Source organism: Phodopus roborovskii, unplaced genomic scaffold (genome assembly GCF_943737965.1).
Source record: "Phodopus roborovskii unplaced genomic scaffold, PHOROB, whole genome shotgun sequence".
NCBI lineage: Eukaryota > Metazoa > Chordata > Mammalia > Rodentia > Cricetidae > Phodopus > Phodopus roborovskii.
Window position 1 is genome coordinate 4664493 of NW_026126636.1, and position 233721 is coordinate 4898213.

Sequence of the window (233721 nt, forward strand, 5' to 3'; positions counted from 1 at the left end):
GGCTTCTGTGGCCCGTTTGCTCTCGAAAGTCGTAAGGAAATGTATACAAGTGTGTGTACTCAGTGGGAAGAGGGTTAAAGGGATTGTAAAGAGGAAGAAAATGTAACCTGTGTAGGGATGGGTTTCAGAGCAATCTGACGGATTTGTTTTCTGCTCGTTCATACGTAAAATGGAATGAGTGTCTAAAATGCTCAACACAAAGGGCTGCCCCTATCTTTGGATGGTGAGATTCTGAGAGGCAAAGAACCATTAAAATAAAGTAGACTCCTGGACTATGTATGGGTTCTGGGCAAGGCCACAAATTACCCATTTTCCCCATGCTTGCTGTTGGCTTTATTTTAAAATTTAATTTATTATTATTATTATTATTATTATTATTATTATTATTATTATTGTTTTTCTAGACAGGTTTTCTCTGTGCAGCCCTTTAGATCTGGGTGGCCTCAAACTTAGACATCCTCCTGCCTCTGCCTCCCACATGCTGGGGTTAAAGGTGTGTGCCACTGCCACCCATTGTTGTAGATGTATATATACTATATGTCGGTCTCATACACTAGACTGCACATCCATCTCCAGTCACCACGGGCTCTCAAGTGTGATTATCTGTTCACAGATGGTCCACTCTCATGAGTGGACAGTTGAGGTCCACGTGGGCTTAACATCATTTGGTTCAGTAAACTCTGGGCTCTGGAGTCCCAGATAATAGTCTAGGGATGTGTGGGTGGGTTTGTATGTGGGATTCTCTCAGTACCCAAGTGAGCAGGCACTTCCTCGCTGCCCTGGGAATCTTCAGCCCACAGGGAGGGACAAAGCCCAAGAAGGCCAGTGTGAGGCCCTCTGCTTGGGTTTAGGTGAATATTGATATGTGGTACTCGTCTTGAAGCAGCCCCCCATAATGAGGTTGAGGATGTGGGGAGAGTTTGGCCCCACAGTAAGACCGAAGAAAGGATTGGAAAGATGCCTTTGGTTTCTGATGGCGAGTTCAGTCCCTTTGCCACCCAATCCACAAGAGGTATGCTATCACAGGCTCTCTGTGACCCAGGTTCAGCTCCCGAGCATTGCTATATTCTGTTCTTGGGTGTGCCAAGTCAAGTATTTTTTTTTTACCCTTTATTTATTCCTGTGTCGTGGTTTAAGGGAAGAAGGGAAGGGATTCACCATGCTCTGGTATGCATGGGGCTTTCGTATGCATATCTGGATAATTGGTGTGAACACATGCAAATACTGTGGAGAGTTTGGGAACCTTGATTTGGAAAAAAAAAAAAAATTGCTCCCGGGAAGATTTTTGCTCTAACAGAATTATTATAAATCAAAGGGGGGTGCGATACCTGTGATCACAGCTCTTGGGAGGCCAGCCTGGGCTACACGGGAAGACAGACAGGAGGCCAGCCTGGGCTACACAGTGAGAGCCGGTCTCCAAACAGAAAAAGGGCAGGGGAAGACAAAAAGAGAACATTTTCCATAAAGCAACCACTCCTGGCATATTGCGATAGTCTAATTGTAACATTTCAATAGAATGGATATTTGTATTGCCTTGATGACACTGGTCCTTCACACTGGCCTTTGCACTACAATGCAGTATTTATAGAAAGCTTTGGTTTTGGATACAGGCTGTGTGCACTGAGCACCTCACACATGTCCCCTTTATTGTCGTTGGCCAATCCTTTTAGTAGGGATAAAAATTCAATTCAGTAATACGGGTATTAAGGAGGACAGAGAAAGCAAGCGCGGATGATGGCTCGTTCTAGAAACCCCAGCACTTGGGAGGCTAAAGGCAGGAAGATTTCCTTGAGTGAGTTCCAGGCCAGCCTGGGCAATAGACCTTATCTCGAAAAACAAACCAGTGGGGCAAACATGTCTCCCTTTCCCACATATTTCTCTTCTGATCATATGTCCAAACCTATCCACTTTAGCCTCTGCTTGGACACAGGTTGTGTCCTCCTGGCCTGGGTCTCTTGACTCTGCCCCAGGTGACAATGGCAAATGATGCCCTCTTCGTGAACTCGGGAAGCAGAAAATGGGGACAATTTGTGTTGTTTCATTTAGACAGTGTCTCGTGTTGCTCAGTTTGACTTCAAACTCATGATCCTCCTGCCTCAGCCTCCTGAGTACTAGGAATCCCAGCAGGTGTCACTTTTCTAAGACAAGGGAGACATTCCAAAACAGTAAGTCAAGTTATGAAATCAGAGGCCAGATGCATCAGGTTGGTTCTATTGGGAAAGGATCAAACTTGAAATAACATCTCAGAGCTGGGCGGTAGTGGCACACATGCCTTTAATCCCAGCATTTGGAAGACAGAAGCAGAGGGAATCTCTGTGAGTTTGAGGACAGACTGATCTACAGAGTGTTCCAGGACAGTCAAGGCTACATAGCGAAACCCTGTCTCCAAAAAACAAACAAATGAAAGTATCCTAGAGAGGTACTTCATTAGGAGAGATAGTCTCCATGTGCAGCGTAACAGACGTCTTGAAGAAAAGCCATCTGATCCCAGGGGATTTTTCTGACTTGTATAGGTTTTTATGAAGTAGCAGCAAGTTTAATACCATGTGATTGAGTCTAGCGAGATCTATATGATTCCTGGAGCCAGGGACTAGATGGAATCATGGCCTTATAATTGCCGTTATAAGGGGGAGGGTCTGCAAGGCCACAGAATGGCAGGACTTCTTAACTGTATCCTAGAGAGATGGAGAGCAGTAGGGAATGTGGCTAAACTTCTGGAACAGAGAAAAGGGCAACTAGAGGGTCTGTGATCCACAATAGTGTCCTTCCTCTTGCAAGTCAAAGCGCTCGCTGTTGGATCTGTTTCTGTTGACATTGCTTCATCCCCAATATCCTGGATTGGAAGAGGCTAGGGAAGGGCCTCAAGTGTCATCCGCCTAAGGGCTGGGGCTCAAAGAGCCCTGAGAGCACCTCTAAGGGATGTGCCTCGGAGGGGATAGCCTACATGGGTAGACACCAGGTCCTTTGGGGGCTTCTGTTTACTCAGTGGGGAGCCCCCTTGTCCTTTCCCTTTTGGTGTTCCGAGAGCCCACTGTCACTCCCCACCGCTTACAGAGATGCCGGGAGCAGCCCCCACTTCTTGTTCATCAGTGGGTAAAGCACACCAGAGGGGCAGCTGAGTCACGGGCAGGGCAGGGCAGGGCAGGGGAGGGGCTTCCTCCACCGGGTGGTGAGGCTGGCTGTCACCAGACCCCAGTACCTTTCCCTCTGCAACTGCGGCTTTGCCCATTTCTTGTTTTCAGAGACAGCGCTCTTGTGTTGGAGGAAGTTCTGTCTGGTCACACACCTATCAGAAGGGTTGGCATTTACATAGGAGAATCTAGCGCGTTCCCAAGTGTGAGGTCAGGAACTAGAAAGCTCAGAAATGGAAAATCTGTAACTCTGAGAGGAGCAGATGAACACAGGTTGTCGTTTGCATTTTCCCTTTCGCTCTGACTCATCTTCCCCTGTCTCCACCCTACTGCCAGCCTCACCCACCGGCACACCCTGTCTGACCTAGGAGGGGTTGACAGCTGCCTGCATCCAAGCTAGAATGGGAGGGAAGGCATCCTAGGCCTGGAGAGAGAGTAGAAGGCTGGTCTGAGTACCCTGGAGTCCTGGAGCCAAAGGAGGAAACGCAAACCTTACCTCATTGGGTCTAAGAGGGGGCCAGAATCTAGGGAGAAACCTATGGGAACTCAGACCGATTCTTGTCACCACAGCAGTCTATCAACGTCTGGCTAGTTTCTCTTCTAGTTTTTTTTTATCGTACCTATATGATATACCAGACACACACCACAAATATCTCAAGATATCTGTTCAGTAAATGAGAAGGTCAGCTTAAAGATCAGATTGCTAGAGCGGGAAAAGAGAGAAAGGAAGGAAGAGAGAAACTCGAGTCTCAAAGGGTTTATCCCTTCCTCAAATTAAAGAATGTCAAAAATGAGTCTCAGCACAGGCTGAGAAAGGATAGAGATTTCAAGGACATCTTGAGCCATATAAGAAGGGGGGTGGGGTGGCTAAAAGTGTGGTAAGAGACGGAAATCTCCAGGGATCTTGACCCCTTGAGCAGAAAGTGAAAGAAGCCCCTGGTTTTGATTTCAGAGAAATGTCATTTGTCATCAGCCCAGGAAAAGGAGATTTTTCTCTTCGAAGACCACCACAGGCTTCCTGGGGTTGCCCCCTACCCGCCCCCCTCCCAGTCTGCTGGGAGGATCTGAGTCACACACCCAGCCCTTGCTGCGGTCCAGAGGACAAGGGTCAGCTTCACACAATAAGAGGGGCTTAATGTACTAAGCCAGGGAGAGAGGGACGAGGCGTGGCCTCCGGATCCCCCTGTGCTTCAAATGCTGTTTCTGTCCTTATTCTTCTGAGGTATCAGAAACGGTCTCCAGGTACTCCACGCATCTGTCACCTCTAAGACAGAATAGCAGCTGAATGCTGTGCTGTGCTGGCAGACCACACCCTTACCCATGAACTTCATTTTCATCCCTCCAAAGGACATCCTTGATAGCTGATGCAAGAGGGGACTGGGGCTCAGAGAGATGACTTGTCCAAGGTGACTCAACTAGTAAATGGCACTGATGAGGCGCAGCCTCTGACTATTCCAAAGTACCCGTCACGGCAGATTCATGTCTTTGACTATAAGGAATTTACAAATCAGGTAGTTAGGGTGAGGAGGCAGTCTGGGTTGTTAAAAGTTGATGGGTAGTCTCTCGTAGGTCTCAAGCAGAGACAGAAGGTATAAAGCCCCACCCCTTTGGGGGACTGTGGCAGGCTGATACTTGGGATGACTGAGGAGAGGGGTGGAGCTAGCTGGGGGCTGGGGGTTGGGGGGCAGGAGTCCCAAGAGCAGTAGCAAGCATGCGGTACTAGGAGGCAGCTACAGAGGTGAGTGTTTTCCCCTTGAAGCTGAGCCTTTTCTCCATCCCAGCCCTTTCTGTCCAGTCCCGGCCAACTTGCATCCTTCACCCCAAGGTGTCCAGGTAGTAACCCTCCCTCCTACAGGGCTCCTTATTCACATTCACGAGGGTCTGCACGCACAGAGGACTAGGCCTGCTGCCAGGTGCTGAGACACTGGGGCTATTTCTTGATGTGTCTCTAGTATCCTGGGAGGCCTGTGATGGTCTTGGTGTGTGGTTAACTCTCGACTTATCGGTCGGGTACTTTCTGGTCTTTTTTTTTTTTTTTTGTTTTTTTTTGGCTTATGAAAAAGAGAAATCAAACCATCAGTTAGCCTCGTTCTGAGAGGAAATAGCTTCCCGTTCTCCAGTTTCCCTTTCCTTTCCTTTCTCCACTTCCGCAGGCATCAGAGCCTTCTCTAAACCTCTGGTGTGGCTCTCTCAACTCACTGGGTGGGTGGGAATCTCTAGTCTTCCTCATTCCTTCTCTGTGTTCTAGAAGTTTCGGCCTCGGAGGGATGCCCTAGCGCCCGCTCTCCCTGTCTCGCTGCCTTCTCTGGCTTTCGAGGCTCACACTGTGGGAAGACTCACAAGCTTTTTGAGCTCTTTCATGAACTTACATCTTACTCCATTCATAAATGCAAGGTTTTGTGTGAGGCGAAGAAAAGGCCAGGCTGCTCAGTGGGTTTTTTCCCTGCAAAAGAGCTTGGGATAGCAACAGTCCTTAAACCCGAGTTTGCTAACTGTTTAGGACTGATACCTCAGCTACCTGCCTGACTTACTCCTTAGACACCAAACCTGACCCAATGCGGATTCTCCTACCGCTACATTGCCACAGCTTGCCTTTGCCTTAGTTTATTTGACTCACTCAGGACAGCAGCTCCAATCTGGGACAGGAGACTCACCCCTCTTTCTCCCTTCCCCTCCACAGGCCTGAGAATATGCCGTTTCTCCCTCTCCCTTCTGCCAAGGACCCCCCCCCCCCCACTGTGGCTTTCCTTTCAGAGCCTCTGAAACTGGTAGATTAGCCAGGAGCAATGCCCCGGACCCCCACAAGACTAATCAGCCCCTATGGCTCTGATAGGTTGGTGCAGTTAGCTGCTAGGCTTCGGCCAGCTCTGTGTGATACCTTGATCACTGTAGGGGGCCTGGAGTTCCCTGCTCACAGCCTGGTGCTGGCAGGTGCAAGCCCAAGGCTGGGTTGCAGGGGCAGGTGGGCTCTGGTGGAAGGCATCAGCCCTTCTACCTTTGCTAAGCTTTTAACCTTTGTGTATGGAGAGAGTGTAGAGCTACAGCCTGAGGAGCTGGGGGACCTTGAAGAGGCAGCCAGAGCCTTGGGGGTGCAGACCCTGGAAGAGGCCTGCAAGCGAGCTCAAAAGGACAAGCATGAAGATGAGCTGGATGGAGGCCGGAAGAGGCACCAGGTGGCAGCAGAGCTCGTCAGGAGTTCTGAGAGAGGACTGGGGGGTCCCGCAGAGAAGCAGGACCCAGAGAAGGAGTTTAGGAGTGATGGGAGAGAACAGGAGATGTTACCCAAGCGCAAAGCACCCGGAGAGAGCCCTGAGAGGGCAGGGGTAACTAGGAAGATGAGAGCGGAGGAGGCCCGCAGCCCAGCCCCCGTGGGCCACAGGGGAGCAGAGAGGAAGCAAGGAGAGGCCGTAGAAGGTATAGAGAGCCCTGAGGGCTCTGAGGAGTGTCTTCGCGGGTGCCCTGGTCCCCCCCTAACCAGCCTCATCCCCAGGCCCTGGTGGGCTGAGGCCCCTTGGTTGGGAGAAGGCCAACCTGGCCTGTGGAGCATCTTCCTGTGGCCACCCAGATATGACACCCCCTTGTCCCTTAGCACCCCCGTCACTGCAGCCTGGCAGGTCTGGCCTCAAGCGCAGAGGTGAGTGAAGGTGCCTAGGCTGGGAGGGCTTAGCGCAGGAGAGGCCGCAGTAATGGTGGGAGGGCGCCACATCTGCACAGCTGCTAAGTTAAGGAGGCAGCAAAATGTTCTGATCTTGAGAGAGGCCAGAGTTGGTTAGGTTCTCAGGCTCCGCCAAGGCTGTCATTCTTCTCCACCCAGGATCCCACTGACCTTGAGCCACTCCAAAGGTCTCTGGAGTCAGAATCAGCTGGCCTCCTCCAGCCCCACTCCAGGTAAGCCCCTCATCGCTCCATCCAGGAGTCCAGGCTTCGAAGGGCCCCCACTAAACCCTACTTACAGGAGCCTTCCCCCCCAGGGCCCCGAGCAATCAATCAGCCCTTGGGAGATAAAAGAGTCTGGGTAAGGGCACACAATAAGCAGGGTATGAGGACAGCTCCTCAGTGTCGCCAAAGCTCTCAATTCAGGGACTCTGGTCATGCCACTTTGACTTCTCTGTCCACACAGGCACACTGGCAACCTGTGTGGGTCAGGAACGCACACTGAGCTGTCCACCTCACCCACACTCTCCTTTACCCCTTCCTGCTCGCTCTCGGCCCTACTCTTGCTCTGTCTGTGGAAAGAGGTTCTCACTCAAGCATCAGATGGAGACGCATTACCGAGTCCACACAGGTATGGGCCTACTGCCCAGTGTGAGTTTGTCCCTTCTGTCCCCGTCATCGCTGGTCTGCCAGCTTCCCCCCCTTGCCCCATTGCTCGACGCACCCCTAGCTTGGCCAACCTTCGCCCGTTTCTTCCTTGTCTGGCTTTCTCCTCCACCTGTAGGAGAGAAGCCCTTCTCCTGTAGTCTCTGTCCTCAGCGCTCCCGGGATTTCTCTGCCATGACCAAGCACCTGAGGACACATGGGGCTGCTCCCTATCGCTGCCCTCTGTGCAGGGCTGGCTGCCCCAGCCTGGCTTCCATGCAGGCTCACATGCGTGGCCATTCGCCCAGCCAGCTGCCGCCCGGATGGACCATACGCTCCACCTTCCTCTACTCTTCCTCGAGGCCGGCAAGGGCCTCGATCTCTCCCGGGAGTCCTACCTCCTCCTCTGCCACCTGACCGGGTGTTGGTAGCTACTCTGGCTTTGACAAGCGTCCAACCAAAAGAATGAAAGGCATACGGGCTCAGCCGCCCTGTATTTAGGGTTGCTTGGCAAATGTGACTGCGGAAGCGCTGCGGGACAGGAACCACGATGAGCGAGTATTGCAGAAGTCTTGGCCGGCTGACGAGTCCGAGTTAAATACATTTAAGTTGGCTGGAGTGAAGATTAACTGGGGACTATCAATTTCATCACTATAATAAAGAGTTTCCTGTGTTCTCCAGTCAGGATGAGTCCAGACTTTTCGTCTGCGCGGGGGAGTGGGATGTGTGTGTGTGTGTGTGTGTGTGTGTGTGTGCGCGCGCGCGTGCGTGTGTGTGCGTGTGTGTTGTGGGGGGTCCAACCCTTGCCGGTTGTCCTGCAGCGGCCCCTGCTGGGCATTCAGCCACTAAACAGAAGGGTCAGACATTTCATTTCCGGGGACTCTGTATGTATAATTCCCGAGGGCAGCACACCGCAAAGGCACTACAGACCCTGGGGACGGAGAGGGTGGCTGTGAGGCCTCCAAGACTCCGATCCCTTCCACAGCAATCCACCGCGCGCGTACTCCAGGGCTGGAGAGGAGCGCAGGCTCAGGTCGTGGTTTCGGCCACCGGTCTCCTGTCCCTGAGAGCAAGGGACGGGGGACCAGCCTCTCCAGCATCTCCCCTCCGCGCCGTGCAATGCGGCGGCCAGACTGCGCCTGGAAGTGAGACTAACCCAACGCCACCGCCCTTCCCTCAGCCCACGCCTAGCGCAATAGCTAAGTTCGTTTGCCGGTGTCGGTCTGGTTCCCAGGGTCCGAAGCCCGCGGTACCCTGGGAATGGTAGTTCGTGCAGGCCGCTGGTTCCGACTAGAACAATGGGAGGAGTCTGAACCGGGGCCACACCTCCTCGAGACCAGGAACTGGCTCTCCTGATCTCCGTCGCTGACCCCGTAGTCCCAGTCCTCGCGCCCTAGCAGTCGGCGGAAGGAGCAAGACCGTCTGGACTACATTTCCCAGAGGTCCTTGCGCCTCCCGCTCTCAGGCCGCGACGCGGGGTCCGCTTTCCAGGTGTGGTCTGAGGGTGACGGCCGATCGGCCCGGACTCCTGCTCCCGTGGTGCCCCGCGCGTGGCCAGCCCAGCCCCCGGCTCCTGCCCGCCCCGCAGCGGCGCTGGTTGTTGTCGTGAGCCGCAGCCGCCCCGCTTCGCCCCTCCCCTCCTCCCCTCCCCCCGGCCCTGCACACGGGCCGCCCCTCCCCCCGCCTCCCCGGCCCCTCTCACGGTGCCAAGATGGCGGCGGCGGCGGGCGGCGGCAGTTGCCCCGGGCCTGGCTCCGCACGGGGCCGCTTCCCGGGCCGGCCGCGGGGTTCCGGCGGGGGCGGGGGCCGCGGCGGCCGAGGCAGCGGAGCCGAAAGAGTGCGGGTAACCCTGCGGCGCGGCGGCGGCGCGGCGGGGCCGGGAGGAGCCGAGCCCGGGGAGGACACGGCCCTGCTCCGTTTGCTGGGGCTCCGCCGGGGCCTGCGCCGGCTCCGCCGTCTGTGGGCTGGTCCGCGCGTTCAGCGAGGCCGGGGCCGGGGCCGGGGCCGGGGCCCGAACCGAGGCTGCATGCCGGAGGAGGAGAGCAGTGACGGGGAATCCGAGGAGGAGGTGAGGCGGTCGGACGCGTCTCTTGCGCCGGGTGGGGCGGAGGCCAGGGGCTTGCAGGGCTCCGGATACTCCGGACCAGTGGGATTCTCGGGGCTCTTGGAAATGAGCGTGGAAGGCAGCAGGCTGCGTGGAGCTTTCGGGTGGCCAGGGCCTTTGAAAGTGGTCAGAGCAGACCTGATTGCAGCTAGACGCCTGGGCTCCAGGCAAGCCCTGCTGGTGTCCCGAGCTGATCTTTCGTGGTAGCAATGGCAGTGCAGGAGAGGAGTGGGTGAAGAGGCCACGGGGATCGCATGCCCCACCAGTGCTGGTTGACAGCAGCAGCGTGGCCTTAATGGACCAAGGCTGGAGCCTCCTGGGCTCTTACCTGCAGGCTGCTTCCTTGGGCCTGATAATCAATCCGCGACACGTCCCTGGTTTCACGAATGTCCCTGTTGCTCTCTGGTTCTAAGGTAGAGCGGTGGAGGCTTCTTCCGGCACAGGTTGAGGAGGGATAGCGTGATTGCTGAGTCTTGAGTCTGGAGCGAGTGCTGCTCATGCCTTATCCCCTCTCCGCCTTTGGAAAAGGAGTGCGTGGATTGTATTGCTTGGGAGAGTTGTTAGTCCTCTGAGGGCTCAGAGTGGATTCTGATGTGAGAAGCCATCTGCTCCACCTTTCACCCTTCGCCCCTCAGCATTGCCCATTCCCATGTCGGAATGCCGGGAAGGGTGTAAATAAACGAAGGACCTACTGTGTGTAGTTGGAATTAGCCCTCATTGTCATGCCTACGGCTTAACTTGAGGAGACCCTCTAGTTGTTTCTTCTGGGCCAGTGAACCACTGATGGCTGTGCTGGTGTGGTCTGGTTGGAGCATGCATTGCACCTTCTCTCCCTCTGACCTGGCCTCAGGCTGCTAAGTTCTTTGGTAAATGAGCAGAAGTACGTTAAGGTAGAAGCTAAGTATTATACCCTCAACACCTGAAACTCAGGTGGACCAGGGCTTCGGCACTGACTGCTGTTTCTCCCCTTCACCCCTGGTCCCTAAATCAGGAGTTTCAGGGTTTTCATTCAGATGAAGATGTGGCCCCCAGTTCCCTGCGCTCTGCGCTCCGATCCCAGCGAGGTGAGTGATGGGGAAACTCTACCTCTACAATTTTAAGGGAATGTTCTCACCCTTTGTGACAGCTCTTTGGTGTTCACCTAGTTTCCACCGTTACTGAGTGCGTCCTGTGTTCAGCGTCCAAGCGAGCCTGGGATTTGGGGGAAACAGACAACTAAGACTTAGTACCTTGCCTCTCTGGGGTGCTTTTATTAAGTCCTCAGGGCCAGCTTGACCCAACTCCCCGCACCTGTTCTCCTTTTAGGTCGAGCCCCCCGGGGTCGGGGTCGAAAGCATAAGACAACCCCTCTTCCTCCTCGCCTAGCAGATGTGGCTCCTGGCCCCCCAAAGACTTCTCGGAAACGGGGCGAGGAGGGCACAGAGCGAATGGTGCAGGCGCTGACTGAACTTCTCCGGCGGGCCCAGGCACCCCAAGCCCCTCGGAGCCGGGCATGTGAGCCCTCCACTCCCCGTCGGTCTCGGGGACGGCCCCCGGGACGGCCAGCAGGCCCCTGCCGGAAAAAGCAGCAAGCAGTAGTGGTAGCAGAAGCGGCTGTGACAATCCCTAACCCTGAGCCTCCACCTCCTGTGGTCCCAGTAAAGAACAGAACTGGCGGCTGGAAGTGCAAGGAGGGACCTGGACCAGGACCTGGAACCCCCAAACGTGGAGGGCAGCCCGGGAGAGGAGGCCGTGGAGGCAGGGGCAGAGGCCGAGGCGGACTTCCCCTTATGATCAAGTTTGTTTCGAAGGCCAAAAAAGTGAAGATGGGACAATTGTCCCAGGGACTAGAATCAGGTCAGGGTCATGGTCAACATGGGGAGAGCTGGCAGGATGCCCCCCAAAGGAAAGATGAGGATGAACAGGAAGGGGGCCCTTGTCGGAAGAAGCCAGAGGAGAAACCGGAGGAGGAGGAGGGAGACCAGAAGGAAGAAAAAGCAGACAACGATGAGGACAAAGAGGAGGAAGGGGAGACCGAAACAGCTGTGGCCGAGGAAGAAGTGATGCCAGTCAAGGAGAGGGGAGAGGCAAAGCCGCCATCACCACCCTCGACCCCTCCAGTCCCCTCACCACCTCCTCCTGTCCCACCCCCTTCAGTATCTCCACCTCCAGCGTCCCCTCTGCCACCCCCAGTTTCTCCTCCTCCCCCAACAACCCCTCTTCCACACCCAGCCTTAGAGAAGCAAGAAGAGTCTCCTCCTCATGTGGTCCCAGCTACTTGCTCTAGGAAGAGGGGCCGGCCTCCCCTGACTCCTAGCCAGCGGGCAGAGCGGGAAGCTGCTCGGTCAGGACCAGAGGGCACCTTCTCTCCCACTCCAAACCCCAGCACCACCACAGGAAGCCCTTTGGAAGACAGTCCTCCCGTGGCCCCCAAAAGTACCACCTTCTTGAAGAATATACGGCAGTTTATTATGCCTGTGGTGAGTGCCCGTTCCTCCCGCGTTATCAAGACACCCCGGCGGTTTATGGACGAAGACCCTCCCAAGCCTCCAAAGGTGGAGGCTTCTATTGCTCGACCTCCTGTTGCCACCTCCCCACCTGCTCCCCAGGAGGCGGTACCAGTCCCCTCTCCACCTCGTGTCCCAACTCCCCCATCTACCCCAGTCCCACTCCCTGAGAAGAGACGGTCTATCCTAAGGGAACCCACCTTTCGCTGGACTTCACTAACTCGGGAGCTACCACCGCCTCCCCCTGCTCCTCCCCCTGCTCCATCCCCACCAGCTCCATCCCCACCACCTACCCCTGCAACTCCCTCCCGGAGGCCCCTGCTCCTTCGGGCCCCTCAGTTTACCCCAAGTGAAGCCCACTTGAAGATCTATGAATCGGTGCTTACCCCTCCTCCTCTTGGGGCTCTTGAAACCCCTGAGCCAGAGCTGCCTCCTGCTGACGACTCTCCTGCCGAGCCTGAGCCTAGGGCCGTGGGGCGGACCAACCACCTCAGCTTACCCCGATTTGTCCCTGTGGTCACCACTCCTGTTAAAGTTGAGGTGTCCCCCAGTGGGGCTCCAGCCCTGAGCAATGGGCAGCAGCTTCAGGCTCAGCTCCAGCAGTCCCCACAGGCCTCGCAGACCCAGCTCCTGCCCCAGGCACTACCACCACAGCAACCACAGGCCCAGCCACAGGGACAGCTGCAGCCACCTCCATCACCGCAACACACACCACCACTGGAAAAGGCCCGGGTTGCAAGTCTGGGTCCGCTGCCACTGTCTGGGGTGGAGGAAAAAATGTTCAGCCTTCTTAAGCGAGCTAAGGTGCAGCTATTCAAGATTGATCAGCAGCAACAGCAGAAAGTAGCAGCTTCAATGTCGGTGAGTGTTGCTGTCAGCTGTCTCCCTAGGGCCACTCGGCCACTGTCCCCTTTACTTGGCGCCTGCCTGTTCCCTGGTCCCATCCCTTTCATGTCCCATTTCCCCATTCCCACTGGTCCTCACTTTGCAGCCCCTGACCCTGTTGTTATTTCCCCGACTAGCCAAGCCCTGCAGTGCAAGTGGAGGAGGCTGTGGGGACTGTCAAACAGACCCCAGACAGAGGCTCTGTCAAGTCTGAAGATGAATCCATGGACACTAAGAGAGACCGAGCCTCGGTATGCCATGAGAGGGGGGACTTCTGAAGAAGTCTGGCTACAGGACCGTGGGGAACAACTTCCCACACCTGTTCCTGGTTTTTCCTCTCCCAGGGCCCCGAATCACCTGTGCAAGGCCCCCGAATCAAACATGTCTGTCGTCACGCTGCTGTGGCCTTAGGTCAGGCTCGGGCCATGGTGCCTGAAGATGTACCCCGCCTCAGTGCCCTCCCTCTCCGGGATCGGCAGGACCTTGCCACTGAGGGTAGGGGACTTGTGTAATGGGATGCTTGACAATAAGGTTTGTGCATGAGCAAAAGCTCCAAGGAACGGAGTGGAAGGGTTTGATGGGGACTTAGGGGCAAGGGGGTTGGAGTGCTGCTAGGTCTTGGATAAACCCAGTTAGTTCCAGAGTACCTGGAGCCTGTCGGTGTGGGAGAGCGGAGGGAGAACTGGGACACGAGGTGGGGTACCTAGTGTTTTGTGGCTCTCTCTCCCTCCCATCTGCTCCAATAGATACGTCGTCAGCGTCAGAGACTGAGAGTGTCCCATCCCGATCCCAGCGGGAAAAGGTGGAACCCACAGGGCCTGGGGGAGACTTGGAGCCTACAGGGTCTGCAGGGGCCCTGGCCCACACACCAAGGCGGTCACTGCCATCTCACCATGGCAAGAAAATGAGAATGGCTCGTTGTGGGCACTGTCGTGGTTGCTTTCGTGTGCAGGACTGTGGCTCTTGTGTCAACTGCTTGGATAAACCTAAGTTTGGGGGCCCCAACACTAAGAAGCAGTGCTGTGTGTAAGTAGCTGAAGGGTACCCTCTGGTCCCATCCAGGATTGTCAGTCGCCTGAGCCTCCTGCCCCAGCCCCCCTTGTGCCCAGTCAGAGCAGTGGGATTGGCATCCTTGTGGAGAGCTTCCTCTCTTCCCCCAGACCACCAGTCCCCTACCCTGGTGACGTGCTGCTCCCCTCCCCAGATACCGGAAGTGTGACAAGATAGAGGCTCGGAAGATGGAGCGGCTAGCGAAAAAAGGTAATAAGATTCGAAGAGCATTCCTTCCTAAACCCTTAGGTAGATAGTGGTGTGGCCGAGGCCATGTTTTTCTTTGCTCTCCCCTTGCCCTTGCCCTTGCCTTTGCCCTGTGTCCTTCTCTACCAAAGCTCGCGTCTTTCCTGCATCCCTTCTTTTGTGCAGCACTTTCTGGATTTCCTTTGTCCTGGTGCCCACCCATGTCCCTTGCTGAGTTCAAATCCTACCGAGTCCCCTGTTCCCACAGGCCGGACGATAGTGAAGACGCTGTTGCCCTGGGATTCCGATGAATCTCCTGAGGCCTCCCCTGGTCCTCCAGGCCCACGCCGGGGGGCGGGAGCTGGGGGGCCCCGGGAGGAGGTGGGGGCCACTCCCGGGCCCGAGGAGCAGGACTCCCTCCTACTGCAGCGCAAGTCAGCCCGACGCTGCGTCAAACAGAGGCCCTCCTATGATGTCTTCGAGGACTCAGACGACTCAGAGCCCGGGGGTCCCCCTGCTCCAAGACGTCGAACCCCCAGAGAACATGGTGCGTTCTTAATCAGTTTGTCCTATGTCTCTTTTCCTTTTGGCCATTCTGGGGGTGGAGGGCCCTCTGCCTTTTGTTTAGAAGGGACAGGGCTCCTCAGTCTATCCAAGAGGGTAGCTGGGGGACAAAGAAGAAAATAGCTCTAGGGACGCACGTACACAACTGGTGTGAGGTTTTTGAGCCCTGGTTGGAGGGAGCCCTGGATGTAGGTGCGGAGGGGTGGAGGGCGGGCCCAGCATGGGAAGGGTCAGCTGTCCTGTGTCCTGCCTAGAGCTGCCAGTGCTAGAACCTGAGGAGCAGAGCCGACCCCGCAAACCCACCCTGCAGCCTGTGTTGCAGCTCAAGGCCCGAAGGCGCCTGGACAAGGTCAGCACGGCCCGCTCCGAGAACCCCAAGCCCTGTGTGAGGCATGGCTCCTGCTCTCCAGGAGCTACCTGGCAAGTCAGGGTGATGGGCACACCTGAGTGTCGTGGTGTGTCCTCACCAGAGGACAGGTCCTGAGGGATGAGGCAGGCCTTGCCTTTCTGGAAAGCCAAGTGGGATCTGGGCAAAAGGCAGGGTCTGGCAGGTTGGGGGAGGCCAGTGAGGAAAGGATTCTGCAGAGGGGTGGGGTTGGCATCCTTTGACAACCCCATGTCCCCCCTTAGGATGCTTTAGCCTCTGGCCCCTTTGCCTCTTTTCCCAACGGCTGGACTGGAAAGCAGAAGTCCCCTGATGGTGTGCACCGGGTCCGAGTGGATTTTAAGGTACAGGGTTGAGGGCTGATTGTAGAGCCTGTGGTGGAAGAAGAAACTTGATTGTATCAAGAGTAAGCAGAGTTTTCAGCATGGATTTGACTTGTGTTCCTGGCTGCCTTCCAATCCTGTGTCCTCTTCTCTTATCCCAGGAGGACTGCGACCTAGAGAACGTGTGGCTTATGGGCGGTCTCAGCGTGCTTACTTCTGTGCCAGGGGGACCGCCGATGGTGTGTCTGCTGTGCGCTAGCAAAGGCCTCCATGAGGTTGGTGGTGGTGGACCTTTTAATCCCAACAATCGGGAGACAGAGGCAGGTGGATCTGTGTGGGTTTGAGGCCAGCCTGCTCTACAAAGCGAGTTCCAAGGTGCTCCAAAGCTACAGAGAAACCCTGTCTTAAAGAGAAAAAAACAAAACCAAAACATTACCAAAAAAAAAAAAAACCCCAATCCATTTGCCCAGGGGTCTCCCCCTGGCTGTCCATCCTCATTTCTTTACTCCTCCCCCCCTGGCTGTCCATCCTCATAGTGCCTCATTTCTTTACTCCTCCTAGTTGGTCTTTTGCCAAGTCTGCTGCGATCCTTTCCACCCCTTCTGTCTGGAGGAGGCAGAACGGCCCTTGCCCCAGCATCGAGACACCTGGTGCTGCCGGCGCTGCAAGTTCTGCCATGTCTGTGGGCGCAAAGGCCGCGGGTCCAAGGTGGGACACTGACAGCCTGGGGTGTGGGGAGGGCTGTCCTCACGCAGTATTAATTTACACTGCTCCTCTCTTCCACTGTCCACCAGCACCTCCTGGAATGTGAACGTTGCCGCCATGCTTACCACCCAGCCTGCCTAGGACCTAGCTACCCAACCCGGGCCACGCGTAGACGGCGCCACTGGGTGAGAGATGAGCTCATGTCCCTTGCTCTGGCATTCCACTTGTTCTGCCCTTAGACTTAACCTAGGCCGGAGTTCCCATAGAGATGTAAGGGCTGGACATGACTCTGAGAATGTGGTAGGCAACATTTCCTCTCCAGAGTGTACACCTAGGCAGGCTGCAGCGAAGAATTGGGTTTTAGGAACTTGTAGGTTCACAGGGCCCTGCCCTGCCCTGAGGTCCATTCTGCGCCTTTCTTCCTCATCTCTTGTCCTGGTCCTTCATTTGTCCCTTCTGCCCCTCCTCGCCATCTCACCTGTCTGTCTGCTTGAGCCTGATGTCCAGCTTTCTTCTAACATCACCCTGCTCCCCTAGATCTGTTCAGCCTGTGTGCGCTGTAAGAGCTGTGGGGCAACTCCAGGCAAGAACTGGGACGTCGAGTGGTCTGGAGATTACAGCCTCTGCCCCCGGTGCACCGAGCTCTATGAGAAAGGTGGGAGCTGGCGGGAGAGCAGAGCTGGGGGCTATGGTGGGATGGGCCAGCCTCTGGACTAGGGTCCCACTCATGGCCTCCAGCCCCAAAGCAAGAGAGTCCAGTATCTTCCCGATTTTAGCTGCAGAGCTTTTGCTTTGATCCGGTACCCTTCACCCCAAGCCCTCCAGCATGCAGATAATGAGCATAGAGCAGAACCACCCTGAGAAGTGCGAGGATGGGTTGGGAGCCACCAAGTCACTAAGATACCTCCTAGAAGAACCCCAAGTTTCCACTGGGCAGCTTGAAGACCAGTGCTTTCTTCATTTGTTCGCCCAGTACATTTTGCAAAATCTTTTTTTTTTTTTTTTTTTTTTTTTTTTTTGTGTTGTTTTTGTTTTTGAAAGGTGTTGACTACAGAGAAAACGGGCTTTGTCTACAGACAGCTTTTTTAACCAAAGGGCATAGTTGAAGCAGCTTGTGTAGTTGTCAGAGATGTGTGCAGCCTCTGCACGTGGCTTGGGTAGAGATCAGTCCTCGTTGCTCTTGACTTTTGCCTCTAACTTCTTTCCCCAGGGAACTACTGCCCAATTTGCACGCGCTGCTATGAAGACAATGACTATGAGAGCAAGATGATGCAATGCGCACAGTGTGACCACTGGGTGCATGCCAAGTGTGAGGGGCTCTCAGGTGAGGACGCAGGCCCAGCCCTTGGGGGGCCCTGTCACCAGCAGAGGCCTGTAGGATGACAGATGCACTAACTGCCTAGAGCCTAGGGGGGGCTCCCAGGGGCCCTTAAATCTTTCCAACCCATTGTCTCCTTTGTCATCGGCTGCTGTAGATGAAGACTATGAGATCCTTTCTGGGCTACCAGACTCGGTGCTGTACACCTGTGGCCCGTGTGCTGGGGCGACACAGCCCCGATGGAGAGAGGCCCTGAGTGGGGCCCTGCAGGCAGGCCTGCGCCAGGTGCTCCAGGGCCTGTTGAGCTCGAAGGTAGCAGGCCCGTTGCTGCTGTGCACCCAGGTCTGGAGGGCCCCAGAGGCAGGGTGGCTGGGGTTGGGCTCAGCATCAGCCCTTCTGACTTCCCAAATTTGCAGTGTGGGCAGCAGGATGGGAAGCAGCTCCGCGCAGGACCCTGTGATTTGCAAGCTGTGGGACGGCGCTTTGAGGAAGGCCACTATAAGTCTGTGGTGAGTGGGACATGGGCGTCTGTGGTGAGTGGGACATGGGCGTCTGTGGTGAGTGGGACATGGCAGGGGCAGCTGGCTGCCATGAGAAGGGGGCAGAGCTGGGCTGGGTGAGGCTGGAGTTTGGCGTAAGGGCTCGGACACTAAGAAATTCCCTTACAGCACAGCTTCATGGAAGACATGGTGGCCGTCCTGACGAGGCACTCTGAGGAAGGAGAGACCCCAGAGCGCCGGGCTGGGGGCCAGGTGAAAGGGCTCCTACTGAAGGTGATTGCTGGGGTGGCCGTAGGGGACAAAGAATGTGTTCTTCGGACCCTGCCCCACCTGTTCTTGAGATAAGGCAGTTCTTCTCATCCTGCTAACCCGTTCCCCAGCTGCTAGAGTCTGCGTTCTGCTGGTTCGACGCTCATGACCCTAAGTATTGGCGACGGAGTGCCCGGCTGCCCAAGTGAGTGAGGCTGAGTAACTGGAGGGGACCAAGGAGTGAGGTCAAAAGCAAGGGCGTGTGGGATTGCAGGGATTGGGCTGGGATAAGGAGCAGGCTGAAGGCTGGGAGGAGGGTGGTGGGGCCAGGGAAGCTTTCCTCATTACCTCTACACTGGCAAAGATATTTCTGTGTAGTTAGCTCTGTCTTTGCTTCTGCTTTTAAGAAGGAAAATGGTTTCATGTGCATTTCCTGCATGTATGGCATGTATGTCCGTATGAGGGTGTCATCCTCTAGAACTGGAGTCGCAGACAGTTGTGAGCTGCCATGTGGGTTCTGGGATTTGAACCCAGGTCCTCTGGAAAAATAGCCAATGCTCCTAACCACTGAAGCATCTCTCCAGCCCGTTTCTCCTTTGAAGGCATTTGGGAAGCTCATGTTTTGGAGGGTGGGCAGGCCCTGATGCCCCGGGTGGTCAGAGTGGTGACATGGAAGCCCTAGAGATTGTGGGGGCCTCCACGGATGAGCTGCTAGAGTGTAGGGATCAGAGAAATTGTCCTGGAGGGGTGACGCCTAAGCTGAGAGGCAGAGTATTCCAGGCGCATGAGGAACAGCACATCTAACTAGCACAGGGGAGTGTCTTATGTGAGTGAGGATGGAAGAATGGAGTTGTGGCATGCTAAGGCTTAAATTGTGGGTGGGGTCCAGTTGGATTGGCTTTGTTGAGCACATCAGATGCTAACCCCGCCTTCACAGCGGAGTCCTTCCCAATGCCGTGCTGCCCCCATCCTTGGACCATGTCTATGCTCAGTGGAGACAGCAAGAATCAGAGACCCCAGAATCCGGGCAACCTCCAGGGGATCCTTCAGCAGGTACCAACTAGGAATCAGAGGCCGGAACCTGATTGGTGGGCCATGCTTTAGATCCTGACTCCTTAGTTTACTTTCCCACATCCTTTGCAGCTTTCCAGAGCAAGGACCCCGCTGCTTTCTCACACCTGGATGACCCCCGTCAGTGTGCACTCTGTCTCAAGTATGGGGATGCTGATTCCAAGGTAAAGGTTACTATGCAGAGTTCTAGGTTGTAGGGCCTGGTCCTTGGAACCCCCCCACCCCACCCCGCCCCCACTTCCCTCACTGCCATTCTTCTTCCCACAGGAGGCAGGGCGGCTCCTGTACATTGGGCAGAACGAGTGGACACATGTCAACTGTGCCATTTGGTCAGCCGAAGTGTTTGAGGAGAATGATGGCTCCCTCAAGAATGTCCATGCTGCTGTTGCACGAGGAAGGCAGATGGTAAGGGCGTGGGCCCAGGAAGTGGGCAGCTCTTGGGGTCACAAGTCAGTACTTTCTTCAGTGTAGAACTAGTAACCCGTTATTACACAGTGGTCTCTGGGACATGTCCTTCCATTCCATTACTGGTCCCTGGTACCCTTTTTATGGTGCTGGGAATTGAAATTAGGGCCTCACATGTGCTAGGCAAGTGTTGTGCCACTGAGCTGTATTCTCAGACTTCTCTTGGGGGTGGTGGGGGAGACAAAGTCATGAGCCCCGGTGGTGCTGGTGCTTACAGGTAGCTCAGTGTGGTTTCAGATGGGATCTTCCTTCCCGAGTACTGGGGTTGTAGGCATGTGCTCCTTGTCTGGCTCCCTCCGTGCCCTTCGGTTGGTTGTCTCATGACTCTGTTACTGACGATGGGCAGTACTTCGTCTCTAGCTTCATCTAGGCCTGTACCCAAAGAGATGGAAGTTAAAGGCCTTGTTGACAGTACCTTTGTAGGGACACCTTCCAAACAGTGCATCTCCCTCCCACTGGGCCCTGGCGGCACACATCTTTAAGCCCAGCACTGGGGAGGCAGAGGCAGGAGGATATCTGTGAGTGTGAGGATAGCCTGGTCGACAGAGTGAGTTCTAGGACTCACTGTCTCAAAACCCTGTCTCAAAAAAACAAGCAACGACAAGAAAGAAAGAAAGAAAGAAAGAAAGAAAGAAAGAAAGAAAGAAAGAAAGAGAGAAAGAGAGAGAGAAAGAGAGAAAGAGAGAAAGAGAGAAAGAGAGAAAGAAAGGAAGGAAGGAAGGAAGAAAGCAAACCCTTGCTCAGTCTTTCCCCCTGGGTGGAGTCTCAGGTGACTAGTATTAAGACACGCTGATAGCTTCTCAATAAATAAGAGTTGATATGCACCCCAGGCTGGTAGCTGGGAAACCAGCACAAGACTGATCCAGACCCACGTCAGTTAGAAGGCCTGGGCAGTCTATCGGACCTCTGACCGTGGAACCAGGATGTAGCCCTGGTACACGAAAGGACTTCGGGAACACATTCCTCATGGAGGTCTATTCCCTTAACCTAGAGACATGAAGGAGGGCCTAGGCCCTACCCCAAATGACTTGACAGATTTTGGTGATCCTTCCTGGAAGGTCTCACCCTCCCTGGGGAGTGGATGGAGAATGGGATGGGACTGGGGAGGATGGGAGGGAGAGAGATCTGAGATGGATATGTAAAATAATAAAAAATAATAATAAATATCACTCCAGTGAGAGGTAACATTGTTAGAGCAGACTCTAGTTGTCAATCAGATTCTTCCTTAAACAAATGTAATTAGCATAACTGAAAGCTATGTGGTGAGGAATTGTCATCTACTCAATAAAAGTTCCAGATCCTGGGGGGGGGGGGGGAGAAAGAAGTAGGAGCTGATAGCTTTCCCCAGATGTCACATCCCATTTCTGAGGTAATGTTGGGGTGCGCACCTGACCTTACAGCTGGGGAAGGCTTTGTAAGGTGCTAGGCCAGCCAGGGCCTGTGCAGTTAGCAGCGATGCTGCGCCCTGTAGTTTTTCGCCTCAGCAGTCCCTTCCTCCCACAGCGCTGTGAGCTCTGCCTGAAGCCTGGAGCCACAGTGGGCTGCTGCCTGTCCTCCTGCCTCAGCAACTTCCACTTCATGTGTGCTCGGGCCAGCTACTGCATCTTCCAGGATGACAAGAAGGTTTTCTGCCAGAAACACACAGACCTCCTAGATGGCAAGGTGGGCCAGGATGCTCCATCAGCTGCTTATTCCACTATTGTCTCGGGTTTCCTATGGTCCTGTAGGCCAAGCTCTTGACTGCTTAGTCCCTGCCTGCAGAGCTTTTCCCTCCCACTCCTCTGGCCTCTGCCAGTCCAGCAACCCTTCATTTGCTTCCCGCCTCCCAGGAGATCGTGACCCCTGATGGTTTTGATGTTCTCCGGCGAGTCTATGTGGACTTTGAGGGCATCAACTTCAAGCGAAAGTTCTTGACTGGGCTTGAACCAGATGTCATCAATATACTCATTGGTGAGGCCCTTGCTCTCTTACTTGCTACTGCTGACCTCACTTGGCCCTGCCCTGCCTCACCTCTGCTTTGTACCATAGGCTCCATCAGAATCAACTCCCTGGGCACCCTGTCTGATCTCTCAGACTGTGAGGGTCGGCTCTTCCCCATTGGCTATCAGTGAGCACTCTGGGGCTGATGGGGGAGGGGGGAAAGGACTCCAGGGCTGGTGTTACTTCTAGGTTTCCCTAACTCTTGTCCACCTGTCTGCTCTAGGTGCTCCCGTCTGTATTGGAGCACAGTAGATGCTCGGAGGCGCTGCTGGTATCGGTGCCGAATTCTAGAGTATCGCCCTTGGGGGCCAAGGGCGGAGCCGGTTCACCTGGAGGCAGCAGAGGAGAACCAGACCATTGTGCATAGCCCCACCCCTCCCACAGGTAGCGCTTGGGTACTGCCTCTCCCCTTAAAGCTGTCACCCCAGTCCATACCCTCCTTGTCCTGAGAAGTTTCGGGATGCACTTAGTCTTTGCTTTCTTGGGATGAGAGAAGCAATAGCAGTTGGCTTTGAAGCATACCACAGGGGCTGGGCTGGACATTTCACAGGAAGTGAGGGAAGAGTACCCGCTACCAGCTGTGGGGAATAGGAGTGTTCACAGCTGGCCTCCGAAGGGCCGTGTGCTCTTGTAATGTTCGATTGATCTTGCTAAGGACACAGACTCCACTGCATTATGAGCAAGGGGAATGGTTTATCTCTACAGTAGCGGTGGAAAAATCAGGTTTGGGGCCTAGATGTGCTTATTTCCCTGGCTATGTATACACGAACCTATAGAGGCCAGAGGTGTCAGATCCTCCAGAGCTGGAGTGATTATGAGCCACTTGACGTGGCTGCTGGGAAATGAACTCTGGCCTTGTGGAAGAGGAGCAAGTGCTCTTAACTGCTGAGTCACCTCTCCACACATGATCCACAGACACGGAGTTTTGGTACAGAGCCCCCAGCTCCCCTGATAAAATATTCTTGCCTTTTCAGAGCCCCCCAATCATGACAACCTGCCAGATGCTGATCCCTTGATTCCTGGAGACCCTGGACACCACTCACCCGTTCAGAGTCTGGATCCCCCTCTTCGGACAGATCCAAGCAGTGGCCCTCCTCCTACCCCCCGCTCCTTCTCAGGGGCCCGAATCAAAGTGCCCAACTACTCACCATCTCGGAGGCCCTTAGGGGGTGTCTCGTTTGGTCCTCTGCCCTCCCCAGGTAAGCACAGAGTTCCAAGAATGGGTAGAGCAGCCAAGTGGTGGTGGCACATGCCTTTAAGCCTTGGAATCAGGAGGCAGTTCTAGGCCAGCCTGGTCTACATGGTGTATAGGGTGAGTTCTAGGACAGCCAGGGTTGTTACACAGAGAACCTTGTCTCGAAAAACCAAAACCATGAAAGAATGAGCGGAGCTAGGAAATGCAGAGCTGTTGGCTGATGCTGGCCATTTCTTCACAGGAAGTCCATCTTCCCTGACCCACCACATCCCCACAGTGGGAGACTCGGACTTTCCAGCTCCCCCCAGGCGATCTCGCCGGCCTAGCCCCCTGGCCACCAGGCCACCACCATCCCGGCGGACCTCCTCTCCTCTCAGAACTTCCCCTCAGCTCAGGGTGCCCCTGTCTACCTCAGTCACAGCCCTCGCACCTACCTCAGGGGAGCTGGCTCCCCCTGACCTGGCCCCATCTCCTCTGCCACCCCCTGAAGACCTGGGCCCAGACTTTGAAGACATGGAGGTGGTGTCGGCACTGAGTGCTGCTGACCTGGACTTCGCAGCCAGCCTGCTGGGGACTGAGCCCTTCCAGGAAGAGATCGTGGCTGCCGGGGCCGTGGGGAGCAGCCAGGCAGGCCCAGGGGACAGCTCAGAGGAGGAGGCCAGCCCCACCACTCGCTATGTCCACTTCCCTGTGACGGTGGTGTCGGGCCCTGCCCTGGCTCCCAGCTCCCTGGCTGGAACACCCCGGATTGAGCAACTGGACGGAGTGGATGATGGCACAGACAGCGAGGCAGAGGCTGTCCAGCAACCTCGGGGACAGGGCACTCCTCCTTCAGGACCAGCAGTGGGCCGGGGCGGAGTCATCGGAGCAGCAGGGGACAGAACCCGACCTCCTGAAGACTTGCCTTCAGAGATTGTGGATTTTGTGTTGAAGAACCTAGGGGGTCCTGGGGAGGGGGCTGCTGGTCCCAGAGAGGAATCTCTCCCTTCTGCACCTCCCTTGGCTAATGGCAGCCAGCCCCCACAAGGCCTGCCCGCTAGCCCAGCTGACCCTGCCCGGACATTTGCCTGGCTTCCAGGGGCTCCAGGGGTCCGGGTATTGAGTCTGGGTCCCGCTCCAGAACCCCCTAAACCTGCTACATCCAAGATCATCCTCGTCAACAAGCTAGGCCAAGTATTTGTGAAGATGGCTGGGGAGGGTGATCCTGTCACCCCCCCAGTAAAGCAGCCACCTCTGCCCCCTATCATTCCCCCAACGGCCCCCGCCTCCTGGACTCTGCCCCCAGGACCCCTGCTCAGTGTGTTACCAGTAGTAGGGGTAGGAGTGGTCCGGCCTGCCCCACCCCCACCCCCACCCCCGCTAACACTAGTGTTCAGCAGTGGGCCCCCCAGCCCACCACGCCAGGCCATCCGGGTCAAGAGGGTGTCTACCTTCTCTGGCCGATCCCTTCCAGTACCTCCCCCAAACAAAGCTCCCCGGCTGGATGAGGATGGAGAATCCTTGGAGGATACCCACCAAGTGCCAGGAATCAGCGGCAGTGGGTGAGCGTGGTCTCGGGCCGGGGCGACAGGCACGGGAGGGGACAGGAGGGGCGGTGGGTGAGGCCGGGGCGACAGGCACGGGAGGGGACAGGAGGAGCAGTTGGGCCTTCTGTGCGAACTTGCAGCTTCAGCCGTGTGCGGATGAAGACACCCACAGTACGTGGAGTTCTGGACCTAAACAATCCTGGGGAGCCTGCTGAGGAGGAAAGCCCTGGGTGAGTGACCAGGTCCCTTCCCTGGAGGCTCTGGTTCCCCTGCTCCCCAATAATTTTTGACTCCTGACAGTTCTCTCTTCACAGGCCCCTTCAGGACCAGTGCCCTTTGCTGCCACTTCCGGAAGGTCCTGCCCGGGCCCTTGATGGCCCCTCAGACCTGCTCTTTGAGTCCCAGTGGCATCACTATTCAGGTAAAGACTCCCTTTCTCCTCATTGCCTCCTTGTGCTTGGCCCAGTGGTGACCGGTGGACCCTGAATTGGGGTTACTCAAAACTCCGTGCACACCAGGGCCTGAGGCCTTTGACTCGTTCATTCTCTTAACCCCAGAAACAGAGCAGCGCATGGTGTGTGGGTACGCCTAAAGCTGGGTTAGGGCCACACAGATGCTCACAGGGAGCTAGCTAGCTCCTGGCCTTGTGACAGAAACAGAAGACAGCAGGTTTTAGTGGCTGGGTGGCGGTGGCACACACCCAGCACTCAGGAGGCAGAGGCAGAGGCAGGTGGGTCTCAGAGTTCAAGGCTAGCCTGGTCTACAGAGCAAGTCCCAGGACAGCCAGGGCTATACAGAGAAACCCTGTCTCAAACAACAACAAAACAAAACAGAAAGAAGAAGAAAGAAATGAGGGTTAGCGATGTATGCTTGTAATGCCGACACTGCAGGCTGAGTCGGAGTTGATTCAGCCCCTGTAGTAGACTGAGCCGCATAGTAACCCTCCCTCATAGGAGAAGGAACAAAACACCAAGGACAAACAGCTCCGTGTGTGAGCTTAAATGGCAGGGCTTTGTAGGGGCGGTGTAGGGGTACATCTCGTGGTTGGGATAAAATCCAGTGCCTGGCAAAGCCAAAAAGTCGGGATCACCCAGGAAGGGCAGATCCTAAGAACCGAAATGAGGGACAGGAAGTGGGGAGATCGGAAGAGTCTGGTGCTCCAGGGGCGGGCCAGGGATGGAGTTGTCCACAGTTTATCTGCCACAGTGAGCCGCCAGACCAGGCCTTTGAGTCCAGCACTGGCAGGGGGCAGGGGCAGGTGGCATCAGGCGGGTAGGATGTTGAAGACAGTGGTTGGTGACAAGCCAGAGCAGCACCCAGGCAGCTGGCCAAGAAGTTGAGCTAAGCTTCAGGAGGAGGCAGAGCAGCGGGTCAAAGAGCTCGAGGTTACGAGGGCTGCAACTCCAAAGCTGAGGGGAGGGGAGGTGGTGGCTGAGGGAAAGGACATGGGAGAATAGCGGTCAGCTTTGAGCAGGTGACTTCTGGGGTAGGAGGAAAATCTGGCAGGTTGGGTCACAGGTAGCTGCTCCACTGGATTTTGTCTGCTGAACTTGGTGAGACGGCAAGTGAGGGTTTCTGATGGTCTCTGGGGTCACTCATCGAAGCAGCCAAGTAGGGTGGTGGGCAAGCTGGGTTTGTATTTGGAGTGACCCGGGCCTATCCAGGTGTTTGGGTTCTCGGCATGCCGAGTTAGGCTAGGAGCACTAAATTAGAGCCAAGTGCTTAACTGAGAGGCTTCAACCTGCCGTGAGGGTGTGATAGTGTGATGGTGATGATGATAGGCACTTCCTGTTCCTGGGGACCCAGACTTGTCCGTTCTGCAGCTCAGGCAGCCTGCACTTCAGAGAAGCCGTGTGAGAAAGAGTAATGGGGAAGGGCCCTGTGCTGTCCCCGTGGTGTGCTGAGGGAGCAGCGCAGGGAGCAGGGGTGTCACTCATGGGAGGCCCCAAGGCTGCACTGGTTGGCTGGGCGTGTGGGACCCTGCCCCTGCCTGGCCTTGGTGTCACTGCAGCGGCATTTGCGCTCTACCCCCTCCCCCCATTAAAGCACTTCTCTCCTGGCTTCCAGGACCCCACATTTTCCCCTCTCTCTGGTCGTGCCTCATTCCAACCTTCAGTGTCTGTGTCCCAGCGCCTGGGCATTTGCCTCTGTGTGCTGCCCTGGTCTGCTTTCTGGGACTCGAAGGCTCTTACTCCTGTCTGTGTTCTGATAGCTACCACGTTACTTTCTATAGCCCAGGCCTCGTCCCTGGACTCGAGTGCCTGCTTTCTCCCCTGCTGGTTAGCCATCTCCACTATCAAGTTACAGGGAGATATTTTCAAGAGAGCTCTAAGCTAGCATGTCCCAAATAGTCCTTGATTTTCACCCCACAGTGTTCCTGTTCTCACCATGACAGTTGATGGCAATCTTACCTTTACTGTGTTCAAGCCCCAGACTCAGGCTCGAACCCTTGCCCTTAACCATTCCTTTGTCACAATTAACATCCACTACATCTGGGATCCTGTTTGCTTTATCTTTATAATTTGTGACTGAAGGTGTTGTGCATCTATGATCCCAGCTACTCTGAGTTTGTGTCTTCAGGAGTTCAAGGACAACCTGGTCCTTGAACAATGTAGTAAGACCCTGTGTCAACAAAACTAACTAAATATAGACAGTCCCTCAAGTAGTTTATAACAGTGGTTTTCAACCTTCCTAATGCTGCCACCATTTAATACAGTTCATGTGGTGGTGGCCATAAAATTATTTCATTGCTACTTCATAACTGTATTCTACTACTGAGTGGAATCATAATGTAAATATCTAATATGTAACCCCAAAGGGGTCACACCCGTAGGTTGAGTACCATTGATTTGTAGTAAATATAGCATGTACTTGAGTGTATATGTCTAAGCCTATACATTTTAATATCTATAAACATATACTAAATATTGAGCTGGGTAAGTAGATTGGTGATACAATGTTCACCTCGTACATCTAAGACTTGCCCAGGGGTGGGAGAGATTAGTGTCAACTGGGAATCGGGGGCACTGGGTCCTTTCCTGTAATTGAGACAAGGCCTCTTTCTGTGTAGCCCTGGCTGTCCTGCAACTCTTTCTGTAGACCAGGCTGGCCTCAAACTCACAGAGATCCGCCTGCCTCTGTCCCCCCAAGTGCTGTGATCAAATATGTCCATTACTAGCCTGGCAGCAGTGGCTTTGAGTCCAGGAAGATGGTCTTCTCCTATTCTTTCCTTCCCCATGGATGCAGGTGAGGCCTCAAGCTCTGAGGATGAGCCCCCATCCCCAGAGGACAAAGAAAACCAGGTTCCAAAACGAGCTGGTCCACACCTGCGCTTTGAGATCAGCAGTGATGATGGCTTCAGTGTGGAGGCAGAGAGCTTAGAGGGTGAGTTGGGGGTAGCAGTAGCAGAGGGGAAAGTGTTCAGACCTCATTCTGATTGCTCTGGCCCCTCGTTCCAGGGGCATGGAGAACTCTGATTGAGAAAGTACAAGAGGCTCGAGGGCATGCGCGGCTCAGGCATCTCTCCTTTAGTGGTAAGAGGTATCCCCAGGAATGCTGGGAGTAAGGGCAAGGTGGGCCCTCCATGTGATTGCCTTATTCCTCCCCCCCCCCCCCCCATTCTCAGGAATGAGTGGAGCGAGACTTCTGGGCATCCATCACGATGCTGTCATCTTCCTGGCAGAGCAGCTGCCTGGGGCCCAGCGCTGCCAGCACTATAAGTTCCGCTACCACCAGCAGGGAGAGGGTCAGGAGGAGCCCCCCCTGAACCCTCACGGGGCTGCCCGGGCTGAGGTCTATCTCCGGTGAGTGGTTGAGAATTAGGTCTAGAAAGATTGAAACTGAGATGCTAGGCAACTGGAAGAGTGGTCCATAGACTTCATGTCGGAAGAGTGGATGCCCACTCACCTCCTCTTGCCGCCTTCAGTCCTATAGTCCTTAGCAATACTGGCCCAGATCAAAAAATGACTAGGAAGCATCTCTTTGGAGGAGTGGCTGTGACCCTCCTATCTTCCTCCCACTTACAGGAAGTGTACCTTTGACATGTTCAACTTCCTGGCTTCCCAGCATCGGGTGCTCCCTGAGGGGGCCACCTGTGATGAAGAAGAGGATGAGGTGCAGCTTCGATCCACCAGGTATGCAGAGCAAATTGGAGTACTGGGCCTGGTCTGAGAGGGTCCTAAAGAGGGTATTCCTCCCGGACACCAACTTGGGTGGTACTGCTCTCCCCCACCAGACGTGCTACCAGCCTGGAGCTTCCCATGGCCATGCGCTTTCGCCATCTCAAAAAGACATCCAAAGAGGCTGTGGGTGTTTACAGGTTAGTGGGGTTGAGGGGGATGCTCCTTGGTGGATGGATGTATGCCTGGTTAGTGGGGTTGAGGGGGATGCTCCTTGGTGGATGGATGTATGCCTGGTTAGTGGGGTTGAGGGGGATGCTCCTTGGTGGATGGATGTATGCCTGGTTAGTGGGGTTGAGGGGGATGCTCCTTGGTGGATGGATGTATGCCTGGTTAGTGGGCTTGAGGGGGATGCTCCTTGGTGGATGGATGTATGCCTGGTTAGTGGGCTTGAGGGGGATGCTCCTTGGTGGATGGATGTATGCCTGGTTAGTGGGGTTGAGGGGGATGCTCCTTGGGTGGGTGGATATATGCCATGTTGGAGAGCTGCCTGGTGTCTGTCCTCCCTGCCCCCTGAACCCCCCATGTCACATTGTGCCCTGTAGGTCAGCTATCCATGGACGAGGCCTGTTCTGTAAGCGCAACATCGATGCTGGGGAGATGGTCATTGAATACTCTGGCATTGTCATTCGCTCTGTGCTGACGGACAAGCGAGAGAAATTCTATGATGGAAAGGTAAGTGCGTGCATAAGGGTATGCGGTGAGTGGGTGTGGGCCAACCTGCAGGGACGAGAGCTGACTCCTTCGTCCCATCCCGTAGGGTATTGGGTGCTACATGTTCCGCATGGATGACTTTGATGTGGTGGATGCCACCATGCACGGCAATGCTGCCCGCTTCATCAACCACTCATGCGAGCCCAACTGCTTCTCTCGCGTCATCCATGTGGAAGGCCAGAAACACATTGTCATCTTTGCCCTGCGCCGCATCCTGCGAGGTGAGGAGCTCACCTATGACTACAAGTTTCCCATCGAGGATGCCAGCAACAAGCTGCCCTGCAACTGTGGCGCCAAGCGCTGCCGTCGCTTCCTTAACTGAGGCGTGGCTGCCCCAGACCCTCATGTGCCCGCTGCCATCTCACCCTGGCCTGTGGCTCCCTAGTCTCTCAGTGTCTCCCTCCCACCCCCGTGTTCATGGTGGATGTGGGCATGTAGGGGCAAGAGCCCTGCCTCCAGCCCACCCAGCCATCGCCTCCTTCCTGCCCTGGGGACCCAGGTTGTAGATATTGTACAAAGGTTTCTAAATCCCTTCTTTTCTATGCACTTTTTTATTTAAGAGGGTGGGGGTCCCAGGTGGGAATCCTCCCCCCCCCCACAATAAAGTCTGTCAATGTTTGGAGAGGTGGTCTTTCCCTGATTTTATTATTGTGTTTGTTGTGTGTGGGCATACATACTAGTGCGCATGTGCTATCTCATGCCATTAGAGGTCGACAGGCTTGTGTGCTGAGCCATTTTATCCACTGAGCCATCTTGCCGGCCCTAGTATTTGTATGGTGCTGGAAACCGGTGGAAGCTCCCAGTTGACACATGGTTATAACCAAGGAGGCCACAGTGGCTAGTGAGGCCACCAGTCCAGATTAGAGGGGCAAAGCTAGAAATAAAACTTTGTTGATACTTGCATATCATGTATGAGATCCACGGTACCATATAAAAAGTCATGGGATTCAAGGCCAGCTTGGACTGTATGGGATGCAGCCTCAAAATCAGGGTCTGTGGAGATGTCAGCAAGCGTGCTAGTTTCTATCTTCTTGCACAAGTTGAGTGCAGAGAGGTGAGTGACTCCAAGAGTGGCTAGGGAGAACGTGTGGTCCTGTTCATATTGGAATGGACGTTTTCTAGGAAAAAAGGATGTCTGTTGGCTTGGGGCCCCATCAGGATTATACTTCAAGAGGACCCCTTTAATGAGGACAGACAGCAGCCACTGGCTTCAAGGGAGCTTTTATTGATAGAGTAGTAAGCCCCAGCAAACCCTGACTTAGCCAAGCTTGGATAGCACCTGCAGTGCACCTGCCCGCCCTAGCAGGTCCAGGTGTATGCCAAGCTGTCCCACAGATCTGTCCAAGCAGATGGCTTCCTTGCCACCTCCATCTCAATCAGGGTTCTCAGGGGTGAGCAATTGGGCCGCAGTGAGGAGGCAAAGGTAGACCGAGTGGCAGGCGGCCCGTATCTTGCAGCCAGGTGTCACGTAGTGCCATAGGCCATGTTCCTGCCAGGCCCAGGCTCAAGATCTAGCAGCATAATCAGTTCCTCCGGAACTTCCAGGTCATTCAGGAGGCCAGGGAACGAGTTTCCAGGCCATCTTCCTCCTGGCAGAGCTGTCCCCTACTGACCCCAGCTTGAGAGCTGCAGTAGAGGTGTTTGTCCAGTGTCCCTACTTGCCAGTGCCTCCAGGGGGCCAGTGTGCACGGAGATGCTGCTGTCTCCAAAAGCCAAGCTGGGACAGGGATTCAACAAAGAGAGCAAGACCACTGCCAAGATGCGGAGCAGCACCAGGAGCAGGGGCAGCGCTGAGGACGGGGCAAAGCCTGGCCTGGAGACCTCATTCTTGGTTGGCTACCCTGGGGAGCTAGAGAGAGACTCTTGCTTCTTCAGCTCTCAAAGAACAGACATTTCTGGGAGGGGTGGGCTTCTGAGGAGAGGTTTGAGAGTGGGATGAGGGCCCATTAGCTCAAGCCTCCCACCAGTAGGTCCTTAAATGGAACTACATCTGCCTCCCCCACACACTTTAAGGCACTCCTCCATTCCCTTCAGAGAGGCTCCCCCATTGACCCAAGCTTTGCCCACGGAGCCCACAGCAGCTCACATCACCTCAGGCAAGCCCTGGCCCAGAGCCCAGGAGTCAAGCATCTTTCTACATTGCTCCTGGGTTCTACTGTGGCTCTCCATGTGTGTGGGGCTTGTGGCGACGCTGCTGCAGGGGGCTACACAGTCTGTGCCACTGGGGTTGCAATACCCAGAAGAACACTTCTAGAAAGGATGTGCTACAGTCATTGAGTCTGCAGTTTTCCATAAGCTCGTAGTCTAGTGGGAGACATGGGCTCCAGAGATACATCTGAGCACAGGCCTTCCCTCCAATGCTAGTAGGCCATTCCTCTTTAAATCCGCAGGAGTCCACCCCACCCCCGCCCACTCTAAGCCCTGACCACACTGTAAAATCTACCTAAGCTCTTTCAGTATTCCACCACTCCCAGATAAAACTAGCTCTTTGTCTTGTCCTAACCTATCCTTTCTGCTTGGGCTTAATCTACCCGCTACAAACAAGTCCTGCTGCCAGGCCCAGCCACTTCCTAGCTCCCCTTATCTCTACACCATCTAGTGCTCACCAGGACAGGCAGGAGACTCACCACTGTGGCCATGGAGCAGCCTGAGTCAGAAGCAGCACCGGGGCTGTCCAGAAGACATCTGGGCCCCACCTCAGCAGAGCCTGCAACCTGAGGGCTGTGACCTTCCACCCACACCGCTTTTGCAGCACTTTCCAGGAAATCCAGGGCAGAAGGAAGTGGCGGGTGTGGGCATGTAGAATTCCAGGGCCTCTTCGGGAGCTGGTGTGCCCCCTACCCAACTCCGGGCCCACCAGGTCTACAAAGAGCTTGATGTGGCTCGTCGGTATTATCTGTCCTCACATACCTGCCTTCTCATTTTCGTCTCCAGGATCGGGTAAGGGAACTTGTCTCACTAGGAGAAAGCGTGCCTGTGTGTGTCAATGAATCTAAAAACATCACAGTAGTCAGATGTAGTGCACATACCTTTAATTCCAGCACTTGGAAGGTAAAGGCAGGAGGATCTCTGAGTCTGAGACCAGCATGGTCTACATAGAGTTTCAGGCCAGCCAGGCCAGTTACATAGTGAGACCCTGCTTCAAAAGCCAATTAAACCACAAACCACCCAAACACCACAGTACCTAGAACTTTGTAAGGGTTAGGTACTGGTGCCTTCATCTCAGGGTGTTGTGGTAGGATTCATTGTCCAGGTCTAACCTGCAGACTCACAGGTCCTGAGCCACCTCTCCCCGACTCCTTTTCTAATCCCCATCTGTTAGGAATCCTCCAACCCACCACAAACAGACGGCTATCCCTGAAAGGCACCTAGAATGGACAACCTACGGTTTGTGTACAGACCCATACACCAAGCCTCCTTTCACAGCTGGTTCCAAGTTGCTCTACTGAGCTCATGGGGGGCATGCACCTTTTCTTAGATGTGGGGGTGGAAGGAAACCACAGACCTCAGTTAGACAAACTTCCCATAAGCTTTATTAGGGGAGGGGTGGGAGGAGGAAGTTCCTCTGTTGAACAGATTATATCATGAAGCTCTGAAGCCCGGAGATGATGGAGCTGGAGCGTGAAGAATGCTTTGAGAAGGGGTCCTGCTCAGGAACGTCCCTGCCCGTGGGTGATGGCCAAGAGCACCAGTCTTAGAAGCGACCATGCCGGTGGTCTGGGGAACGGCGTCGGTTCCTTTCTCGGGGACGGTGGCCTGTATGGGATCTTGGGGGTGACCTGGGAAGTGGCGAGAGGAGTGGACAGAGAATAGGAATAGTTAGGGGCAGGATGGTTGTTAAATGTCATTTCAGGAGTGGTACTCAGGGGTGGGTATTCAGGCTGGTCTTGGGTTTGGGGTTCATACTGTTTGGGACACTAAGACTAAGGTACTGCATTCCAGGAAGGGCTCAAAAGCCTTGGAATGGTATGCCCTGAAAAGTCAGAATCCGATTCATCTCAGGGTAGAGGGGAACCTGGCAAGCTGGACCCTAGGTACCTATGCCTGGGTCCTCGCCCATAGAGCTGCCGGCGCAGGTTGCGGGATATGGGTCGTAGGTGCATAAAGTTGCAGAAGCCACCTCGGGTACATTCCCTAAGGACAGATGGAAGAGGCCGTTATTAGTGACAACCTCCTAGCAAACATGCAAGCACCTGGAGCCCTGATGCCCAGCCCGCTCTTCGACTGCCATACCCCATCTCATACTGACGGCAGCACGACTCTCGGAAGTCGGTGACAGGAGACAGCTCAGCATGCACGGCCTGCCCGTTGAACCAGCGGTTATTGAGTTCAGCCACAGCCCGCTCTGCATCCTCCTCCCGGCGGAACTGAGGGGAAAGTAGGTGACCGTGGGCTGTGGAATTCAAGATCTTCAGGGGACTAGTCAGCTCTGAGGCTGGTCTCGACTTAGCGATAGTCCTCAGGTTGTGAGGTTTCAGTGGTGGCCATCAGGCACTGAAAAGTTTCCTTCTGGAGTCTAAGCAGGGGGCAACAGGCACCTTAACATAGACATTGCCCACGAGGTGGTCCCCAAGGTTGTCACACACATTCATCTCTTCAATCTCTCCATACTTCTCCTGAAGCTCTGTGAATACCTCCTGCAGAAGACGGACAGAGGCTCAGCTAAGGTCTGGCACACAGGAAACCCAGCTACCCTGCAACGCTCACCTCGAAGAAGTTGTCATAGTGCTCTTGCACCTCCACGTCGCTCACATGACCTGGAGGCGGGACAGAGGGTGAAATGAGGGCGCAGACTCCCGGGCCGGGGGCTGTCTGCCCAGCCCCCGAACTGTCTGGTTTCTTACTCACAGTGGGATCCATCTGCAGTTTGGGCTGTGTTCTGTGGATTCCGGTACAAGTTGAGCAGCACTATGGTCTGAACGAAATTTAAAAGAGACCTGAGCTCAGAAGGCAGGGCTGCAGCATGCAGAGTGGGTGTGAGGCTGGGGAGTGAGACGTGAACCCCTGGAGGTCGTCAGAGATGCCTGCTCCTAAAAACAAACAAACAAAAAAAAAACAAAAAACCCCACCTGGACAGCCAAGGGGCGTGGTCTGTGCACATGGGAGGCGTGGCCCAGGCCCAGCGAGAAGGGTCTACCCAGAGGGCCAGGTCAGAAAGCAAAAGGGGTAGGATTGGCTTTAGGAATCCGGAAGGGGCGGGACCCCGGGGATGATGGGCAGCAGCTGCTGCGCGGGGAAGCAGGACTCGGGGTCTCACCTGGCTGAAAGTCGGTTTGTTGTGAAGTCGGGAGCACCGGTCCCCGTGCCGGCAGGCCCCAATCTTAAAGTAAAAAGAGCAGTTAACCCTGGAAGAGGTGCAAAGACAGAGGTAAACCGTGGGCCGGGGACGCCGGGCATCCCACGAACACTGCCCTGCCCGCCCAGCCCATAGGGATCCAAGCGCCCCGGCTCCCTGAGAGGCCACTCCCTTCACCATTCTCACTTGTCCTTCTCAGTCCCGAATATCGAAGCTAAATATTCAGCCATTTTTACCCGAACACTCCAACGCGCCTGCTCCCGCGTCACTTCCGTTGTTCAGGAGCGTTGGGAAGTGTAGTTTGTCCCTGCCTGTGGCGCGACTGCGCACGCGTGCTGGAGGCCAGCTTGCGCGAGGTCCCTAGCAGCGCATGCGCACAATGTAGCCTCCAGGGGAAATTAAAAAAAAAAAAAAAAAAAAACAAAAAACAGAAGACTGCAAACTCCACAGAAACCTTCGGCGTCTTCCGCAATCGTCCATAGTTAAACACGGCGAAGGAATCCCGGGCGGAAGGCATAAACTCCACTGGTGAGTTGGGAGTCGCCTCACACCCTCACTAGATAAGGAACTTGGCCGCACCAGCCTGTTGGAGGGAGCGGAGGAGCCGCTCTCGCAGCAAACCCTCCTTTAACTAATTTGCCCTGATAGGGGCGTGGCTCTCCGTGATCTTGCGCCCGTCAGTTGGGTCTTGATCTGCAGACCCTGAGGACCACCGGGCTCCAGCGCAGCTATGAACTTGGAGCGAGTGTCCAATGAGGAGAAGTTGAACCTGTGCCGGAAGTACTATCTTGGTAAGGCCGATCCCCCTAGCGTTTCGGGTGGTAGAGGGGACTGGACTGGAGCGCCCCGAGGCTGGAGGACGTAGGGACCTGGATTCCACGGTCTAAGGGGTAACGCAACTGGAAACATAGACCCTGGTTCTCGAGAAGAGCGGCCTCGGGAAGGAGCAAACTGAGGGCCTCAGTTTCTGAGTCCCAAGAGAGAAAGGATGAAGACCTGGGTCCAGAGAAGGCATCCCTGGGGCCGTGGACGAGAGCCATACGCCCCAAACCCCTAGCAGCGGAGATCTCCAGTGGAACGTGGGAGAGGACCTTCCAAGGTGGGGATCAGGACAGGTCCTCATTGCCGGTTGGCCAAGTGCGGGTGTTTTTCCCTAGGTGGATTTGCGTTCCTGCCTTTTCTTTGGTTGGTCAACATTTTCTGGTTCTTCAGAGAGGCCTTCCTCGTCCCATCCTACACAGAGCAGAGCCAGATCAAAGGCTGTGAGTTCTAGGGCACCAGCAAATAAATAAATAACAGGCCAGGGGTGGTTGGAAGGTTGATGGGGGCTCCAGACCTCTGGGAGATCAGTAGCAGAGGTAAAGGGCCGGCCTGGCAGGGGCCAACTCTCCCCAAGCATCCTTGTATTTCGTTACAGATGTTTGGCGCTCAGCTGTGGGCCTCCTCTTCTGGGTGATTGTCCTCACCACCTGGATCACCATCTTCCAGATCTACCGGCCCCGCTGGGGCGCTCTTGGGGACTACCTCTCCTTCACCATTCCCCTGGGCACTCCCTGACAGCATCACAAGATAGTGATGATCAGCGTTTTTTCTCCCAGGATGGGCTTCTCTGTTTTTCCTCAAACCCTGAAGACTGTCTGTCACCCATTTCCCATCTGCTCCAATAAATGACCCTAACTTTACATTTTTACTTCTTGGGATCTTTGGGAGGTAGAAGCATAAAATTATTGCCAGTATTCAAAAACACTGAAATGTGTTATATGTTAGGCTTGGTGCTTCGTACATGCTACGGATTTTTATCTCATTGACTACCACTCAGACCCTTCTGGAATAAGAACTTGCCTCCTTAGGAAACCTGTCTGACAGATAAAGTAGAAAGGTATGGTATGACTCTGCCATGTCTAGGGGCTGCTATCCTGGTAGTTGTGATTTTACAAATAATGACTTTCTCAGCTGAGCGGTAGTGGTTCACATGTTTCATCCCAGCACCAGGGAGGCAGAGGCAGAGGAATCTCTGTGAGTTTGGGGCCAGCAGACTAAGTTCTAGTCAAGACTGTTAACAAAGAGAAAACCCTGGTGGGTGAGGAGAGGGGGAAGGGGGCAAAAAAAAAAAAAAACAAACAAACAAACAAAAAAACCTCAACTTTCTTCTGGTAGTGCACTTGTTCAGCCTGAGAAAGATGCTAGATTCAATTCCCAGCAGGACAAAAAGCTTGTTCTGTGACTTAGTATTGTCTGCCAAGGAAGAACTCATCTGAGCCAAGACTCTGGCGGTGTCTACAAGGGAAATATCTAAGAGCTTTCTTAGAAAAGCTTCCTTGACTTCCCTGTTTTTTATTCTTTGCTTTCGTGCGTGCGTGCGTGCGTGCCTCTGTGTGTGTGTGTGTGTGTGTGTGTGTGTATACATATGAATGCGGGTGCCCATGGAAGCCAGAAGAGGGCATCTTAGCCTCTGGAACTGCACTTGCAGATGGTTGTGAGTTACCATGTAGGTGCTGGGAATCACACCTGGGTCCCCTCCACTGAGCTTAACCAGTGAGCCCTGTCTCTGGCCCCTTGATCTTCCGATTTAAAATTTCATGATTTTGGTGGCTCATGTATATAATCCGAGCACTTGGGAAGCAGAGGCATGGGGATTTCTGTGAATTCCCGGGAAGCCAGGGCTATATGCTGATACCCTGTCCCAAAACAATAAAATACGATTTCAGCAGAAGGTCTGTGGAGGTGACTCAGTGGATAGGGGCACTTGCTGCCAGTCCCGGCCTGAGTTTGATTCCCAAATCTTGTAAGTGGACCTCTGACCTCTACAGGTGTATACATGTATGCCCCTTCCCATTCCCAACCCCCAATAACAAACAAACAAACCACCCAGCAAAGTGTGGTATTGTTCAAAGCCAGATTGGGTACATACAGTTTCAGGCTAGATTGAACCAGAGAGGCAGTAAATAAATAATGATACAATAAAATCTTAGTTCCTGAGTCGATGTTCCCTATCACTATTTAAGGGCACATTTTTTGTTCCTATTACATTTCTCTTAGAATTTTTGGCTTACTTATTATCTTATATTCTCTACAAATTAAGTCACATTAGGGCAAGGCAATATTGCCTGTTTTGTTCATTGCAGTGTCCTCTATATCTGGATGAATATCCAGCACTCTTAATATTTAAATGAAAGAGATTTTGCTAAAAAAAAAAGACAGCAGCAGGTCATTGATACCTAGTGAGCTCTCCGTAAGAAAGGAGCCAGCCCCACTCCAGACTGGTCTTCCTGTTAGGGATCTCGGTGACAACGCTATAAATGGCTGTATTGACCATACTAAAATGTAACACTACGAATCCCGAGAAGCCTTGCCCTTTTGTTTCCCACAGTGCTCCGCGCGGCCTTGTTGAGCCTGGAAGTTTGAATTACACGACACCCACTCCCCAGTTGCCTGGGTTGTCGTTGGTTTGTTTCCGGAAACAGGGCCTCGGGAAGGTGGAACTTAAACTGGAGAGCCAATAGCACAGGCTGGCGATTGGCCCGCGAATGAAATTGACGTTCTCATTGGCTAATGGGAAATAGCGGCTGCCGAAGGGCCCGCCTACAGAAGGGAGAGAAGGGAAGTGGCGGCCGGCAGTCGCGGCTAGACGGTGCTCAGGCCCGAGGAGCAGTGGTACCCAGACTTACCTTTGACCTTTTCCTGCCTGCCTCCCGCCGGGGCTTGTGGATCCTGCAGCTAGGTTTTTCCGATCCAGCGAATTAGACCTGGACCCAGACCATGTTCCCGGTGAAGGTAAAAGTGGAGAAATCAGGTGAGGACTGGGGGTCCAGGGTATCCGAGAGATACGGATTATCGCCAAAAAGCGAACTATGTGACATCTCTCTGCAGCCCATCTGACAGTTGCATGGAGCATGGCCACCTTCAAACCATCCCGGGCTGTGTTCAGAGTAGCTTTGACACTGAATGGTCGTGGTTCCGGCTCTGTGGTGGTAGTAACCCCTAATTCTAAGAAGGGTCCTTTTCTTGTTCTACCTCAGTTTTCCCATTTCTGGCAGTGGTCATGAGTCAGCAATTGTGGTGTGGCCCTGAGGTAGAGGCAATCAATTCTCAATTGCTGTATTCCAATAACCTAGGAAGTGTGATGGATGAGAAAACGGAGGCTCATGCAGAACCAAAGAGAAACCCTAGAATGACATGGTAACAGGCAGTGAGGAGGGAATACAGAATCCAGAAAAAAAAAAAAGGTGGTCAGTAGTAAATAATGACGCGAGGTGTTAAATGGGATAAGTGTTACCTAAAACAAGATGGGGGATATAGGTGCAATTCTATGGATTCTATCCTCAGCCCTGAAAAATGAGTAAAACCAGACCCTGGTGGGGCTAGACCCTGTAGTCACAGCTAATCAAAAAGACAATGTCTGGATCCCAGGATATCAGGGTCTTCCTGGGCATCACGAGACACACACACACACACACACACACACACACACACACACACTCAGGTGCGTGCGCGCGCGCGCGAGATGGGGAAAATACACAAGCTGGGGAGAAATGGCGATTGGGAGTGGACATGTGAGGGACTAGCCTGTGAAACCAAGGTGGCTGTGGGGGAGGGCTAGGGTGGCGGGGGGGGGGGGGCGCTAGGGTGACGGGGGGGGGCCCTAGGGTGGCGGGGGGGCGCTAGGGTGAGCATGCCGGTGAAGAGTTGGAGGGAAAGAGGTGATAGGGTTGGGGGGCAGGTCTGTGCATCCAGGAAGGGACTTTTGACTTTTCCTCTGAGGGAAATGTGTAGTCTAAGGAGGTTTTTGAACTGAGGAGTGAGTTAGTAAAGGTATACCACAAAATGCCAAAAGACCCAAACCAAATGAAAACCCTACCTACAGTCCAGCAACAACAAAACTTGAGTAGAATAGTGAAGGCGGGCCGTTTATGTTGGCAGATGCCTTTAATTCCATGGAAGGCAGAAGCAGACAGATCTCTGAATTCGAGGCCATTTTGGTCTATTTAGCAAATTTCAAGCCATACCTAGTGAGGGAAACTATATATTTGTATAAGTGGAAGGAGCCTTGCCACAGATACGCAGGTGGGACAAAGGTGAGCTTGGAAACACGGGGGGGGGGGGGGGGGGTCAGAATTGTGGAATCCTGAAGGGTTGGTTCCATGCTGGGGAAGATCAAAGCCAGGTTGGTTGTTTTTATTATTTCGCTGTTTTGCTTATGATCTGAGACAGGGTCTCACGTAGCTGAGGCTGGCCTTGAACTCTTGATCCTCCTGCCTCAGCCTCCAGAGTGCTGGGAGAGCAGACATATGCCAGTACGGCTATGCATGCCTTTCTTTTAGGGAGGTTCTCTTGTGCACATTGTGGAAAGTGGTTCAGAAGGGGAGAATGAGGCTGGGAGCTGAGTGGAGGAAAGGGCAAGATGGGGAGGGAATGCATGGGCAGACACTGAGGAAGCCAAGTGGGCTGAGACCAGGGAGGGAAAGGCATACCTTGGTGAGTCCAGGAGCCTGTGGATTGGTGGATCACTCTTCATGGTGGGAATTGGGGAAGTGGGGGAGAGTAGGTGTAGAGAGCAAATGAGACCTAGCATAGGACCCAGTGGAAAGATCCAGATCATGCATTCTTAAGTTGGTGTTGTGATGGCAGAGAAGCTGACAAGGTGGGGCCGTGGTAGCCGCTTCACTCTTGACCCCTGCCTGAGGCTCAGTTGCCCAGTTCTGTCTTCATCCCGTCTCTACTGCTTTGCGTGTACCTGGACCAGACCGGAGGATTGCCTCCCACGGAGGATGTGGGATGTTTACATAGAACTGACCTACATTATACCTTCTGCCCTCAGAGATGGAGATGGCCAAAGCCCGGAACCAGCTGGATGCCGTTCTTCAGTGTCTGCTGGAGAAGAGTCACATGGACAGGTGGGGTCTGGTCCAGCCTGGGGGACCACAAGGGTGGGAACTGTGTTTGGACTCTCTGATTGTGATGGGAGGCTGGAGGCTGACTCAGGGAGGAGACTACTCATTATCATCAAACGCTGGGCCCTTGGTACCCCAAGCCAATAGTGCTTCTTTTTGCTTCCAGGGAACGTCTGGATGAAGATGCTGGGAAAACACCCTCAGATACACACAACAAGTAAGAGGTTTTGATAGGATTAAGACCCAAAAGTTTGGGTTAGGTAACATTTCCCTCCTCCGAGCCCTAACCATCTCATATGGAGTGAGTGGCTAACACCTTGAGTGTTCATGAGATACAAGGCCCGAGGGGACCAGTAAACCCCAGGATGTCCATTTTTTGTTTTGTTTCCAGTGCTAGGGATTGAACCCCAGGGCTTTTTGCCCATGCTGTGCAAATGCTCTATTACTGAACTGCATCACCTCGGCCTTGGGGTAGGGGTGTTGAGCAGGTGTCTATTAAAGGCTCAGCCTGCTGATACCCTGTCTCTCCGTGCAGGGATTGCTCCATCGCTGCTGCTGGCAAAAGGTAAGCTGACTGGGACCCCTGCCCACTCGAAGGTTCTGGGCCCCAGCTCTGGGTCTGACAGGCATCTTCATCACACAGGCCATCTGCCCGCTTCCCCCACCAGCGGAGGAAGAAGAGGAGGGAGATGGACGATGGGCTGGCTGAGGGGGTTCCTCAGAGATCCAGTGAGTAGGCAGGGGCCCGAGAGGGTGGGCGTGGAACCAGGGGCTAACTAAGGGTGCTCATTTCTGTCCCACCTCACCATCCCAGACACATATGTGATCAAGCTGTTTGACCGGAGTGTGGATTTGGCCCAGTTCAGTGAGAACACACCATTGTATCCCATCTGCCGTGCCTGGATGCGCAACAGTCCCTCAGTGCGAGAGCGGGAGCGGTCACCCAGCTCACCGCTGCCCCCTCTGCCTGAGGATGAGGAGGTGGGATGAGTGATGGGTCCTGCCCCAGAGGCCAGAGAGAGCAGTGGGTGGGTAGGCTCAAGAACACCCCCCCATTAGTGGTAGATAGCTATAATCTCTGGGCCCCCTAAATGAATAGAGAGGCAGGTAGGACACACAGCTGGGTGTCATTAGGTGAGAAATGTTGACAGAGGTCCTTAGACCAGAAAGGTATGCCTCCCTAGGGAACAGGACTTCCAAGAAATAAGGGGCTAAACAGGGATCTTTATGCAAACAGATGTGGCTACCAGATGGGGCATTGGTGAGCAAATGTGGACCCTGTGAGCTGGGTGGAGGGTAATGGGGGTTGGAAGTCATCTGGAGGATAGTCAGGGATCCACAGGACAACCACATGACTTGACTCTGTCAAGATAAAAATAGACGTGACACCCCCCTGGACAACACTTTAAGGCAGGCATCTTGATCCCCACCTGGGGCTGACAGGTATAGATGGAATTCCCTGGGCTTGGCAAGGGTAGACAAGGGTTCTCAGACTGACGGGAAGACCCGGTCCCTAGAACAGGAAGACCATCCTCTAGCTGGTAAAGGTGTGTGTCCCTCTGCTGTGACCCCTGCAAGTGCAGGGTTCTGGGCAGACCCACATGTCTGTGTTCCTGGGAAAGGTAGGGATGACGAGCACTTTCAGCCCTCTGCTCTGACTCTTGGGCCTCACAATGGGGCTTGGTCTCCCTAGGGTTCAGAGGTCATTAACAGCAAAAGTCGTGATGTGTACAAGCTGCCTCCACCCATAGCCCCTGGACCACCTGGAGATGCCTGCAGATCCCGAATTCCATCCCCGTTGCAACCTGAGACCCAGGGTACCCCTGATGATGAAGTAGGTATCCAAGGCTGGCCTGCAGCTTCAGGGCATGGTGTTGGGAGGTCAGGGCATAGCCACCTAGCTGGGCCCTTTTTTGTCCATGCAGCCCTCGGAGCCTGAACCTTCTCCCTCCACACTCATCTATCGCAACATGCAGCGCTGGAAACGCATTCGCCAGAGGTGAGCGTGCCCTGTCCCACTTGCTCCCTGTCCTGTGCCCTCTAGAGTTGCTAAGTCCTCCTTTACCTCCCCAGGTGGAAGGAGGCATCTCATCGGAACCAGCTTCGTTATTCAGAAAGTATGAAGATCCTGCGGGAGATGTATGATCGCCAGTGATGTTCCCAGTTCCCCCACCCCAATAAACCTGCTCCCAGCCCACACCGGCCAGCCCATCCTTCCTGGCCCAGACATAAGGCAACTGATGAATCTCTTGCACGTTTATTGGGGACTGATTGTAGGAAGGGCATGAGGTGACAGGGAATGAAGGTGTGACTGACCGGAGGTGGCTGCAGATGAGGGCCAGGACAAAGGAACTTGAGGGTTCTGGTTCATTGGCCTAGCACATCTGGCAAAGTTAGGCCTATCTATGCAGTTTGAGTTTGGAGGTCCTAGTTGGTTGGGAATAGACTTCCAAGGATTGGAAAGTCAGGAACAGGATTCAGGAACTTAGGCTCCTGGAGTCTGAAGTCAGAAAATGGCCTGGGGCAGAGGAAGGTTAGGATGCAGGGACAGGATCTAGAGTGTACTGCTGTGGGCCCATGTAGTCTGGGTCACACTGGCTAGCTCACGAGTCGTTGTGGGGAACTAGGTGAGGCCGGGAGCGGAGGAGGTACTATCTACATTGTACTCTGAAATCACGGTGCCCACGGTCTACAGTGTAGACGTACAGTAGGAGGGCCTGGGTGGTGGGATAAGCCCAAAGGGGTCAGTCAGGCAGGCGCGCAGGCCAAGGTAGTAATAGTGTTTGTGTTGTTCCTAGAGAGGTGCATGGGCAGGGCCTGAAAGCCAGGGGGGTGTGATCGTCAGGCTTAGGGACGGTGTCTTGGTTACTAAGGCGCAGGTAGGGTTTTGGGTGGAAAGGTCCTAGGGGATGGCATCTAGATAGGGAGGGACTGTCTTGACAGCGATTGGGACATCTGGCTGGGCAGCGGAGTCAGATAGGCTTTTAAAAGGGAGCCTTAAAAGGCTTCTCAGGTTCGGTCCTGTAATGCCGGGACCCCTACTTGGCAGCAGGTGGTGATGGAAGCGGGGCCTGGGCAGATACTGGTGTGGCCTGGATGGACAGGACACCCTCGGGAGACAGTGCCGAGGTCACAGCAGCAGGGTCCACACCTGGAGGCAGGAGGTAGCGGCGGTGGAACTCTCGAGCAATGAATCCATGTTCATCCTGGAGAAGAAAATGGCCTTGAGTGTCCCTCCCTCTTAGCCAACCCTGCTGCCCCATTTGGCCTGCAGGCCTACCGGGCGCTCCTCATGTCGAGCGTGGACCTCCACATGGCCGCCAACCACCTTGACAGAGATTTCCTCTGGTGAGAAATGCTTCACATCCAGCAGCACGGAAAAATACCCAGGGTCCGCGGGCACCTGCACACATCGGGCGAGCGTGGGACTTTCATCGGGTTGGGGCTTAGCTCCTGGGACTCAGTGCCCCCGCCCCCAGTGCTGCAGCTGAGGACTTGGATAGACTGTCCTCTCCCCTTCTCAGAGTCACCAGAACCTCAACCTCATTCACAAGCAACTAGCTTCCTCCCTCCCCTTGTAGACACTGGGTCCACTTCTCCTGGAGCTGCACGTTCATAAGGTGACCAAGTTAGGTACCTGCCCTGTCTCCCACCCCGGGTCATTGTCTACACAGCCATCATGTCGCCACTACCAGGAGACCTCTTACTCCTCACCACGCTAGTAAACAAGATGCCATTTCCCCATCTCCTGAGTTCTCGGGTCATGCATTTATAGGTACCCTTCCCCAGCTTTAAAGTAACCCTTCATCAGGTCACCTGACCCGCCTGGGATATGTGACATCACCATACACTACCTCAAGCGCATTCCAACGTCCAGGACTCACTGTCCTTTCTCCGAGATTCCCCGGGTCACCTGCCTCCTTCAGTCACCAGGACTCCTGAGATAGCGACCCAGTCCTTCCACACCCTCCCGCCCCACAGCTGTGAGACCCCACTCCCTCACCTCTCAGAGCGCCACATTCGGAGGGCTCCCAGTGGCCCACTCTGAAGGGTGGCTCCCCCCCAGGCCCCCCCCAAACCCACAGACGTTCCCGCACCCCCACCCCAGGGCGAACCAGACCGCTAGTCTTGTTAGTACTTGAGCTGTCCCTGTCCCCAGGCTTGGCACCTGTGCTGTGGGCAGTGCCACACTGGGGGCGCGCAGATAGTAGGGGGCGATCGTGGCAGGGCACAGTGAGGCCAGTTCAGCCTCAAGCAGCCCCTCGCCGAAACGCTGGTCAAAGAGGCGTCCCGGAGCAGAAAAACCCGGTAAGGGAGCTGAAGCGCGGCGCAGCCAAGAAGGCTGCACAGGCACGGGGATCTCCATTCCGCCCCTCCGCTGCCACCCTGGGCTCCGCAGTGCCCAAACACCCGCACTCTCCGATTTATACTGTGCCCAGTGCGGCGCCCGCGGCGGGCCTCCCAGGGACACTGGGATTGAGGCCAGACCCGGCCATTGGCATGCCTTATTTAGAAACTTCAATAATGACTTGGCTAGTTAGTAAACGCCTGCTGGGTGCCTGGAAAAGGACACCACGGCACTGTCATTATTAAGCCTTTTCCATTTCTAGAAGGGGGAAGCTAAGGCTTAGGAGGCAGACCCTTATAGGTGTGGCGAAGCACTGTGGCAGTTGGGAACCCGGGCCCGAGAAGTCCACCAAAGAGCGCTCCGTCCTCTTAATCCATCTCCACCAGGCTGGCAACTGTGAGGATGACGCACTAGTTTTGGTTACAGATTCCTGGAGAATGCTGCAGCCGCGCCAGGCTGTCAGGAGGACACAGAACAGACCCTACCGCAGAGTAGGTCGGGCCTAATTCTGTGCCTGTGACTCAGCCTCGGGTGCTCAGCGGCCAGGGGGGCGTGAGCGTGGACACTCCAGGTTGGCCCCCAGGGGCTGCGCGCCGGGGCCAGAAATAGCTCGTTTTGATCCCTCTGCTTGGGCCAGGAGCCCGGGCCTGGCAAGGAGTGACACCAGCTGCTCAGTAGCAAGAGGAAAGTGGTTAAGGTGACCATCAGGACGGGTTTGCCGGCCCAACCGATGGCAGAGCGAAGACAGACGCCCCCGGTTAGCCCTGCAACAGTAGTTAAGGCGGAACCGGGACTTAGCTCAGGCAGCAATTGTGGCGGTTAGAAAAATAAAGGACTGTGTGAAAGCCAACATGCTTAGCGTTCTTCCAAGCGGCAGCCCAGCCTCTGATCCTTTCTATTGGTCCACAGTCTTGTCAATTACTGCTGCACGCTCCCTGTCTCCAATCAGACACGCGCTCTCAGCAGGGTTGCAGCCCTTTGACCGCTTTTCCAGTTACTTCTATTTTCTAGTCTATCATTGGTCGTTTTGGAGGCTCCCAAAGGGGTGGAGCTGACAGCGTTACTAAGCGAGGGGGGCTTCGTAGGCGTCCGGCTGTCCTGCTAAAGAGCTCAGCTGGCACTAACGCTGAGGTAAATGCGGGATGGACTGCAGGTGAGGTTGGTCCCTTTCTCAGAGATCACAGGAAGCCCGGGGAAGGCAACGGGTTTGCAAGAGCATGGGGTTTCCCGCCCAACCGTACTGGTACTACAACTCCCAAGATGCTACGCAGGTGTGGGCACTCCAGCAGTAAACGTCCCCATCCCTGCGATCTCAGATCTTTTGTTCTCTCTGGGTGGCCGTAAGGGAATGTACAAGAAACTTGAAAATTAAGTTTGTTGGCTTCCAAATTTCCCCAGACATCCATGCGTGTTGTCTTTGAACTTTCTCGCTTAGGAGGGGCCCGGTGAATCATAGGAATTGTAGTTCATCTACCCCGTTCCCTCATTGGGCGTTGTTCCTCCCCCCTTTAACAGGTTTAACCGGAAATGTACTGTGTACGGTTTAGTCCGGTTCTTTGTTGTTGTTTTGTTTTTGTCTTTCTGTTTACTTCCCTCCAATCCCCGCCGTCAGGGATAAGGTTTTTCTGTGTAGCCCTGGTTGTCTTGGAACTCACTGTAGACCAGGCTGGCCGTGAACCCAGAGATGGACCTGCCTCGGCATCCTGTACTGGGGTTAAAGGTGTGCGCCACCACGCTTGGCTAATAAATTACTTGTTTTTTAGTCGTGGTTTTAATTGCAGCTCCATGAATGAGATGTTAAATAATTAACTTGATTTGATAACACCTTTCATACATGTGTTAAAATATCATACTATACCTCATAAACTTGAACAATTAACATGTGTCAGTTAAAAAAATACAAAACAGGTCGGGCAGTAGTCTCACAAGCCTTTAATCCCAGCACTCGGGAGGTAGAAGCAGGCGGATCTTTTTGAGTTCGAGGCCAGCCTGGTCTACAAGGGCGAATTCCAGGACAGCTTCAAAGCCACAGAGTCTCGAAAAACAACAACAACTCCCCCCCAAAAAAACAAAAACAAAAAAACAGTACAACAGACCATATTTTACCTGGATGAGGCTGGAGAAATGGCTTAGAGTTCAGACACAGTGGCTGGCCTTCCAGAGGCCCCAGGTTCGAATCTCAGCACCCACATGACTGGTTTCTTCTGTAATTGTGCTAATTCGAGGGGACTCGACGCTCTCTTCTGGCTTTCGAGGGCATTGCGCACACACAGTACACAGACACATATAGGCAAAATACCCGTACACAAAATACAAAATACATAAACGTTTTTCTCTTTTTAATTGCCTGGATAGCGTGGAGAAGATGCAGCATCTAGCCTGTTAACTACATTCTGATTCGCCTGGAATGGGAACCATGAAGCTATGTTATTCTTGTTTTAAGATACGATCTCTGTGTAGCCTTCATGTGCGAGTGCATGTTTGTGTGTGTAAGTGTGGGTGCACCGTGTAGAAATCAGACCCTCAGGTGTCTGCCCTCATCCTTCCTTCACTCTGTCTGCCATCCTATCCCTCCACGCTATCCCCTCCACTCCGAAGCTGAGGACTGATCCCAGGGCTTGTGCTTGCTAGGCAAGTGCCAACCCCGTCTTTCACCTTGTTGGCCCGGGGGTCTCTTTGATGTTCACCTCTGGGTACTACAGGCTAGCTGGCCTACAAGCTTTTGGGGGACTCACCCGTGTCCACCTCCCGTCTCAGGGTAGGAGTACTGATTGCAGACTTGTCCTAGCAATCGGGCTCTGCATGGGTTCTGTGGATTTGAACTCAGGGCCACATGTTTGTGCACAAAGCACTTTACTCACTGAGACATCTCCCCAGTATCTGGACTGGAGCTTTGGATCCTCCCGCCCCAGCCTCTTAAGTGCTGGGATTACAGGTGAGCAGCACATATCTGGCATGAGTCTATGATTTTAAAAGGCTTCTCCTAAACTTCTGTAATCCTGGCACTCAGGAAGTTGAAGCAGGAGGATCACCTCAAGTACAAAGTTAACCATGACTACAGAGTGAGACCATGTCTCAAAAACAAATAAATAACAAAAGCTCCTCCTAGGCAGGATCCAGAGTTGAGGATGACCAACTACCCTTTCCTAGGTTCCCCTAAGTCTCTTTCGGGAGGTCATGGGAATCATGCCTCTACTAGGACTGTCTCGATTGTGAAGCAATGATTCATGGGAATTGTAGTCCATCTCTTCCAGTAATCGGTGGGAATTGTTAGCTTCTGCTCTCAGCATGCTCTGCTTCTTTCATAGCCTGTCTGTTTTCACTACCCAAGACAACCCTTTGGAAATGTTCCCCAGGGTGGACAACCCTATTGGGCATCCAGAAGCCAGAACTGGAGCCCCATGGTGAAAACATGCTTTAAGTAGAGTTCGGTGCCTCGGACTAATAGCAGGAAGTGAGCACTAGAAGGAAGGCATGTGATGCGAATGGGGATGATTGGTTAAGAGAAATCTCCTACCCCACTGCTGGTGGCCAATCCCATTCCCAGCTCTCTACCACCTGGATCCCCAACCACAGCCCCGCTTAGGCTGGTAACTGAACTTTCCACTGCTAACAGTTTTTCAAGACAGGGTTTCTCTGTACTTTTGGTACCTGTCCTGGAACTCGCTCTGTAGACCAGGCTGGCCTCAAACTCACAGAGATCTGCCTGCCTCTGCCTCCCGAGTGCTGGGATTGAAGTCTGAGTCACCACCACTCAGCAGGATGTCCACTCTTGTAGACTGCCTATATGTGTGTTCATTCCCCACAGAGATCACTCTTTTGACTTAACTTTTTCTTCTTTTTCTCCCAATTTAATCCCGGGTCCATCCAGATCTCTAAGGTCACAAGCTCCCAAGGCCACAGCAGCTGATTCCCCTGAGCTGTCTGAGGTGTCTTGGCCATCCAGTTCAGGAACCTCTTCCCCACTCAGCACAGAGGGACAAAGGACCTCTCCACCACTTACAGTGATTGACAGCGGAGACTCAGTGGTAGCCAAGTAAGTACCAGAATCCCTGGGGAGGGGAACCATTAGAGACAGAGCTGTTTATCTAGTTCTCTTTCAGGACCAGGCACTTTATATGTATTACTGAGGAGTCTGGAGCTACACTTCCTGGGTTTAAATCCTGCCCCTGTTAACTTACTCTCTGTATTGCTTTGGTCTCAATTTCCTTGAATTGGGAATATTAATCACACACATGCACTGAGTATGTTTTGAATCCTCAGTTCCTCTATATAATCTATAAGAACACCCATCATAAAATGAGTATTTGGATCTGTAACAAAGGGTCCTAGATTAATTATGCCCTAACTGTGATAACATTTATTTCTCCCTCATTTAGTGGTCCAGACAGAAGCAACCAGGGCTGACATTGTAGCCCCTATTTAAGGTGTTGGGAACATAGGTTCCATCTAAATTATCGTTGTCCTCTAAGCTGTTGTCCTTTCCTTCATAGGCCTAAATGGTTATCACTAACATCCCTTTTCCAGAATCATGCTCTCTTATTGTTTGTCGGTCAAGAACCAATACAGCCGTGGACCTAGCTCAACTGTTAGAGAGCCTGTCTAGCATGCATAGCGCCCTTGGTTTGATCCCCAAAGCCACATAAAATGAAGCATAGTGATGTATGCCTAACCCTTCTGTAAAAATGAACAAGGGCATAAACAAGGGGCTGGCAAGAGGGCTCAGTGGGTAAAGCATTTGCCACAAAAGCCTGGCAACCCCATGTGAAGATGGAAGGGAGAACTGACTACCCAGAGTTGCCGTCTGTGATGTGTGTGCTATCCCTGTCCACAGCAAGTGTGAAAGAGAGCACATGTGGCTGGCCAGTGGTGGTGCACACCTTTAATCCCAGCACTGAGGAGGAGGAAGAGGCCAGTCTGACCTCAGAGCGAGTTCCAGGATAGCCAGGGTTACCCAGAGAAATCCTGTCTAAAACAAAACAAACAAACAAACAAAAAGGAGAAGAAAAAATTAAAATTGGGCTGGCTATATGCCATCAACCTGAGGTCGATCCCTGAAACCCACCTCAATGTGTGCACTGTAGCAAGCCTGCTCAGGTTTGCATCCATCTGTAAAAAAAATATTAAAATTGCATTACTATATAAGAAAGAAAAATGGATATTTAAGGCCCAGTGCTTGCGTTTGGTAGATTTGAAGAAAGCAGTTGTTTTATTTATTTATATTGGTTGGTTGGTTTTTCAAGACAGGGTTTCTCTGTGTAGCACTGGCTGTCCTGGAACTCTGTAGACCAAGCTGGCCTCGAACTCAGACACCTGCCTGTCTGCCCACCCTACCCTCACCCCGAGTGCTGGGATTAAAGGCGGGTGCCACCACTACTGGCAAAAGCAGTTATTTTTTTAATCTGGGCCATTGAGCACAGCTTTCCATGGTACTTGATAAACAGAAGAGATAGCACTGTGCCTACTGCTGTAGTGATAGTTTCCGTTACTGTGCGGTTCCCTCACTGCCTCTGCTTCTCATCCCTATGATGCTCACAGGTACATCAACAGGTTCCGCCAAGCTCAGCCCACAAGCCGGGAGGAACGCCAGCCTGCCGGCCCCACCCCCGCTGACTTTTGGTGGCTACAGCCCAAGTCGGAAGTCGCAGCAGGTACCTAGAACCTCTCCTGCTCAATGCCCAGCAGCCACTCCTTCGGGTCTCTGTGATTCACATGAGGTTTCCCAGCAGGAGCCGGTGAACCGGAACATACAGGAAGATCCACTATGACAGGTCCATCTCCCACTGGGATGTGCAATGCATCCCTGGCTTCAGCTCCTCTTCAGAAAGTAAAACAGGTGACACACTCTTACCTTCTCCCTCCCTTGTGCGCCTGCTTGACAGCACACAATTAGCGACAATGACCATCTTAAGGAATCATACACTGAAAGGGTTTGTGGGCATGGTGCTTGCTTAGCAGGTAGAAAGCTGAGCTCACATAAAAGCAAGCCTGGTGGCACACAGCTCTAATCTCAGCATCTCCGATCAAAAGTTCAAGGTCACCCTCAGCTAAATATGCAGTTTGAGGCTGCCCTGGGCTATATGATACCCAATCTCAAAAAATTAATATAAGGTAAAATGTAACAAAAGGATTTGCTAGTTAAGTGCAGTTTTGAACTCTAAAATTAGATGTGCATGCCTATTCATCATGTTCACGTTGCTGCGACCAAAACACTTGACAGAAAGAAGCCAGGGAGGAAAAGCATATTTGCTCAGTTTGTGCGGAATTAAATCTAGATCCTTTGAAGGGCAGTTGGTTATCTTAAGGGCTGAGCCAGCTCTCCGGTTCCATGTCTCTTTTATTTACTCGCCTCTGTATTAATCACTGAACTGTTTGGTAGAGTGTTTTGATTAGGCATATCTGGTCAGGGAGGTGGATTCAGTCTTTCCTTTTTAAATTTTAAGTGTAGTGTGTGTCTGTGAATGAGCTTCTGAGTGTGTGCGTGTGCGCGCGTGCACGCGCATGCGCGTGCACATATGTGTGGGTCAGAGAACAACCCTCAGGAGTTGTTTCTTTCACTTCTGTGTAGGCTCTAGGGATCCAACTCAGGTCTAAATCCTGTACAGAAAGCATTTTCCTCACTAAGCCATCAGTGCAGGCATGTCTGCCATAGTAGGATGGACAGTTCAAGGCCAGCCTGGGTTACAAAGTAAGAGGGAATGTAATCCTCTCTTCCTCAAGGTAGGGAAGTGAATGGTAAGCTTCCCTGCCATGAGTAAGTACCAGCTGGGGCATAGGCCGCTTTCCCAGCAGCCCTTGGCACAGGGACTAGTTTCGGGCCCCTCTCACTGTGCAGAGCCTGAACACCTGGAACTCATCTTTGCTGGACTTGGAGACCCTGAGCCTACAAAGCAGAGCGGCCAGGCTGCTGAAACGCAGGTAACGCCTGTCCCCATCGCCTCCCTCAGCAGTGGTACCCAGGGCCCAGGCCATCTCTCTCCTCACTGGTCCCTTCCCCCTACAGCAAGGCCTCCCTCTCCTCCTCGTCTCTCAGTCCCAGGGATGCCAGCAGCTCCTCCTTCCCCGTCAGCTCCGATGGCATCTCTCCGTGCTCTATGGCCTTTAATACGGACTCCAACAGGAGTTCTAGTCCCAAAGTATCTGTGTCTGGAGGTAAGGATTGATGGCAGCCAGGTTCAAATCCCATCCTGTCCACTTACTAGCTGTGTGAATCTGGCCTCTCTGGATCTTGTTTACCTGGGAACCAGGAATAATTCATTGGACTCCACTCACAGGTACTGTGCAGATGAATTGAGCCCATGGAGACATGGGAGGCCCTTCACAGCAGTATCTGTCAGGTGTGACAGGCCTGCCATACTCCCCGCTATTAGGACAGGAAGCTCCAAAATCAGAAGGCTTAGCGCAGGTTAGGGGAGATATTCAGATTTCATTGGATTTAGCTTTGGTTTTTTTTGAACCAGGGTCTTGCTATGCTGCCTAAGCTGTCTTGAACTCAGGTGTAGTTGAAGCTGCCCTTGAATTCTTGGCGCTCCTGCCTCCGTCTCCCCAATACTGGGATTACAGGAGTGCAACCCTATGCCCATCTAGCCTTTTCGTATAGCTAATATCACAATGAACCATATGGAACTTTTTTGTAGGCCAAAAGAGAGTTGAATATTTGGCAATTCCACATGGCTTGGCTAGGTCTCGGTATGTTCAGATCTGGGGTGTTGTCCCAAACCCACATCTGTACGGCATATATCAGTGCAGCTTAGCTACAGCATGAGAACTGTTGAAGGTGGGAAACTTCAGCCACGAAGCTGGGAATGCTGGGGCATGCTGCAGCCCCAGCGGGAAGATAATAACTCAAGGTCCATCCCAGCTCCATACTGAGTTGGAGGCCAGCACAGGCTTGGGAGACTGTCTCACAAGCCAGAGGGAAACATGTTCCAGAGAGCATGCCTTCTGTCTCAGCACTTGGGAGGCAGAGACGGCACATCTCTGAGTTGGAGGTCAGCCTGGTACTCAGTGACTTCTGGTCAGGGATACCTAGTAAGAGAAAGCAGGAGACAGAGGTAGAGCCGTAGAGCCGTGTGCTCTAAGTGGAAAAGTTGGTGAGGGTCAGTCCCATGGGCCATGGAGGCCTGGTGAGGCATCTGGCTGTGGAGACATCTGAGCATGGGAGGTACATTGTGTTCTGGGATGATAATAGGGTCCCGAAGCTTCTCTGAGCACCTGGAGCGGGGTGGGGGGTAGGGTGGGGTGGGGTTAAGGGGTGGGGGAGGTGGGTCAGTGACCAAGTTCAAAAGAATCACGGAAGAAATCCAAACAAATAAGGAAAAATACAAGTGCAATCACAAACTGAGTATAGTGACACTTGTCTATAAGTCCAGGCTGAGGCAGGAGGATTGCTAATTTGAACCCAGCCCAGGCTACAAAGCAAAATCGTAAGAGAGAGAATTCCAAGAGTCTTTCTCTGCCCCGCCCTGCTCATTTCACAGAGGAGTTGGGTGATGTCTGGGCAGAGTGTCTGAACAAGTCTGTGGTAACTTTAGTAGAGTGGCCTTCAGGCGTCATCCCGTGATCCCTCAGCCCTTTCCTCTCTACTCCCCTCCCCCCACAGCAGCCCCGGTGCCATCCCAGGCCCGCATCCCTGCTCCCCACCCAGCCTCCTCCCAGGCAACCCTTCAGCCTGAGGAGGACATCTTATTCCAGTGGCGGCAGAGGCGGAAGCTTGAGCAGGCTCGAGGCGGTGAGGGTGATGGAACCTGGGTGTTGCCTCGGACCCCAGCCCTCACCACTCAGGTGAGTTGGAGGAGAGAGAGCCTGACAGTGATAAGGGGCACCTGAAGGCTACAGAGGTCCCTCCAGCTCTTGCTCCCTGCCTCAGATACCTCTTTCTGTTTACAGACTCCTCCCGTCCCTGCAGTGAATCCTGGTTCCCTGGGGACCCAGCCCAACTGTGCTCCACCATGGGGCAGTGTGGCCCAGCCTCCTCCCGCACAGGCCTTCTATGTGGAGAGGCCACCTCCTCCAGGGCCCTCTCCACACATCTGGACCTCCAGCCCTCACGGGTTCCTCTGGGCCCCACAGGCCAATCCATGGGTATCTCTCGGGATGGTTCCTACCACACTGCTAGCCTCCCCGGTTGCTCCCGTGGCTTCCTTCCCAGTCCCCCCTACAAACACTCCAGCTGCCCCAGCCCCCACCCCTGCTCCCCAGGTCTCCATCTCAATGCCCCCAGCCTCCATTCCACCTCCCTGGACCTCCACCCCTACTTCCGCACCAGACACCCCCCAGGAGCCAACTAACCATGAGCTGAGTAGTTCTGCCCAGCCCAAGAAGCTGGATCCCAAACCTCGGAGGGCCAGCTCTTCATCGCACCGGGAGACAACAGAGCCAGGGTGCCCAGTTTTCGAGAGTCCCTGTTCACAGCTCAGGGGTGCCCTGGGCCAGGTAGTGACAGCCCGGCTGTTCCCCGACAGCCTGGAAGACACGGTCCCTTGCCTAGAGAGCCCGCCTCTTTCTGAGGCCGCTTCTCAGAAAGTCAAGGCCACACCCCCTCAAGCCAAGGGCCCGCCCACTCTCTCCGAGTCTCAGCGGGTGTCCAAAACCGCGTCCTGCATAGCCGTGGCTGAATCCTCCTCCGGCCGGTCGGTACTTCGGAAAAGCAAAGTCACCCTCTCAGCTGAATCTAGGGATCCACAGCCAGCTACAACCCCAAAGGCATCCACACTGTCAGAGGTCCGATCGCCTCAATTCAAGACATCTGCGCCCAAGGCCGGAGCTGGGGATGCCTGGACCACGGCTCCGCCTGCCTCAGGCCACGCCCCCTCTGAGGACTTGCTTGCCCAGGCCTCAAGACTTCTGCAGGCTGCCGAAGGTGAGGGGGATACCTGGGCCCTTGGGTATCTTGACGGTGGTACCAGACCCTGTAGCCACCTTCTTAAGCTCAACCTTTTCCACCTCAGACTCGGATGGCAACGAGTTTCAGGAAGACCCTGTGTTGCGGGTGCTAAGAGCTCAGAGGGCAGAGCTGCGACAGCAGAAAAGGTGACAGTTCTCCATCAGGATCTCCGATCCTGCGTCCCTAAGTCCCGTGGAACTCTATTGGGTGTCTGCCTCTTCCAAGCACCTTTCCTGAATCCTACCCAAGCCCTAAATTCTTATCTCTGGCACACACCCCAGCCTCTACCTTCTTGACTTTTCTCCAGGAAAGTGGATGCCCAGTTATCTCTCCTCTTGAACCACACTGAAGACCCAGGATCTTATTCCCCTCTAGCCAGCTCACCTCCCAGGTCCCCAAGAATGCGGTTGAGGAGGGAAGGAGCCTCCTTTGAGGCCAGGCGACTTTGAATTGCAAAAATTCTGGTTTTCCTGGACTGGGAGGTACTTACAAGTATGAAGACCCGAATTTAGATCTCCAGGATCTACATAAAGGCAGCTGCTGACTGGCCAACTGGCCCATGGAGCCTGCCTGGGTCTGAGACACGGTGGAAAGCAAGAACCTATATTCAAAGTCCTTTGACCTCCATGCACAAGTTGTGGGGTAGGTACAGGCACACAAAATAAAGTTGTCTCCAATTAATGTTTTTCCAGTTTATTGTTAATCGCCAAGAAATGGGTTGTTGTAGAAAGACTGATTGTGCTAATAAGTGGATGTAACCCCTTCCCCAGACCAACAAAACTTCCTTTGTGTGTATGTGTGTGTGTCTGAGTCCATGGTTCTGGGTAATAAGTGGATCTGACTCATGTAACTCAGACGTGGATTTTGTGGGTCAGGGGGAGAAAAAGGTACTGTCATCTGGTCTTAAGGAACATCAAGATGGTGGTGGTGCATGCCTTAATCCCAGCCTCAGGAGATGGAGGCAGGCAGATCTCTGTCAGTTCGAGGGCAGCAGGGTCTACAGAGTGAGTTTCCAGGACAGCCAGGACTGTTTCACTCTGTCTCAAAAAACCAAAACAAAAGATTAAGAGCACTGGCTGCTCTTCCAGAGGCTATGAGTTCAACTCCCAGCACCCACATGGCAGCTCACAACTGTCTGTAACTCCAGTTCCAGGGGATCTGATACCTTCATACCAATGCACATATAATAAAGTTAAATAAATTATAAAAAAAATAACTTGATGTACACAGGGAAATCCAGGCCAGTCAAGAATACATAGTGAAACTCTATCTCAAAACAAAACAAAAACATGCATGTTGAAATACTTAGATGCCAATGCTGATTTTTAAAAAATGAAATCAGGCATATTCCAGAATGGTATGGATGAAAGGTTTGTTTGTCTTTTGAAACAGGGTCTTATATTTGCCCAGGCTCCAACTCACTATGTAGCCAAATCTGTCTTTGAACTTCTGAGTCTCCTCTTTCACATCCCAAGTGCTGGGATTACAGGTATGTGCCACCATACCCAGCCTAATTTTCTTTGAAATGCACCCAAGGATGATTTGGAGGGATGAATAAAGCAGTAAGCAGATGTGAGATAAAGTGAATATAGTAAAATGTTAATGGATAAGATCTAGCTGGTGGATATGTGGGTGTCAACTTGCCATACTTAGAAACTTTTCATAAATACAATGGTGACTACATGATCAGGGTTGATTTGATATATGTATTTATGAAGAGAAATGGGATGAATTCCTATCAGAAATGTCTATGACAGAAACAAGGTAAATATGTGTTTTCAGCCTTTTTGAACAAACCACACATTTGATTGAATCAAAAAGAAAGTAGCTGTTTAGACACAAGGAACAATGAAAGATGTTTATAACAACATCCTGATCAAGTTAAGAGAGGACTAGCAGTGAGACTATTTTTTTTTCTTGTTTTGAGTATTGGTGTGACCCTATTAAATGATCATAGTCTTTGAACACATGGACCAGGGGCGTGCTCCACAGAGGAGGACCCTTCCTGTTCAGGTCCTCATCAGTGAAAGCATCCTTCAGGAAAGGGTGTGGGTGTGGCTGCAATGCTTTCTGGGCACACTGCTCTATCGTTTGTATTAAAAAAAAAAAAAAAAAAAAAAACCTGTCTGGCTTTTTGAGAGTCTTCCATATGGGAGCTTTTCCCAGAAAAAAAGGAGTCAAAAACTGGAGTCTGGCCTGTAATAAGCGAATATGGAGAAACAAGGGAAAATGTCCAGTGGATGGGGTGAGGCTAACTCGCACAGAGCCTAGGGTGGGAACACAGGCTGGGTGTGCTAGATCAAAAAGCTTGTGGGTGGGGATGAAGGACCCACACTTCGAAAAGGCTGCTTGAGGGATGGCCGAGAGAGAACCCAATGAAGCGCGTCCGAGGAGCGAGCGCGGACGGCGGGCTAGGGAAAGGGCGGCGGGCTGCTTAGGGAGAGAAGTGGCATCGGCGGAGCATAAAGAAGACGGGGTTGCGTCTCAGGAGGGCGCTGACGGCCAATGCCAAGCAGCCGTGGGCGTGGCGCTGTCAAACTTCGGGGGGCGGGGATGGAGGGCGGGGCCTGTGGAGGCGGGCCCTCACCCCAAGCCAATAAGCAGCCGCATTGTGGGCGGGACCTACCGCTCAGGCCGAGATCGGAGCCAATGAGAAGGGCCTCCGCGTGCGCGCTGGCCCGCCCCTCGCGGGGCGCGCGCCAGAGCCCCCGGCAGCCGTTAGGGGCGGGGCCTGCGGCCGCCCGCGCGCGCCTCACGCCCTCCCCTTTGTGTCACCATGGCGGCGGCGGCGAGGATTACGAACGAGGGCTCGAAAGCCGTCAGGGTCTGAGGAGGCTACCGCGACCATGGTGGTGAGGGGCCCTCGGGGCCATCAGTCTGTCTGTCCGCGTGCCAGTCTGTCCGCGCGGCCCCGCCCTGCGCGCCCCGCCCCCGGCCCCGCCCGAGCCCGCGGCCCGCGCCGCCCCTCACCCTCCGTCGCGGTCCCCCACGGTCCCCACCTCGGTCCGGTCCTGGGTCGCAGCCCGGGCCTCGGCCTCGACCCCGCCCCCTCAGTGCGCATCCCTGCCCCTCCCCCGTCCCGGGCTCTGAAAAAGGGGTGACAGTGACGGAGGACCCGGACTTGAGAAAAGAGGGGGCTGGTTCAGGGAAGGGCCCGCGCCCCATGGCCGCCCCCCCACCCCCGCCGCAGGCGCCTGCTGAGGCTTCCTGGAAGCCAGCCCCCATCCCAACGCCCTCCTCAGCATCCTCATCCCCAGCCACGCTCCCGACCACCACCTCCTGCTCCCAACAGCCCCTTTCTCATTCCTGAGCCCCACCCCGATCCCACTCCATCCCCCGCCTGACCCTTTTCTTTTTCATTTTCACCCCACTCCACCCGCTCTCGATCCTCCCTCCGACATCGATCTGAACCTTCATCTCATCCTCTCCCGCCTCACTCTACCCTCCGTTCCACTTGAGCCTTGGGGTTTCTCCATCTCCTTGTCTGCATCTCCCCTCCTCCATGTCTCCCTTCCCCACCATACTCCTCCTGTTCCTTCATCCATTCATTCCCTCACTCCACAGACATTCACTGAGACCTCCTCTGTGCAGGCCCCATGCTCCAGGCACAGAAACAATCAGATCACATCCTGCCTTGGGGAGCTTCATGGGCTGGCAGGGGACAGACTCTGAGGGTGAGACCCAGGGATGAACTCGGGGTTGCAGGGACACGGAGGAGGGAAAAGCCCAGTCTAGCAAATCCCTGAATCCCCATCTGGCAGCGGGTTAATTTAGTTATCAGATGTTGCCTAGGCTATGTGCTGTGCAACTGGATTGACACTGCATATCAGGGACCCAGAGAGAAATAAACAGTTCCAACTCTGCCTAACTCTGTTGGGCATGCTTGGGGTCCCAGCATGGGGCCCTGCTTCAGGGGAGGTCGGAGTCCAATGGGAGAGATGACTTCCTTCATAGATCTAAGGATGAGATGGACAAACTCGGGTATAGCTAGCTGTGGAGCCTGGGATGGGAGGAGCCGAGGAGATGGAGACAAATGCGTGTAACGGTAAAGGGACAGAGAGGGCTTTCTGGAGGGACACGCATATGAGGTGAGACCTGAAGAATGAGGAGACAGCCCGGTGACAGGATGGCTGAACTAGGTTCCAATCTGAGGAATAGCCTTTGCCATGGCATAGACGGAAAATGAGAAGGTGGCACTTGTGTCCTGAAAACTTCAGGCGAACAGAACCAGCTCAAGGAAGCTTGACTGTCAGATCTGAGAATTCCAATTTCATCTAGAATGCATGGGAGTCATTGAAGCAGAGTCTATGAAAAACAAAAAGTCACATTTGTACTTTGTGAAAACCACCCTGACAGGAGCGGGGTGGACTGTGAAGACCCAGACAGTTGCAAGTGATTGTACCCTGTGGTTTGAGAGCTGGAGAAGGCTCTTAAACACACACTGATAGGACCAGCGTGCTCTCCCTCCTGCTGCCTGTTCACCCTTGGTCCCTGCACCTCCAGTCCTTCATCCCAGACCATGCACGAAGAAGCAGGCTGGTCTCCAGCCCAGCACTCATCTCCTATTGACTTACCCTTTTACCCTATGCTGCCGGACAGCGTGCAGAGCCTCCAGGCTCAAGGCCCAAGCTGGCAGATAACAATGCTTCCGTTGTTCCTGCTCCCATCTCTGGGGGCCTCTGATTCTTCCTTCTGCTCTGTAGGCCCGCAGCACTGACAGTCTGGATGGCCCAGGGGAGGGCTCAGTGCAGCCCGTACCTCCCACAGGGGGCCCTGGTGCAAAGGGGAAGCCAGGGAAGAGGTGAGAGGGTGCTAGGGGGCTTATCTTAGGAGGGAGGGAGCTTCGGAAGGGAGCTGTGGCTGATACTTTGCTTGTCTTCCAGGCTGTCAGCTCCTCGAGGTCCCTTCCCCCGGCTGGCTGACTGTGCCCATTTTCACTATGAGAACGTTGACTTTGGCCACATTCAGGTAAGGGACCTTCTGCCACTTTGTCCTGATGCTCATCCTTGAGCCCCAGCCACCTGCATGTTTGAGCAGACACCTGCAGGATCAGAGGCCTGAGCCCACTGGGAGGGCTGCGCGCTCATCCTTCATTTACTCTTCTATGTACAGCAGTTTCTGTTTGGCATCTGCTCTGCCAGGGCTCTGTTCCCAGGTCCTCCAGGCCTCGTCCTTGGGGAGGTCCAAGAGGGGGAGCCAGATCTACCCCTAGATAGTGGCAGCCAAGAGAGGTTAGGTCTAGGACAAAAGTGAAGCCCTTCCTTTGGTTTGTGCTCTCCCTGCAGCTCCTGCTGTCCCCAGAGCGTGAAGGCCCCAGCCTCTCTGGAGAAAATGAGCTGGTGTTTGGGGTACAGGTGACCTGTCAGGTGAGGCTGCCTCTGCCTCTCATTAGCCTGAGGGATTAGCCACAGGAGTCCTCAGCTCTGTGTAATGGAGTCTATCCTTTATCCTGATTGCCCCGCAGGGCCGCTCCTGGCCAGTTCTCCGGAGCTACGATGATTTCCGGTCCCTGGATGCGCATCTTCACCGGTGCATATTTGACAGGAGATTTTCCTGCCTCCCTGAGCTCCCTCCACCCCCAGAGGGTGCCAGGGCTGCCCAGGTAACGAATTTGTCCCAGTCCCTGCCTGAGCCAGCAAGGGTATCCTCACCAGCCATGTGTGCAGCCAGCAAGGCGAGGGAAATAGACAGTACAGATCTCTCTTGAACTCATGCTGGTATAAGTTGAAATCTCAGCACTCGGAAGGCTGCAGTCGTATGATCTGCGTTACAACCAATCATCATAATGGAGAAGCCTTACAAATATAACAGTGCCCCTTTGGTTTGGCAATCATGGAAAGGTCCAAGAGTTCATTGGCCAGCATGGCCACATCAGTTTCACTCCAGAGCTTAGCTCAGTGTGCTATGACAGTATTTCAGAACTTAGCAGCTGAGCCATGTCCCGGCATCCAGGTCAGATTTTAGCCTTGCTTAGAGGTGAGCTTGGACCCTGTGGGAGGGCAGTGGGCTCTATCTTCATCTACTCACATAGCCCTCCTTGGCAATTTGCTCCCAGATGCTGGTACCATTGCTGCTGCAATACTTGGAGACCCTGTCAGGACTGGTGGACAGTAATCTCAACTGTGGGCCTGTGCTCACTTGGATGGAGGTGGGCCTGACATGGAGAACCCGGAGCTAGGCTCTAGTGAGAGGTGTCTGAGGAACAAGAAGCAGCCTGGGAGTGTGTGGGCACAGAAAAGGGAGCCAGGGGGAGGAGGCATTGGTATTATCTTAGTGTCTGTGTGGGTGCATGCCTGCGAGAGAAAGGTAGGTGCATGTGCGTGCATGTGCGTGAGTGCGTGCGTGTGACTGTGTGTGTGTGACTGTGTGCATGCGCACGTGGCTGTGGAGATTTAAAGGTGTACCAGTTAATTGTGTTACTTGTGAGTCACCATCGACCTGGCTGACAGTGACTTAACCCTAATGAATTTTGCATAAAATGTGTAGTGTCTGCGATGAAGGATGAAAGCGCAGGCTTCTGTGGAGATTTCAGGACAGGAGAGTCTTGGTACAAGTCAGGGTGGGGAGGAAGAGAACTTTTTTTGTGCTGTTGATGTTATTTTGTTGGCTTTCACTTTTTTAGATTTATTTATAGAGATCTTGTTATAGATGGTTGTGAGTCACCATGTGGTTGCTGGGAATTGAACTCTGGACCTCTGTAAGAGCAGCCAGTGTTCTTAATCACTGAGCCATCTCTCCGACCCAACATATTTTATCTTATGTGGGGGCTTGGCCTCTGTGCATGTCGCCACGTGCATGCCTGCAGAGGTTGGATGGAAGGAAGAAGCATCAGCCCCCCCCCCCCCCGTGGTACTAGAGTTTCAGATGGTTGTGAGCTGCCATGTAGATGTTGGGAACTGAACCTAGGTCCTCTAGCAAGCACTCTTAACTGCTGAGCCATCTCTCCAGCAATTTTTTTTAAAGAGGCAATATCCCAGCACTCGGGAGGCAGAGGCAGGCAGATCTCTGTGAGTTCGAGGCCAGCCTGGTCTGCAAAGCTAGTTCCAGGACAGCCAGAGCTGTTTGGCTACCAGACACTGTCAGGGACAGGTGGTGGCCTCACTGGACACAGAAGAAATTTGTGTGACTTTACTAACCGTCTGAATTCTTGCCACACTTTGCCTCTGTCTCAGCTGGACAACCATGGCAGGCGCCTGCTCCTCAGTGAAGAGGCCTCTCTCAATACCCCTGCCGTGGCTGCTGCCCATGTGGTCAAGCGGTACACTGCCCAGGCACCAGATGAGCTGTCTTTCGAGGTGAGGCTGGGCAAGAACAGAGACTCCTTGTGCTCCCTGTTTCTCCTGCCTTTCCTGAAGCCCCTCCTTCTATCCATTCTCAGGTGGGAGACATTGTCTCAGTGATCGACATGCCACCTACAGAGGATCGGAGCTGGTGGCGGGGCAAACGGGGCTTCCAGGTGAGCTGGCGAGGTCGACATGTGCAGAAGGGCACTATGCCCGCCAGGGTGGCCCAGCTACTGACTGTGATCCTTCCTCAGGTTGGGTTCTTCCCCAGTGAGTGTGTGGAGCTCTTCACAGAGAGGCCAGGCCCCGGCCTAAAGGCAGGTAAATACCATGGAGAGTGGGCAGCCTCCCTCACCCTCTGCCTTCCGCCTATCCTTTCTACCATTATCCACCCCACAGATGCTGACGGTCCCCTGTGTGGCATCCCAGCTCCTCTGGGTATCTCTTCTTTGACCTCAGGTAAAGCAAACAAGGGATTAGGTTTCTGCCTCTGGCTCCAAATTAAATCCGCTCCTGACTCTGAGTGGTCTGCTTTTGCCCCCACAGCTGTGCCCCGGCCCCGAGGGAAGCTGGCGGGGCTCCTCCGCACCTTCATGCGCTCTCGGCCCTCCCGCCAGCGGCTGCGCCAACGGGGAATCCTGCGGCAGAGGGTATTTGGTTGTGATCTTGGAGAACACCTCAGCAACTCAGGCCAGGATGGTGAGGCCTGGGATCTCTCGCCCATCCTGACTCAGACACAGCTCTGGCTCTGACCCTGCCCCTTTCTCTCAGTGCCCCAAGTGTTGCGATGCTGCTCTGAGTTTATTGAGGCCCATGGTGTGGTGGATGGAATCTACCGGCTCTCAGGCGTGTCCTCCAACATCCAGAGGCTTCGGTGAGCACCTTCTGTCCCAGTCCTGTGCTACATGCCGCACAATGGTGACCTGAGGCTTCCTTGTGGAGGTGACAGCCAGGTTAGGGCTGGAAGGCTAGAGTAGAAGTAGCATCCCCAGAGGGTCAGCTCCATGGACCACACCACATGCCAGGACTGACTCTAGGGCTGGGGAACCACAGTGAATGACACACCCCAGAAGGCTTTGAAGGACAAACAGGAAGATGGCTAAGGTACCAAAGGTGTAATGGAGAAAAACAGATTTGGGCTAATGAGGATCAAAATAAACTAGGAGAAAGGGCAAGGAATAGTAGTTAAGCCTGTAATCACAGCACTTGAAAGGTAGAGACAGGAGGATCAGGGATTCAGGTCATACTTGGCTACATAGGGAGTTCTAGACCAGCCTAAGCTATGTAAGGGACTTCTTTCGCAAAACACCAAGATAAATATGAATGAATGAATGAATCCATCAAACACCACCACCACAAAAAAAAAAAAAAAAAAAAAAAAAAAACTCAGGATGGAGAACTTGTAGTCTTGAGTAATGGCAGGAGGGAGGAGACCTCTTGGCAAGTGAGCAGGGGATATCCTATCAAAAGTGCCCGTGGTGGAGGCAGCAGCTGTGCAGGGGAGAGCAGCAGGGGCAGTACTGAGACTCACCCAGGCAGCTCGTGCTGGGGATGACTGGTGCACGCTAAGCAAGCACTCCATCCATCGCTGACTCATGCATGCACGCACGCAGCCCTTCACTGGCGTTCCTAGGCAGGTGCTCTGTCAGTGAGCCCCCCACCCCCACCCCCGGCTCCTTGTACAGGGCCACTTTGATGACTTAGCGTCTGGATTTATTTAAGGGAACCAACAGAAGGTTCTGAGCCAAGGAGGCATAAAGGTGGGAAGGGACGGGGCAAGGACAGGGGCCGACAGAGACTGCAGGTGAGAGTTGAGGGGGCAGGGAGGTGAGTGGAATCACAGAGGGCAAGGGCTTACCTGAGCAGATGACACTCAACACAGTAGCAAGTAGTGGGCACTGGGACCTTCCTTTCCCAGGGATTGGTTAAAGCTCCGAGAACGGCACAGCATGCGGCCTATGGTAGGAGCTTAGTTGGAGTTAGCCTTAGGTAGCTGCAGGCGGAGGCATCTTGCACCTGAGCCTCAATGCCCCTCTTTAAAATTGGGGCTCCCTTGTTTTTGCCACTCAGGGTCATTGGGAGATTTAGGAAGGTCCTCCTTCTGGATCCCTGCACAGGGCCTAGAGAAAATGTTGTGTCCATCTGTGGGACTTGTGGGTAAGGGTATGGGGCATGGCCTGATGAGCCAGGCTAACTCACCTTCCTCCGCTTGGCCTGCTGATTCTCAGGCATGAGTTTGATAGCGAGAGGATCCCTGAGCTGTCTGGCCCCGCTTTCCTGCAAGACATCCACAGTGTCTCCTCCCTCTGCAAGCTCTACTTCCGGGAACTGCCCAACCCCTTGCTCACTTACCAGCTCTATGGGAAATTCAGTGTGAGTAAAGGGACTGGCCAGGCCAGAGGGGGCCCAGCTGCATGTGGTCCAGCACCATCACGCCTGTCCTTCATCTCAGGAGGCTATGTCAGTGCCTGGGGAGGAAGAACGCCTGGTACGAGTGCACGATGTCATCCAGCAGCTGCCTCCACCACACTACAGGTACCTGGGCAGGGCCAGGAAGGACCACAGTAGGGATGCAGGGAACTGAGGTGAGCAGGTGTCTGCTACTGCTTCTGCCCCCAGGACCCTAGAGTACCTGCTGAGACACCTGGCCCGCATGGCAAGACACAGCGCTAACACTAGCATGCATGCCCGCAACCTGGCCATTGTCTGGGCACCCAACCTGCTACGGTAAGTTTCCCTCAGTGGGGTAGACTCCGTTCAGAAAATAACACGAGTGCAGACCTACACGGGACCCCTGTGAGCATCTGGAGAGAATCAGACCAGGCAGAGGGAAGAGAGCGCAAGCCTGAGGCAGATGGGCCTGACGACCTGGAGGAATCCCAGGGTGATCTGGGGGGCGGCAGTTGAGTGATGACCAAGGCTAGGGAGCAGAGGCCCAGGTGACTCATGATAGGAGAGCAGACTCACAAGACTATGGCAGGCTCAGGTCCAGCCAAGGCAGGCCTCTGAGCTGGGAAAGCCTGACTGAGTCTGGGTGCAAGCTTCTCTGAGGACAGACTGTTGGAGCAGCGGAAGGCACAGAGCAGCAAGGGGCTACTATGACCTCCACATGGCAAGAATGGATGGAGACTGGGCTAGTCTATCAGCCAACTTCCTGTAACTGTAACAAAATATCCACGGCACTTAGCTTATAAAGAGGAAGGGTTTGTTTTGGGACACGGGTTCACAGGTTTCCGTCCACAATCAACTGACTCCATTGCTTTGGGCTTGTGACAGGGTAACATGGTAGGGGTATATGGCAGAATAAAAGTGCACAGTTCATGGCCAGGAACACAGGAAGTGTCAGGCCCCATGATTGTCTTTCGACTCCAGTGACAGAAAGACCTCTCCCACCAGGTCCCACCTCCTAAGTCCCCAGCTTGGGGACCGAGCCTTTAGTGGACATTTGGGGATACTTTCCCAAACTATACCGAGCTGGATGGGGCAGAAGGGGTGTGCCAGGATCTGAGTAGATTTTTTGGGAGGTCCGGGTGCAGTGGGTGGTTTGCCGACAGACGGAAAGTGGGCACTCAGGACTGGCTGAGGTAGAGGAGGTGGGGAGGAAGCAGGTTTGGGGGTGTTGAAAGCCCAATTCTAGCTTTACCCCTTCAAGACCCTAAGGGGTCCTGGCAGGAAGGACCGTGATCTCTGCTATTGGCACCCCACCCTGCCTGCAATCAGGCTCAAGGTATGTGGCCTTACTTGCTCCGCCTCCAGGTCTATGGAGCTGGAGTCCGTGGGGCTGGGCGGGGCAGCAGCCTTCCGTGAGGTCCGGGTGCAGTCGGTGGTGGTGGAGTTCCTGCTCACCCACGTGGAGGTCCTGTTCAGTGACACCTTCACCTCTGCTGGCCTGGACCCTGCAGGTATGTCCAGCCCATCCTCTGACGTCCTGGCTACTGCCTCTCAGTGCCAGGGCTGCAGGGGGAGGGCAGGTGGGCTCCTGGCCCTACCCCACTGACTAGACCTCCCCCCCAGTTCCTTGAGGACCCCACCCCGGCCCATCCCTCCCCGCGCCCCCTCCTTCTCATTTCAGCTCCTACGCCCAGGATCCCCACTTCTCGGCCAGGACGCCGTTCTTCCTTCACCCCTTATAGCTCCTGGGGGCATTTGGGGCCTTGGGTCCACCTGGGAGGAGGTGGGAGGTCCCCAGATTTGACCCCACCCTGGCCCCGCCCAGACTCCCTGCCCTGCCCCGGACCCCAGCCCAGTCAGGATTCTGCTCGTCGGAGGGCCCTCTGGCCCGAGGTAACTGACCAGAGCCACTGCCCTTGCTGGCTGCTGGGAGCTGCCTTCTCATCAGCTCGTTCTGCCTAACCCTTCCTCCTTACCTGCCTGCTGCCCCCCCATTCCCGCCTGATCTACACCGGCCCCTGCCTTGCCAGCCCGGGTGGGCACGCTGCGGGGCCGGGGCTTGGGCTGTGACGCTTGGCTTTGCCTGTAGTCTCAAGTGGCCCAGAGCTCATAGTTGTCTCCTTTCCGACCTCTCCAGGTCGCTGCCTCCTTCCCAGACCCAAGTCCCTTGCGGGAAGCGGCCCTTCCACTCGCCTGCTGACACTGGAGGAAGCCCAGGCACGGACCCAGGGCCGTCTCGGAACGCCTCCCGAGCCCACTACTCCTAAGACCCCAGCCTCACCTGTGGGAAGGTACGAGGGGGATGCTGGTGAGGGGCGAGGAGCTGGGAGGCCCTGGTTTCTCAGACTGCCTACTCTCTCTCACCCAAACTCCAGAAGGAAGAGAGAGAGGGGGGAGAAACAACGGAAGCCAGGGGGTAGCAGTTGGAAGACATTCTTTGCTCTGGGGCGGGGCCCCAGCATACCCCGGAAGAAGCCCCTGCCCTGGCTGGGTGGCAGCCGGGCCCCACCACAGCCTTCAGGTCAGAGGCTGAGGCCTTGCTGGGGTGGTGGTGGGGAGTGGCTGTAGTGCTGGACAGGCTGGTGACTTCTCTTCTCCCTACAGGCAGCAGACCTGATACCGTCACACTGAGATCTGCCAAAAGTGAGGAGTCTCTGTCATCGCAGGCCAGCGGGGCTGGTGAGCACAGGGCAGACCCTACATGTGCCCAAGTTGAGCTAGGAGGAACTGAGGCCCTGGCTTCACCTTCAAATGTTGTACTTCAGATCGAGGGTGTTTTGTTTGTTTTGTTTTTGCAAGGGGGCACGGGGGGGGGGCTGTTATTGTTTGGAGGCTGGGTCTTGCTATGTTGCTGTTTGGCCTGGAACTTGCTGGCCCCACGACCCTTCACTGCCTTGGGCCTGAGAATTGAGTTTACATGTGTGAGTCATCAGATTCAGCAAAGGATTTAAACTTTTTAAAACCAGGGCCTCAGGTATAAGCTAGATAAATTTTGGGTACAAGTTAGAGATAAATTGCTGTTGACAGTTCACACCACAGTCACTGGCTCATACAGTGTCCTTTGTTAGTCATTCCTTTTGAAAATACTTACATAACATTATAAGCACCCCAGAACTCCCTGAATGCAATTAAAAGAGCCCCTATGCCTTCCCTGGGAGTGCCTTCCCGCTGCTGCCCCGACCACAGGGACCCTCTTGATGGCCGTCACCCTCACTTGGAGGCTTACCCCATAGGTGTATGTGTCACACGTGTTGCTCAGTCCCAGTTGCTTTGGAGCACTTGTGGGCAGCATGGGAAGTGGGAAGCTTGCTGTACGTGCAGCTTAATTCTCAGAGCACACAACACACAGCCAGACTCTGTCTCGTCTCCATCATCTGTGTTGCTCGGTGAACTTGGCTCCTCCCACAGCTCTCACTCCCTCCTGTGTGTCTGTGTGTGTGTGCTAACCATTCCTCCACCCAATGGCCATCCCCATCATGCTCACAGTGTGGGAGATGGCTCTGCCAGCTGACCAAGCGTGAAGCTGCTGTCGTGTAGGATCAGCACGCAGCTAGGCAGGATCAGAACAGCCAGACACCCTGCAGAGCGTGTGATAAGCTGTCATTCACATGCTTTCTAGGTTATGCAGCACCAGACCCCCATCCTTGCTCAGGGTCTGGACCAGTTCATAACCTTGTCCTACCACTCTCGCTCTTTCTGAGTCAGGCTGGGTGTCCTCCGGGGACATGGTATCTGCCTGTCCTCACAGCTGTGTCTGTCTGTCAGGTTCTCCCCTCTAACTGTGACCCCTCCTCCCGACAGGCCTCCAGAGGCTGCACCGGCTGCGGCGGCCTCGCTCTAGTACTGATGCTTTCCCTGTGGGCCCAGCACCTGCTGGCTCCTGCGAGAGCCTGTCCTCCTCCTCCGCCTCTTCGTCTTCATCTTCATCCTCCTCCTCCGACTCCTCAGCAGCTGGCCTGGGGCCACTCTCTGGGTCCCCCTCACACCGCACGTCAGCCTGGCTAGATGATGGCGATGAGCTGGATTTCAGTCCACCCCGCTGTCTGGAAGGACTTCGGGGGCTCGACTTTGATCCCCTTACCTTTCGCTGCAGCAGCCCTACCCCAGGGGACCCTGCACCTCCTGCCAGCCCGGCACCTCCGGCCTCTGCCTCTGCCTTCCCGCCTCGGGCAACCCCACAGGCCCTGTCGCCTCCTGCCCTGGACATCTCAGAGCCACTGGCTGTATCGGTGCCACCTGCTGTCCTGGAACTGCTGGGGGCTGGAGGGACCCCTGCCTCAGTCACCGCAACACCAGCTCTGAGCCCTGGCCCAGGCCTGCGCCCCCATCTCATCCCGCTGCTGCTGCATGGAGCAGAGGCCCAGCTCAGTGACACCTGTCAGCAGGAGCTCAGCAGCAAGCTAGCACCCACTGGTCCCCGGGGAGCGCCAGGCCAGTCCAGTGAGTCTTGTGCAGGGGACCTCACTCACTCGCACCCAGTCAGTCCCCGAGCTGTCCCAGGACCCAGCTGACCCCCTCCTGCTCCTTTTGTAGGTCCTGCCGTGGAGTCACCATTATTGCCCCCAGCCTTGTCTCTGCTGCGCCCTGGAGGGGCTCCACCTCCGCCCCCCAAGAACCCAGCACGTCTCATGGCCCTGGCCTTGGCCGAGAGGGCTCAGCAGGTGGCAGAGCAACAGAGCCAACAGGAGCAGGGGGGCACCCCACCTGCCCCCCACTCCCCTTTCCGCCGCTCACTATCTCTAGAGGGGGCCGGGGAGCCTGTGGGGACTTCAGGGGGCGGGCCACACCCTCCCACCTTGGCCGGCCCAGGTGCCTGGGCCCCAGGGCCCCCACCTTACCTCCCGAGCCAACAGAGTGATGAGAGCGCGGTGAGAAGCCAGCGGCCCTTAGGGACCTCAAGGAGGGGCCCCAGGGGCCCTTCCCAGGCCGGTGCCCAGCTCAGGGCCCGTGGGGCTTACAGGGATGCTCCAGAGATGGCAGCCCAGTCCCCATGTGCCGTCCCTTCGCAGGGTTCTAACCCCAGTTTCTTCTCAACCCCCCGGGAGTGTCTGCCACCTTTCCTCGGGGTCCCCAAACAAGGCTTGTACTCCCTGGGCCCCCCATCCTTCCCACCCAGCTCCCCAGCCCCGGTCTGGAGGAACTCTCTGGGTGCCCCCTCAGCACTTGACAGGGGAGAGAATCTGTACTATGAGATCGGGGCAGGGGAGGGCACCTCCTACGCTGGCCCCAGCCGGCCGTGGAGTCCATTTCGCTCCATGCCTCCCGACAGGCTCAATGCCTCATATGGCATGCTTGGCCAATCACCGCCACTCCACAGGTCCCCTGACTTCCTGCTCAGCTACCCACCCCCCCCTTCCTGCTTTCCATCCGACCACCTCAGCCACTCAGTTTCCCAGCACATTGCCCGGCGCCCTCCCCGGCCGGAGCCACTCTATGTCAACCTAGCCCTGGGGCCCAGGGGCGCATCACCTGCCTCTTCCTCCTCCTCCTCTCCTCCTGCCCACCCCCGAAGTCGTTCAGATCCTGGGCCCCCTGTTCCCCGCCTCCCCCAGAAGCAGCGGGCTCCTTGGGGGCCCCGTACCCCCCATCGGGTGCCTGGACCTTGGGGCTCCCCTGAGCCTCTCCTGCTCTACAGGGCAGCTCCACCAGCCTATGGGAGGGGAGGCGAGCTCCGAGGATCACTGTACAGAAATGGAGGACGTGGAGGGGAGGGGGCTGGTCCCCCTCCTCCTTATCCCACACCCAGCTGGTCCCTACATTCAGAAGGACAGACCAGAAGTTACTGCTGAGTTAGGGCCAGGAAAGAACCCCCCCCCATTGGATCTTGGCCCAAGTCAGTCCTTTGTTTTGTATTTTCTTGAGCTTGCCACCCCACTCCAGGCTTCTAACTTTGTAACTTGCGCTGATGTGGGTCCCTAACCCAAGCTCATTGTGTCCCTACCCTGAGTTGCAGGGTGTGACCATCCCCCACCTCCCTCCTGGGGGCCCTTGCACAAATTGGGGAGGACAAGGCTGATACCCTGTCCTCCCCCCTCCAGGAGCCTCCAGCCCGTCCTGCTCTGTGTCCAGGGGGTGGGGAGACAGTCCCTGCCCACCTCTCCCCATCCTCCCCACTAAACCACCTGACAACATTAATGAATAAAAATGGCAGAAATTTGGCTACTGGAGCCAATGAATGAATGAAGAGACAAACTCGGGACTCTACCACTGTCTTCGCTTTGAGGCAGACACTGAGGGGTGGGGTCAGTCCTGGGAAGGCCCCCAGGGTAGTGTCTGCAGCGAGAGCTGTGGGCACCCTAGGAGTCTGGACCGGGAGTGGGGCTCAGCCTGGGCGTGTCTTCCAGGTGGTACACATTGTGCAGCTCTGCCTTGATCTCCTCCAACAGATCCATCCTGCCGGCAGTAAGGCACAGAGACCGGGCTTAGCTCAGGGCGAGGGGGGGACCCCGGGGCCCCCCACCCCCCCACAGCCTGTGTATCTCACTCCTGTAGACTGCAGAAGAGACTGTCTTCCGTCAGCTCCCTCTCCTCACTATCGGGTCTCTGCAGGAGGAAAGGTCCAGCTGCCACCGAGGCTCAGAGCCTGGGGCTGTGGGTGCTCTAATCATGGCCTTCCCTGGCAGCAGCTCTCTGGGCATGGAAGCCTCTTTGTTGGTCGGCATGCAGGGGTGGACTCCCAGGGCTGAGGAGCTTGGGTCCTGACAGAACCTCTTCTCACACTGCTCCTCAGAGCTCTGGGTCCCCAGCAGGGAGGCTGGCTCCTGAAGGCTCCTGTGCAGGGCTCATGTGGGGGAAGCAGGGCTGCTCAGGGAATCCTAGGTCAGAGGGAGCCGGGAGACTTCTGGAGGCAGGGGTAGCAGGTTAGCAGTGGGCTGGGGGTATCCGTACTGTGGAGATGGGCTCTGGGCAACAGAGCGGGCTGGGGCTGGGGTCTACATGAAGACTGGAGCTGGGACTGAGGCTGCTGCCTAGAGTCAAGCTACTGCCCGAGTCCCAGGCTGCACTCTGCGGGACACTGCTGTGGCCTGTGATGTCAGGACTCTCCAGGGCCTGCAGAAAACAACGGCAAGGAACTGGCAGAGTTGTCCGGGTCCCCACACCTCCTTTGGTTACTGATCAGTTCCCCTGCTTCCTACCTGGGAAGGGTCTGGGAAAGGTAGCACAGGCCTTGATCTGGCCTTGGGAGCCACTTCACGGTACAGATGCTCTGGGGGGGGGGGGGTACAGAGCAGATGGCTGGAATCTGAGGTACACCTCCACAGTGTCCAGAACACCCCAGCATCTTCTGTACCCCCTAACCTGGCAGGGAACCCAGGGTGGCAGGAGACAGTGTTGTCCACTCTACTGGGGAGCTGACCTTGGCTGCTGAGTCCTGTGGGAAGGAGGTGAGATGGGGTGATATGGGACCTCCCTGGGGGTCTAAGTACCCAGGCCACTCTGACCTTTCTGTACCTTGGCCATGGCCTTTCGCAATAGGTACCGAGTGCTCTGCAGGCTGCCCCAGCGGTCAGCAGGCTCTAGGCCCAGCCCAGCTTGAACCAAGGCCTGATAGGGGGCTGGCAGCAAGGGGTGCAAGGCTGGGCTCTCGCCTGCTTCCAGCTTAGCCTTCACCTCAGGCCCCTCTCCCCCAGCCCACGGCAGCTGTCCTGTGAAGAGACACCATGAGGAGACCCAGACTAGTGCGATGTCACCGGGGTGGGGTGTAAGTGTAGGGTGGGTCACTGACCAGTGAAGACTTCCTGGGCCAGGATGCAGAAGCTGTAGAGGTCTGAGGTAGTGGCTGGCATGTCACCACGGATCAGCTCAAGTGGTAGCCATGGGTACAGCTCAGGGGGTGGGGGAAGCCCTGGCCTTGGGTCTCCATGGGGGTATTCCTGTTGCAGCCTGGGGGAGTCAAGGTCTAGTGAGCTAGTGGCTGCTGGGAAGGACACAGGGCAAACACGGTGGCAGGCTCTCACCTGGGCTGCAGCCTGGGCTGGTGCAGTGGACGCCCGTGTTCTAGGTGGCTCACCTTAGCCAGGCCTGGCCGCACTAGCTGCACAGCGTGGGAACTGAGACCCCCGTGGGCCCAGTAGCGGGACTGCAGGAACAACAGGGCCTCGACCACCTGCAGCAGCAGAGAGCCAGGCAGGAGGCCCGGCAGCGCTTGGGGACCCTCCTCATCCAGTCTTGCTGAATGCAGCAGGATGTAAAGGGATCCCAGGCACACTGGCTCAAAGAGCAGGCTCAGTCTGGACAGGTCCTCCGAGGGGCTCAGTGCCATCAGCAGCAGCAGGCCAGGGTGGTGCAGGGTGCTGGGAGGGAGCAGAGCAGGTCCTTCCTTCGCAATCCGCCCCAACTGCGCAAGGCGAGTCCTGACCACAGATCATCCACCAGGGGCCAGGGGAAGACTCCCGCCGGCCACCATGCAGGAGACACTGAGACCCTCCATCTCAGCCTAGCAGTGGCAGAGCCAGCCCTAGCCCATACCAGCCTCCGGCCCCTCCCATCCCTTCTGCCTCCTCTCCGGGAACTAATCTGGGGGCGTGGGGGGGGGGAGGTGCCATTACAGCTGTACTGGATGGATGCTAGCTCCGAGCCAAAGCTTTACTACAACTATGGCTAGTACCCATCCTCTTGGTTACGGACTGCTGGGGTCAGCGGTCAGCTGGGAATGGTAACCTGCAGTGCTGAAGGTCGGCCAGTAGCACATCAGGGTGGGTTTCGGGGGTCTTCAGCTGCCGCACAGTCACGGGGTGGCCCTTCCACAGGAGGCTGGGGAGTGGGCAGCAGGTGGGAGTTCCGTGTGAGGGAAGCAGGTGGCGGGGGGGGGGGGGGGCTCACTGAGGCCATGGGAGGGGCTCTCACTTGGCCATGAGGGTGTGAGAACTGCTCTCGTAGCTGCGGTCAGGGTCCCCCAGGGTTGGTACCAGCTCCTTGGGGTCTGCCAGTGGGATGCCCATTACCAGTGTCGGTGGCTGCAGGCTGTTCAGCTGAGGGAGGAGAGCAGGGCCTTTGGCACCAAGAGGATCCCGCGGCCCCTGCTCGCCCATCCTCTCCTCCTTACCTGGCCGAACCCCAAGGCTGGGGTTTGGGGGGATCTCCTGATCTGCCCTTGCCTCAGTGCCCTGGGATAAAGGGCAGGCTGAGGGTAAGTACAGGGTCACTGGGTGTGCTGGCCCTGGCGGCTCATGGGTGTGGACTGTTACCTGTCTGCCTGTGCCAGCCATAGTGGGTTCAGGGAGCCACACAGGCTGTGTCCAGAGCTAGCTCGCAACTGACTCAGGGACACAGTGGGGGCCAGCTCCCCACTCTGCACCAGTGCTGACATGTGGGTGCCACACCACTGCAACAGCTCCAGCACCTGTGTGGGGGCACAGGGTTAGGCTGAGAGCCCCCGCCGGCCTTGATGAGCCCGCAGGACCCCTGGCCATTACTCACCTCCCAGCTCTGCTTGGCATCACCCTGCTCAGCCCAGTCTCGAGGTGTGCGACCCTGCTGGTCACGCAGGCGCAGATCACCTCCTGCCTGCAGCAGGTGCCACAGCACCAACCCTCGGCCAGAGAAGGCACCTGCATGCATAGGGGTGCTGCCATCCAGGCAGCGGCTAGGACAGAACCAGAGGCAAGGGCGAGATGGATGAAGAAAGGCGGGGGGAGGGGGGTGGGGAGGCAGCACAAAAGGGAGCTAGCTGCCTGGGGGCTGAGCGGATGGGAGGAGTCCTGGGAAGTGGGTTATTGGAGAAGCCAAGGGGGTCAGTGTGGGAGGCCCGAGGGGATCTTTGTGAGCTCTGGAAGGCACCAGAATGAGGATAGTCACTGGGGGGGGGGGGCGAGAAGAGGTTAACCCAGGGGCCAGGGAAGGCACCAGGTGCTGGAAGGGGATTTGTGCACCCAGAGCGTAGGGATACTGGGACCTGTCTACTCACTGGTTGGGGTTGGCGCCAAAGGCCAGCAGGAGGCGCACCGTAGAAGCATGGCCCAGAAGCGCAGACAGGAAGAGTCCCGTCTGCCCAGCAGAGTTCTCAACATCTACCTGGACAACTGAGAGACAGCGGAGTCTCACTCCCGATTCCTGGGAGCCTCCGGCCACCAGGCAGCACACATCTCGTGTATTTCAGGCTAGCCAAGGGTGACCATGAACTTCTGCTCCTCCTGTCTGTGAGCCAGGATCCAACTCAGGGCACTGCGAACAAGCACTCTATCCACCGAGCTACATCCTTAGCACCTCAGCCAAGGCTCCGGGCCATGCCAGCCTCCACTGTTTCTCTTTGACTTGGTGTGTGTTCCGCCCCTTGCTCCATCCATCCCCCGCTGGCCTCTGGTGGTGTCCTAGCCCCGGCCTCGATGGCAGCACACTTGGCTGCCAGCTCACCTGGCAGAATGCACTCAGGCAGCTCCCTGGCCAGCCCAGGGTTCCATGGTTTCATAGTCTGCAGGCAGGTGCAAAGGACCCTTTAAAAGACAGGTCCCGCCCACTTAGGCTCTTTCCCTCTCGCTATCCTGCTGTCCCCCTGGGGCAGACAGGACTTTTCCTGTCTCCCTCCTCTCTACTGTCCTCTGTCTCTGCATCTCTTTACCTCTTTTCTCTTTCCTTCCCCTTTCTAATAAACCTCACTTCAGCTCTGTCTGCCGGGCACATTTTTCCCTGCCTCAGTCAACCTCACCAGCCATGGAATCTGCCAAGGTTCCTCATGCCTATTATCATAACAATGCCTTGGTCCCTGATTCCATTTGTGTCCTGGAACTGCCACCTCAATGCAGGGAGCTAGAAGTAACTCCACAGAGCTAGAACAAGGGGCACATCTGTCCGCCATGAAAATATCCATCCTCCCCACACCAGAGGTGTCGAATCAGGCTCTGAACACATTTTCTGCCTTACATTTCACTCACAGCCTATCCATTCTGCAATGACACCTTAGTTTCCCACTCTCAACCTGTGCCCCAAAGTCATCCTCCTGAAACACAAATCGTTGCCAGGACTAGATCATCCCAAACAAGTTATTCCAAAACAAGAATACCCGAAGAGGGCAAGGCTTGTTTTATGAGCCCAGCCTGGCTTTAATTCCAAAACTGGATGACAGTTTCCAGAACTAGGAAGTAAAACGCTAAATAGATTCCATTTATGATCACACAAGCAAAAACCTAAGTAACCCCAAATTATCCCCAGAAAGCAAGTGTGCTTCCATGTAAGAAAATCCATCAGTGAAATAGGCCTTCGTGGATTAAAGGACAGACTGTATATGTTCTGGACTGAAGGTGCAGCTCAGTGGTAGAGCCCCTGCCTAGAATCCCCCAGTGAGGGGCTGGGGTGTGGCTCAGTGGTAGAGCCCCTGCCTAGAATCCCCCTGTGAGGGGCTGGGGTGTGACTCAGTGGTAGAGCCCCTGCCTAGAATCCCCCAGTGAGGGGCTGGGGTGTGGCTCGGTGGTAGAGCCCCTGCCTAGAATCCCCCAGTGAGGGGCTGGGGTGTGGCTCGGTGGTAGAGCCCCTGCCTAGGATCCCCCAGTGAGGGGCTGGGGGTGTGGCTCAGTGGTAGAGCCCCTGCCTAGGATCCCCCAGTGAGGGGTTGGGGCGTGGCTCAGTGGTAGAGCCCCTGCCTAGAATCCCCCAGTGAGGGGCTGGGGGTGTGGCTCAGTGGTAGAGCCCCTGCCTAGGATCCCCCAGTGAGGGGCTGGGGGTGTGGCTCAGTGGTAGAGCCCCTGCCTAGGATCCCCCAGTGAGGGGCTGGGGGTGTGGCTCAGTGGTAGAGCCCCTGCCTAGAATCCCCCAGTGAGGGGCTGGGGTGTGGCTCAGTGGTGGAGCCCCTGCCTAGAATCCCCCAGTGAGGGGCTGGGGGTGTGGCTCAGTGGTAGAGCCCCTGCCTAGAATCCCCCAGTGAGGGGCTGGGGTGTGGCTCGGTGGTAGAGCCCCTGCCTAGAATCCCCCAGTGAGGGGCTGGGGTGTGGCTCGGTGGTAGAGCCCCTGCCTAGGATCCCCCAGTGAGGGGCTGGGGGTGTGGCTCAGTGGTAGAGCCCCTGCCTAGGATCCCCCAGTGAGGGGTTGGGGCGTGGCTCAGTGGTAGAGCCCCTGCCTAGAATCCCCCAGTGAGGGGCTGGGGTGTGGCTCAGTGGTAGAGCCCCTGCCTAGGATCCCCCAGTGAGGGGCTGGGGTGTGGCTCAGTGGTGGAGCCCCTGCCTAGAATCCCCCAGTGAGGGGCTGGGGGTGTGGCTCAGTGGTAGTGCGCTTGCTTGGCATGAATTAGTCACTGGATTGTATTCCTAGCACCAGTGGGAAGAAGAAACATCACATTTTAACTTGTAGATATGGAAAGTGAAATTGTTGGTGGCGCACACTTTTAATGCTAGCACTTGGAGGCAGAAGCAGGCAGATCTCTGTGAGTTCAAGGAAACCCCTACTACAGAGTGAGTTACAGAACAGTCAGGGATACACAGAGGAACCCTGTCTTAAAAAACAAACAAACCAACAAACAAATGAAAAAGTGAAGTTTATGAAATGTATTACCTGTGTATAATTACGGAGGGAAAAACTCAGGAAACTTAAATGGGAATTAATAACTTTTTGTTTTGGTTTTTTGAGACAGGGTTTCTCTGTAGCTTTGGAGCTTGTCCTGGAAGTCGCTCTGTAAACCAGGCTGGTTTTGAACTCACAGAGATCAGCCTGCCTGTCTCCTCAATGCTGGAACTAAAGGTGTGTGCCACTATTGGCTGATAGCAATTACTAATTATTATTATAATTATAAACCCCAACAAGCATGATACTTGGTACAAAAACAAATTTAATTCTCTAAATATGAAAAATAAAGTGTGCCAAATGGCAATAGTAGTTCGGGAGTTTAGTCCAATACTTTAAGGAAAAAAATTTTTTGAGACAGGCTCCTCATCCTTTTTATTGTCACCTTCAGCCTTCTGAACACTAGAATGACATGTGCACAATGACAGGGGTTTTCTTCCTCTTCAACAAACAAAAATCTTCAAACCAATCACAGCTATTAAGTTTAGAAAATGCTCAGATACCCAATCAACTTACAAAAGTGAAGACTGGGAAACTATTGAATGCATCTGGCTGTGAATTCCCTTCTTCTGGTACAGTGGCTTCCCATCAAACACATCACAAAATGCACCAGCACCCGTCTTTGCAGTGATACGTAAGGGGAGCCTTTGTGTCTGGCTTCAAGAGAAACGTGTACCATAGCCTTTGCGGTGTTTGGGTTAATCAGCAGAGCTGAGAAATTGCTCTGAGGCTGCTTAAACCTTGAAGAGTTGTCTCTCTGGTGAGAGGTTGCAGCTGCACTGACCTGGGCCCTAAGCCACTCCTGGCAGACCTGGAGTTCTTAAGCCATTAATCAAGAGACTGAGATGCTGTGGGTTGTCTGACCTCACAGGCAGCAAGGGCAAGATGACTTGGGTAGTTGGAATCTTTCCCAGCCCCTATTAACCTTGTATATGTTTGAATAAAGTAACAAGTGAGCTAGCTGGGGTCAGTCTTTTCTGAGAAGGCTATAACCCCTGTCCTTCTTTGGAAAATGACAGCTTAGCTTTTTTTTTTTTTTTCTTTTCCGAAACAGGGTTTCTAGATATTATTTTTTGGAGCCTGTCCTGGAACTCTCTCTGTAGACCATGCTGGCCTCGAACTCACAGAGATCCACCTGTCTTTGCCTCCAGAGTGCTGGGTTAATTAAAAGCATGTGCCACTCACTACCGGCCGGCTCAGTTTAGCATCTTGATGAGTTTCTCTCTCTACTGTGGCACTTATGACCCAACATCAAAGAATACACTTTCTCAGGCTCTCTTTATTGCCTAGATCCAATACCTCTCCAGCTTCTCCCTGAGTCTGGCTGCCCACACACATGCCCAGTTCACTTTGACTTCAGGGCCTTCTCGCAGGCCATCACACCTTCCCCAGCTTCCTTCCGAACAGCTTACGCGGTGAGAGTCTCTTTCACATTCAGTGAAACCCTTCCCACCATGTTTCATTCCCAACGATCCAGAGGCCAGATTCACACAACAGGTAGCAGCGACAACACAGGACCCTGGTCCCCAGGTATGGACTAATCAATTGACGTTGTCTCTCCGTGGTGCTGGCTGTTTCTTTGACCACACCTCACCAGCAGTGGAACCTTACCTGTGCGCAGGAGCCTGGCCAGGCCCCAGCATGGGCCACCAGCCAGAGCTAGGCGATGTAGACGGCCCACCTGGGCATTTGGATCCCTCACGGAACCCAGCTCCACCGGGAAGCGTGAGGCCTGGGAATGCATCTGCAGCTTGCTTCCTGGGACGGGGTCAGCTAGAAAGGCTCCTGAGGGCCCAGCAGAGGTGAACGACCGGAAGGCTAGCTGACAGTGGGGAACGGTGTAGTTGAGAAGGGGATTCGGGAGGGTCTGATGGGAAAGGAGGTATCTGGGGGACCCAGCTAGGGGGTTGCACACCAGAAGCACACGGGGTCAGAAGGGATAGTGGGAGTTTTAGGGCGGGGGGGGGGGGAGGTCATGCCAAGGAAATCCAAGGGCTGCGGCAGAATCTGAGCCTGGGAAAGGCTCCGCACTACGGAAGAGCTGGGGGGCTCTGGAGGGTGCTCGTGGGGTCTGTGGGCTGGGGAGGTCTTAAGTTTCCAGAATAGAGATGCGGCCTAAGTGTTGGGGGACCTGAACTGGGGTCAGGGTGGAGTATGGGGATGAAGTGGATGTGGCGAAAAGCTGAGGGTCCTGAAAGCTCCAAATAGCTCTAGGCCTGAACTCTAGCCCAGATGGCTTGGTACCTACCGTTGGGCGTAATTGTGATTGTCACGTGACTGTGGTACTGCGATGGCAGCCTGCGCCGGGGTTGGGGGTGGGGGTGGGAGGTGGAGGATCCTAGCGCATGATTGCCTGCTGCTTCCTGTCATCTTGCACTTGCGCAGTAGCCTATCCATCGTCCTGTAGCGGGAAGGAGGACAGAGAAGTCAGCTCAATAGATTCCAGCTGGTTCTTATTCCCCCTTGTCTGCTCCAGTGTCTCTCATTTTTGTAATTTTAACTATATGTGTATGAGTATTTTGCCTGTATGTATGTAAGTGTCCCGGTTGCCAAAAGAGGGAATAGAATCCCCTACAACTGGGGTTACAGGACCATGTGGGTGTTATGAATCAAAACCGGAACCTCTGGAAAAGCAGCCAGTGCTCTGAACTGCTCAGGCATCTCTCCAGCTCCCAGCCACACCCTCTTGGTCCCTCTTAACCTCAGTTCCTCATGCCCAACTGTCTTCCATGCACACCCACCCCATAACTATTTCCAGTCTCTTCCCTGAGCCCCAAACCAAAGGGTCCTTCGGGATGCTTCCCTTCAGACATCACCTGGACCATCAAGCCCACCTGGCCTTAGCCTTTCACCTCCCTCCATCCCTGCCCCATGGCCCATTCCAAGCCCCATTCCTTTCCATTCCAACCCACTCTTTCTCAGCTTCTCTAGTCTCTGAAACAGGTAGGGACCACAGAAAGAAGACAGAAGACAAATTTTAAACATAATGTGTCCTCTTCTACCTCCCTCTGTAAGACCCTCAGAATGAGGAGTCCCCCAGTTTCGGCCGGTACCTCCAAGAACCCAATGTCCAGTCCAGTTGCTGCAACACGCAAGAGGCTTTAACAGGAAACGTTTGCGCAAACGGGCTCCTCCAGCGTGCAGGCTAGAGAGAAGCCCCCTTCCCCCGGGCCCAGGTGTTTTTAAAAGCAAACCCAATAAGCTTAAGGAGGGGGTGGGACCCTCTGTCCATTTGAGGCCAGGTGGTTTCTCTATTAGGGTCAACAGACCTTAGGGCCTCAGGGTGTGCTAATTAATCTTGTCTGGGCAAACCGGAGGTACAGTTATCTCTTTGTTTCTTAAGGACCCTAATTCACCACCTGCTGACTCACAAGAAAGGAGGGGCAGTGTGACCTTATATTAACCTACTTATGTACAAGCCAGGTTTGCGTGTGTGCAAAAATGAGAAGGGGGCAGGGGAGATGGCCTAAAGCAGTAACTAGCCTGAAAGTCAGTATGACCCTCTATGAGTTCGAGGCCAGCCTGGTCTACAAAGTGAGTTCCAGGACAGCCAGGGCTGCACAGAGAAACCCTGTCTCCAGAAACCAATAAGTAAGTAAATGACTATGACCTTGACTCCCAGTCATACTGCCTCCACCTCCCAAATGCTGGGACCCTGACTCAAAGAACAGCTTTCACATCAAAACCGGTGCCTGATGAGCAGTTAACAAACTCTAACCCATCCCCCTCTCCCAGCCAACAAGTCAATACAGCTGACACCGTTTGTGTTGAGTGAGCGGTTTGGTCTCCTGTGGTCTGGCCTGCCTCTGTTCAGTTTTAGATGGCTGCATCAAGGAACTTGGCCTCACTTGTTCATAGTAAGCTTGGTCCCATTTCTACCATTTGAAACAAGAGATAGCTTCCTGGCATCTTTGCCTTCCTTTGGCTCACCCTGCCCATGGCAGAGAAGCAGAGGCATGTCTCCTCTCCCTATACCCCATGCCCTCAGTTCTTTCTCCTCCTCCTTCTTCTCCTTTTTTAGTTTTTGCAAGATAGGGTTTCTCTATGTAACAGCCTTGGCTGTCCTGGAACTCACTCAGTAGACCAGGCTGGCCTCAAATTTATGGGATCTGCCTGCCTCTGCCTCCTAAGAGCTGGGATTAAAGGCTTTCGCCACCAATGCCTGGCATGTCCTCAATTCTTAATTTGTACCATTGCCCTGTGGGTTTTCCTTTTTTTTTTTTTTTTTTTCTTTCTTTTTTTTTTTTTTTTTTTTTTTTTTTTCCAGATAAGATTTCTCTGTATCGCCCTGGCTGTCCTGGAACTTGCTCTGTACCTCACAGCTCCTCCTGCCTCTGCCTCTGTTCTCAAGGGCAGGGATTAAAAGCACCACCATAGTTTTCTGTTTTTGTTTTATTTTAATCTTAACACTTTGCTCTTTACTCCTTGGGGCTCACCAACCAGCTCCTGGAGACTTACTCTTTTTTTATGAATGCCTGGCCATAGGTTGGCTTATTTCTAGCCAGCCTTTCTTAAATTATCCGGTCTAGCCTTTGCCTCTGGGCTTCTCCCTTTCTCTGTTCTGTATATCCTTCTCACTCCTCGGCTTGCCGTGTAGCTGGGTGGCTGGCCACTGATGTTCTTCTGGCCTCTTTTCTCTTGCTCCTCCTCAACCATCTCTTTTATTCCTTCTATTTATTCTCTCTGCCTGGCAGCCCCATGTGGTTATATTTTGTTTGTGATCTTACAAATAGAGCTTACTTGAAGATCAGAGTGCAAAACTAGCCACACTAATTAGCCATAGAGGCCAGGCAGTGATGGCACACACCTTTAATCCCGGCACTCGGGAGACAGTGGCAGAGGGATCTCTGTTAGTACAAGGCCACCTTGGGCTACACGAAATCGAGCCAGTCAAAAAGAGAAACTGAGCTCACACAAAGGTGATCCCAGCATTTGGAGTCACGTGCCTTTAATCTCAGCACTAAGGAGGCAGAGACAGAAAAGGATATGGCCCGGGCGGGGAGAGAAATATAAGGCAGGAAGAGCTCAGGGCAGTCTAGGCAGTGGGTCTGAGGCAGTCAGTCTGAGGATTCATGGAGACGGGATCACCCCTTTGGTCTGAGGTAGAGGTGGTAAGATTTAGTAGCTGGCTGCTTTGCTTCTCTGATCTTTCAGATTCCCCACCCCCAACATCTGACTCTGGGGTTTTATTATTAAGAACAGTTAGAATTTGTGCTATAGCCCTGCCTCTCCTTTATCCTGTTTAGCTATTGGGCGCTTAGCTCTTTATTAGGCCAATCAGGTGTTTTAGACAGGTTAAGTAACACAGCTTCACAGAGTTAAACAAATGCACCATAAAGGAATGCAACACATCTTGGCGTCGTTAAACAAATGTTGCACAGCATAAACAAATGTAACCATCCCTGCCCAGCTCCTTTCCATCTTTGTAACTTTAATTATTATTTACAGTGCTGGAGGCGGAATTCAAGTTCCTGTATATGTTAAGCGCATGCTCTACCATTGCTCCATGCCCCAGCCCCTCATCGGGGGCTCTTGGCAAGTGTTCCACCAACCTCAGCCTCAGCTCTTGTTTTGTTCTTGCGATAGAGCATCACTATGTAGTCCAGGCTAGCCTTGAACCTGTCATACTCCTGCCGGTGCTTCTTTGGTAGTTTGAAAGCAATTGGTCCTCATAATGTCGTAGGAGGGACACTATTAGGAGGTGGGGCTTTGTTGGAGTGGGTACGGCCTTGTTGGAGGACGTGTGTCACTGTGAGGGTGGGCTTTGAGGCTTCCTGTGCTCAGGGTACCACTCACTGTCTCTGTCGATTTCCTGTTGCCTGGATGACGCTGCACCCTCAGCACAGGTCTGCCGGAATGCCACCGTGCTCCTCACCATGGTGATAATGAACTGGACCTCTGAAACTGTAAGTGAGCCACCCACTGACATGTTTTATTTATGAGAATTGCAGTGGTCATGGTGTCCCTTCATAGCGACAGACAACCCAAACTAAGACAGCTTCCTAGTGCCACTCTGGTTTTGAGGCAGCATCCCTTACTGGGACCTGTGGCTCAACCAGTATCTGCTTGTCTTGGCCTGTACCACTCCACTGTGTTTGGAGCTTTATATGGGTGCTGGAGATAGAACTCAGGCCCTCATGTTTTTGTGCACCAGACATCTTAGTGACAAAGACATTTCTCCAGCCTGCTCATCAATGCTTATTAACTGAAGGCATGGTCCACCCCTCCTGAGCACATGGCCTTGGCTCCGGCTTTTGTCTAATCTTCAGTGTCTACTCTTCAGCTGTGTTATTTATTGAACATCCTCTGAGATGGGAAGAATTCTTGAATAGATCCCTGGCCAAGTCCATTGACAGATACATGACCTCAAGTCATTATCACCCTGGGTCATTGAAACATACATGGACGCATGCTCTCTCTCTCTCTCTCTCTCTCTCTTTCTCTCTCTCTCTCTCTTCTTCCTCCTCTCACTGGTTTGGAACTCATGATCCTATTGACCCAGCTTCCCAAGTGCTGGGATGACAGGCATATGCCACCACACAGAACTAAATATCTCTTGAGTTTCAGAAATGCCCCACCTATCCAAGCTCTGTAGGCCGAGGCCAGGATCAGCCCTTCCCCAAGGAGGCAGCTTCAAAGAGGTAGAGGCAGAGGCAGAGTCTTGGGACCTTTATTGCGCACATGGCCCCTAATGGTGCTGATGGAGTAGCCCTCAGACCTTCCTTCCCAGAAGCCTCCGCCACAGTTCTTGGCTGAGTAATGCCTGTTCCCTGCGGGCACCCTGCAACACACTCCGGTTCTCCTGGGCTCTCCGAATCAGGTAGGGGATCACCTCCTCCAGGCAGCCATACGGGATAGACTTATATACCAAATATCCAGCCTGTCCTGTTGGGGAAAGTATTGGCAGAGTGTAGACTCAGAGATAGACAGACAGACACAGAGAGAGAGAGAGATGTTCCTGAGCATCAGCACCAAATGCTACTTCCCTTGCTCAGAACATGGCAGACTAGGTGAGTATGACATGTAATAATTCATCACTGAAAACACTCCTCAGCAAACATTTAAAAGAAACAAATAAATGTCCTCTTCTCCCTCTGTCCATCCATCCCTCCCTTCTTCCTTTCCTTCTGATCGGTTGTTAAGAGATTGGCTTTTATTGTGTAGTCCATGCTCAATTCCACTCCAAATCCTTCTGCCTCAGCCTCCTGAGTGCTGGCTGGAATTGTAGGCTTGCACCACCACATGTGGAAAAAAATATCTGTTTATTAAGATATTGTTAAGAGAGCAAGAAGCTCACCAATTCAAGAATTAAGAAAGTAAAAGCTTAGAGAGGGCTGAGATTCAGGAAGCTGCCATTCCTTCCCTGAAGGTAAAACCCAATTAATGTTGGACAACCTAGCATGTTACGTGATTACGTAGGCGCCTGACTGGGCTGAGTGCTATAAGGACCCTGTCCCACATTGAGCTAGAAGTCAGGAAAACTCTACCTTCTGAGGGAGAGTCAGTGAGGGTCACCTCCCACCTCTCAACACTGCTAGAGACTGTATTAGGCCAGAAACAGCCATCACTGCTCGGTGGTCATGGACTAGCCTGATCACACACTGGCAGCCTAAATTTATATCAAGGTATGAAAAGAAGCCTCAGGCCAGATGTGGTGAGGCTTGCCTTTAGTGTCAGCCCCCCCAGGAGGCAGAGGCAGAGGAGGCAGAGGGTTTCTGTGAGTTTGAGGCTAGCCTGGTCTACAAGGGCTGCATAACAAGATCCTGTCTCAAAAGCAAAAACAAGTAAACAAGTATCAAGAAACACTGGAAGTGTGGATCAAGAACAAAGTCTGTATGTTTTAGAGTATGTGTGTGTGCATACATGCATGCTTTCATTCATGTGTGTGTGTGTGTGAGCATGCATGTGTCAGAGAACAACCTGTGGAGATCGTTCCTCTTTTTTTTAAATCTTCCGTGAGAAAGGCCTCTCTGCACTGCATAAAACTAGACTAGATGCTGCACACTTCTGGGGAGCCTCCCGCTTCTGCCTCCCATGTCTACAAACACTCTAGAATGACAGACATTTGCACTACTGTCTGGCGTTGGCATGGGTTCTGGGGATTTGAACTCAGGTCTTCAGGCTTGCATGTTAGGTGCTTTACCCACTGAGCCATCTTTCCAATAGTAAAGTGCCTCTGTTACCCTCAGTATCCCACAGAAGGAAAGGAATCTGGTCTAAGGCCTTATGGAGCAGCAGTCGGGACACCGAACAGGAAATATGCCACCATAAGCAAGAACCAGCACAGGCCAGGAAAGAAGCCACAGGGCACAGCCCTTCAAGGGCTCCCAAGATGTCTGGAAGGAACCAGAGGGTGAACCAGCTGCAGGTTCTGCTTGAGAGTGGAGTCAGATAATGGTTGCAAACAACAGGAGGGATCTGGGTGAGAGGAAATGAGAGGGTGGGGTGGGGGGTGGGGGGATGGGCCGTTCACATACCTAGTGCCAGGGAGACATGGTCACACATGCCTAGAAGTTGTCCAAAACAGACGGGCCCATCCGGAGGAATGCCCAGCTCCCACATGCTGCAGAAGGGGTCACATTATCAATGCAGACAAGCAATGGCTAGATCTAGAGAGCAAGTCAGCCCACCCCAGCATTCAAATATGGGGAGAGAGCAGTTGGCCAGCTGGATCCACAGTTCCACAGCCACGGATTCGACCAGGGATCAAATATGAGGGTAGATCAGGTCCGTGTCAAACACCTGCATAGGTTTCCCTTATATTGTTCTTAACAGTATAACTATTCATGTATGTTTACATTCATTATTCTAGGTGTCATAAATAAACTTGATGACTTCCAGCATGGAGGAGGATATTCATGGGTCATATGCAAATATTCAAATAGTACATCATCCGATAGGAGAGATTTGAGCATCTGAAGATTTTGGTTTCCGTGGAGATTGGTCCTAGAACACATTTTCCACAGATCTTGAGGAATGACTATCCCCAAATTCAATGGTAAATAACCACTGTAGGGCTGGAGAGATGACTCAGTGGTTAAAAGCACCGACTGCTCTTCCAGAGGACCTGCGTTAGACTCACAGCACCTACATAGCAGCTAAAAAAAACTGCCTGTAATTCTAGTTCCAGGGAGTCTGACATCCTCTTCTGGTCTCCCCTGGTACTTGTATTCACGGGTGCATACATAAACACACACATGTGAAAATCAAATCAAACCCATCAATAAATAACAATTCTCATGATCTCTCTTAAGACTTCTACCCATTGAGCCTCAGCAGCTCCCGGGAGTCTTTAGTCCTCCCTCAGTCTCAGTAATAAGGGACAATGACATCACTTCTGAGCCTATAGCTCATACATAGACATACATACATAGACATTGTTTTTGTTTTTGTTTTGTTTTGTTTTTTTAAGATTCTTACTATGTAACTCGGGTTGGCATCAGTTCTTGATCCTCCTGCCTCAGTCTTCTGAGGACAACAGGTGTGTATCATCATGCCAGATTGGAATTCAACACTTTTAATACCCCCCCTCTTCTTCACTGTCCCCCACCCACCACCCCATTCCCGTCACTGTCCCCAGAAAGGGATGGGACACTGGGTTCCCATCCCTCAACCTCATACCGCTTAGTTGCCTGGTGAACGGAGTCTTCATTGTGGGAAGCCACCATGAGGTGGCACAGGGGGCCATGAAGGGACACACGGCGCAGCATCAGCTCCAGGCAGCGGCTGTAACTGAAGGGAGAGGCTCTGCTCAGCTCCTCTGAGACGGGACTCCTGCCCTCCTTCGTCCTTCAGGCACGGGCTCCTCAGAGCCATTTCCCTCTCTTGTAACCGGGTGAGATCCCTTAACAGTAGTCAGGATGGAGGTGGGTGAAAATCAGGGTCATGGTTGGTTCTGACATAGTCTCACGATGTAGCCCATGTAGAATTCACAGTCCTCCTGCCTCAGCCTCTCATGGGCAAGGATGGCAAGCATGTGCTTCTAAAAGCCAGAGTGAATGGCTTCTGACCTGATGATTCTCTCACAGCGAAACCATGTCCGTGCTCAAGCCGGCATTTGTCCAGGGTTAGGCACTGCAGCGTGGATGCATTTTTTTTTTAATTACAAAATTTTATTCAGTGTGTGTGTGTGTGTGTGTGTTCTAGAGCGTAGGCGTAGAGATCTTGCCACATGTTCTCTCCTACCACAGAGGTCTCGGGGATGGAACTCAGGCCATGAGGCTTGGTGGCGAGCACCTTTACCTGCAGAGTCATCTCACTGGCAGTGTGGTAGGTTGTCTTAATTTTCAAGATGACAAAAAAAAAATGTTTCAAGATAACATGATGTGGATTATGTATAAGAGGACATCCTTGGCATGCCTGTGATGTCATTGCCACGGAAGTTTAACTGAGGAAGAAAGGCCCTCTCTGCCTCGGCAACACACACCTAATGCAGGTGCCATATTTTATGTGTTGTGGTCCCAGGCTGGAAAAAAAAAAAAAAAAAAAAAAAACGAGAAAGTAAAAGCCAGGCATGGTGGCACACGCCTTTAATCCCAGCACTTGAGAGGCAGAGACAGAAAGGTCTGAGTTCGAGGCCAGCCTGGTCTACAGAGCGAGTTCCAGGACAGCCAGGGCTACACAGGGAAACCCTGTCTTGAAAACCAAACCAGACAAACTTAGAGGGGGTGGTGTGATGGGCTGAGAACTGGCACCCAGTTCTCTCTGCCCCTGGCTGTGGGCGCAATGTGGCCAGCCACCTCCTGTTGTCAAACACTCTGATACTGTGAACTCTGGCCCCTCACGCAGGAGTCGAAACAAGCCCTTCATTCCTGAAGCTGCTTTTGCCAGGGATTTTGTCAAGCATCCAGAAGAGTAATCAACACACCTACGGAACATGATTAGTAGCAATACAGGTGTCCACAAAAAGGGGAAATAACCACAGGAACGGTAAACTGGGGGTGGGGGTGGGGGAAGAGGAAGGAGGGTGCTGCTGTTCTGATCGGAGGCAACAGTGTCCCGAACCCTGGAGAGCAAGTGACATGGACACACACAAGATGTTTGGCACAGAGTCCCATGGCAGGTGGTGAGCAAGTGGAAGATTACATTGTGCAGGTCTGGTGGTGCAGGTCTGTCATTCCAGCTACTCTGGATGATGAGGCAGGAGGCCTGCAAGTTCAAACCCTGCCTGTGTTACAGAGTGAAGTTCAAGGTCACCCTGGAAACTTAGTCTGTTTCAAAACCAAAAGTAAAAAGAGGACAGTGCATATAGTTCAGTGGCAGAGCACCTGCCTAGAATCCCCCAGTCAGGGGTTGGGGGCGTGGCTCAGAGGCAGAGGGACTGTCAGGCTTAGGCAATCTGCTTTTCTCCAAAAGAAGAATTAAATGCTATTATTTAAATTTGAGTGTGTGTGTTCATGTGCACATGTGTGTACATGTGTGGGTTGTGGCCCTAGGTTGACATTGGGTGTCTTTGTTGATGGATCTCCACTTTACTTACTAAGACAAGACCTCTCACTGAACCCAAACTCATCAGTTCCGGCTACTCTAGATAGCAGCTTGTTATCCTTCCCACCCCATCCCCTGCCTCTGCCTCTCAAGTCTAGGATGACAGGCAGGGTCTGAGGGGTCTGAGTCACTGAGTTTGTGAGAGAAGCGCTTTATGCACTGGCATTGCAGTAACAAGCCACGACCCACAGCTTCGTGCGTGTGCGTGTGCATGCGTGCATGCATGCGTGTGCGCGTGTGCGTGTGTGTACTCCTGCATGTACATATGTGCTCCCTATGCATACGCAGGTAGAACGCAGAGGTCAACGTTGGGTATCTTCCTCCAGCTCTGTGTACCTTACTGTTGGAGTCAGGGCCCCTCACTGAACCTCGAGATCAGTGTTTCAACTGCATTGACTCCCAGTGAGTCTATCTCATCTGCTTGTCTCCACGACAGAGTGCTGGAGCCGTGGGTGTGTACCATGATACTCCGTCCTGGTGCAGCAAGCACTGTACTCATCGTGGTGATTTAAAAAAAAAAAAAAAAAAAAAGGCCCCCGAAGGGCGTGGCATTAATGGAAGGTGTGGTCTTGGTGGAGGAAGTTCGTCACTGTGGAGGCGGGCTTTGAAGTCTCATATATATATATATATACATATATATATATATATATATGCTCAAGCCACGCCCAGCGAGTCACTCTACTTCCTGTTGCCTGCAGCAGCTGCGTCTCCAGAGCTACGTCTTCCTGCACGCCACCGTGTCCCTCCATGATGATAGCCGACTGAACCTCTGAACTGTAAGCCAGTCCCAGTTAAATGTTTTCCTTTCTAAGAGTTGCTGCGGCCATGGTGTCCCTTCACAGCAAGAGGAACCCTAACCGAGCCAGTCACTGAGCTGCCTCCCTACCCTGGCGACATATTAATGCTATCTATTATTTCTCCTATAGCCTCTCAGTCCCTACCTTCGGCTAGTGGCCTCATAGTCAGGCTGAGTGCAGTCTTCCTTCCCTTGGAGCTGTGTCATGGCTCTCTCCTTGTCCAGATAGGCACCTCGTACCAACTTCACCCCAAACGCCAGGCCAGCCTTGTGTGCGGCCTCAGCATCCCGCTCCAGCCGTTTCTGAGTTTCCTGCAGGGCACACAGGCAGACTCAGGAGGATCAGGGTGCTGCTGCATCCCCCCCACCCCTGCATTTAGAGCATCCCACACCACCCACCTTCAGATAGGCCTGGTAAGTGTTCCACACCCAGGGCCCGCCTTCCTCGGGTCTGTTCCAGCGCAGGGCCAGGGCATCCACGAGCAGGGAGAGGGCAGGATTGATGAACGTGTACTCAGCATCCACCAGGAGCCTCACGTGCTGGGCCCGGGCATGCTGAGGGGGGAGAGAAAGATGTCAGGGCCAGCAGTGTGAGGGGGTGGGGAGCCAGTCCACCCACTTGGGTGTTACCTGGGCCACGCGGTGCAAGCGGCTGAGAGAGGCCTGCAGATGCTGATTCTGATCGGTGCTGAGGCAGGAGAGCTGGAGGTTCTGAGGGACGCCAGGGGATGGGAATGGGAGACCGCTCAGGACTGCTGGCTCCTCCAGGACCTGAGTCTTCACTCCCACCAGTGTGCGTGTGTGCGTGCGTGCGTGCGTGCGTGCGTGTGTGTGTGTGTGTGTGTGTGTGTGTGTGTGTGTGTGTAAAATCTGAAAAGTGAGTGACTCCCAGGGTGTGGCCACACATGCCTGTAATCTTGCAATTTGGGAGGCTGAGGCAGCCTGGGCTAATCTATCCAGTGAGAACGGAAGAGAGCCCGTGGGACGATTCAGTGGCTGAAGACACTGAATTCAAGTCTCAGGACCCATGTGGTGGAAGGGGACAACCGACTCCTGGCAGTTGCCCTCTGACCTCCAGCCCCGTGCTGTGTCATGCGCACACACCCACACCCAACAAACACATATATGCATCAATGTAGTGGGGTTTTAAAGGGCAATAGGAGAGAGGGAGGAGGGAGAGAAAGCCAGGGTTGAGAAATAAAGCCACCTCATAAAACTGGCATGAAGATGGAGTTAAAGGCTATCCTGGGCTACAAAGTGACTGAGAGACCAGCCTGGGCTGTATGAGACCCAACCTAAAGTAAAAAAAGGAAAGAAAAGATCAAACAAAACCAAAACTCACCCTCAGACTGATGGGAGGGCAGTGATGGGCAGTCTCTGGGTATGGAAGGAGATTTGTGTGGTCCTACTGTGTGTATTTCCTGGACTTCATCAAGGGGTATCTTTAACCCCAACCCCCCCCACCCAGGATCTCATGTGTCCTAGGCTCACCCAGAACTTACTGTGTAGCCAAGGATGACTTCCAACTTCTACTCCTCCTCCCTCTGCTTCCCAAGTGGTGGGTTTATAGGTGTTCATAACCAAACCTGCTTTCATTTGTAGTTTTCATTCAACACAACAATTTTTTAACTTAAAAAAGGCAAAACTAGTTTCAGTGATTAAGAAACTCTAACCCAAGCACTTCACAGCCTGAAACACTTGATGCAGGAGTGAACTAATGTCAACCATGGAAACGCATCACAAAGTAAGATGGGTTCATGGGTGGATGGGTCAGACCATCAGGTCCTGTTGGCCCTCCCTGACTATAGGCTCTGTTTCCATGGTTTAGCCCATGGCTGGTCAAACATATTCAGAAAAGCATTGCAGAGCTGTAGAAAACCTGTCCTGCTTTACTGGAATTCAGTTCCCAGCACTCATGGCAGGAGGCTGGCAATGGCAAGTAACTCTAGCTTCTGGAGATCTGCCACCCTTTTAAGGCCTCTGAGGGCATTGCACACATGTGGTGCATACACTAAAAAGGTAATTAAATGTAAATAAATAAAACAATTTAAAATGAAGAACCCCGCATCTGCACTGAGCATGGACAGTCATTGCTGTCACTGTTCCCTGAGATGGTGAGCACCATCAGCTTGACGGAATCTAGAGTCATCTGGGAGACCAGGGCTCTGGGCATGCCTGTGGAGGATTATCTTGTGTTGAGGTGGGGAGAGTCACCTTCCGAGGTGGCAACTTTCCCTGGTGGGGACCCTGGATTGTACAATAGAGAAAAGGAGCTGAGCAGCAGGAAGCTAGCACTGTGGATCTCTACTTTCTGGTCCTAGATGCCGCAGGACCAACTGCTTCACCCTCCTGCTGCCCCGCCGCCCTGATTTCCTCTAATGATGGACTGCACCTCACCTTATGAAGTCCAAATAAGCTCTCCCTTGGGTTGCTTTTGTCAGAGCATCTTATTACGAGCCGGGAAAAGACACTTGGACACATCCTTACTGATGCTGTAGAGCGACTGTTTACATAGTTTTTATGCTGCATTTGGTACTACAAGTCTCCCAGAGAGGATTTAAGTGCACAGGGGGTACCCAAAGTTATAGGCAAATACCATGATGTTTTGAGCGTTGGACTTGAGGATCCTTGTATTTTGGTATATGACTCGTGGTGGCAAGTGTGTGGGTGATCACCACACAACGAACTTTTCACTTTTTAAATGTTTTCCCTGCAGTGCTGAGGATAAATCTAGGACCTTGTGAATACTAGGCACGCTTTCTCTATTACTCATCTACATCCCAGCCCCTCACTGGGGGATTTTAGCCAGGGGCTCTACCACTGAGCCACACCTGAGCCCCTCGCTAGGGGATTCTAGTAAAATTCTACTCCCAAGCTCCATCTGTAGCTCCTGTTATCTGTCTGTCTGTCTGAGGCAGGGTATCACTGTGTAGCTCTGGGTGGCCTTATACTTGATATCTTCTTCATTGCGCACAGCTGTGACTTGCTTCTTAACATTTTATTTTGGAAAATTTTCAAGCACATAGTCCAATAAAGAAGAAGCCTGGTATAATGACAAATGCCTATAATCCCAGCACTGGAAAAGCTGAGGTGGAAGGATTGTGTGTCTCAGAGCTGGCTGAGCTACATAGTGAGATCCTATCTCAAGGAATAAGTTAGGAAAACATCCCCCCCAAAACAGTATGCATTTGTCATGCCAAAAATCTCAACAGGGCTCCTAGCAGTAGGAGTGAGGGGAGTCTGACTCTGGCCCTGTTGCCTGCTCTTGGGACCCTTTTCCTCCTACTGGGTTGCCTTGTCCAGCCTTGATCTGAGGGTTTGTGCCCAGGCTTATGTAAGTTGTTATGGTGTGTTTGGTTGATATCCCTGGAAGGCTTGCTCCTCTCAGAAGGGAAATGGAGAAGGAGTGGAGGGGGGAGGGAGTGGGGGGTGGAGCAGCTGGGAGGATAGGGAGGGGAAACTGTGATTGGGATGCATGAGAAAAGAACAAATACAAAATATTCAGAGCCATAGCTGCTCAAAAAGATAAAAGAAAAAAAATCCCAACAGGAGCCAGGGAGATTGTTCAGTGGGTAAACTTCTTGCTGGACAGGTGTGAGGATCTGAGTTCCGGTTCCCAGCACCCACATAAAAACCTAGGTGAAACGGCCCATCTGTAACCTTAATGCGGTTTCAGGGATGGAGATACGGGGATCCTGGGTGCCCCCTGCCAGCCACGGTAGCCGTCACAGTGAGCTCCGTGAGAGACCACCTATTAAAAAAATAAACAGGAAAGCCAGGTGTGGTGGTACATACCTATTCTAGGACAGCCAGGGCTATGTAGAGAGACCCTGTCTCAAAAACAAAACAAAACAAAACAAAAAGATGTATAGTGATAGAGGAAAAATACCTGTTTCCAGCCTCTGACCATGTGCACACACACACACACACACACACACACACACACTTACTTATCTGCAGGTGCACACATAGGAATAGGATATTGGAATATTATTAAGAAATGAATGAATAAAGCAAGAACCTCATCAGTGTCAGACATGATGGCACCAGTAATTTCAGGACCGGAGAGGCTGAGAAGGAGGGATGCAAGTTCCAGGCCAGTGGGTTACATACTAAGATCCTGCTTCAAAAAACAAAACAAGACAAAAGGAAAAATCTCATGGGTCTCATCAGTTTATATGCAGCAAGCATACACCAGTGTAGCTGCTCACTGACTAAAAAATAAATTTAATTTTTAAACAATGGCACATGCCTATATCTTTAGCAATTTGGGAGGTGGAGGCAGGAAGATCAGGAGTTCAAAGTCATCCTTGGCTATACAGAGAGTTCAAGACCAACCTGGGACACATAAGACCCTGTCTTACAAGCAAAACTACCACCACCAAAAGTAAATGTATAGTTCTTTTTAAGTGATGTGCTTGGGTGTTTTGCCTGTATGCTTGTATGCACATTACAGGTATGTCTGGTGCCCACTGCAGGCGGGACAGAGGCTTGCAAGTAGTTACGTGTGGCTGTGATCCAGTGTGTGTGCTGAAAACCTGGGTCCTCTGCAAGAGCAACAAGTGTCCTTAACTGCTGAGCCACCTTTAAAGCCACACTGTGTTTTCCAGACAAGTCTCACTGTGTAGCCCAGGATGACCTCAGCGACTTGATTCTCCTGCCTCAGCTTCCCAAGTGCTGGGATTACAGGCACGCGGGCCATGCTCAGCCACCGACCAAAGGCTCATGTCCTGTCTTCCGTGGAGAAAGTGCTGTCGCCACCCTGACCCCTCCTTTGGAAAGCTCCTCACCCAGGCCCCGCCCCTAGGACCCCACGTGATCCATATTTATCCATGTCAGTCATATCCTCAATGACACAACCTCTATTCCCTACCTGGCCTGAGTCCATGGCTTCTGCCAGCCTCTCGGGGTTCAGCTCCGAAGAGCCTGCTGGCCTTTGGATCCGAGCTGATAGCTCCTTCTGAAATGGAGCGGTGGCTGGAGTGTTGGGGGTAACCTGGTGGGCGACCACACGTGTGTCCTCACCCCCATGTCACTTGTCACTTACACAAAGCCGGGCGCTGGTTAGTGCTGTCACTTTCAGCTGCATGAGGCTGTTTCTGGCTGGGCCTCGGGTGTCCACGAGAGCTCGCGACAAGTCCACACAATGCAGCATGGTCCTGAGGTTCCCCTCATACCAGGCCTCGCTGCCCGGCCAGTGGAAGTCAGCTTCCAGAGCCTGCGAGCCCCCTGCCGGCCATCACCCCAGCCTCCCCTGGCCTTGCCTCTCTCTACTCACCTGGTCTTGGCAGTGGAGTCTGGTTCCTCCTCGGTGGGCACTGCCAGCAGGGGCAGGAGTCCCAGGACCTGTAGCTGCTGGACACAGTCTGTCACCTCCCCTGCTGTCTCCCCGGCCACAAACTGCCCATAGATGGATGCTCGGAGAAGTGCGCGGGAGAGCCGAGAGCCCAGGAGTCGCTGAGACCAGGCCTGAAACTGGGTGACCCAGAGTGAGGGGTCAGAGCCAGGTCTGGGCAACTTCCAGGCCAGCCGTTGTACCCACTGCTCACCGCCAGTCCATGTGTGACCAAAGGGGGCCAGGCGCACAGGCGAAGCACCAGCAGAGCCCGCGCCAGCTTGGCTGTTCCTTTCAGATGGAAGGCCCCGCCATCAAAACGCAGGGGCTGCCAGCCACCTGTAGAGGGCCTGGAGTGACTGCAGAGTGGCAGCCGCGCCCAGAGCATTTTCACACCACACCAGGGCCAGATGGCAGCTTTACCAACTGTCCCTTGCCCAGCTGGGGGGCAGTGACTGATTAACCGGCAAATCTTTAGGATAGCAGGCTCTTTTGGGGGGGAGTGGTTAATAATTAATGGTTAAGGACAGAGGTCAGAATAACAGTAACAGGATGTAACCCCCCCCAGTGACAGCCCCCAATAACCTTCAGCCCGACAGGACAACAGTGAGAGGGAATTCAGGTTCAAGTCAGTTGGGCTTTGCAACCTCAGCTAAGCAACCTTTGTCTCGTTTGTTGCAACTATTTTGACTTACAGGGAGCAGTATAGAGTTATTGCATACACTTAAACTGTACATAGCTCACAGCCCCTGCCGTCCACGCTAAACATGGAGTCTGCAGAACTTGAACATGAGCATGGGTAAGAAATGTCCACAAGGACCCTAGCCCCAAATGAAAGCAACCCAGATGTCCACCAAATGGGACTGGATGAGGGCATTGAGGTGGATGAACAGGGACTCAGGCAATGGACTACTATACAGCAATGAAAAGGATGAGCTACTCTTATGCCACCATGTCTTGATTTTATTTTTAATTTGATTTGTATACACACGCGTGCACACACACACACACACACACACACACACACACACACACACACACAGTGTGTGTGTTTTGCCTGCCTGCCCTGTCTTTTGAGTACCACATGCATGCAGTGCCTTCAATGGCCATAAGAGGGCATCAGATCCTCTGGAACTGGGGCTATAGAAGGTTGTGAGCTGCTGTGTAGGTGCTGAGAATCTAACTTTAAAGCTCTGCAAGTTTTAGCCTGGAGGTGATGGTTCATGCCTTTAATCCCAGCACTCAGGAGGCAGAGGCTATCAGATCTCTGGGTGTTCAAGGCCAGCCTGGCTTAGAAGAGCAAGTTCCAGAACAGTCTCCAAAGCCACAGAGGAGCTCTGTCTCGAAAACAAATGCTTTTAACTATGAAGCTTTTAATTATTGTGACATCTCTCCAGCTCCTAATCATTTGTTTTTAGATGTGTTTATCTACCATGCTGTTAGGTTTGTACTGCAAAGCCCTTTCATCCAATGACATTCCTGCCCTGAATTGCATGTGTGTCTGTCAATCTGTGTACATGAGTGCAGGTTCCCATCAAGATCCCATCAGATCCACCTGGATTGTGGTGATTGTGAGTCAACTGACATGTGTGCTGGGAACAGGACTCGGGCTCTCACTAGTGCTGACTGGGTTACACAGGCTTTTATGCCGATCCCTGGGGATGAAGGAGATACCTGTCACCTTGGGTTGTTCGCCTGCTCTTGTACAGAGCTCTCATCCGCTGTTTTTCCAAAGCAGGACCATGTCAACCCCGCAAAGGTGGGGGAGGCTTTGAGTGAGGGAAGCACAGGGCAGCCAAGTGACTGATGGCTCTAGAGACACTGTAAGAGGAGCCTGGAGGCCGGGACATGGCTCTGTGGAGAGCTCTTGCCAAGCATGGACAAGGTCCAGGGCTCTGTCACCAGCCAGCTCTGCCTACAAACAAATCAACCCCAAACTCAGAATACAGCTGGCACTCTGAAATAACTTATAAACGCCACCTGTTATTTTATTTGTTTATTTACTTTTGAGACAGGGTTTCTCTGTGCATCCCTGGCTGTCAGGGAAATAGCTCTGTAGACCAGCCTGGCCTCATACTCACAGAGAGCCTCCTGCCTCTGCCTCCCAGACTCTGGGATTAAGGGCCTGCGCCACCACCGAACCTTCTTGCTGTTTCTTCTGCCAGCTTGCCAACCTCAGGTCCTGCCAGCCTTAGTCTTGAACTTGATTTTACACATTAGTTTCAAGAAGGTCCCTCTCACTAATGTACACTTGGACTCTTGCCTCAATGCTGGCATTGCCATTGAATCTTAATAATGGGGCCCAGGGACTGTTTACCTACAGGAGACACCCTCTGACCAGATTTAGTCTCAGCCCAGGTCTAACCTGAACCTCCAGAACTCAATACACATCTGTTCAAGCCACAAGCCCCAGCTAGATCAGGTCTTTTCAAACGCGCTAGTACCGCCCTCTGGTGGAGAGTTAGGAAAATTGCACAAAAGTACACATAAAACAAAAACTTCTAACCACTCCAAAAAAAAAAAATAAATAAAAAATAAAAAAAAATTTATGGACCAGGCGTGATGGTACATGTCTTTAATTCTAACACTCTGGAGGCAAAGGCAGGTTGATCTCCGAGTTAGAGGCCAGCCTGGTCTACAGATCGAGTTCCAGGACACTAGGAATACAGAGAAATCCAACCTTGAAAAACAAATAAGCAAACAAAAGAAAATGTGGAGAGTGGTGGCGGAAAGATCCCTGAAGTTGACCTCTGGCCTCCACGTTGGCACCGTGTACACATGCCCCACCCCACAGGTCACGATTCATTAATCACACCTCGTTTGTTTACCCACTTGCTGGCACTCTTGGTCTGTGCTCACACTTTGAGAAACACTGGTTTGAGCACAGATGAGTGTCTCTCTCTACAAGTCTCTAGTTTTGATTCTTTTGGGACTGAAAAGGCATTGGTAGGTCACTGTGTAATGCCGAATTCACTTCTGAGAGGCTTCCATACTGTGTTTCATGGCCCCCAAACTATTTTCCATCCCTTTATTAATTTGCATTTTCTCCGCCTTCTCGACAGTTATTGTTGCCAGTTGTTTGGACTTTTTTTCCTCCTCTATTTTTATTTTGGGGGGTTAATTTTATTTATTTCATGAAATCACTTATTTTAACTTTTGATACGATAATACAATTACATCATTTGTGTTTTTAAAGTGTATGTGCATTTTAAATATGCAAATATGCATGCAGGTGCCTGGGAAGGCCAGCAGAGGGCATCTCACTCCCTGGAGCTGTAGTTAAGAGGTGGTTGTGAGACACCCAACATTGATTTTGGGAATCGAACTCCTGATTCTCTTACCTCTACCTTCCAAGTGTGGGATTATAGGTGTGTGACATCAGGCCACTTAGCTTTCCATTTTTATGAAGTCCAATTTGTCCGCTTTTTTCCCCTCCAAAAAACAGGGTTTCTCTTTGTAGCTCTGGCTGTGCTAGAACTCTCTCTATGTAGACTATACTGGCCTCAAACTCACAGAGATCCACTTGCCTCTGCCTCCCGAGTGCTGGGGTTAATTTTAATTATCTATTTTGTGTGGAAAGAACACCATGTCACAGTGTGTGAGTGGAGGTAAAAGAAGAACCTTTAGGAATGGGCTTTCTCCTTCCATTCCTTGGGTCGTGGGGCTCAAACTCAGATTGTCAGACTTGATGTCTGGCATCTTACCCAGTGAGTCGTCTCCCTGGGCCTGTTTCTTTTATTACCTATATCTAAGAAGCCATAGCTAAATCAATACATTGTATCCTCTATTTTCTTCCCTAATCTTAGCTCTTAAGTTTTGGCCTTTGCTACATTGTAACGTTGATTTCAAGTTACTTTCAGCATCTCCTGTAAAATCCAATTTGATTCTTCCATATGTGATATCTAGTTTCTCTGAGGTCAGCAGCCTGCGAATTGCTCACCCCACATCAAACAGCCTTTGCTCCTTCATCAAAAGCATCTGGCCAGGCTGGAGAGATGCCCAGCACTTTGGAGACCTTGCTGGCTTTAACAGAGGACCTTGATTTGGTTCTCAGTCACACATGGCAGCTCACAACTATCTAACTCCAGTTCCCAGGGGTCCAGCACCCTCTTTGGCCTCTTCAGGTGCCAAGTGTGCACATGGCACACATACATATGTACCAGGCTAAGCATTCATACACGTAAAATAAAAGTAAATATTTTTGAAAAGTCTGGCCATATATAAGAGGACTTTTGTCTTGGATTTCTGTTCTGGTCCATAGAATATTCTGGAATAAACTAGGGGAGTGAACTATTGTATATGTTTTCCCTTGGGCCAGCACCAAAGTGCTTTGCTTGCTGTTGTTCTGTAGTAGATTTTGAAGAGGGAAAGCATGAGTCCTGGGCTAGCAAGGTGGCATCTTTGCTGCCAAGGCTGATGGTCTGAGGGGAAGAACCAACTCTGGAAAGCTGTCCTCTGAGGGATGGAGAGGTTGCTCAGTGGTTAAGAGCTCTGGCTGCTCTTGCAGAGGACCTGAGTTCAGTTCCCAGCACCCACGTGACAGACAGCTCACAACTGTCTGCAACTCCAGTTTCAGAGGGTCTCTTGCCCTCTTTTGGGGACAGGGTATACAGACACACAGAAATACAGTTACTATACATATTGCTTCTCAGCCGTTGGGCTAAGATCAACTGCAGATACTACACATAACTTAAAAATAAAAATAAATCCTGAAAAAGGAGTAGTCCTCTGACTACAACATACTCTATCTAAACCATATCCATCTATCTATCCATCCAATACTCTACCTACCATCTATCTATCTATCTGTCTATCTATCTATCTATCTATCTATCTATCTATCTATCTAAGGAAAGCATGGCAGGCATGGTAGTGCACGCCTTTAATTTCAACACTGGGAAGGCAGAAGCAGGGGATCTCTATGAGTACAAGGCCAGCATGTTCTACAAAAAAAATTATCTGTCTTCCACATATGTGCATGGTGGCATATACTCTCAAGCATAGGAACATGTATATGCACACACACACACACACACACACACACACACTCACAAAGTAAACAAATAAATAAATGTGTGGTATTTTTTCCAAAACGGGACACCTGGAATTCCACAGCCCACGGCCCAGCCGCAATCACATTCTTTGCTTCTGTGATGTCATCATTTATCACGACACCAACTCTTTAATCTTGACTTTTATTCTCCATTACCCACATTCCTCCAGTGTCAACATTTAAGTTTGACCTTATCCTTTTCTGTCTCTATAAATGTGCACCTTTTTATTTTGAAAATAAATTGAAGCTACCATATGCTCTAACCTAAGTATATATTAGTGCATGGTTTCTAAGCTCTGCCCATGAATGAAACCATAAGTGTGCATTCTTTCACATCTATATTCATTAGCTGGAATATGTTCCCGTTTGCATGTTAGTTTATACACATTTCACAAACTGAGGGAAATAAAACAAAGCAGCTAGATCTGGCAATGGTCTAAAATTATTATTAGCTATTTCAGATGTAACTGAACTCAAAATTACCTGGAATTTTTGTTTTGTTTTTGCTACACTGGTGATGAATTCAAGGCCCTCCTTGTGCTTGCCAGGCAAGAGTTCCATTGTTGGGCCACGCCCTCAACCCCTCACTGGGAGATTCTAGGCAGGGGCTCTACCACTGAGCCACACCCCAGCCCCTCACTGGGGGATTCTAGGCAGGGGCTCTACCACTGAGTTACCTCCACAGCACACCTCTTAATTTTGAAGCTTTAAAAGTATTGTTTGTTTTGAGTCAAGGTTTTACTATGTAGCTTGGAACTTACTAAGTAGTGAGCCTAAAACTTATAGAGATCCTCCCGCCTCTGCTTTTTTTGTTTGTTTGTTTTGTTTTTTTCGAGACAGGGTTTCTCAGTGGCTTTGGAGGCTGTCCTGGAATTTACTCTGTAGATCAGGCTGGCCCCAAACGCACAGAGATCCCCCTGCCTCTGCCTCCCAAGTGCTGAGACTAAGGGCGTGCGCCACCAACACCCAGCTCCTGCCTCTGCTTCTAAGTGCTAGAATTAAAGGTGTGGGCCACCACACAGGTTGGTTTCGTTTCATTTCTAACTGTGTGTATATGTGTGTATTGGTGTGTGGGTATGTGCACATGAGTGCAGGTGTCCATGAAGGTCAGAAGAGAACGTCAGATCCCCTAGAGCTGGAGTTGCATGTGACTGGGAACCACCTGATGTGGCTGCTAGGGACCAAACTCAGATCCTCTGAAAGAGCAGCCGCTGCTGTTAGAGCTCTTAACCCCTGGGCCGTCTTTCCAGCCCTTATGCATTAAGTGGCCTAAGTTGACTTTGAACTGTACTCCTCCCGCCTTAGCCTCCTGCGGAGCTGGAATGACAGGAGTGGACCACCATGCCCAGCTTTGTATGTGTGAGTAATGCCAGGGCCAGCTGCAACCTGTGACCCAGAACCTCACACATGCTAAAGCACACATTCTCACTGAGTTCCCCCAGGCTCTGAATGGGATTTTCATATGTCTTTCCTATTTCTAAAAATGTTACTTTCAAAAAGTATAATGATTCTTAAAATGGATTCTCATTGTTCAGATGTCGTTTCCAAGTGGCTCTGTCCTTTTGGAGACGTTTCATTCCTATAAAAGGAGCCTTGCTTTTCCCAGATGTCAACTTGAAACTTCTTATCACTCACACACACTCCCTCATGTCTCCTGAAAAAAAAAAAAAAAAAAACCAGAAACGTGTTATTGTCACATGGTGCTTACTGAATGATCTCAGCAGGAAGGCAATGCACAGGGTCAGTGGAACAGGACATACCGTGGCTGTAGGAAGCAGGGGTCATGAGGATTCTCAGACCAGATGTCCCCTCAGCTCGAAGGGTAGAGGATTAGGTTCCACAGCACCCAAGTCTGCTGCCACCTGGTCATAGATCCCCCTGGGATCTTCATACTTGACCTCAGGCCAGCGAAGGTCATAGGGGTCCTAGTAGGCATGAAAGGGAGTCAGACTCACAGAGAGATGCCCTGTGGAACATCACTCCAGCTGTGGAGGACACAGACCCCTGTAGAGCTTCTTTTTAAGCCCGAGGATGATTTAGCACCGTTGCTCGCCATGCACAAGGCCTTCTGTGCAGCCTCCAGTGTTGTCGAGACCAAAATGGAACCAGGCACCATTATAAACCAGTCATTGTGGCTCATACTTGTAATTCTAGTGTCCTTGAGGCTCTTGCTTTGAGTCTGAAGAAAGCCTGGGCTACATAGTGACTTCTAGGCTAGCCAGGGATACCTAACAAGGACCCACCCCACTTCAAAAAAAAAAAAAAAAAAGTTCTCTAGCGGTCTATCTGTCTGAACGTGGGATTTGAGAAAAGTCAAGGTGGCACAAGGGAGGGCTCTGTTGCAGCTAGGAGATAAGCAGACAGGAATCCATGAAAATGGCTCATTATAACCACTTCTCTGTGTGGGTGGGGTCTTCTGTATAATTAAGGTTTAAAGCTGGGTGTGGTAGCAAATGCCTATAATCTTAGCACACAGGAGTCTGAGGCAGGAGGATTTTGAATTAAGAGCTACCCTGCCCTCTTCATAGTGAGACAAAAGAGAGACAGATAAAACAAAAGATAAATAGACAGATAAAAAACCCATAAATAATAATAATAATAATAGCTGAGACCCAGATGTCTGTAATCCCAGTATTTTGAAGGCTGAGGCAGGAGAATTGTCATTAGTTCAAGGCCAACCTGGGCTACAGAGTGAGAAAGACCTTGCTTCAATAAACAAACAAATTAATAAAGTGAATAAGAATAACCTTCATGATGTCAGCTGTGGCTTCTGTAGGATGGGAGTCTCGATATTTGCCACATGGCTCCCAACACATTTCCCAATCAAAATGGAAGACAGTCTGGTGTGACACACAATTGTGATTCCAGCGCTCTCTGAAGCTAAGGCAGGGGGATTGCCAGTCCAAGGCCAGTCTTCCATATCCAGTGAGATTTTGGACTTTTAAAGAAGTATGGAATGATGGGGCGGCTCAGAAAGCAAAGACACATGCCACCAAGCTGGACAAACCTGTGCTCAACCCTCAGGGCTAACATGATGAAAGGAGAGGACTAATCTTTACAAGCCACTCTCTGGCCTCCTCACACTCATGCACACACACACACACACACACACACACACACACACACATAATTAATTTTAAATGGACAAGGAGGGAATGGTCATATAGGGTGGCTCTTTTTGGAGGTGTGCTCTGTTCTAGAACTTGGAAAAAAATGGATATTTAGTTCAACAAATCTGGAAGCATCAATAGCCCATGAAGCAGATACAGCTGCCCTCATCTGCTTTTGTGTTACCCAAGAGGCACAGATGGGTTGATAACTACAGATTGTTAGGGAACAAATCAGAAAATGATAGTATTTGTGTTGTATAAAACTTAACTAGAAGCCGGGCAGTGGTGGCGCACTCCTTTAGTCCCAGCGCTCGGGAGGCAGAGGCAGGCGGATCTCTGTGAGTTTGAGACCAGCCTGGTCTACAAGAGCTAGTTCCAGGACAGGTTCCAAAAACCACAGAGAAACCCCATCTCAAAAAACAAAAAAAACAAAACAAAACAAAAAATAACTAGAAAAAAGATATAACTAGAATTCTCTGGGCAGTGGTGACATACACCTTTAATCCCAGCACCCTGGAGATGGAGGCAGGAGGATCTCTGTGCATCCAAGATGAGCCTGGTTTACAGAGTGAGTTCCAGGACAATCAGGGCTGTTACACAGAGAAACCTGGTCTTGAAAAACAAGCAAAACCAAAACAACAACAAAGCTAATATAAAGTCTCCTCGTAACATAGCCTGGTGTGTTCACATACACATGTGCAGTGAATACTTCTACCCTAAGACAGTGATGAATAGCTTAGAGGAAGGCCTTTTTGGGAAAAGCCCAAAATATTCCTTCTCCTTTCTCTTGTGCAGGCACCCTGCAGATTCCACCAGCGTTTCCCAGGGAATTTATGTCCAGCACCATGGACAGAGCTCCAGCCGCCTGCCGTCCAAGCTGAGAAAGTACAATCTGAGGCTTGGATTGACCTTGTAACCACAGGAAATCCTCGTCCCAGAGATACAGGAGCATTGGCCAGGCTCAGGGGGAAGTTGGGCTTTTTGTTTTGTGTTGATGGATTCTTTTTGAGACAGAGTTTTGATATGTAGTCCTGACTGCCTTTGAACTTAAGTTCAGTGTGGACTATATGAAGCCCTGTCTCAAAGCAAAATCTCCAAAACCAAATGGTATATTCTATGCTATCTCAGTGATTGGCTCAACAATGTGTGTGGCCAAAGGCAGACCAGTGTGTGCCTGCACCGTGCATTGGGAGCTACTTGGAAAGGGACATTTTCTTTCTTTGAAGATTTCAAATCTAACAGGATGGAAAGTTCTGCCTACCAGGAAAGGGTTAGGGAGAAATTCTGAGTCTATTTGTGCGTGAAGACAGTTCTAGCCTGTGCCTTTCAGCTCAGTGGATCAAAACATTCTTTCTCAGACCAGCAAGATGGCACAAGTCATGAAAGTCTGGAAGCAGGAGTTTGATTCCCCACAATCCACCCAAAGGTTTCCACAAAACTGTCCTCTGACATTCACATGTATGCATCATGTCTGCACACGCATACCCATACATACACATTGTGCATGCACACAAGACAATAAACTAGTTTTTAAAAACTCTTTCTATCAGCTTAACCAGTGTGGTGGAGTTGGCTAATTATCCAACAAAACACATCCCTTCCTTCTCCCACAGTGGCAGAAACCGCAGACAACAGCTCCCAGACTCTGGCTAGACAGGGCCATGTGACTATGTTCCTATCAATCAGAAGAGAGCAGAGGGTGGATGGCCATCTCCCGGTCTTTCTCTGTCCTCCTCTAGCTGTTTGGTCCTCCCATCACCCCCCCCCCATAAACTGACCTGCCTGCAGACCCTGGCAATGGGTGTGTTAGACAATGACAGAGGAAAAGAGGGAGAGAACTCTAGGTTCTAAATCACTGGGCACAACAGGACTCCATTTAGGCAATTATGTGAGAAGGAACGACTTCATTATTTTCTTGGAGGAGACAGAATCTCACTATGTTGTCAAGGTTGGCTTTGAACTCACCCCCTCCTTCCTCCTCTCTGGCATGCCCCACCATTCCTGGATCAAGGTGTATCGCTTTAGCTTTTCCTGCCACTGCACTGCTCTGTGTCACAGTGGCGTATCCTAACTGATCACACAGTAGGAGGGGGACTCCAGCCTAGACAAACTGGCGATGAGAATCTCCTCACCATTTGGACTTCGTCATAGAGGGGTCCCCAGACTCCAGGGGGGCCATAGGCTCTCTCCACCTCATCATACAGGTGTCCAGGGAAGGCCACGTCTTCATCTTCAATACCTGTGAAGGCTGGAGTTGGTGGACATTATGATTGGGATGGGACAGTGCCTCCCTCAAGGCTCACATGTTGGAGGTTCGAGACACTGCTAGTGGTGCTAGTCTGGGAGGTTCTGGACACTTCAGTGGATAAAGTATGTCACTGGGGTGTGTCCTTGTGGGGGGGTCTCCTGCTTCTGGTCCCCTTGCTGTCTGGCTCACTCTGTTTTCTTCCACCATGAAGTGAGCAGATCTCCTCTGCCACACAAGCATGTAGCCAAGCAGCCATGGACAGGGCCCTCTGACATGAGGCAGTAGAATCTAGCCTCCTCAGGCTGCTCTCTGGGATATTTTGGTCACAGTAATACAGAGGTAACTATCAGAGGGCCCAATTCAGATGCCTGGAAATGGGGAGTAGGGTATGGTCGTGACTCACCTTGGGGATAAGGCACCTCTTCCAGTGTGGGAGGAAGCTGGGGGCTGAAGTCCCTCATGGAGTAGTAATGTGGCTCCACTTCTGTGCTAACCTGTCATGCATGCACATGAACACACACATACACACATGAGTGTGCACACACATATGAACACACATGTGCATGCATATATGAGCACATCTGTGCACATATGAGCGCACATACATGAACACACATGAGCACACACAAAACCAGCAGACAAGCTCATTTCTCTTGAGTCGCCGGTTCCGGGAGATGACAATGATTAGCTTGAAGCGGAGGCTGAAGGCTGCTGGGCTACCCTGGAGCTCACTCACCACGGAGCTCCTTGTGTCCCGGTCCCCAGTCCACTGACTCTCTTCATATTCATTCTTGATTCTGTCCTCCTCAGACCTTCCAGGACGAAAGTGCAGATGAAAGTTGGCACCGAGTCAGCCACCCGTCACTCCTGAGCCTCTCCCACTTACCCTGCCTCTGTCTTCTCTGAGATCTCTGAGAGAAACAGGAAAAGGGGGCTTCAGGGACTCTGCTCACGCCCACTTGAACCTGGGCAGAGCCGTGCTGTGTGGCAGTCCCGGGTCCCACCCATCCGGTCTCCAGCTTGGCAGTGAGGGAGACCGCTCCTCACCCTCGGCAAGGCGTCTCAGTCTTCTCCGCCAGAGGAGCCCCCCAACACAGCAGGCATTGGAGAGCAATAGAAGACCCCCAACTGCAAACAGCATGGGCAGCAGGGGCAGCGTCGGGGCTCCTGGGGATGCAAGATGCTCCTTGGTGAACCCCGACACCTGGATGCAGGCTGGGAGCAGGGTTCTGAGAAATCCTGTCCATGACTGATGGGTAATCTTCAGCGTTAACCTCTCTATGCCCAAGTCACAGTGCATTTTGCACTTTGGAGTGTGACGATACTGCCTAACGGGTCAACTGAGAGGGAGGGGCCGGGCCTAAGTGTGGGTGGCACCGCCCCCATGGGCTGGGAACACAGAGAGGATCAACAGGGAAAAGGAAAAGGCTGGCCCGAGCATGGACATTCTCCCTTAGCTTCTTGTCCACCAGGGTGTGAACTGGCTGTTTCCATCATGGCGGACCACCGCCTCCAAAACCATGAGTTGAAGCACACCCTTCCCGCTCCTAAGCCATTCTGCCAGGGAATTTGTCAAATGATGACAGAAGTAGCACACTGACACCAACAGAGTTTTGGCCTTTGTGGGCACCTACACAACCTGTCATTTACACACACATCTTAAAATAGTAATAGTGGTGATTTTTACTTCGTAAGAAAAGGAAACAGAGATCTCTAGATTCCAGACAGAGCCTGTCTCGGGACCAAGGCAGGAAGTGATAGAGGACACCGATGTTTTCCTCGGGCCTCTGCATTCACGTGAGAGGACACACACACACACACACACACACACACACACACACACACACAGAGAGAGAGAGAGAGAGAGAGAGAGAGAGAGAGAGAGAGAGAGAGAGAGTTAAACTAAATTATGGTAGGCACGATCTGGAACTTGGAAGGCTGGGGTAGGAAGATTACTCCAAATTCATAGCAAGACCCTGTCTCAAAGACAAACAGAAAAAAAGCAGGACTGAAGAGGTACCTCAGTGCAGAGTGCCACTTGTGTGACATGCACAGGCACGGCCCTGGGTTTGATTAAAAAGAAAAGAAAAGAGTTAAGCCAGCTTAAGGAAGGAGAAAGGGTATTGCTTCCAGCAAGAACAGAAAGGGACCCGTGGGGATCGATCTGCAGGATTCAGCTAAGTCTTTGGCGGGATGACCACAAGGGAGACTAAGTGAAAAGCTTGGGGAGGAAGACCACTTGCCTGGAGGCTGCTCTGTGGGCAGCTGGTGGCCCGTATCTTCAGGAGCTTGGTCCAGGCCTGCGGGTGGAGAGAGATTACAATAATACCAGGGATCGGATAAGCCCGAAGGACCTCTCCACTTCTTAAGCTCTCAGCAGACTTAAAAGATCATGGAATGGCAAGTGGCTTCTTAGGGACATTTTATTTTATTGCTTTAAAAAAGAGATTATTTTTATGTGTATCAGTGTTGTGCCTATGTGTATGTGTGTACCGTGTGCATACTTGGTGCCCAGATGGTTGGGAATCACCTTGTGAGTGCTGGGACCAAACTCAGACCTTCAGCAAGAGTAACAGGTGCTTTTAGCAACTGAGTCGGCTCTCCACCCCTTAGTGACATTTTAAAGGCAAAAAGACATGATAGCAGTTCTGTGTCAATAATAACAATGACTTGAATTGGTGTTTTACAGTGTGTATGTTCTTTTAACGTGAATTGCCAATTTGTTGAATTAATAAAAAGGATGTTGGCAGGGTGCTGGTGGCTCACACCTTTAATCCCAGCACTGGGGAGGCAAAGGCAGATTGATCTCTGACTTTGAGGCCAGCCTGGTCTACAGAGTGAGTTTCAGGACAGGCTCCAAAGCTATACAGGGAAACCCTGTCTTGGAAAAAAGGGGGGAATGTTGGGGATGGGGGAGATGGCTCAGCGGGTAAAGGCTCTTTTCGCCACCCGATGACCTGAGTTCAATCCCTGGGCCCCCACATGGTAGAAGAAGTGAGCTGACCCTCACTCATTGTCCTCTGATCGTTTACAGCCATGCTACAACATGTTTGCTTGTATACACGAACACACACACAGTAAATACATAAATACAAAAACATTTTAAATAGTTTGAACATATTTATGCATTTATATATAGATATGTAAGTAGCAATAATAATAATTAAAGAAAAAGAGACCATATATATGTATATGTGTGTATATATATATATATATATATACACATACACACACACATATATACATACATATGTTTTTTTTTTTTTTTTTTTGCTTTTTTGAGACAGGGTTTCTCTGTGGCTTTGAAGCCTGTTCTGGCTGGTCTCAGACTCACAGAGAGATCAATCTGCCTCTGCCTCCCGAGTGCTGGGATTAAAAGTGTGTGCCACCAACTCCCGGAAGTTGTAATTATATTTAATTTAAAAATAGGACAGTGGGGTATATTTAACTTATGTTTATAAATATATATTTATAAATTATATTTAATTTTAGAATGGCTCAGCAGGCAAGCACACCGGCTGCTCTCCCAGAGGACCCAGGTTCTGTTTTTAGAACCCACAATGTGCCTCACAACTTTCTGTAAATCTCATTTCAGGGGTTCTACCCTTGGCTGGCACTCGGCACACACAGAGTGCACATACATACAAGCAGGCAAAACACCCACACATACACATTTTTTTAAAATTTAAGATTGTCTTTAAATAGAAAAAATAAGCCTGAAAAACAGTCTCTGTTGGAATTCCACAGCAGAGGTATAAATTAGAAAAACTGGGCCAGGTGGTGGTGGCGCATGCCTTTAGTCCCAGAGGCAGGCAGATCTCTGTGAGTTCGAGACCAGCCTGGTCTACAGAGTGAGTTCCAGGACAGGCTCCAAAGCTACACAGAGAAACCCTGTCTCAAAAAACCAAAAAAGAAAGACAGACTGACAGACAATCGGAGCAAGGGAGTTAAACATAGTTTGTGTTTCTGTATTCAAGGGTAAAGGCTGGAATGTAAGGAGTGTATGGTGGGGGTGGGGGTGGGGCAGAAGGAACGCTGTTCCCTCAGAGACACAGACTGGGCAGTGCTGATGGGCAAAGCAAGCTGAAGCAGAGCGGGGACATTTTCTTTATGTTTAGGTCATAATTTTGCACAGTCCAAAGAGCACAAAGATATGTCATTTCCTTTAATCCTCATGGCCGTGAGAGGAACCTGCTTTCAGAAGCCTAGGCAGAGAGCGCTGGGAGAAAAGTGTTTGTAGCTGGACTGGCAGCATACACCTGCAAGCCCTGAACTCACAAGTGGAAGCCCGCCTGGACAGCACAGGGCGTTTCCGGGCCAGTGTGTGTTGCAGACTGAGATCCTGTCTCAATAAGGATAGATAAAAAGTACTTTTAGAAGAAGATATTTGCATAAGGCTACAAAACTAGGAAGTGGTAAACTCCAGGCTTCTGTAAAGCAAGCCATGTAAAGTTAATGAATGTGCTGTAATGCCTATCAGATCTCAATGTACTCACTGGTCATTTTCTTGTGGCGCTGCGGATTGACCGAGGGTCTCCTGCATTTGAGACAAGAGCTCTACTGGGCAGCCACACCCCAGCTCCTCACTGGAGGATTCCAGGCAGGGGCTCTATCACTGAGCCACACCCCAGACCCTCACTGGGGGATTCTAGACAAACATTCTACTGTTAATCCACATCCATATGTGCTCTATACTGATCTATAGCCCTAACCTCATGGATCATTTTCAAAGAATGTGTCTATATTTTCCAGATTCTCCTGTGTGTAATGACCTAGGTCAACCACATTATTCCCTTAGAATCAATCCTCTTTGTGGCTGTGAAGCCAAAGGTCATGGTACCTCTTCATTTCTAGAAAGTGCACTCTGTGTTTCTGTCTCTGTCTCTCTCCCTGAGAGAATCTCTTTCTTAAGGTTCGTTTTTATTTTATGCATACGAGTGCATGCATGTCTGCTCACCAATACATGTTTGGTGCCCTCAAGGCCAGGAAAGGGCATTGGATCTCTTCCAACTGGAGTTACACACGGTTGTGAACTTGATTTTGTGTGAGTGGGAACACACATGGAGGAGAGAGAACAAGTTGTGGGAGTCAGTTCTCGACTTCCATTACGTGAATCCTGGGAATCGAACTCAGGCCATCAGGTTTGGCTGCAAGCACCTTTAACCACTGAACCATTTCACTGGTCTACCTTTATGGTTTTTTTTTTTTAATTCTAATATGAACTATTCATGCTATGATATGATAATATGGAATGCTATTTGTGCTACACACTGACTCAGCTATATCCTTTTCTTTTTCACTCAATTAAAAGTATTTTCTGCTGAGTGTGCTGAGCACGTGCCTTTAGTTCCAGCACTCAAGAGGCAATGGCAGGTGGATCGTTGTGAGTTCAAGGCCAGCCTGCTTTGCATAGTGAATTCTGAGTTAGCCAGTTAGATCCGGAAGAAAAATCCCTCTATTTTCTTATTCCTCAGTCGTTTCAGATCAGTGGCTAAAAGTTGGTCCCTAGAGCCCATCTGCCTGAGTTCAAGGCTTATCTCCATCTCCTCCAAGCTGTGTGACCTTGGCCAATTTGCTTAACTGCTCTGGGCCTCAGTTCTTTCATCTGTGAGTAGAAGAGATAACAGTATCTACTTTGCTATACCATCCTAAAATTGTCCAACAACAACAACAAACAAACAAAAAGCAAAAAAAAAAAAAAAAAAAAAAAACCCACAAAACTCTCTCTTGCCTAGGACTGCCTCTTCCCACCTGGGGTAGTGATGGAGACCTGAATCCCTTTGTGAGCCAATCCACTGTCCCCCAGGGCATTGCTGGCCAGTAGCCAGATCCTGTATCTTGTAGAAGGCTTCAGTCCAGTCAGTGTGAAGGTGGTGGCCTGGGGTGGCAGGACATCAACATAGAGGAATCCTGGAGTCTCGAGGGTCTCATACCTGCATGTCGAGAACAGTAAGTTCAGCCAAGTCTCTCTCTCCACTGTCTGGCCTATTCACCCGCCTTGGAGGAGGCCCTACCTGATTTGGAAACGCTGAGGCAGACCCCCATCAAAGCCTGGTTTCCACTCCAGCCCTACAGAGTTGGGGGTCATGCTCACAACCTTCAGTCCCAAAGGAGGATCAGGGCGGCCTGGGGAGAGGAGGGAGGGGGTTGTTAATAGATACAAAGGAGTCTAGACGTTTCCTTCTAGATTCTTCTAAGAATGATGTGCATCAGATGGTTGGTTCTTATGCATGGCTGCTATGCTTAGTAAGTTCACCGCAGGGGGCGGAGAGATGCCTCAGTGGTTAATAGCACTGGCTGCTCTTTCAGAGGACCGGGGTTTAATTCCCAACACCCACACGGCAGCTCACAACCTCCAGTAACTCTACAGGTACCTGGCACACAAGAGTTCACATATATATATATATATATATATATATATATATATATATATATATCTTTCTGATGGAAATTACCTCCCTCCTAGTAGGAGGGACACTTGACCAGGCTTGCCAGTCAGTATGAAGCTGAAGTGAAGCCAGTGAGGTACGAATCTAATATCTCACACTCAGAAGAGAAAGAGGTGTATTCCCAGGTTAAGGTGTAACTCAGTGGTAAGGAACTCACCCAACATACTCAAGACCCTGGATCTGACATCCTGCAACCCCCTGCCTCCCCCCAAAATAAAACAAACCAGCTAGCCTGGTCTCTCAACTGTAATCCTTTGGAACTTAAGGCAGAAGGATTGCCATTTTGAGACAGGTTTGACTACATAGCAAGCCAGAGGTTAGCCTGGGTTATATAGCAAGCCCTTGCTTCAACAACAAAACAAAACTCCATTCTCACACATAAACACCTCTTAGAGATCAGAAACTCTTCCTGGCTCTCGTCAACCAGGAATTTGGCAAAGTGCAGTCCCTGACATCCCCCCAGCCACCCCTGTCATACTGATGCTGACGAGCTGGATGTTGGTGTGGTCCGAACCGAGGGCATTGGTGGCCATGCATGTGAAGAGGGCATAGTCTTGGGCTGCAGACACATTAGCAATGGTCAAGAGGCTGCTGTGGACAACACCCTGGTGGTATCTGTGCTCTGTGTACCTGAAGAGAGGGTATGGTAGGACTCAGAAAGGAAAACCAGGGCTGGATGACCACAGCTGGGGTACTACCTGGCTATACCCAGGTTCACCTGGGATCCTGGAGATCCAGAGGGACCCCATTTTTGGACCAAGTGAAGTCGATGTTGGGGACACCCCGGGCCCGGCAGTGGAGGGTGGCTGAACTGGTGCTGTCCCCAGCTGCAGCCACTTTCGTTAGGGGAGTTGGATGATCCACCTGGGGGGCAACTGGAAGAGGTCGAAGCATCAATAAGGGGGGATGGGGAAGTATGTGAGAGCTGTGGGTAATGGGCAGACCTTGAAGTTACCCACATCTGACAACAAGACGGACTAGCCCTCTTGCTGCTGGCGCCACCCCATTGTCCACAATGCACTGGTAAGCACCAGCCTGTGACAGCTTGGCCTGATGAATCCGAAGACGCCCGGTGGATCCCTTTGACATCTTCTCCATGTCTTCCAGGCTCACATCCTCTTCATCTTCCCCCTAGCATCCCGAGATGCAGGAGCTTGTTTCCAGTCTGTGTCCCGCCCGTAGCTTCGCTCTCCCAGCTACAATCCCCTCCCACAAAGTCAAGTGGTGATGTTCCTTGTGGCCCACACAACCATTAGTCTAGCCCATCCATCCATCCACCAGCTCAGCCAACCATCCATCCATACATTTGTCTACACACTCATCGTGTTTGGAACCACCCGTACACTCAGGATGCAGCTTAGTGGGAGAGCATTTGCTTAGCGAGTGCTCAACGCCCTGGGTTCAGTCTCAAGCACCAAAAAACAAACGGACTGGGCTGCAATCCCAAATTCAGAGCCAACCTGGGCTACATAGCAAGTTCCAGAACAGCCGTATCTAGACTCCATATCAAGACCCTTTTTCAAATTTGCGTGTCCTAGAATGGTAGTACGGACCTGCCATCCTAGTACTTGAAGGGTGGGGTAGGAAAGTCAGGAGTAATTCCATTCTTTGAGGGTGGTCTCAGCCACATAGGGTGCTTGAGGCCAACATGGGTTATGTCACCAGTGGTTTGCAATCTTGCATATCATCCTGCATGCCAGACAGCTACACTATGATTCATAACAGTAACAAAATCACTGTTACAAAGTAGCAATGGAATAGTGTTATGGTTGGGGGTCACCACGACATGAGGAACTGTACTAAAGGGTAGCAGCATCAGGAAGGATGAGAACCATTTTATAAAACCCCATCTCACAAACGACAATGGGCCTTCAAGATGGCTGTGGGTGAAGACACCTGAGGCTGAGCCTTATGCTGGGAATTTGCTTCCTGGGAGCCAGTTGTTAGGAGACAACTGGTTCTCAAACGTGTCTTCTATGGCGTGTTTGCACTATACACACACAATAAATACATTTAAAACAGAAACAGCCAAAATGGACAAACAGTAAAACAAAAAAACAAACCCTGCCTACCTCACTCATTTGTCTTTCCAACCTCTCACCCATGGGCTCAACAAACCCTTTGTTTTCTTCCTTTACAATTTTAAACATTCTTTATTGTCAGTCGTGGGTGTGTATGCGTGGTGCATGTGTGTGAGTGCAGGCACATGCGTGCTACAGCGTGCAGGTGAATTACCTTTGAGAGTCAGTTTGCTCTGCCCACCATGGGTCCTGGGGATTGAACCCATGCCATCATGCTTGCACAGAGCCACTGTCCTGCCTCACCCGCCCTGTCTGTCATCCTTCCAGGCACCAGGCTATCCTGCTTGTAGCTCTCTACTCATTCATGCCATTTTCCCGCTTTTCTGTGTCCACATCTGTAAACACATGCACCTGCTTCCTTATTCATACCCACCTCCCCACTGATGTATCTATCAGTGTCGTCATCACTCTTCCAGGTCTTTCCACTCACCTCCTTTCTAATGCTGGTTCCACTCTTTTGTCTCAATCAAGCATGGAGCCACCCATCTTACTATCTTTCTATTCTTTTGCTCACCCAGCCACTTTTTGTTCATCTATGCACATAGGAGTATGCGCGCGCGCACACACACACACACACCATTCTCTCATTCATCCATTCACCCGCCATGCAACAAAACCGGTTCCTGGAAGATCCCCCGACATACAGCTTCACACATGTGCATCCACTCCTAAGGCACGCATAGCCAAGAGGTCCACCTCCATTCACCAAAGACCAGGTGCTCACCAATCTCTCCCAGCTGAACATCTCTGGGAGGATGGGATTGGCATCAACGGTGCAGACTATGTCTACAGACCCCCCGACGTTCACCTCAGTAGGGTCCCGGAGGACACGGATGGTGGGAGCATCTAGTGGGAGACAGAGGATTAGAGAAGGCACTTAGGCCCTGACAGGTTAAGCTTGGCGGGGAGAGCTCCAGGAGAAGGATGTCTTAGAGGTGATTGGAATGGTATGGAGGCAGGTACAATTTGCCCTTTATGGAGGGGGATTCTCAGGGTGATGAGGATATCCTCACCCTCATTGAATCTCTGATTATTAGAGTCTGGTGTGTGTGTGTGTGTGCGGGTGTGTGTGTGTGTGTGTGTGTGTGTGTGTGTGTGTGTGTGTGTTGGGGAAGGGGGTGTATCAGAACAGCGTTGAGGAGGGGTTCAAGAGAACTTGATTTCCTGGATGGAGGAGCTCCTAAGTAAGTAGCCCGCTCTCTATGCAGATTCTACTTGAGGGTCTCCTTATCTCCCATAGCAAGAGCTTTCCAAGGGGGCGGGCCCTAGGTTGGGTAGTTATTCCTGGTTGGGAGGGCCTTTCACAAGGAGAAGACTCCAGGATGGGCAAGGTCTCTTGAATGGGAGTGATTGATTTCCACCGTTAAGACCAGCTCCTGGAAACCCTCGTTTCCCAGGTTTCTGCGGGGGCTCACAATGCACATCCAGCTTCAACAGCGCCTCGGCGGTGCCCTCTGAATTCTGGCAGTGCAGCTGATAGAAGCCATCGTCAGCTCGGGTCACATTCCACAGCTGCAGAGCTCCGCCAGACAGGATGCGGTGCCGGGGACCACCAGCTGGGGAAGGCCAGGGTAAGGAGCCTGGAAGGCTCGCCCATCCTCCTGATGGGCACCCTTCTCCAGGCCCACATCCCACCTGGGCTGAGGCGGTAGCCTCGGAAGGTCCAGTTGAAAGCCTCCGGGGCGGGGTTAGCAGCCACCGACACGGGCAGCAGCGCCTGGCCTTCCTCCACCGCGGTAACTGCCAGCACTTGCTCCCCCAGGAACTCTGGAGGGTCTTCAGAGGGGGCGCCCCAGGAAGTCAAGAGTGTTGGTAAAGTTGGGTTCCAGAGAGAGTTAAGGCACGAGTTCAAGGGTTAAAGATGGGGGCGTGGCTAGGACTAAGGTAGGGGACGCGGTAACTGTTAGAGCTGAGATATGAGACCTGGCTCTGGATAGAAGCTAAAACCTGGTGAGATGGCTCAAACCTGAGGGTCTGAGTTCAATATCCGGGAACGCCATGGTGGAAGCTGAGAACCAGCCAACTTCCACCCGCTTGCCATGGCACAGGCATGCGGGAACACACACACACACACACACACACACACACACACACACACACACAAAACAATCAAATGAAATTTAAAAAACAAAACAAAACCAAGCCTGGCGTGGTGGTACATGCCTTTAATCCCAGCACTTAGGAGACAGAGACAGCCGAATCTCTGTGAGTCCCAGGCCAGCCAGAGCAATACAGTGAGACCCCCATCTCTCATAAGACAAAACAAAAAACAGCAAAAAAAAAAAAAAATTGTTCAGAGCATATGGTAGTTCCAGCCTGTAATCCCAGCAGTCCAGAGGCAGAGGCAGGAGGATTGCCGCAAATTCATGGCCTTCCTACTCTACATATTGAGTTCCAGATCAGCCAGAACTACACAGTAAGAAATTTTAAAATTTAAAAAATTGACAAGCAAAGATCCGATTTTGCAAAAAGATAGCCTCTAGGTCAAAGCTGAGGAGGGAGAACGTGGACTGGAGCTGGTGCCAGCCTGAGGTCCGCAAGAAGGCTAGGAAAGTTACAGACTCTGGATAGAGGTGAAGACTCCTTTAGCTGGGGCCTGCAGGGGAGTGGGTTGGGAGGGGCCGAGCCTGCACACTTACACAGCACGTTGAGGCGGTAGAAGGAGCTCACGGTTTCACGAAGTGTGGCGCTGTGGGCCCGGCAGGTCACCCGGTGGCCGTGGTCTCGGGATGACACCCGAAGGAAAACACTCCTGGATGCAGCGGAGCCTTTGAACGGGGCCCTCTGGGGCGGTGCAGCCATGTCTTCCAGCCTGTGCAAGTTTTGAAAGTCGGGTGAGGACCCGCCTGGTTCAGACCTCGGAACAAGGTCAATGGCTTAGGGCGCAGAGAGGGCAGGCTGGGAGGGGGAGAGGAGGGAACCGCATGGGATGGGGCCTCCTGTAAGCTCACCTCTCGCCTTCCTTGTCCCAAGACAAGTTGACTGGGGGGTTGCTGCTGATGCTGACGCAGGTCAAGTTCAAGGCGTCGCCTGGGCGCAGGGCCGATGAGTTGGCCAGGATAGTCAGGTTGGTTGGGGGGACTTTGTGGATTAGAGATGCAGCGGTTGAAGAGCCTGGGCTACAAGACTACACTGCTTCCTCCCTGACACTCCCCACCCGCCGGGCCGGTGCTCACACTGGACCACCAGCTGCCTGGACGCGCTGAGCTGACCCGCCTTGCACGAGAACTTGGCTCGGTTGTCCGACGGTCCTAGGACCAGCACCAGCTCGCGGGAGAAAGTGCTGCCAGACTTCTCCAGACTGCCCAGCTGTACACGCCGCGGCTCCTGCGGCTGCCGAGGCTCACTCACTGGGCGTGAGTCCTGGGGATCCAAACAGGGTGGGTGTCACCAGCCCAGACAGGGCCTTTGTGTGATAAAGGCACCCTCAAGAACCGGCGGCCCACTATCTTAAAGGAGTGGGGACTGGAGTTGAGTACCTAGTCTTCCTGTCTGCCTTGATGATGGCTACTGTGCACTCCGCACCCCCAACCTCACCACGCCCCAAACCCCTAACTGTGATGTTTACAGAACACTGCCTGCCAGGAAACTCCCTTGAAATTCCCAGGCCCTGTGGAGGAGTCGTTCACTTTTCTTTGCCTCTGCTGTTTTTGCCTTAGTTTACTTGAGCCAGGATCTCACGTAGCCAAGGATGGACCTCAAAGTGAGCCCTCTAGGTAGCCAAGAATGACCTTAAACCCCGGACCCCTCCCAAATGCTAGGATTTCAAGCGAGCCACCTCACCCAGCCAGTTGTTTTTCTTAAAATTTCCACTCCCGGGCTGGGGAGGTGGCTCAGCGGTTAAGAGCACTGGCTGCTCTTCCAGAGGACCCGGGTTCAATTCCCAGCACCCACATGGTGGCTCACAACCATCTGTAAACCTGTAGAGGCAGGTGGAGCTCTGTGAATTCGAGGCCAGCCTGGTCTACAGAGCGAGTTCCAGGACAGACTCCAAAGCTACACAGAGAAACCCTGTCTTAGAAAACCAAAAAGGAAAAAAAAAAAAACCTTTAAAAATTTCAAAAACATTCTACTCCCCCCAAAACATTCTCTGACCTTTTCCCCAATTCCAGTGTTGTCCCTTAGATCCCTGTCTGTCTCTTTCATCTGTCTCTGCCTTCCCTTCTTCATTTTTTACTATTAATTTTAATATGAATGGAATTATAATTGCTTTATCTCTAGAACTTTCTCTCTTGACCCAAAGTTCCTTCTTTTATCTTGGAATCACTCTCCCTGATTTTTCAGAACTTCCCTGGTATTCCATCCCTTCTCATGGCGTATGTGTCTTTTCAGAACCTCTAGCATTTTCCAGGAAATAAGGGTTTCTCCGGGCTCTGAGGGGGTGGAGGGACAAGAGGATCAAAAAGCTGGGCAGGGTTGGTGCGCACACCTTTAATCCAAGCAGAGGCAGATGGAGCTCTGTGAGTTCAAGGCCAGCCTGGTCTACAGAGTGAGTTCTCGGACAGCCAGGGCTACACAGAGAAGCCCTGTCTCAAACAAAGTTTAAGGTCAGCCTGGACTACATTATACCTTGCCTTAGAAAAGAAAACAGAGCTAAGAACATAGCTCAGTTAGTAAAGTGTGTGTGTTTGCCCTTACACACACACACACAAAGAAGACAGAAAGGAAGGAAGGAAGGAAGGAAGGGAGGGAGGGAGGGAGGAAGGGCGAACATTTGCTTTGTACCTACCTTAAACCAGGTGAGGGAGGGGTCTGGATTGCCTCCGATGGCCAAACACACCAGCCTTACCCGAGTCCCAGTGCGGATGTCCTGCCCCTCTTGGGGTCCCTCAATCCAAAGCTTCTGGGCAGGGTCTAGTGAGAGATGGGGAAAGAAAAGGCATTTTTGTGTGGGTTGGAGCCTCAGGGTGAGGTCTGTGAGGTGGAGAGGACTCTCTGGGTTCTAGGCTAGGGCTCACATTTCACATTCAAGATGAGTGACTTCTTGAAGGTCTCCTTGCTAAAGGCTTCGCTGAAGGCTTCGCAGGTAAGGGACAAGCCATTGTCTTCCCTCCGCACCAAGAGTGTCAGATTGGACATGGAGATGTGACCACCATGCAGGCCCTAGCAGGGGTAAATCTCAGATTTAGGGACTGAGGAGCCCTGTACCCATGGTAGCAGAGGCCTGCGTCCACCAGACCCCAGCAGGGACATGTGAAGAATTCCCACGCTCCTCTGTCAGACCTCAGGGTTCGGGGCCTCCAGGGATGCCAAACCATCATCTCCCACATCCTCACATCCATGACTATGTCATCAGTGGGCAGCAGCTGTCGTCCACCCAGCCACCATCGCAGCAGGACCCGTGGGCGACTGGACTTTGTAAGGCAGCAAAGGGTCACATTCTTGTTCTCAGACTGCGATGCAGATCCCAGGATGGTGATGGCGCTAGGGGGAACTGAATGACAGATGCAGAGACGGGAGGTCCCGGCTGGGGTCTTCACAGGCCAACCCAGACGGATGGGATGGGGACAGGGGACTGACAATGAGGTCTTTGGCGTCAGGTAGGCCTGGTGTGAAGGCACCCGGGCCTCTCTGGTGATGGACTCACATGCCACCTGCAGTGTGATACTTCGCTCTTGGGTCTCTGCAGAAACGCTGTTGTAGGACAGACAGCTGAGCTGAGCTCCATGGTCTTCCGGTCGCACGGTCATCACCAGCACACTGCGGGCCACTGCCTGAACATGCGCTGTGCCCCAAGCTATGGACACGGGCTTGCCGTTCTGAACACAGGAGCAAGCCTAGTTATCTCAGCACCAGCCCCTGGTCCCTGTCCCTTCTCCATCCCCAGTCGGCCCCCACCCTCACCTTCAGCCACTGCAGGGTAGCAGGTGGATTTCCGCCTCGGGCCATGCAGGGCAGCTCCAGGTTCTGCCCTGCCCGTACATGCCCCTCATCCAAGCCCGGCCAATCAATGACAGGAGGTCCTGGGGGAACTGGGGAGCAGAGACCACCCAGTGGGCTTGGGAAGCCCATCTATTCCTCTGGGCCCCACAACCTGCTTTCAGTTTCCTCCTGTGGGCGAGGAGATGGCTCAGGAGGAAAAGGCACTTGTCAATGAGCCTAACAATCCAACTTCACTTCCTGGAACCCGTACGGGAGGAGGAGAGAACCAACTCCTGAAAGATGTTCTCTGACCTCTCTACTTGGCTGACACACTCTCACCCTCTCATGCGTAATAACCAACACCACCACAACAAACAACGATAATAATAAACGTCAAATTTCTCTTGGATGCCTGCTTTTTGTTTATAGTGCTGGATTTGAAATCTGGGTCCTTGCACACCCGGAGCTGGATCCTCCCGCTGACCTGCAATGCCCAGCCCTCAGCATCCCAGGCTGGCCTTACATTCATTCCTTCTGCTTCTACCTCCCAAAGACTGGAATTATACAATGTCTGAATTTTCTTGAGTCCACCACGCTCCCAAACCCTGCTGGGATGCCCATCCTCCATGCCCACAGTACCCCACCCTTCACTTACACAGAACATTCATGGTGAACGAAACCTTGATGGGAGTGTCCAAGGCTGGGCTGGACCCCTCACAGACTAGTAGCTGCCCATTATCTGAGCTCTGGGGAGTCACCCTGGTTTGCGAAAATAGAGGTTTCTGGAGTCAGAGTCATCATCTGAAACCCCGGGAGCGAGGATGAAGAGGAGGGCATCCCAAATCCCCATCACAAATCCCCAAGTCTCAATCCTGATTTATTCTGAGGCCTGGGCCCCCCTGGGAGAGGTTTGGAGGGTTAACACTGAGAGCAAGGGTGCCTTGGGTCTTCACCTAGCCTGATATTTTTACTCAATGCCTACAGACTGCAGTCGGGGTGAAACATTGGGTCCCAGGTATTCCTACAACCCATTTCCCTACTTGCATCATTGGGTTGTGTGGGACAGCCTGGAGATCGGGCACAGGGAGAAGACCCCAGCTAGCTCGCACACCTCGCTTTGGCTTCTGCTATGAAGAGCTTGTCCTCAGACCCATCGTTCACATTATAGGAGACTCCAGGGACGGTGTGTCCACCTTGGGGCAACAAGAAAGCTGGGTAGAGAGAGGCTGGGCTTTTCTCCAAGGTACAGCAACGTGCCCTGGAAGTCCTCAGGGTGGACATAACACCCCTTTATATTGGCTCTGGAGGACAAGAAGCTGGGGTACCAGTTCTGTCCTGCCACACGCAGGATGCATCGTGGGTCTCTCTGTCTCCTGACCCTGTCTCATCTGCAGCTGCAGCTTCCTAACCCTGTGCGGCCATTGTTACTCGCCTCTGAGTGCTGATGCCCTCTCCCCACAGCAGTCATTCCCCTGGGTGTCTCCCCACAGTTCTCTTCTTATCCAGCACCTACGTTGGCCTCGTTCCCTGGGGCGGTACTCAGTGATAGCATTTGGGGGCCCCTATGCAGGAACACCCCATCCCGTGTCTGGGTGTTGTATTGTCCTATACTCACCCTGGATGAAGGTGATGTCGGGTGCTGGTTTCGCATCCCCAGACACGCAGGTGACCACATACTCCTGCCCGGCTACCCAGGTAACGGTGCTTCCTGCCTCAGGGGTCAACTGAAGCATCTTGGGGGGAACTGCTGAGGAAGGGCTGGGCTTAGCCACTGCTGGGAGGTGTATGTGACAGTTTTGACCAAGAGTTCAGGAAATGAGACGGTACCCAGGGCTCAAGGTGGAGGGGCTTGGGAGCTCGGACTTCTGGGTCTGAGGGAAGAGGAGGGCTGGGGGCTAGGTTGGTGGGTCCTGGAGGGGAGCCTCTCACCCATACCTAGAATGGAAAGGATTACTTTGGAAGACACGAGCTCGGGACCGGTCTCTGAGCGGCTGACCTGGCATTCATACTGTGCATCATCACTGAGGTCACAGGCTTCTATAAGCAGGTGGAATTCACCTGCAGAAGGAACCCCAAGGTCAGGGCCACAGCCTCTGCTAGTGGCTCAAGCTCTCAGGCTCCGGCTACTCTGCTCACCTTTAGCAGGATCTCCTTCCAGGCTGTACCTTGGGAAGCCTGGGATCCTGGGGTTTGGACCCAGAAGTAGCCCATCCTTAGCCCATTGCACCACGCTGCCAGGGGCTCTGACCCCACACCGCAGCTTAACCGTTGTCCCTTCTACAGCAGTCAGGTTGTCAGACAGAGTCCAAAAGCCCCGAGGGACAGAGGTAGGGACCCATGACTGGGCCAGGCCTGGGGACACGAGGGAAATGACAATAAGGTAAAGGTGGCACTTGAGGGCCACAGGGCACTAAAAGGCCAGCATTCTACTTACCCGCGGTCAACATTCCCATGAGCAGTAAGGGGGTCAAGCTGGAAGTCTTGTGTACTGGGGTCACCCCAGGGCCTGTGACGGTGACTTCCTTAGTGCCCATCGCCAGCCACTTGGTTTGTTGTTGTCTTGTCTGAGCCTTTCTCTCTGTCCTGTTTCCCTCCTTCCTTCCTTCCGTTTTCCTCTCTTTCTTTCTCTGTTTTTCAGTCTTTCTCTCTCTCTCTTCCTAGACTTTGTGGCTTGCAGTCTACCTTCTGCCCATAGCTCCTCCTGTCAACTGTTTTTTTTTTTTTTTTTTTTTTTTTTCTGAGTTCCAACCCCAAGCACTCAAAAGTGCACACTTTCTCTTTCCTTTTCTCCTCTGACAGTCTCTTACGGTCTATTGCTGTCTCCCTCTCGCCCACTCACAGGCTCAAAGAGGACTGGCCGCTCAGCTCCTTGGCTGTTTGGCTGCTCTGGGGTCTAGCAAGCTCATGAACCCAGAAAGTCAGTCACAGTGCGGAGCTGTTTCTTGGGCCCAGTGTGAGCGCACACTGCTGCTTCTCCTGAGTCCTTCCTGAGTCTGCCCAGCAGAGCAGTGAAGTCCCCTGTCAGCACATGCCAAGAACATTCCTGGTGCCTCCCCAGCTCCAGTGACCCTAAGGTCCTGCCTGGGAGAGCAGGTCTGACCAGGCCATCTCCCAGTTTGGGATGGGTTACAGAACTGGGCCCGTGTGTGTGGGAAGGGCACCCCACCACAGCCGCAGCCACCCTTGCTCTTTGCAGCCCAGACTGTGGCAGTCCGTTCTTCCCCTTTGCTGGCACCAGACACTTGGGCTGGTGAATGTGCAAGAATGTTGTTTGGAACCGTGGGAGAGAGGGAAGCCAACTGTGTGTACGTGGGTGTGAGAGTGGGTGTTCCAGGGGGAGTCGAGAGTCGGATTTTCATCTGTGAGCATTTGGGGGTGTCTGATACGGGTGTGCAGAGAGCACTGGACAGCCAGTAGGACCACGTCCACAGACCCCAGTGTTGTGAAGCTCGAGAGCTCAGAGAGTTAAATACAGAATGGGAGGTCCCTGGGAGCTGGAGCATCTGAGTCGCGAGGCCATGGGAGAGCCCTTCTGTTCCCAACCCCTCCACTTTCTCTGTGTGTGTCTCTCTAGCCAGGGTGATTTATCTTCTTTTTCTTCTCCATCTCTTTGATTCTCTCTTCCCTCTCCTCCTCTCTCTGCCCCCTCCCCTCCTCATTTCTGTCCTCCCCCACTGTCACTCAGTAACAGGAACTCAATATATACTGTGCCTTTCTTATGCAGGTCCCTGGCTCTGGGCCTGATTGTGACCTTTGAATTTTAGAACCATATGTTGGCTGGCCTGCCTTCCCAACCCGGGTGCACAGCTGCATTCGTCTGGGATAAGCCCTTTCTGCCTGCTTATCTCCTGCAGGAATTGCAACTGTCCCCATCCCCCATATGCCCTACAAACCTCCCACCCCACCGAGGCTTCTCCTCCAGGAGGCAACCAGGCATCTGGCCTGATCCCCTCGCAGCTTTCTACCAAGCCTGAGACCTCTGGTCTTTCTCTCTCACCCACGCCCATTATTGATTCATTACCCTCCTTCAACATTCCCTTCTCTAACCCCCTCAACACCTCCTAGGAAATGGATTGCATGCAGACCTAACGGATGGAGGGTCTGCCATGGGGCCTTTACCAGATGGTACCCTTGGAGGCCAAGGTGTAGAGCTGTCATTTGCTGGAACCTTTAATTAGTACAAATCTTCACTCAGCCTTGGCTGTTTTCCTGCTCCGAATGCTCTGGGGACTCTAGGCTCTCCATTTTTCCATGCCTGTGGCCCCAGAGTGCCAAGAAGGGAAGCTATGTCAGGTGTCTGGAAAAACACCTCATCACCTGACTTCCTCCCCAAGACTCCGAAGTCCTGGGCTCAAGCCTGTCCTATTTCAAAACGGGGGGGGGGTTGTTCGGATTCCCCAGAGCCAGGCATGGGGTCTCCCAGAGCCTTCATCTCGAGCTCCCCCTGCCCCCATCACTCCTATAGGACTCAGCACAGCTGTTGGTTTTCCAATCCTCCTGGGCCAGTGGGAGTGAGTGAGAGTGAGATCCGTTGTTAAATCCAGTAGCTCTAAGACTCAAGACCAGATATTCCGAACCTGGCGCGACTGCACCGTACTGCAGGCTGCAAGGGCCATCAGAGTCTCAGCCATTAGAGCTCTGAACCGTCCCCTCCCTCCTGGAACCCCACTCTGACATTTAGACAGACACACCACTCCTGAGCCCTGAATGTCGTTTAATTCCGATAGGTCCAGGAATGTAAGGCCCGGGCTCCCAGCCCCCACCCACCCCCAGACCCTTCAGTATGCTCAGGGACCCTCCCACCTGCCCTGCCAGCTGCGCAGCGTGGGAACGCCCCAGCTGGGCTGCGCGGGAGCCGTCAGGACAAGCTGTGTGGTTCCCAGCCTCCCTGCCTGCCAGAGTCAGCGTACTGCCGCCTCCCAGCCGTCGCCTGGCAACCACTTGGAGGGGCCCGGGACGGCTAGGCGGAGAGAGGGGACCGGTGGTTACTGCGGAGTTCTGGGAAAGGACGAAATCGGGAGGCGGGGCTGGATTCCTACATCCTAGGGTGTGTTACAGCTTGCAGCTATAACAAGGCAGCAGGGGGCATATTTGGGGAAGTAGGGAGCTGAATCCCTCTTTTTTTATGGCTCCCAAATAGACCTTTAGCACCTGGGTGCCCTCTCCCCGACCCGCAGGCCCATGGGAGACTGGGCCCCGCCTCCCCAGGGCTCGGAAACTGGCGAAGTCCCAGGGGTTCCCATTTATAGCTTGGTTTCCACTCAGCTCAGTCCCTCCTGGGTCCGGGCTGAGCAAGTTTCTTCCACTCTCCTCCTCCTCATGCCCGCCTCCCATTCAACCTCAGCAGGGCGCAGGTGTCCAACTCGAGCAGGGTCCCCCTCCTTGGACCCAGGTGTTCCAGCTCTCAGACCCCCTGGTAACTCAGGGGCGCCCTCCTGCTGCGCGACCCACGACCCAGAGTGCCCAAAGCTTTTGGCACGCAAGCCGCGGGAGTTTCTCAATGGGAAGAGGGCGGGTATTCAGGGGGCGGAGCGAGTAGGATCCCGCCCTCCCGCGGGTCTCTAGCCCGGCTTGCAACCGGTGCGGTACAGAGAGTATCGGAGGCTGTGGATGAGCAGGAATTCAGAGACTCCAGGCTAGACTCAGAATCTTCCATCCTGGCGGGGAAGAGCGGGGTGCAGAAAGAGGTTCCAGTCCAGCGTGGTGAGAGGCGTGCTGTCAAGGAAGAAGTTGGAGGGGAGTCAGTGCAACCCTAAGCCTGCGGGATCTTGGGGTACACACACCCGGGATGCTGGGTCACGCCCTCCTCGTCCTCCTCTATTGCTTCAGAGGACTTGCAGGTACCCCTCCGCTACCTGTTTGTTTGGGAGAAGTGGACTAAGGGCTTCTAGTCTTGGGTGTGACAGAACTCTGGAAGCCTCGGTTCTGACCTGAGGAAGGAGAAAGAGCTTTGGAGACTGTACCCCCCTGGGTCTTGAATAAGGGGCTCATTGATCTAAGCTCAGCTGTACTGTCCCTAGGCCCATTGCCTAACTTCTTGCAACAGCCAGAGGACATGGTGGTGCTGCTGGGAGAGGAAGCTCGGCTGCCCTGCGCTCTGGGCGCATACCGGGGGCTCGTGCAGTGGACGAAGGATGGGCTGGCTCTAGGGGGCGAAAGAGACCTTCCAGGTGAGTCTGCTCTCTACTCTGGGAAGGGCCGGCAACTTCGCAGAGGGGCTGGGCATGGGCTGCATCTGATGGTTTCAACTTTGGAGGTTGGTGGGCTCCCACCGAATCCCGAGTTTTTGAATGATTGGATTCTTTGGGGAGGGCGAGTCCTTATGTTTGGGGACTATCATTTTTTATTCTAAAACATCATATAAATGCACAGACAGTTTACCAATAATTACAGACACTCGTGTAATTAATGCACAGGCTATTGTGAGCTCCTCAGAACCCCGCCCCCTTTAACTTTCCACTATGGTGGGAGAAAGGTAGTGTTTTAGCTATTATTTTGGTTATTTGTTTTGTTTTGTTGCTTGAGTTGGAGCCTCCCTTTGCAGCCAGGCTGACCTCAAACTCGAAATCCTCCTGCCTCAGCCTTTTGAGTGCTGAAATTACAAGCAGGCACCACCCACATCTGACTTAACCGAACTTTGATGGGAATTTGACTTTCCAAATTTGTGGCTACTAAAAATTGGCAGGAGACTTAGAATTTCTCTGAATCTAGCACACACTTTTTTTTTTTTTTTTTTTTCCTTTTTGAGACAGTGTCTCACTATGTAGTTCTGGCCAGCCAGAATCCCCTATGACCTCGAACTCAGAGACCTGTGCCTGTCGTGCTCCCGAGTGCACCACCAGACCTGGCCCCAGCACATACGTTTTAATATAAGTATTTTAGCATGGAATGTGTGGTTCTTACTTTGCTCTCTGGGATTCCTGGAGATAAAGACTTAAGGCCAGGAATTCAGAATTCCGTATGGTCTCTTCTGTCTTCAGGGTGGTCCCGATACTGGATATCAGGGAGTGCAGCCAGTGGCCAGCATGACCTCCACATTAAGCCCGTGGAACTGGAAGATGAAGCATCGTATGAGTGCCAGGCTTCACAGGCAGGCCTCCGGTCACGGCCTGCCCAACTGCATGTGATGGGTGAGGACGGGCGGGCGAGGACCCAGCCCATTTGTGCTTTGGGAGCTGCGGAGTGGGGACAGCTAGGACTACTCGGTGTGTGTGTGTGGGGGGGTAGGGCCCCTAGGGGAGTGGTGGGTGGAGCTGAAAGAATCAGGAGCTCTGCTTCCAGGAAGCAATTTGACTCAGATCTGCCGCGCAGTTCCCCCAGAACCCCCCCAGGTACTAGGCGGGCCCTCCGTGTCTCTGGTTGCTGGAGTTCCTGGGAATCTGACCTGTCGGAGTCGAGGGGATGCCCAACCCGCCCCTGAACTGCTGTGGTTTCGAGATGGGATCCGGCTGGATGGGACCACCTTCCACCAGGTTGGGTCTGACTCGCTTTGCCATTCTTTGCTCATTAGTGAGACTTGGGGGCCACTCTGATCACAGACTAGAGGGAATGGCAGACATTCAGGGTTGAAATATGATTCAGATCAAAAGCCAGCCTTCCTGGTTCAGTCATTTGTTAATTACTCGCTCTTGTATATGGTGTTTAATCTCTCTGTCCCTCGGTTTCCTTATCTATATAATAGGAAAAAAATAATAGTGTTACCTAATAGGATAATATGAGGAATTAAATTAAACACGTGAATGTCTAAAAGTATCCAATACATTGCCAGCACTACTTTGATAAGCTATAGATGAAATCATTGTTAACATGGGATGTGGTAATACACACCTATAACCCCAGCACTCAGGAGACTGAAGCAGGAGGATCATGAGTTCAAGGCCAGCCTTGGCTTCATAGTGGGACCCTGTCCACAAAAGAAAAAACTTATTATTGTCTATCACCTCCAGACCACGCTGAAGGACAAGACCACTGGGACAGTGGAAAACACTTTATTCCTGACCCCTTCCAGTCACGATGATGGAGCCACCTTGATCTGCAGAGCCCGGAGCCAGGCCCTGCCCACAGGGAAGGACACAGCTGTTACATTGACCTTGCAGTGTGAGTGCAGTTGGCCATGGAAAGACCATGGTGGGCCTGAACGCAACAGGAAGGGGCAGAAGGAGGACACACAGGGATAACGGGGGGGGGGGGAGTTGGGGACTGAAAGTCCGGCTCCTGCCTTACTCACACAGATCCCCCCGTGGTGACTCTGTCTGCTGAGCCCCAGACTGTGCAGGAGGGAGAGAAGGTGACTTTCCTGTGTCGAGCCACTGCCCAGCCTCCTGTCACCGGCTACAGGTAACAAGAAAATGCCACTTGTCTCTAGCAGGGTAGCCTGAGGAAGGGATAGGGCGACATTAATATCGCCACTGCCTCCGCAGGTGGGCGAAGGGGGGATCCCCGGTGCTTGGGGCGCGTGGGCCAAGGTTGGAGGTCGTAGCAGACGCCACGTTCCTGACTGAGCCGGTGTCCTGCGAGGTCAGCAACGCGGTGGGAAGCGCTAACCGAAGCACAGCTCTGGAAGTCCAGTGTGAGCAGGGGCGGGGCCGTGGGTGTGGCCGAGGTGGGCGTGGTTGTGTTAGGAGGCGAGGCTGGAGCAAGTAGAGGTTTGGCTGGGTCTGAGCAACCTAACGGGGAGAGGGAGGAGGCGGGGTTTGTTGTTGGGGACTCAAGTGGAGGGTGTTGCCTGGATACCTACATTTGTACCTACTAGTGTATTGGAGTAGCTGAACCTGTGTCAGGGGCTCATTCCAACCCACTCCTCTCGCTCCTCCAGATGGACCTATTCTTCAGGCAAAACCAAAGCCCATGTCCGTGGACGTGGGGAGAGATGCCTCCTTCAGCTGTGCCTGGCGAGGGAACCCACTTCCACGGATTACCTGGACCCGCCTCGGGAGCTCCCAGGTGAAGTCCGACCTGGGACTTGTGAGTGTATCTGGAAGTGGGCCGGGCTGCCTCCCCGGGTCTTGTCTCTGATGCCCCTTCTCTGTGCCAGGTGCTGAGCTCGGGGCCCACGCTGCGTCTTCCATCCGTGGCCCTGGAGGATGCAGGTGACTACACGTGCAGGGCTGAGCCACGGAGCTCTGGTCTGGGAGGCGGCACAGCACATGCGAGGTTGACAGTGAACGGTGAGAGACCCCGAGTGTCTTGGGGTAGGGGGTGGGCCCAGAGGCCGTGGCTCAGAAAGGAAGTTATGGGCTGTGGGACTGAGTGTTGGAGTTGGACCTGTTGAAGGGGACACAAGCCTATCCTAGTCTGTAAAATGGCCTGTGTTTTTAAGGGTGAAACCACAGTGACCTCGCCTCATTCAGAACTGGTTTTGGAGAGGTTGAGACCTCTGTTTCATGGTCCATAGTTTCTATTCCAGCTCCCCCAAGAGTGACAGCCCCGCACCCTGAGCCAGCCTTCCTCAGGGGCCCTGCAAGCCTCCAGTGTATGGTGTTAGCTTCCCCCGCGCCGGACTCCGTGGTAAGGAGAAGATCCCTCTCCCGTCTAACAAACCAGCCACGATCCCTGCCTTCCGGCCCCTGACACTGACATCTTCTCCCACATCCCACCAGCCCCTCTGTATTTCCCCAGGCTCCTAGTTGATCTCCTTTGCTTCTGACTCCTAGGTTTGGTCTTGGGATGAGGGCTTCCTGGAGGCAGGTTCACTAGGCAGGTTCCTGGTGGAGACCTTCCCAGCCCCGGAAGTGGAGGGAGCACAGGGCCCAGGCCTTATTTCCGTGCTACACATTTCGGGGACCCAGGAGTCTGACTTTACCAGGGGCTTCAACTGCAGTGCCAGGAATCGGCTGGGTGAGGGACGAACCGAGGTCCACCTGGGCCGCAGAGGTAAGCTACCGCCCCAAAGATCCTGAGACCTGGAGAGTTCAAATCCCACAGACACAGTGATTCACAAGATGGAAGCCACCAAAACTATAAGGGTCCCAAATGCAAAGACTCCCCAAACGTAGTGAATCTCAGAACTAGGTCAGTGAGACGGTTCATCAGGTAAAGGCACTTGCCATCAAGCCTGATGACCCCAGGTCAGCCCTCAGAACCCCTAAGGTAGGACAGACCAATACCCAAAAGTTGTTCTCTGGCCTCCATACCTACACAGTAGTGCGCACGCACGCACGCACACGTACATACAATAACATTTGAAATGTAATACAAAGGAAAAGTGGGGGCTGGAGAGATGGCTCAGTGGTTAAGAGCTCTGACTGCTCTTCCAGAGGATCTGAGTTCAGTTCCCAGCACCCACATGGCAGTTCACAACCGTCTGTAACTCCAGTTCTAGATCTGACACCCTCATACCATACTAGGAATCCACAAATCTGGGAAATTGTAAAATAGAAGACGCTGACATTCTAAGGTTAGGGTGTTTGCTTACATTGATCGGTTGATTGAGGGGCATACTCCTGCCACAGTGCATATGTGGAAGTCAGAGGACAACTCTGTAGGAGTCAGCTCTCTCCTTCCATCATGTGGGTCCCCAGGATCGAACTCAGCACCATTACCCATTGGGTCATCTTGCCAGTCCTGTTCCTTTATTACTGATTTTTTGTTTTTTGAGACAGGGTCTCAGCCCAAGCAGGCCCTGAACTTACTGGCAGTCCTGCCTTGCCCCAAGTGCTGTGATTACAGCTGTGACTCACCAAGGGACTTTAAATCCACATACTCCCAAACTGTGAATCCCTCAGTTCTTGGGTCCTCAGACACCAAACCTAGCACACTGCACATCTGGGGAAATCCTAAACTTGGCAGTCTTTTGAATCCAGGGATCTCAGTCCCTGAGCCCCACTCCCTGTTACCAGCCTTCTCAGGACACCTCATCCGCTCCTTACAGACTTGCTGCCCACCATACGGATTGTGGCTGGAGCAGTCTCTGCAGCCACCACTCTCTTTATGGTCATCACCGGAGTGGCCCTCTGCTGCTGGCGTCATGGCAAGTATCAGCCTTGGGTCCTGGCTCCATTCCTGCCTCCCTAAGCTTGCACAGGGCTCATCTTATCCCAGGTTCAAGTCCCCTCCCTAGCCCTGACTCACTTTACTCCGGGTCCCCTATCTCTTTTCCATCTGTCCCAGGCCAGGGTTCTCCTTCGTTTCCAGGCTTCCTAGCCTGTTTTGCCCAGTCAGCTCTGTTCCCAAGTATCGGTCTTCACAAAATGTGACTTCACTTGCCTCTCACCTCTCACCATCCTGGACCTCAGGCTCTTTCTCTAAGCAAAAGAACTTGGTTCGGATCCCAGGAAGCAGCGATGGCTCCAGCTCACGAGGCCCTGAGGAGGAGACTGGCAGCAGTGAGGACAGGGTGAGATTACTGGGTGTCTGTATTCGACTGTGTTTCCAGACCAAAATAATGACCTAGTCTACTCCATCCTCAAACTCAAGTATAGTCCTAGCTTTGTTGTTGTTGTTTGAGACAAAGCTTCTCTATGTAGCTGCAGCTGCCGTAGAACTTGCTATGTAGACCAGACTGACTTTCTAGAACAAGCAAGGTCTGGCTGAGTCCGGAAGGGAGGAAGGGAGGTAGGGAGGGAGGGTGGGTTTCAGGTCAAGAGGAAAGCATGATCAAATATAGACAAGAGGCTTTAACTGGGATTAGGGATGTGGTTTGATTGGTAGAATTCTTGTCTAGCATGCTCAAGGCCCTCAGTTCAATTCACTCCATGAACTCCAAACCAGAGGTCCTCCAGCCTCTGCCTCCTGAGTGCTGAGATTAAAGTGTGTGCCATTATAGCCAGCCTGGTTCCAGTCTTAACCGGATAATCTTAGACCCATGGCATCCTCAAAACTGCAGTATGCTTTACCCCCCACTGTGACCTTCTAGCCTTCTTTGTTGTCTTGAGTCTAGCTTCTCTCCTGCAGCCTGGCCTCCAGAATGCCTGTGGGGTCTGGTGGTGGGACAGATGACCTTCTGAGCATGACTTCCCATTTATTTTTCCTGCCTCAGGGTCCCATTGTGCACCCCGACCACAGTGACCTGATTCTGGGTGAAAAGGAGGCTCTGGAGACAACGGTGAGTACGGGGGGAGGAGCTCACTGCCCGTCACCCAGTCTCCCCCTCTTCCCACTTCCTCTTTTTAAGCCTGGTGGAGTCAGGGTCCCATTCTGTAGAGCTGGCTTTGGTCTTTGTCCTGTGGCCACCGGAGTGCCGGGACTACAAACTAGGACTTCAGATCTCAGCACCACACCTGGCTGCTTCCCCGTTTCAGTCCCCTTCTTTTGATTCCGTCACCTTAAGACCTACCTTTGCCAGGTGGCGGTGCACGCCCCTGATCCCAGCACGTGGGAGGCAGAGGCAGGAGGATCTCTATGAGGCCAGTCTGGTGTACAGAGCGAGTTCCAGGACAGCTGTACACAGAGAAACCCTGCCTTGAAAAGAAACACAAGACAAAACAAAAAAACTACCTTTAGTTCTTCCTGGGCAGCTCACTGTTTACAGGCTGCAGAGTCTCAGCTTAAGTTGTCTATCTTTTCGCCTTGGTCTCCAGGCCTTCTTTCCCCATCTACCGTGTTTCATGCCTCTAGGTGTCTCTTTGGCTGCTCTCTACCAGCCGGGAACCTTCCTCTCACTTGGTCCCTCCCTAACATCACATTTCCCAAAGACAGTTCTGCTTTGAAGTCCCATCTTAAGATTCACACATTGATTCCAACCCCAGCCCCCGGTCTAAAGCCCCCGCCCCCTTCCCTCGTGTACCTCAGGCTAGCCTCAAACTGAGAGTGTAGCCAAGAATGATCTAGGACTCCTGATTATGCTCCTGAATGCTGGGATTAAAGGCATGTGCCACTACACTGAGTTTATGTAGCACTGGGAATCCAGCCGAAGGCCTTGAGCTCGCTAGACAAGCACCCTACCGACTGAACTGCATCCCTGACTGCAGTTAAAGCCTCTTGTCTATACCTGATCATGCTTTTCTCTTGACCTGAAGTCCTCCATCCTTCCTTCCCTCCCTTCCTCCCTCTTTCCTTCCCCCTCCCTCCCTCCTTAACTTCAGCCAGTCCCAGCTTGTTCTAGAAGCCAGCACTTCCCCTGTCTCTGGAGTCTCTTTGCCCAGCTATCTTGGAGTCTCTGCTCCTGCTGTCCCTGCTTTCCGCCTCTCTCTAGGTCTGGCTGTAGCTCTGTGTGTCTCTCCACCCTTCCCTTCCCACACCCTCACATTCCTCCGTACCAAGTCTCTCTTCTTCCCCAGGATCCAACCAACGGTTACTACAAGGTGCGAGGAGTCAGCGTGAGCCTTAGCCTTGGGGAAGCCCCCGGAGGAGGCCTCTTCCTGCCACCCCCGTCTCCGATTGGACTCCCAGGGACTCCTACTTACTATGACTTCAAGCCACACCTGGACTTAGTACCCCCCTGCAGACTGTACAGAGCACGGGCCGGGTACCTCACCACCCCTCATCCCCGTGCTTTCACCAGCTACATGAAGCCCACATCCTTTGGACCCCCAGATTTGAGCTCTGGGACTCCCCCCTTCCCCTATGCTACCCTGTCTCTACCCAGCCACCAGCGTCTTCAGACGCATGTGTGAAGACATCTCTCTAACTGAAGCGTCTCAAGACCACCGACTTGCCATCCTGTGCTGTCCAGCGTTCTGATGACTCAGAACGAGTTGGTGACCGAGTCCTCCAAAACTGAACCCCAAAGGAGGGAAACAGCCGTCAGGACCATTGATGCCCAGTAGGCTCAGCCAAAGGGCATGCTCCAAGTAGAAGCAATATGACCACTGTGTTCATTTATCCTCCTGGGAGAAAGACATTCAAAATGGTGGCATTCAAAATGCAGAGAGGCAAGGACAGGATATGATGGGAGTTAGGGGCATGGATGGAAGGCATTTCTAGGCAGTACAGAAAATATTTGAAAGCGACCATCTGCATCAAGAACAATGACAGCATAAAACAAATCAAGATGAGAGGAATAATTTCCCCACCCAGTCCTGGCTTTCCTAGGGAGGGGAACTTTGATCAATAAAAGTGTAGCAATATGGCTGCTCATTCTATGAGAACTCAAAATGACCACTATCCTGATTCCTTTCGGAACTGAATCCAAGAAGTGGGGGTGGTGTCGGAATAAAAGAGGTAAAAGGGGGGGGGGGGTGGCTGGAAAGATGACTCAGAGGTTAACAGCACTGGCTGCCCTTCCTGAAGACCTGAGTTCGATTCCCAGCAACCACAAGGTGGCTCACAGCCATCTGTAAGGAGATCTGGTGCCCTCTTCTGGCCTGCAGACAAATATTCAGACAGAACACTGTCTACATAATACATAAATAAGTGTTTAAAATAAATGAATAAATAAACAAGAAATAAAGGGGATTCTTGGGCTAAGAATATTTAATTAGGGAGAAGAAGGGAAAAGAAGCAAATGTGCTTGGAGGAGCCTCCTGTTTTTCATGCATGAAGAGGTTCATGACAATTGTTCTATAGTCAGTCCTTCCTCTACCCTAGCCTTACGGTGTCTGTAGGAGAAAATCCTACCCTTTCTCAGCCCCTTGCTAGATGCTTACTACTGTAGATACTTTCTTTTCTTTTTGTTTTTAAAGATTTATCATTTTTATTTTGCATGTGTGGGTGTTTTGCCTGCATGTATTTCTGTGTACCACATATATTCCTGGTCCCTTGGCCAGAAGAGGATGATGGACACCCTGAAACTGGAGTTACAGACAGTGTGGGTACTGGGACTTGAACCCAGGTCTTCTAGAAGAGCAGCCAGTGTTTTTAGCCACTGAATCTTCTTTGAACAGAGTTTAGCCTCAGCACCCTTGGAATTATAGGTGTACATCACTGTCTCACTTTAGGCTCCTTTAATAATACCTTACCCACACCCACACCGACACACACGGTTGAAAACAAAATGTCAGGCAAAGGTGGGCAGGTTCCCACAAGACACACCTAGAAGTCCACACAGAGCCGGGCTGCCTCGGTTGGCCAGGGAAAGAGAATAGTCTATACTCACTTGAGAGACCTTTAGGGAGAAGACTTGAGTTGGGAGGGGGTGCAGCTCCACACCCTGGTCCTAAGGTGCTGGGTCTTTGAAGGTGACAGTGCCCAGCATCTGACCGAGTCATCTTTAAAAAGATTTTTGGATGGGGAATTTGAAGGTCCAGACACCTGGCAACCAGGTCAGGAGGACTGAATTCCTAGGTCCGGGGATGAAAGGGCTGCGGACTTGGTCTCTGGTCCTGAGACATAAGAGGCCTAGAGGGGACCAGGCAGGCCTAATTTACTGTTTTATCTTTTGAAACTGGGTCTCAGGCAGACAAGCTAGCCCCAAACTCTTTTCATGCCCCCACCTCTCAAGTGCAGGGATTACCGGCGTTTCACACTCCACTTGTATGTTTTTGTCTGGGGAGATGTTGGAGGTCTGTATTCCTGGGACCCCAAGAGAGGAATGTATGCAGAGGTTCCGCACCCCACTCCCCATCCCATGGATTCTGGCATCCTCGGAGGACAAAGCTGATAGTGGGCGTCTGGGTTTGTCAGAAGAGAAGGCTAAGGGTGAAAGCTCCAAGAGAGAGCTCACAGTCCAAAACGGTTGAGCCCAAGGTCTGAGCCCGGTGACTGGGCCTTAACGTGGGGTGTGACACCTGGAATCTCGAGGGGCTGGGGCTTGGCGCACGCTCCCTCCCGGGGTTCCCGAGCCTCTCAGTGCGCAGAGCCGCCACGCTATTGTCCTGGCCGGGAAGGCGGGGCCGGCGCGGGGCGGGGCGGGGCTGGCGGCGCCGGCGCAGCCCGGGGGCGGCGGGAGGAGGAGGCGGCGGCGGTGGCGGTGGCGCTGGGAGCTCCTGTCACCGCTGGGGCCGGGCTGGGCCAGGCGGGAGCTCAGGGGACTTGAGGGCGCGAGGCCCGAACATGGGGCCCGCCAGCCCCGCCGCTCGCGGCCAGGGCCGCCGCCGGGGCCCGCCGCCGCTGCCGCTGTTGCTGCCACTGTCGCTGCTGCTTCTGCGCGCGCAGCTCGCCGTCGGGAGCCTGGCCGGTGGGAGTCCCAGCGCGGCCGAGGTGAGGCCCGGCCGGGTTCAGGGGGATGGGGGAAGGGGCGGGACCGGGCCTCTGGACCTGGACGCCGCACGGCCACCGCAGAAAACGCGGTCCTTTTAGCCAGGTGGCCTGCCCCTTGCGCTCCGAACTCTAGGTTTTCTTGGGCTCCTCCATCGTCTGACTCCCCTGCCCCCTCCCACCCGCATCGTCGGACCTGTCTTTCCAAGAGCCCCTGGTCCTAGAAATCCAGCCCAGTCCTAGGCGACAAAGCCCCAAGCCCTGCCCACATGAACGTAGAACCCACCAGGCAGCAGGAGCTTGGATCTAAGAACCCAGACCCCTCGTATCCTCTGGACCCACATGAGCTCCCCCCCGCCCCCCTCAAAACGTCCAGGAGTCAGGCCTCCACCCACTACTCAATCCGGATTTAGCTCCCTAGTCCTTACAGGCCTGATGTGCAGGCCTTCTGGGAAGCCAGGCCCTTTCGTCTTTGCACCCCCTCAATGGGAGCCCGAACTGGAGATGGGGGGAGGAGGGGCCAGAACGCCTGGAACCCCCCCCCACGATTCAAGTTTAACCCCTTCGGGCTCCTGAGCCAAGACGCTGGGGCGGGGGCGGAGCCTGCCTTCTCAGCAACAAGGCCGCGAGAAACGGGGGTGGGGGTGGGATCTGGGTTCACCATAGCAACGGGAGAGCTGGGCGCTCCCGCCCCACGGGATCTGTTTCCCGGGGAACGGTCCCTGCACCCAGGAGAGCTTAGAAGGATCTGATGCTAGGGGCAGGTGTCCATCTGGGCTTTAGGGAGCAAGGGACCAGATAACCCCGATGCCAGCGTCCCCCGGTCCCTCACCTCCCCATCTGCCTCCACTCCCAGGCTCCGGGGTCAGCCCAAGTGGCTGGACTATGTGGGCGTCTAACCCTTCACCGGGACCTGCGCACCGGCCGCTGGGAACCAGACCCACAGCGATCTCGACGCTGTCTCCTGGACCCGCAGCGAGTGCTGGAGTACTGCAGACAGGTGGGCGGGACCCTCGGGCAGAGGCGTGGTCAGTGGTCAGTGGGTCCAGGCTGGGGCGGGGTCGCCCTTGAGGGAGCTAGACTTGAGTCCTGGGAGGTGAGGTCTGGAAAGCCTGGGGAAGTTCGGGGTCTGTGGCCAGCGAGGAAGCGAGGCGGGGCTCGCGTGGAACCTATTTTGAGATATTGGGGGGGGGACAAACTGCAAAAACGTCGACTAATCAAGATCGCCTGAAGAGTGGCAGGGTTTAGGAATCCGTGGAGCTTTTTAGAAAAAGTGGGAGTGTAAGTGGGCGTGGCCAGACGAGAGGCTGGGCTTAGATAAAAAGACCTTTAAACCAACAAGATGCGGGAACCCAAAGACAGTGGGTTCCTAGGAGGGGGCGGGAGATAAATAGGCGGGGCCAATACAAAGAGAAGAGTTACTTAGAAGCTAAACAGAAAAAGGCAGGGCACGAGAGAGACGGCGAGATGTTTTAAGAAAGAAACATGATTGAAGGGCAGGGTTGCCCTGGAAATGGGCTTGAGAAGGGGAGCTTCATGAACAGGCCTGGGGACTTCCACCAAGACCCCTGAGCATGGTGAGGGTGGGCACCGCACCGGAGGCTTAGTTACCCGTGAGTGCCATGACAAGAGAGGAAGGCCCGGGGATGTTCTTATGAATACTAGCAACTTGAAAAGGGAATGGCCAAGCTGTTGGAGAGGCTAAGGTAGAAGGCTCGCGAACTGAAGGCCTGCTTAGGCTACAGGACGTTCAAGGCCAGTTTAGGAAGACCGTTTTCAAACGAAACAGTAAGAAGAGGGCTGGGCAAGCAGTTCAGTGATAGAGTGTTTGCTTTGGCGTCCATGAGGCCCTGCCTTCAATCCCCTGTACTGGGGTAGCCAGTAGGCTGATCTCCACTTCCGGGTTCCCACAGATGTACCCAGAGCTACACGTAGCACGCGTGGAGCAGGCCGCACAGGCCATCCCAATGGAGCGCTGGTGTGGGGGCACCCGAAGCGGCCGATGTGCCCACCCCCACCATGAGGTTGTGCCCTTCCATTGCCTGCGTGAGTCACCTGTTGGGGGGGGGGATGGGAACGGAGGTGAAGTGGGACCTCTCGGAGATGAGGTTGTGAGAAGTCGGGGTGATGGGCAGCAACACCTCTGAGGAGGACGGGGCGGGGTTATTATGATTCTGGTGTCTCCCATCCCCCCAGCTGGTGAATTCGTCAGTGAAGCCCTGCTGGTGCCTGAAGGCTGTCGGTTCTTGCACCAGGAGCGTATGGACCAGTGTGAGAGCTCAAGCAGGAGGCATCAGGAGGCGCAGGAGGTGAGGACCAGGCTCCACCTGTCTCCTAACCCCAGGACGTAGATCGGGGCGCTCCCTTCCAGAACCCCAGAGTTCCAACTGGGATGTAGGCACTCCATCCCTCAGCCCTTGCCCTGGAACCCAGCATCCAGGCTCCCTGTCCACACCCTCCAACCAGGTCACCCTGGCCTTGTCTTCCTGCAGGCCTGCAGCTCCCAGGGTCTCATCCTGCATGGCTCCGGCATGCTTTTGCCCTGTGGCTCTGATCGGTTTCGAGGTGTGGAGTATGTATGCTGCCCCCCTCCAGCAACTCCCGACCCCTCCCGGATGGCAGTTGGGTGAGTGACCCACCCTCCCCAGAGCTCCTGAGGCAGGGCATGGAAGCCTGGGAGTCTATATGGAGATCTTACCGCCTGAGTCTTCTGCTCCTTCAGTGACCCCTCTACCCGGTCCTGGCCCCTGGGGGCCACAGCAGAGGGAGGAGAGGATGAGGAAGAGGTGGAGTCTTTCCCCCAGCCAGTGGACGATTACTTCGTGGAGCCCCCTCAGGCTGAGGAGGAGGAGGAGGAGGAGAAAAGCGTCCCACCCCCCAGCTCCCACACTCCTGTCATGATCAGCAAGGGTAAGGCTGTGTGGTTAGGGCGATTTGGGGGAGTTTGGGGGTGCTTCCAGGAGTGACCTGGTGGGAGGGAAACATCTGGGGATATGGAAGTGACGTCGGTGGCTTCGGGTACAGTGAGGTAGGAAGAAGAGGGTGAAGGCCTGCAATGGGGTGATTGGAAGGGGAGGGGTCACTCCATGGGCCCTTGGGGTCATTTTGGCAATGCAGGTCAGGCCTGGGATCATGGTGCCAGGCACCAACTGTGTCTAAAGTGGATGCAGGCTGGTCTCTGGTGCACCCTGGGAAATGTACTTTTCGGGGAGGAAAACTGACCCGACTGCCTGATCGATTTTGTCTTGCAGTCACTCCCACCCCAAGGCCCACTGATGGTGTGGATGTTTACTTTGGCATGCCTGGGGAAATCAGCGAGCATGAGGGTTTCTTGAGGGCCAAGATGGACCTGGAGGAACGTAGGATGCGCCAGATTAATGAGGTGACTATACCAAGAGACCTGACATCACCACATGACCCCATAAGTACAGGGACTGGAACTCACTCTACAGACCAGGCAGACCTCAAACTCACAGAGACCTGGCTGCCTCTGCCTCCCCAGCGCTGAGATTAAAGGCATGGGGAATTCTTCATTAACACTACCTTTAAAGAGCACCCATGCGTCTCTCTATCTGAGCCCTCAACACCACCCTCTAAGATGACACTGATCATTGAAGTGCCACCGGATGCTATAGACACTCTGATCTGTGGCACAGTCCATTTAAAATTCCCTGGGAGTTGGTTGGGCATACTTGCACGTGCATTACTCTTGACCCTTGAGAGGCTGAGGCAAGAGTATGAGAAGTCCAAGGTCAGCCTCAAATGCTGAAGGAGTTTCAAACCCAGCCTGGGCTACATGAGAACCTGTCTCAAAAAAAAAAAAAAAAATCCTCTGGCTACTCCTTCTCGGGAATCCAAAGTCCAGTGGCTCTAAGTGATCTTCATCCTCTTGAACCCTGGGTATGGGAGGGGGGCTCCCTGTGTAGCTCTTGGGATCCTGAACCCCCCTACACACTCCTAGGTGATGCGTGAGTGGGCCATGGCTGACAACCAGTCAAAGAACCTACCAAAAGCGGACAGGCAGGCTCTGAACGAGGTAGGACGCCCTCCACTGAGTCTCACCCATGCCTCTGTCCACCTCTGGGGCCACCCCATCCATTTCAACCTCTTGACACTCACCTTGGCCCCTCCCGGCCCCGCCCCTACATTTGCCTTTGCTGGGCTTGGAGCCCAGACCGCTGAGCAAGCATTGCCCCCAGCGGGCTGGCTTTGGACCTGGCTCTCAAGTGGAACCTCCTGGAGTAGCAGCCAGTCCCTCCCCTCCCCCCCCCCCCCCCCCGCCTTGGTTCCTGTCTAACAAACCCTGCCGCTGTCTTTGTGCAGCCCTACCCATGTAGAACCCTCTAGATTAGCCTCCAGTCCTGGGCCTCACCCCCTCACCCCCCCACCCCCGTCAGCGTTGTGCAAGCTCAACCTGTCTTTTGCTTCCGGGTCGCCCAAAGTTTCCCTTATACTTTCAATTGACCAGTTCTGTTTTCAGATTGCTCCCACCTAATCTTACAGCCTACACCCTCAAACCTGGCCCCGCCCCAACTCTACTTGACCCTGCAGCCCACCTCCTCCGCTCAGCCTCCCACCCCAGATTGGCTCTACCAGGAAGGAGAGCCACGGAAGCCCACCCTGCTGGCCCTGCTCACAGTCTCTCCCTCTCTCTCCCCCTCTCCCCCGTCCTGCATTTTTACCCCTCACTAGCACTTCCAGTCCATTCTGCAGACCCTGGAGGAACAAGTGTCTGGTGAGCGGCAACGCCTGGTGGAGACCCACGCCAGCAGAGTCATCGCGCTCATCAATGACCAGCGGCGAGCCGCCCTGGAGGGCTTCCTGGCTGCATTACAGGGCGATCCACCCCAGGTAGGGGTGGGGCAAACGGCCGAGGGGAAGAGGTGGGATCAGCCTAGGCAGCCTTGGTCCCTCCCACAGGCCGAGCGGGTTCTGACGGCCCTGAGGCGCTACCTGCGGGCAGAGCAGAAGGAGCAGAGGCACACCCTGAGGCACTACCAGCACGTGGCCGCTGTGGACCCTGAGAAGGCCCAGCAAATGCGCTTTCAGGTACATGTGTGCTTCCGGTCCCCAGATGCCCTGCTAGCCCAGACTTCTCCCTCTCTAAAAACTGATGTAAGGCAGGCTTGATGGCGCACGCCTTTAATCCCAGCACTCAGGAAGCAGAGGCAGGTGGATCTTTGTGAGTTCGAGGCCAGCCTGGTTTACAGAGCGAGTTCCCAGACAGCTAGAACTACATAGAGAAACCCTGTATCAAAAAACAAACAAAACGTTATGAGCGTATGTCCAGGCAGCCAGATGTTTTTGTCGTTTCTCACATGTTTTGGAAGTCACTTGCTAGTGCTTCCTGCTTACTCAGTGAATATTATTTCCTTCTTGGGTCTCTGAGGGAGTTGAAGACTAGATAGTTACAGTTTTCGTTGTTTACCAGACTCAGAAAGGAAACTCACTAAAGAGGTGTAAAGTGTAAAATGTTGAGAGACATTAAAAGATAATTTGATAATGCAAATTAGAATAGAAAATAAATTAGGCACAAGACGTTGGACTCACCAAGACAGAACAGATAATGGAGTATTCTCTCTGAAATTGTCAAATGCAAATGGACTGGACATTGTTGATGAACTTGTTGCTTGTATATATCGTATATATTTTCTTATGTTAGTTGTAGTCTTCTTTTTGTATTAAACAAAAAAGGAGAATTGTGCTGATACATTATTTATGATTTATAAAGCTTGCATGTATGTCTGTTCACCGCATTTGTATCTGGTTTCTGGGGAGGCCAGAAGGGGATGTTGAGTTTCCTGGAACTGGAGTTATACACAGTTGTGAGCCACCATGTAGGTGGTAGGAAATAAACCTGAGTCCTCTAGAAGAGCAGCCAGTGCTCGTAACTGCAGAGCTGTCTCTCCAGGCCCCAGGTTCTCCTCTTGACCCTCACTTCCAATTTAGAACCCCTCACTATGCCTGGAACCTCCCTTTTGTATCCTCAACCCTTTCCAGTCCCTTCATCCTTCATCACTATTCCTTGAATACCATCTTCTTGATGCTGGAGCACCACCCTCCCCCCCCCCCTTATACTGTGCTTTTGACTCCCTTCTTGCCCGTGGGATTCCTACTTCCTGTCCTTTGGAATCCTACTTCCTGTCTCTTGGATTCCTGCTTCCTATCCTTTGGTTTTTGCTTCCTTTCCCAGAATTCTTTTCCTTGAGCCTGGAGTTTGTGCTTCAGCCTTCCTCCCTTGCCCCACCGTTTCCCCTAGAAGCCCTGCTTTATTCGCTACGATTCTAATTCTGGCTTCTTGCACATTCTCTTCTGGTCCGCAGATACTCTCTTCTGTGTTCTTGAATGTTCAAGTCTTGCCCTGGAGCCATTATCTGTACCAATTTCTGTTTCCCCTACACATCTGATCCTCCAGCCCTGCTTTGTCCCTCTGACCCATGTCTACATCCTCCATCTGTCCCGTACCCCCTCTCTCTCCCCCCTCCTCCCCTTCCCTCTCTATAGCCCCCCTGTGTGGCCTGGAGCTCTCCACGGCCTCAAACCCACAGAGACCCACCTTTGCCTCCCAAGGGCTGCTGTTAAAGGCATGCGCCCCCGCACCCAGCTCTATCCCACATGTTTTGAATCCTACCCTCATCTTGCATCCAGTACCCTGCTTTTCCTGGGGCCACCCCTTTTCCGAGCCTTGCACTTCGGGTCTTATACACATCTCTTCCTTCCCTGCTCTTCTCCAGCCTGCACCTCCTGCCTCATCCTCCCCACTTGCTCCCCACAGGTACAAACCCACCTTCAAGTGATTGAAGAACGCATGAATCAGAGCCTGGGGCTGCTCGACCAGAACCCTCACCTGGCTCAGGAGCTGCGGCCCCAGATCCGTGAGTGCCCTTTACTTTTGTCCTGAATTTCAGTCCCCTGGGGGGCAATCTTTGACCCCCAACCCTCAGCCCCTCATTCCTCATTTGAATCACCCTGGAATTTGGAAGTCCTACCTAAGAGCCATTTTTCTTTGCACTTACTTTGAATCATTTTCCTCTGGTCTGGACTCCGCTCTTTGGTTCTTTTGGTGGGAAGGCTACTAGTCAATTGTACAGTTTGACTTTTGTCATTGTTTTTTGAGACAGGGTCTTACTCTATAGCACTAACTGGGCTGAAACTCCCTGTGAAGACCAGCTTAGCCTTGAACTTGGAGTAATCGTCCTAAGAAAGCCTGTTTCAACAGGAAACTAACTAACTAAATAAATAATTGGACAGTACCAGGGGTAGAACCCAGGGCCTTTTATATACTGGGCATGTTCACCACTGAGCTACACCCTTGGATTGTTGAGCCCATATTCTATTGTCAGAGCAATCAAATCCAGATTTAACAGAGGGGGCTGAGCCTACACAAGAGTGAGCGTACCAGAGAGCGTTGCCCCGCACAGCCCTCAGTTTACTGTGTCTAGCTCAAAGCCTCCTGGTCTTTAAAGAGGTGGAGCTATTGCCAATTCAAGCCCAGCAACCCACCCTGCAGGGCACACTTGGGGCTGGTGGCCTGGAGCCCTCTCTCTAAGCTCCCACCCATTCTAGGGTGCCCTGCATCCCACCACTGTTGTGTTGTTTGTGCACTCACCTTAGCCACCTTTCTGCATGTTCCCTCAGAGGAGCTTCTCCACTCTGAACACTTGGGTCCCAGTGAACTGGAGGCCTCTGTGCCAGGGAGCAGCAGCGACGACAAGGGTGGGCTTCAGCCTCCGGAACCCAAGGACGGTGAGTGAGCTGAATGCAGAATGCCCGCCTTTGAGAGCCAAGCCTCGTTTCCTTCAATGCTGGAGTCCTTGGCCTGAAGGAAGGAACTGTTGAGGGGCCAGGGCTTTGTGCATGCTACAAGAGCTCTTCCACTCAGCACTAGCCCTAGCCCTAGCCCCCCCCCCCTTTTTTTTAAGACCGCCTAGGAGCTAGAGAGATTAAGAGCACTGGCTGCACTTGCAGAGGTTCTGAGTTTAAGTCCCAGCAACCACATGGCGGCTCACAGCCACCTATAGTGGGATCGGATGCCCTCTTCTGGTGTAAAGGTGTACATGCAGATAGAATATATGTATATGTATTCCTAGTTGCCTGGGCAGGCCTTGAACTTTTTTTGATCCTACCGCTTCAGCGTCCCTGGTAGCTCAGAATACAGGCATGTGCCATGAGGCCCAACTCGGCAGATTGTTGATACAGGATCTCACTCTCTAGCTCAGGCTGACCTAGAACTCACTATTTAGCCTAGGCTGTCCTAGCTTTGCAAGTGCTAAGGTTGCAGAAGTAGGCACCACCATACCCAGCATGCAACCTTCTTTCTAATTCTCCAAGGTCTGGGGGTGTCAGGAAGGAATAATGAAGGCTATCTGGGGGTGAGGCCTTTGTAGGGTTCTTGGTCCTGGGGGAGGAGGGGCCTTTATTCTTCCGTGGCCCCCTCTCTTGACTGGTCCCCTGTCTTCTTGCCCCCTCCTGCCAGCAGATACCCCAGTGACCCTCCCAAAAGGTAAGTGTCACACAGCAGACACCCCAGATGCTACATCCCACTGACCCCTAAGTCGTGAAGGGAATCCAGTGCCCTTTCTGAGCCCTCTGGGGGTGCCCAGACCCTCAAAAGTGAGATGTGATTTGGTTGGGTAGGGTCCACAGATCAAGACGCTTCCTCTTCTGGGAAAGAGAAGCCATCCCCACTGGAGCAGTATGAGCAAAAGGTAAGCGTGACCTCGGGCTCCCAAGAATATGAGGGTCTGGACCCTGGAGGGAGGGAAGGTTCTGGAACCTTGCTGCAGATGTGACGTTATTGTTGTTGGGGGCAGAGGTACCCTCCTGGGACTTGGGGCCGTAAAACAGGGTCCGTGACATCTCCTGCTCCCCCAGGTGAATGCGTCTGTCCCAAGGGGTTTTCCCTTCCACGCATCCGATATCCAGCGGGATGAACTGGTAAGAGGAGGCGGAGCCTGGGGGGAGAGGTCAGAGGTCAGTGTCCAGGCTATGGCCTCCAAAGCTGCACTGGATCCCGGTGGGCTCTCAACTCCTCTCCCCACAGGCACCAGCTGGGACTGGAGTGTCCCGGGAGGCTGTGTCGGGTCTGCTGATCATGGGAGCCGGAGGGGGCTCCCTCATTGTTCTATCCTTGCTGCTTCTGCGCAAGAAGAAACCCTATGGGACTATCAGCCATGGGGTGGTGGAGGTGAGAGGTGCAGACATCGTGGTGCGGGTCGGAGTAAGCATTGAGCGCGGCCCCCAAGCACTGAGTCCTCCCCTGGCCCCGTTGCAGGTGGACCCCATGCTGACGCTGGAGGAACAGCAACTCCGGGAACTTCAGCGGCATGGCTACGAGAACCCCACCTACCGCTTCCTGGAGGAACGCCCCTGACCCCCGCCCCAGCTGCCTTCAGCTGAGCCCAGACTGCCCCTCTTCCTGGCCCTCAGTCCCAACTCCCAGCCTCCGGTGGGGGAGGGAGATCTTGACAAATTCATTCTTATTTCCACCCCCCCCCCCGTTCCAAATTCCACCCCGCCCCACCCCGAAATTCCTAGCTGCTACCCTACAAGGGACCTCACCTTAATTTATTTTATGTTAATTTATTGCTCCTTTAAGGTGACAACCACCTGGGTCCCAGTGTATGTCGTTCCCTGGAATTCACCATCCCGTGTTTCTTCACTAACATCCCAATAAAGTCGGCTTCCCCACCACCAGGCCATCCCGCGTCCCTATTGGAGAATCTTTTTAATCTGGGTGTGGTAGCACACAACTTCAATCCCAGCACTCAGGAGGCGGAGGGAGGCAGATAGATTTCTGTGAGAGTCCCAAACCAAACCGAACCAAACCAAACAAACCTGGATGAGGGTGCTTTAAATCTGGGTGGGGCCTGTGGGAAGATTATCGCGTTCCGGGCGGGACCCAGAGGCTTTGGGGGGGCTTTTCCCGGGCCTGCCAGGGAGCTTTCCGTGGTGCTGAATGGGTCGCTACTCCAAGTTCAGGGTGGACCGTCTGCCTCGGCCTCCTCTCTGCTTCCCTCTTCCTCTTATTGTTTTTTCGCCTCTAAAGTGTGTGTGTGTGTGTGTGTGTGAGTGTGTGTGTGTGTGTGTGTGTCGGTGAATGCGCGCCACTCAGTGAGGGTGAGTGAAAAGATAAACTACATTGCCTTTCACATTTGGGTCCTGGGGATAAAACACAGGTCTTAAGGGTTTACCCCATAGCAGTCTTGAAGACCCTTCTCTAACTTTCTATTTACAGTCAACACCACACCCATTCCAATCTTTCAGCCCTGGGAAGAAATATGTTCACGATTGTTTTTTAAAATGTTGTTTGTTGTTGTTTTTGTTTTGTTTTGTTTTTTGTTTTGAGACAGAGTCTCACTATATAGATCAGGCTAGCCTTGAACTCACAGAGATCCACTTGCCTCTGCCTCCCAAGTGAATATTCCAAGGTTTAGCTGTGCATATGCATCATGTACTCTGCCACTTAGCTACATTCCCAGCCCTTGTCAATCCCACACCGATATCCCAGAGATAGTTATTTAATACCAGCAGCACCTGCTGAATTCTCTCAAATCCCAGCTTGTGACATTATAGGATTGGCCCTCGGAGTCAAGGATTATATGTGAAGGCATTTTAACAGTACCTGTATTGGAGCCCCAAGCTCAACCACTATCACTGTATAAAGTATACATGGCAGAACCTGCCTGTAATCCCAGCACTCAGGACGTAGAGGATCAGAAGGTCAAGGTTAGTGAGTGACAGGGCTCAGTGGGAAAAAGTGCTCGCCATTACACCTTATGTATTCTATTCTCCCAGAGCTACATGGTAGAAGGATGTCAAGGGCCATAAGAAATACGGCAGGATAACTAATATTCAACAGGCCAACCTAGTGCATGAGTGATAGGGAGCTCCACCTGGCAAAGCCATGGAGTACACTGGCTGTGGAAATCAGTTGCTCCTGTCTGTAATTTATCCCATGAGTCACTCCATCTCTTCCCTAAGAATAGCTTTGGGTGTTTAGCCCACTGCTGGTGTGTTTATCTCGTGAAAATATTCCATCTACTGGGTGCATATATCTGTAGGAAGTCAGGAGGATGATTTCATTTGGCTGTACAATCTTGACATAAAAAATATGCTGGGGGCTTTGCATTCTCAAAAAGGCCCAGAAAAAGGAAATTCCTTCTCACAGGGGTGTCAGCAGTAAGAGTGTCCCGTTACTTACCGGAGACTGGAAGCTGCAGCCTCCAGGCCTCACACTGCAGAGGCTTAGCTTTTCCCTTTGATATAGAGCTAGCGGTCCCTTTACTCAGCTCAATTCTAACTCCCCTTCTCCGGTCTCAGAAACCATAGCCCATTTACCCCTCCGCACCTCTTAAGCTGTGTCTGCGTGTTTTCCAGGTCAGTTCTCCTCCAAGACATGAGGCCCCCTTTTGTCGAGACCTTATCTGCCTTCCTGGCTCTGAGAGGGATGCACACCTGGTATCCTCCATCTTGCCAGACACTTGTTAATTGTGTATGGTGGGTATATAAACTCAAAACCTTGTGGAATGGAGGAAGAACTTCTAAAGAGAAGTTTAAGAGAGAACTTTTGAGGAGAAAAATTTCTGGACAGAAACTTTAGAAGTGAACTTTAGGAGAGAACTTTTTTTTTTTTTTTTTTTTTTTTTTTTAAATAAAGATCCATGACAAGAATGTGTGTGTCGCTGATTCATTTTCTTCCGCCCTCATATCTTTTAGCCAGCCTTACCAGCTGGTTGTAAGCCTCTGCCTGGACTCTGAGAGGACACTGAGGCTGGAACTAAGAAGTCCTTGTTAGAAGGAGAGAATCAGTTTTCACAAGCTGGCTTCTAACATCCCCACTCCCTCCACATGCATGCACATAAATAAGTAAATACATGCATAAATACATGTACCAGTAAGATGAAGTCTGAGATGGCACAGGCTTTTGACTCTAGCACTCATGAGGCAGAGACAGCAGGATCTCTCTCTCTCTCTCTCTCTCTCTCTCACACACACACACACACACAGGCGTGGGTGTCAAATTCAACCTCATCTACGGAGCTACTTCCAGGCCAAATGAGAGTACATGAAACCCTGGATAAGAGATGTATTTGTTTTTATTCTGTTCCTGTGAGTGTTTGGGCAGCATGTTTGTGTGAGAACCACATTTGTGCCTGGCGCTGCAGAGGCCAGAAAATGACATTTGATCACCAGGAACTGGAGTTACAGATGGTTACGAGCCACCATGTGGGAGCTGAGAACTGAACTCAGGTCCTTTGCAAGAGTAGCCAGTGCTCTTAGTCACTGAGCCATCTCTTTAATCCCAATAAAGTTTTCTTAAATTCAACATCATTCTCATAATAATGATTTTGATAATAACCTTCACTTCATGAAACCCTATCTCAAAACACACAAAAAACCCAAACATGTTTCGAAGACAAACATTTGTGGTGCTCACCCTGTGCATGGCCCAACTCCAGGCATCTCTCTTCCTGGGTTAGATAAATTTCCTTTTCTAACACAACTGCCCAGCAGGTGGCAGTCATGCACCATACTCTATTGACCTGAGCCCCTTCTGACAGATGGCTTGGGGGAGGGAGTACCTATTTCTAACGTTCCCAAAGGCCTTGTGACCTAGCAGAGGCTCTTCATAAAATATCCATGTCAATACAGGTCTTGTATATTAAATAGACACAAGTAAGTGTAAAAAGCGAGTCCCTCAGACTGTGTGTTGCATTCCACACCATGGCGTGCAATAGAGAACTCGGTTTGTATCATCGTCCTATAGTTGTCACATCTTTATAAAAACCCAGAGGAGGCAGACACACGTTCCCCACTAATGCCAGGAGGGAAAAGAAAAATCTCAGGGACACACATGATTTTACATTCCAAGCCGGGTGTGGTGCTGCACACTTTTGATCCCAGCACTCAGGAGGCAGAGCTAGGGTGATCTCAGTGAATTCCAGGCCAGCCCAGGTTACATAGTAAGACCCTGTCTTTAAATAATTTTTAAATTATAATGTTTTTTGTTTTATTCTGTTTTTCCGTGCATATGTATGGGTACACCACAGGCTCCTTCCCGGCTGTGGGTCCTGGGTATGGAACTCAAAATCATCAGGCGTGGCAGCCCCTTTACTGGCTGAACCATCTCATCAGTCCTGCTTATAAATTTGTTTTTTTTTTTTTTTTTTTTTTTTTTTTTTTAAGACAGGGACTTGCTACGTAGACCAGACTGGCCTCGAACTCACAGAGATCTGCCTGCCCCTGCCTCCTCAGTGCTGGAGTCAAAGACATGTGCCATCATGCCAAGCCTCTGTCTATTAATTTTAAAATACTGTTATTAGGGGCTGGAGAGACGGCTCATCTGTTAAGAGCACTACTTGTTCTTCTAGAAGACTTAAGTTTGGTTTGCAACACCCATGTTAGGCAGGCAACTTACAGCCAGCCACAAGTAACCCCAGCTCCAGAGAATCTGATGCCCTTCTTCTGACCTCCATGGGTCCCATACTCACACATACATTTTAAAACTCTAAATCCTAAAACAATACTGCCTTAGTTAGGGTTTCTATAGCTGTGAAGAGACTGCACGACCAAGGCAACTCATTTGTTTGTTTGATTTTGTTTTTGGAGACAGGGTTTCTCTGTGGCTTTGGAGCCTGTCCTGGAACTAGCTCTTGAAGACCAGGCTGGTCTCAAACTCACAAAGATCCGCCTGCCTCTGCCTCCCCAGTGCTAGGATTAAAGGCATGCGCCACCACCGCCCGGCTCAAGGCAACTCTTCGGAAGGAAAAACGTTTAATTGGGGTGGCTCAGTTACAGTTTCAGAGGCCCAGTCCATTATCATCATGATGGGGAGCATGGCGGCGGCGTGCAGGCAGATGACAGCTGAGAGCTCTGTATCTTGTAGGAAGTCAACTGAGACACCGAGAAGGAGCCTCAGAGAGCTGGGGAATAACCCTTCTGTATGCGTGAAGATACGTTGCTCTCAGTGGTTTACTAAAGAGCTGGGCAAGAAGAGGTTAAGTGGGAAATCCAAACTGAGAGAATTCTGGGAAAGAGGAGGGCAGAGCTGCCAGGAAGATGAACATGCCCTGTTAAAGAAAGGAACCGAGCTGTGTGGTCGAACATAGGAAAGAAGTATGGGTTAATTTAAGCTGTAAGAGCGAGTTAGTAACAAGCCTAAGCTATCGGCGGAACATTTGTAACTAATAATAAGTCTGTGTGATTATTTGGGAGCTGGCTGGAGGGACAGAATATTCTGCCTACATCAAACCCTGCCCCCACAGTGACACACTTCCTCCAACAAGGCCACACCCAGTCCTACAAAGCCTAATAGTGCCACTCCTAAGAGATTATGGGGGCCAGTTACATTCAAACTACCGCAAATACCATCATTAAAACATTTTGCCATTGTTCTTCTGATGCTTTGTGCCCCTAAAACAGCCTTTTTCTTAAACAGAAGTGTTTAAAAACAAAAACTATATCAAACAATTGAATGTACAAAGGATTGCCAATTGCAGGTACGTTCTCATATGAAACACAGACCAGTCACATGAGTTCTCCATGGGCCAGTCACATACCACCACCACCAGGAACACACACACACACACACACACACACGCTGGCATGAGGCAGCTGACATGGGAGACAACACTTGGTCCTGGGGACTCTGCCCTCCAATTTTTTCCCTATCACCTTGAACTCCTGATCCTCCTGCCTTAGCCTTCCCAGAGCTGGGACGATAGGTGTGTCCCACCACACCTGATCTGATCATGTGACTTTGGTTGGTGGGACATCAGCAAGCCTGATGCAAGCAGGGCTCTTTCCTCTCAAGGTGCTGTCTCCTGGAGCCCTTAGTCACAGTGCTGGCTAGTTTTAAGTCAACTTGACACAAGCTAGAGTCATCTGAGAGGAGGGAGGGAGGCCCCAGGGAGAAAACACCTGTGAGATCAAGCTGTAGGCAAGCCTGTAGAGCATTTCCTTAGTTAGTGATTGACAGGGACTGGCCCAGCCCATTGTGGGTGGGGCCACTCCTGGACTGATGGTCCTGCATTCCATAAGAAAGCAGGCTGAGCAATCTATGAGAAACAAGCCTGTAAGCAGCATCCTCCGTGGCTTCTGCATCAGCTCCGCCTCCAGGTTCCCGCCCTGCTTGAATTCCTGTCCTGACTTCTGTGGAAGTCTAAGCCAAATAAACCTGTTCCTCCCCAACTTGCTTTTGGTCATGCATGGTGTTTCATCACAGCAATAGTGACCCTAACTAGGAGAGAGACCCACCTGCCCTCCTGGACCACATGAAAAGATTCTTGGTTTATCCAACAGCTGCCAATTCTCAGTGGAGTTACACCATGACTGATTCAGTGGTGGGTTCCAGCATAAGCTCCCAGCTGACTTCGGCCACAGGAGAAACTAAAGCAAGATGCTTCCAGCTGAGCCCCATCCAGACCACAGAGCCACAGGCAATTGTGAAGTCCCGTGCCCTAAAATGCACTAGTGTAGTGTAGTAGTCGCTTTCCTTCTGTGACCCTTGAGAAACATCGTATTCGGCTCATGGTTTCAGAGGGTTTGGTGCAGAGACCCACCATGAGTCAGAGTTGTCAAGGCACTAGGAGCAGATGGCAGAAAAGCTTCTTCACGACTAACGGGGAGCTGGGAAAGAGGTAGCAGGAAAAGGCCAGGCCAGAACATGTCTCCAGAGACCTAATTTGTCCAACTAGACTCTTCCTGACCTTTGACCATCACCCAGGAATGTCATTATATTAGGAACCTCTCAAAGGGCGTGTCAGTTCATTCCCTCAGAGCTCTCACCACCTCATCTCTGGAGACTCCCTCTCAGACACGCCCAGACCTGTGCTTCATTGCCTAAATGTTTCCTGATCCAGTCAAGGGGATGGAACGAGCCATCCTACATAAATTGGTTTGTGGTCCACAGAGTCCATAGGCAAGAGGACTGGTGGGCAAAGGGGCTTTCTGGAGCGGGGACTCGGGTAACTCAGTGGGGTAGACGGACCAGTGGCTGCTATGGGTGAATCTGAGAAGTAGGCTTGGTGGCGGTCCTGTCTTGATTTGAGTTTCTCTGGGCGCAGATACTGAGAACATCTGAAGGCGCTTAACAGGGAGAGAACACCTATGGAGAGGCTGGACCAGGCACAGCTAGGGGAGGCCAGGAAAGCAAGGCTGGGCTACCAAGTGCTTCGGGAGCTTGATTCTGTTGAGGGATTCAGGGAGCCTCGGCTAACAACGCTTCAGAGCTTTAAGGCAACAGGGAGGCGTGGGGCCTCCTGTTTGTCATCAGTTGAGGATTGTTAGGTTAGAGCAGGAAGTGGGTGGGCATGATACCCCAGAATTGTCTTCCTTCCTTCCTTTCTCTCTCCCCTTTTAATTTTAAAATTTAAAACAAAAAAGAGAGAGAGATAAGTTTTTCCTCTATAGCCCAGGCTTGACTTAAATTTGAATGGTGGAATTACATGAATGTGCCATCACCCCCCAATTTTTTTTTTATTGTTTTTTGGCCAGGGCTAGAGATGGGATATAGTGTTTTTGTTTGTTTTCGAACACAGTCTCATTATGTATTTTTGGCTGTCCTAGAACTTGCTAGGTAAACTAGAGTGGCCTTGAACTCAGAGATCTGCCTGCCTCTGCCTCCTGAATGCTGTGACTAAAGGTGTGTGGCACCATGTCTGCCAGTAGAGGGCAATATGCCAATGAGGCATGCCCCAGCCCCTGCCTGGTGGGTTCTATGCAGGTGCTGTACCACTTAAGCCCGTCTCAGCCCCTCACTGGGGGATTCTAGGCAGGGGCTCCACCACTGAGCCACACCCTTAGCCCCTCACTGGGGCATTCTAGGCAGGGGCTCCACCACTGAGCCACACCCCAGCCCCTCACTGGGGGATTCTAGGCAGGGGCTCTACCACTGAGCCACATCCCCAGACTGAAAAGCTCCCTAGCTTTGAAGTCTTCTCACATCTTTTGTTTTGTTTGAAGCAGGGTCTCAGTATGCAGCTCTGGCTGGCCTAGAACTCACTATCTAGACCAGGCTGGCCTTAAACTCAGAGACCTGCTTGCTTCTACCTCCCAAGTGCTGGGATTAAAGGTGTGTGCCACCACCACACCCAGCCTGTCTTCTCACATTTGACACGGGGGGTTGGGTGCCAGTTGCCCGCAAACGTCAGTAGCAGGAAGGGATGGCTGTCTAAAAATCAGAATTTAATGTGTTTATCAGGCTTTAGCTCTGACGGTGTCTTGATTCCAGACTCCCCAGCCTTTACATTATCCACTGCCAGCTTTCTGCATCAGTGCCCCCACTTTGAATGACAACACACAGCTTGAGGCCACATTGAGTTTAATTGGGAGCTATAGCGCTACACAGACAAAGAGCAACTCAGTGGGAATGCTAGGGTCTGGGACATTGGGTCCTAAATGACAATACAGCCAGGACTCGCTAATCTCAGAGGGCCCGCTAATCTCAGAGGGCCTTTCCGACATCTCAGGGATGTGAGTCTTGGGGAAGAGCCCTGGTGGGATTTCCTAGGGAGCCTCAAATCCCACGGAGGCTCCATCGGAGTTCCTGGGGAGGATCTGGAGGTGATCATGGCTGATCCAATAGGAGAGTTAGAGGTGTCTAGGGTGTTTCACAGAAACAGTCAAGTGGGCTCGATTTCACAGAAATCATCTAGCTAGCCCCTTGTAGGGGGAAGAGGTTATCACACGACCCCAAATATTGGGGACTGCTTACCTCCCCCAGTGCCACTTTGGGGTTTTAATGTAAGACCCTAATGGCAGGATATTCCACATACATTATGAATCTGCGACATGAGCATACGCTGACTGTCCCATGGGACGCTGGGGACTGGAAAAATCAGTCCAGGTTCTGGATTTCAGTCCTAAGAGGACAAGCCTGGGGGTGCCGCACGGCTCCTCTTCAACAGCTGCCGGAGCTAGGGACAAGCAGGGAGAGTGAGGTATTTGGCGGGACCCAAGGGGGAGGGGGAGGGGGAGGGGCCTTTCACAGGCTGGGGTTACATATGGGAGGCTAAGGGGTGCCTTGGGGGGTGGTTACCGACAAGGGGGAGACCGACGGGGGTCAGTTGGGTTGGAAGACGGGTTGAGGTCACACGTGGTCGTACTCGGGGTGGCTGAGGCAGGGGTCACCCTGGGCTATACACTGAAACGCACGTGAGGTTTGGGACAAACCTTTGTTCACACTCTAGACAGCCAGAGGCCAGAAAAGTGTTGCTAGATGGGGTTCCCATCTTGGGGTCAGCATTGTTTGGGAGTCAGAGGGCAGAGGCAAGGGTCAGAAGTCACATGTTAAGGTCAGGATCCAGGGCTGGGGACAGTCCAGGGGACTCAAGGCCACAGCCTCAGGGTTGGGAGTACAAAGGAAGTCAGGAGTCATCACAGGGAAGGAAGGGTCGGACACTAAGGTCAGAGGTCACTGTTTGGACTTTTTTCCTTTTGAGATAGGTCTCACTGTCCAAGAGTTGGCGTTAGAGGAGGGGAGCACTCGGCATAGGGCGCTCTTTGAGGTGAAGAGTGGGGAGGGACCAAGGTCATCTGGGAATCTAAATCAGTGTAGGGTGCGGTTGGGGGCCCCGGGTGGTCAGAGCACTGCTTACCCCCTCGGGGCCCGGCCCAGGTCGCAGCAGGTGAATGGGCTGCTCGTTCTCCAGGTTGCGCAGTGTTGGGTCTGCTCCAGCTGCCAGCAGATGCCTCACAATGGCCTCCTGGGGCGGTCCAGGGGGCAAGGCAGCTGCCATGTGGAGGGCTGTGTTCCCATGGGCCTGTAACCACAAAGGGGGGCTGATGGGGACCTAAACACAAGTGCCTGGGTCTTCCAGGTGCACGCCATCCTTCGTAGCCACGCTCTACCTACCCTACTGCATAACACTTTGTCCTCTGGCTATCCACAGCTCACAGGAGCCCCATGCCCACCTGCCCCTTGCGACTGTCCCTCAAACCACCCACACATCTCAGCCCATGTCCTACCTTCATATTGACAAAGGCCCGAAGGTCCCCCCTCGGCAGCCCCAGTAGCAACTGAACCAGGGTAGGGTTGGCAGCCTGTACGGCCAAGTGCAGAATGGTCTTGTTGCTCTTGATCTCCTAGGAGGAGAACAGTAGAAAGAGGTCAGGCCAGTCTTCCAGCCACAACCCCCACCCCAAGAAAGCTGGCAGCCACCAGGAGTGCCTGCCTTACATGGATGTAAGAACATGGCTGCCGGAGGCCGTTTGTAACATATGTGTCATAGGACTGCACATTCGATACGACGATTTTCCAGTCCCTCGAAGCAACTTTCAGGGTTAAGAGTTGCTCTGGCCACCCGGCGTCCTACTGCGCAATAAAATGTCTCTGTCTCATATGGACCGTACTGTATTGTAAGTACTGGAGCTGGGTGGCATCGGACAGCAGACAAGTCCACACACAGTACAACACTGGGCTCCATATTTTAGAGCAGTGCTTCTCAACGTCCCCAATGCCACCCTTTACTACCTTCCTCATGCTGTGGTGACCCCAACCATAAAACTGTTTCATTGCTACTTCATAACTGTAATTTTGCTACTGTTACACATACATTACAATGTAAATGTCTGACATGTAGAATACCTGATATATGACTGCAAAGGGTCATGATCCATAGGTTGAGAATTGCTATTTTAGAGGGGGAAAGTTTACTAAAGGTCTCCAGCTTTTATGCCTTCTACTGGGGGATTCTAGGCAGGGGCTCTACCACTGAGCCACGCCCCCAGCCCCTCACTGGGGGATTCTAGGCAGGGGCTCTACCACTGAGCCACGCCCCCAGCCCCTCACTGGGGGATTCTAGGCAGGGGCTCTACCCCTGAGCCACGCCCCAGGCCCTCACTGGGGGATTCTAGGCAGGGGCTCCACCACTGAGCCACACCCCAGCCCCTCACTGGGGGATTCTAGGCAGGGGCTCCACCACTGAGCCACGCCCCCAGCCCCTCACTGGGGGATTCTAGGCAGGGACTCTATTACTGCAATAAACATGAGGAGTAGGTTCTATTCTCACTACCAAAAGGGGGGAAAAAAAAAAGACAGGAAGGAAGGACAAATAGTTTTGGAAATAATTACATGCTTGTGTTTGCTTAAAGACACAATAGGGGAGGGACTGGCCCTGATGACACAGTTTACCAGCTCTGTACTTGAGAGGCTGAGGTAGGAGATGCTGAGTTTAAGGTCAGTCTGGGCTACAAAGAGACTGTAAGAGGATGGGATGATGGGGTGCTCAGTATTGCTGGAATGCCGGCACCCAGGGCACACTATGAGTATCTGCCCGTTATTAACCCATGCCCCAATTTGTTTTTGGAAGAACAGTTTATTAAATATGGGCCAAGGGGGTAGCAGGCTGGACAGTAACTATGGTACCACCTCCATCCGATCGATGCTCAAAACGAAATGATACTGGATTCCTCCAGCCTGCCTACGTAGGAACCACTATCACAGGACAGGAAGGTTAGATATATAATTAGGAGCCAAGTTCTAGGGTCAGCCACGCCCCACCCCTAGTTCTAAGCCCCCCTCCAACACGAAAGCTATAGGACTTCTGGTAGCTTTCTCATCAGTACAATAGAGAAAACAAGAGGACATGCCTAAAGGGGTGAGGACTGGGGGAGGGGCAAAAGGCTGCCGCAAGTCACTGTGCTGGATAAACCCAAGCTAAGATCAGTAATAGCCACATGGACGACGGCCTCAGGGAAGCGTACTCAGGGTTACACAGGTAGAAGAGGCAAGGTGAGCATTTGTTGTCCCCCTGGACACCGCGGTGGCCCTCTGTACACACTTTCCCATGGGCCTGCCTGGCCCCCGCCACCCAAGCTCACCTGGCTGATGTGACTGGCACCCATTTGCAGGAGCATCTGCACACATGTCAGTCTGTCTCCGGCCTGGGCACTCAGCATCCTCGGACAGACGCTGGGTGGGGACATAGCAGCATTGAGAGCCAGGACGGCTGTGTGGAGGGGGGTAAGACCTGTGGAATGGAACAGTGAGGGACCTGCACGTGGGCACCCACCCTGACCAGCCAGCCTGCCTGTGGGCCTGCCAGCTCTGGCCACGACCAGCTCACCTTCGAAATCTCTGGCTTCCAGGTCCACTTGAATGCCTGATTTAAACACAGCCTGGGGGGAAAAGAGGAAAAGGGCTGTGGAAGGGCCCCCCTCAACCTGGCCCTGGAAACCAGGCTCTGGATAACCAGCCCACCCCAGACACCCTGGATCTGCGAGCTGGCCATACCGAAAGGACCCCTGGGAGCCCGTAGGTGGCTGCCACATGCAGGACAGAACGGCCTTGATGGTCAGTACCATTTGCCTCAGCGCCCAGGCTCAGTAGGTCTTCCACAATCAGTGGCTGGTTGGCAGCAGCTGCCACCAGGAGAGGAGTCTGCAAGTCACAGGGAGATCAGCCTTGACCCCCGGAGTCCTCCCCTCCGACAGTCGGGTGCTCTCTACCCCAGGTGCAAAAGCCTGAATTCATGGCCCTCACCTTGCCTTTATGCTCACGAATATCCAGCTGTCGGTACATCTGTAACACCTCTGCTGCAGCATACGCTGCCCAGCGCAGACCCCGAGCGGCAAACAGGTGCAAGAGCCTGAGGACAGGTGGGAGAGGGGCTAGCAATGAGAACGGCCCCACCCACCCAAGGAAAGCTAGGAGTCTGCAGAGCATCCAGTCCCCCGTACTTACGTGTCTCCTTCCTCATCCTGGGCCAGGAGCTGTTGTGGCCCCAAAGCCAATATATGAGCTCGGGCTGTCTCCAGGGAGGGTCCAGTGGATGGAGGCAACTGTGGGGATCCTGAGGGGAGGTTAGAGACCCTCCAGGGTCCCACCTGTGACAGGGAAGTTTCTGTATACAACCGGGTATCCAGAGAGTCCTGAGGGGTATGGGGGTGGGAAGAGTCAGTCTGCTGAAAATTCTCATTACACACAACACACAGCCCCTGGCCAAATGCGTGAGACCAGGAGCCCACATGTACCAGCTGCCTTTGTCTTTGAACCTGGGGGCTTCAGTTTTGCCACAAGGGAGAAGGGATTTCTTCCTTCCTTCCTTCCTTCCTTCCTTCCTTCCTTCCTTCCTTCCCCCTTGCGTTTGTCTTTTGAGAGAGGATCTCACTGTGAAGCCCAGGCTAGCCTTGAACTAGAAGCCCCAGCAGTCAGACTGCCGGGATTGTGAGCATGCACTATCGTGCCTAGCTCGTTTTCATTTCTGCTTTGCTGCTTTGCTATACAGTCTAGACTGGCTTCTAACTCATAACTAGCTGGCTCAAAATGGTGAGCCTCTTGCGGCTGCCTCCCAGGTACTGAGACTACAGAAGCCAGTACACCTGGCCGGGGATGGGATCTCAAACCAGTCCCTGGCATTGAAGAATGCTGCGTGGATGTAACTGAGACTCTCCACTCCCCATCCCTACCCCACGGAGAACCCGCAGCCTCAAGCGTGCAAGGGGAGAGCTTGACCACAGAGCAGTACTCCCAACACTCTTGGCTTTTCACATTAAGATGAGGTCGTACTAATGTGCCTAGGGCAACCCTGAACCCGTTCTGTAGCCTAGGCAAGTCTTGCAATCCTCCTGCCTCTGCCTCTGCCTCCCAGGTAGCCGGGATGATAGGCCTACACTACTAGGCTAGGCACAACTGGAAGTTTTTTTTAGGGGCCCTTAAGTGTCTGTCCCCCTCGGTAGTTTACCTCCATCCCCAGGGGAAATGGGCCCGAGCGCCCTGGGTCTGACGGAGGGTAGCCATCAGGCATCAGAAAGCCTTCAGCAGCAGAGTAGGGGCACAAGCTGTCTGCATAGGTAGCATGGGCGTTGGGGTCCCAGTCTGGAAAGCCTGAAGGGGGAGCCAGGTTGCCAGGTCCTGAATCCACGGTCTCTTGGAAGGTGAGGAAGTGTGTATGACCTAAAAGTGAGAGAGAGGATGGGCAGGGACCAGACTGTCATCAGAGACCGAGACACAGCCAGGGGCAGTGAACCTGAAGTGTCCCAAGGTACTGAGAGACAAAGTGTCTTGGATAGCACTAGATAGCCAAGAACTTGCTAGCACGACCTCAAACCCAATGGCAATCCTCCCTGCTCAACTTCTGGAGGACTGGGAATACAGGCATGGGCAACTATAGCGGGCTGTCCATCAAAATTTCCCCTGTGTCTCAACCATAATGAGGCCTGGACTCCTCAGAGTTCTAAGAGCTGGGGTGTCTAAGTGTCTAAGAGAAGTTGGGGCTGGGAGTTATCTTTCTATTCTTACCTGCTTCTGCCTCGTTCACAGATAGGGTCAGTGGTTGGGCCAGGGGTGGGGAGAAGTGTCCCTACAGTGTAAAGAAAATGAAAAACACAAGTGAATTTACATATCTGGAAGATTCGGGTCTGTAGTCAGGACTCCCATATCCTCGAGTCCACGTGACTTCATTCTTGGTCCTATACAGGATTTGCACAGACTCACCGGTACCCCACCAGCCTCCGGCTGCTGCTGTCGACGCCTCTGTTCTTCCAGGAGCTTCTTCACCGTCTGTGTTGGGCAGTGGCTGCGCTCAGTCCGACTCACTGTGTGGGGGAAGACAGAAGGAAGTCATCAGGAATGTTTAAGTCACCCAAATGTACCCTGGGCGGCAGCGGTGGGCGGCGAGGAGTGGATGTGGGCACCCTCCTTTCCCTCCCGCGCGGAAAAACTGGCACATTGATCCCGCCGGAGAACTACAAAGCCAATAGAAGACTGAGTGCAGGGCCCGCCTCCACCATTTCCTTCCTTTTACTCCACGCTTTTCCTCTGCCCCAACTTTCCACCAGCGTAGTGGAAACTGAGGAAGTGGGGAGCCAGCACTCCTCTGAAGCATCTGTTTCCTCCACATCCCACTCCTCGGAAGCATCGCCACATCCGTAAAAATTCCCAACCTAGAGTACGGGGTCCTGAGACCTGGAGTGGAGGGTTGGGAGTCTGCTAATCTCTACTTGGTGAAAAAGCATATACAGGTCCCTAATGTCTGTTTTAAACAAGGATTGGAGAGGCAGGAGGATCAGGCGCTCAAGGCCAGTCTCATCTACATACTAAGTTAGAGAACAGCCTGGGCTTCCAGAGACCCTGTCTCAAAACAGTAACAAATCACTTCTGTTCTAGAATCTGACAAGTGGGGCTGGGGGCGTGGCTCGGTGGATGCAGAGGGTGGGCCCGGCCTCCTCAGCACTGAAAAAGGTGAGCAGCTACTCTGAGGACCACCACTCTTGTCCCATCTTCTCTGCCAGGATCTACGAAATCGGTAGCCACTAGCTCCTGAGGAATCCAGAGATCTGGATCGCAAAGCTCCCGCTCCCGCCCCCGCCTCTGCAGACTTGGGAGCTGTAGGGACTCACCATCCCGCAGATGCCATGCATCCCATAGATGCGGCATCCTCTCATCCAAAACCCAGGAGTTCCGATCCTCAGCCTCCTCTGGGACCTGGAAGTCCGGTTCCCACGACCCAAGAAGGGAAACTCCCCCAGCCCAGGCTTCCGGGCTTAGACTCCGGCGCAAGAAGAGTTAAGTGCGCCGCGGATTGACTCGGAAACCTTCGAGACGGAACGCCACGCGCTGACGTCACCGCGCTCACGCAAGGGAATCTTCCATCTCCCAGTTCCGCTGCAGACTCGCGCTGCAGGTGTCCCGCTCGGAGGCGGGGCGAGCAGCGAAGCGCTCCACCCGTGGAATCCCCGCGCTCGGGGAATTCCTGTCCCGCCCGGGGTCCCTGCACCCGTGGTGCTCAGGGAAATCCCGGGCGGGGCAGGTCCAGCGCCGGACCTTCAGGACCCAGATCTGCAACCATAACCACCCCAAGGGTGCCGTGCAACCCCCCTCCTTGGGGGAAGGAGTCGGGGTCCCTTCGTCCTCCTACAGGACCCCAGGATCAGGCCTCCCATACCTTGCACCCCAACCCCCATGACTCCAGATCCCTCTCTTAATCCCCAACACGCCCAAGACTCAGGAGTCCAGACTCCCATCACCCCAACCCCCATGATTCTAGATCCCTCTCTTAATCTCCAACACGCCCAAGAGTCAGGAGTCCAGACTCCCATCCTCAGCTTTTCAACGTTGAGGACACCAACCCCCGACCCCCAACTCTCAAGGCACAGCTTAATTCTCCAGCCAGCCCTCAAGCGCTCAGAAAGCGCTTTACCCCAATCTTACCTCGCGGATTCTTGGGTCCAGACTGCGGGCCCCCAGGGCCGCGACCTCGGCGCTGCGCCAGCCTCGCTGCTAACCCCGCGGAGCCGCCGCCGGGTCCCCGATCTAAAGCCAGGATCCCCGCGAGTTTTTAAATTGGGGTTTTGACCACGCCCAGTTCAAGGAGGACCCCGCCCACAGCCCTGGGAGTCCCCTGGTTTAACGCTAGAGCAAACTTAGTCTCTGAATGGGAGGGGCTGACCTTGAAGGGTCTGATCACCTCATCCCCAGGGGAGGAGGATGCTAGGGAATCCTACCTCCAGGGAGAGGGGAACATTGGGTGCTTGGAATCGAGTCTCTGGCAAAGGGGATGCTGGAGGCCTTGACTTGGCTGTGCATGGCCGCGCAGTGCTGTTGGGTCCTGGGGGAGAGTCTGGACCCCAGGGCTCCAGAAGTCCTTAGGCAAGGGTCGTATAGTTGGCTTAAAAATCTCCCTCCTTGCACGTGGCCTTTCCCTTCTTCAGAGTCGACTTTCATTTATAACCCCCTTTTGGTTTCAGTTTTGATTTGTGTGTGTGTGTGTGTGTGTGTGTGTGTGTGTGTGTGTGTGAGAGAGAGAGAGAGAGAGAGAGAGAGAGAGAGAGAGAGAGAGGGAGGGAGGGAGGCATAGAGAGACAGACATGGCTTCCTGTAGCCCAGGCTGGCCTAGGCAACTGAGGATAATCTTGAACTTCGACTGACCTCTTGCTCTCAAGTCCCAGATGTGGGCTACCACACCCAGCTACCAATATTTGCTTTTTTGTTTTGGGACAGAACCTCATTATGTAGCTCTAGTTGTCCTAGAACTCACTATGCAGATCAGGCTGGCCTTGAACTCACAGAAATCTGCCTGCTTCTGTCTCCCAAGTGCTAGAATGTAAAGGTGTGAGCCACTATGTCCAGCTCTAATATCTGCTTTAAAAAAAAAAAAAAAAAAAAAGGATGTGTGTGAGCTCCCCTGTAGGTCAGAGCAGTGCTCCGAAGTCGGCTAAAGAAATGCTGCGTTTTGTATGGATCCCGGGGCTCTAACACCCAGCAAGCACCTTCACCTGCTGAACCATCTCCCTGCCCTTTGTTTTGTTTTTGACTCAGGGTCTTCCTATATAGCTTGGCACTTGCTAAATCAGCTTCCTTGGTCTCTGGTGCTGGAAGTACCGACTTGGGTCATCATGCCAGGATCACTTACTCATCACTTTAAAAACTGTTAGCTTAGCACAGAGGAGACACTTTGCCGGCTGCTTGGATAGAGAGCTGTGAACCAAGTAGAAATTCCCAGCCCACTAGGCGACTGGCATCTCAGTTCCTACTTGGTGACCTTCCTTGGCACTTAACTGTAAAGGCCAAATGTCTCTGCTTTTCAACATCCTGCCCAGTGTTGGGTCTCTTCCTCCCTTGCTTCCACCCTGAACTTCCCTAGCTGCTTGCTGATTCCCTCTCTCTCTCTCTCTTTCTCTCTCTCTCTCTCTCTCTCTCTCTGTGTGTGTGTGTGTGTGTGTGTGTGTGTGTGTGTGTGTGTGTGTGTGTGTGTCTTTAGTGAGCTCTCCAGTCTGCTGGCTTTAAATGCCACCTTTGAACCATCAGCATTTACATGTCAGGACCAGACGAGACGTCCGTCGTCTTTGGAACCCAACTGTGGATGTTCACAATCTCCAGAGAGTTCTGTCAGGATTTCCAACTCAGTGTGCCCAAACGGGCCCGGCCCTGTCTCCCTCCTAACCAGCTCTTGCAGACTCTTGCCCAACCCACCTTTGTAATCTCACTCAGGCCAGAAGCTGCAGTCACCTCTGGTGCTCTTTCTAACAGCACCCTCTCCAGACACTGTTGTTGTTGGCTTAACTTCCAGAATATTTCCAGACTCTCCCTAGTGCCCACAGCACGCACGGCCCATCCACACTCCCACCCAGATTATGACAGAAGCTTCTCCGGGCGCTCTGACTCCCCCAGATTCGTTCCCCAAAGGAAGTCTTAAGGACACACATGTACCCACACACAGGAAGTAGGTAGCACAGTCACCAGCAGGGTGACATCCGTTCTAGCTGCCTCTCTCCTCGACTGTTCTGAGTACTTCAGGGGACGACTGCCTTTGGCCAGATCCCTTCAGGCCCCAGCCCACCATGACCCCTCCAGGCCACCTCCTGCTCCTGCTCCTGCTCCCAGGTGAAGCCCGCAGTGAGGGGTTGAGGGGACATGTGACTGATGTGAGGGGTGTGGAGAGCAAGCCCTGTGCCCTTTTCTTTCCCAAGAGCCACTGGGTCTCAAGGTCTGGGTCCTTGGGCGTGGGGTTGGGATCCTGGAGCTGCGAGCTCTCCTCATTGCTGGGTCACTATGTTTCAGGAAACCCATTCAACACTTACCCCTCCAGTGTGGAGCTTAGGTCACAAGCACCCCCGGCCCCCACCCTGCGCCTGTGTTGGACACATCTCTCCCCTACCAATAAATCTATCCACCTTTTGTCTTTCCACAGTGGCTGCAAGTCAGACGCCAGCAGGTGAGGAATGAACTTCAGCAGCTGCCTCCAAATCTCAAGTCTGGCCCACAACACCCACAATACCCTGGCTCGGGGTATTTCCTAATCCCAGCCCCTGTCCGGTCCAGCTGAAGCGATGGGAACAGAGAGACTCCTTAACTGATTCCTGGTGTGCCCAGGGTACAGCTCTCGGGTTTCGTGACTCCCCAACCTCTCTTAGCTCCCTCCCCCTCTCCTTTCTCTCCCAAAGAATCTGGGATCCATCCTATCTCCGGGATCCGGGGTGGGGGTGGGGGCTCCCTGTAAGCAAAGGGAAAGGTCTCAGCTGCCTGTCTGTCTGGGCTTTAACCCCCCCCCCCCAGGTTCCTGCTCCGGATGTGGGCCTCTGTCCCTGCCGCTCCTGGCAGGCCTGGTGGTTGCAGATGCGGTCTTGTCACTCCTAATCGTGGGGGTGGTATTTGTATGTATGCGCCCACACAGCAGGCCAGCCCAAGGTGAGCAAACACTGGGGCCGCATCTGGAGAGCCGGGTAGCAGTCCCTAGGGAAGAAGGGGGTCCCGCGAGGGTGGTCCCCGGGGAAGCCCTGGAGGAGGTGCTTGGGAAACCCTGGGGGAGGTATTTGGGGAACCCCTGAGGAAGCCCCTGAGGCAGGGGGTCTCCCAGGAAGGTGCTGTGGGAAGAGGGGGTGGTCATGCTTCATGCTTTCTCTACCCCTCTCCCCCCAGAAGACGGTAGAATCTACATCAACATGCCTGGGAGAGGCTGACCTCTGCAACTTCGGACCCTCCCATCCTGGATCACTCAGGGGTGCCTGGGAACACACTCCTTCCAGACTAGAATAAAGCCATTCAAGTACCTCTAGTCTTGTTCTTCCCAAAGTCTGACTTCTTCCCAGGTAGCTGCTTTCTGATTTAAGACCATTCTTGCGGCTCCACTGGTACCCAAGGCCTCACAGAGTCTAACATAGCTCAGACATGGTTTTCTGCTCTGTCATTTATTTGGGGACAGGATGGGGAGAGGTCAGACATCTCTGGGGTCCTGTGTGGGTCGGTGTCCCAGGGAGGGCATGTTGAGTAGGCACCAGGAATGACTGGATCCAGGCATCAGGCTGCAGAGCGGCATAGCGTGGGCTCATCTGTGATACTGCCTGTGTGTGTTGAGGTCACTGTAGACATCTGGCCTCTGACCCTGAAGCTCCTAAAAAGACAGAGGGCATCATTGGAGTATGCCCAGCAAGCCAAACAAATCTAGCCTCCTAGTGACCTTCAAGGTCCCTGCTAGCTTCTTCAAACTTAAAATATGAACGAGATCTGGATTTTATTCAAACACAGCCAGAATTCTCCTTGCCTCTCTGCCCAGACAGTATATCCCAACCCCAGGGCCTTTGCACATGCCATCCCCCCTGCCTGGAAGGCCAGCACCCTAGATCTTCAACTTCCTTGTCACCCTTTACATCTTGGACATTTCTCAGTTCCCCAACCCTGCTATTATCATATTGGCTTGCTTTCTTTTCTTCATAATGTCACCCCAAACTGATTTTGTTAATTTGATTCAAATCAGTCGCTCCATTTAGGATGCTGTGCTCACCCACGTAGGTCTCAACCATACCACTGAAGGATACACAGAGCAGACTGTTACTTGGCCCGAAAATACCCTGGCTTTTGGGGACTGAACAGCTTCTTCAGTCTTCTGAGCCTCAGGTGTTCAAACTTGAAGCTTGTTTGTTTTTCCAACACATGGTTTCTCTGTGTAGCCCTGGCTGCCCTGGAACTCACTCTGTAGACCAGGCTGGCTTTGAAATCACAGAGATCCATCTGCCTTTGCCTCCCTGAGCGCTGGGATTAAAGGTATGCACCACCACTGCCTGGCACCAAACTTACACTTTGCAAAGAAAACTTTCTCCAGCAAGGAGGCGAATGCACAAAACTGGCCTCAGACAATGAGGGAGAGAGCGACGCCTGTGACTCTCTGAAAGCATGCGCCAGAGGAGAGAACAACTCCCACAGGCTATCTTCTGGCCTCCACATGGCTGCCAAAGCATATACACACCCAACCCCTACCTCACCTACACCCATAAATAAATGCAATTTTAAAAATAAGATAACGCTTGACATTACACACATACATACCACACACACACACCCCACATGCATATCACACACACCCACACACACACCACACATACTACACACACCACACACACATACCACACAAACATACACAATACACCACACACTACACATACACATATCACACACACCACACACACATACACACACACCACTCATTCACAATCGGAGTCTTGAGAGGGAGCAGACAAGTCTGACTACGTTGTGGTTCGTAGGAGTGAGTTCAACGATAGCTTGCTCCGTCTCTAGCTTAGATATATAACTTTGACTTGTTTTCACTGGAATTACTTCTGTTATCTATTTATCTATTAGGTTGAATCCAGGGCCCTGTGCATGCTAGACGAGTCTGGAACCAGGCTGGCCTCAAACTCACAGGGATCCCCAAAACCAGCATTAAAGGTGTGCATCATCATGCCTGGCTCTGCTTTAGATGTCTGAGATATCAGATACAAACTAGACTGACCTTGAACTCACAATCTTCCTACCTAGCTTCTGAAATCTGGGGACAGTATGCTAATTATTACCGTTTTTTTTTTTTTTTTTTTTTTTTTTTTTTTTGTGCTGGATATTCTATAAAGGGCTTGGCTTTGCAAGTGCCAGGCGAGTGCTGTACTACACCAGTATGATACTCCTACCCTCATCCTTTTTTGTTTTGTGTTTTGTTTTTGTTTTGAGACAGGGTCTCTTTCTGTAGCCCATGCTAACCTCAAGACTCACTAAGTAGCCCAGGGTGGCTTCAAACTTCCCATCGTCTTGCCTCCCAAGTTCCGGGATCACTTTGTACTCTTTGTGTGGCATTTTCTGAGCAGTCTAGCTTTAGTTCTACTCAACAAGGCCCATATCCTGCTGCGCAGCACGGTAACACCAGCAGAGACTCCACACTTAGGCTGCATTCCACTCTGCCTCACCACAGGCTTCTCCCGGTCTGACTGAGGGCCAGGCTTTCCCCAGATCAGTGCAAGCCTAACCAAGACAGAGTCCTTCTATGTGACCCCCTCCCGCCCCCGCATCTGAGGCTGAGCATGAAGATCTTGGTTGATCATTGATATGCGCGGTGAGAGAGAGAGAGAGAGAGAGAGAGAGAGAGAGAGAGAGAGAGAGGTGGGGATAGGAGCAGGCAGGAGTGAAGGGTGAGAAAGATTTGGTATTCTTACCTGATAGGGTGACTCCATCTCAGCAATGCGCTGCTTCCGGATCCCTGTAGAGGGAGAGAGCCACATAGGATGTAAAGATGGAAAAAGCTGTGAATTGGGACTATTTTGTTTTTGTTGGCTTTTTTATTTTATTTTGTTTTTTTTAGGTTGGTTTGTTTGACACAGGGTTTCTCTGTGTAGTCCTGGATGTCTTGGAATTCACTCTGTAGTTTACGCTAACCTTGAACTCACAGAGATTCACCTGCATCTGTCTCCCGAGTGCTGGGATTAAAGGCGTGTGCCACCGGTGACCCTGTTTTGGTGTTTTAAAACCAGCCCTTCTGAGCAACTTGAGAGAACAGGAACTGCTCTTGCAGAAGACCCAAGTTCAGTTCCCAGCACCTCGGAAGACACTGCACTCTGTATATACATGATACACAATTAAAATATATATAAAAATAATAAGAGAAAAAACCATCAGCCCTCTGGCCTAAAGGCATAACTCAGTTGGTAGGGAGTGATTGCCATACGAACGCATGGCCTTGTCTGGGAACTCAGCATTAAGGGAAGAAATAAAAACAATAACAAACCAGCCCTTCCATCCCCATCCCAGCCCTTTAGATACCTGTGACCTCGAAGCTTCCCCCAATCCCTGCTTCTAACAAGCCAGCTCTATAGGCCCACTCACCTTCCGCAGCTCCTCGGCCTCGAGGGATCAGGCGGCCCAGAGAGTACACAGCCAGGGCAATGAGCAACGTCAGCACCAAGTCACCCAGCACAATCCCAGCCAGAATGCCTGGGCTCACGGGAGAGCAGTTGCATTCTGGGAAAGGAGGATGGCATAGGAGGGTGACATAGGTTGACAATCAGGGACTGGGTGTTAGCAGAGAGTGGATTAGAAGGGAAAAGGGTGACCTGAGGTCTTTGAGAGGAATAGAGAAAGATTGGGGGGGGGGGCGTCATGGCTTACCGCTCTGGGCCTGGACAGGACTGAATCCTAAGGAGGAAAATTCAGATAGACTGAGAGAGGTGAAGGCAGGAGAATCAGGAGGCTGAGGTTACCCTCAACTACATTGCAAGTTTGAAGCTAGCCTGGGCTACATGGGATTCTGTATTCCAAAGGAGGCTATAAACCGAGTCCTGCTTAGACAATGGATGTAGAAGCTGGAGAAGTCGATAGAGGGCAGGTCTCATAGCACCCAGGGGCTGGTACAGAGGCCAGAGAGTGATACCTCTGTCAGCTTGTCTGGTTTGGATGTCCACCAGCCCACAGAGGGACCCACAGACCCTGGAGGAAGCTTCTTCCGTCCAGCCCTCCCCTTTGGTTGTCCTGTCCTGTCCCTGCTCTCTGCCCAGCCCTGGCCCCAACCTGAGCGGAAGATGCAGGTGACAGCTGCAGAAGCCCCCAACTCACCTCCCACTGCTAGAAGGAGCAGAAGGTGACAGGAGGGCCCCAGGGCCCCCATGGTGGCCAGACGTGCACTGGACACCACAGTCCAGTGGCTGGTGAGATGGGGTGTGACGTCCAACCAAGTGAAGGAGGAAGTCTGAGGTAGGTGGTGGCAGCAGGAGGAGGGGACAGCAGCAGAGAAGAGGAACACACAGACATGAGACCAGAAAGAAGGCAGCCAAGGGGCTGTGCCATAGTTCCTATGGGCTGGACAAGAGACAGAGGGAAAATATTATAACAGAAGGGACAGTGGGTGACAATAATCGAAAGCAAGTCACCCTCTTCTAGCTGGGCAACCTTGTACAAGTTGTCACTTAGCTTCTCTGGGTCTCAATCCCACCCCCCCAATCTTAAGAGTAAACATACTTTCTGGCAGGGTCATTTGCTAAGGGACGTTCCTGCACAGGGTCTGGTAGTTAGCCATGTAAGCATCAGCTACAAACGCTGTTTGATAATCAGATCCTTGCCATAGTCACAGGCTTTTAAGAGAGGGTCATGGGCAGGAACACTCATGACAGCACTCCCAAATGTCACTTTGCCTGCACAGTATTCACCCAAGGTACATGCCTGTCTCCCACTTTACAAAGAGGTAAAGACAGTTGCCCACAGTCACGCAGCAAAGACAGACAGACACGGGATGGGACCCAGGGCCTGAAGATGGCCATTTCACTGCTACAACGGCAAAGCAAAGAGGGTGAGAATTTGTGTCACACATGCGCATACCACAGAAACAGAAGTGGGGCTTGAGGTGAGGCAGGTGGTGGCCACAGGGCCCAGCTGGGCTGGGCTGCTGAGTGGGAAAGCATCCGGGGACCAGGAAGGAGGAGAGCTGGGAGGCTGGGGAGAGGCCGGGATTATTTTAGTCCCTCGCAGGAGCCTAAAATGGAACTGGTGGAGGAGGAACCTGAGGTTGGAGCCCTTGGGCTTGAGCCAGTAGCAGGAAGCCCCCTCCCCCACACTCATGTGGCACCCTGGGGGCAGGAGAAAGGGGAAGCTGGATGGTGGTCATGGGACAGATGCTGATGCCGCTGTGGGGGGGGGGGCGCGGCTCCAGAGTTGGGTGGAGGGTCTCTGATAATCATGGCCGCTACTGTCCAGGTCAGGCTGAGTCCGGTCCCTAAAGAATCCAAAAGTTTCTTCCTAAGGTCTAGAGTGGTCCACTGTGCCCAGAGGTCTCCTAACACGAGCGAGCCGAGCGTGAGCTAAGAGAGAAGGAGATTAGGGACCTGAGTACAACTACAGGAAGGGAGGACATGGACCTACTGGGGTCAAGCCTCCCTCTGGCTATGAACAGAATGTGGGGACTTGTGTCAGAGAAGGATACAGGGCCGCCTTCCCCTGTGGCCTTTGTGACGATCGATCACCCGAACTGTGCCCAACACATTGTGGGTACTCACAGCATGTTAATTGCTCTCCTGGGTGGTGTTAGCATGTCCAGGGGTGAACTGTGGCCTTCCTAAATCTTCCTCTCATTCCCCAGCTTCCCAGCAGGAGCCTTCTGACCCCTCCACCCACCCCAGCCACGCCTGCCCCCAGAACACCTGTGATGGAAGAGTCACGACACCAGGGTACCATCCAAGTCAGAGCAAGCATGGGCATGGACTTTGGCTGGAGCTCTGGTGTCCCCTTTAGATGCTAAGATATGAGACGTTTTAGGGGTCCCAAGGGAGAGATGTTGGTGGACATTTGTGGGATATGAGGTAAGGACAGGCTGAGTGTGTTTGTGTGTGTGTGCGTGCGTGCGTATGTGTATGTGTGTGTGTGTGTGTATGCGTGTATATGTGTGTATGCATGTGTGTATGTGTGTGTATATGTGTGTGTGTGTGTGTACGCATGCGCGTGTGAGCAGGCTTCAGTGCGTGTGTTCAGAGGACAAACTCAGGTGTCATTCCTCAGGATTGTCTACCTTTTCTTCTTATACTGGTCTGAAAAACACCAAGTAGGCCAGGCTGGACCCTCAGGTATCTTCCTGTCTCTGCTTTCCTGGTTGTGGGGTTACAAACAGCATATGCTCAGTATAATGTGGGTCTTAGGGACCATACTCAGGTCCTCCAGTACTTTGCCAATTGAGCCTCCTTCCCAGATCCAAGGATAGATAACTTACTCATCAGCAGACTTCATCATCCCTCCATCCACCCATCCATCCGTATCCATTATCCATCATCTTCTTTTCTTTCAGATTTATTTTATTTTTATGTATAAGTGTGAGTGCCTAAATGTATGCATGTATGTCACATGTGTGTCTGGTACCCTCAGAAGAGTGCATGAGATTCCCCTAGAACTGGCGTTACAGGCAGTTGTGAGCTGCCATGTGTGAACAGAGAACAAGACTTAACCACCGATTCAATTCGATTCTGTAGCCTGACTTTCTGTTTTCCTTTCCCTCCCTTCCTCCCTCCCTCCATTCCTCCCTCCCTCCCTTCCTTCCTCCCTCCTTCTTTCACACCTTGTAGCTCAGGACAGTCCAGGACTCTCTGTATCTCAGCTAGCTTTGAGCCCACAGTCCTCAGGCTTTAACATGCCGTGTGCCAGGGTTAAGGGCATGGACACCCATGACCAGCTCAGAAGTGACAGAAAGCAGGCCTGCATTGTCTCTAGGCCAATGGCGGGTCGGGTTCTTACTTTGCATGAAGGGGAGACAGTGCCCTCAATCTACAGATGGGCTCTGCTCTGCAATGCTGCCAGGCTGCAGGAAGCTGGGCTGAGGTTTGTAAATGACCCAACCTCTCTAGACAGCAGGCCAGAGCTGCAGGGTGTAAAGCCAGCTCTCCCAGAGCCCAGGAAGTCTGTCCGTGGCTGCCACAATCCACCTTCCCTATAGCATCCTGCAAAGCCTTTGAAAAACAGACCAACAGGCCAGTGGTGTAGCTCAGTGGTAAAGTTCTCAATAACCACACCCAAGGCCTAGGATTCTGTCTTTAGCACCGAAAGGAAAAAAAAAAAAAAAAAAATCAAATAAACCTGATTTCCTTTCGTAGCCAAGGATGATTTTGAACTTCCTGACCCTTCTGCTTCTATCTCTGGAACGCTGGCATTTCAGGAGTGAACTGCTCTGTCTGTTTGTTTTGGTTTTTGGATCAGTTTCTCAAGCTACATAGATAGCCCAAGATTACCTCCAATGTGGTGTGATCTGCTCACCTCTCCTTCACAAGCACTGCAATTCCAGGAGCGTTGCTATTAGACCCGCCTTTACCTGAGTGGCCAACAGTTTTAAGTAGACACTTCACAAAGGAAAGGCACTAATGGCCAGTCAGCAGGAGGTGCATTAAGCACCATCAGTCACTAGGGAAATTCAAGTGAGGAGGCAGAGAGACCCCCCACACAGGACCCACTGGGTGGCGGCAGAGAAACTGAAGGAGAAACTGAAGGAGAGCTAACACTTGGGGGAAATGGCTTGGGAGGTTTTTACAAAGCTAGTATTGACCTCCCCTGGGATTCTGAAATCCCACTACTGTTAACCCAAGAGAAATAAAATCACAAGTTCGAAGGTGTGTAGAGTCCAGAGGGTGTCACCATGGTGACCATCTGTAACCTGGGCACTGAGGAAGCAGAGGCAGGAGGATTGCCAGTTTGACCCCATGGTGTGGGTTACATGCGTGGGGAGGCTTTGCCTTAAAAAAAAAATTTTTTTTTTTGAGTGTTAGTGCAATGGAAACCACAATCACCAAAGACTGTGGTAATGAGAAGCCTAACAATTACCAAGACTTGTGTCTGAGCCCCAGCACCGTTAACTGGGTAAGATGGGACATGGCTCTGAAGTCAAAGGCCGGGGGATCAGGAGTCCAAGGTCACCTTGGCAAATTGGCAAATTTTAGGCCAGCAATGAGTCTCAAAACAAATAACAACAAACCACAAATCCAAAAGTCTTGTCTAGGGGCTAAAGAGATGGCTCAGCAGTTTAAAAAGCACGTACTGCTTTCGCAAAGAACCCAGGCTCAGTTCCCAGCACCTACATTAGACAGCTCACAACTGCCTGCAACTCCAGCTGCAGGAACCTGACACCTTCTTCCGGCCTCTGTAAGTGCCTGCACTCCTGCAATGCACACTGATGCACATACACATACGTAAATAGAACCTAAAAAAATAAACCTTAAAACATAAAAAGTCTTGTCAGAGAACTAGAAACCGTAAAAAGCAAAGGGAATGCCAAAAAAGCAATTCTAGAAGCAAAAAGTACAATTACCAAAATTAAAATTCAATGGATCTATTTAACAGAAATGAATGCTCTAAAAAAAGGCTAGTCTAAAATTCAGTAGAGACAAAAATATGGGAAATACACGGGCTAAAAGAACATGTCTAACTCATTTTACCATAGCCCCAGAAGAAATGGGTACCTGCTTACTCAGCTGTGGGACCAGCGTGCTGTGCTAGAGACCCGTCAGACAAGATGTGCCCACAGATGCAATAGTGACATGAGTGTTGTGCTCATAACTGACCTCTTTCTGATTGAATTTGGTGCCCACTCCACAGGCTGGAAAACCTGATCAACATCAGGGGAGGTCATAGGCTCTAGAAGTAAGGTACTGTTGTTTTGCTAAGTAAACTTGCTGTACCCGCCAAATTGCCTTCTAGATCACCATGCTTATGTCTATAAATTGGGGGTCATGCCAGGAGGTGGTAGCGCATGCCTTTAATCCTAGAACCTGGGAGGCAGAGGCAGGTGGATCTCTGTGAGTTCGAGGCCAATCTGTTCTATAGAGCGAGTTCTGGGACAGCCAGGAGTACACAGAGAAACCCTGTCTCAAAAAATCAAACAAAAAACTGAGGGTCAGAGAAGTTTTTCTTTTGTACTAAGCTATAGCTTACCAAAGACATATAATATTCAGCTGGAATGGGACCTCTATGTCAGCCCCTCTAAGCCCAGAGAACATTGCTGAAGAGAGGGTGGAAGGAATCTAAGAGCCTGAGAAGTGTCATGGGACACTGCCTTCCACGGGTGACATGGTTAGGCCCCTGACAACATTCCACCCTGAAGGGGGGAGTACCCATGCTCCCATAAATGGCTCCTTACCAGGCTCCTGTAAGTACCCCTATTCACTGGGGAGGCAGAAGATGGAGAGGGAGGGGCAAGAGGGAGGAAAAAGGAAGGGGGAAGTGGGAGAGAGAAGGGGAAGGAGGCAGAGGTAGACCACAGCTGGAGGGAAAGATGGTTCCGTGGTTAAGAGCACTTAAACCTGAGTTTGATTCCCAGGGCCACAACGTGGCTCACAATCATCTATAACTCTAGCCCAGGGGACCCAATGCCCTCCACAGGCACCAGGCACACACACACACACACACACACACACACACACACACACACCACATACATGTAAAATAAATCTTTATTATTTTTCTTCTGGTTGTTTGAGGCAAGGTCTCTCTATATACCCCTGGTTGGCTGATCTGTAACTCACTCTGTAGACCAGGCTGACCCTGAACTCACATAGATCCACCTGCCTCTGCCTCCAAGTTCTGGGATTAAAGTTGTGTACCACCGTGCCTTAGTAAAATAAGCCCTAAAAAAATAATGTAGAACTAGCTGGGAAGAAGGAAATATATATATATTTTCAAGACAGGGTTTCTCTGTGGCTTTGGAGCCTGTCCTGGAACTCGCTCTTGTAGACTAGGCTTTCCTTGAACTCACAGAGATCCTCCTGCCTCTGCCTCCCGAGTGTTGGGATTAAAGGCGTGCGCCACTGCTGCCTGGTTTATTTTGTACAATTAATGCATCTAATAAAACCGCATTTTTAAAATATGTATTCTATGTGTATGGGTATCTTGTTTGAATGTATGTCTGCGCATCATGTGCATGCCTGTTGCCCACAGTGGTGATAAAGAAGTGTTGGATTCCCTAGAGACATTTGTGAGCACCCGTGTAGGTGCTGGGGTTGAACACAGGTCCTTTGGAAGGGCAGTCACCAGTGCTCGTAACCACATGAAGCTGTCTTCCAGCTACTAAAATTCATTTTTATTATCTTTAATTATATGTATCTGTTGATGGGCTTGCAGTGTTTTCAGAGTCCAGAAGAACACCCTAGAGCTGGATATAGAGGCCATTGTGAGCCACCCGACCTCCCAGCGTGGGTGCTAGGAACTGAACCTGGGTCCTCTGGGAGGAAGTAAGGAGGTTCTTCACAGCCGAGCCAACTCTCCAGCCCTGGAATAAAATATATATATATATATGTATGTATGTATGTATGTATGTATGTATGTATGTATATATATATATGGTTAAATATCAGAAAACCAATTAATGTAAATGAGCACAGTATCAGCATAATGAGGGAAATCATATGCTTACCTCAACAGATGCAAAGAAGTAAAAGCGTTGCATGAATTCAACATCCACTTTTGTTTAAAATTCTCAACAAACGGGCTGAGGGTAGAGCTCACTCGGTAGACGGCTTGCCTAGCACGCACGCACGAGGTCCTAGGTGCCAGCACCTTACAAAACTGAGTGTAACTGCATAGGCCTGTAACCCCAGCAGTCTGGAGCCGGAAACAGGAGGATCGTTTTAAAGTCCTTCCTGCTACATAGTGAGTTGAGTCTGAACACTTTAAGGGTCCATAAAGCAAGGTGAAGGCAAGAGCTGGGGACATGGCTCAGTGGCTAAGAACACTCACTGGCTGTTCCTGTAGAAGACCCAGGTTCAGTTCCCAGCGCCCACATGTGGGCTCACAGCTGCCTGTAACTTCAGTCCCAGGGGACCCGAAGCCCCTTTCTAACTCCAGCAGCCACCAGGCACGCTGTGGTGCACAGACAAAACACCCACATGCATAAAATAAAAATAGGAAGGTAAAAGTTTCCAGCCCCATTATTCAGAGGCGATGAGGTTTGGGTTATAGAAGAATTTACAAGACTCAGTAGACTAACTTCTTAAAATTCATAACAGAATTTAAGTAGGTTAATGAATTTCAAACATCAATATACAAAAATCAATTGTGTTGCCGTGCAATGGCCACGAACCAAACAAGAGCAGAGAAAAATAACGATATATATGATCATAAATGGTCAAATGTGTAGTTATAAATCTAATACACTAGATGAAAAGCCTATACCCAGAAACTTTATTAAAAAAGACTTTTTAAATTAGAAAACTAAATGAATAGTGTGACATATCATTCTATTGGATTAATGTCAGTTTCAATCTACATATTTGGCATCTTCAGGATCCAAATGGAAAATGGTTTTTTTTTTTTCTCTTTGGAACTTATATTTTACACAGAAATATAGAATCAAGTACAACAAAGATGCTTTGAAGGAAGAACAAGGCAGAATGTCTCATTCTGCCTGATGCCAGACATTTTGGAGGGCTGGGAAGTGGGCTCCCCGGACAGAGAACATGGTGTGCAAGCAAGAGAGCCAGAGTTCAGACCCCCACTCTTCAGCTCCCCCTCCCTAATATCTGACTCCGGGTTTTATTATTAAGAACAGTTAGAATTCGTGCAACACTCTGTGTGGACCAGGCTGTCGTCAGACACACAGGGATCCACCTGCCTCTGCCTCTCCAGCGCTGGGATTACAGGTGTGCACCACCATGCCTAACTTTACACGTGGCTTTGTTCATGCTTAGTACACACTACCAACTGAGCTACACCACAGCCCCAATGCTTAGTTTTTAGAAGGAGAGATGGCTCAGTGGTTAAGAGCAGATACTGCTTTTTCAGTAGATCTGAGTGCTTTACAAAGTCCTGTTATTTCATTTCTGGGGTTTCAACACTTTCTCCTGGGCTCCAAGGATGCCTGCACTCATGCATGTACACTCACAAAGACATACACACACACACACACACACACACACACACACACACACACACACACGATTACAAATAATAAAAGTAATGTTTTTAATCCCAGTGTATATTATAAAAAATGATGCACAGAGATTCAACACTTTCTTCTGGCCTGCAAGGACGCCTGTGCACACCTTTAACTCCAGCTTTTGGGAGGCAGAGGCAGGCGGATCTCAAAGCAAGTTCCAGCACAGCCAGGGCTGTTACACAGAGAAATCCTGCCTCGAAACCCACCTCCCAAAAAATGCACACAAAGAAAGGACAAATTCCAATGATTTTAAAAGGGTGCTTGATGTCATGAGAAACACAGAACTACTCCTCACCCCACCCCTGTTTATCCCCCAAATCACAAATTGTGGAATCTGATGGCATCAGGTGTGATGAAGGTGCAGAGCTATAGAACATCACAAAGGGCTGGAGGGCACCAGTGGCTTAGCGACTTTCCAGTGTGTGTGTGCGCGCGCGTGTGTGCACGTATGTACATGTGCATATGTATGCATGTGTGTTTGTATTATGCATGCATGCATGTGTGTGTGTGTGTGAGAGAGAGAGACAGAGAGAGAGAGAGAGAGAGAGAGAGAGAGAGAGAGGGCCACTTCTATCCCTCCCCATCTCACTTTTTGAGAGTTTCTCACTCACCGGAGCTTGACTGACTAGGCAGGAAGCCACAGAGCTCTGTCTGTCTCCCAGCACTAGGTTATAGGCACACACCCACATACCTGACTTTTCTGTGGGTGCTGGAGATCCAGACTCAGGTTTTCACCCCTACACAGGAAGCAGCGCATTGACCGAGCCATCTCCCCAACACCTGCCACTTTCAAAACCAATTTGGTATTGTGCTTCTGGGTAATTAATTCTACCTTCTGCCCCATCTGTGCCCTAGAGAGATGGGTGCCATGGACAGGTACAGACCTGGCAGCCAACCAAAGAACACTGCAGAACAATGGGACACACCGTGACAGGGTCACACAATGGGACACACTGTGACACGGTCACACAATGGGACACACCACGACAGGGTCACACAATGGGACATGGCATGGTAAGCAGAATAAACGTTCTTGAGCTCTTTACCACAGTCTGAATTTATCTCACAAAGATAATGCTGGTTGAAAGAAGAAACTATATACCAGAAGTTCATACAGTGTGGTTCCTATTTACACAAAATTTGGGGTCAAGGGTGTAGCTCAGTGCAAGAACACTGGCTTGGAATGTTCAAGAACCTGGCTTCTATTCCCAGCACTGGGAAAAACAACCAAAGAATTTTAAAATAGCCTAAATTACTCTCTGGTGTTTGGGAAGTATATATGAGAGTAAAAATATTAGGAAAGAGAGAGAGAGACTCCCATCGGGACTTTAGTTATCTGATGGCCAACAGAGCCAGATGTGAGCAAATGTCTGGATCTCATGAGTTAGAAACCACCCTGGTATATATCAAGTTCTAGGACAGCCAGGGATACATAGAAAGGACCTGTCTCTTGGAGCTGGAGAGATAGCTCAGAGGTTAAGAGCACTGACTGCTCCTCTAGAGATCCTGGGTTCAATTCCCAGCAACCATGTGGCAGCTCACAACTGTCTGTAATTCCAATTCCAGAGGATCTAATGCTCTCACACAGACACACATGCGGGCAAAACATCAATCAATGCTCATAAAATGAAAACAAAGGAATAGTTTTTAAAAAGGAAGATCCTGTCTCAACCAAACATTTTTCTAAAAAAAGGAAAGAGAGAGAATGTTCTAGAGTACACTGATAACCTCCTTCTTTATGCAGAGTTAGAATCCTGAGTATTTATTTAGAAACAGGGTCTTACTGTGTAGCTCTGGCTGGCCTCAAACTCACAGAGATCCTCCTGCCTCTCCCCAGGGCTGGGATAAAAAGTGTGCACCACACCTGTCTAAAATTTTATGCTGCATATTTACCCCCCCTTTTGTCTCAGTGAGTGAAGCTTCAAAGAGTTAACAATGCTTACCCACTATTTGAAAAACACACAAAGAAGAAAACCTCACCCATCGGGCGGAGGCTACATGCCTTAATGTAGACTCCCACTGTAGAGAAGCCAGACGGCTTCAAACTTTCACTGTCCCGCCAGTCTCCTTATAGCGGGCATGACAGGTGTTCTTTTTTCCCAGGCAAATTGTATTAACCTGGAAAAACATCCTTCTCCCTTTTGGCAAGTAACTGGAGAGTCAGTCAACCTTTTAGTCCTTGGGGTAGAATAAGTTAAGGCTAAGATTTCATTTCTCAGTTCATCTGTATTTAGAAAGAACGGTGTGCTCAATTGGACCCATTTTTTCCTCTCCAGTTCCTACTGCCTGTGATGCACACATGGTGGGAGCCATCCTGCACCAGACAGGCCAGGGCACTCTCCTTGAGATGGCGGGGTCAGAGAGGAAAGCAGATCTATGGAGAGTCTATCAGATGCCTCAACTGTTTGCCTTGCAGCTGTCTCTTGTCTATGTGGGGATGCTTTTCCAGACCTCAGGAGATGCCTGTAAACTGGAATAGTATTAAACTTTACCATTTATTTATTTTTCCTATGTGTGTATGTGTGTGTGTGTGTGCATGTGTATGTATGTATGTGTATGTATAGATGAGTGTGTGTATGTGTGTGTATGTATATATGTGTGTATGTATGTGTATGTATGTGTGTGTATGCACGTGTGCCTGTGCATGTGTATGTATGTATGTGTATGTCTAGATGAGTGTGTGTGTGTATGTATATATGTGTGTGTATGCATGTGTGTATGTGCCTGTGACTGCCAATTGATAGTTTCCCTAATCAAAGCAAATCAGAAATGTGATGCCTGAGAGGTCCTTTCTCATAGGCTGAGTTTCTCTGTGTCTTGGCAGTCACTCCCAAATAACCACACTGACGCTGTATTATTAATCACACTGAGACGTATTATTAATCACAAATGCTCAGCCAATAGCTCAAGCTTGTGACTAGATAACTCCTACACTTTAAATTAACCCATAGTTCTTGTCTACACTCTGCCACGTATCTTGGGACCTTTTGTCAGTACCGCAAGTTTATCTCCTTCTCTCCACATCACCTTGTGATCTCAGACCCCTCCCCTTCTTCCTCAAGCCTTCTTTTTGTCTGCAAGCCCCACCTAACCTCTACCTGTCCAGCTAGTGGCCAGTGAGTTTCCTTACTAACCCAATCGCAGTGACATGTTCACACAGTGTATAGGAATATCCCACACTTCCGTATACAGTTACCTGCCACAAACAGCTCTTCTAACTTCATTAGAGCCAGTTTTAATGTTTTCTCTCTCCGGGGCTCTTTGTTGAAGGCTGGCAAGCTGAGTGCCAGTTAGCAGTGTGTCAAGGCTAGTTTGAATTCTCAGCTCCCTGAGATTTACAGTCATCCAGGAGACACACCTTTGAGTGTGTGTGAGAGTGTGTGGGGACACCTCCATCAGATTGGCCTTAGCAAGTCTGTGGGCCATTTCCTTGATTAATGGTTGACGAGAGAGGGCCAAGCCCACGTGGGTGATGCCACCCTTGGGCAGGTGGTCCTGGTTATCTAAGAAAGGTAGCTGAATGGAAGCTTGATACAATTTTCCTCCATGGTTTCTGCCTTGACTCCCCGCATCCCTCGCCCCTTGGCTTTGATCCTGGTGTTTATCTCAGACAGAAAGCAAACTAGAACAAGAAGGAGGACTATCCTCAGGGTCAGCAGCACTGGCCAGCCGGCAGCCCGCTATGAAGAGGTCCTAAAAAGCGGCGATGGACCCTTGCTCCCTCCTCTTTTTCCTGAGCAATTGCCTCTGTTGCTGCTGCCGCCATCAGACTGCAGCCTCCAGCCCACGCTCTATGTCAGTGGCGCTCCAGGGAGCTCCAAGCCTTCAGCTCTGGACTAGGGCTGCTGAAGCAGCTGACTCCTGAGTAGCCATGGGATTCTTGCCTCCCTTGTGTGGAAATAAATGGCTGCTGCTGAACCGCTCAGTCCTTTATAATATATATTGTACAATGTATATAGAAATGGGCTGCAGATATGGCTCGGAGACTGACTGCTCTTCCAGAGGTCCTGAGTTCGATTCCCAGGAACCACATGGTGGCTCACAACCATCTACAATGATAGATCCAGTGTCTTCTTCTGGCGTGGAGGCAAAATGTTGAATACATAATAAATAAACAAATACATACACACACACACACACACACATATATATATATATATATATATATATATATCATTCTTTGGGGTTCTGTTCTGCCTAAATGTGTTATCTTTAAAATATTAGTATGAAATGATACATGGACATCCTCAGAATGAGATGTTTTTTCCCCCCATGTGTGGATTACTTCCAGAGATGGACTTCCAGGAAACACAAACAGTAAAGTGACAGATGTACACATTTTCAGTCTTTGTAGTCAGGTTCCTGATTCTTCTCCAGAACAGCCTACTCTGTTCGCACCCCAGTCCCAGGAGCAGGTTTCCCTCCCCTGAGCATCTCTGGGCTATGGGAACCACATCGTCAAAGGCTCACAAAGGACGGTTTCAGTATCTGTGTAACTGTTATTCAAATATCGCTGGGGGTAAAAGTGGCTTTGACCTTTTAGTCTAGGGCAGTGGTTCTCAACCTTCCTAAAGCTGCTACCTTTGAAAACTGTTCCTCACGCTGTGGTCACCTCCAACCACAAAGTTATCTCACTGCTACTCCAAACCCATATGTTTGCTACAGTCATGAATCAGAATGTAAATCTCTGGCATGCAGGGCATCTGATATGTGATCCCTGTGAAAGGGGTCATTTGATCTCCAAAGAGGCCGTGACCCACAGGTTGAGGACCACTGGTCTATGTGCACTACTGTGCATGGGGGGTTATTTATGCTTCTTTTGTGAATTATCTTCCCCTACATTTGCCCGTTTTTCTTTTGTGCTAGTGGGTTTTTTTTTTATTAATTTCACAGCAATGTATTAATATCTTTGTTATATTTAGGGTGTTAGCCATTTTTACTATCTTCTTGCAAATCTTTACTATTGTGATCATTATTCATTTATCTTGATCTTGTTAAGCATGCGCTTTTCGGACATCCGGAAATCAACTCTTTACGCAGTGCAATGCCTCTGTCCTTTCCTTAGTGACTCATTCTCTCACTTTGAAGTACAGAAAGACTTTCTGTACCCACAGGTAATTAAATATTTATTTCTTCTTCTACGCTTCTATTGTGTAATAGCATACCCACATTTTACCCAAGTCCATTTGGAATTTATTTTCATTTATCATGTTAAGATGAAACTCTGAATTGATATTGTTCTCCCAAATGGCTCAGACATAAATCTAGCCGGTGTGACATTGCATTCCGTTCTGTGCTGAATTATCAAGAGTGGCTATTCTCACACTAAACCTGCACTTTATGGGGACGTCGTCTTGTTTTAGATATGGTATTTTTGTTTTATTTCTTATTTATTTTTATGGTATGTGTATGAGTGTTTACCTGCATGTATGTACGTTTGTGTACCGTATTGTGCAGTTTCCAAAGAGGCCAGGAGAGGGCATCAGACACGCTGGAACTGGAGTTAGACAATTGTGAGCTGGGAACAGAACCTGGGTCCTCTCCAAAAGCAAATAGGGCTCTTAGCCAGTAAGCCATCTCTCCAACCCCTCGATGAAGTCTTGGTATGTTACCCTTGCTGGCCTCAAACTCCTGGTCTCAAAGATCTTCCTGTCTCAGCCTCTTGTTGACCAATTGCAGGTATATGCCACTGAGTGCCACATTTTACCACCTCGTCGCTTGTGTGTGTGTGCATAGCACTGAAAACCTAGGTGGCTGGCGGGGTCCAAAACAAATCTGGTGAAAAAAATGAATGGATGGATGGATAGATGAAATCAGCAAATAAACAAAGGACGATAGCATCTTATCCCTAATCTAGGTGATCGTTCCTGTTAAGAAAGAGTCAGCTCCTTCCTCTGTGAAGTCCACAAAGATGAAACAGTTTGCTCACCCTGTGTTATGTGACCTTTGACACAGACCCAAACACTAAAAGCCCAGTGGCTTAAATAGCATCCATGGGTCAGTGAGGTGGTTCAGTAGGTCAAGGCATTTGCCCCAAATTTAATTTTTTAAAAAATAAGCGGCACCCCTGTTCTTCTGGGGCCTGGAGCTGTGGTTCAGCAGTAGAGTGCTTGCCCAGCATGCATGAAGCCCCAGGTCTTAGTCTCAGCAAGTGGATGACAAACAGAGGGCTCACCAACGTGTGCTATTCTTGCTGAGGACCCAGATTCAGTTCTCAGCACATATAAGGTGGCTCACAAACACCTGTAACTCCAGTTCCAAGGGATCAAATGCCCTCTTCTGGCCTCCCTTGGTACCAACCACATACATGTGCATAGACACACATGCAGGCAAGACATTCATCACCCAAACTTAAAAAGGATGACATTTTAAAAAAGGAGGACATAGGCAAAATAAATCAACAGAGACCACTTTCACACTGCGAGAAGGAAGAGTAGAGGGAGAACAGAGCTGGGAATGTAGCCACATAATTAGTAAACATTCATCCAAGCTCCGAGAGTGGGGTTGATGAAGCGTTAATGGAATTAATCCTGATCAAAAAAAAACTGGGGTCAGATATCAGGGTAAAAACCTGGAAGATCAGGGAACCAGGAGCAGCCTCCAATGCTTCCCTCCTCTCTCTCGTTCCTCAGTCCAAAAGGAGCTGAGATCCTGTCTACATTGCACCTTATCACTTCCTGTCCCCACCTCCTGAGTGCTGGGATTAAATGCACGTGCCACCACTGCCTAGCTTCTATGGTTAACTAGTGGCTAGCTCCACCCTCTGATCTCCAGGCAAGCTTTATCTGTCAGAACACAAACACAATATCACACAACAGGTTGGGGGCATGATTCAGTGGTAGAGCCCCTGCCTAGAATCCCCCAGTGAGGGGCTGGGGTGTGGCTCAGTGGTAGAGCCCCTGCCTAGAATCCCACAGTGAGGGGCTGGGGTGTGGCTCAGTGGTAGAGCCCCTGCCTAGAATCCCACAGTGAGGGGCTGGGGTGTTGCTCAGTGGTAGAGCCCCTGCCTAGAATCCCCCAGTGAGGGGCTGGGGTGTGGCTCAGTGGTAGAGCCCCTGCCTAGAAACCCCCAGTGAGGGGCTGTGGGTATGGCTATGGGGATAAGCACTTACTTATTATGTGTAAGGCCCTGGATTTGATCCTTGTAGGTGGAGTTTTTCTGTGTCCCGGCAGTTGCTCCCAAATAACTACAAGAAACGTAATGTTAATTATAAAAGCTCAGCCAAAAACTTAGGCTTATCTTCAGCCAGCTCTTACAACTTCAATTAACCCATTTCTATTAATCTATGTGCTGCACTGAGGCTAGTTTACCTCATTTATGAACGTCCTGTGTTGCTTTTTCCACATCTGGCTCAACACTCTTGAGAGTCCACCTTTATTCCCAGCATCTCGTGTCTTGCTGTCCTGCCTACACCTCCTGCCTAGCTATGGGCCAGTCAGCTCTTTTTTTTTTTTTTCTCAAGTCAGGGTTTCTCTGTGTAGCTTTGTAGACCAGGCTGGCTTTGAACTCACAGAGATCTGCCTGCCTCTGCCTCCCAAGTGCTGGGATTAAAGGCGTGTGCCACCATCTCCCAGCTGCCAGTCAGCTCTTTTATTACACCAATCAGAAGGCACCTTGGCAAAGACAGATCTTCAGAGTGTACAGAAAGATTATTCCACAGCATTTCTTCTTTTTGCATAACTAAAAAAGGTTATAACTTTAACATTGTAAAACTATATACAGCAAAAACAGTTATCAAGTAAGAGTTATAGTTACAATATACAGTCCATTTGCATTTAGCAAAATTATAGAAAATACTCTATTATCTATCTTATCATGGTGATTCTAAAGTTTTACACCTAATTTGGCATCCATCTTCAACCTACAGGCCTCGTATATCTGATAGACTTTTCTGTGTAGCAGGGAATTTTGAAGGACTGTCCTACCTTTTCTTGGCAAAATTTGGCAGTCACGTGTGTGTGTGTGTGTGTGTGTGTGTGTGTGTGTGTCCCGCTGGTCCAATTTGGATGGTATACTGTCACTAATTGAGGCAAGGGCAGTTTCTTTGCCCAAATGGCTAGCTTTTGCCATAAAGAAAGCAAATTCTGTACGGAGTTTCTTCTATGCTATCATCTTTTGAAGCAAGTTGGTGTGTCAGGAGCAGATGTACTTCACTGTAGTGAAAAGCCTTAGGCTATTAAACATATTAAATGCCACACCCTGTAGGTCTTTGAAGACCATCTACCTAAATATATCTGCCTAACCTTGAAAACATACCTAATATGACTACAAATTTGATTATAGATGACTAACCACTAACTTGCATTTTTAGTCATACATTATATTTTTTTAATGAGCTGCATAAGCTCAATGCCCCCAAGCAAGAGTATACAAAATTAGCTTTCAATTTGTGTCGAAAAACCAAAATCCATCCCTCCTCCCAGTGGTAGATTTGTGGAATGTTGCCCTGGCTGAGTTCACAGCTGTCCATCAGAAAGAAGTAGATTGTCACCACATGATTTCTGAAAGGGCTGTGCACACCTCTGCCTGGGCCTTTGGGGACATCCGCTTGAGGGGTGGGGGCAGCTGCTCTGCAGTCTCTTCATGCTGAAGTGGCCATGTGCATTAGTCATGTGAATGTGTCACCTTGAACCTCAGTCAACCTGGTGCTGGCCTTTGATCCCCAAAGCAGGAGGAGGTTGTAGAAACCCTTTTCAACCTCATGTGGTGATGGTGTAGTGGAATGAGTGTAATGGTAAATGCTGGTCACCTCAGACTAGGAGGCAGACGCAGGAGAATCAGAACTTTGTTCCTTGTCATTCCCCGGCTACATAGCAAGTCTAAGACCAGCCTGGGATACACGACACATTGTCTCAAAAAACAAAACAAAACAAACAAACAAACAAACAAAAAACAGATGGCGGAATGGGCTGGAGATGGCTCAGTGGTTAAGAGAACTTACTGCTCTTACAGAGGACCAGGGTGTGGTTCCCAGAACCCACATGTTGGCTCACAAACCGACTTCTGGCCTCTGTAGGTACTGCACGCATCTGCTGCATGTACATTCGGGCAAAGCACTCATACACATAAAAATAAAGGTCTTTTAAAGACAAAATGAAAACCTTGTTTAGATTAGAGGTAAATAAAAGCAGGTCTCAAGCTGTTACTTTGGGGGATAAATTGCTCAGTGGCCACTGGTAACCACTGACTGGGATTGCAAGCTTGACTTAATCCTGAAGGGAGAAGGCATAGGTTGTAAGCCAGGGACCTGATGTGGGACAAGAGATCGGGTCAGTTGTGGCTCATTACTGAAAGGTGCTGGGCCACTCTGGGCTGCAGCCTTGGCCTCTTGCAGCCAGAGTCTCAGGCTACAGCTTCCCCCTCCCCTGGGAAGCACGGGACGGACAGACGGACAGACGGAGACTGAGGGAGGAAGCGAGTGTGGCCTCAGTGATCCCAGGCTCTCTGCCCTTGGCTTCAGCTTCCTCTGGGTGACTTCCTCTCTAGCCTCTTGTGACATCTCTTCTCTTTGTTCCTCCAGCCTTGGTGGTGGCAATTTCCTGTGACTGTTCATTTCCGATTACTTCACAGGCTCCTACTTGGCCGGGAGGAAACGGTAGTATTTCTCCCTTAAACACTGAGGGTGGTGGAGCCCGGGAAAGGTTAGAATGCAAAAGGGACTTTCTGCATTGTCCTTGTCATCAGCCCGCCTCAAGGCAGAACATAAATCCTCCTTTACCAGAGACAATTTGTTCTCAGCTCACAACCAGGCATCAGGGATCCGCAGGTGAATCCGGTCTCACTAAATTCTCTGCACGCACTTTCCTCCCGACTTCAGTTACCCTGCTTTGTCCCTGCGCTAAGATTCACCCTTCCTCGTCTAAACAGTATAAAAGCATCTTACTGGGGTACATTTCTTTGGATTTCGCTCTCTGGGGAAGAGAATTCCACGTGAATACAAGTTTAATTAAATTTTCCTATTTTAGCTGGGTGTGTTAGTACTCCCCAGTAATCCTAGCGCCAAGGTGCTGCAGGCCAAAGAATCAAGAGTTCAAGGCTATCCTCAGCTACAAAGGGGGCTTGAGGCCAGCCTGGGCTATGTGAGACTGGGACTCAAGTTCAAATAAGGCCAGGCGTGGTGGTGCATGCCATTAATCCCAGCCCTCCGGAGGCAGAGGCAGACGGATCTCTGTGAGTTCGAGGCCAGCCTGGTCTACAAAGGGAGTTCCAGGACTACACAGAGAAACCTTGTCTTGAAAAACCAATAATATTAATAATAATAATACAAAAGAAACAAGTGAAAAACTTGGGTAGGGCCTGTGTGAACAACAGCACGGGAGACCTGAGGCTTAGTTAGCAACATATATACGAGGTAGGTCTGTGATGAAGGCTATAACTAAGAAAATAAGAAAAGAGGGAGCCAGCCAGCCCTGTAAGAATCAGGGAGGAGCGGGCAGTGGGAGCCTTAGGTTCTGAGTTCGGATCCCCAATGTCCACAGAGAAAGCTGGGTGTGCTACGTGTCCCTTAGTCCCAGCACTGTGGAGACAGAGACAGGCAGAGTCCCTGGGTTCACTGGCCAGTCACTCTACCCCAAACAGTGAGTTCCTGGCTTAGTGAAATACCCTATCTGAAAAAGAAGGTAAGGGAGCTGGAGAGACAGCTCAGCAGTGAAGGGCAATGGCTGCTTTTCCAGAGGACACAGGTTCAATCCCCAGCACCCACGTGGCGGCTCACAATGGTCTGTAACCCCAACTCCAGGGGATCCGATGCCTTCTTGTCTCTGCAGGTACCAGTCATATATGTGTGATTGAATGAAAAAAGTAAAAAAATGAAAGGAAAGGACATGACTGCTTCTAGGTATGGTGGAGGAAAATGCTCATTGTAGATAAAAGGGGGAGCAGAGCCAGAGGGGGGGGACATCTGGGAGAGTCCAGAGCGGTCATGACCAGGTGCAGTAGCCAGGAGACCCAAAGAGGAAGGGTAACCAAAACATCTGGATTATATAGGGAAGGGCAGCTGGGGAAGGGCAGCCCAGCCCAGGGCTGGAGAAGTTTAGGGTAGGGGGTGGGGTGTGCCAGCCATACCTATGCCAGGTAGGGACTGAGGGATGCTGGGAGAACCTGGCAGCTAGGTCTACTTTGATTGTTAAATAGGCACCTCAGCCATTTGTCTCAGGGTTTGTGATTTAACAGCCCAGCCTTTGGCTGATAAATAAGTGACAAGGGGTGACACGATCTTTTCTAGGACATTCCTGTTGATATTGGAGTGTCATAGTTGAGGACCCCAAAAGCTGGCACATTGGCCACATCTGGGGAGAGCAGGCGGTTTCACTCACTTTCCAGGCTCAGTGGGATCACGTGGGGCTAGAGAGAGTAGCCACTTTGCCGATACACAGGATGCAGATTTTGAGGAGCCTGAGAGTTGCTGGAGCAGTCTGCATTTAATTTGAAATCTGTTGGGACCAATAGACTGGGGAGAGAAGTTAAGGCGTTTAGGGGAAAACTTTATCCAGAGTGTACATTTGAAACTTCTAGGCTCACGGTCCTGGCAGTTGGGGGAGGGGAGTCCCAAGACCAGGAAAAGGATGAGAGATCCCACCCTTAGGAATAGGCAGTAAAACAATACTTACCTGGAGTCCGTTTGACCTGTGAGAGGTGAATCCAAATCGATGCCCTGGAGCTTATAAGAATTTTTTTTTAAAGTTTATAAAAAGAAAAGTTTTAGGTAATATCACCACTGTTTGTAATCTGTCCTGAAATGCACTTTACAAAAAAGGCAGTAAACTCATGCCATTTACTCATAGTAAAAGCCTGGGAACCCAAAAATGATAGTGGGTTAAAAGCAGAAGACATTTTCCAGAGGGCTAGATCTGTAGATGGGACACAGATGTTCTTAGCACAATGAGAAGCAATTTTTAAATCTATACTTAGAAGAAAATGATGGGAAATTTGAGATGTTTGAGCTTGTGACTATGATAATATAAACAATGATTTAGCAGAACTAGATTAATAGATTATCAGAACTCAACTGACTGCTAAAATTCTCAATTTTTGCAGGGCAGTGATGACGCACGCCTTAATCCCAACACTCCAGAGGCAGAGGCAGGAGTATCACTATGAGTTTGATGTCAGCTAGTTCAAGGACAGCCAGAGCTGTTACACATAGAAACCCTGTCTTAAAAAAACAAAACAAAACCTCAACTTTTGAAGTCTTAGTATAACAATAGCACCCAGAGGGCAAGAAATCTGAACCATTTCCCTTCTTTTTACATACAGTAAACTACTTTCTTAACCCTTTACAACTTGTATTTACATACCTTGAAACACTCCCTCAGGCCTTCAAGATGTAAGAGACCTAGCAGCTTATGAAAGTGAGGCTTGAGAAGGCAGCTGAAGCCTTGGGGCAGGAGCTGGTAAACTGCTGTTAAACCAACAAAGCTATCATTAGCCTAGTCATCAACACCATCAGAGATCTGAGAAAGATAAATTCACCAAACCACCCCGGAAGTATATATAAACCACGCACACAGCTCCTGTATCTATTAAAAATGACAGAGACTTGCTGGCTACCTGGACAGTCACCCTAGGTTCCTCCATGACTATCTTGATTTCACTGGGGGCAGAGGTCCCAGGCAGCTGTCTTTGGCCACCAGGATCAGACTTTCCTGTGGAGGAGAAACTTGGAGGACTGGCTCAGTAGTGCAGGGACATACATGTCCAGCCAGGAGTCAAATGATGCTGATGAAGCTGTTCCAGCAATTTCTCCCATGAAAACCACTGGCCTGGAGCAACAGTTTCTGCTTATCACAGGAGAGCTACATACATGATTATATTATGTATGTACACATGCACTATTGGTTTACTGTGAAACGGTCTTATTGTGTAGTCCAGGCTGGCCTCAAATTCCTTATCCTCTTGCCTCCACCTCCCAAGTGTTGAGCTACTATGACTATCGACTCGTGTGAGTGTGAAGTTTCTGGTGATAGATAAAAGAAAATAATGGCAGGTTTGTAGAAGGAAAGAACAAAGAGCCTCACGGCCCAGAGCAGCTATGATTGGGCCTCGAAGGAGGCGAGCAATAAGAGAGATTGAAGCCATGTAGACCATGACAAGGATCCTGAAGAGAGACAACCTTCAGTTCCAGAGTTCAAAGGGAGGTTCCAACTCTTGTAGGTTTTCAGAAGGGGTGGGCAAGCTCCACATTACAAGACCTTAGCTTACACGGAGAAGTAACAAGACACTGAGAAAAGTTGTAACTCAAGATCTGCCACAGCATAGCCCCACAAGGGAGCAAAACTGTGGGGTCACGGAATGTTTTATCAAGTCTTTTCCAGAGATCTGCAGGGCTTCCTGACCTAATTTCTGAGAGAGAGAGAGAGAGAGAGAGAGAGAGAGAGAGAGAGAGAGAGAGAGAATGCACCAGGGGGTCTGTGATCTAATATCTAACAGCTACAATGAAAAGTATAAAAGAGTAAAAGGGCCCACTACCTTCCTGTCAAGCATGACACCTGACTTCAGTGCCCAGGACACACACAGCGAAAAAGAAAATGGACTTCCGCAAGCTGTCTGAGCAGTGGCACACACACACGCACACTCACACACACACACTCATGAACGCATACACACACTCTTTTTTAAGCATAAGAGAAACAGATGAAATTAGTTTAAATTAGGTGTTTCACTTGTATGTGATTACTTAGTTAATTGTCCACAAACCAAGGTATGCATGGTGCCTTGTATCCATAATTGCAGCACTTGGGAGACAGAGGCAGGAGGATCAAGAGCCCGAGGCTATCTTTGGCGGCATAAGGAATCTGAAGCCAATCTGGGCTCCATGAGCCTTGTTACTAATATTTTATCCTGAACATGTCAAGATGCTATCAGTTCAATGTGTTATCCATGGGTGAAGTGATCAAGACATATTTGCTCTGCTTTTCATGGGATTAAAGTTGGGTGCCACCGCAGCCCTGACTTATGTGACAATCTTAAAGAAGGTGAAGTGAGATTCTTCTATGAGAAACCCACACTCATGCCACGGACTAAGTTTCACTTCCTTCTTGGACACCTCTCTCCCTCTCTCCCTCCCCTCTCTGTCTCTGTTTCTCTCTCTCTGTCTTTGAGTTTTCTTTTTCTTTTCTTTCTTCCTTCCTTCCTTCCTTTCGAGCTTGAATGAGGAGTTTATTTAGAAAGGAGAGTGAGGGAGAAGGGAAGAGATACAGAGGCACCAGGAACAGAAGAGGAGAGAGGGAGAGAGAGAGAAAGCAAGTGTCTTTGAGTTTTCAAGACAGGGTTTCTCTGTGCAGCCCTGGCTGTCCTGGAACTCGCTCTGTAGACCAGGCTGGCCTTGAACTCACAGATCCACCTGCCTGTGCATCAGGAGTGCTGGGATTAAACACATGTGGCACCACTGTCTAGCCTCTCTTTCTCTTAACCTCTTTTTAAAAAATATTTTAAAAAATGTTTTAATATATTCCAACTCTACTTCATACTGCCTCATCCGGTAATCCTTTTCAGTGCCAAAGCTGAGGATCCAATTATACCTGAGTCAAGTCCCCAGAAGGTTAGGGGAACGCGGAGGCTGTTTTGAGGGACAGCGTGGAGCTGTGTCTCCATTTCTATCTCTGGTCACAGTGTGGACTGCACCCAGAAGCGCTAGTGTCAGCCATTATTACAGGACCAACGAGCTGAAGATGGAGACGCGCTCCTCTCTGAAGTAGCAAAGATGGATGCTAAAAACGAAAAGTTTAAATTGTGTGAAGGCAGTGCAGTAAGAAAAGTATTTGGCATGCAAGGGCAAGGATCTGAGTTCAAATCCCCAGAACCTCTGTAAAGCTGAGTGTGGTGGTGTATGTTTATAATCTCATATGACGCTGTGACAGACACAGGTAGACAGACACAGGAAAAACCCTGTGAGCCATCTAGCCTGGCATAGTCATCAGCAAAAAAACAAAATCAAAACAAAACACAAAGCCAGATAGAGCTCATCTCAAACTACGTAGGAAGTGAAACCAATCCCCAAGTTGTCTTCTGGCCTCCAAATGTTGTACCGTGACACGTGCACACATGCATGCACACAGAGATGTTCATCTGTAACACAGAAGGGAAAGATGGAGAGCGAGCATGAAATATTTCCTATCTGAAGTTTGGCTGTGTTGTTATAACAACCAGGACCACTCGATGCAAAGTCAACATCGATTGTTAACATTACAGAAAAGGGACCACAGTGGTGTACTCCTTTAGTCCCAGCACTCAGGAGTTCGAGGCCAGCCTGATCTATAGAGCGAGTTCTAGGAGAGCCAAAGCTACACAGAGAAACCATGTTTCAAAAAACCAAAGGAATTACAGAAGAGACAATGAGACAATGTATTTGGAATGATGGAAGCACTCATCCATGAAGTACACTTGACACTGAATCTGACCCAGCCTTTTGATCTACCAGTTTGCAAGTACAGGGAACAACTAAATATATTAAATGACACCTAGGTCTGGTCTCAGTGGCCAAAGCACTGGGGAGATGGCTCAGTGGTCAAAGCTCTTGTTTCATAAGCATGAGAACATTTAGATCCCAGAAGCCAATGAGATGACAAGCAGAAGGGACAGCCTGCCTTGAATTCCATAGCTTTGAAGGGATAGGACAACTTTATATCAGCAAGCTCTGGGTTCAGTTGAGAGACCCTGCTTCAGTGAATAAGAGTGAATAAGGTAGGCAGTTAATCAAGGGAGATTCAAGTCAATCTCTGGCCTCCACACGCAGGCATGCGCACACATGCCCACAAACACGTGAACATACATACACAAGAGGAAAATAAAAAAGTAACCAATCAAACCAGGCTCAGGTGAATGAGAGGGAGGGGATGTTGTTATAGAATAAAAGACTTGAAGAAACTCCCAACAAATATGATATACAGATTCTAGAACAAACGGAGAATCGATAGTTAATAGAACAATCAGAGAAATTTAGAGACAATTCTGATTTTCCACACTACGAAGGAAAAATTGTTAGTTTTAGATGTGTTCCTTTTTTGTTGTTGTTTTTTAAGAAGCTGATATTTTAGAGCTACATATTTATAGATGAAATTATAGGCTGTCTGGGATTTGCTTTAAACTAATTGGGTGGGGGAGGCGGAATAAATAAAACAAGATTGGCCATATGTTGGTAATAATTGAAACTGGGAGATGGGTACTTGGAGGATCGTTATATAATTCTATTTTTGTGTATAGCTAAGCATTACCATAATAGGGTTTTAAAATGGGGAGGCACAGTTATAAAGAAAAAGAAAATAAAAAGGAAGGGTTTGGGGGTTTTGTTTTGTTTGTTTGTTTTGATTTTGTTTTCTGAAGGTCTGAGAGCTACGAATAGGCTCCAGAACTAACAAGGGACAGTTTGGGCACATGAGAGCGAGGTGGCGGCTAAGTTGGCTAAGGAATATTTGCAATGGGTAACGTGTTGGTCTCCTCGCCGCCTCTCTGAGCTAATGTGGAGCTTAGACATGTGCAGCTCCTAAACCAGAACTCGGGTCCCTAATTCTACAGCTAAGGTCCAGTGGGATCAGCAGGCCTCCTGCACAGCACCACCATCTTGGGCAAGGTGCTCAGTCTAAAAATTCTGCGCCCTGTCCTCGTTTTGAGGTTAGGGAGGCAACCACAGAATGGGCGAAGCCGGAGCAAGGTGAGGCAGAGGGTGTCGCGATGCCTTCTGGGAAATGTAGTTCTCTTTCCACGGCTGAGCGGATGCTTAATTAACAAGCAAGACTACCTGTCCCACAATGCCCCGCGGTCAGGGGAGCCCCGTGGTGCGTTGCTGCCTCCAGGTGGCAACTGGCTGCTAGGACGGAGTCCGAAAATCCATCTGAGAGCAGTGCGAGGTGGGGGCAGTGTTGGGAATGCTGAGAGTCGCCCTGGAACCTCTGGGAAACTGGTCCAGAGGATGAGGCTGTGAAACCTGAGCCAAGAAGGGGTTGTAGTAATGAAATTGGAGGAGAGCCCGGTATGAGGATTAAATGAAATCAGGACAGCAACTGTTGGCTGTATGGCTGGTTATTACAGAATAAGCACTTTTCATGTGGCAAAGAACTGCTTCAGAGCTCTACACGTATTAGCTAATTTAATCCTCTCGGTGGCCGTTTGAGCTATTATCAAACCCTTTTACAGGAGTGAAATCGAGGCGTACAGAAGAGGCCGGAGTCATTCAGCTGCTCTGTGACAGAGCTGGGATTTGAACCCAGGCTGTCAGGCTTCAAAGTATATGTCCTTTTGACTATGAATATCTTACCACCCTTTTAAGTAATCTCTTTAAAAATAAAATGTGGCTGGGCTGTGGTGGTGCATGCCTTTAGTCCCAGCACTCGGGAAGGCAGAGGCTGGTGAATCCCTAGTTTGAGGCCAGCCTGTTTTACAGAGTGAGTTCCAGGACAACCAGGGCTACACAGAGAAACCCTGTCTCAAAAATAAAAAATAATAAATAAAGTGTGTGTGTGTGTGTGTGTGTGTATGTCCAGGGTTCCCCTGTAACTGCCTACTAGAGCTGGAATTATAGGCCAGGCTTTCACATGTGTGGTAGAGATCCAAGCAGGTCCTCATGCTTCACACCAAGTACGTTAACCACTGAGCCATACCGCCCCCCATCCTCTTTCAATTATCTTGAGGTTGTCATTCACACGAGTTGACTCAAGATGGCTTTAACCTTTGAGTCTCTGAGTTGGGGATTATCAAAGAGAAAGTCTACAATCACCTTAGGTTTATCATAGGTTCTCATAGGTCCTCATAGGTTCTATTCACATTAGCACCCAAGTCCTCATAGGTTCTATTCATACAGATCGGAAGACTGATTAGCATTCGGTCAGCAGTGGTTTGGGTCAGGAGCCGGAGTCATTAGGATTCCGTGAGAACAGGGACTTTCACACCGTGGTGTTCTTGCCTAGGAGTCAATTCCCTTTTGGTCTAGGTGGTTTCCTCCCATACTGCTTGCACCAAACCCTTGAAACCCATCTCCGGCATCATCAAAGGAGGGCCCTTCCCTTCTCCTCTATCTATCTCATCCCTGATGGGATGTTTGAAGGGAGTGTGGTACACACTTACCACCATGACTCAGTGTTGCCCTAAAGATGTGAATGGCTCAGTCTCCACCATGGACTTGACTGGGTTTGGGAGAAGCACACTTCTGAGTGTGTCTGGGAGAGTGTTTCCAGGCACCTGTTCTGAACTGGGAGAGTGTTTCCAGGCACCTGTTCTGAACTGGGAGCATCACTCCACAGGCTGGAGGGGGGGGCAAAGGAGAAGTCAGGGATCCGTCATTCCCCGGCTCCCTGGCTACCTTCAACATGAGCTGTTCTGCTCTGTTGTGTTGAACTGGACCCTCTGAAACCCAGAGCCAAAATAAGTAATTCTCTCCTCAAGTTCTTTCTGGCAGGTATTTTGTCATGGTACTAGAAAAAGGAGAGAATGAAAGGTTCTCTGACCTCTACACAGGCACCACAGCATATGAGCTCAATATATAAAGTTTAAAGAACAATTTTAAAAACCCACAATATTTCATGAAGTCACCGAAATCCAGGAAACTGTTTGTTACAGCAGCTAGCCTTATACTGATACACTGACCCTTCCCATTTGGGCCTCTGTTATCTGTAAAGCTTGAGTAGCAGTCAGTGTGTGAAATGAGCCTCAGCTCTCCTGTTGTGATCTTCAGCTTTTCAGGCAATAGGTCTCTGTCAAAGAGTATGTGCTTGCTGGTTAAAGGGTAGCAGGATATTCCCTCCTCCATTAAGGCTGAAGGGGAACCTCAAGCACTGGATTGTTGCCTCTCTGCAGGAGATGGCACTTGCCTGCACCCTCTCTTTCTGATTTAGGGTGGTCAGCATTGGGGTGAGGAAAGCCCCAGCTTGTTGCTCTCCCTTTTAACCCAGCTGTGAAGGAGGATTTTCAGTCCTGATCTTTTAAAGGAGTCTCTAGCCCTCACTTGGGATTCATGTGCTAATTACCAAGCTGAGTTAATTCCAGAGGAGTCCACCCGCTGGTGTTGGGTGAGTAGGACTGGCTGAGGGATAGGATACTCACTACATCCTCTTTTCCAGAAAACCTTGACTCAGAAGGAGCAGAAATCCCCTTATAAAATAGTGTCTCTTTTTGGCTTTTTGACTGACTGACATCAGTCGCTTATTGCGTATGCATACGTGTGTGTGTGCGAATGAACAGATGCACGTGTGTACTCACCCTTAGGGTCTGTTATTTCTGCTAACATTATTTGTTAATGGTGTGTGTGTGTGTGTGTGTGTGTGTGTGTGTGTGTGTAGGCTAGGAGAAGGTGTCAGTTCTCTTCAAGTTGCAGTTACAGGCATCTGTCAGCCACTCACTGATAACTAAGCCCCAGCCCTCTAGAAGAGCAGCAAACATTTTTAACCCTGTACCTTTCTCTCTAGCCTTCCTTTTGTTTGGTTGGTTGGGTTTTTTTTGTTGTTGTTGTTGTTTGTTTGTTTTTGTTTTTTCAAGACAGGGTTTCTCTGTATTGCTTTGAAGCCTGTCCTGGAGCTCACTCTGTAGACCAGGCTGGCCTCGAACTCACAGAGATCCTCCTGCCTCTGCCTCCTGAGTGCTAGAATCAAAGGCATGGGCCACTAACGCCCGGATCCTCTTTCTGTTTTTTAAGACAAGGTCTCAAGTAGCCTGGACTGGTCTTGAATTAGTTATTTAGTAGAGGATTTTGAACATCATCTTCCTGCCCCTGCCTCCCAAGTGCTGAGATCTTAATCTTAATGCACCACCATATCCAGTTATATGTAGTTCTAGAAATGGAACCCCAGGACTTCAAGTATGCTAGGCAAGCACTCTACCTACCAACAGAGCTACATCTCTAGCCCTTCGTGTTTCATCTTTTGAGACAAGGTCTCCTGCAGCCAGACTGGCTTGGAACTTACTATTCAAGCCAGGATGACCTTGAACTCTTGATTCTCCTGCCTGTCTCCCAAGTTCTGGACTTACCAGAGTGTGTTATCACTCTGTTTGTTGTGGAGTGGGTGGGGATGGGTGGGGAAGAATCTTCACGTGGGGTGTTGTTTCTATACACATGACCTCTCGTGTACTTTATGTGTGTTTTAGGGGTTTATGTCTGAATGTGCACCTACGTGTGTCCCCACATCTGAATGTATGCCAGCACATGAATTCCAACAGCCCTTAGAGTAGACATTATATAGGTGTGCATTCTGGCATGTGCCCTGGGCATGCCTGTGCATCCCGGGGCAATTTCTGTGTGCGCTGGACTGTGCGTGGATCTGAGCAGTCTCCTTCCCCCCAAGGCCCTCTCAGCTTTCTGCAGTATAACCTCATTCTTTCTGCTGTTTCGCTGCTTCTGTCCTCTTCTCCAGATGTTGCAATTAAGCAAATGCAGCAATTAAGTAGAGTCCCCCAAACAGCCATCCCACCAGGATCCCTTTCCAGGGGCTAATGAGGGGTTACAGCACGTGCAGACCCACATGGTACAATGCAGGCTCTCGGGGTCCCCCAGGCCGGGATGGTGTGGAGGCTCAGGCGAGCAGCAACACACACACACACACACACACACACACACACACACACACACACACGGCATAAGGAGTGCCCTGCTCACAGGGCTTCTCCTCTACATCTCAGCACACTGATCCCTGATTCCAGGAAGGCCCCCAGGTTCAGAGTCCTTAGAAGGTCCTCGACTCTGCTTTATGGGAGCCCACACCCCTCTGCTTCCCTAGTCAGTCTGGGCCCGTCTGGCTTGTGCTTTGCCACCACAGGCCTCATTATTTTGCCCTTGCTTTCCCTGTCACAGCCCTGTCCACCATGACCTAGGTGGGCTTCCTCATCATAGGCTCAGTCCTTCCAAAGCCAGGCTTTCCCCATCCCAGCCCTGACCACTCTGGGCTGTCTAAAGATACAGCTTTTCTCATTAAAGGCAGGACCTGGGCTGTCCAGGTTATTGTTATTGCAGTCTTGCGTTAGTCAGCTTTCTATCTAGTGACTCGACACTTGAAAGAGGCAACTTAGGAGTGGAAAAACCATGCTCTGGAGAGATGGCTCAGCACTTCAGAGCATCAAGGGCAAGAGAGAAGGCGAGATACAGCCTTCAACAACAGACCCCATGGCCTGCTTGCTTCACCCAGGCCCTCTCCCAGCTTCACCACCTAATTGTTTATGCAGAGCGCCCCAGGGGATTCAACACCCTTTTCTGACCTCTACAGGCCACACACATGCTTGCAAATTCATGTGTGTGTATGGGGGTGCGTGAACACGAGTGTGTGCACGTGGGTGAGTGTGTGTGTGGGCACGCATGCACACACACACACACAAATAAATGAATAATAAAATCGACATGTGACAGGCACTGACTGCTCTTGCAGAGGACTTGGGTTCTATTCCCAGCACCCACCATCTGGAACTTCAGTTCCAGGGGGTCAAAAGCAAACAAGTGCAAAGGAAAGACGTGTACACGGAAAATAAAAGGAAGTAAATCTTTTAAAATGAGATAAACTCGGAGGACAGACTTAATTTGGCTCGTGGTCTTAAAGAGTGCAGAATTTAGCAGGACGGTGGTGGCATGTGCCCTTAACGCCAGCACTAGGGAGGCAGAGGCAGGTGGATCTTTATGAGGCCAGCCTGGTCCACAGAGCAAGTTTCAGGGCAGACTTTAAAGCTGCACAGAGAAGCCCTGTCTCGAAAAACAAAAATAAAAACAAAGAAAAAGAGCACAGTGTTCTGGCCCCATGTGTCTCAGCAGAGCATCATGGTGAAAGGAACACTGACAGAGATCGAAGAGAAATGGCCCACATTATGTTGACAGGAGACTTCAGAGCTGTAACAAAAGGAGGAGGCTAGACACAGCCCCCATAAGAGGCTCCCGGTGACCTACCTCCTCCAGTCAGGTCTCACCCCTCACAGCTCCACCACGTCCTAATGATTGACTCAAATGTGGAATCCATTAGTGGATGGGACCACTCCTTAAGATGGACTATCAGCAGAACGCTAACCTAATCTCTTAGTGGCTCTTTTGAAGACGGGGGCTCCAGCGTGGCCCAGGAATCCCTACGCTGCTCAGGCTGGCTTTGAACTTTCAGTATCCTCTTGCCTCAGGCTCTCAATTGCTGGAATTAGAGACATGAGCCACCATAGCTAGCTACATTTCTATATTTTACCTTATTTTTGTCCTTTTCTCCTTCCTCTTCTTCCTATATCTCTGACTGTCCTAGAACTTGACAAGTAGACCAGGCTGGCCTTGAACTCAATGAGCTCCTCCTGGGATCCAAGTGTTGGGATTAAGGGTGTGTGCCACCAGGGCCTGGCTTATTTTCTTTTTTTGAGTCAGGATTTCTGAGGTTCTTCCTGCCTCTGTTTCCCGAGGGCTGGGATTGCTGGGATTGTCCTTATACCTGTCTTTTAAAATTTTTTCTTTTAAAGATTTGGGTTTTTTTTTATTTTTACAAATATATTTTCTTTGTGTTTATGTGTATGGCTGTTTTGCCTGTATGTATGTATCTGTAAAGACTGGATGAAGACATCATATCCCTTGGGACTGTAGGTATAAAAGCCTGTGAATTGTCATGTGGGTGCTGGGATTCAAACCCAGGTCTTCTGGAAGAACAGCCAATACTCTTAAATGCTGAGCCATCTCTCCAGTCGCTTCTTTTTTTTTTTTTTTTTTTTTACATGAGTGTTTTGCCTATATGTATGTATGTGCATACTTGGTGCCTGCAGAGGGCAGAAGAGGACATCCAATAGCTGGGACTAAGTTGCAAATAGTTGCAAGCCACCAAGTGAGTGCTAGGATCCCAACCACAGTCCTCTGCAAAAGCAGCAAGCACTCTTAACCATGGAGCCATCTCTCCAGCCTCTCAGAAGCATGTCGAAATCCATCAGACAGACAAAACTGACCGTGGCAATTTTTGACTATGTAACAGTGACCAGACAATGACGGTGATCCAATGGCAGCATCCTTACCCATGCCTCCCTGTTTCCTAGATATGTGGGCTGTGGAAGTTCTGTGTACACCCTGCTTTATTCCTCTGAGCCTCCAAATGTGGTCCCCGGATCAGCCTCACTAGCTCGGCAATCCTGACGTGTTCTGAAGGTTCCTTAAAGTTCTTCAACAGGACTGAGCCCCAGCTGGCCAGAAAGGTACCTCGTGCCCACCGAAGCATTTCTATACTGTTTCTCTTTCCCTTTGAAGTCTTTCCCCTTCCCTGCCTCAGTTTCTGTCACCAACTCCCAAAATCTATCAATACTGCTGAGCGCTCCTACTCTTGGGATGGCCTCCATGTCTTCCCCAATCCCAGCATCTCAGCGGTGTCTCTGAAGCTCCTGCAACTTCTTCCTGAGCTTTTGAATGGCCAGCATCCGCTGTGCTGGGCCAGGAGTGTTGATGAACTTTGCTAATGATCTGGAAAGGCGGGCCCCAGGGCTGAGTTAATTTTAGCTGCAATTTTTCAATAGACATAAGTGGAAGGAGCCAAAAGTGTATTCTGAAACCTTCAGCAGAGCTGGGGAATGCCAGAGTGGATGGACATTCATTCACATGCCACCTCCAAGGTCACTCTACTCTGCTCAGATGGCTTCTTAGCTCGGAGCCCACCTCAGGTCACCCAGGCTCTGTGTGTGTGTGTGTGTGTGTGTGTGTGTGTGTGTGTGTCCTTTGCAACAGGGCTTCTGGGAGACCATGCTCCCCTACATGCCTACACACAAGTATCCAGACCTTGCTCGTGGGCCATCGCCCACATCCTTCTTCCTGAAACACTATCTGCCAGAAGAGTGTGGGACCACCCACCTCTGCTACCCCTGTCCCTCACACCTCTCCTCTCGAGTTATGTGTTGACACAAATCTGACCAGGGTCTTCTGCGGGAGTGGAGAGACCAAGAGAAGGCAGCAGGCACATTTCTCTGCTCAACCTGTCCAGCCTTCTGCCTCTGACCCATTTCCTATCCTCTGTCCTCCTCTACAGGATCTCTGGTCACTGTGTCTTGAGCTCCGTCCCCAGTCCCAGGAGACATGGTTCTTAGTGTCAACTCTCCTCCTTCCAGCCAGTGAAATGATCCCTGCTGCCTAAAAGAACAGACCTGTTACTGGACAGAACCCGGATAAGAGGACTTCCTGTGAAGGTGGTGCTGAAATAGAGGGCTGGGAGGCAGATGTGTGGGCATCTAAGGAGGAGAGCTGTGTACAAGGATATGAATGGATACTGACTCTGAGTTGCTCAGGTCTGCATATGGGGGTGGCAGGGAGGGGGACAGAGAGAGATTAGATAGATAGGTGATAGAAAGAAAGGAAGATAGATAGAGCATGTGTCTGACTTGTCCTTGCCTCTCATGTCTGTTTCTTGAGTCTTTCACTGTCTCTGGGTATCTACCTCTCTCCTTCAATATATTTCTGTGCCCTCCCCCCATTCTACTCCAAGCCTATGCTTAGTTCCAGTCTCTCTCTGTCTATTCTAGCTCCCTCTCTTTGCCTCCCTGTCTCTGTCTTTATTCAGGGATATTCTTATTCCCAGCAGCTCCAGGGCGACTCCATGGTAGGTGGGGCTAGGGGCGCGCCTTTGAGAGGAGGGAGGAGGGAGAAGGGAGGAGGGTAGCTGCCTACGCCTTTAAGCGCGGGTGCGCGCGGGGCCTGCGCCTTTAAGTGCGGGCACGCGCACGGCCCTGGGTTCCCGGCGAGGAGGCCGCGGGAGCACCCGGACCCGGCCCGCCTGCCCGGCCCCCGCCCGGCCCCCGCCCCGGCCCCGGCGGGGGAGGGGTCTCTGAGCGCGGCCCCTCCCCCCTGCGCCCCCGCCTGCGTTGCGGTCCCCGGGTCCCCGCGTGGCCCTGTCTGTCTGTCCGTCTGTCCGCGCCCAGGCCTCGCCCCACCCCGGCCCTAGAGCTGCCCGGCTGCCCCCCTACCCGCCGCAGCAGACCCCCCTCTTATGGGGTCAGTTCCCTCCGCAGGCCACGAATCCAGCAGCGCCGCTACTGTCCCAGACCCTGGGCCGGCACCCCGACATCGGGGGCGCTTGCAGCCGGCGATCGGATCCAGAGATTCCGAAACCCCCGAGCGTGGGACCCTGACCTGGGATCAACACCCTGAGTGAGATCCTGCCGTGGAACCTTAAGATCTGGACATTGAACTTCAATACCTGGGGCTGGAGTCCCGATACCCATCCCTGGGACCCCAAGATTTGGAAACTGAACCCCATGGTTTTGGAACATGGACCCCAAGAATTGGAGCTGGGACCCCAAGATTTGGCATTTAAGACCCCAAATTTGGAGCTGAACTCTGAGTTGTCTGGCTGATACCTTGACATCTGGGAGCGAATTCCCAAATCTATACCTGGGACCCCACGGTTTTAGGAGCTAAACCCTGGGATTTAGGCCTTCAATTCCAAGGTTTGAACCATGGAATTCCGAGGGGCCTGAAGTCCTTGTTGCAGACCTGAGTGCTGAAATCTGGAGCAGAGACCTCCAAGTCTTGATTCAGCACCCTCAAATCTCAACAGGATCCCGATAACGGATGCCAGTCTGGACTTGGGACTCAGACCCTAAACTTTCCCATCTGGCTGTTGGGCATCTCAAGCCTGGCACTGAGAAACACTGATGGAAACAACTCTGGGGCCTCGGTCTTTAAAAACTGGACCCTAGAGGCCCAATTTTAGTGGCATGGGGCCCCAAGCATCAAGTTTGGAGACTCCATAACCAGAGATTTGAGCTGAAACAGGACAGTTCCTCCACAGAGGCCTTGGGGGCAGGAGATGCCCCCTCCGGAGTTCTGACCTCTCACCCCCTTGGAGCCTGAGGACTCTGCTCCCTGGGGTGGCTTCCAGCTCAGGTAAGGCCTTTGAGAGACATCCATGGTGGGAAGGGACTTGGGGTGGGTGTGGATCAATTGGGCTACAGGTGGAAGTAGGTGCCCTGTGACATTTTTAGGAGTTTTTCTTGGAAAAAGTCTGTCCCATGAGTGTGTCTCCAACACTCCGGACACATGGCCAGCTCTGCCCCTCTCCGACTTGCTTAGCCCAGCTGATGGCATTCCAGATCTCTGATGCCACCACCCTTCTGGCTTCTCCCTGTCTGACCACCCAGCATCCTCTGGTCCCCCTCTGCCCTCTGGTCCGCTTTCTCCACCCTTCCTCTCCATGACCGATTCCGCTCCCCTCTCCTCTCTGACCAGCTTGGACACACAGACCCACAGCTTTTGATCCAGTCACATCTGCCCACATGTTCTCACCCACCCCTTCGCCCACCCCTGGCTCCTAGGCTGGGTCTGCGGCATTACTAGCCATATCTGACTTTTCTCCCAACCACCCCGTCCTTCTCTGCTACCAGCTTTGTCCCAGACCCTAACTCCCGGTCTACTCACATCTGGCCATCTCTGACCATTTCCACCTTAGCTGACTTTCTTCCCTTTCCCGGCCTCTCTCCTCGCCTGTGTCTGTTTCTCTGACCGGTTGTCCTGATCAGTTCTCCCCTCTGGTTATCTTCCTGGCCAAAACTCGTTTGTCCCCCTCTCTGCCCAGCCCTGGGTGGGCCCACCTGTGGCCTGCTCTCCCTCTTTGTCTGCCTTTCCCCTTTGGTCCCGCCTTTCCTGACCATCCTTGCCACCTGCCTACCTCTCCTCTACCACGCCCAGCCGTTCTAGCCTCTGCCCACCTGTTCCCATCTCAAACCAGCTTCCCGACCACCATGCTTGACCCACCCTCTGCCTGCATGCCACATCCCTGACTCCTCCTTTCTCTGATCTCCCAGTTTCAGATCACCCCAGCCCTCCTTAGCTCCCCGTCCAGCCCAGGCAGCCCTAATACCTCCCTTCTTCTCCACAGGCCACCCCTGCCCGCGATGGCCGTCCTCCCTCTGCTCCTTTGCCTGCTACCGCTGGCCCCTGCCTCATCTCCACCCCAGCCGGCCACGTCTAGTCCTTGTCCCCGCCGCTGCCGCTGCCAGACCCAGTCGCTGCCCCTAAGTGTGTTGTGCCCCGGGGCCGGTCTCCTGTTTGTGCCACCCTCACTGGATCGCCGTGCGGCAGAGCTGCGCCTGGCGGACAACTTCATCGCGGCAGTGCGTCGCCGTGACCTGGCCAACATGACAGGCTTGCTGCACCTGAGCCTGTCCAGGAACACCATCCGCCATGTGGCAGCTGGCGCCTTCGCCGACCTACGTGCCCTGCGTGCCCTGCACCTAGATGGCAATAGACTGACCTCGCTGGGCGAGGGTCAGCTTCGCGGCCTAGTCAACTTGCGCCACCTCATCTTGAGCAACAACCAGCTGGCAGCCCTGGCGGCCGGTGCCCTGGACGACTGTGCCGAGACCCTGGAGGACCTCGATCTCTCTTATAATAACCTTGAGCAGCTGCCCTGGGAGGCTTTGGGTCGCCTGGGCAACGTCAACACGTTGGGCCTTGACCACAACTTGCTGGCGTCAGTGCCTGCTGGAGCCTTTTCCCGCCTGCACAAGCTGGCACGGCTGGACATGACCTCCAACCGCCTGACTACCATCCCACCCGACCCACTCTTCTCCCGTCTGCCACTGCTTGCGCGGCCCCGAGGTTCGCCAGCCTCTGCCCTGGTGCTGGCCTTTGGGGGAAACCCCCTCCATTGCAACTGTGAGCTGGTATGGCTACGCCGCCTGGCTCGGGAGGACGACCTCGAGGCTTGTGCCTCTCCTCCTGCCCTAGGGGGCCGCTACTTCTGGGCTGTGGGCGAGGAGGAGTTTGTGTGTGAGCCGCCCGTGGTCACACACCGCTCTCCTCCCCTGGCAGTGCCTGCTGGTCGGCCAGCTGCCCTGCGATGTCGGGCGGTAGGGGACCCAGAGCCACGAGTGCGTTGGGTGTCACCCCAGGGTCGGCTGCTGGGCAACTCCAGCCGCGCTCGTGCCTTCCCTAACGGGACTCTGGAGTTACTGGTCACTGAGCCGGGAGATGGTGGCATCTTCACTTGCATCGCAGCCAATGCCGCCGGTGAGGCCACTGCTGCTGTTGAGCTGACCGTGGGCCCCCCTCCACCTCCCCAGCTAGCCAATAGCACCAGCTGTGACCCCCCGCGGGACGGGGATCCTGACGCCCTCACCCCGCCCTCTGCTGCCTCCGCCTCCGCCAAGGTGGCAGACACCGTGGCCCCTACTGACCGTGGCGTCCAAGTGACTGAGCATGGAGCCACGGCTGCTCTTGTCCAGTGGCCAGATCAGAGGCCTGTCCCAGGCATCCGCATGTACCAGATCCAATACAACAGCTCGGCAGACGACATCCTTGTCTACAGGTGCAGGGGCCTGCCAAATGGGAGTGGGGGGGGGGGAGAGGCATGCATTGTGGGCCCACCCAGGAACATCCTGTAGTGAACCGCAGTCGAGAAATATAATGCTGCAGTTTGCAGAGGAAATCAGAAAGTGGAGGCAAACAAAATCGGGCAGCAGTGATACAGAAAGGGTAAGAGAAATAAATAGGACAAGTGTGGTGAAGGGAAATGAGACAAAATTGACCAGACAGTAGGCTAACGCTCTCAATCAATGACAATAAAATTTAAAAGAATCGGGCTGCAGAGGTAGAAAGAAATAAGGCAGTGGGAACAAAATAAAGAGTGAAGTCAGGCAGGGAGAAAAAAAAAAAAAATCAGGCCACGGAATAAAAAGTTAATGGCTAACGGGGGTTCGAGGGTAGCACTTGCGGGCGGCCCTGAGGTCTAGGCTCAGCACTGGAAAAAGCGAAAGTTAATGAGGTTGTGGGAGGAATAGGAGGCTAAAAACGAATTTTAGCAGGAAGTTTGGTTTCTCAAGGGCTGCTACCGTGGGAGAAATGCTATCAGTGAGAGGTCACGGCCAGCCCAGTCTACCGAGAGAGTTTGAAGCTGGCCAGAGATAGCTCATAAGCAGTGTGTGGGGGGGGGGGGTGAGAAGAAGAGATGCAATGACAGAGAAAGGAATGGGCAGACATGTGTAGATGGTTGAAAAGGCAAAGTGGGCTAACTCAAGGAAATGAGAGCAGAGGTTAAGTGGAAAATTGGGGGGAGGAGGTTAAATAGAGACAAGGCCTTGGGATCATGCAATATGAGCTCTGTGTGTCAAAGTTCTCATGACAGTAACATCCTAATTTTTGGTTTGCTAAATCAAATCTAAGCTAGGTCAGCTGTGTCAATGCATGCCCGTCTGTCTTCCCAGCTCTCAAGAGGTTGAGACATGTTCAAGGGCATCGTACAGTGAGACCTTGTCTCAGAGACCAAACACGCAAAGATCTAGTCAGCTTGCTTTGCGGGTAGAAATACCCATTTTGAGGGCTTCTGCAAACACAAAGCGTGAAGTTTGCACACTCCAAAAGGCCAGTCGGTATAGCTTCTGTCCCCAGGCCAGCTAGCACTTGGTTCATCTGCTGTGACCACAAGTGCATAGAAGTGGTGGTGGCTGACACTCCTCGCCAGAGTCTGGCCACGTATGGGAAGCTGTAGATGACTCCTCGTTCTAGATGCCAGGCTGGGTCAAGAGTACAGACAGCCCCAAACTGACTGTGAGAAGGGGCCTTCCGAGGGCTGGTTATCACCTAGAGAACCCAGTGCCTGGATCCCTCCCCTTTCCTGGCCATACTTCACCATCTCATCTTCTGTCTTCTCTATCCTGTTTCCACTCTTTCTGTCTCTCCTCCCCCTCCCTCCTTCCCCACCCCCAAGATCTCATGTATCCCTGACTGACCTCCCACTGGCCATGTAAGCCAAGGATGGCTTTGAACTCCCAGACCATCTGCCTTTACCTCCCCAACTGTGAGCCACACACATGGCTTTTCTATTCCTCTTTTTTTGTGTGTGTGTGTGGGGGGGCACTATTTGGGAGATTACATGGAGGGTTAGCCACCTTGCCTGGTGGTGAGTGGGACAGTCTAGAGACAAGCACCCTGCCACAGGTCATGTTGGAGTTCCTCATGTTGCTCTCCTAAAAGGAGTAAAACTGATCTAAACTAGCCCAGTCCATCAGGGCGCAAGACAAAAAGAGACAGTAGAATTGGGTGGGAAGGACAGAGCTGGTGTGCTGGCTCATACCTTTATCTTAACCCTGGAGAAGCTGAGGCCAGGGCACTGAGAGCTCAGGTCAGCCTGGGAGCTACATAGCCAAAGCCTGATTCAACACTCACACCACACGCGTGAGCACGCACACACACACACACACACACATGCATACAGACATGCATGCATACACACAGACATCCATATACACATGCATGCACACACATGCTCACACAGGCACCACACACACAAAAGTAAGACTAAACAGAGCCCCGGAAACCAAGATAAAAGAGGATGAAGAGATGGACTGGGAAAGAAAGAAAGCAATAGTCAGAAAAGGGAATCTGAGATGGCGATTTGCTTGAGGGCTCACTGGAAAACACTACAGAGAGCATGAGATAACCATAATACAGCAATGAGGCTAGGGGGAAATTTGCTGGCAAGCTAGAAGGAAACGAGTCAACAGGGGCATGGGGGAACCAAGTGGTTAGGATAGAGGGGATTCAGCTGCGCGCCAGGGAAACGTCAAGCAGCTGGACAAGGGAAATTAGCAACTGGAATGAAGTCAGGCAAGCGGTTGGGGGCGAATGCCTGTCACACCAGCACTTGGAATTGGAGGGAGGAGCATAAGAAGTTTGAGGCTAGCCTTGGCTACATGTCAAGCCTCAGCTAAGCTGCATGAGGCCCTGTCTTAAAACAAACACGCAATTGCTTCCCGGCCTTTCGGTTAAGATCAAGTGTAGTGTCTGTTTTATCAGGTTAATATCTGATACGTCCTCTATCCGAGAAAAATATATTGAATTGATTTTTTTGGAGCCAGGAGACGGAGTAGCAGCTTGCCGTATCCACTCTACTCACTAACATGGTGTTACAGAACTCCAGAAATGGTGCACTCCCTCGAGGGTGTAAAACAAAAGTCAAACAGGGACAGAAGGAAATCGGGAGAGAATCTGGGGAAAGATGTCTGGGAAGCTAGAAAAAAAAAAAAGGAGGAATATTGATCAGGTGTAGTGTTAAAATGGTTCTATTTCCAGCACTCTGGAGGCTGAGTCAAAACCTTCACAAGATATGAGCCAGCCTTGGCTACATAGCAAGAGTCTGGGAGGTGGGTAGTGGGTAGGAATCAGACAGGCATCAGATGGGGCAGTGAACCAGGCATGTGTCTGACAGTGGGTGGTGGCGAACTTTGGTTGTAAGACTAAGGGCTTGGCAGACAAAGGCTAGGTGCTAACAGGGCTGAGGGCTTAGAGATGTCAAGGGCTCCTGAGAAAGAGCAATTAAGGGGAAAACTCTGAAAGACGAACAGAAGATCTTAGGCTGCAGAGAAATAGGGTATGAGATCCACAGGTGAGCAAAATAGGGAACTTGGGTGGCGAGGGGGAGAGTTACAGTGAAGCTGGCCAGCCCATTGGACTGATGTATTAGGTGTCGATTAAGCAAAAGAAGCTGGGGTGTCGGCTAGAGGGAACTGGGGTGCACTGAGGCTGCAGGACTCCAGGGAACTCAGCAGGAGGGAGGCAGCAAGTGAGGAGCCTGGGTAACACAGTCCTGACCCCACCTGTTGCCTCCCCCAGGATGATCCCAGCGGACAGTCACTCATTCCTGTTGACCGACCTGGCATCAGGCCGCACCTATGATTTGTGCGTGCTTGCCGTCTATGAGGACAGCGCCACGGGGCTGACAGCCACACGGCCAGTAGGCTGCGCTCGGTTCTCCACAGAGCCTGCTCTGCGACCGTGTGCTGCGCCCCACGCACCCTTCCTGGGCGGCACCATGATCATCGCACTGGGAGGTGTCATCGTGGCTTCAGTTCTCGTCTTCATCTTCGTGCTGCTTCTACGCTACAAGGTGCATGGTGGCCAGCCACCCGGCAAGGCCAAGGCCGCAGCACCGGTCAGCAGTGTTTGCTCACAGACCAACGGAGCCCTCGGCCCGGTGCCCAGTGCACCTGCCCCTGAGCCTGCTGCACCCAGGGCCCATACTGTGGTCCAACTGGACTGTGAGCCCTGGGGGCCCAGCCACGAACCTGCAGGACCCTAGCTGGGGGCTCACCTCTGTGGTTCCTCTGGCCCCAGGGACAGCAGGATCCAGACATCCCTCGGGACCTGGCCTCAGACTCACCAAATTGCTCAGTTTTTAAAACTCTGATGGGGAGGGTGTCGGGGGCCTAGGGCACAATAAGAAGTCCTATTTTTCTAAGCTTGGGCTGTGCCCTTGCGCTTGCCTCTGTCTGTGGGGACTGAGGGGGACCCTGCGGGGCTGGGGAGTGACACTTCCTGTAGTTCAGCCTGGGGTCTCTGCAGAGGGGTTGAGGATAGTCATCTATCTATATTCATCCATCCAGGCAGCGGATGCTCCAGGGACTGTGTTTCGCGGTACCTCGTGGTGGGGACTCCGTAACCCAAGCTGCTCCGCCCCCAGTCTCATGGGAAACATGTCTTCAGATAGCTATACTCTAGAAGTCAGGGATAAGGGAAACCCAAGTAACTTTGTTCCCCTGAAAGAGGTGTCTGGCTCAGCCTGGAGTGTAGCCAGGGCAGGCTCCCTGGAAGAGGAGGGATGTAGTCTATGCAACATATCTAAAGGGGATTGTTGGGCAAAGCGCAAAAGGAAAGGTTCCAGGGGGAGGGCACAGCTTAAACAAAGGTTGAGTAGAACCAGGCATTGGGTTGCTATGGTAGAGGTGAAGTGAGAGGAGTCAAGACCTTCCCAGAGAGTTGCTCAGACTCTGGCCTGATAGTGCCGGGTAGAAGTGGAGGGTCCTGAGCCAGGGGCAGGGTGTCAGGGGTCAGTTAGGCTTGGACTTTAGGGAAATCTTTCTAATGCTGTTTGAGGAAGGTGGATCAGAAGCTGGGGCTGGGGGGGAGGGCCATGTAGGGGTCTGGGTGGGTCAGGACCACCTTGGACCAGGGACGGGTTGGGAGGAAAGAGAAAGATTGGGTGGGTGGCAGAGCCATTCAGGAGCCAGTAGATGGATTACAGAGCTCAAAGACATTGAAGGAGGCCAGTATCCTGAGTGAAACTCCGGGCTCCAGCCATGGGAAAGTCCTCAGGCTGCCCCGGAGCATAGGGGCAGGGTACAGCTGGGAGGGATGCTGTGGTTGCTGTGGGACTCCACAGATGTGGGGACAGTGGACAGCTAGTGGGGGACAGGTATGGATAGATGTCGGAGCAGGTATAGAAACCAGGGCTTTGCATGTATAGTGGCTCACACCTGTAATCCTTGCGCCCAGGAAGCTGAGGCAAGAGGATTGATTGATTACAAGTTCAAAGGCAACCCTGAGGCTACAACATGAAAGCCTTCTCCCCGGGGAGGGGGATGGAGGGGGGGGGACATGGGAGGGGTCCTAAGATAGAACCATTGGGATTTCTGTGTTTAAGGAAGAGAGAAACCTTTTTAACAGCTTCAGGCTGAGGGAAAGTATCTCAAGTAGCCATTGTGTTTACTAATATAAAGGTTACTGAGGTCCCAGGAAGAGCGGTGTGGGGAGGGGGTGAGGCAGGTGCCACATTGTCAGATATGAGTGAATATGGGCGAGCCAGAACACTGGCCTCATGTCCTTTCTGAGCTGGTCCCCACTGTGTCACCTCACACAACGGTCCTGGACGTTTATAGGATCAGACGCGGGGCCTGGAAAAGGTCGAACTCATTAGAGATCCAGGAATGGGGTCAATAGCAAGAATAGCATCCTCCCAGCGAGCAGCTTCTCTGATGGCAGGTCCAGGTGGGGGCATGGCGAGAACGTGGCACCTGTCAGTCATCTAGGGTTAGGTGATATGAAGTGCAGGGTGAAGGCAGCCTGAGCCTAAACTGGAATTCTCAGGGTTTGGTGCAAGAACTTTCTGGTGAGACGACAGAGCCTATTTTCATGGTGGGACTTGAGACCACTGTTAACTGTGGAGACATGGCACCCAAGCTGGTTCCGCAGCATCCAGAGGCCACTTTGTCATTTTGTCGTCCTTGAGTGGCTAAGGTCATGTGAGGTTATCAGCTTAAGTGAGGGCATAGGTGTTGGGCTGTGGGAGCTAACAAATAGGAGGGCTGGCTCAGTGCCAGCTAGGAAATGCCCGTTCCCACCTGGAGGGGGAGCCAGAGTGCACGGTTCCTAGGCCTTCCTGTTAAAAATTGACTGTCTTTACTGTTTGCTGGGCCCTGGGGGCAGATTCAGACACCATTTGTGACAGACACAGATGTTAAACCGGGTTGCGTGTGAAGCAGGGGTATGTGAGGGAGATGTGGAACTGTGAAACTCAGGCTTTGACTCCAGCTGAGGCCTGAAGGTCACTCCGGGAAGAGATAACTAGCCAGGGATGGGGACAGTATGCCATGCACAAGGAACAGCATTGGCTAAGGGAAGCCTTGTGGGGAACAGGGAAGCAGAGATGAAATGGTGGACAGAAGGGACTTGGTATAATACGAAGGCAGGAAGCAGGTGGTGTAAAACCCTTCTGAGGCATGAGGAGCCACTGGAGGTTTTGTTTTGTTTCTTTGAGGCATGGTCTCACCACATTACCCAGGTTTGAACTCAGGCTCCTTCATTTCTTCCATGTTCCTTTTGTCTTGGCCTCCTGAGCCCTGGGGTTTTGGGATCACACTATCACTCCTGGCCACTGGAGGATTTTGAGTTGTAAGGAGAATAGTCTTCCTGGATCTCAAGGAAGCTCCCGTGGCAGATCTTGGGTGTGGAGGGCCAATGGGGAGCAGGGTAACTGAGGAGGAAGATGCTGAAACAGGCCTGGCAGGAGGCTGACCTAGCCTGGGCGGGACCTGAGGAAGATGTAAGATGTCAGTAGGCTCTCCCTTCCCTACCCAAAAGAGGACAGTGAGAACCTACTAGCAATGGACCCAGAACAGAGGGGAAACTGTAGAAGCTAGGGGAAGAGGACCAGACTGAGGTCTCCAATCCCAGCTGATTGGTCTGTAATATAGGAGGAAGGGACCTTCGCCAAACCCCAGGACAATGCAGCCAGCGGATAGAGGCCAAATAAGTCTGAGGCCCATCAGGTGGATTCAGGCTCAGGAAACACAGGGCTACAATGGAGACACACCCAGTGATAGCCTACAACAATCGGGGAAATGGTGACAGTGGGAAGAGGTACCTGGAACAGGCAGGTCTTCCTGGAACTTCACAGGACACTCACAGCACCCCTTAGCCCTGTGCAAAAACAAACGACAGCGGCGTCTAGGATTTAAGGTCGGTGATTCTGCGCAGCCTTGCCCAGCGGCAGCCACCAACATCCCGAGGTCAGGGAGTATGGTGTCTGCTGCCCATTGCCCCACTGGTCAAAGCAAGTGCCCTGCACAATTTGAGTACCAAACACTGGCTGCTGAGTCACTATCTCCGGGTGACTGTCATCTTGATCTCACGCGATCTCTAGTAGCATGCGGCCATGCTTAGCCATGGATCTCAGAGTGACTAAGGCTGATATGCATCTATAACATTAGAAGACATCATGATTCCCTGGAAGACTTCCTTGGGCTCCTAAGAGGGAGAACCTGATGGGGTGCGGTGGGGGGGTCTCCCTAAAGAGAGCAAATCTCCTCTGGGTAGTGGGACCCAGGGGTCCTTCCTGAGGTTCCTCACATGCCTGGGGGCAAGGGTGTCAGTGCTTAGCATTGTCTTGGCCTTAGTGGGGTTAGAATGTTGGGAACAAGTGGCTACCAATAAATCGGGCAGTTCCCTGCCCTCCCGGGGCCCCAGTTCTTATAGAACGAGTGGATACAAATGGTGGCCAGGGTAGTCTGGTCTGAGAAAGTACAGGCTGGAGGATGGTAACCTGGTTTGCTTTCTGGTGTTCTGAGCAGGGTTTCGTGGAAGCCAGAGTGGCCTGGACCTCCTGATCTCTACCTCTCACATGCTAGGAATGTAGGTGCCACCACACGCTCTGGTCCTGGGGGCTCGGGAGCTACAGTGACTCCTTACAGAGATTGATGGGAGCTCCAAGATGTGCTAAGATAGGACTCTGTGGCTCTGTGACCTGTGGAGTAGCCCAGTGTCCTACGCTTACAATGACTTAGTGTCTTCCTGTTACTATCTCTTTCTCTTTCTTCCTCTCTTCCTTCCTTCCTCCCTTCCTTCTTGTTCATTTTAAAGACAGGGTCTTGCCAGCATAGCCCAGGATGACCTTGAACTCAATCTTCCTGTCTCTGCTGCCTCAGGTGCTGGGCTACAGGCACAATAGCCATCCCCAGCTCTCCTTTTGAAATTCTCAATACATTTCAAACAAGCTCACCACCATTTTCCTTTTTTGCACCCGGCTCTTCTAGATGTGTAGCCAATTCTGCCTGAAGAAGATGTTGAAGGGTGGATGAGAGCCGGGGCAAAGAGCCTCTCCCAGAAAGGCCTACAAGAAAGGAAGAGGGACCAGGTTGGAGGGAGTGGGCAGCAGGGCACACCTTTGACCCAGCACTCAGGAGGCAGAGGCAGGCAGATCTCCGAATTCAAGGCCAGCCTGGTCTACAGAGTGAGTTCCAGGACAGCCAGGGCTACACGGAGAAATCATGTCTTGAGAGAAAAAGAGAGAGAGAAGGAAAGGAAAACAAGGCATGTCCACTTCCAGGACAAGCTAGAGTAAGGTGTAGCTGGGCATCAGATGGGGGAATGGACGGGGCAACAGGCAACCTTCTAGCGACTTGGCTGCCCAGTGCTGCCTCAGGGCCCTGTTGTGCCAAGGGGGTGGGGTCTGAGCAAGGAGGGACAGCGTTCAGTCTTGCTTCAGAAAAGCCACCTGACCACCGTGGGAAGGGAATTGAGGCACGTAGCCAAGAACAATGTGTATGGGAGGGGGCGGCTCTGCTGCCTGTGAAGCGAACGAACGGAGAGTGCCCGTGATCCCGGGGAAGGGCCTGGGAAGGTCCCACATCAACCCGGAGCTTCATTCTCAATTGCAAACGTTCACACTGTGGGCGTGGGGAGGGAACACAGAAAGGCCGCTTACACAATGTCCATGCTAAGTACTGGAAAATGTTCGCGTGTAAGAGCGCACATGGGTGCGCTGATGGAGGAGGATGCGAAGCTGGCAAGAACTGGAGAGCAGGAGACTTCAAAGGCTTTCACTCTGGATGTCTTCTGGCCCCAACTCCCCGGAACCCTGGGGCACAGTGCACTCTTCTGAGCCCATGGGCACATCAGCAACTTCCTGGGAACTTCCACTTCCCTCTAAATGCTGTTCTGCCCCAGGCTGGAGATGGACACACCCACACCCATCCCCCCCCCACACACCCTTCATTTTCTGTTCTTCTCAACCGCCAATCTCTGAGCCTATGCCTTTTGTTTTGTTTTGTTTTTTGTTTTTTGAGACAGGGTTTCTCTGTAGCTTTGGAGCCTGTCCTGGAACTAGCTCTTGTAGACCAGGCTAGTCTCGAACTCAGAGATCTGCCTGCCTCTGCCTCCCTAGTGCTGGGATTAAAGGCGTGCACCACCAATGCCGGCTCTGAGCCTGTGTCTTTTGTCCTAATTCTAGACCTGGCTTTCTGTAATTTCCTGGGTCCCTTTTACTACGTGGCATCTCACATCCAACTCATCCCAGCTTCTGAACCAACCAGCCTCTCTGTCCAGTTCATGTTTGAGCATCTAACCACCTCCATGCCCCCCCCCCCACTTCAGCTCTGGTCTAATGCTGACTTTAGCCACCTGGATCCCTTTGCAAGCCTCCCTCTGGGATCCTGGTCCAGCCATCATCTCTGATCCAAAATCTTTCTAAAGCCGGAGCTGTCTGTTGGCTGCATAAAAGCCTCCCATGCCCCCCAGGTTCCCAGTTCAGAGTCAGAGCCAAACTCCTTAGTTTTGCCAGGTATGGTAGCACAGGCCTATAATCCTAGCATTTGGGAGGCTGAGATGGGAGAGTTACTGGACTTCCATGAGTTTGAAGCCACCTGGGATACATAGCAAGACCCTGTCTCGAAAAACCATACCAAAAAAAAAAAAAAAAAAAAAAAAGAAGGCAAACAAAATGCTTCCCTTATAGAGACATCAGTCTTTCTCAAGTACCACTTCCAAAATGTCCCTTCAGCTTAGAGCAGTGGCTCACCCTTCCTAGTGCTGCGGTGACCCCCAACCATAAAATTATTTCATTGCCACTTCATAACTGCAGTTTTGCTACTGCTATGAATCACAAGGCAACCTCTGCATTCAGGATATCTGATATGCAATCCCTGAGAAAGGGTCCTTGACCTCAGAGGGGTCGTAACCCACAGGTTGAGAGACACTGGCTTGGAAGGACTACTAACCGCTCCCAGGAAGTCAAGGCCTGCCATGTCTTCCTATAGACCCTCACCTACCCTGCATTGGATGATGAGCCAGGGGAATGGTGAGAGGGGCGGGGAATGGAAAGCTATGGTTCCCTTCCCTTTAACCGGCAGCAAAGGTTCTGGGGAGAAGAGGGTGTGGGTGCATACAATTAGAATGTGGGGGAGAAGGTGCTGAGATTCCTCTCCAACCCATGCCTTTCCTGTCTGGGAAATCCAGCCTTGCCCTGCCCCCCTAGCTCTCCCAGCAGCTCCAGTGTAGAAGGTCCCAAGGGACTGGGAGAGAGAGAGGCAGACCTCATCCCTTGGGAGTTCAGCTCCCTGTTCCCCACATCTTCACATCCGCCATCGTAGTGTTTCCTCCCACTCCTGTCTCAATCACTCCCCATACTCAGGAGTTCAAGTCCCCAGTCCCCACCTTAAGCCACAGCAGCAGTCTGCACTCCCAAACCAACCCTTCCCAAGGCCCCAAAAGTTTCACCCTCCTGAGCCGCTATGGGGCGCACGCCTCCTTTTTAGGATGACCTTCGGGGGTCAGCTTCCTGACCTTGCCCCTTTGTACTAAGCACGACCAAGCCACTCTCCATACTCAAAGGCCCTTTTCTGGTCCTAACGCCCCCTCGCCACCCCCTCCTCCTACCCTTTGTCACCCCCTTCCCACTGCTCCTGTCTCCTTTCCCCCACCTTCCTCCTCCTCGCGGTAATTCTTCTGCTTCCTGTGCCTGTGGTCATCTCCAGTTTTTACTCCCCTCTACAAATCAACCCCTCTTCCCTTTTCTCTGTTCCTCCATCTGCCTCTAATCCCTACCCCCACAATTTCAACATGATGCTACCAGGTCAGTCTGGGACCACCAGTACCCCATGCATTCCTTGCTGGTTCAGGGAGAGTGATGAGGGCCAGGGGATGTCTACCCAGCTTCCTCGTGGCGGCAAGAGTTCCAGCCTGCCTAGATCCCAGGGGGCTGTTCAGCCGTCCCAGCCCCTTCCTGGTGTGTGCCCTCGGGGCAGAGTGGCAAGAGGCACGGTAAGACCCAGTCACAACTGCCTTTACACCTGCCCTCACGCTCGATGCTCTGCATTTCCCACAGGCTGAGTGACCCCTTGGGTATGTAGAAAGCAGGTGGCTGGTGGCCTCACAGCCTGCCATGGCTCTGTGATAGTGGATTGGGCACTGTGGAATTCCTCTGGGTAGGACCCTGACCCATTAGCAGAAGGTCTGTTTAGGCAGACTGTGTGCCAGTGGGTTGGGCAAACCGGTTCTGAAGAACAGAATGGGGCAGACGACCCAAACAAAGTCAACCATTTCCCCAGCTCTGTGAAGTATATGTGGATAACAGCTTTTATCAAAAGAGGGCCCCCGACACCCACAAAAGGTCAGGTTCACATGGTTTGAAAGCCGCATGAGGATTCAGACCTGGCTGAATGGCCTCCCCATCCACCCTGCTATTCTGGTTCCCTCCTCTGCGCTCCCGGTTCACTCAGACTCAACAGCTGCGTTTGTGGGTTTCTAGGTCCGCCGCTTAATCACAGCTTTCTTGGAAAACGGGGGCGCTGAGAAACCCGACTTCCCGCTGTGTGTGTGTGTGTGTGTGTGTGTGTGTGTGTGTGTGTGTGTGTGTGTGTGTGTGTGTGTGTGTCGCCACCGCCCGAGGGGCTCCGGATGGTGGTGCTAGTGACAGCACCGGTGAGCAGAGCCCGAGGGCTGGTGAGGAATCCACGTGGGCACGCCTGCCGGGACCCGGCGCCGCTGCGCCATCTGCTGGGTGCTCCTGGTGATGCCGTGGCTGCCGCGCGGCGACCGGCAAGCAAAGCTTTCTACGGTGAGTGGGTCGCCTGGCTGTATTCTTACACCTTGAACCCTTCCTTTCAGGACCTGCAGATGCAAAACACAGGCGACCCACCAAGTTTTCCCGACATGCCACTCATCCAGTGGCGCTGTTGGCTGGACATCATTGTCAGCCAGAAAGACACAAGTCCTGTGGCCATATGTGCCAACAACTGCTGCTCAAGGGTCACAGGGGCCACCGGAGCCTGGGGAAGTGAGCAGACCTGTTGAGGATCAGGCTGCCCCCGAGAATATATTTTTAAATCCAAGTCATGTCCCTGCTCCACTCAAAATCCTCCAGTGCAATTACCCCACCTGCCAGCAACAGCAGGGCCCTGACAGTGATTTATAAGGTTTTACGCGACAGACTGGAGGTTTAGGTCACCCGGTTGGGGGAGTCTTGCCTTGAATGTAAAAAGCCCCGAGTTTGATTCCTAAAACTTGCCTACAATCCCAGCACTCTGGGAGCGGAGGCAGGAGCATCAAGAAGTTCAAAGTGATATAGAGAGATGCCTAAGCCCTGTCTCAAAATTAAGTAAGTAAAATTTAAAATTAAGGCCGGTGAGGTGGTCAACGTTAAAACACTCGTTGCTAAGTCTGACAACCTGAATTCAATTCCTCAGGACCCACAGAGTAGGGGAGAATGCAAGTTGTCTTCCAACAGGTAGGTCCCCAAGCACGGAAGCGCCTCTCTGGCGACGGTGGTGGCGGCGGTGTGTGCACGCCTTCGTACTGCTCACAGACTTACAAACAGGCCATCTTTATGGGCTAATGGTAAGTGCTTTTATATCTAATGTATGCACATTATATAATATATTCCTCACAGTCACCCGGAGGCAGGTCTTTTTATTATCCCAATTTTATAGAGAAGCATATTGAAGGTCGAAGTCGCTAAATCACTGCCCAGGGCCACACTCCGAGCAGGTGGCTGCTTGTACCCAAAAAATTCACCGGGACTCTTGGAAAAGAACCACTTTGCATAAGCAGAGTTTTGCGCAGACTCGGCGTGCTTGGGCGCTGGCCGTGGTGCTGAATAGAACAGCCGGGCTTCCACGCTTGATATTTTCAAATGACCTTGGAATTAAGGGGCTCCATCTCAATCACGGAGATAAAGTGAAAGTGTGTTTGGGGAGAATCTGGGGTTTCTCAGCACTGCGATCATTTTCATTATTTCCTTTTGTTCTGTTTTTGAGACATGTTTTCACTATGTAACACTGTCTGGCTTAGAACTTGGTATGTGGACCAAGCTGACCTTAAGCTCACAGAGATACTTCTTCCTCTGTCTTCCAAATTCTGGGATGAAAGTATTTGCTATCATCATCATCATCATCATCATCCGCCTTGAGCTGTACCCTGGAGCTGGGAGTATTTGCTATCATCATCATTCGCCTTGAGCTGTACCCTGGAGCTGGGAGCCCTGATCCAAGCTATGTGATCTCCCATAGATAATTTTACCTCTCTGACCTTCCACTTCCTCCTCTGTAAATGTGGAGAACATCACCAACACACCACATACTTTGACATTTTTAAAATGAGACTCAGTGTGGTGGCTTGTGATTGTCGTCCTAGTACTTTGGAGGCCAAGGCAGGAATATTGTTATGACTTTAAACCAGCTGGAACTACACACCGAGTTCCAGGCACAATAACAATACCTAGCATGTAGCAAATATTTGATCTCATTACTATTATTTCTTGAGACAGCATCTCACTATGTAGCTCTGGAATTTTCTATGTAGACCAGGCTGGCCTTGAACTCACAGAGGTCTGCCTGCCCCTGGATCTTCAGTTTTGGTATTAAAGACATGCACCATCATGCCTGGATTATCACCATTTTTATTTGAAAATTTATACAATTTTAAATTGAAAATTTATATTCTCTGGAGGTGGTGGCACATGCCTTTAGGCCCTGCACTTGGGAGGCAGAGGCAGGCAAATACCTGAGTTTGAGGTCAGCCTGGTCTACACAGCAGGTTCCAGGGTGGCTAGGGCTACACAGACAAGCCCCATCTTGAAAAATCAAAAGAAAAAGAAGAAAGAAAATTCATATTCTATATTTGCCTGGCAGAGAAGATACCATAATCATGAAGGTAATTTTCCAGGGCAAGGCTCATCCACTGCACTCAGGGTGTGCTGACTGATGCTGTTCCCCCAAATGCAGGAAATTTAACTGCATAATTTGTACTAGGGGAACTGTATTCTTGCTCTCCCCTTTAAAAAAAAAAAAGACAAAAACAAAAAGAAAGAAAATTCATATTCTGATTGCAGTTTCTGCTTCTCCACCTCTTTCCAAATTATCTGTAATCACCATATTACATGGAGGGAAACTGAGTCCTGAAAAAGCAACATGTCTTAAGTCACAGCTAAAAATGATCAGAGCTGGAGACATGGCTCAGCAGTTAAGAGCCCATGCCGCTTTTCCAGAGGCCTTGGGTTCAAGTCCCAGCAGATACGTAGTGGTTTACAACTGCAATCTGCTGCACTCATGTTACATACTTGTAATGAAAAATAATCTTCAAAAAAATAACAATTATTTGGGCAGTAATGGTGCATGCCTTTAATCCCAGAGGCAGGTGGATCTCTGTGAGTTCAAGGCCAGCCTGTTCTACAGAATGAGTACTAGGACTCTCTTGGCAACACGGAGTACTCTGTCTCGAAAAACCAAAGGGGTGGGGGGAACCAAACAAATAAACAAGAAATGATTAGACCTGAAATGTGTGCATTGGGAGCCTGACAAAAGCTCACACCTTTACAGCACTTGGGAGGCTGCGGCAGCAGGATGGATGGCTGAGTGTGAAATCAGCCTGAACTACACAGCTTGTCTGAAACAAACAAGCAACGACAAAATCCTGCATGTCTTGGAACACAAGTCCTGATTCTTATGTGTGTGCCCGCACTCACCCCCCACTCCCCCCTCACAAAGACTTCTTGCTTTAGTGTTACATCATAATGATTAATAGCAATTTTGGAAGAATGAAATGTCAATTTTGATACCAACCACTATAAAGGTATGTGTAGATTATGCTGAAACTGTGATTTCTTTGTGGCGATAAATAGTTTTCATATAGTAACATTTATACCTCAGAAACTTTTTTTTTTGAGACAAGGTCTCACCATGTAACACTGTGTCCTGGAACTCTGTGTGTAGACCAGGCTAGCCCCGAACTCACAGAGATTTGCCTCCTGATTGCTGGGATTAAATGTGTGCACCGTCATGCCCAGCTCAACAGTTGTTTGTTTTGTTTTTTGTTTTTTGCATTTGCCTCAAGTTAGACCCACCCTAAGTATTGGAGATGCTCAGGGACTGACCCTTTACTCGTATGCCAATTCATGTCAAAATGCTGTATTGTATCTTGATACAAAATACACAAAGCTACCTAGGCCTGGTGCCAGTGCCTGAGATCCCACAAGACCCCGTCTCAAAGAGCAAGAACTGGAGGTAGGGCTCAGCAGCAAAGAAGGGGCCTAGAATCCACTCATGAGGAGGGGCTGGGGATGCAGCTCAGCAGTAAATTATTTTCCTGGCAGGTGTAAGGCCCTGGGCATTGCCATCATTAAGAAGGGGATAGAGAAAGGGAGGGATATCAGTTTATAGAACCAACAAGATTACCCACACATGTTGACTTCAGGTACCAATAGCTATGAAAACGAACACCTCTTGTTGGAAAGCACAGAATAATGCACTCACACTCATGCACACGTGCACACAGTCATGTGCACACTTGAACTCACACACACTCATGCATACCACATGTTCATATGCACACGCACTCCCACACACGAAAGCACTCATGCACAGATGTACACACATGCAGGCACGAACATGCAAGGATGCTTGATGTGGCAAACTAAGTCCTCACAGGATGTGTTATGTTTTGAGCTGCTTGGTTTGAGGACTCGGGCAGGGTCATGTGTGTAACTTGCAGGAGTCCATCCTTTCCTTCCACCATGTAGGTCCCCAGTGCTCAAATCCAGGGGTCAGACTTGGCAGCACAGGCCTTTACCCCCATGAGCCATCTTGCAGCCCCTCCCCCCTGATTTTAAAATAATTGACTCCGGCTGTATTCAGGAGAAGCTGGTGCTCTCTGGCTGACTGCTGCCCTTTCCCCAGCCAGGCTGTGCTGACCACAACTGTACTGTATTGCTCCTCAGCCCTGGCCTTCTCTTTCTGCTGATGCGTACAGCCCTACTTCATTCACTGCTGACAGCCCGGCTGGCTTCTGAACGCTGAGGATCCAGTGCCAGAGAGCCTGGGAGCCCAGATATGGAGGCAGGTCAGAGATGAGGCCGGGTACCAGGATCCAGCTCTGCTCTGTCCTCACCATCCAAGCTCCATGGATTCTGTTTGAGGGGAAATTGAACCCTTTCCTGAAATCCCATGGTCTCCTGGTGATGTCACCCCAGCCCCCAGTCCTCCACAATGCCTGTTCATGTTCTGATGGAACCACCCATCACTTTGTAAAGCAGGAGCCTAAATGTGTGTCCATAACCCAGGTCCTCTGGGCACGTGACCGCTTTTAAGACTCTGTGTGTGTGGGGGCGGGGGGGGGTGGTTTCATGTCTGTTGGCTCTTGGAGACAGTCTCATGATGTAGCTCAGTCTGGTCTTGAACTTGAGATCTTCCTGTCGCAGTCTCTAAAGAGCTGGGATTACAGGCTTGCATCCCGTAAAATCCACCCAGATTTCAAGGTGACATAGCTGAGGGGCTCCAACACAGTGCAAGACCGCAGTGAAAGAGACCTGAAGCTGAGGCAGGGCTTGCAGCTGTGGCCACAGCTGGATCTGCACCTGAAGCCGTGGCCAGGACTCATCCAGTTTGTACAAGTCACTGTACTGATTCAGTATCAAGAAGCAGGTCCAACACCAAGCCACACAGCCTGGCTAGTCACACGAAGAGGGGAAAGTAAGCCTACAAGAGGAGCCAGAGGCAGGTGGGACTTGAGTTCCAGGCCAGCCTGGTCTACAGAGTGAGTTCCAGGACAGCCAGGGCTACACAGAGAAACCCTGTAACATCTCACCTTGCCAGGGAATTGTGTTCGTGGCCACACCCCCTCTGGGCGTGGCTTCAGGTGCAGAAGTTGGAGAAGGGGGGGCGGCTCCCTCTTAGGTCTTCTGGAGCAGGAAGGCCATGGTGGTTCTTTACTATGATCTGTGTAAGCTGTTCCCCAATAAAACACCCGTTTATCATTTATCTTGGGTCTAGTGAACTCATTAATACCCCTCCTTCTCGCTCGCCTTCATCCTGTCTCAGAAACAAACAAATAAACAAACCAAAACAAACAAACAAAAAAAAAAACAAAAAAAAGCCACCTACATATGAGTTCTGGTCAGCTGTGCCACCAACTGAAAGATTTATTTGTGTATGAGCACAAGGTCATGCACGTGTGCGTAGGTCATTGTAGGCGTGTACTTCGTGTACTTCTCAATCACTTTCCTTTTTTTTTTTTTTTTTTTTTTGAGACAGGATCTGTCCCTGAAAGTGAAGTTCAGCAATTAGCTAGACTATCTGGCCAGCAAGCCCCAAAGATCTTCTCTCTCATCCCAGGCACTAGGGCTACAAGCGTGTGTCGCCATGCTGGGCTTGACATGGATGGGGGTACTGAACTGAGGCTCTTGTACCCTCACAACAATCTCTTTGCTGACTGAGCCACTTTCCCAGGCCTGTGATGGAGTTTGTGTTTGCTTTTCTTTTCTTTGGTTGGTTTTTGTTTGTTTGGTCTTTGTTTTGGGGGAGGGGATTTGTTTGTTTGTTTTTTGTGTGGGTCTTTTTTGTTTTTGTTTTTAGGCAGGGGTTCACTGTGTAGCCCTGGCTGGCCTGGAACTCACTCTGTAGATCAGGTTGGTCTTGAACTCACAGAGATCTGCCTGCCTCTGCCTCCTGAATGCTGGAATTACAGGGCTGCACCACTGCACATGTTAATTAGTATTTTTATTTTATGTATATGAGCATTTTGTTTACATGTGTAGTGGTGTACCACAGCCATACATGGGTGGGTGCTGGGAAACAAATCCTGGTCTTCTAGAAGAGCAGCCAGTGCATGACTACTGCACCATCACTTGAACTCTGCACTTGAGTTTTAGCATTGCCCTGGGTGGTTTAGGGTATCGATCTGACACAGCTAGAGTTATCAGAGAGGAAGGAGTCTCATTTGAGGAAATGCTTTGGTGAGATCCAGCTGTAAAGCATTTTCTCATTTAGCGATCAAATAGGGGAGGGTCCAGACCATGGTGGGTGGTGCCATCCCCGGGCTGATGACCCTGGGTTCTCTAAGAAAGCAGGCTGAGCAAGCCATGGGGAGCAAGCCAGTAAGCAGCTCCCCTCCATGGCCTCTGCATCAGCTCCTGTCTCCAGGATCCTGCCCTGTTCGCGTTCCTGTCCTGACTTCCCTCAGTGATGAACAGCAATGCTTAAGTGTAATTCAAATAAACCCTTTCCTCCCCTAACTTGCTCTTTGGTCATGGTGTTTCATCATAGCAATAGAAACCCCGACTAAGACAAACATCAAATGCACAATGCATCTTTCTTACATTTAGGAATTGTAGACAGGGATTGTGAGATTTTGAAAGGATTTGGGTTTTGGTCAGTTGCTTGTTGCTGTTGTTTTGAGAGGCTCACACTAGCCCAGGCTAGCCCAGAACTCTGGAACTCACTGTGTAGCCCGTACTCCAGTTCATGGCAGCCCGCCTCAGTCTCCCAGTGCTAGGTTAGAGTGTGATGCATGCCCACTGGGATAGACAGCCTTAAACACCTACCTCATCCGGTTCCTCTGGAAGGGGGTGTGTTTACACATGGAAGCACTTGGAGCAGAGCCCATGTGAGGATTACTGTGCCACTGTCCCTAACACGAGCTTTGAATGTGTTCTACAACCTCATGTAGCTACTGGAATGTCCCTAATGTCTCCTCAGGGAAGGCTTAGGAGTGTTTTTCTGGTTGTAAGGATCTTTACCTGACATATATCTCTATGTGTATATATAGTCATATAGTATTAACTGTACATGATAATGGGTCTCGTCATAACATTTCATACATGTATATAATATAGTAATCATCTCCAACCCCCTATTACCACATCCTGCCCCCCTCCCACTGCTCCTCAAAGCCCCCCCCCACTTCTATTTCGGTGCTTTATCTCTATTGTTTGCCTTTCCAATTGTTATCGTGACATGCACACATGGATAAAAATACATAGGTGCAGCCTGTTGAGTCCATTTAGCATTGCACATGTATGCTTTTTGTTGTTTGCTTGTTTAGTTTTTCAAGACAGGGTTTCTCTGTGGAGCCCTGGCTGTCCTGGAACTCACTCTGTAGACCAGCCTGGCCTCGAACTCACAGAGCTCCACCTGCCTCTGCCACTCTGAGTGCTGGGATTAAAGGTGTGCGCCGCCACCGCCTGGCATTTGCGTATGTTTTTAGGGCTGACCACTTGGTACTGAATAACCGCTTAGGCTAGAGTTTATTTAACTGGACTATTCTAAATGGGGAGACATAGTGAGGAAAGGAAGGTGTGCACATCTGTAGCCCCAGCACCTGGGAGACAAAGGCAAGATGAGCAGGGTCAACCCCGGTGATGTGGTGAGTTCCAGGCTAGTGTGAGTTACAGGAGACCCTATCTCAAGAGAAGAAAAGTAAAAATTCACAAATGGGAGAAAGATAAAGACCCTGGAGCAGGTGACGTGGGTTCAAATCCCTGTGAGACCTTGGGTAACCTCTCTGGACCTTAGCTCCTTCCTCCCTCCCTCCCTCCCTCCCTCCCTCCCTCCCTCCTTCCCTCTACTTATTTGTTATCTTATGGTGCTAAGAATGGAAACAAGTGGACTTGGACTCTGTGCGTGCTGGAAGAAAAGTGGCTGGGCCTGGTCTGGGCTACTCTATGTTCAGCTAAGTATTGGTTTGCCGGCTGCATGCCATGCCTAGAATGACTCCGTTTTCTAAAGCAACAGCCTTGGCTTGAGTGGCTCCATTTTGAATGTAAGTGCCAAGAAAGAATGACTCCCCATCTTGTTTGCACAAGTAATCAACTATCACCTGCCCACACAGTAGGAGGCACACACTGATAAATAATTTCTCTCTGCTGATAAATAATGACACTTGAAAATATAGAAAATCAACTAAAACACAGCAAACATGTGAATTTATTAACCAGACCAGACCAAATGGAACTCCCTTACCTGGGACTAGAAGAGGTGCACCCCAAGATCAAAATGGATCAGGTTCACTTGTCACAGGCCACACTCAGGAAAATTGCCACAGCAAAGGGCATGTGCCTCTGTCTCCAGCCTGAGTACAATTTTTCCTGACAGGACACTCAGCCACTTCAAAGTACCCTTTAAACCACCTGTCTCCAGACCCGCACCTGATCACTCCGAGCCCGGCCGGCTGCGCATGTGCGGTTCGGAAGACTTCTCTGGTCCCTTCAGACACTTCTCTGCACCATTGTTGGCTCTGTCTCCCACTTCCGAGCATCCTCTGGGAACTCTATAGTCTCTTGATCTCTCTCTAGCCATTTTTTAACCTGCGTACTTGAACGTTATTAGATGAAGTGTTGATGTGGTCTGAGAGTTAATATTAGTAATTAAGATTGGGATTTTTAAAAAAAAAAAAAAAAACCCTGTGTTGGGGGCTATGGGATAAAGCTCAGCTGGGGGAGTACTTGCTTGGCGTGCCAGAGCCCTGGCTGGGTTCAGTTCCCATTACTGTGTAAGCTGGGTGTGGTGGTGCATACCTGTAACTCTGGCAGGAGGATCAGAAGTTCGAGGTCATTCATGGCTAGATAGCAAGTCAGGGGAGGAAAAATGAACGGCCAGCTATCAATGGAAATCAGGACTATTTGACAAATGGCAGCCAAACAAATCAATGGAGCTTGTGAATTTATTGGTTAGTCAATAAATCCTGACACTGTGGAACTATACAAACCTGTTCATCCATGTTTCTTTTATTTTTTTTTTTTTAGTTTTTATGATTTCCTATATGTTTGTCCGTGTGTGTCTCTGTGTGTATGTTCATCGTGTGTGTATGTGTGTGAGTGTCTGTGTGTGTCTGTGTGTGTATGTGTGTGTGAGTGTCTGTGTGTATGTGTGTGTATGACTATGTGTATGTGTGTTTGCGTGTATATATGTGTGTGTATGTCTGTGTGTGTGTGTGTCTCTGTGTGTGTCTGTGTGTGTGTGTATTTCTGCGAAGTGAGAGAGGGTGGCACATGCCATGATGTGTATGTCGAGGTCAGAAAACAAAATGCAGAAAAAGGTTCTCTCTTTCTATCACGCAGGGTCTGGGCATCAAACTCAGGTTTGCAAACTTGGCAGTAAGCACCTTTACCTGCTGAGCCATCTGGCCAGCCATCATCTATGTTTCTAATAGAACACACTCATGACACTATGCAAACACTCTACCTACTGAGCCATCAAGACCTCAGTGTCTTTATTGTGGAATTAAAATGATACGAAGTCAGGTGGTGGTGGCACTCGCCTTTAATCCCAGCACTCCGGAGGCAGAAGCAGAGAAAAAAGCAATTTGAGGCCAGCCTGGTCTACAGAGTGAGTTCCAGATCTTGAGAAAAATAATGACGTATATACATACACACACACACATACTTACTTCTAGGGCTGTAGTGAAGATTAAACAGCGAATATGGAGAGTCACCAAGATCTCCAAAGACCTAACTGACTCAGTGTCCCAGACCCCAAAAGCCATCCCCTACCCCCCTCAAGCACTCTATCAACGGCAGCTGTGATGGCCACACTGGCAGCGTGCACTGATACACTATCACTGCAAAGGCCACACACATACGGCTTGTGTGACAAGTCCAAACAGAGACCACTGCTGTGAGCTGTGGTGACACCTCTCCATGCAGCCCTGTCATGCTGCAACAGCCTGAGCCATTTCCCTTAGACGGGCCTCTGTGCCACGCCCTACTTCATACCCTCGAACACATTATATGCCCAGGCTGGCCTCCAATGTGTGGTCCCCCCAAGCCTGGGATTGCAGGCAAGTGTACCTAGAGCTGCCCCTGCACCTCAACTACGACCCCCAAGTTTCATAGCCTACATGCTTTGAGGACAGATGCGGTTGCCTGGATTTACCCGGTTGCATTTTACCCGTTCCCACGCATCTGCACCCTTGCCCTCCAGAACCTCAGGGTCAGTGTCCACCCTGCAGGCTTCCAGGAAAGGGATAAAGTCTCCCTCCCTGAGGAGGGAGGTTCTTGGAACTAGGAACCACCTTCCTTAATTACAAAGGCCCATTTCCTATCACCCTACCTGGGGTGGGACAGCCTGTATGTATGGGGCAAGAAGGCCAAGTTGTTGAGAAGGGAGGGTTAGGGTGGCGGTTTAGGGTGCACGTACTTTTCTTGTTACTGTTACAAAAGTCCTGACAGAAACAACTTCAGAAAGGAAAGGTTCCTGTGGACTTAGTGAGGGAACGCAGGCCATTATGCCAGGAAATGCAGGGAAGCTGGTGCACCTTGGGCTGTGGCATCGGGAGCGAGTGGGGTGGTTTGTTCACATCTTCATGAATCAGCAAGCAGAGAACTCAGGCAGGAAACACAAGTGGGTATCACCGGGAGATGAGTCAGTGGTTAGGAGCACTGGCTGCTCTTTCAGAAGACTGAGGTTCGGTTCCCAGCACCCACATAGTTAGTGGTTTACAACCAACCCTAACTTCAGTTCCAGGAGATCTGTTTCCCCTTTCTGTTTTTAACGTTTACTCCTACCCACTCACTTGTAGTTAGGTCCCAGTTCCAATATAGCCACTACCAGCTGGGGACAACATGCTCAAACACATGTCTGCCTATGGCAATCAAATTGTCCAGGAGATGTCTAGGGTCTGGATCCAGTTCCAGGAACTAGGGTGAGGATCCCCAGGTCTTAAAGACTTGTTGGTTCTAGGACCAGAAATTCTGAGTTCTTGCTCTCTGGACTCTAGAACACTTGGGGTCTAGGGGCATGATGAGGGGTCTCTTGACCCTGGGACGGCGACACCTAGGAGCTGGAAGTCAGAAAAACTCCCCTAAAAAGATGTGGGTTTCTGGCTTAGTGGACTGTTCATTCCAGCAGGTGAGAAATCTGGAACAAAAATTCTGAGTTCAGAAACAGTGAGCTGGCTCAGAGCATAAAGGTACCTGCCACCAAGCCTAATGACTTGAGTTTGGTCCCTGGTTCCCACAGGGTAGGAGGCAAGAACTGACACTCACAAGTTGTCCTCTGATATCCACGCTTGTGCCGTGACACATACCATACAGGCTGTCACCACCCCATGTGCTGGCTTTGGTGCCACACACCTTTAATCCCGGCACTCAGGGACAGATACAGGCAGAGCCCAGTAAGTTTGAGGCCAGGCTGGTCTACAAAGTGAGCTCTAGGCCAGCCAGGGCTACATGGAGAGACCCTGCCTCAAAACATAAAATCTTTTAATTAAAAAAAGAACACACATGCATGAATCCTGAGTCTCACAACCAGACAGTTAAGTTTTTTATTCCCAGAGGAGAACCCGATTTCTTTATTTTTTTTATTGACTAATTATTACTTATTACACCTTTATTTTCGTGCATGATACATGTATGCATGTACATGAATCCAGAATATGCATGTCATAGAGCACACATGACCCGCATATGGAGGTCAGAGGACAGCGCTGGGCGGTGAACCTCGCCTCCCGCCCTTTGAGAGACACGCTCTTGCGTTTTGATGTTTGCCACTGCACACACCAGGCTACCTGGCCTGCGACTCCCAGGGACCCTCCTGTGTCTGCATCCCATTCTGTTGTAAGAACACTGGGATTACAGGTGTAGATGACAGATGTGCCCTACCACACATGACTTTCCTGTGGGTTCTGGGGATTTGAACTCAGGTCCTCACACTTGCACAGCAGCTTTACCCACTGAGTATCCTCCAAGCCGGGGAATCTTGGTTTCTCAGGAAGTAACATCCTTACCCTCTGAGATCTTCCAAAGAACTGTTGGTAAAGACCACACATGGCTGCCCCAAGTATTTACAGGCATTGTAGGCAGATTCCTGGGGGCTCAGCGGGGCCTCCCTCAGCCCCTAAACTTACCTGAGGATCCAAGTAAATTTGGTAACACTGATTGCCCATAGCTCCAACTTGGCAAACCCCACCCCTACCTCCCATCCCCCGACTCCCATCTTCCCACCTCCCCTCCATTCCCCCCACCCCATCTCTCACCCCTGGAGACCCTGGAGAATACACAGAGCTTGGAGAGATCCACCTGCCACCTGCCGCAGCCCCTGGGACCTATGGGGCGCTATCTTTTCCAGCAGCACACTGATGCCACCTGGTGGGACGGTATGGTAACTGCAATGAGGGCTCTCCTGCTGCCTAGAGAAGACTAACACTCAGTGCAGATACAACACTGGGTGTTGACTACTTGGTGGGTTCCCTTTGGGGTGTTCAGAGAGTGCTAGCAAGATGCTGCCCCCTGGGGATGGGAGAGAGATTGCTCAGTGGTTAAAATAAGATCTCACAATGTGAGAATAAAGTTTGGATCCACTGAAAAATTTCAGGTGAATATGATGGCCCACCTGTATCTCCAATCCCAGAAGAGCAAGACAGGGGCTCTCCAGAAAAAGCTAGCTAGTGAGACTAGCCATAGTGAGCAGCTCTGGGTTTGACTGAGAGGTCTAACTTCAATGGACGAAGTAGAAGAACAATGCCGGTTATCCCCGGCATCAACCTTAGGCTGTCAACATTCGTGCGCAGACCATACATACCACGTGAAAATGGGCAGGAGGAAGGAGTCCATCACTACCAGCACTCTGCCAATCACCAGCTTCCCAGCCTGCTTTGCCGGCATCTATGGCATCCTTTTGGCCCTCCTGAGGTCCTTGCATCTACACCATGAGTTGTTGACACTGAGCCCGTTTCCAAGATTTCATGGCCGATATGTACCCTCCCTAGGCACTCAACTCCACTCCATGCTCAGTATCTACGGTGAACCCTGCCAGCTACTGCATGGGCAAGGGAAGCCTTTGGCACAAGAGCCTAGGGCCTCCAGCCAGCCACTTGGTTGCTCATCTGGAGAAGCCGGCTCCACCCCTGCCTGGGCTCAGCTCGCCATCCATCTTAGTGTGCCATGCACGAAGTAGTCCCCAAGATCTCATGCCTCCCCCTGGTGCCAGCCGCAAACGCGCTGACTCTATTACGGCCTAGATCTCAACATTTACCCAGCCCCAGTTCACACCTGTCATTATTCCTGCCTTCGTTATGCACCGAGTGCACCTTCCAGCTCTTGCTCCCCCAATTCCCAGCCTTATCCAGTCCCAAGCCCTTAGCCATCCCAGAGGCCTATCTATCCAGGCACTGATGCACCATCAGCCACCTGCCTTTTTATATGCAAAACAATCCTGTGTATTTGTTTAATATACATTGTAAGGGCTCAAGCAGACTTACTTTAAAAAACAAAACCAAACCAAACTAACACACAGCTTAGAAATCAAGGAAAGGACAGACTATCTAAGAACAATGATAACACAGAAGAGGCTGGACAGCTTGTGTCACGGCTCTGGACTGGAGACCTGCTTTGAATAGGTTCCTTGTAGGTGTTGCTTAAACGCTGTGGGAGTTTTCCAGGGCTCAGCAGCGTATGTGTGCAAAGGGCTATAGATATTGGGTTCTAGCAGGCTCTGTAATAGAGCAAGATGGTTCTGACATCAAATAGTGTGGACCACTTACCCGTGAAGATGTCCAGGCAGATGTCGCCCTGGGTGTCCATGTTGGGGTGGTAGCAGGGTGTGGGTGTGCTGCAAGGGAGAGTTTATACCTCAGGTTTTTCATATACTGCGCCAGCTGCTCTGTGGGTGGCCCCTCCCATTTGGACACGCTGTCTGATTCAGGGAAGGCAGAAATTCCTTTGTCACCAGACATCATGGGGGTCAGCGGGCCCCAGGTGAGTGCCCCTGCTGGACTGAACCCTTGTGAACTAGCAGCAACGATGGTGGCATCTGGGTAGTAGTTTTGTGAGGCCCCCCCGGGGTGCTGGCACTGAGACAGGGATGCAGGAATGAGAAGACAGCTGCCAGCCACCTGCTCTTCTCCAGCCGAGGGTTCTAGCTTTGGTTCTACCTAAGCTGAGGTCTCCATTCCTTGGCCCGCACCTCCTTGCCTGGCTTCCTCCTTGCTCAGTCCTGTAAATCCTCGGACAAATACCTCACTCCTCACTTTGCACAGGCATCAGGTGCCCTTGAACTCTCCTAGTTAAGATGTCTACTGCTGTGATAAAACACCATGCCCAAAAAGCAGGATGGACAGGAAAAGGTTAATTTGGCTCATACTTCCACATTGTAGTTCCTCCTTGGAAGAAACAGGAACCCAAACAGGGCAGGAACCTGGAGGCAGGAGCTGATGCAGAGGCCATGGAGGGGCGCTGCTTACTGGCTTGCTCCTCATGGTTTGCTCAGCCTGCTTTCTTATAGAACCCAGGACCAGCCTCACCCACCCATTTTTTTTTTTTTTTTTTTTCTGAGACAGGGTTTCTCTGTATTGCTTTGGAGGCTGTCCTGGAACTAGCTCTGTAGTCCAGGCTGGCCTTGAACTCACAGAGCTTTGCCTGCCTCTGCCTCCCTAGTGCTGGGATTAAAAGTGAGTGCCACCAACGCCTAGCTGTCTACAGCCCAATCTTATGGAGGCATTTCCTCAACAGAGGCTCCCTCCTCTCAGATAACTTTAGCTTGTGTCAAGCTGACATAAAACTATCCAGGACACCCTCATCCTCCCAGACCTGCACTTTTCCCTTACTCCTAGATCCCTTCACCCCCAGTGCAGGCAGAATGCATATGATATCACCCGCTCTTCCAGCCGACCAGAAGCAGGGTACCTTTGCTCACTGTCCTGGAAGCCTGCACTTGCGTTTATGAGGGACAGCCACCAAGCACTCCACTGCCTGTGACCTGCTGCAACATCCTGTGTGGCCTCTGTGGTAACATCAGGAGCCATATAGGCAATGGCTCACAGCTGCAGATGCCTAAGTTCTGTGCTACCTGGTATCCTTGCCCAAGGTTAGACCATGCTGTGGCCACCGGGGTAGAGGTGTCAGACAGCATAGCACAATGTCTTCAGAGTCTTGACAGAGCCCAGGGGGCGGGGCGCTGGCACCCCTGCTGAAACTCATTCCGGAACTGGAACTGCATGGCCAAAATGGGCCTCACCTTCTGACTGCAGAGTATTGTGCAGGAAGCCTGTGGCTGCAGGCCAAACAGTGGCGCCCGTGTAGCTCCTTGGCGGGCCTCCAACTCTGCTGTGCGTCCTCCCCTCAAGGGACCTGGGGCAGGAGCCCTGGGTCTAATGCCAGCCAAGGTGCTGGGCAAGGACCTCCTCAGTGTGGAGTGAGCATCGAGCGTGACAGAGTCCCCTGCACAGCCTCCCGGGGAAGGAATTGGATTTCATTTCTTAGTGAACGCTTACAAAGCACGAGCTCTGCTTCATATGCTATTTTAAGACAGTTTTCAAAATGCCCCAGGAGCATCAGCAACACCTGGGACTTGTTTTTTTTTTTTTAAAAAAAAAAAAAAAAAGGAAACTCAAAGATGGATACTGCAATTTTGTAGCAGAGTGTTGCCTGGTGTGTGTGTGTGTGTGTGTGTGTGTGTGTGTGCCCTTTTTGGACTTGGTACTGCCTGCCTGTTATCTCAGCACAGCACTCAAGTAGAGGCAGGAGGATTGTGAGTTTGAAGCCACTCTAGGCTACATAACAAACTCAAGGCCGTGTCTTAAAACCAAACCAAACCACAAGTCTTTAGGGTGAGTCTGTAGCTCAGAGGTAGAGCATTAGACCACAACAGGGAGGAGGGTGGCAGAGGCAAGCTTTTGCCCTGCCTTAGCAATCCTGAGTCAAAAACTTCAGGCCCAGCATCCTAGGGGTGTCCTGAGTCAGAAATTCCAGGCCAGCTTGGGCTCTATAGCAGAATCATGTAAAAAAAAAAAAAAAAAAAAAAAAAAAAAAGACTTCCCGGGCTGTTGCCTAGCACATGGAAGGTCTTGTGTTCAGTGCCCTGGATCTCAAAGTAAAATAAACAAAATGAAATAATCAGGGTTGTGGGTGTGAATGTGAGTCAGTGTTAGCTCTCATGAAGGGATGGGCCTGGGATTTGAGATTTATTAGACTGGAGAATGAACAGGGTATACTACACAGGAAAACTGTTGGGTAATGGCCTCTGGTCATGAAGAATTGAATCAGGCTGTCCAGGGTAATAGCCCTGAGCTGTAAAGAGTTGCTTGGCCCCAGCCTGACCTTGTGCTCTGTGTGCGGGAACTACATGTCCTGGTATTGAAAACAGATCACTCTGCTCCCAGACAAACCACAAAAACAAAACAAACAAACAAAAACCCTGTAACTTCCTGGGACCTGAGCCCTCTGAGGGCATCTAGCCTTCACCCACAGAGGGCTGGGGGGGGGGTGTCCTTGCGCTATTCCAATAAAGCAGTCTCATCCTGTTTAGATCAAGGTTGTCTGCTTCTCTCCTGCACTCTTCTTCCCAAAACAATAGAACATCACTACAACACAGAGTCACCGGCAGGTCCCCGCACACCTGTCTTCCCTTGTGATAACCCTAACCCACTCTCCTACTGGACTTCAACGTGGAATAAAGACTAGTTGTTGGTGGTGGTGATGGTGGCACACGCCTATAGATCTCAGCACTCAAGAGGCAGAGCAGCAAATCGTCACGGTTTGAGGCCAGCCTGGTCTCCACAGAGACCAAGGAAGCCAAAGGCAGGCCCGGTAGTGCATGTCCCTGTGCTTGGAAGGTGGAGGCAAGCGGATCATGGAGTTCAAGACTAGCCTCGGATACATGGTAAGTCTGAGGAAAGCCTGGGCTACATATACCTTATCTTATAAGAACAAAAAGTGTAACAAAGACGTACTTTTCAGCTTTCTTTCTTTCCTCTTCCTCATCCTCTTCCTCCTTCCTTTGAGTGCTAGGAATGGAACCCAAGAGGACACTCTACCGCTGAGCTACAGCCCCAGCCCTGGGAAATGGGAGGCTTCTTTTGATAAAAAGTAGTGACTCTTTTCTTGGGCCTGCCCATGCCTGATGGGTAGTTTAAAACGGGACAAAAACTTGGCATCACTGCCTCCATTTTGTCTTTTCCTTTTGCTCTGTATTATTCTGGCCTGTAGTCCTCCTAGGAGGTCCCAGGAGATCTGTTATGAATTGAGATGCACCCTCCAGGCAACTGTGGCTTCTTTTCAGGGACAAGAACAAGCTTGACCAGTCCTGGGATAACCGTCAACCAGAATGCAGGCTGACCGGCACTAATGAATTGCCAGTGCCTGTCACTCACCCCATCCCTACTCTGTCTTTTCCCTGTCAGTATTGCTGATGCAGGGGCCGTGGGTGCTGAGGATAATCACCCTCGTTATATTCCTTTCCTGTGGCTGGAGAGATGGCCCAGTGTTTAAGAGAGCAGGGTGGGTTCCCAGCGACAGCTCACGCCTGTCTGCAACTCCAGTTCCATGGGATCCAATGGCCTTTCCTGGCCTCTTAGGTACCACACATTCAAGGCAACCTTGTTCTACTTAGTGAACTCCTGGCCAGCTGTGACTATGTAATGAGACCTTGTCTTAAGTAAAAAAGGGGCCAGGGAGATGGGTTAGAGGTTAAGAGCACTGGCTGCTCTTCCAGAGGTCCTGAGTTCAACTCCCAACACCCACATGGTGACTCATTTATAATGAGATCTGGCGCCCTCTTCTGACAAGCAGGCATATGTGCATGCAGAACAATAAAAATAAATAAATCTTTAAAAAAGAAAAGGGAAAATGTTCTTCTCGACGACTACTTTTTCTCGCTGGTTTGGGATGTGTGTCTGGACCTGTGTTTGTTGTTACTGTTTTTCTTGTTTTGGGCCAGGCTCTATCTACAGCCAAACGTGGCAGTTTGAATGAGGCTGGCCCCCATAGGCTCGTGTTTGAGTACTTGGTCCCTGGTTGGTGGAGCTGTTGAGGAAGGATTAGGAGGCGTGGCCTTGTTGGAGGAAGTGCATCACTAGGGGTGGGCTTTGAGGTTTCGAAAGCTCACACCAGGCCCAGCCTCACTCTCTGCGTGCAACTTGCAGGTCATATAAACCTCAGCTACTGCCCAGCTTTGGGCCTTCCTGTCACCACGCTCCCCATCATGATCATTATGGACTCGAAACTGTAAGGAAACCCCAATTAAATGCCTTCTCCTTAAGGTTGCCTTGGTTGTGGTATCATCTCACAGCAACAGAACAGTAACTCA

General features: G+C 51.8%; 18 protein-coding genes and 2 non-coding genes across 22 annotated transcripts; 12 read left to right on the forward strand and 8 right to left on the reverse strand.

Annotated features, from left to right (window-relative positions):
* Positions 1–5877: 5877 nt before the first annotated feature.
* Zbtb32 (zinc finger and BTB domain containing 32) lies at positions 5878–8102 on the forward strand. Its single transcript, XM_051207533.1, has 4 exons — positions 5878–6765; positions 6946–7019; positions 7252–7416; positions 7570–8102. Exons 1-4 carry the CDS (start codon positions 5918–5920, stop codon positions 7845–7847), a joined length of 1365 nt encoding a protein of 454 aa, XP_051063490.1. The 5' UTR covers positions 5878–5917; the 3' UTR covers positions 7848–8102.
* A 779-nt stretch (positions 8103–8881) lies between these two features.
* Positions 8882–29936, forward strand: Kmt2b (lysine methyltransferase 2B). The gene is made up of 37 exons (XM_051207466.1): positions 8882–9498; positions 10526–10598; positions 10840–12881; positions 13043–13156; positions 13250–13400; positions 13652–13931; positions 14110–14165; positions 14410–14688; positions 14960–15054; positions 15336–15434; positions 15575–15688; positions 15975–16121; positions 16208–16303; positions 16656–16773; positions 17329–17442; positions 17594–17778; positions 17853–17945; positions 18105–18209; positions 18317–18390; positions 19123–19238; positions 19329–19420; positions 19524–19661; positions 21225–21383; positions 21551–21671; positions 21750–21828; positions 21925–22085; positions 22676–22900; positions 23138–24437; positions 24563–24652; positions 24737–24843; positions 27669–27806; positions 27881–27955; positions 28048–28225; positions 28448–28555; positions 28657–28740; positions 29146–29275; positions 29361–29936. Exons 1-37 carry the CDS (start codon positions 9142–9144, stop codon positions 29634–29636), a joined length of 8169 nt encoding a protein of 2722 aa, XP_051063423.1. The 5' UTR covers positions 8882–9141; the 3' UTR covers positions 29637–29936.
* Positions 29937–30572: 636 nt separating this feature from the next.
* Positions 30573–32113, reverse strand: Igflr1 (IGF like family receptor 1). Its single transcript, XM_051207681.1, is given in 9 exon segments — positions 30573–30650; positions 30653–31031; positions 31155–31168; positions 31170–31226; positions 31406–31583; positions 31585–31635; positions 31942–31992; positions 31994–32044; positions 32046–32113. Coding segments are annotated over 9 exon segments (927 nt in total).
* A 711-nt stretch (positions 32114–32824) lies between these two features.
* U2af1l4 (U2 small nuclear RNA auxiliary factor 1 like 4) lies at positions 32825–38582 on the reverse strand. 2 transcript variants are annotated; one of them, XM_051207813.1, is made up of 8 exons: positions 38279–38582; positions 34572–34659; positions 34163–34229; positions 34022–34071; positions 33853–33951; positions 33548–33681; positions 33353–33448; positions 32825–33093 (listed from the first exon to the last, which is right to left on the reverse strand). In XM_051207813.1, exons 1-8 carry the CDS (start codon positions 38503–38505, stop codon positions 33009–33011), a joined length of 846 nt encoding a protein of 281 aa, XP_051063770.1. In that variant the 5' UTR covers positions 38506–38582; the 3' UTR covers positions 32825–33008. The 2 variants fall into 2 exon arrangements, with proteins under 2 accessions (XP_051063770.1, XP_051063771.1); XM_051207814.1 differs by lacking the exon at positions 38279–38582 and adding an exon at positions 34797–35012.
* Psenen (presenilin enhancer, gamma-secretase subunit) lies at positions 35057–36292 on the forward strand. Its single transcript, XM_051207817.1, has 4 exons — positions 35057–35138; positions 35310–35401; positions 35768–35872; positions 36028–36292. Exons 2-4 carry the CDS (start codon positions 35341–35343, stop codon positions 36165–36167), a joined length of 306 nt encoding a protein of 101 aa, XP_051063774.1. The 5' UTR covers positions 35057–35138; positions 35310–35340; the 3' UTR covers positions 36168–36292.
* Positions 38255–42738, forward strand: Lin37 (lin-37 DREAM MuvB core complex component). The gene is made up of 9 exons (XM_051207815.1): positions 38255–38403; positions 40429–40504; positions 40668–40718; positions 41037–41066; positions 41145–41230; positions 41316–41482; positions 42195–42335; positions 42427–42500; positions 42575–42738. Exons 1-9 carry the CDS (start codon positions 38370–38372, stop codon positions 42654–42656), a joined length of 741 nt encoding a protein of 246 aa, XP_051063772.1. The 5' UTR covers positions 38255–38369; the 3' UTR covers positions 42657–42738.
* Positions 42739–42742: 4 nt separating this feature from the next.
* Hspb6 (heat shock protein family B (small) member 6) lies at positions 42743–45611 on the reverse strand. The gene is made up of 3 exons (XM_051207816.1): positions 44670–45611; positions 43782–43904; positions 42743–43707 (listed from the first exon to the last, which is right to left on the reverse strand). The coding sequence occupies exons 1-3, from the start codon at positions 44865–44867 to the stop codon at positions 43540–43542; spliced, it is 489 nt and encodes a 162-aa protein (XP_051063773.1). The 5' UTR covers positions 44868–45611; the 3' UTR covers positions 42743–43539.
* A 320-nt stretch (positions 45612–45931) lies between these two features.
* Positions 45932–55397, forward strand: Proser3 (proline and serine rich 3). Its single transcript, XM_051207448.1, has 10 exons — positions 45932–46002; positions 48730–48885; positions 50388–50500; positions 50576–50685; positions 51685–51767; positions 51853–52001; positions 53452–53633; positions 53739–54711; positions 54800–54881; positions 55043–55397. The coding sequence occupies exons 1-10, from the start codon at positions 45992–45994 to the stop codon at positions 55182–55184; spliced, it is 2001 nt and encodes a 666-aa protein (XP_051063405.1). The 5' UTR covers positions 45932–45991; the 3' UTR covers positions 55185–55397.
* A 2028-nt stretch (positions 55398–57425) lies between these two features.
* Arhgap33 (Rho GTPase activating protein 33) lies at positions 57426–70567 on the forward strand. The gene is made up of 22 exons (XM_051207168.1): positions 57426–57587; positions 58327–58409; positions 59439–59536; positions 59619–59703; positions 60021–60101; positions 60200–60337; positions 60791–60883; positions 61908–62030; positions 62114–62191; positions 62273–62339; positions 62418–62477; positions 62565–62717; positions 62790–62892; positions 64247–64391; positions 64471–64553; positions 64638–64745; positions 65775–65920; positions 66547–66700; positions 66785–66930; positions 67014–67088; positions 68211–68849; positions 68943–70567. Exons 2-22 carry the CDS (start codon positions 58332–58334, stop codon positions 70196–70198), a joined length of 3909 nt encoding a protein of 1302 aa, XP_051063125.1. The 5' UTR covers positions 57426–57587; positions 58327–58331; the 3' UTR covers positions 70199–70567.
* Positions 70568–70705: 138 nt separating this feature from the next.
* On the reverse strand, positions 70706–74001 carry LOC127238910 (inactive serine/threonine-protein kinase TEX14). The gene is made up of 12 exons (XM_051207682.1): positions 73830–74001; positions 73598–73752; positions 73456–73516; positions 73257–73381; positions 73071–73163; positions 72368–72703; positions 72136–72293; positions 71852–72055; positions 71546–71616; positions 71298–71459; positions 70894–70952; positions 70706–70802 (listed from the first exon to the last, which is right to left on the reverse strand). Exons 1-12 carry the CDS (start codon positions 73968–73970, stop codon positions 70706–70708), a joined length of 1662 nt encoding a protein of 553 aa, XP_051063639.1. The 5' UTR covers positions 73971–74001.
* Positions 74002–83552: 9551 nt separating this feature from the next.
* Prodh2 (proline dehydrogenase 2) lies at positions 83553–94904 on the reverse strand. The gene is made up of 10 exons (XM_051207033.1): positions 94731–94904; positions 94460–94656; positions 94229–94367; positions 94055–94141; positions 89812–89892; positions 89581–89736; positions 89327–89493; positions 86520–86630; positions 85376–85461; positions 83553–83783 (listed from the first exon to the last, which is right to left on the reverse strand). The coding sequence occupies exons 1-10, from the start codon at positions 94902–94904 to the stop codon at positions 83611–83613; spliced, it is 1371 nt and encodes a 456-aa protein (XP_051062990.1). The 3' UTR covers positions 83553–83610.
* Positions 94905–101355: 6451 nt separating this feature from the next.
* On the reverse strand, positions 101356–121853 carry Nphs1 (NPHS1 adhesion molecule, nephrin). Its single transcript, XM_051207051.1, is given in 29 exon segments — positions 101356–101494; positions 104812–104918; positions 105331–105408; positions 105648–105732; positions 105810–105838; positions 105975–106094; positions 107171–107227; positions 110679–110860; positions 110942–111053; positions 111855–112006; positions 112095–112251; positions 112336–112507; positions 114182–114303; positions 114873–115013; positions 115093–115233; positions 116097–116269; positions 116409–116538; positions 116634–116820; positions 118187–118311; positions 118416–118560; positions 118734–118891; positions 119045–119216; positions 119302–119429; positions 119975–120078; positions 120431–120512; positions 120935–121063; positions 121255–121377; positions 121456–121671; positions 121754–121853. Coding segments are annotated over 29 exon segments (3759 nt in total). The 3' UTR covers positions 101356–101362.
* A 3063-nt stretch (positions 121854–124916) lies between these two features.
* Positions 124917–133332, forward strand: Kirrel2 (kirre like nephrin family adhesion molecule 2). The gene is made up of 15 exons (XM_051207563.1): positions 124917–125159; positions 125340–125489; positions 126300–126449; positions 126631–126791; positions 127266–127416; positions 127551–127656; positions 127740–127888; positions 128135–128262; positions 128354–128486; positions 128726–128826; positions 128973–129192; positions 130190–130288; positions 130554–130654; positions 131297–131362; positions 132537–133332. Exons 1-15 carry the CDS (start codon positions 125108–125110, stop codon positions 132870–132872), a joined length of 2103 nt encoding a protein of 700 aa, XP_051063520.1. The 5' UTR covers positions 124917–125107; the 3' UTR covers positions 132873–133332.
* Positions 133333–135058: 1726 nt separating this feature from the next.
* Positions 135059–145026, forward strand: Aplp1 (amyloid beta precursor like protein 1). Its single transcript, XM_051207195.1, has 17 exons — positions 135059–135336; positions 136190–136333; positions 137247–137379; positions 137530–137642; positions 137826–137959; positions 138056–138243; positions 138585–138715; positions 139295–139369; positions 140026–140184; positions 140254–140382; positions 142109–142208; positions 142972–143079; positions 143813–143836; positions 143971–144041; positions 144208–144270; positions 144377–144520; positions 144608–145026. Exons 1-17 carry the CDS (start codon positions 135190–135192, stop codon positions 144704–144706), a joined length of 1962 nt encoding a protein of 653 aa, XP_051063152.1. The 5' UTR covers positions 135059–135189; the 3' UTR covers positions 144707–145026.
* Positions 145027–152650: 7624 nt separating this feature from the next.
* Positions 152651–159914, reverse strand: Nfkbid (NFKB inhibitor delta). Its single transcript, XM_051207529.1, has 12 exons — positions 159676–159914; positions 158771–158871; positions 158576–158636; positions 158019–158230; positions 157019–157206; positions 156818–156923; positions 156569–156715; positions 156402–156453; positions 156157–156305; positions 154303–154419; positions 153933–154097; positions 152651–153251 (listed from the first exon to the last, which is right to left on the reverse strand). The coding sequence occupies exons 1-12, from the start codon at positions 159710–159712 to the stop codon at positions 153198–153200; spliced, it is 1389 nt and encodes a 462-aa protein (XP_051063486.1). The 5' UTR covers positions 159713–159914; the 3' UTR covers positions 152651–153197.
* Positions 159915–162488: 2574 nt separating this feature from the next.
* Positions 162489–163820, forward strand: Hcst (hematopoietic cell signal transducer). Of its 2 annotated transcripts, none has more exons than XM_051207169.1 (4): positions 162489–162658; positions 162966–162989; positions 163331–163462; positions 163694–163820. In XM_051207169.1, the coding sequence occupies exons 1-4, from the start codon at positions 162616–162618 to the stop codon at positions 163732–163734; spliced, it is 240 nt and encodes a 79-aa protein (XP_051063126.1). In that variant the 5' UTR covers positions 162489–162615; the 3' UTR covers positions 163735–163820. The 2 variants fall into 2 exon arrangements, with proteins under 2 accessions (XP_051063126.1, XP_051063127.1); XM_051207170.1 differs by having other exon boundaries at positions 163697–163820.
* Positions 163821–163943: 123 nt separating this feature from the next.
* Tyrobp (transmembrane immune signaling adaptor TYROBP) lies at positions 163944–167724 on the reverse strand. The gene is made up of 5 exons (XM_051207451.1): positions 167645–167724; positions 167201–167227; positions 166919–167053; positions 166252–166295; positions 163944–164165 (listed from the first exon to the last, which is right to left on the reverse strand). The coding sequence occupies exons 1-5, from the start codon at positions 167694–167696 to the stop codon at positions 164100–164102; spliced, it is 324 nt and encodes a 107-aa protein (XP_051063408.1). The 5' UTR covers positions 167697–167724; the 3' UTR covers positions 163944–164099.
* Positions 167725–200476: 32752 nt separating this feature from the next.
* Lrfn3 (leucine rich repeat and fibronectin type III domain containing 3) lies at positions 200477–207582 on the forward strand. Its single transcript, XM_051207224.1, has 3 exons — positions 200477–201271; positions 202263–203693; positions 206996–207582. Exons 2-3 carry the CDS (start codon positions 202279–202281, stop codon positions 207459–207461), a joined length of 1881 nt encoding a protein of 626 aa, XP_051063181.1. The 5' UTR covers positions 200477–201271; positions 202263–202278; the 3' UTR covers positions 207462–207582.
* LOC127239048 (U2 spliceosomal RNA) lies at positions 206129–206319 on the forward strand. Its single transcript, XR_007835950.1, has one exon. It is a non-coding gene; the product is annotated as a U2 spliceosomal RNA (small nuclear RNA).
* A 9963-nt stretch (positions 207583–217545) lies between the features above and the next one.
* LOC127239061 (U1 spliceosomal RNA) lies at positions 217546–217706 on the forward strand. The gene has a single exon (XR_007835961.1). It is a non-coding gene; the product is annotated as a U1 spliceosomal RNA (small nuclear RNA).
* The last annotated feature ends 16015 nt before the right edge of the window (positions 217707–233721 follow it).

What these genes read in the sequence shown, in the direction of transcription:
- Zbtb32 (XM_051207533.1), top strand. Translation starts at nt 5,918, where the DNA reads ATGCCCCGGACCCCCACAAGACTAATCAGCCCCTATGGCTCTGATAGG. An exon ending in CTCCTCCAGCCCCACTCCAG is followed by an intron (nt 7,020 to 7,251) that starts GTAAGCCCCTCA and finishes CTGTCCACACAG; the next exon opens with GCACACTGGCAACCTGTGTG. An exon ending in GCATTACCGAGTCCACACAG is followed by an intron (nt 7,417 to 7,569) that starts GTATGGGCCTAC and finishes CTCCACCTGTAG; the next exon opens with GAGAGAAGCCCTTCTCCTGT.
- Kmt2b (XM_051207466.1), top strand. Translation starts at nt 9,142, where the DNA reads ATGGCGGCGGCGGCGGGCGGCGGCAGTTGCCCCGGGCCTGGCTCCGCA. An exon ending in GTGCAGCTTCGATCCACCAG is followed by an intron (nt 28,556 to 28,656) that starts GTATGCAGAGCA and finishes CTCCCCCACCAG; the next exon opens with ACGTGCTACCAGCCTGGAGC. An exon ending in AGAAATTCTATGATGGAAAG is followed by an intron (nt 29,276 to 29,360) that starts GTAAGTGCGTGC and finishes CCCATCCCGTAG; the next exon opens with GGTATTGGGTGCTACATGTT.
- Psenen (XM_051207817.1), top strand. Translation starts at nt 35,341, where the DNA reads ATGAACTTGGAGCGAGTGTCCAATGAGGAGAAGTTGAACCTGTGCCGG. An exon ending in GTGCCGGAAGTACTATCTTG is followed by an intron (nt 35,402 to 35,767) that starts GTAAGGCCGATC and finishes GTTTTTCCCTAG; the next exon opens with GTGGATTTGCGTTCCTGCCT. An exon ending in GCAGAGCCAGATCAAAGGCT is followed by an intron (nt 35,873 to 36,027) that starts GTGAGTTCTAGG and finishes ATTTCGTTACAG; the next exon opens with ATGTTTGGCGCTCAGCTGTG.
- Lin37 (XM_051207815.1), top strand. Translation starts at nt 38,370, where the DNA reads ATGTTCCCGGTGAAGGTAAAAGTGGAGAAATCAG. An exon ending in GGTAAAAGTGGAGAAATCAG is followed by an intron (nt 38,404 to 40,428) that starts GTGAGGACTGGG and finishes TTCTGCCCTCAG; the next exon opens with AGATGGAGATGGCCAAAGCC. An exon ending in ATCGCTGCTGCTGGCAAAAG is followed by an intron (nt 41,067 to 41,144) that starts GTAAGCTGACTG and finishes TTCATCACACAG; the next exon opens with GCCATCTGCCCGCTTCCCCC.
- U2af1l4 (XM_051207813.1), bottom strand. Translation starts at nt 38,505, where the DNA reads ATGCTCCATGCAACTGTCAGATGGGCTGCAGAGAGATGTCACATAGTT. An exon ending in TGGGCAATGTCTATGTTAAG is followed by an intron (nt 33,682 to 33,852) that starts GTGCCTGTTGCC and finishes CTTTCCCCTCAG; the next exon opens with TTCCGCCGGGAGGAGGATGC. An exon ending in TGCCGTCAGTATGAGATGGG is followed by an intron (nt 33,449 to 33,547) that starts GTATGGCAGTCG and finishes ATCTGTCCTTAG; the next exon opens with GGAATGTACCCGAGGTGGCT.
- Hspb6 (XM_051207816.1), bottom strand. Translation starts at nt 44,867, where the DNA reads ATGGAGATCCCCGTGCCTGTGCAGCCTTCTTGGCTGCGCCGCGCTTCA. An exon ending in TGGCACTGCCCACAGCACAG is followed by an intron (nt 43,905 to 44,669) that starts GTGCCAAGCCTG and finishes CGATGTGTGCAG; the next exon opens with GTGCCCGCGGACCCTGGGTA. An exon ending in CTCGACATGAGGAGCGCCCG is followed by an intron (nt 43,708 to 43,781) that starts GTAGGCCTGCAG and finishes TTTCTTCTCCAG; the next exon opens with GATGAACATGGATTCATTGC.
- Proser3 (XM_051207448.1), top strand. An exon ending in CTCTTCAGAAAGTAAAACAG is followed by an intron (nt 50,686 to 51,684) that starts GTGACACACTCT and finishes CTCACTGTGCAG; the next exon opens with AGCCTGAACACCTGGAACTC. An exon ending in CCCCAGCCCTCACCACTCAG is followed by an intron (nt 53,634 to 53,738) that starts GTGAGTTGGAGG and finishes TTCTGTTTACAG; the next exon opens with ACTCCTCCCGTCCCTGCAGT.
- Arhgap33 (XM_051207168.1), top strand. Translation starts at nt 58,332, where the DNA reads ATGCTCCAGGCACAGAAACAATCAGATCACATCCTGCCTTGGGGAGCT. An exon ending in CTGTGCTCACTTGGATGGAG is followed by an intron (nt 60,884 to 61,907) that starts GTGGGCCTGACA and finishes CCTCTGTCTCAG; the next exon opens with CTGGACAACCATGGCAGGCG. An exon ending in TGCTGGCCTGGACCCTGCAG is followed by an intron (nt 65,921 to 66,546) that starts GTATGTCCAGCC and finishes CGACCTCTCCAG; the next exon opens with GTCGCTGCCTCCTTCCCAGA.
- LOC127238910 (XM_051207682.1), bottom strand. Translation starts at nt 73,970, where the DNA reads ATGCATGCAGGTGCCTTCTCTGGCCGAGGGTTGGTGCTGTGGCACCTG. An exon ending in GCCGACCTTCAGCACTGCAG is followed by an intron (nt 72,704 to 73,070) that starts GTTACCATTCCC and finishes GCTCCCTCCCAG; the next exon opens with CACCCTGCACCACCCTGGCC. An exon ending in CTTTCCCAGACCCTTCCCAG is followed by an intron (nt 71,460 to 71,545) that starts GTAGGAAGCAGG and finishes TGTTTTCTGCAG; the next exon opens with GCCCTGGAGAGTCCTGACAT.
- Prodh2 (XM_051207033.1), bottom strand. Translation starts at nt 94,904, where the DNA reads ATGCTCTGGGCGCGGCTGCCACTCTGCAGTCACTCCAGGCCCTCTACA. An exon ending in GACTCCACTGCCAAGACCAG is followed by an intron (nt 94,368 to 94,459) that starts GTGAGTAGAGAG and finishes CTGGCCGGGCAG; the next exon opens with CGAGGCCTGGTATGAGGGGA. An exon ending in TAACCAGCGCCCGGCTTTGT is followed by an intron (nt 94,142 to 94,228) that starts GTAAGTGACAAG and finishes GCTCCATTTCAG; the next exon opens with AAGGAGCTATCAGCTCGGAT.
- Kirrel2 (XM_051207563.1), top strand. Translation starts at nt 125,108, where the DNA reads ATGCTGGGTCACGCCCTCCTCGTCCTCCTCTATTGCTTCAGAGGACTT. An exon ending in TGTTACATTGACCTTGCAGT is followed by an intron (nt 127,417 to 127,550) that starts GTGAGTGCAGTT and finishes TTACTCACACAG; the next exon opens with ATCCCCCCGTGGTGACTCTG. An exon ending in CCTCTGCTGCTGGCGTCATG is followed by an intron (nt 130,289 to 130,553) that starts GCAAGTATCAGC and finishes CCTGGACCTCAG; the next exon opens with GCTCTTTCTCTAAGCAAAAG.
- Aplp1 (XM_051207195.1), top strand. Translation starts at nt 135,190, where the DNA reads ATGGGGCCCGCCAGCCCCGCCGCTCGCGGCCAGGGCCGCCGCCGGGGC. An exon ending in TGTGCCCTTCCATTGCCTGC is followed by an intron (nt 137,380 to 137,529) that starts GTGAGTCACCTG and finishes CCATCCCCCCAG; the next exon opens with CTGGTGAATTCGTCAGTGAA. An exon ending in ATATCCAGCGGGATGAACTG is followed by an intron (nt 144,271 to 144,376) that starts GTAAGAGGAGGC and finishes CTCTCCCCACAG; the next exon opens with GCACCAGCTGGGACTGGAGT.
- Nfkbid (XM_051207529.1), bottom strand. Translation starts at nt 159,712, where the DNA reads ATGCCGCATCTATGGGATGCATGGCATCTGCGGGATG. An exon ending in TGCATGGCATCTGCGGGATG is followed by an intron (nt 158,872 to 159,675) that starts GTGAGTCCCTAC and finishes TCCCCCACACAG; the next exon opens with TGAGTCGGACTGAGCGCAGC. An exon ending in GGCTCCCAGGGGTCCTTTCG is followed by an intron (nt 156,454 to 156,568) that starts GTATGGCCAGCT and finishes TTTTCCCCCCAG; the next exon opens with GCTGTGTTTAAATCAGGCAT.
- Hcst (XM_051207169.1), top strand. Translation starts at nt 162,616, where the DNA reads ATGACCCCTCCAGGCCACCTCCTGCTCCTGCTCCTGCTCCCAG. An exon ending in TGCAAGTCAGACGCCAGCAG is followed by an intron (nt 162,990 to 163,330) that starts GTGAGGAATGAA and finishes CCCCCCCCCCAG; the next exon opens with GTTCCTGCTCCGGATGTGGG. An exon ending in ACACAGCAGGCCAGCCCAAG is followed by an intron (nt 163,463 to 163,693) that starts GTGAGCAAACAC and finishes CTCTCCCCCCAG; the next exon opens with AAGACGGTAGAATCTACATC.
- Tyrobp (XM_051207451.1), bottom strand. Translation starts at nt 167,696, where the DNA reads ATGGGGGCCCTGGGGCCCTCCTGTCACCTTCTGCTCCTTCTAGCAGTG. An exon ending in AGGCCGAGGAGCTGCGGAAG is followed by an intron (nt 166,296 to 166,918) that starts GTGAGTGGGCCT and finishes CTCCCTCTACAG; the next exon opens with GGATCCGGAAGCAGCGCATT. An exon ending in AGATGGAGTCACCCTATCAG is followed by an intron (nt 164,166 to 166,251) that starts GTAAGAATACCA and finishes CTGTCTTTTTAG; the next exon opens with GAGCTTCAGGGTCAGAGGCC.
- Lrfn3 (XM_051207224.1), top strand. Translation starts at nt 202,279, where the DNA reads ATGGCCGTCCTCCCTCTGCTCCTTTGCCTGCTACCGCTGGCCCCTGCC. An exon ending in GACGACATCCTTGTCTACAG is followed by an intron (nt 203,694 to 206,995) that starts GTGCAGGGGCCT and finishes TGCCTCCCCCAG; the next exon opens with GATGATCCCAGCGGACAGTC.